The sequence below is a fragment of the Syngnathus typhle genome, linkage group LG3, assembly GCF_033458585.1.
Source record: "Syngnathus typhle isolate RoL2023-S1 ecotype Sweden linkage group LG3, RoL_Styp_1.0, whole genome shotgun sequence".
Classification (NCBI taxonomy): domain Eukaryota; kingdom Metazoa; phylum Chordata; class Actinopteri; order Syngnathiformes; family Syngnathidae; genus Syngnathus; species Syngnathus typhle.
In genome coordinates, this window is record NC_083740.1 from 6,844,231 (window position 1) to 7,113,644 (window position 269,414).

The window sequence follows — 269,414 nt, forward strand, 5'->3', positions numbered from 1 at the left end:
TACCAAATTAAAAATATCTGACAAAATCAACATGCTGTGGAAACGGTTTCTCGTCCTTACATACTTGTAAAAAAACGGAGCATCCGATGATTACCGCTTTCAGAAGCTACTCATCATACTCCAAGTGATTCAAAATAAAGAATGTAATTGGCAGTGAATAGTTCCTAGTGATTCCACAGCTCAAACAATAGGGAATTAGGCCTCATCAAATGCATAATAAAGTGAGACCCAAGGACGTTATGTTTCCTTGTGTCGATCCAAAAGATTTGGAGCGGTGTTTGTTTTAAAGCATATAAATGAAGTTGGTTTGAGTTGAGTTGGGCAGGTAAGCTAAAGCATTTGTGTATGCGGCATCCTTGTTCTTTTGGTTTTTTGTGCCGTCCACAAACGCAAAATGTGCTGACACTTTGTCCCCAATGATGCAGGGTTGCTAGAGGCATGTAGCTCAAAGTGGTGTGTCATATCCACGTCCCTCTGTAGCGAGCCTCTCCCAACTGACTTTGGATGAGAGAGAGGTGGCGGTACACTTTGAACGCTGCTGAGCATTATTTAGCGTGATTTGATTTGGGTTCATGAGAGAAGCAGACAATGAGAATCCATTACTGCATTTTCCCTAAGACCTTAGAAACCATATTGTTAGACGTGTGAAAGGGCTGGAAGATTCACTTGGTTCCAAATCAGACAGCATGTAGTACATTAAAGAGGTTAAATAATGCAGTGAGTCACTTGCCATGATCAAAGCTGGTACCAACTAAAGCTGGGATCACACTCATGTACACAGCAGGCGTCACAAATTAAATTCAAAGTCTGCTTTATTGTCAATTTTTTCACATGGAAAGACACACAAAGAAATCGAAATTACGTTCCCACTATCCCACGGTGACAAGACATAGTACACGATATACATACAAGACATAGTACACGATATACATACAAGTAAACAACACAAAATAATAAAACCAAGAATGCAAAAATGTTTTATATGCGGTACATCTCGGTGTTCCTGATTGACTAATTTTTTTTTTTTAAATATTAGAATGGAGAAGGGGCGGCTTGGTGAGGCACTGGTTAGCATGTCCACCTCACAGTGGGTTCGATTTCACTTCGGGCCCTCCCAATGTGGAGTTTGCATGTTCTCCCTGTGCCTGCGTGGGTTTTCTCCAGGCACTCCAGTTTCCTCCCACAGCCCAAAAACATGCATGGTAGGCTGATTGAGCACGTCAAATTGCCCGTAGGCGTGAGTGCCCGTGACCCCCTCGTGGGGACAAGTGGTACAGAAAATTGATGGATGGATGCAGAAGCATGTTTGGCTTAATAAGGAAGATGTCTTGCATATGTAAATTCACCAAAAACATAATTGATTATACTTCAAAGAATAAAAAAAGAAAAGGTCTGAGTTATTTTTCTTTACAGTGCATTGTGTTGTATTTAAAAATTTGAAGACAATGGCAACTGCTTAGGCAGGGGGAAAAAAAGTACAAGGGGATTTAAATGGCACTTTTATGTGTGCAACACTGAGTTACTCTGCTGGTTGCCTAGCGCAGGAATGTTAATTTACATCTTATACTCACCAATTGTGGCTGTTGGTGATTTGAAACTCAAGAAAGGTTGTTTGTTTCATTTCTTATCATTACATTCTAGTCGCTTTCAATCAGACACAACAATAATTCCACTTAACAGAAAATGCTCTAAATATTTTCATTACGCGTAGTCTAATCATCTCTGTAGAATAATTGAAAGTAAAAATTGAGTTCAAGAGTTTCCCCCACACATTTTGAATGACAATCACTGTATTTAATCAACTCAAAAGTTCAGCATAGCCGGGTGTGCCTAATGTTGTGGCCCAAGCGAGCAACAACACGCGAGGCGGTGCGCGCACGCGCACGCTGCAGTACTGAAGCTGAAGAAAAGCAGTGCGCCTCGCAACTTGTTGCGCGTTCCTCCTCCGTCGTCTCCTGCATCACATCACTTGCAAGGCGGACAGCGGACACCTTTATCCACTTAGAGAAGAGTCCAAAACGAGGAGTAAAATTGCTTGGCCAATATGATTAGGAGTGGGTTTGTTTGCTTGACCGCAATGGTGTTCTGTATGGTCACGAGCCCAACAGCACCAATGGGACTCAACAAAGTCAACGACAGCTCACCTGAGGCGAGCGGGTTCCTTTCTTACGGGGAACTTGTTGCCAACACATCAGGGAAGTTGGGCAACAGAACTTCGCCTTATTTGTTGCTGGATTTTGACGAAGGCATGTTGGAGGACTGGCGTTCCTTGGCCAGTGGCGACGGGCGGCGCGGCAGGGAGTCGGGCGTCAAGGCGCTGCTGGTAGCCGCCTACTCGGTCATCATCATCATCTCCCTGTTCGGAAATTCGCTGGTGTGTCATGTGATTGTGAAAAACAAGCGCACTCAGTCGGCCACGAGCGTGTTCATCATGAACCTGGCTGTGGCCGATGTGTTCATCACTTTGCTCAACACGCCTTTCACGCTGGTAAGTGCACACACTCAAAAAAAAAAAAAGACAAAATTGTTTTCAACTCTTAATTAATATAAATTACATTATTATCAGATTTCCTAATTGAAAAAAAAAACATAATTTGAGGGGTGCTGATTAATTGCATTAATTAATTAATCAGCACCCCTCAAATTATGTTTTTGTTGCATGATTTTAATAAAGAAAAATAATATTGCATTTTATAAAGACATGATAATACACAATAAACACAACTTTTAAAAAATAAGATGGTTTTCTAAAGTGCAATTATTGCACATACTTTAGTATTTGTGTGTTGGATGGAGCATTTAAGAGTAATGGGTGATGATGATGTTGGGAGCTGGAGTGGGTTCTTTTGAGTGTTCCTTTTGTTTGTTTGTTTTACGTAAATTACATTTGGTAATGGGTCTGTCCTTGACTACATGTAAGGGCTATAAAGTTTCTTGAATGGTCAAAAACTGTACTTCCCTTAAGCGATAGTGAGTCTGAATAGAATACTCCAACTTTAAAGGCAGCATTACACATATTTGCATAATCTATGGTGAATAAAATCTATACATTTTAAATACTAGTCACTGACGTTCTGCAGGCGATTCCAGCTGACTTTGGGTGAGAGGGCACAATTGCAGTGTACTGTAAAGACAACAGGCCAAGTAGCATGACACATAGCTCGCTAGCTAACAATAAAAACATGGTAGGGGCAAACATAACAGGCCAAAATTACTGGGGATGACCGGTGAGATTTTTTTCTGCTTAGTTATTTTTTACCATAATACCAAACATGTATAGTGACACCCCCATTACTGATTTTAGTGGGCAATCCAAATTGTTCCCAAAAAACATGATTGGTGACCTTAAGCCCTAACAATAGCTTCCGTGGTTAAATGAATACATCAACTTGTCGGTTCAACCTCTACTGAACCGTGGTGCACGTTTGGACCCTGGGGACTTTTCAGTCCTGCACCCTTCTCCATCACAAAATCTCAGATACTGTGAGAACATTTAGAAATGTGAGAATAATGGTCATATTCTCATGGCACACCATTTTTTGGGGGGGCAGACAGAGTTGTCATTGCCACCTGGAAATGAGTGTAAATGTAGTGCTTTTTTATGCATCTTCCCTCAAGAGATCTGTGTGTGTGTTTGCGTCTGTGTCTGTCTGTCTGTCTGTCTGTCTGTCTGTCTGTCTGTCTGTCTCACAGGTCCGCTTTGTACAGAGCACCTGGGTTTTTGGAAGAACCATGTGTCACATTAGTCGCTTTGTGCAATATTGCTCCCTGCACGTGTCAACTCTCACACTGACTGCGATCGCCCTGGACCGACGACAGGTGAGTGTGTGTGCATGACCTGAACGAACGACTCTCCTTAAACCAGTGCTATGACATTTCATAGTGCTCAGTATAAAAGTATTTTTTTCGTCTTCACAAAACGTAATAGTAATACATGACATTACATCGGTTTACTGCCATTTTTGCAGTTGTTGTTGAAGTACTAATTTCTCGTGAGAACAGACTCGGGCAGGTTAATCACTGTTGGAATTTTGTGCAGCTCTCCCCACGTACAATGTTGGATTTTATCTCGGGAATCATGATTTTAATTAAGCTTGAGGATTGAGATAAGGGGATTTGCTGTCCTTTAAGGGTGTTATATAAAAACATATTTCTCTTAACAGATAACTTTATACATTGTGTTTATCTCACATTCCCATATTGTTTTTTTTCTTGTTGTGAGTTTGTGTTATCGTGAGCATCTTTTACACACTTGCACACAGAACAGACTCACAGCTTTTCAATTTCCGTTATTCATCAAATAACGTCCAAGACTATAAATTAAAGTGTTTAATTGTGGATAAAATTGAATTTTTGATTGCAACGTGCTACAGCGCCTTTAAATCCCAGCAAGCCTTGAAACCTGTTTTACATGCCAGACTGTGTCTGTATGTCCCTGTAAATGTTCCTGGCTCTGCCAACAAATTAACTAAATTGATGTTATTCAGTTAGATTTTAAATATCGTTGCATGGGCGGCTCGGTGGAGCACTGGTTAGCATGTCCGCCTCACAGTTCGGAGTGTGTGGGTTCTATTCTACCTCCGGCCCTCCCTGTGTGGACTGCATGTTCTCCCTGTGCCTGCATGGGTTTTCTCTGGGCACTGCGGTTTCCTCCCCCATCCCCAAAATGTTCTTTTTTTCCATCCAACCTATTCAATTTTTGTTTCTTTTCTCAAATATACTGAAGTTTATAAGCCTATTTTTATTGTCTAGACTTGCCTGCCAGTTCCATCAAGCATCCCCTGTGCGGTTGATGATAGTTTTCTAACATTTTGACCAAGATATTGATTATTCCACTTGTCGTCATTCTTGTATGGTCACCTTTTAAAACAAACAAATTGGGACACATTCGAGGTGGACAAGAACAGATGGTTTTTTTTTTTAGGGATTCAACTCGATGAGCATTTCTGTTTATTGTAGAGCATTTTTGTTTAATATCTTCTCTCAGGCGTGTGCTGTTTTTTTCTGTTCATTTCTGTTTATTTTAGAGCATTTCTGTTCAATATCTTCTCTCAGCTGTGTGCTTTTTTTTCCCAGGCAGACCGCAGTGTTCAAATAACCACTCATATATAAAAGCAGGTGCAGCATTTAAATCCTGGCTGAGTGTAATTTGTCACTCCTAGGGAAGCATGCTATCGTAGTTCACTACTTTCTCTGAACATCTGATGTTTTAGTTTAAACACATTTTGATCGGTATATATAGACGCTATAATTCTCTCATTCCCATAGTAGTTAATATGCACTAAGAATATGTAATAGTTTGGATCTCAATATGTCAAATACCAAATACCATGGCCATATAAAAAAAAATCTAAAAGTTTCAATTGATGTACGTACAATGTTTTTGCACTGTGCATAATACATGTATTGATGCTATACATATTTAACAGTTACCTGTAACGTGATGAGAGTATGAGGTGTAGGCGTGGTGGAGAAGCAAACTCACTCATGATCAGATTTGAGAAGAGGAAAGGTGTTTATCATATTTGACTTTCATTTGAATTCAGCTGAAAAATAAAGTAAAATGTAATATCAATGATGTGATGGCAAGGGCGTGCGGTAACTTTGGGAGAGGCAAGGGATCACAGTAAAAAAAAAACAACAACAACCCACGTTATCGGGATCCGAAACCACCCTACCGCCTCACTGCCAGCTTGTACGCCGACTGCTGAGCTAAAAGCAAAAGCCAGCATCATCTGAAATCTCAAAAGTGAGGTTTTACTAATATACAATCGAGCGGCTCTCCTTAGCGACTCTCACATGGAAGGAGTTGGAATAAATTAGTGAGTGTTAGAGTGATCCTGTTGGACCTACAGGAACACTATAACACTCATTCAACCACAACGCAACATTGTACTCACCTGATATATTTGATATAGGGAGCAGTGGAAAGTGAATGCTGATGATGACATTGCTAGACCTGGGCTATTTTAACTTGACAGTGTAGCCGTTACAAAAGAAAATGGGAGGACAGCTGTTCAGGCAAGTATCGTGTGATGACAAATACGCATTGGAAATGGCTCACTGTGAATAACCTGCTGTATCTTTGGAGACTCGAGAGAGACGCTGCTGCAGAATGAAATATTGACAGTGACATTTCATATCATTTCTAGAAATGTTGTCCACTATACGTTTGTTCGATAGAATATATATACGCGCACACACAAACACACACAGTATATTTGTGAATAATTACCACAAAAACATGTAAAGACATGGACTCACTAGAGCAATAAAATATTGTAATAATTAATCATTTATTATATAATTTATGATATAATTGTAATAAAATACTTTCTCTTCATTCGGTGGCCTCAGCTGAGTTCCAAACGCAAACTGGCAAAGTTTTTCTATTCTTGTCTTGTAGTTGAATTTGAGTCTCGTGACTACTAAATAAAATTCAAGGCTTAAGAAAGATAGCCAAGCAAATCCTATAATTTGGTTACTTGGGTCTGAGTCCGCCACCTCTGGTGCACTGTTTTTTTATTGGAAACAGTGTGGGCCTTTAGTTTAACCTTTCCAAAGGTTTTGGTTTATTTTAAGTGAGATCTGAACCCTGTGGGGAAAAATTTAATCACATGGCATTTGATAAGTGACTTTAAAAAATTTCAAACAGAAAGGCAGGAGAGGACATAGCAGATAATTCTGAGAACATTTTCATCTGTGTGAGACAAATTTAGTGACCTGTTCTCTGTGTGCCACCTCCGACAGGTAATTTTGCATCCTCTCAGACCCCGCATGTCACCCACTCAGGGCAGTGTTTGGGTGGCTGTGATCTGGATCATGGCCAGCTGTTTCTCCCTGCCACATGCCATCTATCAGAAACTCTTCACTTTCAGGTTCAGGTAAAGACACACATGTACACACACACGTACACACACAGACTCATATACGCACTCACCTTGGCACACTTAAACACACAAACCTAGCATGAATCATATTTATTACATTGATGCAAGAATAGGAGCATGACATTTTGGTCACCATGGCAATAAGGTGGTTGCTGACTGTTATCATATTCTAATAATGATGGAAATATCAGCTAATGATATGATCGTGAGTGATTAGATGGTTGAGGAGATTTCGAGGTGTTTTAATGTACTGATACTTGCGCATTTTTTCAGGCGAGCTCTATAAAATTGACTCTACGTTAAAGTATATGGTGAAGTTGTCGCTGTGATGAAATTGTTATAAATTACATGGGCAGTGATAAATCCAATAATTAAAGAAAACCCGCATGTTCAATCGCCCGAGGACATACATAGTAAATTACATTGAGGGTATGAAAGACATGTCCGGATACATTTTCTGTCACTTTTTTGGGGCCTTTTAGAGGAACCTTTTATTTATAGCTATAATCAATCTCAAAATTTCCCAGAGAACACTTTATTTGATGGACAAGTCTAAGCAAAAAAAAAAAACATCCACAGAATAAAACACATATGGACTGAAATTCTGAGGTGTGATGCTAAGTGGTCTACTTACAATGATTGTGATATTTAAAATCTTGTCATTTGCCCTTAAAGCACTCAAGCTAAATAGCGCAACTTGAACATTATTATGAGAAAAGTGGTGCCAGCAGCAAGTAATGTAGGTCATGCAGTTTAGTCAGGTATTGGGGTTTATTGTGAATGTATCTGTTTTTCTTAGATACGTTTGAAGTGCAAATTTCCTATTTTATTCAGAAAATTTCAAGTAAATGGCTCCTTGTCACGTTGTTAAGGTCTAATGTATTTGTTTGCTTATTTTCATATGAATGTCTCCAGAAAAGCTACTTTAAAAGCCCGTTTAATTCAACATGTTCATTTTTTTCAACTGTGTCATTACTCTGCCTTAAATAAAAATTGTTGACTAATTTCGAGCTTGATCTCCTTTGCAGTCAAAAAAAGGAGCGCAGCCTGTGCCTGCCAGACTTCCCCGAGCCATCGGACGTCTACTGGAAGTATATTGACCTCCTCACCTTCATACTCCTTTATATGCTGCCCCTCGTCATCATCACGGCATCTTACACTACGTTGGCCCACCGGCTGTGGCACCACAATGCCATCGGCGACGCCACTAGGGCTCAGCACGCCACCCAGAAGAAGAAGCGTCGCCGCACGTTGGCCATGTTGCTCATAGTGGTGGCGGTGTTCGCCGTCTGCTGGTTCCCGCTCAACTGCTACGTGGTGCTGCTGTCCAGCCACGCCATCAACTCGTCCAACGTTCTTTACTTCTGCTTTCACTGGCTGGCTATGAGTTCCACCTGCTACAACCCGTTCATCTACTGTTGTCTCAACCCCACCTTCCGCCAGGAGCTACGCCTTCTCCTGAGCGTATGCAGAAGGAATCGCAGAGTGACGGTGGAACTGGAGCTTGAGCGGCAACCCGCCGCCGCGCGCCCTCCGTGCCGCAGGACCGCCTGGCCTGACAACGATGAGTCGTTGGGAGAGAGGCAGGCTTTGCCGCAGCCCAGCCACCCATCCGTGCAGAAGAACCACGCTTTAGCCGAGCAGTCGCCCTATCTCAAGGACACGCACTCTCTTTTCACTGCCAGACGGGCCCTCACGGGGAGAACTGACATACTGTCCGTCGAGCCCATTGTGGCTATGAGCTGACTAAACCCTGTAACGCAGTGCAATCTTTGATTACTTCTTCACGACCTCTATTACATTTCCATTTGGTTCTTTGGGAAAAGCGGCATCATCTCAGTTCATGTTTTTTTCATGGAACTCCTACAGTGCGGACAAAGCAACCCACTGAAAATCCATTTACCATTTGCTTGTGAAGAAACCGTTTCTCCTCATGAAACGCTGGAACCGGCCGGGCACAAGACGCAAACCTCTTGCTGGTCTTTCTGCTAATGTGCCACTGGACAATAATTGGCAATCAATGGATAGAGACAAACACACTTAGAAACAAATGAGTGAGTGAACCAAACATACGGGTTTTTGAATGTGCGGGGAAGCCATGCATAAAACTGAAACGCAAGCTCCACATAGAAAAGCCTCAGTTTCACTTTGTGCGTAATTTTGTTCAATAAATTTGCATCCGTCAGTGACAAACAAAACCCAGCAGTATTATCTTTTGAAAGGCGGAGAAAGTTGTATAGAGCTCTGATGTTAGAGCTGCCTGGGAATTGGGAGGAGGTCTATTCAGCCCCCTGCCTATCACCCAGAAGCTATTTCAGATCACATTGTCTCAAAATGCTTTGGCTCATTGCTGTATCTTGCAGCACAAAGGAAAGCATGGATAATGACGGCCATCCTTTGGCTACAAAAAGACTATTGCTTCTAATCTACCTCGTCATGCAACATTATGATATGAGTCGCTTTTTATTTCTGCCAACACTTCAAAAGATTTTTTTTTAAAGCAGCCTCAGAGTGTAATCATTTGCGCAACTCACTGCAATCAAAAGCATTTGGATCCTTTTACTTTTATTTCATAGTTAAGATATCTCAAATCTATAATATTGACATTGTTTAAGCATGAAAAGGTCAGGAGTCCAAAATATGTATTTACTTTTTTTAATAGATGTACCGTATGCTGTTCTGTGTCACGTTGAGTTGGGTGTGTGCTTAAGTGGACAGCATTTCATACTTCAATCATCACTGAGTGAGAAGTGAGCACGGTAACTGAGTACAGGCACCACGTGGTATAATTGTGTTGGTCTATGACCATGAAAAAAAACTTCAATCAAAATGCTTTATAATGTTTCTGTGTATAAAAAAAAACATTTTGTTTTTGTTGTTGTTTGGTAGTCACGAATACAACACTCAGGGATCGTTTTATGATTTCGGTGTACATTGGTTTGATAGCCTAACTGAAGACACAACTTAGGATGTGAATGTTTTTAAAAGCAAAATTACAGAGCTACCTTTTAGACTCATTGTTATGTCTATTTAATCCTGATTATGTTATCTTTATTATTAATTCTTCTTTCATGGGTGGTTTTATCCTTCACCCATCCTTTCAATTTTAAAAACACAGTTGAGACCTAATTTTTCCATACCATGGTCACTGAGTAAGAAGATAATGTGCAAAAGATTTCATTTGTTGGATGAAGATGTTTTTTTGCTAGAAATAACACAAAATGTCAAATGATTCTAAGACATTTATCAAGATTCATTTGTGGGGTAAATGGAATGCTATTTCCTACATTATTAATTTTCACGAAAACAACCATTTTCAAAAGTATTCCTACCCTTTTCTCACAACAGTCATATCCAATATTCAAAGGGAATATCCTTGAACATGCTGTGCTTTGTAGATCAACCTTTCCCAGATGAATTTTTAGCTTGCTTCATTTCAGATGTTTCTTTGCACTTCTCTCACCTTTGAGTTGATAAAACTGCTCCTCGTTGTCGACAATTCTTGGACCTTTTCACCTTGTTAGCTGTTTTTTTCTAGATCAGGGGTGTCAAACACATTTTTTTGTCAGGGATGCACTGTTGTCGTGGCTTTCCTTGGAGGGCAATTATGACAGTCAACGTCTTCTATGTACTACAGACAGTATAGGCTACACAATAAAAATGAGGAAATTTCATTTTAAACACTTGCGGCTTATAGTCTAAAAATTACGGTTGTTAAGATCTGCACAGTTGAAGATGACCACAATATGTTCCATGGACAATTGCAATTTTTCAACTTTTATTGATTAAGTAATCAGTAAAATAAACTTTGATTTGTTGGATGGGAACCTTGCTGGAAATAACACCAAATGTTAAAAGATTCATACATTATGGATGGTGATACAATTTATCCACAATCACCTTTGCTTGCCTGGTTGCTATGGATTCTCCCATCTTTTCACACGTTCCAAACATGAATGTTAGGTTCACTGGAGGCTGTAAATTGTTCGTTGGTGTGACCATGTGTACCAATGGTTGCCTGAAATAGATTCCAACTCATCCAAGAGCTGTAAGACTAAAACAAGATATTCTATGCTTCAAATACACCTCTGGTTAATGTCATAAATTAATCAAAATGCATGCTCACTGACTCCTGTGGAAATATCTGTGCGCATGCACAGTATACTCTGAGACCGTGCTTTGCATGCAAAAAGTCTGATGCGACAGTAATTTTCTCGGAAGTAGTCGTGATTGAGTGTAAACATTATTATTATTTTTTTTGATACAAGGAAACTATTACTGTCTGTAGGAAAATAGTTTCAGAGCAACAAAGACGATCCTATAACATGCATAGGGTGACTCTTTTGCCAGTTTCAAAACATCTCTCATGGTCACTCAAAGTTCTGGAGCACTTTGTATTTTATGTTTTGAATGACTCATTGTAGGTCATTTTCTTTGTTCAAGGCCATTGGAGGTATTTCTGGAGACATCAGTGGATGGATGATCTTTGTTCAATTTTAAAGGGGCTGGGTGGAAGATGAGTGACGTTAACGCAACATTATCTTTTTTGTACTTCAACGGCCAAAATTGTCCACCAGAATAAATAAAACTTAATACAGTCCTATTTTCAAATGATTTTTTTTCAATGCTTTTTAATTGTAATATTTTCACATGTCTGCTATGTAATCTTATGATAAACACAGATGTTTATATTCATGCTGGATATATGATACCTATCCTATTCCTGTCTTTAACCTCTCACTGAAATTCCTTGGAAACTCTCCGGAAATTTACCACCCCTAATTCTAGCTGTAAATAGGAACAACATCATGTATCGCGTGTTTTCACCTTATTCATCGACATGGCTGTGTTGATATGAAATGTACTTCTGTCCTTCAATATGTTCCTTGAGTTAAATTTCTGTACATGTACAGTATATGTAAGTCTATCAAACTAGTAAACCAGCTGGTGTTTGTGTGAAATCCATAACTTGCTTTTCAGTCATGTCTCTTAACAAACCCGTGTTTATGAATTGCATGCTCATGTGAGAGGAGAATACCATTGAGAATATACCGTAACAGCCTCTGGACTCCGCTGGTCATCGTAGCAAAGCAATGACACTACAGATCTGTATTTCTTTAACCAATCAAATTTCAGATTCACATGACAGGACCGGCTATGATTTATTTGATTTCAGGACACATACGATTACAGGGACAAACAATCTGATAAGATGACCAAAAGATGCGCAAATGTAACATTGGTGAAAGGTTGCATTCCCCTGTGTGCGTCTGCCGGTTATGGTTAGGTAATCTGAACTCAGAGAAATCAATAAATGCTAAGGGGTATTCGACTTGCTCTCATCTTTCCGCTCTTGCCATCAAGGGAACACACGAAGGACAACCAGAGAGAGGTAGTTACATACCAATTAGAATGATTATTCAGTATTTGACTGGGGTGAAACTGAATCGCACACGTTTGCATTGTGCACATGGCCTCTAACACAGGGGTGGGCAAACTACGGCCCGCGGGCCACATCCGGCCCACGGGACCGTTTAATCCGGCCCGCCAACCCTGAACAAATTGTATTATTAAACTTTTTTTTTTTTGTCATTTTGCCTGCAATGACTGCGTTTCCCCAGTAGATGGCGAAGCGCTCGCCTGCGCATTTACTACCGGAAGCCGTGTCAGAAAGCTCGGTGCACACTCACAAGTGCGTGTACGTATTCAGTAGTACGGACTTGGCGCACTCTCGCTCTATTCGTATCAGTCCCGAATTTAGAGCGTGGGCTTTGACGACAGCATTCTTATAATTCGCGCGCTGAGCTTTCAGATGCAGTTTTGCGCTAAAGCCACCCACAAACCTTCCCCTGGAATCCTTCCATTAAAATGAGTGGCCCGAAAAAAAGAAGTGAGTGCCGAGTGTTTAAAAAAGAGTGGCCAATTTGGCTCGACGTACGCGACGTGACGTTCAGCCACATCAACATCAACCCGTCACAGATCAAGGTAAACGGACCAACACCTCGGATCTCGCCTAAGAATTGCCACAACAAATTTTACTCCAGACTATGACGCACTAGCAAAAAAGGGACACCAACAACACTGTTCCCACTGAAAATGAACGGGAGGCTCTCAAGTTTATTGTAAAAAAATGCATTTTGAATATGATTTGTACACATAGCAGGGATTGAAACTAGCGACCATTCTCATTTTCAAACCATGCAGGATGCTCAAGGACATTGATGCACCACCTATTTGCGACTAATCTTAACCTGTAAAGTTCTTAAGGCTTACTTTAAGCAAGTGTTTCCCGTTTCCTCACCTCTGTTACCAGGTGTTTGCGAGTTAAAACTCTGCTCTGATTTTCAGATACCCCTCACCGTGTTGCTGTTTTGATTACTTTATTTGGATGTATGCTTTCACCGATTCTTCAAGATGATATATTTGGTCAGAATGTTTGCCGTTTGATGTGATCCCATAAGATAAACATCTTTCATTAATCTGACCTGCAGGCACTGAAGTGATGGAGATTGTTATTCATAATAACAGTGTCGTATTTTATGAGAATCACTGATAGCAGTTTTTTAGTGAATTATTATTTTTTTTAATGCTGTTAATAAATGCATTTGTTTTCAAAAAACTTGTTTGGAATATCCATGCTTTACTACCTACTAAAGGCCAAGATCTTCTATGCAATGACCTTTACAGGTCGCTTATATGACTTCACACAACGCCTATACCATCTGCTCCTGGTCCGGCCCTCCGGTCCAAATTTAGAACCCAGTTCGGCCCGCGAGTCAAAAAGTTTGCCCACCCCTGCTCTAACACCAGCCTGCTAAACGGCGATCAATTCTGGCATTAATTGGCTGCTTCAGTAAATAGGCACAACTCACGAGCTTTTTGACTGGACGGAAAGTTTTCGCTCGACTTGTTGCCGCTTGTTACTCACTCAGGTTCAATGGTTCAGTGGCATGCTGGGTAATCGGTAGAGCCGGACGTTTTCCTGGAGAGCCACTCCAATATGTGGAGATGGGGCCAGACCATCATCTATAGGCCATATGTGTGTGTGTGCGTGTGTGTGATTAAGAAAATGTCAGTTGAAGTCAGTTGCGTAATGCCACAAACAAAACATTCAAAAGCATGATTTTGTTTTTTCCTTCTTGCTGGCTTCCTGCTGTCTCATTACTTGGAGATAGAGGTTCAGAAGGGTCAAGGTATTTTATTTGTCACGCTTCTGATGAGATGCAGAGAGTCTGACCTTTTGGGTCAGACTCGGTACAATCACATTGTGAATAGCAGCAAACTGTATTTTCTTTCCTAGAAACATTCCCAATGTGGCAATAAGCACAATTATCAATTTTGAGTTCAAATTTATTGGTGGGTGCGTTGTGAAATCAAACAGATGACATAAGGATTGTGAAGATAAATGGGTCAGAGAATGAATGAAGGAAGGAACGAACGAAGCATGGCTTCTGCGTTGATTACTACATGTCATCCTTTCATGAGAACGATTGTAAAAAGTAGAGTTTTATTTCTGCCACAGATGCAGCGATTACTGACCTTGAAGCAATTTCACAACACATATAACCATGAGTAGACATATGTGCATATTTGCTTGACACCCAATGGCTTTCATTATTATGTTGTCAACTGTCACTCTACGTTATTGTGTGTCTGCTGACTTCGTTGAATTCTTGGCCAGAAATTCACAGCAAGAAGCATAGCGTCTGCAGAGGGTCAGGTACTTTCTTGTATTACTCTTTGGGATTCTTTTAACCTTTTCCTCATTCTGCAATGCAAAGTTCACTTCCACCGGGCTACCATGGTGACTGATGGGGATTAGGTTGAGAGCCCTAATATTGAGATGCTGACTCGAGCTTGAGGAGCCTTTTAAACTGAACAAAATACCTCATCTTACAAGTCTGAATCATTGAAATGTGTGCTGCAAATCTCTAGTTGGTTTAGCCTATTTGTTTTGATTTTCTTAATCTTTGGGGGTTTCATGATGAAAAAATGGTCACAAAGCAAAGAAGGAAACAATAGCATTCGGCTTGCGTTGCCCCAGCATTGATGTCATCGGGTTGATACCTAAAGGACATAAAAAGAGGTATTTTTAAAATTGCAGAATACCGTCACACCTGACCATCTCCTATGATGCACCTCAGTTGTCCATGATGACCTCTGACAGGCTTATACCATATGTCGAGCAAAGTGAAAAGCTGTAAATAGACATTCTCAGAGGAAGAGACTGAAATGTGGGTGTTTTTCCATCATATTATGAAAGAAGCAACCAAAGCACCATATCATTTGGCAAAGGAGAGAGGCAGAGAGAAAGAACGCAGCTTGGTGACTCCACAGATGGCTACATGGAGAGAGATTCTTTCATCATCATTTCCGTCTTGAAAAAAGATATAATGTGTGTCATAATAAACTCAAAAGTGTGTTCTTTCCATAAGTAAAATGTATGGTAACTAACGGTTTTGATTTTGAGGTTCCGGATTTTGAAAACTGTCTATCTAAAAAATATTAAAAATAAAAAAATTTAAAATTCCTTGAGGATACTTTGAATCATCATAAATCCATAAATGTTTTTCTCCATCAATCTGCATCATTCCTTGAGGTCGAAAAAAAAAAATTATTGTCATTTTTGGGTATATTAAACCTGGTTTGGGAGACTGCCGTTTGTCACTTCATTCATACTAGTAATATCTGTGCAGCTCCACCATTGGTCAATTATTTGACCAATGGTATGACCTAAAATGTAATAAATAAAAACGGCGATACGCTTCATCTACCTTTGGCGCATGCGCACTCCGTTACACACAGGAAGAACCATCGCGTCCCCCCGAGGACATTAAATCTACTTAAAAAGGTACTCAAAGAACATTCCTTTGTGATATTCCGCCCTCTTTACAGTAAACCTACATGTAACTTCCAACTAGACGTTGCACCTGACGTGTATTTATTGGTAGTTCGGCGTCAGCACTGCTTTTCTCACATTGTTGTGCTAACCGGCGAGAGCTAGCTACGTTTAGCATTGTACCTTCCTGTTAAGCTAACGCCAGCTTTTGTTTCATTCATGCCCCTCTCGAGTCAAGTCCATTTTTAACTTGAACGCATACTCAAAATGACCAACTCAGTCGCTTTAACTGTGCGTTTATGTGATTAATATGATGGCTGTCACAAGAATCTCTTCTGTATGAAAAGAGACGTATTCGGCTTGAGACGCCAACATGCACGGAGCGGCCAACTCATTAGGTACACCGGCATCATCTAATAACCACTAAAAAATGTTTTTCCCTTTTGAAGTTGGTGTGTTTAGTGACGTTACTTGTGATATTCTCATATATATATTTATATATTTGTGCAATTGTAGTGTGTACTGTATACTATACTCTGCCTTTTGTCAACAAAAAAAATGATAAACGCATGAATCGTGACCAACGTTTCGAAAATTCTCACGGCATTAAAACGTGTTTGTTGCAACTTGTGTTAAACTGTCATGTTGGGAATGTCCATCTGAACCACTTTATCCTCATGAGGGTTGGCTGGAGCCTATCCCAGCAGTCTTTGGGCGGAAAGCGGGGTACACCTCGAGCTGGTCTCCAGCCAATCGCAGGGTGTTCCTGTCAGAAAAAGTCCGGCAGAAAGTGTGGTTATGATGTTCTTATGATGGTGATGATTATTGCTAATTGCGACTGCTGGTCTGATTACGGGACTTGAGGTCAAGAACTTGCTAATGCTTTCTCATGCTCAGCTCTTAGGAGCTCATCTCCAGGAGTAAAGCTGTATAAGCGAAACGAAGGAAGCGGTGCGTCGTACGGGGAGCTGCCAGTGGACGTCGTCATGAGTTACAAGCCCATTGCTCCTGCGCCGTCTGGCTCCAACCACACACCGCCTGGTTTGTTTTTACACTAACCAAATAAGCTTGTCATTCTTCAGTCACTCGGACCTGTTTTCAGAAATACGCAGCTACCAAAACATCTATTTTGTTGTTGAATTTGACACATGCTTCACGTGTGAGTTTGAAAGGTACGACTGAGTTTGGGTTTTGTTGCTGACTTTGTTGTGTGTATTCAGGCTCCTCCGTGCCCTCGCCTTCCCTCCCGTCGTCGTCGAACTTCAGGCCAGCTTTCAGCGACTTTGGCCCACCTTCCATGGGCTTTGTTCAGGTATGCTAGCCGCACTCCAGCATATCCGTGATGAGTCACAACGGTTGAATGGGAGACTGCTGAGCTTTGTTTTTGGAGATACTCAAACGTTTTTCCCCCTACCGTGAACAGCAACACTTTATTTGATATTTGTGATTTGCCACACGCTGGCTGACAATTTCGGCAAACAACCTGTGGGAGGGTTTGAGTTGCGCATGTCAATTGGTCAAATTTTCTTTTAAGGTTCAAGCAGCTTCGGATATGCTGCTGCTTGCTTAGAGCGAAAAAGGAAATGGAGAAATTACATGAGTGTCAAGAAGGGCCACAGTTGTCATTGCACTTTTAATTCATCTCAATGGAATATACGAGTAATAATGTGCTCTGGTCACATATAACGCCCAAGTCAAGTTGTTATTGGTGATTTGATGCATCTCTCGTTCTCTTTCTGAAAAATTCTGATCAGCCTGTCAAGGTCAGTCAAGGGTCGACTTACAGCGAACTTCTGTCAGTCATAGAGGAAATGAGTCGCGAGATCCGACCCACATATGCTGGAAGCAAAAGTGCTATGGAGAGACTAAAAAGAGGTATTAGACACCATTTGATCATCTGCATGCCCGACACTTTGTTGAAGTAGCAAGAGTCCATTATTCACAATTCAATTTATGTAGATTTAAGATTGGCGAGGAGTTCTACAAGAGAACACAAAAATTAAGACTTAATTGATGCAATGAAAATAAAGTCACATATTTTGATAGTTATTAAACACCAAGCCTAATTCACTGTAATTGCTTTAGCCATCTGCATGTCTGGTAAAAGGTTTCTTGGAAAAGTTTGACTTTCTAATGAAGGGTGAAGTAGACTCGGGCTGAATATTTTTTTTTTTAGAAAATGACCATATTATTCCATGCTCAAAAGTTTGATCTTTTCTAGGTATCATTCATGCGCGTGCACTGGTCAGGGAGTGTCTGGCAGAGACAGAAAGGAGCGCCCGTACATAACCTTTACCCCCCCCCCCTCCCTTTCCCATCATCTGGTTTTCCTTTTTTTTTTCTAAATCCTTTCTGGTTGCTTTTTACAGTTGCATTGTCCTTGTCATGCCACCGGGCCCTTCTCTTTAATATTTTCCAAAGGTTTCAGGCGTAATGTGGAGATTTTGAGTCGAGCTGTGAATAATCATAGTAAACCATTTCCTAGTGGTCAACACAGTCAGAAATACCAAATGATGTTTCCTTTAAGTTAAAACCAAAACTTGTCCTCAAGTTGGGAAATGTTTTCTTTTTTCTCTTTTGAGTATCCTGAATAGAGCCCATTTGCTTTCCTGCTCACCTGCATCGGTCCTATTTTCTAGTCAATGTTCAACAAGAACTATGTACTGTACATCTCAAGTCAATTTGTTATTGTGGGAATTTTGTAAACCAAACTTTTGCAGTTCAGTATGTATATCTTAATTAAATGATAAAAAAAGTTCAGAATCTCTGTCTTTCTTCCACATATAATGGATCAATTTACCGTTTTTTTCCGTGTATAGTGCGCAAAATTTTACTAATTTATTGTCCTAAAATCTGGGGTGCGCATTATACATGGGTACAAAAAAAAAAAAAAAAAATTTTTTTTTTTTAATTTTTTTTTTTTTAAGTCCCAATGATCGTCACACACGCAGGGAGGCAATGGGTCCCATTTTTATAGTCTTTGGTATGGTCTTAACTAGGCTGGATGTAATTTTTTTTGTTGGCGTTGATTTCTCCGACTGCCCGTAAACGCACCACCGCGCTTCGTGCGCGCACGGGACAGCAAACGAGCAGGTGATCGAGCAAGCGTCTGATACGAGAGCATTGCGGTCGCATGGAGCGTGTTTGAAGTGAACAGCAGAGAAGAAAGGCAAAGTGTTGTGAAATAAAATGCACAGAACGGATGCGCAAGACACGTCAGCTATATAAAGAGCGAGAGTTGTTTTCTTCCTATTAGTTTCAATTCACAGTTTAATTAGCAGTTTCAATCAGCAAATAACAAAATGCGTATTACAGGTAATATTTTATTTCACAACACTTTGCCTTGTTCCTTTGGTCTCTGCTGTTCATCCTAAAACACAAAGGCGCTCTTTAAGCAATGCGACAGTGAGCGCCCGGCGCGCTGCGGTTGCGCGACCGCACCAAATTAAGCTCCCTGCGCAGTGCGCACTGAGGTCCACTTAAATTTTAGAAAGTACATCAGGACTTTAAAAATATCTTCTAAATTTCAGCGACGGCTCTGTCACACTAATCGACCAGCCCGGTGCAGTTGGGCGGTCGGCGGCGCGCTACGGTTGAGCGTTCTCTCGCACGCTTTCTCTCTCGCTCTCTCTCGCTCTCGCACACACGCAAACCGGATATCATACGGAGGCCGCCATTACAGATGCGCAGAACGGATGAGCAAGACACGTCAGCTATATAAAGAGCGAGAGTTCAGTTCTCTACCTAAATCCGTATTACAGGTAATATTTTATTTCACAACACTTTGCCTTGTTCCTTTCTTCTCTGCTGTTCACTTCAAACACGCTCCATGCGCACGGAGCGCGGTGGTGCGTTTAAGGGCAGTCGGAGAAATCAACGCCAACAAAAAAAATTACATCCAGCCTAGTTAAGACCATACCAAAGACTATAAAAATGGGACCCATTGCCTCCCTGCGTGTGTGACGATCATTGGGACTTAAAAAAAAAAAAAAAAAAAATTAAAAAAATTTTTAAAAAAAATTCATAAAAATTGGGTGCGTATTATACATGGGTACAAGCTTTTTTCCAGCATCAGCATGCCATTTTTAGGGGTGCGTACTATACATGGGGGCGCACTATACACGGAAAAAAACGGTAGTTGTTTTGAAATAACATTTAGACCACCTGGGGAATAGGGAATTAAATGCATGAATAAACACATTTATTAGGATTACACAATTGGTGCTTGCGTGACATTTGATGAGGGTAAGACAGATCCATTTTCACATTCAACAATTGTTTCCACAGAGTGACACAAAGTAAAGAAACAAACCAAATAGGTTGTTCACGTGTACTAAGAATAAAGAAGAAAACAACGCCCAAATGTGTAATGATTGTCAACGTCTCCATCTGCCAGGTTAATTGACGAGAAGAAAGCACTCCCGATTGCTGACCCCGAGATTGAACTCCAAATTGACAAAAATCTGTTTTATATTCCCAATTTAGCAGTGATTAGAAAAAAGTGAGAGAGTGCATCAAAATGGCTTGCGTGGCACCTAACAGCGTTTTACATGAGGGAACAGAAAAGTACATGCAACCGAGATGCTTGAGGCCTTGAGTTGCTATCGGCAATGAAACACTCCAAGGGAGATACAAACATTGAGTGTCTAATGGAGGGCAGAGTTTGTCTTGTGAGTGTAACTCAAACTCTAACACCAGCATGCGGTGTTTGCTATGCTTTTGTCTTGAAATTCACAGGCGTCTTCCCATTCCACTCCTTCTTCAACCCTGATGAGAGTAACAAAAGAATAATTGTAGACAATACAACTGAGAAGAATGGACAATGAGTCAATGTTGAACTGACTGTGGTAGCAGTTGGCGGTGGTGAGTTGTCGTTGAACAGGCCTTTGTAGCGCCCCTTCTCCTCCTTCTCCTTGGTTCGTATGCGGTCCTCCAAGGCTCGCAGCTCCTTGTTGACCGATGGGCCGAGAGACGGGTCCAGCTCCAGCACCTTGGCAAAGTCCGCTCGGGCCTCCGTCTCGTTCCACACCGCTGCGTGGGCCTTCGCTCGCTTGTAAAAGGCCTTTACGTTGTCTGGCACACAAGGACCAGCATGTCAAACCCATGACTGTCGAACCACCAACATTATGTTGCACAAATAATAACCAATGGCATTTAACGATCTTGACAATTAATAAAATAAATATTTTCACATTGAACAACAACTCCTGTTTATAGTTGAGCCTCGTGCATCAAATTCTGCTCTCATCATATCTTATCACATCTGCCTTGAAGCCCAAGCTGTTACAGAATAATAAGCTGAGCCTTACCCTCATATTTGAATGTGAGGGATGAGCAGTGCTTGATAACTTCGTAGTAGTGGCCTTGAAGTAGCTTGCACTGACAGTAATTGAGGAGAAGAGGTGTGATCATGTGGTCCAGCTTGATCCACACTTCATCTCCTGGGTGTTCCTGAAATGAAAAATTGAGCAGAGGTCAGACATAGTGGAAAAGTATTGATAGGGGACAGGCTGAGGCAGATCTCACTCACCTTCATCTGTAGATTTTTCAGGCAGGCGATGCCATTGTAGTATTTGTCCGTGGCCTCCTTTATTTGGCCTTGCTTGAAGAGCATGTTGCCCTCCTCGTGCATTTGAGGCACGGAGTCCAGCTTCTCCTCATCTGTCATTGCCCACACATCGAGTTGGAATGAGCCCGGAGGAAGAACCTGCAAGCATACTAGACCTCAATGGTAGCTTTTGCAGTCGCCACATACAACACAACTGGATAATACAATCATCTCTTGTAGAGGAAATACAAAAATTATAATTTAAAACTCAAGTGTCTACCAGGCCCCCAGCTCATACCTGCATCAGCTCAATGGTGAAGACAAGAGGCTGTGGGTTAGCCTGAAGATGATCCAGGTCTTTGTGGCCCAGCGAGTGGTGGGAATGGATCTGAGCAATACCACAGCAATGCCGCTGGCCCTCCAGGGGGTCTTTCCCAATGCTGATGTTCCTCAGTGACTGGGACACCAGCGGGTAGAGTGCGGTGTGCTGAGATAAAAAAAAAAAACACACACCATCTCAGTAGGCCAGATGTGTACAAAAACACCTCTGACATCCTATCCAAGGAGCTCGCTCACTTTGGTGTCACATGTGAAATCTGCAATTTCTCCTTCTCTCATACTGATGATCACTTGTTCCCACACAGCTAGCTTAAACTTCTTGCCCAAGATGAGCTCCATTGGTTTGCTGCATCCACTCATGTTCCTGGAGTCATCCAGTATGGTGCCATCACACAGGCTGGTGCGGTAGTGGAAGACCACCTGGAAGAACAGATTATTTGACAAATGAATTTGGGTGATTATTTGACAAATAAACGGTTGCCCCTAGGTGCAATGCTAATGATTGCGATTGGGTGGCAACCAGATCAGGGTGTCCCCCACCTGATGGCTTGTGACTGCTGGGATAGGCTTCAGCACGCCCCGTGGGGGCAAGCGGTACAGATAATGGATGGATTATACAATGTCTATATAATAGTTATATATAAAGCTTCACTTTTTCAATTGAACTAGACGTATTCAGTTGCCTACATTCTAAATTACATACTTATATTAAAAACGGAAAATATCTACAGAAGGCTGACAAAGTCTGGTATATCCTGGCCAATCACATCTATGGAAAGTTGATTGCTACAGTAACCCAACCAATCAGCAGTGATAAACACAAGCCATTTTGTCACGCCCATATCCGTCCATCAGATGAAGGGAAAACATGGTAAGGGGGAGAAAAAAAAAAGAATACTTTTAAACCACGAAACGATTGACAACCAGTTTCTTCGATGTGCGTCGACGCTACGTCTTGGAATAAATAAAATGCTTAGGTAGCGTAAAAGAAATCAAATGTTAGCCGAGATATGACAACAGATACAAGTTAGCATTAGCGAACGGGCTCCGTCACATTTGCTAAGTATTCCCAAGACCTAGATTAAACGCAGTGACCCACAAATGAAACTAACTTTACCTTTGTTCCATCGGGGAAGGTTGAAATCTGTCCTTTACCCGGGCTAATCAATTTTTTACTGATCCCTTCGTTCAATAGCCTTCTTGCCTCTTCCTCCATCCTTGGCAGAGTTGTAAATGACGACAAAATACGATGTTTACCGAAGTCAGCCGATTCAAATTTACCACGTTTCTGCTGATCAGCGCCCCCTAACGGTCGGCGGTAGTGATGTACATTCCAGTTCTTTTAAGTGAACTGAATCTTTAGAATCGGTTCACTCCAAAAATTCGTTCAAAAGAATCGTTCTCCGAAACGTTTGCTAAACTTTATTCATTCTTTTTTTTTTTTACCTCCTGTAGTGTACCTATTGAAGTGGCCATGAGGTGTACCTAAACACAGGCTACTTCATTAAAGAAAAATCATGGTCAAAATTAAACTGAAAGTGAAAAGTGCCACATCCGACCTCCCCCCACCTCCTGATTGGCTGTTTTATCTGTGACGTCACTTGGACACTCCACTAGGTACACCGCCATTTTCAGGTGTACCTAATCACAGGCCATTCCATTAGGGAAAATTCATGGTCCAAGCTTAACTGAAATAGTGTTGGCTCGTGAGTGAACGATCCGTTCGAAAGAACGAATTCTTTCAGTGAACGAGAGTGAATGAATCACTTCCTAAAGTGATTTGTTCTATTTTCAGTTCATATGACTTCAACCAGTAGGTGTCGGTAATGCGCATTGAAGCTGGTGCCACCTCGCATTTTCTCCAAGCTAACGGCTAACTTTATTGCATTGCGCCATTATGCTGCAAAGGGGAGATTATGCTTTCTTTGGGTAATCTTGGTTTTATAACACGTATTCTAGCTTTTAAATAACGTGTATGTATATATACGCCGAAATATTGTTATCCAATATATCTACTGCAATTTCACATTGGATTGCTGGTTTGAAATGTACTTTTAATATATATATATTTTTAATAAACATTTATGTTAAAACTTGTCTGGTATTGTATTCCTTGTTTTTATATTCGCCAATTAAAAGATAAAAATCAGACATTTGGTTAACTCAGTGCTTCTCAATTATTTTCTGTTACGCCCCCCCTTAGCAAGAAGAAAACTATTCGCGCCCCCCCTCCCCACCGTGACTATCCTAACTTGTCTTGTAAGTCGTAAAATGTTGCACTGTCGCAAACGTGACAGAAGTAACAATGAGAGCGCCACTGCCCCCTGCTGTAGTAAACGCGCAATTACACTTTACTCTAGTACTGCCAAAAAAAAAGCCTGTTCCCCAGGGTCACACGCGCCCCCCCAGGAATAGCACCGCGCCCCCCAAGGGGGGCGCGCCCCACTATTTGAGAAGCACTGGCCTAGGTGACTGATTCACAATTTGGTTTTGTCTGATATCAGAGATTAAATAAAGAAAACCAACTGGCTGATTGATTTGTTTTAATTGAGAGGGAAAAAAAACAGCAAAAGCATTTCACTAGCTGACCAGGAGATGGCGACAGCGTGGCATCTGAAGACCATGGATTGTTTGTTCTGCTATAGCCTAGGTGACTGATTCACAATTTGGTTTTGTCTGATATCAGATATTAAATATAGAAAACCAACTGGCTGATTGATTTGTTTTAATTGAGAGGGAAAAAAAACAGCAAAAGCATTTCACTAGCTGACCAGGAGATGGCGACAGCGTGGCATCTGAAGACCATGGATTGTTTGTTCTGCTATAGCCTAGGTGACTGATTCACAATTTGGTTTTGTCTGATAATAGATATTAAATAAAGAAAACCAACTGGCTAATTGATTTGTTTTAATTGAGAGAAAAAAAAACATCAGCAAAAGCATTTCACTAACTGACCAGGAGATGGCGACAGCGCGGCATCTGAAGACCATGGATCGTTCTGCTATGCCGGTTTAAAAAAAACAAAAAAAAACGTAATTAGCTAGGGGTCAAAGGTCAAAGTTTACGGTTCAAAGTTCACCCAGGGGTCAAAGGTCGGTTCAAAGTTCACGGGGTCATGTGCACATTTTCGATTTTTAACTAGAGTTGAAAGTTCAGGGTTCAAAGGTCACCCAGGGGTCACCACGGGGTCACCACGGGGTCACCGCGGGGTCACCGCGGGTTCAAAGTTCAGGGTTCACTTTTTTTTTTTTTTTTTTTTTAGGTTAACCTTTATTTAACCCAGTGCTTCTCAATTATTTTCTGTTACGCCCCCCCCCAGCAAGAAGAAAACTATTCGCGCCCCCCCTCCCCACCGTGACTATCCTAACTTGTCTTGTAAGTCGTAAAATGTTGCACTGTCGCAAACGTGACAGAAGTAACAATGAGAGCGCCACTGCCCCCTGCTGTAGTAAACGCGCAATTACACTTTATTCTAGTACTGCCAAAAAAAAAGCCTGTTCCCCAGGGTCGCCATTTTCAGGTGTCAAAGTAAAAGGTACCGCACCCGCCCTCACCCCCACCTCCTGATTGGCTGGTTGATCTGCTTCAATGCGCATTACCGACACCTACTGGCTGAAGTCACATGAACTGAAAAAAGAACGCATCACACGAATTCACATTTCCCACTGAGATTTGAACTAGATTCGTTGGAATCAGAGTCCAGAGAACTAACCACGTCACTATGGAACCCTGCCTTGTGAGGGATGGTAGATACATGGTTTCATGAAATATCTAACAAGCGAATATGCTGCCAAAATGGTTTTATGGGGGAGCATCAAGTAACAATGTTGCAAATTTCTCCAGAGTAACATGCTTGATTATGAACTCACGTCACTGCGCTCAGAGTCCAAAGCACTAACCACTACACTATGGAACCCTGGCTCATCCGTGGACCCTAACCCTAGCCCCAACCCTAATCTCCCCATTGCATAACAGCGCAGCCCTTCATTTTCTTCTTTGTTTTGTTTTACGGCGAGGTGGCACCAGCTTCAATGCGCATTACCGACACCTACTGGTTGAAGTCACATAAACTGAGAAAGGAAGGAATCACTTTAGGAAGTCAATCGTTCACTCCCGTTCACTGAAAGGATTCATTCTTTTGAACGAATCGTTCACTCCCGAGCCAACACTATCACTCATGAGCCAACACTGGTCGGCGATTGTGACTCACTATGAAAGCTTTTTGTGCGTTGAGCTGAGTTGCATATCAGTTTGTCTTGTTGAAATGTTCAAAACAGGCCCACATGTTGGAACGAGGGAGGAAGCCACAGTACCCTGATAAAATCTTCACAAGCACAGAGAGAATATGTAAGATCCATACAGCAGGGCACACTATGTGAAAGCAAACCTCAGAACTGTAAACCAAACGTTAACCACTGCCTCACCGTGCTACCCTGCATTTTAAGTAAAGTATAGGTAGAGATGAAAATTTACAAAAGTTTTTATTTTATTTTCACAGTCTGTAGTCACATAGCACAGAAAGTACACAGGTCATTTCATGTAGTGGAAAAAGCCAACAAAGACAAGAACTGTCAGTGGTTATCACAAGAAGAATAACTACCCAATACGTCAGTGCTTTGCCAATGTATTGACAAAAGAACAAAAGTAAAAGTGGTTCATGTGATATTTGGTGAAACCTCATTTTTCAAAATAAGGCAGGTAGAACAACTTGAAGCCTCTTCTTCCTCGGACAGCACAGCTGATGTATATCACATGATACACTGGGGAGAGTTCATAGAATAGGAATGTTATAATTCATATAGCTGTCCGGAATGTTAAAAAACAAAAAAAAAACTTCTGAGTGAGACTTGACATTTCATTACCTCCAGGAATGAAGAGCATGAATCCAGGCACAAAAAAGATGGCACTTGAAACGCCTGTGAGAAAACAGAATACTTAGCCTGTATTCAGAATAAATTACGTTTGATTCCAGCCCTGGATTTTGTAAAGGTAAAGAAGGTAATGTGAAGGACAAAATGTGTTGGTGTGCATCTGTTTTGCCAAAGAGGAATTTCTCCCTCCTTTAGAACAGACAATAGAGTTTCTATATTCTATTTCCTTTTGATATTATAAACGTTCTCACATAAAAAACACTATTGCTTCTAAGCAGATGTTTATGTTTCTTACCTGCATTTGGATTCAGCTGTATGACAACGCCAGTGAAAATAAGAGCTACAAAAAAAGAGGACATGCAAATTACCAGGGTCCAGTTCAAATTGAAATGGACTGTTTGGGCCCATGTGGGCATCAAAATTACCAACTCCAGTGAACAGGAGAAGGAAGGAAGCAAGGACAACTCTTCTGTTTTTCTTCACCAGCGGATGAGAAACCCACCTGCTCAACAAATGCATGTACAGTGAGGGAGCAGCTTGAGTTGTCTGTGTATATTTGTGTGTGTGTGATGCAATCTCACCCGCAACAATGTGCTGAAAGTTGTGTGACAGAACTCAAGGTGCTGAAGGACCACTGAGAGCTGCAGTAAGACAGAGTGGCGGGGTCACTGTGCAAGAAAACATTCAACTGTATCAGTACAAAACACAAACTCACAAAAAAAAAATGCAGTACAACCTCACTTTTCAACAAAAACACAGTGCAACCTTACATTTCCACAATATCATGCATTTTCGGAAATGGCCAGAGAAACGACTGAATTGATTGTTTAAATTTACATGTAGTATGTGTCTTTAAATATTTCACATCAGTTAGCAGTTTTTGTTTTGTTTGTAATCGTTCATTATAGACATGAAACTGATTTGGGCCAACCTGATTTTGAAGAAGTTGTTAAAAGAGGAATTGCAATTGTTGGTAAGCGGGTCTTCATTTTCCAAATTCTACAATAGAACAGAAAATGGTAAAGCAACAAAAACACATTTGTGCAATAGGTGAGTCTTACTTGATACTTCAGGTTACTGTGCTCGGCCGAGGCAAGCAAAACGGGCGAGGGATGAGGTTGAGATTTAGAGAAGGTCAGAGGCCCGAACGTGAGCTCTGCTTCCCTGTCCTTGTCCCGAGCATCCCATCCGTCAGCGTCCACGCCAGACATGTCGCCTTCTTCATCTACCTCCAACACGAAGGCATCGTCAATAGTGAACTGTGTTGCCATGGTGATTGCCTCTTACGCGTTGATGGCTTGTGGTTTGAGGTTCACTGTGGTTGGGGGAAAATAAGAACAGATGTCATCGCAACTCATGAGCATAAAAATAGAGACGGCATTTTTTAAAGGCACTTTTAAAACAGGATTGTTGTACTAAAATTTTAGTACAAGGATAAGTTATTTATAAGTTAACCCTGATTTCCTGGGTGAGCTAGTTAACACCAGTTAAATCTTTTACTTGTGAGCGGAAAAAAACAAGTAATTTGCGTGTTAGGGCAAACAGGAAGGCTAAGCTGCCCTGATCTCAGTCTTTGTTTCCGCTAGACGATCAGATGACCAAGAGGAAAACTTACTATCTTCAAAGACTTTTTCCTTCTCAGAAGTTCAGCTGGACTCCAACACGTTTGACACAAGACTTACATATCTCCTCAATTTCGAGAAACATCAGCGGAAGCTGCTGGTAGCGAGATGCTAGCTTTTTTGAGAGCGTCAAACGCGTTCCCAAAACTTCCCACTCTCTCGCTCTTTTTAGTTGTTTCCCCCCCTCAGCAGCCGGCTATCGATTGCACATGCCTGATTACGCCCAGTGGATGTCCGGGAGCGCGCTCAATCGATGATCGATTTATCGATGGAGCTACCCATGTTGCAAAAAATAAAATAAAAAATCTCATTGCAGTTGGTATCTACTGTGTGGGCAAATAATTTGTTTTCCAGTTCTTAAGTGGTTGAGCATGTCCAACAAACGAGAAGATTCCCTAGTAGAGGTTCTGTTTTGTCATTATAAAGAAATATTGTTTTCCAGAGGCTTTACATTTTTGAAAACGTTCATATTTCTAACAATGAAAACACTCACTTATTCAGCTAGGCAGTTTTTGTCCTTTATAAGAAAATGGCTGAATAGCTGAGGTGCTTGCCTTTAGACCTGCCCCATATGTAAAGTGCTTTGTGATAACCTCTGCCATAAATCAGTGCAACATATTGTAACTAAAATTGACTTGACTACTTTAATAATTCAATTTTCAATCTCCTCCGTGTTCACATCTGGACGAGCCACCAAGTCATTATAATTTGCCTTCGGCTGCAGTGCTGTATTTGGGGATCAAAGCGCTGCGGCGTTGCAGACTTTGGTTCGGGCCTTGAAAGCACCCTTTAATCAGTTATTAAAAGTTGTGTCCTGATATCCACTTTGCATGTCGTCCAAGTCTTCTCAATGGATTTGCTCTATGTTGCGAGATATCAGTGGAACAGACTTCATCTGATACAGCAATTGCTCCATCTATCCATTTTAGAACTCTAGAACTGTTCCCAGTTGACTATTAGAACCAACTCATGTGATTCCAATGTCGTTGGTGAATAATCCCTCCGAACGAAACTGCAGGTACTATAACAGGTGAAGACAAAACGTGGTGAAACGACTTTTGTTTATTTTGAGAAGTAGTGACACAACATGACCACATGATGCCAGTCACACTGCGATCGTAACTGAATAAACAAGACTTCTCACAGCCCCCTTCCTTTCTTTGCATTTTTTTTTTTACCACTCAGAGCGTTTCGGAAGGCAAGTGTCAAACACAAAGTAGCACAAACAAACATCCTGAATGACATCTTGCACGAAAAAAAACACGCTGATGCCACAAACTGTCAACATATCAGCACGCTCCACTAATACAAGCTGATGATTATTGCTAAGCATGCAGCTACATTGCAGATCAAATGTGAGCAAAGCATGCAAGAGGGGCAGAGCCGCTGACAAAGAATCTATCACAATCATTTCATTTTGGTTTGATTATCTCATCACACTGGGAGCTTTTGATGCATAGAGAAAGAAAAGGAGGAGCCAACATGTTAGCTCAAGCTTTTTTTGTCAAAGCCATCCAAAGACTTAGCTGTTTTCCTAGTCATGTTCATAGCTTCTTTTTTTCTTTTTAAACCTGAGTCCTTTTTCCCCATTCAGAATACTCTTTTTTTTTTTTTCTGTGGCCAACAACAAGACTTTCACAAGGTTGTAGAAGGACTCGATGAATCGATTGGACTGAACATCCGTCAGGTCTCTGGGCGTGCGTTAGTTGACCATAGCCCGGTTAAGGGCTGTTGATAAATGACACACATGTTGTCAACAAGCCAAGACTCAGCAGGTGATACTTTTGTTTACAACAAGCTTTCACATTTTCCACAGACCGATTTTGGGTCATCTTTGCCACTTAATGTATGAAAATAAACCTGATATTCACTCATATTAGAAAAAGAACTGATCACAGAAATGGTCATTAAGTCCTTATGTCGTGAGTCTCCAAGTGACACACTCTTATTAGGATGTATTAGAGGAGTTGAAAGCAATGTCATTCCCATAAATCAAGTGACAGCACCGCGAATGGATGTATTACTGCATGATATTGGCCTGCAGGAAATAAAACTTGCATCATTTATTGATTGATATTATACACTTGGAGTAACAATGAGAAGCTCACCTCTCAAACATCAATCTTTTTGCACGTCGATGAGTATGCAGCAAAGTGAATGCATTGAGGCATAAACACTCACTGGACACTTCATTAGGCACGCAATCAAAAGAGAACCGAGACATGAGCTGAATCAAAATGTCGCAAAATATTACAACCACCTCACTGGTAGTTTGCCTCAAAAGCTTTGTGAGGGACATCTTTTAATGCGGTTCTCGTATCGGATCTCATTGGATTGTGCAGCCGTCTCAAAAATACTTCTATGATTGTGAACCGATGAGATGACAAGTGATTGACAGCTTGTCAATTGTGCCTTCCATGCAGGAATGAAAACAGCCACTAGAGGCAGCAGAGGGTTGCTGTCTGCTGCGCTGCTTCCTTCCTATCCTTGTGTCCCCCCCTTATTCTGTTGTCTCATACACACACACACACACACACACACACACACACACACACACACACACACACACACACACACACACACACACACACACACACACACACACACACACACACACACACACACACACACACACACACACACACACACACACACACACACACACACACACAGACACACACACTCACATTGAGCCACAGACTGTGCTTCTTGAAGTTCAGTTGTGATATTTGGAACAGGGCACCATGTTAAAAGAGATGCTGCAAAGACAGAAAATCCAGGCACTCAAATTCTCACTGCCTGCTTCACACATACACATAGATTACAGTCACAAAGACAATGAAAGTTCAAAACACTTGACATGTTAAAGGAACAAATCCACCGAATGGATCTTTTTGTGCTTTTAAAGTAATGAGACGGGGTTACTATACAAGCCAGCATAGCGATGGTGTATTGACACTGTGGGCCTGATTTACTAAAGAGTTTCTTGTGCGAAAAAGGCACAAACTTGACTAGTCACGCCAACAAATGTGGAAGCTAACAAGGAGCACCTCGGACTGCGTTCACCAAATGCACAAAATACATTTCATTTTGGTAAAAGTAGATGCAATCCATGTCTTAGGCGAGCTCAATGTGATTTAATAAACCTGAGACGAATTGCGATGGCTGATTTTGAATAAGTACCTCTGAAGGCAGGAGCAAGCAAACACGCAAAGGTGAAAACCATCTGCAGTACCTCAAGTGCTCAAAACCTTCCGTAAAAAAAAAAAAAACACTTTGACACCTGTTGCTAAAAACATGCCGCTATCTGTTAGAGAGAGTGCACAAGTGCGCACACAGACAATTTAGCGCCTCTTATTTGGGATCTTAGTAAATCCGGCCCAAAGAGTCACATCGCCTCACACAGTTGCTGGCCTCGTTCATGGAGTGAATTCTAATCATCTCTTCATTAGTTGTACATTTGAACAGGGACATCAGAGCGACTTGCACAAGGTCTAAATGACAACGTTGTGTGTATCCCTTTTGTTCCATTTATGAGGGCAATTTGGTTCACCATAAAAAAATAAACACCACACCTTTTTAACATCACTGATGTCATAATGAAGATCATTTACAAAGAATCGGAGCTGTCTGCATTAAATGATGGATTTCCTCTTCATCACGATGACATTATTATTGCAGTTTCTGTTCTTTTCTTTAATCTTTCAGGGGTTGGGTGCATGTGTGTTTACTGTGTGTCTGGTGTGATTTAGTCCGTTTTGTCGCTGCTCGGGGCTCCTTGCTGTGTGAGCGTATGCCAGTACTCCACTTTTTTTCCTTTGTTTTTGAGACACTCGAACCAGTGTCTGAGTCTCTGTCCGCTTGCGTTGATGCCTAGCTCCACGCCACCTGGAAACACAGGGCGAAAACACACCACAAAGTAAGAACGTGATGAGAAATGTTTGGCTCGGGAATTAGGAGAGTAGGTGACGCTACTGAGCATGATGGGTGGGAGGTGACAAATATGCAGGAAATGAGCCAGGTGATGGAGCAACAGACCGCAAGAGAAGCACGGTCATTTTCGACAGGGTGTTATGATACGGCCTTTCCCCTGGTTGCCATTGCACATTTAAAGGAGCATGAAATGTCATAAAATAGTATTATGGCGGCGCTGCCTTTTAACGGTGTGCAAAATGACAGCCGCAAGCCACCACGGTTTGTTGATGTGCGGCTCGTCTCGGCTCGGAAATGAACTCTGCCTGAAACGATGCTGCTGGGAGTATTGGAAATGATCTTCATTTTCTGCATTCACTTTCTATGTTCCTTTCCGCTCACATCGGCGCGACAACGTCTGAACCTGTTAAGGGAAGTTTTATAGAATCATGGCACCCAAACACTCCCACCAACTCCAAATGGAGGTCGACAGATGTTCCCCGAGCCCGAGGGTCGCTCGGGACAACCCGGCCGTTGCTCGATGGTGAGGGAGAGGAACTGCTGAGGAGGAGGAACTGAGCGATGATGAAGTTCAGTTTGACACCCAGGTAGGAAAGGAGCAGCTGTGCAGTCCGCTCACATGACTTTGCCCCTCACGAAAACCTCCCGTGCTAAAAATGTGTACTCCCTCGGCTCCGACTGCAAAAGCTTCAAGGGCGCCAAGTAATAACGCATCGGATTTATATGACGCTTTACTGGTGTCTGCAAAACAGAGCTCTCTTAATTGAGTCGTTAATCACTCATTGATTGGATTACAGCCAGCACGGTATTCTAGTGGTTAGCACGTTTGCCTCACAGTTCTGAGGTTTGGAGATTGCAACTCAATTGTATTGTCTTGAAAGTCGAGATACTATTGCGAAACAGTGATAGACTGCGCCTCACCCTTGAACTAGGCGAGTGGTACAAAAATGGAGGCACGATTAGATATTTTGGATTATTCTATGCTGGTACGAACAGAGTATATGGAATCTCTCTTGTCCCCGGACACAAAGCAAGGTCGCAAAGGAGACAATTGGATGAATTTGATATGAAAGAACTTTGGAGTGAGTTTTAAGTTCAACACATCAAACAGTTTTGGGATGAAGAAGATCAGAGATTTAGGGCAGGTCCTCTAACCTCACAACTGTTCTTTTAATGGATGGACACACTCCCAATATCTTGAAGAAAGTGTTCCCAGAAGAAAAGCTGTACTAACTGTAAAGGCAAGATCGAGTCCATGTTTTTTGGTGCCTGTAACTTTTCAAAGATGGAAACATGTCAGGTACGCTTACTGCAGCACTTGCCACTCTTAGACAAGTTAATTATTAACACATTGTTGAAGATGTAACTATTTTGGGAGGTGAAACTGTCATCTTTAGAGCTCACCATTCTTGATGAGATTCATGATGATGATGATGAAGATGGGGACCATGATGATGATGACGATGATGGTGGTGGTGGTGATGATGGTTTTCTGCAGCAGCTTCAAACATCTCAAACACCTGTGTCTGACATGACACATTCAGTCATGTTTCTAGACACATCTGCAGGTTTTTCTAAGTAAAATTTGTTGCATGAGCAAAAACTCCACATGAGTCTGGGTAGCTCAGTTGGTAGAGCATCAAACATTTTTGTATTTAAATCGAGCTCTTGCAATGATAGTGCCTTACTAAACTGTATGGTCAATGTACTAACTAACATGTTAAACACTCCGAAGAGTAAAAACCATGATTAACCACTTTAAAAAGTGAAATGTTGAAACAAAAAATCCTTAATTTTAATGAAGGCACAATGCAAAAATACCTTCATTATCAAACAAACAAAACAAAACAAAACACACACACACACTAGTATTTCAATTTTAAAAACAATTGAGTTAGTCTGACGATCTTTTGTCCCAGCCGGGCTAATAACTCACTGGGTTATCTCAACAGTGAGTCCTTCCCACCAACCAGTACACACAGCGAACATGTCAAAAAGCTCTGATCTGAACTCCTCGAACTCACTAATCTTTTTCTTTTCTTTGTACCACTCTTCATCCTTCCAATCACTCCTGAATCCCTCCCATGTGTTTTATCTTTTGCATGTGCACACCAGGCTGCTGCAAAGCTGTTTAGTGGGAGTGATTCCACAAGCATGAAAGCATGAACACTGCAGAGCTGGCAAAGAAAAAAAAACTATTTCTTAAGCCTCTCATTTCCTTGATATGTTCAATCTCTATTTTGCCAGCTCGATCAGACTCCCCATGCATCATAATTAAGTCTCATCTCGCAGCACTTTTTATGCATCTTACTTTAATGCACCTCTCCCTTGCTCGCTCCCCCCACCCACGCTCGGCCTGATTTTGATATTTGTAGAAATTTGCTACATTCTCTCATCTCTTGTCTCCTTATCATCAACATAGACTACATTGCCAAAAGGATTTTCTCATATGCCTTAACTGGCATATCCATTTAAATCAAATCCCATTTTTAGTCCTCTGTTTTAATTATGGATATCTGCAACAGAATGGTATAACTCAAGATGAGTAAGAGATACCAACATTTTGGTTCTAACTAGTCCAGTTAAAGCTAGCTTTCTTTCATTCATCGCAATATCATTCCAGCTTACCTATGAAGTCATTGCTCATTCCCAAGTCGTAGTCCCACACTGAGATCTCAAGGGTTTTCTTAGCCAGCAAGTCCAGAGTCACGTCATAGGAAAATTCCTGTGCACAATGAAGACGCAAACACACTTCATCAATTACATCAGTTGACAGCGTGACTTTTACCTGCTAAAGAAAAGACTCGTCAACTAAATGTTAAGTGTTTTTCAATGTATTTTAAGTGTATCAGTTCCAATAATACGCCTCATCTAAAAGTATGTGTGTGTGTATTTTGCAACAAATGATGTTTTTAGTCTAAGATGTGTACTCAATCTAGATCCATTTACCAGCAAACACAAGTCGGAATGTTGATCTCTTGTCCTATATATTCATTATTTGGACCCAAATGTTTTTGATTTACAGCAAAATAAGGCGAATGGCCTCACTGGTCCAATACATGCATTGAGCGTCTACCTCATTGAATTCAGGGTTGAGAGTCTTTTTCTTCACCGACGTCTTGTACTTGGATTTCTTCCCCATGTCTGGCTGTAAGATGCTTAGAGGACAAGAAGAAAGACTTTACATCACTCATCAATATAAAAGTAAGACAAATTTGTGGCACTGCATGCAGACGTCAAATGTTATCATTTATTAGCCTTCATCAATTAGTGAACATAATCACACACTGTGACACAGTGGTCTACTAAGACACCTTGATTAAGGGCACCTCAACCACAGACGAATGGGGGCTACATACTGAATATTTGCTTCTGCCTCAGTAGATGCTGCTCCACAATTTATCTATGCGTGAATCATCTATGTTATCTACCTGGGGAAAAAAACATAACAATTGGTAGGTGCTGCGACCTTGACAATACCGCCATGTGCCATTATAAACATCATTACGACAGCACACTCAAGCCTGAACTGAATAGGACAGACTTAAAATTAAAAAACCTTTAATAAAAAAAAAAAGATTCTGGAGCAAAGACATTTTGCAATATTTCATTGCTGACCTGAAACGTATCAGGCAGAATGATTTGATAGATAGCTAAGTATGCCACTATGAAGAAATATAATCCAAATACACAAGTATGTCTTTGAAATGTGGGAAGAAACCGGAGAAAACCCACGCAGGCACGGGGAGAACATGCAAACTCCACACAGGGAGGGCCAGAGCCAGAATCAGGAGATGGAATCCTAACTGTGCTAACCAGTGCCGCACCGTGCCGCCCTAATCCAAATACAAATCAAGGCAATTGAAATAATTACCCTTTTAGTTACAGGGCACGTTTTTTAATCACCTGTCCACAGAGGGTGATTTTAGCTTTTAATTAGCTGGTGTTGGTGGATCGCTCCTGTCAATTTTGGAAAAGGCCAGGTATGTACTTTCTTTTCATATTTCTAGTATGCAGAAAGGAGCAAGATCACTGACCTTCACCCTTACATCTCAAACTTCAATCAGGTGAACTTTCACGATAGAATCAAACAAATTTTGTGGAACGAAATGGTCCATTTGATTATCAGAACTCTCCAAATATATTGCAGCCGCACTTTTCTGGAATGGAAGTCATTAATCCCGTCCACTTTTTATCTCTTGCCTTTATTTGACAATAAACCTTGCTGAATGGAACTAAATGGAGACATCACGTTTATCATAATTCTTTCAAAGATAATTGTGACCTAGAAGTCCTTTGGACAAAGAAACACAAGTGACGGAAGACCACAGCAAGATCCTAATCATGCCAAGGTTGGAGGAGGAGATACGCTCCAGTAAAGAGGTACCAGACAGGTTGCCAGAGGGCGGTAGGAGTCATCTGTGTGAATTCTGAGTTAAGACTTTCAGGTGGTGCAAGATCTCACTCTGCGCAACCTCTCCCATCCACCCTACGGGTGACAGACAGCTAACGGCAAGGCATGGACTGTCGCAGCGGCACCGGAACCAGAGCAAAAGATGCGAAAATGGAGAGACAACAAGGTGATGGAAAAATGTGATTCACCATACGCTTGTGTCAGCAATGAAAAGGAAAGCAGGTATCAGAAACAATTTCCTTTTCAATCTTTCTGTTTGATGAGCAAGAGGCAGAGTCATCAAATAAGCAATTGGAAGGGAGCACAGTATGGCATAGGTTTCTTCAACACAACTAAACAAGCCTCTCAAACAACAAAGTTTGTGTACAATAAAGATCATTTGAAAAGTAATTTGAGGAAGGCAGCCAAAGAGCAGCAGCAATTGAGCCGGTAAACAGAAGCTTGGGGATGAGGCTCCGGGGAGGTCCAACCTGTGCCAAATCTCATTTTGCATGGTCTCCAATGCAGCGCAGATGGGGGAATTCCAATTTCCAGTTTTCCAAAACAAACAAATGCCATGTTGACAATAGCGATGCCTCAGCCAAAACCATTCTACACAGCCCCAATACAACTACGCTTGCATTCAAAATATTTCAGAAAACAGGACACTGGTCCACAGAGATAGGATGGATTAGTCTCTCAATGGTTCAATGGTCTTTACACTGAATACACTCCACCGAAAGAAAAGCTAAACTGTGACTCACAGCTATTATTCATACTTGTCTAGTACCATGCCATGTTTTCTAATACGGATCTTCAGGGAAAGGCAAACACAGCAACGTGAGGAGAAAGGTGAAATGACATGTTAAACCATTAAAAAACAAGATTTTGGATAGATGGCGCTGTACTGTGCTCGAGTCCTCACACAGTTGTAAACTGCACTTTAATTTAATTTTAGGCCTCTAATGTAAAAGAAAAAAGTTACGTTAATAAATGTACGTGATATACACTGACAAAACTAATCTGTTTGATAATATTTTATATCCTGATAAAAATCCTTTTAGCGCAGACCATTAAATGATTTTGATTACAAGCCAGTTTAATAAACTGCAGCAGCAGCAGCTATCCAATAGTTGCTATTTCCCTATTAAATTACTCCACGAAAACGACAAACACACATGCACTCCAACTAGCATGAGATTTGCAGATGTTTCAAGCAGCAGGGTCATGGGCTTGGTCTCTGGTGTTTAGGGTGAAATGTGTCACACAAAAACATGATTTAAAAGAACAAGTGAGGTAAAGAAGGTTGACGATCGTGGGTACAAGAGTGAATAAAGAGAATGATAAAAAGTTTGGAATGAAAAGGAAAGAGAAGCATGAGATACAATTTCTGTGCACAATTTTGCATGTCGTGCAAATGGGCAGGATAAAGTACTAGAATGTGAAGTAGTGTAGCAAATCAATGCCTCAGGGCCAAATGAAAAGATGTGCATATCAGAGAAAGTGCGTGGTTGTGAAGCACATCTTTCCCACTTGTGGAGCTTTTAGCCAATGGCGTCATTCAAAAACATGATTTAAAAGAACAAGTGAGGTAAAGAAGGTTGGCGATCGTGGGTACAAGGGTGAATAAAGAGAATGATAAAAAGTTTGAAATGTAAAGGAAAGAGAAGCATGAAATACAATTTCTATGCACATTTTTGCATGTCGTGCAAATGGGCAGGATGAAGTACTAGAATGTGAAGTAGTGTAACAAATCAATGCCTCAGGGCCAAATGAAAAGATGTGCATATCAGAGAAAGTGCGTGGTTGTGAAGCACATCTTTCCCACTTATGGAGCTTTTAGCCAATGGCGTCATTCAGCATTTTGCAGATGAAAAAAGAAAAACTTCAGCTCTCTTCCATTAACTGCCTTTGACCGAGTAATGCTTCTTGAAAACCCTTCATTGTGTGCTCCTTCAGTGACTCAGGCGCAATCCAGGATATTTACAGCCTTATGTGCTGCGGCAATGGTCAACACTTCAAGTTCAGTGTGAGAAAGCTGAAGTTTTTCTTCCCTTCTATGCACACAGTGTGAAATCATATCCACAATGTCTGCCCTGAGAACGTCTGCAAAAGCGTCACCTTTGTCCATTTGATGTCCGATTTTGCAGAAAATAACTATTGGGTTCTATCAAAGTGGACAAAACAGGATGTCATTGCCTGTCAGAGTCAAAGTGTTGTAAAGAAACAAAAAAAATTGACTAGGGGGAAAAAGTCACCTCAAGAATCTGACAAGTCTGACAAAGTGGAAGAAAAGGAAAAAATAGGACTTGAATTTAAATCAGAATTTAGGGAAAAAAAGGAAATAGGCAGAAATTAGGAATTAAAAATAAGAATTGAACAAAACAAGTATCGAAAAAGACTCTGATTATTATAAATTACATATTTTTATTTGTGTTAAAGTAGATTTTTGACAAAAGCAAAATCAATGATCTTGCTTGTCTAAATCTGAGTTTGTAACAAATCATAAATAGAATGATAGACAAAAATAAACTCAGCTGTAGTTAGAGTAAATTCTGAAAAGGTTTCTGCTAACTAGAGAGACATTTTTAAGTGTGGATTATTTTTATGCATGCAACACCTTTGTTACTCTTGATACGGTGTGATGAGAACCGATCAATGGCAAACTCAAATGTGGACACGGTGCAATGTTCTGCAAATGCAGCAACAGGAACATTTCCTCCAAAGTCAGTTTACATAGGGTCTACAAACAAAGAGAGGGGAAGTAAGGTTGATTCATAAAAGATGTGACTCACATTTTGACAAAGGGGTCAGAGTAGCCATTGGAGTCCATGGCGGCCAGATGGGCACAGCGTATGATCCCAACCAGCAGGCAGCCCTTCTCCGTGTTATAGCACAACGACACCAGGATGCGCCCCCGCTGCCCACAGAGAACAAACACTTTTTACAAAAGCATACACACGCACCGAGGTCAACACTGCTAGGAAAAAGTAGTAGTACTCCGGAATGAACCCAGAGAAGATTAGAATTACAGTTTCCTTTTTAAGCCTGAAGCATTTGCTGTGTGAAAGTCTACACTGTAGTTAAAAGCTTTGTCCGGGCTTAGGAACGTGACACTACTCCATTACCCCTTGAGGCCAAACGCTATTAACACGCGTCTCTAAAATCACAAGAAGGGTTTCGATAACAACCAGTGGAGAACTACACCGAACTGACAAATGTCAGCAATTCAGTACTCCCTGTAACGTGCCCGATGTCTCCTTGGCATGCATTTTTTCTGTAGGATATTGCGGCGTGAAAGATAAGCAACTCTTGTAGATGCAAAATGAGAGAGAAATTTATTGTTGATCAAAAGATAAAGCTGGTACCTCCTCCTCTGCCACCAGCGCTCCCTGCTCCACTGCTTGATTGTTGGATTCTTTGTTCTAGAACCAAAGAACGTAGATATGCGGTGATGTCAGAGAGATCATAAAATGTACAGGACAAGGCATCGCAACCGCACCTGTGCAATTCTCTCCAAGCCCATATTGTAACGTTTGTTGTCACCCTCTCTGAGCTTCTTCAGAGCCACTCTCACCTCGCCGATGAATTCATTTCGGCCCAGTCTGTCCATGTCGCATACGCACAGCCTGCATGACACCAACACGAGACAAGATGCGTTAGTGCAAAAGACAAAATTGGGGATTGGATTAGCACGATGAGTCAAGGCACAATGACACACAATTGGCACAAAAAGGCACATTTGTTATCCTTTCTGTTCCGTTAGCCAGTCAATGTTGTGTGATGATTAAGTATGACCGGGCTCTGATTTATTAAAGAGACTTTGGTACCCTTACCAACTTTTTACAATGGTGTGACAAAAAAAAAGATGAGATACTGTCGCAAACTCAGGCGAATATCAAGCTAATGTGCGATGTCATTTGTTATGAGCTGTAAATTCCGTCTAGCTTCTTCGTCTAGGATTTTATTCACCAAGGACTCCTTTTCATGCTAATGGAAGCGACTCTTTTATATTCTTTCAGATATGCGCTCTCTTGTACTCAAGAAAAAACACACATATAAACACCTTTCTCTTCAACTCTTCCAGTCTCCTTGGATGTTCAGCAGTGTAGCTCCCTAACTCATGACCACGGCTGTCTAGTGATTTATATGCAGAAGCTCCATCGCATACTGGATGTGTCGTATGGGTTGGAGATCAGATAAAGGTCGTGGTGAAATGTCACACCAGTTCCCGGAAAAGCGCTTCCATGAAAATCCTTGCACCTTCTCCCCCACATTTCCTCTAAAAGCTCAACAGATGCTCGTGAAGAGATATGATTTTATGCCATCAATATAGACAACCAGCAATGAATGCTAAGTTGTAATTCATTTTTGTAAAATTTAAATGTAAATGATTTCTTTGCCTATCTGCTCTTGAAATGCGTACAAACGGTGAAGAAGAATTAGACCTACAAGGAAACATTAGTGGAATCCTATCGTATCTGCTTCTGTGAAAAGAACAAGAAAAGAAAAAAAATGGTAGTTTCCTCATAAATCAAAAATATATAAAGGCTGATAGTTTACTTTTAAACTCGAGATGGGAATTCCTTCCCCTTTTGCTATTTGGTTTTGGAAACAGCCTATCATAAAAGTCCCATCGCGACATCCTCAAAAAGCAGAGGAATTAAAAGCTCCCAATCCTGCCAATAAAGGTCAAGTCTGTATCTTAAAACAACAATAACAACAAAACAGAGTTCTTTCTTTAACTTCTGATTAGAATATTTTCCTTCAAGACCCAATTTGGGCCTGACTGAATGTCTCACCCGAGGCATCCACCAGCCAAATTCAACATTGGACTGCATCCAATACAAAATTAAGTATTACATTTGCCTTTATCTCTACATGGCAGAGGACAGTGCGAGTCTATTAGAAAATTTGACGGGGAGATCGAAAGATAGAAGAAACCGAGGAAAGAGACACAGGCATGAAAGCACCGTTACATCTCTCCCCTGTTAACTGCTAGCCTGATGGCCATTTTAGCAATCAAATCCAAAAAGGACACCCATAATTCACCTGCGGTATGCAGTTCACAACTTTTTTTTTTTTCCCCGCAATGAGCTGCACAAAAATTGCTGTGAGGGGATTTTTTTCAACTGCACATTATCACTGTCACGGCTGTCTTAACCATTTCAGAGATGCCTCAGTGGAGAGGCAGACCGGAGTGACAGATTGAATAGTATTTGGACATGATATTGAATCAAGTCTTCAAAAAATATTATTTAAAAAAAAAGCTGCTGTACTTCATATGTAGATGTCAAAGCAGAACAATACATTCACTAGTATGAAGAAAAAAAAAAACCAGACATCTGAATTGACCGAACTTTTATGAGAAATAAACATAAACATGTCAAAGTTTTAGACAGACGGCCGCTAATCAGGGGCAGATTTAGTCCATCTTTGTCACCATGTCTGTTTTTTCAATCAAGATCGGAGCACTTCGGGCAGCCTTCGTGCATCAATTCAAGGATTAAAGCTTTTAAGAGTCCAACCGTGAAGTCTTCACTGAGGACATTAATTAGGTTATTCTGCTGGATCATCCTTAAAAACTGGCAGGACTGCTCTGCCAGCTTTCAATTTTGTATCAAATGTACTACTGTAGTGGACTATTTAAAGCAGATGGATGTGGAAACTCATCTTCTATTTAATGGACAGTTGAATGCATTTTGCCATAGCATCCAAATATTGGGTTTGGATAGATGGACGGATGGACAGATGGACGAGTAGATGGATGCTAGTTTAATTTCACACCTAGGTGGGCAGGTACTCCAGAGACCCAACTATTTGTATCCAAGACTATAAAAAGGCCATTTTTCATAGATCGTATCTATGAAGGGAAAAAAGGTCAACATGGTTGACAGAACACATGATAGACAACTTTGCTTTTGAGGGTCCTGATGTTATTAAGTTACTGATAAAATTCATCACTGAATTGAGTTTGGTCTTTTTGCAGTTTTACCCAGCTCGACTAATTAATACCTAGAGGGTCTACACCGGCAGCACCATCGCTAGAGAGTGTTTGGCTCATGTAGCGTGCGGATCAAACAGCACAGCGTCCCCCTTGTCGCACACGCAGCAGAGAGCAGCCAGGTAGAATGCGGCAGGGCACGAGCCAGTGAGTCAACATCTCTCTGGGGATGCCCCTCTGTTTTTGCCGTTCCCTAACACTGCTTTGCTCTGCGTGAAATAATGAGAACAAACTCCATTTATTGGCTGAGGTGTGACACTGGCATACAAACACAACCAGAGAGATTTTGATTCTTTCGAGTTCTCATCTCATTTTGGATGTGAGCTTTTCATTTGCTCTCAGCTTCCGACTGTCCCCATTCTTTTGTTTGCTCACTAAGACTTCAAATACATCAATCCCACAATGATCTCTGAGTCCGATTCTCTCCACCAACCCTGTCATCTTCCTTCGTCTAAGCATCCTAAGTTTCTTCTTCCATCAGTCAAACTGTATCCCACCCCACCCTGCTCACTTTGTTCTTCTCTGGAACCACCCCTGACTCTCGGACATGCTCCGCCTCCTCCTCTCTTTGGCTCGCCAGCACCACCATGCTGTTTGTGTCTGTGTCCTTGGATAGAGGTCAGATGGGTTTTCTCTAGTTTGAGGGATCTCTGCTGGTGTGTGTGTGCGTGCGTGTATATGTGTGGTGGTGCAACTGAGGAAGACATATAAATTGTGGTTTTGTCTGTGGGAGATGAGCTTTGTTTGTCAGGGTGTGTTTTGTCTATATCCAGAGGAGGAGCCATATATGTATGTACGTACGTGCACTCCTTCCACCAGTTGCCCTTGACATACACAGAGGAGGACACACACACACGGACGCACTTGCCTGGCTGCATTTGTGTTCAAGGGAGATGAATGCACTGAGCGTGCGTGTGTGTGTGTGTTCATGCTTGTGTTTCCTCAGGATAAACAAAGTCACCCAAGACGATTACGAATCCACTGTGACACTGCTCCCTGCCAGTCTCTGAATCATCTTACGGGACAGCAAAAGTGTATTGGAGTTTTTGGGTCAAGTTGGCAACGTTTGACCTCAGACGCTCCATATGGAGACAATCTCAGCACAGCTGACACCTGAGGAGAAGCAGCAAGTGTGGCAATTGCCTGGAATAATAAATTACTTGGAAAAGCCCAGAAGAACGCGCGCTGAGCTGCGGGCAGTTTGCGGGGAATCTCCCCCCCACCCTTCCCTCCACCTTTGCATGAAAATGGTCAGTTGTCCGCCTGGGGAACACCACAAATTGCAAGATAGTGACATATGAAGCTGAGATCCTACCTGAGCGTTTTGGTGGTCATGTCAGCCGCTGTGATTCCGTGATACACCAGTGTCTCATTCCAAACTGGGTTTAGTGTGTTCTTCAGAGTTTTTGTGCGAAGTTTGTTGGCCTGTAGAGGGAAAAACATCTGAGCAGTATTCGTGTGAAGGGGATGAGAGAAATGTGCAAAGGGCTGGGATGGCAGATTCATCAGATCAGAGAAAAAAAAGGACAAAGGATTGAAAAAAAAAAAAATGACCGCGAGGTAATAATTTATCTCGGCCCCTGAGGAGATTTCGGACATCTGTTGAGCGAGCGTGAGAGGCCACGAGGCCTCCCTCTCTTCACCTGTCCATCTGTCTTCCTCGCAATGTAATGAGGCAGAGCCTCAACGGCAGTTCCAAATGCAGGAGACGTTTAAAGTGCGCAACACAATCAGAATGAAAATTTAAAGCTTTCCGGGAAGTGAATTGCATGCAGGCTCCTAATGTGACTCCTCACTTGCTGCCTCATTTCCTACAGTTGCCTTAGGGATGTTTTCATCCTGCTGAGGATTTGACTGGAGAGTTCATGTCAATATCACAGAAAAAAACTTTTCCTTCACCTTCAGTTTATGTTCGACCCAAATCAACTATGCCTGTCTTCACTTTATAGTTGACAGATTTCAATTCCAAAACCAAGTGCAAATCCTTTGACCTAAGCATCTTGGACAAGATATTCTTGCTGTCATTTTGCATGACATGTGACGTGACATAACAGTTCAATACCCCAAATTTATGTGTGCATGGAAATGTTGGCAGTACGCAAAATATTAGGACATTTAAAGTGTACTAGGTTTGCACTAGTACTTTAGTGCCTTGCCATAATCAAATAAAATAAAAAACAATACTTTTTTTAGAGGGGCTGGGGAGACGGAAGTGAGGACTTGCTGCTGTACCCAGTAATCGGACCCCAGATAAGTGGAAGACGATGGATAGATTGGATGGATGGATTAATAAAGATTATTCCAATGGTTCTACTAATGTTTTTTTTATTGTTTCAGTCTTGGTATTAAGGTACTTTAATACCTTTAATACAGGTATTGTATGTAGGGAAGTCCAAACTGTGGTATCGTGTCAACACCAGTTCTAAACCTGGTAATACTCTCCGAAAAAGAGAAATTGTGACGATAACCTATCAAGGCTGAAGCCCAAGTTGCTGCCCTGTGTTGTTGAAACAACACTTGGTAAATGGTAAGTATTTGAGTCTGGACAATGGTGTCTCATATTTCATTAGAGGTGTTGTGCAGGGTAATACTCATGTCCCAGAATTGCTTGCCCTATGACCACTTTCTGCAGCTGCTACAAAAAGCCAGGACGCTCTTCCATCACTTACTCCTGCTCATGTCTGCAGCTCCCAAGATAAACACCCCATCTTTCATGCTATATCGTCTTCTCAGTGAGTCATTTGCGAGAGCCTCGAGACCCACAGCTCCTTCCTCTCCCCTTCTTTGTCTCTTTTTGTCCCCACATCCACAAAATAGGGACCCCATCATTATTCATCTTTGTTTGTTGAAAACAAAAACATATTTATCATACGAGTCACATTTTGTTTTACTGACTATGATTGATTGTTTCAGTCCACACCACCACGATTTCAGTTTCCCTTGTGTCTGTGCTTTCATCATCAGCCGTCTTTTAAAACTTTGTCTCTAAATGTTTTATCCTCATCCTCCATCTGCCCGTTCGCATTTATTTTCAGTCAGTTCCCTCCATCTGTCCGCCTGCATCCATTGTCTACTTGTTGCACTTTTCTCCTTCAGTTACTCTTTCCTAGAGATGTGATTAAACAAGCGTTGACTTGGTTTTGACACATTGTCAATACGATTTCCAAATGCAAACGAGTGGGTTGGAGTTGAAAAAAGTCAATCTTGTTCTTCTCAGTCTGTAGCGGAACTGTATTTTCTTTGTTTTACTCTGATAACCATTGATAATGTATCAATATTTATTATTCTAATGAGCATAACCTAACACAAGCCATTAAAAACTTTTGTCAGAACCATCATAATTTGGCCCTTTATCAACAAGTTTTTGTATAGAGGCGGAGGGGGAACTCCCACTGATCATCCCAAAAATCTGGAACACCCAAAAAACCCCGTAGTATCTCCGGAATTCAGTACTACATACTTTAGTTCAGAACTTTCTCCACATGTTCATCAACTATTTTCAAACATGGGTTGTTGTTAAAATAAAATCTCTGACTTTGACTAAATCCTCCACAGCCGACACGAGTCATTCTTGAGCAGATGCTGCGTTAACTTTAAACAACATATGCGGAATGACGAGAGCGAAGTAAACTGTGAGGTGGAACATGTGCGCCTCCGTTCCCGCTAAAGTCCCTCCTTCACATGCATCGACCGAACGCAGGCATGACTAGGCGAGCGCGTCCGTCATACTCACTTCAGCGTGTGTGCCCTCCCACTTGTCAAGTGACGTGGCCCCCGTCTGGCGAATATTAAACTAATGACGGGCCACGGGTACTTACCTCCTCATTGACGCATTCCCTGCGTCCCGCCTACCCGCCGCTTTACTCCCATCAACACTCGCCTGTTGACGTGAGCCGTGTAACAATCCTCTCTGTTTCCATGACAACCACCTGCTGCTGCCCTCCCTTTATACCCCCCCCCTCACTCCGCATCTCTTCTCTTACCCTCCCTCCTTTCCTCCCTCTCCCTTCCCGCCTCTCCGAGTTGATATTTCAAGGTCAAAGAAGGTCACAGCGATATGGTGAGACAGAGACGACGATAACGGTGGAAAGCGAGCGGCGAGACTAAGAACAATGCGGGAGCAGACACAGGAGAGGGCTGCGGGACAAAAAGACGCCCCAGACCGCGCGATGTGTGGCATCTTGAGCGCACCAAAGCTGCCTCATTGGACCTATCGTGGCTCAGCATGCCCTCTCTCTTATCACAGCCTCACTTCATAACCACCTTGAGCTAAAATGGCCAACAAAAGGTTGCCAAAAGCATGGGGGTGCAAGTTGTGGCATGCCTTATCTTCCCACCAGCTTGAGCCGGAGACAAAACAAGAGCAGCGCAGCCGAGGAGAACGTGTTTGGGCTCGATAAAGCGGCGTAGTGAACAAGGCGCAATAAGAAAGAGCCCACCGCGAAGCTCCCTGCTCGGCGGCTCGACACGACGCACTAAAAAAGCCCCCTGCTCTGTGACACTTTGGGAAAAGCCTTTTCTCAAAAACGATGGCCCAGATTTGCAAAAGTCAACGTACGAGTGTATTTTTGGTTTTTGTTTGCGTAAGGTGTAACCGCATGTTATGTGGTATATTGTATTGATAGCCACTGAGGTGATGTTGGAGTAGAGACCTTGCTAGCCCCAGGAAGAAGATGAAGCTTGACATAGGGATCAGCCAGCCCATTGGAATCCATGGCTTTCAGTCCCTGTGAACACACACACACAAAACACACACAACTGTACTGAAATGTCGGATGTGGCGTCACGCCCTTGAACATTTTGCACGAACAACAGGGTCAGAAAAAGACAGCAAACATCACAATAGTGCTACCGGGCCTTTCTATTCCGTGCCACTGTTTCTGACTCCCCTCGACTCAATTGTGGTGTCCTCCAGGGACTCTTTCAAAAGGATTTACATAATTCTTACTCATGCGACAGTTTATAGTATGTAAGGCTGGTGTCTTTGGTCCAAATAAATGTGTCTATGAAGCGTGCTACATTTCAGGGAGGATGTCTAGAAGACATCAAAGTTGCGCTTACCTTTGCCTTGTGAATGGTGCAATGGAGACAGTTATTCTCCTGATCAAAGAGAAGGGTGAACTCCAACGTCCCCAAATAGGCTGGAAAACAACACAAACAACACCAATTACTGACGGGACTCAGTCGCACTCAAAAGCTGTGAGTCACAAAAATATGAAGTTGCTAAATAAGAATTGACCCGTCTTGCAGCTTGAAATTCCAGCGACTGGAGCAACTTTGCCCTGCAGGGATCTATAGTGACATGGGTGCACACTTTTCTCCAAATTACACTGTGAGCGCATGTTGTTTTCTCCGGAGGAAAAACTGGCCTTGAATGGAAAAAGATGACTCTCCATTTTCAAGTTTTAGCGCTGGCTCTGTTCTTTTTCTGCTGCAATGCTTTTTGATTTCCATATAAATGAACAAACACAGACATAAACTCTAAAGGAACTTACTGTCGTCATCATCGGAGTCAGCGACTTCCTCCCTGTCTCCATCGTTGTCCCCCCGCCTCTCGACATCTTTGAAGCCTCCGCCCATCTCACCGTTGAAAGTCTCCTCCTTAAGGATCTTCTTCTCCCGCGGGGGTGGCGGCGTGCAGGGATAGTCGTGGAAACGCGGGAAGAAGTCGGAGATCTGCGGGATAGGGAGGATGGGACCCGGGCACACGTTGATGGCAAAGTGCTCCTGCATAGAAATCTTGACGGGCGAGGGAGGGGGCGGGGCCGACGGGGAGGAGGCCGATGAAGAGGTCGTGGAAGTAGAGGAAGGTGGGATGGTCAGGTGGGAGGCGGAAGGGGGCGGCGGTGGTTTGGAGACGCTCATGTGGGCTGCTGAACGGGACTGGGAGAAAGAAGACAAGTTGAGGAGACAGCAACCGGCGGCTTGGCCCTCGAGGAGACAAACAAAACAACACACAAGTCTTCCTCCTGAGTGTCCAACTTTTCATAGAAACTGACTTTGTAGGACAGCACCCGTTGCATTTGAATTCACATCACATCTTCCACACTGACAACGGGGAGAAAAAGAGAGAAATATGTTTCACTTTTCATCTGTCCATGCGAATCTGAGCTCTCAAATGCCAAAATAGAACTTGCCAAGTTGCCACAACGTTTGCCACTTCATAAAGTGTGACTCACACTTTATGTCGGTGCACCGAGTCTGTGCTTTGGATGAATATTCCAATGTAACACTGTAAAGTCTGAACATGTGATGTCACATCACCCCCTGAGATTTTTCTCTCCCCTGCACTCTTGCACCTCTCCCCAGCAATATTTACATAATACCGCTCAGAGTCTAACTGAGTCATTAACATGATTTACCTCTAAATGAAGCATAATACCTGCGAACAAACTCCATTTACTATCAGGTCGTCATTTTCCTAGTTCCCTCTGAGCAATTTGAGCATCTTTTTCCTTCATGCCTTCATCCCTTTACTAACATTTTGAGATTACTGTTTCGGTTCTGCTCCTACTTAAGTGATGAACTCCGACGTGTAAATACGACATGGGTGGTTAATACTCCCATGATGATGATGCAAACCGTTTGCAGATTGTGAGAAGTTTTATTCCATTTAATATCTTTTTTGTAACATGAAATTACTGATATGGCAAGTATGCACGTTTCTGGTCATGAGCACAGTACCTGATTCAACAGGGTAATGAGTCAATAAAAGCAAATGAGGGTCACAGTCCTGATAATGATCGAAAAGTGATCTATGAGTCTCAATGAAAAGGTCAATAGATAATGAGACATTTCCTGGCATTCTTTCAAGGAGGTGTGCCCGTAGCCCGCACAGCCACATTCGGACTCTTTAAAGTCTCTGATGGGCCCTCACAATGACCATGAAGCCAAAGTCAAACATGTTACTTTTATTTTGAAAGTTATGCTTTTATTTTAGGTACACCTGAGGACGCTAGCCAAGTGGAGAATAAAAACTGTAATTTGTGTCTGGAGTATTACCAGTTTAGCAATGTTTTCAATATATTGAGCCACTTTTCTTACCCCTCTATCAACAATAAAAGCTAATATTAGCAACGATTTTATTTTACACAGATGGAAAGGGACCAAGAAAATTTGACCTGATAATACTGTCCACAAATCGATGGTTTCACACTATATAGTACTGTCTGTATTGGGTGTATAGAAAGTCATCACTGTATCATTATACTTCACAGTCAATAAAATTATACTTCATGTTTATCTGGATAATTGGGAGTCCTGATTAGAGTCTTGACCATGAAATTCATGTTATAATTTTCAAAGTGTAAAGATAGAATTTTAATGACCACCTATAATTTTGTCCTCAATGTCTATTTCATACTTTTAACGACAGACGATATCAAAAGTAGAAATTCATTGAGCCAAGCAAGCACGGCTCCAGGATTTTTTCTTTCCTGGGGCTAAAAGGACAGTTTGAATGATTTATAGGGGGGGGGTTGAGAAAATAATATATAAATATATTCTAGAATATCAAATGAATTCTGGAGTGGCTAAACTGGGGATTTTGACTGGGCTATAGCATCCTTCTGGAATCAATACTATATATTTTCTAAATTTTCTTAAAGTGTAGACATTCCAGTTTCTCATGCGGCCGCTTTGCAAAATGAATTGCTCTCCACTGTTTCACAGAGTTCTGCTATCTCTGTAAGCAGCTCATGATCTCTTCACTATGCAGGGATGTAAAAAGACAGAGTAACTTTCCTGAATGACATCTGCTATGTGGAAGAAGAGGTTTCTATATTAATAATCCCAAAACGCCCAAAGTGGAAGCCATATTTTTTTAAATCAGCACACTTTCCTGCATCTATAAATTGCATGCTTCTGTCATTTACCAATTTTGCATACTTGCCAAGCTTTACAAGATTAAATTTCTGTCCTAAATAGAGCAACAACTCACTGCATGCACTTGAATGGATGGAGGATGGTAAACAATTGAATCTAGTGTAGAATATATCATCAGTGCTAAAAAAAAACATTTCATAAATTCATCAACACTGAAAGAGACACTATTTTTTGCCCACGTTGAGATCTCAAGTATTGTGTTTAGCTTAGCCCGTAAATTGTCACCGAGGCTCCAATATGCAGAAATCTCTGTGACAGTCCATGGGCCAGAAAAAAGAACGCAACATATCCCAGTGGCTACAATTATTCCGTTTTGTTCGACGTTTATGAAAACCATTGACTGGTTTCACTTGCAAATGATTTGCAGCAATAATATTCATCAACCAACTTTGTCGAATGAGTCAGTTTGGCTTTCTGTGTTGCTTGCCTTAGTCTTTAAAATGGAAGGAATTTTGCTCCGACTCATTAAAATTGTGCTTCCATCCTCTCTCTAAGCCATCTTTTTTTAAGAGGAACATTTGGTGGGGGTGATGCTTAAGGTTCACTTGGTTAAAATTTGGCTCACTGACACAATTGCCCCTCTTTTTGGCTCAAAATCAAAACAATACATTTAACCCATGTGTGACCGATGTAGGCGTAGATGTTTTTTTCCCAGAGTGGGCAAACAATCCCTGTTAATCCAAACATCTTCAATGGATTGTTGCAAAGCCTTTTTGTCATAGTGCTACACAAAAGCCACAACTTAGTTATAAAGTGGCATTTTAAACAGCAGACTACTCAAACTAATTCAAACACACATGGAAGTCACCAAATTGAAATCCCACAAATTGAAATCCTCCAGCAATATGAAGAGCCCATGATCCAATATCATTACCTCAGTGATTTCATATTGCGTTTATGTAACGGCAGCCCCACATCACTGCTTGCAATGACATCAATAAGCACTTGGAAGCTTGGTGTGCCCACAAACTCATCCGCTCGGAGCATCAGACATACGCAGAGGCACATGCACGGACGCAGACAGCCACCAAATACATACCCAGGGCAGTCTTCATCTATGCCAGCACTCCATCTTAATTGCTCTCACGTCTGCCTCTCTCTCACACACACTAAGGAGCATGAAGACCAGCTTTGAGTCAATATAGCCCCCTCTCTCACTGGCTCCCCGTACATGGCTTACTCTCCTCTTCTGCTCCGTCCCTCCCTCTCCTCTATTCCTTGTTTGTGACGTATCCACTTAAAATCCTCATCAGTCGAATGCAGACTGTGCATCTCATACATTGGACACTCACTTTCGCAGCGCAGCAGGTGAGACAGGGAGAGAAAGGCAGAGAGGGAGAGAAAGAAGGAGAGAGAGAGAGAGAGAGAGAGAGAGAGAGAGGGGGGGGGGGGCGTAGTGACAAATAGACCAACAACCAAAGGTATGGATTGTGCGCGCACGGTGGTAATAAAAATACAGACGAATATATTGTGATTGTGGATGGACAGGTCCACAACACACATAAAGGCAAAGGATGAAATGAGAATTCACTCGCTGAAGGAACGGAAATTAAATTCAACGCGTTGACTGACTTGAACACAATAAATCGTGTGTGCGTGCGCGTGTGTAGCAGTAAGCGTCAGCCTTGGTAATAAAGTCAACCAAAGCCAACCATGCACTATACAGACAGGGCAGGATGAAACGCGGTGAAATGAAGGTTTAAGAGAGAGATGCCGAGACTTTTTAAAAACATGGGATTTTGGATTGATTGTTGGAGATTTTTTCAAAGCACATAACGCCCATAACATTGGGGCTGATGCAGTTGTAGAGCATCTGTCCTTTTCCATGTCTCCTTTTGGTTGGCTGTGTAGACCAGGGGCGTAGCCAGAATTTTTTTTTTTTGAGTGAGTGCGTGTCGCAAGTGTTCGTATGCGTCATTTTTTTTTTCTAATCATAACATCAACAGTCATGGTTTCATGGAATAAAATCCACACATATTTAGAACAATGCCCACCATTCTCACAATCTAGCAGGAACAAGTGCAAGAAAAATGTTTTGCTGCGCTTACTTTACTAGATAATGCCATGTTCTTTGCCATCACTTTGCTTTATTCCACTGTCTCATAATCCTCTTCTATTTCATGCACCAATTGGGTAGCTAACAGCCAATCACTGCAATTAAAGTTCCCCAAGGTGTTGGGTTGACAAGGGGGGTAGCCAGAGAATGACAATGGCCAGCACCAACTACGTAGCTCCGCCCCTGGTGCTCACCAAAATCAGACCAAGGAGTACCCAGTTATCCACAAATATCTCAGTTGGGACTGTTTTGCTTTACCCGACCCAATTAATGCCTTTCAGAATAGACAATTTTCATACAGCCCAGTTCTGAATCTCACTTATTGTGCAAACGTTGGGACCATTGGTGTGCATTCAGAAATGTACTGTCAAAACAAGAGTCATTGAATTTGAGGATCCAAAACTGCAATATTGACCAGTAAGTGAATTCTTCATTTTTACTCGGAAAGAATGAAGAAGCATTTCTCACATTGACCTTGCAGGACTTCTATGATTTCCCACTTTGGAAAGAATGTATAGATAACACAATCCTCTCAGGGTTTTTACCCTCTGCTGCCGAGCTAAAAATGAAAAGGTGAGCACTTCCTGAGCTCACTGCACTGGCAAAATGCTCGCAAGTGACCTGCTGACCAGTGAAAACTCATTTCTTTACATTGGGGGAAATAGCAAAAAGCATGTGCAATATCCTGAACAACCAATGTTCTTAATAAATTTAGAAGGGAAATCCAAACATTTAATCAGATTCAGAAGTTTTCAAACGAGTCCCGCTGTGTTTGTGCAAACTCCTGCAGTGATGCACACAAAATGTCTTCATCCCTAATTATTTTGGCATTAAGAAAAAGTAAAGCAATTCTTGATAGAGTTGTCATGTTACCAAGATTTATCATTTACACCTCCGCCCAATTTGATTATATGGAATAAGTTTAAAAAGAAAGTGTCAACAGGATTATGCAAAAAAAACAAAAAAACTGTTTCCTTATTCTGATTCTTGTTTAAATTTAATATGCATATGACTTAATCCTACAGGCTTCCTTTCATTCCTGTTGAGAACACCTTACTCAGACATTAAACTACTTTGTGGTGACAGTATTTTTAATAATTATGTGTTTGGGATGGAACACCAGACAAGTCAATTGATGTGGACCTGTCTGGATCAGTATGGTCAGATCCGCCTGGAGGAAGAAATCAATCAATCACGCCCACATAATAAAGGCTGAACAATCACCCGGAGCTATGTTGACCTCGTCTGCAAATTTTCCACAGTGACATTATCTTTAAAATGATCCGGTAATTAAATCAGAAGCGTTTGACGACGAACTGTAGGGTCATTCAGTGTGACTGTATAAAAATGATATAGTGAGTCTACTCTATTAAGAAATAACAGTAAAACCGCCTTAATGATAGTGAAACTGAAAACATGACCAAACCGAGAATGGCTTGCAAAATTAAAGCTCTCACACATCTCACGAGTATAATAATATATTATGATAATAGCGTAAACATCCGGATTCCGGAATGAAATGGAGGGAAAGCGAGGATACAATCAATTTGTGGAGAAGCATTCATGGCATCCCTCTGCATGGCTAGATAAACTCCTCCCATTACCAAGGCACAATGCAGCGAAGGTTTTTCCATTAAGACTCTGACCGCAGTCTCCCCAGCCTCTTTGCAAGCCATTAACTCAGAGATTAAGTAACCCCCCGTTTGCAGACTGCCTCACTTATGCAACTGGAATTTTTAGCATTTGGGTTTCCACTGGTTGGGAATTTGCATACATTTTGTGATAAAGATCGAAATCCTGCTTATTTACTCATGCTGGAAACACATTTCTCTGCAGCTTTTACAAAATGAAAGTATCTTCTGGAAGAGTGGCTCCAATTTTCTGTGGTACATGTACTTATTAGATTACAACTGTGAAGATCTTATATCTTAGCCGCTCTTCAGTGAGTGTCATTCGTGCTCCCGACCGAGGCCAGTAATGTAATTGGCGTTTCTGTTTAATGGCATGCTGGGCCGTAAAATTGCTTGTAAACAACGTCATGTTTTTTTGTCAGAGGTAAATAAATTGGATTGCCTTGGAAATGAGTGCAAATTTTTATACACACTCCAAGTTGTATTCACCAGGTTATTTTTTAGCGGCCTCTAGCAAATACACTATTAAAGGTTCAAAGTCACAGAAACAGCACAAGAGGTGAATTAACTTGTGAGTAGAGTGAGAGATGAAGAAGAAGCTTTATTAGAATTGGATATTATGAGTATGAAAAAAGCTCTTCTGACTTTGGGTCTATATTACTAAATAAGTCATTTTGGTACAGCTGAAAAAATGCTCACTTTATTTTTTATTTTTTTTAAGGGTTTTAAGCTCCAGTCGAGTAGGGTAATTTCTTTATGACATTGAGAGAAGAGGAAATAACAAGGTGAATGATGTTTTTTCGTTACTCATCATTTGTCCGGATTCAATCTTCACGATGATTATGCACAATCTACACGGTCAACAATGTAGGTCGTTGCCGTTATTTATAACAGTGGGGAAACTGATGTTGTATAGAGTGTGAAGGATTTCCCCAGCGACATTCAAGGAAGGAGCCAGACCAATTCTCTAACAGATGAATCTGTAACACTGTGATGCGTGACACATATTTTGCTCCCCCCCCCTCTAGACAAAGTGTCGACTTTGCATCAGCCAGACCGGGAAAGAAATTTCGCAGGAGGAAGAACATGGCTTGAAAATAGATTGTTTAATGATTATATTTGTAGCACAAATAGACCCTAAGATTGTCATTGTCAGTTTCATATTTTACAATGGCAATTTGGTCATGTATGGTCAAGGTCGCTGGCGTAGCTAGAGGGGGGGGGGGGGGGGGGGGGGGTTAGGGGACACCGCAGGGGCACTAATCCACATGCCCGCTGAAATAGGCTTGGACTCCCAGGTCCCAGGCCAGATGATTGCCGAAGTCGTATTTTACAATTTAATTTTTTCTACATGATACGTTTATCAGTGTTTTATTAAGATTTTTGAGGGTTTGGGTATTTTATTTTTGTTTTATTTTGTGAACAATCCTGAGATATCCTTGGCCACCTCATTCCCCCAACCGCTACCCCCCCTCCCAAAGAGAAAAATTCTAGATATGCCAGTGGTTGTTATGGTAAAGGCCTTATAGCAGGGGTGTCAAATTTGATTTCTCAAATCAGGCCACATCATACTTATGGTTTCCCTCTGAGGACTATGACCGTGAACCCACATGCAGTACGATTGCCTCATACTATCACACATTCACAACAAATGGATGTATAACTACAAAGTTGCTTTGAAACTAGTAAATAAATGTTTGTCCAATTGTATTATTTTTCAATTAATTTTGAAAGTCGGTCTGGTAACAAAAAATGCTTGCAATAATGTGTTTCCGCTAAAAGGAGGAGGCAAGTTGGTATTTTATTCTAGCAATGGTGTCATCTTAAAAAAAACTTGAAATTAACCTCATCCATATCAATGACAGTGGATGAACTGAATTTTATGAGTGAATGGATAAAACAGCAGTGGGACGCGAGCAAGTGCATTTTTAACAGGTGGCGAGTTGTTGAGGCTTCTGCAGGGTGGCAGTTGGTGTCACAGGTGCTGCTTGCGCTACACATCACTCAGCTTTAGAGAGCATCATTGGCCAAGCTGGCGGTGGAGTGCCAGTCTGTCAAGGTGCATTACTCTTTTCACCATGTGTCACATCCCCCAAATTTAGCCCAGCATGCCCCCTGGACTTACATGCAAAAAAAAAGGAAACAACTCCGCTCTCACACTGCCTCAACTCGTGCTTCCTTCCGTCATTGCTCTCCTGTACTAGCAAGCACCTCACCTTCCACTCTCCCTTTTTCCACATTTTATCAGTCTTTCGTCGTCTCTCATTCTCACGCTCTAATGCTGCCCTGACACAGACAGATCCCATTAACCCTACCTGTGATTTGTCCTTAACTCTGAAACAGGGGCAATGTGCAAAATTTGTTTCTTTTTTTTGGGCCTTATCCAAATTCAAATTCAATGTCACCGAACAATTTTTCCCCTTTTCTCCTGCTTTGTGACAGGCCCGGGTAACAATTCACGAATGAAGTAAATTACCCTTGTCAAATAAAATGACTGACTGACAGTGATATTCTCCAAGGGCACATAGCGGATATATTTGTATTTTTCTCGCTCTTGTTCTTGTTGGGCATTTTCTTGAAACCAGACGCTCTTGTTGCAATTCAGTGTTGCGATTAAAGAACCATGTCATAGATTTTGGAAAAGAAAGTGAAGAGTGTTAGTAGGCTTAATGGATTGGGGAAGGCTTTGCGTGCAAGCTAGCAGGCAAACATCATCTGCTCTGTCTACTTTCAAATGTGACACGTGTTTTTAATCATTTTGAAAAGTGAGTCTGTTTTAAACGTAAAGCAGCTTATAAATAACAATAGTCAATATTTACCATTCATACACTAAATCATTTTTTTATTTGATGCTCAGGCTCCAGGGTATCTGTTAGAGTTTCAAATCCAATTTCAACAAAAGCCATAGTGCTGATGCATCGTAAAACATTTGAAAATAGGCAACTCTCTTAAGGGGTTTAAAATAACACCTACACATTGATTTGCTTTAGGCTGGCTACAATTAATTACACACCTATTTTTCCTACCTCTTTTTCCATTTCCCTTTTTTTTCCTCACCCTGCAATGATAAATAATCTATCTTTAACTCGGTTTGCACCATCAGCATATTCCCAGTGTGGCCCAGAGGCAAGTCAGTGGAGAGGCCGGAAAGATGGAGCGAGAGAGCGAGAGAGAGAAGGGCAGATATGAGCCGACCATTGCAGATCAGGAGAGTAAAGGTGACTTGCAAGGTGGAAAACCGAGATCAAACAGAGAAGCATATGCGCAAAAAATGAAATGCTTGAGAACGAGATGGAGAGATATGTGTGAAAGCGAGATAAAGAGGTACAGAGATAAACTAACAATGCCTGAGAAATCGACAGGAGTGAGAATAGACTTGAATGTCAGAACTATCAGAATAGCAAGGAATCAAATCTTTGAACCGGTCGTAAAATGCCATCATCTTTTCATATTACCATCCCAGCAATCAAATAGCAACAAAAGCGTCAAATGAGTTATGAGTGGAGGATGTAAAGAGGCATCGAGTCAGCAGTGATCGCAGGAAAGTGTGCAGTCAGCGCCCCGTGGCACCATGTCATGCTGTGCTTAATGAGGTAACAGGCCAGGCAATTAGTTCCTGATATGACATTATCACTCACCAATAAGTGAACACATCATTAACTGCAAAATCCTTCCAAAAGCCTTTTTTTTATTTTTTATCTTGCCTTGTCTTCCATGTAAACAACATACAATGGGCCAGACACCCGAAAGGTTATGCTGTATAAATTAAGTGTGATGATTCATGCTCGGAGTGTGTCTGTCAAACACGTTTAATTGTTGCGCAGTTTAGTTTTCCCGTGCCCGGAGGAATGAATACAGTTTGGTGAATGTTTTCATAATCTGGCTAGAGAGTTTTACCTGTGTGCTCTTTATGCTTTTCCATTCACCTCTGCACTCCTCCCTGCTCAGCCACGCCCACTTCAGTATTTACACTGCTTACCTCTGCGCACAAGCGTTTCAAATCATCAATCAGCCGGTAATATTTAGGCTCCTCCTACTGACTCCCGCTTTATTCTTCTGCGCTTATGCAGGACTCTCCAGTATGCTTCTGTGGATAGATTTATAATTTCCAACTCTGTCTGCCTGTCGCTTTCCTGATAATCGCCTCAGCCTTCTTAACTTGAATATGAATTCTGCCTTGGCCCATCTTGCTTTCTCTTTGCTGGTCTCTGTTTAAAAAAAAAATAATGCTATAAATGTCCATACTGTGCCACACTGCCTCCAGCCAATCCTTTCCAACTATCAAAGCTGATTTTCCCTCCAAGTCAATAATTTCGAAGTAGAACCTCCAATGGGAGCTGACTGCTGCATGAAATGCGACACATTTGAGCTAGTTTGTATGGGGAAGATTGAACCATTTCCACTCTTGAAAAAAGTGCTAAATAAGAACTTGGTTTGTATGAACTAAGCAGATTTGGGCATGACTGCATTTTGATTGCACAGAGCAGTAGCTTAGAAAAGTCGCTCAAGAGAAGGAGGAAAGATTGTATAATGAGGGAAAAATAAAAAAAATCACAACAAATTCAATTGGCTAACTGTATTTGCACTGCGCTCACGTATTTTTTTTTTTTTTTTACCATTCCAACAAAGATTTGTGCTGCAGTGTCAAGTAGAGACATTGCCACACTGCGTAACAAAAGAACACTCAACCATTTGGATCACTTTTGTTCGAGGTATCTACACATAATTACCCTTGCTTCTAAATTCGGCATTGATGAAGTACAGCCGATATTATTGAGTGAAGCCTAACAATTTGGACCGTGTTCTAATAATGGACACTGTCTTCACAGTGACATCAGAGTGTTTGTTTGACAAGTTGGCATTCAATAAAGAGTGGAGAAATCAGTAGGTAATTGCCAATGGGAGAAAAAAAAGCCCCTAAGCCCTTTTCTGGCCTTAGCTGGGCTTGGTATGTATCAACATCAAGCATTGTTACATGGACTTCAGGCTTTAATGGCATCTACGTTTTGAAGCTGTTAGTTCATTAATCTTCTGAACCTTGGAAATTTCTCCACACTGTTTTGCTGCAGTGGCTTAACTCACCCTTATGGTCACCAATACATTACCTCAATCTGCTTGTTGACACCAAGTCAGTTACGATTAGCATCTCATAGGGCCAAGATTTGGAGGCTGCAATAGTAAGCCCAGTGCCTGTTTCATGCACTATTGTCCAATTTCACCATGACCTTGCATTGCAAAGGCCAGAAATATATATTTTTTTAAAGTCAACCTTTTCCACCCTGTTGATTCAAATAACTCCGGCGGTAAGTACAACTACTTGAGTTCTCGTACCAAGCACAGCACGAGGAAGTTAAATCCAAGAACATTGCATTTGGAAAGATGTTAGACACGCTGCATTGACGTCAATGTTTGCAACTAAATGGCTGGACATCATTTCAAAGATGTTACAGGGTCACAAATAGGGACAGTCTGTTTCTACAAACACTACACAAATGTACCAATCGACTAAATCATGAGGACATTCAAACCAAATTGAAAAAGAATATACTGTAAATACCTCTCAAGACACACTACCCCCCCTGGGTCCACTTAAATTATCACTGCCCTTTGTGTACAACAGGCCAGCAGCATCTCTAATCCAAGCATATTTATCAGGATAATCACCTTTAATATATAATCCACAGGTTAGCTAAGCCTTTGCATACACATCTTGTTTATCATCCCAGTCAAACAAGGAGGAAATAAATATATTCTCTTTGCTCCTGTTTAAGAAGGTAAGACTGCAAAGTTGCTGTATTCATGAATGATAGTTAAGTGTCATCTTGTTTTGCTTTGGGATGTTCAATAATTTAACGCAGCAGGAATTGACTATGGTTCATTTGTGAGTGTGTTCCAGAGCATGTTTTTTTCCCAACACACTAATGACATTGACAGATATCTCTCTGCTTAATTAAATGGTTTTTTTTTTCGTTCCTCGATTCAACATTGCCACACCTCGAAAGGGTTTTGTTTTGGTCTGGTGTTTCTTCCCTGTTGCTCTCGACAACATCACTTCATTCAAATCCGACTCCACCTCTCCATTTTAAAACCGATCTGAGGAAAATGTTCTGCTTGGACTTTAAATTACAAAGTCAAGAATGGATGTGTGATGGTGAGGAAAAGGTCGAATTACCCCCAACCCCCTTATCAGTGTCAATGCTGATGAAGACAATCTCATTTTAAAGCCTTGACACAAAATCAGTGGTGGTGAGTAAGCTGGGGTTGCTAAAAGGAAGCAGTAGAGAGATGTTCAAATCGGTGAAGGTAAAATGGAGTACCAGAACCAATCGCATTACTATCGGCTGCTTCTGTATTAGGCATTGGCTGTTTGCGTCCTTTGGGATAGATTGTTTCCAGACAGGAGGATAAAAAGAGATGTCAAGCCTTACCTCAACTGAACCCAATTCAGTCAATAAACATTCCCAATGAACTCGACTGATTTTGGGCTTTCTGCCTAGATAAGAAGGTGTTGTGATTATAGACAATTAGATTAATTAGGGGAAAATGAAACTATCCGAGGTTGAAGTTGTGTGTATGTATCTGAGCATTATTGCCATAGACACATTATCTGTGTCATAGAAATACAGTTAATTATGTTAGATCAACAATGAGATAATTCTCTCCAGTGGCTCTTGTGAAATATATTTAGACCATCTCCAATTAGATTCTAACCTCCAACACTCCACTCAGGGCCTTCAAGCAGCCTCTTCTATTTTTTTTTTTTAATCCCGAGGCCAATCCACAAGACTCCTGATTTCAATGTTTCAATTAGCGTGATTGGGATGTAAAATTGTGTGTGACCGCTCCATGATTGACAGCAATTGACCACTTAGAGAAGAGAGTTGCAGGTCACTCAACACTTTGTGTTGTGTTTGTTGAGTCGGAGTGTGTTTGTTTACCCTGATGGGATTTGCACTCAAGCGATGACAATGAGAGCAATTATTTGGAAAAACAACAAGAGATCACCACAACAAAAACTCCAAATATTATTTTACCCATATGTGTTGAGAAAAATGCATGTAAAGTTTGCTTTAGTTTATTGCAAAGTTGCAACTGTAAGAAACATAAACCCTGGACAAAAAACCTATTCTAAGGATACTAAGCAGTGTATGATTTTTTTTACGTGTTCTTGATATTTCATATTCAACTCTAGCTTTAACTAAAAATCCATTTACATTGTTTCGGTGTACCGATTGTTGTCGCCAACGAATGTTGAAGGTCACAAGTAACATTACAAGAGAGGATCTCCCGACTTTAATCGCAAGGACAGGAACATCCCCCCCCCCACTCCCCCTTTACAGTTTAACATGCTTGCAGCGTGCATGCTGATTACATGGAAGCGTGACAGACAGGCAATCACTACTCAGTCATGGCACGTTGTAACCCACTGGGAGTTGGCAATGCCGTTCGTTTGGCACATGAAGCGGTCGGGTGTAATTCAGAAGACTGGCTGATCTTCGTGTCTCTTCCCATTAGGGCTCACGCGTACGCAGCGGGCCGAGTGGTAGCCGCTGGAGCAGATCATTGCTATCTTGTCTTTGCGTTGGTTCTGTGGCACGTGGGCTGGTGGATTGAAGCGTTTATGCAAATAGCGCATCTACATACGGTCCTTCATCATCAGGCCATGGAATCACAGAGGTCCATGACACAACATTAATCTGCCCCACTAACAGTCAAGCATGACTGTCTACTCTACGCTTCTACAAGTCCGCCCACACTTTTTCAATCTTCGTCCCTCTCTTGCTTCCCTGTTTTCCCAATTGCATAGCATTTTCCATCGCAACCCATCTGTAAGCCCCATCCCAGTTCTTGAATCATTCAACTCGCCCCTATTCTTTTTTTCATTGCTTATATGTGATTGTATTGCATTGCACAACATTTCATTATGTAGCCTGTTACCTCAAGGTGTTTGAATTAAATCGGTATCTGGTTCTCTTGCTACTTTAGTATACTGTAACTCAAGTCTTGTACTCCACAGGAACAAAAAGGAAAGGGGTCACTTTAAGGAGACAAGTAAAACAACTTCAAAGTTGTCAGTTCCACTTAATTGTTAATATAATTTAAGCTTTGCTCAGTGGTTGCCTCAGAAAGTGCAATGCTTTCGCTCCGTAGGGGCTAAGCTATAGTACAATGCTTAAACTAAGGGAATAGTGTACAGAAAGAGGGAAGTTAGAAATGGTTGATGGGTAGATGCCGGTTTACGTTTGAGCACTACCAATGCACCCTTGAACACAACTTTGGATGCCACACTGTTAGTGCTCGGCAGTGGCTGCCGCCGACATCAATCCCTCCATCAGAGTAGAAGAAAAAGATGGATTTTTTCACTTTTTAAAATTGTTTTCATTCTTGCAGAATGTCTTCAAAAAGTGTAAAGGGAGGACCAGAAAGTCGACCATCAGCTGCAGCCAGGTTCGTAGATTTAAACACTATGGTTCCAAAATTAGGAATGATTTGATAACAAATTAGTATATTTGCCAAAAGCCAGTCATCGACTTGATTTTATTTATGATTTTAAATAATCGGGTTATTGTAAATGTTACTTTTGAAGGCTTAACCATGTTTTCTTTTTCCCCTCCAAGCATGTCCCCTCGAGGGGGGCGGGGTCCAGCAGCCGGCAGATCCCCAACCACTGGCAGATTTAAAAACAAGGCTCTTCAGCTCAGCCTCTCCAAGAAATTCTGGTCATTATCAATCTTTGTTTCTCGTCAACACTGATTAAAAGAAGGAGAGCATTAGAGTCACTGATTGGTGCATCGGCTGCAAAACAAGCCCTTAAAGAGCTAAATTAAAGGGCACTTCATCTGTTTCTCCAATGACTGATGTAATGAGCCACATCCAACTGATTGGACTGTTCATGTTTTTCAATTATTTCTCCAACTTCAAAGTGGTTTTGATGCAGCTGTAACTTTCTAAGAATTTTGTCCCCGAAAATGTGTGTTTAATTGAATTGCATTGGGAAGTTAAAAAAGCCTGTGGTATGAGACTGATAGTTGGTTGCGAAATGCACAAATTCACAGTTCAAAGTCTCCCGCGACTCAAAAAAAGAGCAACGCCAATGGTGAAGGGGAAAGTTGTCGACGCAGTAAACGGAGTCTCAGCAACAGCTCGGCGGTGGCTGCTGCCTACGTCGCCTACCTCAATAAACTTTTTGGACAGGTCAGTTTGACAAATTACCCTCATGTTTCATTTTCATAGACATCACACATGCATTCAAGCGTAAAAACAAGTGAGTCTTTTTCTGCTTCCGAAATGTCAAAAATTGTGCACCTCTTGTGCGCTGATTTGAAAGGTAATGACAGGAGCCAGTTCAATTGGCCCGGAAGATAGACAGCTGTGTTTACGCCCACTACAACGCAAACACCCATTTGTAACTGTGCAATTCTACAAAAACATCAATGGAAAACTCCACCCATGCGCATAATTAGACCCCACCTTGCACTGGGCACAAAAATAGAGCCCTTAAAGTTAACTAGAATGCAAGGCAAAGTGGAGTACAAAAAGAGGTATACATTTCCATTATTAATGTAACATTATAGTTACTTTTGTTTTACAGAGTAGAAGCATTTGTTGTGCAGAAACAATGACTATTGATTGAGAATTTAACCACTGGGTGATATCTGCAGCGAACCATGACAATACCAAAATGACTTGCTTGATTTGCAAGTCAGTAATTGCCTCTATAGAGCAGGTCAAATGACCATGAAAATTCAATATCATACCAGACTCTAATAATTCAAACAATGAGCAGAATAATAAAGACTGTTGGCTAAACCCTCTAGAAATAATTCTGCTAACCTGAACTGGCTAGCCCTCTGCCCTGCAATTCCACTTTAAAGTGGGAGGCGTGTTTAATTGCAGGGGAACAATAAGTCGGGGATGTTAATGGCACGTTGCATTGCCAAGGACAAAATGAATGTTGCTGTTTAACCCTATTTGACTCTTCTTCTAATAATAGACACAGAAATGTAGTAATAATAATAATAATAATAATAATAATAATAATAATAATAATAATAATAATAATAATAATAATAATAATAATAATAATAATAATAATAATAATACTAATAATAATAATAATAATAATAATGAGGTTTTGTGTGACTTGGTTTTCACAGATAATGTGTGGAGCTTTCAAATTTAAAGAATCGATCGTATTTTTTCAATGAAATGAATAGGAATCGTTTAGTCAGATAAACAGACCTCTGTTGAGGAGCATTATGAATTTGATTCAGCTTTGTTGTGTTTCCTGTTATTACCACCATGGTGATATCGTTTTCATCAAGGAACATTATGAGCCCCTGATGAGACCTCATTACAAAGCCAACAGTTTTCATTCCTTGTCATCACAGGGGAGGGATTTACTAAAGAGCACCATCTTCACCAAAGGGAGCCAGCCTGAATATTTGAATGATGTTTTTAACTGGGCTTCTCAATAACCAACAGGACACATTTGATTGCTTTTACTAGAGGGGAAAACAGCTCCAAGATAACCTTCAACTTAGGTCATTGCCATGCTGTCACCTCCAGAAAAATAGAATGGCCTGCATTGGGTCCCCGTGCACAATGTACTTTGTGGCAAAGAGGCTGAAGCGAGCAGAGCATTCACCCTGCAGTGATCCTAATCCCTGCCTCAGTATTAATTAGCCCCTTAGCTAAGTTTACTGTCAGCCCTCATTAGAGGAGGCTGGACAAGACAAATAGATAATGAAAGAGAGTTGATGCCTTGCATGCCTGACACTGCCAAAACAGAAAATACCGAAGACAGATATTGCATTTGGGAGAACTGTAGAGAACATGCGTTGCAGATGCACAGGTGTTTAAAAATCTCATCCAATTGTGTGTTAACGTCAACGTACTGCTCATATATTTGTATTCATGCTTGAAAAGCAGTAGCTGCTCAGACAGAATAAAATGACCTGTTAATGGGTTTAATGCAATGGGAGCCTGCATGGCCATCAAATCCTTTCTGGATGGAAGGCAAATCCAATTAATGTGTTAACCTTGCCATCTAAATATGCCCTTGTGGACTACAAGATCTTTGATAAGATAAACATGACCAAGGTTCCCCAGGTAGTAACAACTCTTTAATGTTGCCGTGTCGAAAATAATATTAAAAAATGAAGACGTTTGAGCGGTTTTAGCGTTTGAGGCAGACTTTTACAAGTGGAATCACTGCAGGCACAAGTGCGTGTTGGCATTGGATTTGTATTTTAACTCAGTTGGCAATGTTACGCAGAGAATAATTGTTTGCATGGCAGCCATGTGGCCCAGCTTCTAAGACACCACAGGGGTTGCTCCTTTTCCTGAGGCGGTGCAGCACTTTACAAAATCACCTTCTGTGATTAATGGAGGAAACTTGTATTGAGCCAAGCCATTTCGTTATCTCTGCCAACTTTGTTTATCATTTGTTTTTGTTGTGGCTTATTGGTTAGCTCATCTGTCTCACATTACAGAGGTTGGAGGATCAATTCTGGGCTCTTCTCTTCCAGTGTAGTTGTCACCATGCCTGCATGGTTTTCCTCATTCCAAAAACATGCATGATACTCAAGATGAAGTGTGAAGAGTTGTTTTTCTCATTTTGCCTGATCAGTTCAGGGTACCTCTGGTCCAAAAATCAAATGTGAATAACTCCTGCAAATCTGTGACTATAGTTGAGGACTACAATTGGTACAGAGAATTTTGTTCTTTTGGGATTATTTAAAAATAAAAAAAATAAAAACCTATTTCCACAAAACTGTTTGGAGGGTCGGTGACTATACGTATCCCAGATTTGGTTCCTCAGCAAAATATTCAGGCACATGCAATAGGCCTTGTTGGCAAGCAAATGATCACTGTTAAAATTTTCCAATTACCAAGAAGGGACTGCAAGTGTCAATTTAACAAGAATGGCAATAAAACTGCAAACGCTATAAACGTTGTGTTGTAGTTGTTACTTCTGACTTGATTATACGGCCTTCATTTCCATGTTAAAATGTTGTGCGGTTTCAAGAAAGAAAAAAAAAAACGATCAGAGGCTTTTATATGGTTCCTAAACTGGGGTGCCAGTCAAGTTTCTTTGAGCTTATAGATATCCCGGGGCTTTGTGCCAAGCAGCATCTCCAGAAGAACATGCGAGCTTTCATGTTCCTCGCTTTGCTATGTGAACGTGATGATGCTTTTGGAGACAAATTGTACGCAGCCCTGAACCATTTGAACACTATTATTATTATTATTATTATTATTATTATTATTATTATTATTATTATTATTATTATTATTATTATTTAAGGTGCACTTATCTTAATAACCATACTTATTTAATTTTTGGTTCATTTTTTTGAATCAGCGCAAGTAAACATTACGTATGGAAATTAAATCCAGTCCGTGTTTACAAATATGCAAATGAGACAATTGTTTTGAGGACTGAGGCAAATTAGGTGCCATTAACGCTCGTGGGCAACAAACAAGGTACTTGTCACTTTTCAAAAACAAGCCTGTTTTTTGGGGGGGGTTTGATCAGAATGCATTCCTGCCCTGTTAGACATGCTGCAAGTCTTTAAGAACTGAAACTCAACCTTTGCTACACTTTACAGTTTGTTTTCCTGACTTACAGTTTTGAAAAGCGTTATGGTGGATGGCTCGGGTGAAACAGAAGGAGAAGGAGAGGAAGAGTGAGCCTGAGCAAATGTCAAATGAATACAGCAGAGAATACAGAACGCACAGGAAGATATGCAAATGATGTGTTTTGTGTTCCTGTACTGGCAAGGATATGCAGCCATCTTTCGCTGTCTGAACAGAGCAAAATCAGTACGCCTCACCATTACATTTGTTTACGTGTGGGTGTGTGTTTGTATGCACATAGCTTAAGCATATGCCGGGTCCCTCTGGAAGCTGCAGCTGTAGACCAGCGTGTGTGTGTGTGTGTGTGTGCGCGTGTGTAAGGAGTGTATCATCTTGCGTCATTTTGCAAATGTGACCGAAATGTTGCAGGGTGAAATCCCATTAGTTTATTGTCATCATGCGGCTGTGCCGACATGATTTACGTGATATTCTAACAAAATGATTATCTCCGGAGCGCTTCTCAAGGGAATTTGACCTTGTGATTTTTCTATCTTCTATTCCAATCCTGTCATGTAACTAAATCCATTGTTTTTCCTCCTTGTGCTGCATAGGAGCGAGAGTTAATGCCCCTGGAGTTAGATGGTAAGATGCCTTTTGGGTGACGGGGGCAGCCACGTGTCAATTGCATTACTGAACTTTGACAAGCATGCTTAGATTTACGTCTGTGAAGATATGCCATTCTGCTTTGAGACTAAAGTTCTATCTTAAAATCACATCTGTCGTTTATTGTGTTCTGAAGGCACAGTCTGCTCTCATTCTCATTTCAATATTTTGCCTTTAATAAAAAGCTTTCAAACGGTTCTCATTAGATAAGGGAAGTTTATCTGCCTGGAGACGTGTTGACTGAACTGTTTATGTATTAATATCTCAGCCTAGCGCAGCTTCATTGTTTTAACGACCATTTTCACAGCAGTCGTTTTTATAGAGTGAAACAGTAGGAAAGATAGTATTAGCAGGACCGAGTTACTATGATGCTGCCATCTGTCATTGAGCTGTTGGTTTGCTGAATCAAATTTAAGATGTATTCTGACACATCTTGTTCTATTATATTTTTGAGTTTATATCTCTTGGTCTCTTCTTATAACACCATTTTAAGGATTTATGTGCGTCTTTGTGTGTGTTAGAGTTGCGAGAGGCCTTCAAGGAGTTTGACTATGATGCGGATGGATTTATACATTACAAAGACATTGCTGACTGCATGAGGACTATGGGCTACATGCCTACGGAGATGGAACTGATCGAGATCATCCAGCAGATCAAGATGAGATGTTTGTATTCATTTTGTCGGCTTTGTATGCGACTGCGTGCATGTCATTCCTCCCTCAGAATTCAATGTCAGTCAATCAATGATTGATGAGTTTATCTCAGGTGAGCAAGTGTGTGTAATATGTAACATCGTGACATGTGTGCAGCACTTTTTTACTGCCACGTGCAGAAATGATGTTTGTCTTTGAAGCCAGGGACATTGGATGCATTTTTGCAGAGTGATTAATTGCCCTCACCCTGTATGTTGAAGCGCGTGTTGAGATATTCCCTCTCAGCGGTCACAAATGGGGCTGCTCTTGATTCTTTTTCATCAAACAAAAACAGAGCTGACACTGAATTGTTCAGCTTTTACATTATGAATTCTGAGAAAATGGGACATGAAGGGAGAGCCAAATCTAACATGGGTGTCTTTGATATTCCAGAAGACACTAACATACAGGAGATCATCAATTGATGTGTTCTATGGCACCATTAATATGAGCAGCTCCTTAAATGACCATAAACCTTAACTGTAACAGAAAAAAATATCATGACTTCATCAGAACTGAAACGATACTATACTTAGTCAATGTCACACAAGACGCAAAAGCATCCATTCCCTAAATAATGCTGCTCACAAACAAAACATAAAGTGGTCATCAAGATGGCAGAGAATCCTCGCCGTAATCTCAGAGGACCTGAGTCCAGATGTTATTTCTATCGTTGTAACTATGCCACTTGGCATGTTTTCAATACATTTAACGCTTGAGTTGTCCTAATGACAAGATCAGGTAACATTAATGTCAAAATTGAAAGATATTTACCTATCTATCTAGACATAGATGATAAAGGCATCTACAGGCTACATAGCTATGAGCAAATTGTGCTTTCTCACATTTGTACTGTATACAGTGATTTGAATTATTCATGCATGCTACTCATTTAAATTGACCCCACAGGGAGGCTTTAGTTCTTTTCTTGTTAAATCTCTAAGGAGCCAACAATTCCATGAAATTATATATTTTTTCCAAAACCAGTCAAGCACACTCAGTTGGAAAAAAAATATTTTTCTCCTATGACGTTTAGTTAAGGTTTTTTTTCTCCGTACTATGATTATAGGCTGACCCACTTAAAGCAGAAAAAAAAAAAAAAAAAACCAGACTGCTGCTCCACAAGAAAAATGTACCTTACCTTAAGGGCAACTAAGAAAATCATTTGCTAGGAGAAAATCACATAATTAGCTGTCTCACATTTCTGAGTTTTTCAGCTGCTGTTTTTTAAATTACCATTTTGATTTGCTGCTGCAAGTCAATGATAATGGGGGGGAAACACAACATTTTATTCATTAAATGCCCACAAAGCTTTTCTAGTGGAACCAAAGTCAGTCTGTTCCGTTCAACCTCTTTCCCTTTGAAACTCATTATATTTGGAATCATTTGTTCCAACTGTCACCATTAAGAAAAAATCACGTGACAAGCATATGGCAACTAACCAGTCAACCAGTGGCTGGTGAGCTAATGTCTATCTTGAGAAGCTAGTGGAAAAAGTCCACATCTTCACCGAATGTAATGGATTGTGCAAGCACTTCCCCGTGTTTTATGATAATGTTAGGTTAAAGGAGCAATTAGCATGGCTTCTCCAGGTTTACCTTGAACAGTATGAGCAGAATGCAAAATGGGTGTTTCATTTGCATCAATTAATCCTTCAAGATAGTCAGGCGTACATATAACTTTTTGACGTGCATCAAAAACTCTGTATGTTACATTTAAAGGCACATCATGCATGTCTTCTTGTGTGATCCCTTTCATGATGTAGTGGGCAAGATGTGGCCCCCGGGCCATGAGATTGACTCTTGTGCTGTAATATTCTGCAGTTCCATTTTGTTGTAATTACACTTCCACTTTTCAGTAATATGTGATTAAACACATACACAGCACATTCAAGTATTTAGAAGTGATTAAATCATAGCACTTTTAAGTATTGAGCAGTAGACGCGGTAGATAGTTTCTATATTTTCTCTAATGAATCCAGACAGAGCCAAAAGTAAATAACCAGGTGGATGGATCCACCATAAGTGAGAGATAACTAAGCACCTGGCTAATGTCTAAATAAGCTTTTGCAGACACTCATTAGGAGAGTTTGATTTGTTGCTGTGCCATCACTTTGTTTTACTGCCCTCAGGTGGCCAAAAAACATTACATTAAAACAAATTAATGTGCAATAAAAATGTCCTTACTTTGTTTTGCTCAGCATAAACAATGTTAATATTGCCCACCTGCACATTCAAGTGTTGCTCTCCTTCTGCAGGGGGTGGCCACGTGGACTTTGATGACTTCTGTGAGTTAATGGGCCCGAGGATGCTGGCTGAGACAGCTCACATGGTTGGGCTCAAGGAGCTCCGCTGCGCCTTCAAACAGGTAAGAATAACAGCAATAAATAAATAAATAAATAAATAAATAAATAAATAAATAAATAAATAAATAAATAAATAAATAAATAAATAAATAAATAAATAAATAAATAAATAAATAAATAAATAAATAAATAAATAAATAAATTCAATGCCATTGAAAGTGTGTGGATCTTATGTGAAGAGGTTGTACAAAAAGTACGGAAGGGAAAATGAAGCTTCAAATTTGCTTCATGAACCAGTTGCATTTTTTTTACTCCTCTAAGTGACACTCGGTTGAACATATGGCTGAAAGTACACTGAGTTGCCATTCTGTTAAACCCCTCATTTAAACCAACAGTGCCACACACAATATTAGTTTACCTTAAAAGCGCACATGGTATTGAACTTAATCTCCGAACAATACAGTGACAAATTAAAATCTAACCCACCCCAAAATGCTTTTGGCATCCCACATAAGCAAGGGTAGAAACATGTAACGTCCACATATTGATTCCCGACCTGCTTAAGTAGGTAGAACAATTATTATATATTGTGTTTTAGTATCGTATTAAATTATTATGATTTTGTAATAGCATCATAATAGTTGAATTATAAAGAGGTGGATTACGTTGTGTAAATCCCCACTGCAGGCCCAGCTAGGTACCAAATGCTGCCACAAAGTCAGAAAAACAAGATTTCTAAGTCCCACCTCCTCCTCCGAGCAAAATCATGATGTGGCCAAGACAAATTAGGTTATTTCCTGGAATTTGTAAGCAAGCCTCTCACCCGAGCACTGTGTGTATGTGTGAGGGGGGGTGGGTTATTAATCATGACTGCCGAATGCATGACACTGACATAAAGGCCGTCTATGCTAATAAATATTAAAGAATGCTTGAAATGCTACGGTGCACTCGTTTTTTATTTATATGGGTAGAGTCTTATTTGGAATATAGTCTCATGCATCAAATAGGATCACATTTTAGAAGCCTTTTATTACATCCACTAACTGGTTTATGATTTTGTTTGACTGCTTTGTCACTCCAGTTAAAGATACAATTAAGAGCTTGTCTGGAATCAAATGTGCTCTCATAGCAGTACCTTACTGTATGGCTGGGGTTGATTACTTTAAAAGTAATAAAGTTACTTTATTATTTCATGATTAATATTTAATTCACTTCTTCCAAAAAAAAATTTATTAATTGAAGGAGCTGCTCCTAAGAGATGCCTGGCCTAAAGACTAAACACATTTTCATGGGACTGCAGCCTTTATGCCAACACCCAAAATATAACTTAATTGGCTATGATGCTCTCAGTCTAGCTTGTTAGCACTTTTATTTTTCAACACATAGGTCATATGTTTTCAGTGAAGTGTTTCTTGCGTCATTGCACCATAAATAACCAGTCAAAGGAGAGACGCATGAGTGACTCCAGGCACCACGGTGGGTGCAAATGAAAATTTGCTTCCAGCCCCTTCCTCACTTCCAAAGATGTTCTCACTTGAGGACTAACATGTCATGAGTCAGCATTGCTCCATCTGTAGATTTAAGCTGTTTGCAGCTTTCAAGGGGCCGCACAGAGCTGCGTAGAAGCTCCACAACATCCAATCGCTTTCTTCTCTATCTGAAGAACATTTTAATTGGCTGTTTAATGCGGCTTTTAATAACCCCTAAAACCCTCGCTGTTGTTTGTGTTCTGTTTATCCAAAAAGTTTCCTTTTCTTCCTCTCATCTTCTAATCCTCCACATCCTTTGGTTTGACTTTCATTTGCAGTTTGACTGTAATGGGGATGGGAAGATCACGCTTGAAGAGCTGAAGGATGGGATGAAGACCCTGCTTGGTGAGAAGCTGAAGAAAGGCGAGCTAGAGGAAATTCTCGGTGACATTGACCTAAACAAAGATGGCAACATCGACTTTGATGGTGAGCAGCTGAACTGGGGGTCGCGGCAGAAGGAAAGAACAACGTCAAGGACAGAACGAGACGTAGAGCTAGTCGAATGACCGCAAGTCACCAAGGCTTAAACATTTGTCACGAGAAAAATCAATGAACAAGCAGCAATGATTTAAGTTTGTCGGGACCTAGTAAGACTCATGCCCTAGGTCAGCTGGGATAGGCTCCATTATCACAATGTGAGAAAAAATGAAGAATTTGGCAATTATGCCTAATTTTTCTTCTAATAATGTAAGTATGATTCAACACAACACTTCAACACAAGGCAGGAAGCACCAAACAAACAAAGCTGCTAAAAGACAACACAAGAGCAAATGATAAACAAAAGAGAGGAAGAGGGCAAAAAGGCTTGATTATATGAAGGAGCCTTGCCTTGGAGGTTTGCAATCTAATTGTACTTTTTCCTCAATCAATACACATGCCTGCACGTGTGTCACATGCGACACATTGAGAACACACTAGGCTGGACAGCTCAAGGACTTAGAAGAAATTGCATTACCTGCTGAGGAAATACACGTCGTATATATACACACACGTACACGCGCACACAATTGCAGGGGAATGCATGATTTAGCACACAAAAGTGTAACTTGTTTTGTCTCGTCACAGCAATCCAATCTATTGCAATTATCGAGGACATATAAAAAGGCGTGTCACAGTGAAAAGGGATCCATAAGCAAGTACTCCTTCTCGGCGTCATCAACAAGCCCCTAGGGCACAGTTCGAAGGTGTCACATGGTCAGAATGTCTAACAAGGTGCAACAATAAATGAATGCCCCGCATGTAGACCTTCCAATAGGCCCCGAGTGGGATTATAGATTTGTGCCTCCTGCTGCCCCTCAGCTCAATAGGTGTCATCAAAATCACATCATCATTTTGAAAAGCCATCACAAGCCTTGTATAAAGAACATCAAGCTGATTTACAGTATATGGGGAAAAGCGCTTGCAGCATATACAGGGATACAATGCGGCTGAGTCACAATGTTTTAATATTCTTTTTTCTTTTGCCCCCTTCCGTCCTCCCTTTGCCTCAGTTTCAAGTTCTGTAGAGTTTAATAATCAGGCATCCTACTTTACGCAGTCAATCAGTTAGAAAATATGCTAATAATATATTCATATTATGCATCATACAATATATATGCATGTGGTATAAAGTTGTATAAAAGATGACTAGTATATTGAATTATTCATAATTCACAAATAATCGTATGTTATACTGAATGCGCAGTAGAAGCATTCAAAGGCTGCTTCTTCTGGCAACTATATTCATCAACTTTGTTAAGAATAAATTCAAATGAAAAAAATTCTTCAACAATATCTCTTTAATTAGTGGCAATGTTCTTTTAGTAAATGGGTTTCAGAGAATCATAAAAGAGTCTCATGAAACCTAAAGATAGTGGGTTAATCTGGCATTAAACTCAAGTGCCCATCCAGTCAAAAGCTCCATGTGCATGTAGACAATGAGAAGGCTTCCTGTGAGACAATAGGTGTGATTAGGTTGGGTGAGTTGATTTGGAATGGATTTCATAGAGACGATTGGCTGGCTCGATGGGCTGGGACTTGAATCTCTGATACAACCAATAAAGGCGGAGGTAATCTAATTAGTTGGTGGCTTCAACTCATTTTAACTCTGCGTGAGTTTAAAGACTTTGGTTTTAATACAATGAGCAAGGTTTCTCCTGGCTCTAATTCAGGGGTGGTTCTAGACTAATTTCACTAGGGGGGTCAGGCAGGGGCCACGGGGTTTTGTCGGACGGGCGCAGTAAGTATTTGGTTCCGCTTTTCTTCCATTCTGAAAAAAGGTATTTCATTATTTAAGAAAAGTGATATTAACCTGAAATGGCCTCACCCAATTACTTTTGTTCTTTCTAGCACATCGCCACTTGTGTGGTTCATTAACTTGCTGTTGATGTCATCACATCACCATGTGTGAAACTTTTAGGTGTATGAATAAACTCAGTGTGAGATGATAATAATGTACACCAGCATCATTTTGTGATCATCACCTTCTGTCTCCTTCCGCAGAGTTCATGATGATGCTCTCTGCTCGGTGATCTCTGATGGAGGGTGAGGCCGGCACCACAATCACTCTGCTCCTCTGAGTTACTTCTTTCTGTCCCGTGACGTTTTGCTTTCAAAATAAAGAGGCAGTTAGTGCAATGTGAGTTATAAAGTACAGTAATAGTAAAATATTCTTGCTGCTTTGTCGTCCCCTTGTGGCAGCAAAGGGTACACGTTCATGCAATAAAGAGGGGGATAAGTCATTTCAGTCTGTGACAAATAAGGATTTTTCTTTTCTCTCTCCCAGGGCTGAAAGGGTAAACTTGACTGATACAAGTGATTTATAAATATTTATCTCAAATAAGATGCTGGAATGGCTTAACTGGGGCTATGCATATGGATTTCTGACGGGACTATGAGCCCCAGGGGAGAACCAGCATGAGGATGTGAAGGCCTAGATAGGCACGCTTAGTTACTGTTGAACTTGCTATTTTTTGTTTTTTTTTTGTACTTACCGTATTTCCCAGACTATAAACTGCTACTATTTGCACACGCTTTGAACACTGCAGCTTGTAGTCCAGTGCGGTTTATCAATGGATTTTTATGATATTGTATAATTTGTGCATATTCTCTTACATATTAAAATTAAACGTTAAAGCACCTGCATCCTATAGTCTGTTGTGTCATATATGAACAAAAGTGGACTTCCCCCTAATTGTAGCTGGTGTGGCTTATATTCAGGTGCGACCTATAGTCCAGAAAATATGGTTGTTTATATTTTCCAAATATTTCCTATAATTACAATTTTCCTAATTAGGGGAAATGAAGCTTCACAAAGCACTTGTGATGTTTTGTCATTCTCCTAGATGGTGCTATTGTTTTAAAAGTAAACACTAGTGCAATGGAAACATAATAAATTTCCACTGCATCTGTAAACAACCATAACCTTGGACAGTGCATCCGAAGTAGCAACTGAGTTCGCTGGGTTCTGTCTCGTTGACAAATTAAGGGACGCAATGTATACTTAACAAAATAAATAAATAGAGTAAATCCTGTAAGCCCTTCAGAAGACTATAAAAAGCTACTCACCCCTTCCCCAAAACGTTCCCTGCACCTTCTCAATCTTTTGGGGGAGTGAATATACAGAAAGGCAACGTTAAAGGAAAACACAGAGGCCCAACTAGACCCTACTAAAAAAAAAGTATTTTTATTAACTTAACACACGGAGCAAATAGCAAGACAAACAATGTCTTTACAACTGATTTACATAAAGCAGCCATGAATTTGTATCTTTCCAACATAGTGAAGAAATGTTGCGTTGGACTGCTGGAAAAATAAATCTTAATATTTGATGATACTTTACATCAAGATGTAAAAGAATGGTAAACCAAGCATAGTGTAACTTAAAACCACAAATTTATAGAGTGTAAGGCAACAGGTTCTCTCATAGAAGCAGAGAGAGAGGGGCATCTATGGAATATTAATAATATTAAATTTTTGCCTTCTAGATACATATACACTGGTTTGGTGGCTTCTTATTGCAAATCCCCTATTCAAAACGTCTACACAAAAAATAAGGTCACAATATACAAACATTTGTTATCCTCCCACTTAATTCAGCAGGAGTAACTGAATATTGTGATATTGAGAAGTAGTTGGATTCAAAAATAACTCCCGTTCTAAGTGACAAGCCTTGGAAGATTTTTGCAGTAAATAGTCCGGGGAGGAAGATTTTGACAAGCGTGCATTCAGGATGATGGTCATGAGTATTTGAGCATGGCCACATGGAAACAACATATCTGATGTCAACAGGAAGTTTGGGACATGATGGAAGTAGAGTGAACAAGACAGTGGAAACAAGACAACAATGTGGGCGATCTGATTATTGTTCGATAACAGGGCCAGCGTAAACCATCAATGTCAGTTTGGTTGCACTTGGGTATTATGTAGACCTTTGATAGTCTTGTAGTTGTTTGTGCAGCATTCTGGATTTTCCCGGCAGAATCTTGCCCGCTCCCCTTCCACCCCACTTTCAACAGGTGGGACGTGACCCAAACCAACATCCTCAGTCCATCTCAATGATGTCCACTTACACAAGCCTAGACAACACTACTGTGCATCAGGAAGTTCCTCACCATATTCCAGAAAGGTGACAGCCACTTGATCTGTCGTGATTCATGTTTGAGAAAACAAAATATTGTGCGTCACTGGAAGAATCCCTGAGGCGGTTTGGCCACATTTCCGCAAGTTCAAGAATGTTTTCACAGCATAGCTGTGTGCGGAAGGATCGGATGTCGGGGTTCATTACAGTTTCCAATTGGCGGCGTGGTGGAGGCGAGACAAGGAAGCTCCTAACTGTTGGGGATGCTCTGCAGATAGGTGAGAATGTGCTGGATCTTCACCAGACGCTCTTTGAGGCTGGTCATGGAGAGGACAGACAGCTGGTAGCGCGGGTCGATGGGCAGCACAGCCAGTAGCCACCAGCAGCACGCAGGTCCGTTAGGAGTCGCCTTGTTAAAAAAAAAAAAAAAAAAAAAGAACTGCCGTATACAGGCACATCTCAACAAATTATAAGATTGGGGATCATTTATTTTCATTCATTTAATTTCAAAAACTGAAACTCGTGTAAAGATTCAGTACACAAATAGTTTCTTTTTTTTTTCGTAATTTTAGATATATTGGGAAAGTTACAGCAAAATTCACTATGTCAAAAACGTTTTATTACAATATTGCTTATAAAAAGGGGTAATTGACCCTTTGAGATTTATTCTACCATGTGTTTAATAAATCTAGAATACGAGTTTCCTCATTTGAATTGAACAGCACAATTTTGGGAATCGTTTTACAATATTCTCACATGCTTTTGCACCTGTAATACGAGAGCAAACAAGCACATGACTTAAGGGTAGGCTAATGTTGGCGTGCGTGTTTATTCTTCTCAATTCTGTGTACCCACAAAAGGATACCTGCTAAGTGCATCCACTAGGCAACCGGAAGCAACCATGAATGTGATCGTAGCTGTACTTCATTGTAGCTTCGACCGCCTCCTATACCGACAAGGCGATTTTCTCCATGACACTTGTGATGCAACAGTGGAGCTAGGATTAGCTATGAAGCACCCATAAAGCTCTTGAGCCAATACTGTCAAAAGGATCCGCCCCTCAGGTTGTTGAGGGAGTCGAGATGTAATCCTCTTTGGCGTAAAGAGGCGAGCACCCCCCCAACCACAACGTGCTATTATGCACCTCTAAGGCTGTTAACCCCACAGTAAAGTAGGCCTTCCCAAACAAAATTAAACAAGCAATTGACTGTCAAATTTGCACTTTTCTCAAATACAGAATGTGGTATTTACAAATATAAAACGAGGCAAATTCCATGACGCAAAAGAAAGTATTCATAACATGAGTGACCTTCCTCTTGATCAGAAGTCATATGACCGACGAGTGGCGGTTTATCCTATTGGCGATATGGTTAGCTGAGGGGTGGCACGTACCCGCTCATCTGAGGGCGTCAAGATTAATCGTGACAAATAATATGGCACCTCTGTCCTGCAAAAGACTCTGGTGCCCTTCGCTTCCACAACGTTGACGTAATACAATGATATTTATGGACACAAGACTGTTCTTGGATGGTGAAGACGTTTCACATTTATAATTAAACTTGTCCCCAGGTTTAAATTTTAGATGTGATGTTCCTGTGTATTGTCCCGTGAGGATTGTTTTGATTTTCACTTATTGCAAGTCGATCTGAAACATATTCCCCGTGATAAACGGGTGATCAATAAACGAGAAAATTGAAGCTTGAACCAGAGCTGGGAAAGGACTGCATTTGTGTAGTGATTCAGAGGCACTGGCCATAATCTGTCTTATACCGAGGAGGTCAAGAGTTGTACCTGGATATCAGCTTCCCTCTCGGGCATTGGTCCAAAGTGCTGAAGGATCTGGTTGTGAAAGCGGATCTTGAGATTCTGGAACCAGACACGGGCTTGATTGTATACAGCATCGTGGAGCTCTTGTAGGCTCTCGAGCTCTTCTCTGGCTTCCACCTAAGAGCCAATAATGAACACACCGGTGACGGTTGGATTCCGTGTCGTGCCAAGTGAAAGAGTAAATTACTCAAGTACTGTAGGACAAAGCAACATTTCAGGGAACAGTTCGTACCCTCGTGTCTTCCAAATTCTCAATGTCAGCAATACTATAACCGTCCTTCATTCCTCGGGACAGGACTCTGAAGCGCTTCCCTCCGATAGTGTCCACCACGGATCTACCATCAGGCAGGAAGTGAACACTCCGGATGATGAGCATACAGCCGTAGTCGACAAACCTGCCACGGTGGATGCCACAGAGTTAATTTTGCCAAGATGCTTGGCACCATTCCCTCTTATGTAACTAACGACTTGATGTCATCAGTCACATGAACATGATCCTTGTGTGCAGGTTCTTCCAGTATCAAGAGCTCATGAAACTGCGACGTACACAAAACCCTTTCGCTTACCCTTTCTGGGGGTCGTTGATACACATCCCGAACTGCCGCGTGCCCGTGTCCATGCAGCGGCGGATCATGAGGCGATAACGTGGCTCGAATACATGCAGCGGGCAAGGCACCGTAGGGTACGCCATGGTACAAACAAAGATAGGCACGTTCTTTGTCAAGCTGCAGTCGGAACAGAACAGGAGAGAATTACAAGCTGACTCTAAATGGAGATAAGGAAAGGGAAGCATTAGCTAACTTACTCAGAAAGCTCTCTGGTCTCCTCCAGGTGAATCTTGGACCTCACCTCATGCTCCTGACTAAAATACTGTTTGATCAGCACATCCAGTATGCTTGTCACAGTGTACTTTCTACACGCTAGATACTGCCGAGGGGGGAGAGGTTTATGATTAATCATACATGATAGAGAAAAGATCAGTCACCATGCGGGCATGCCCTTACCTCTTTTAGGCTCTCTTTGCACAGGGGGCAATTTGGCGTGTGATCCAAACAGCGTTCCAAGCAGCTTTTACAAAAGGTGTGGCCGCACGGCGTTGTCACAGGCTCGTAAAATAACCTGGTTTGGACATAGCATTGGCCTGATTAGACATGCATTTCAAGGTTCATTTTCAAGTTTCATCAGTGCAGGATGTGTTTTGTGTAGAAACTACGTACATTGTTCACGCCCCAAATGATTCCTACCTAAGCTGTACTTTGACTTGGAATTACTTATGCGTACTTCATATTGAATGGATAGTTAACTGTGTATTTTATATACCTACAGATTAAGTGTGTTTCATTTCATTTCCTTTTATTGCTCGTTCTTTCAGTTCTTCATGGGCCCCCCAAAGCGCTTTTTCTCATGGTCAATCAAAGAGACTAATGCTGCAATTATATCATCATTCAGATTCTGAAGCGTGAGTGTACATGCGGGCTCACCTCATGCAGAGAGAGCACTCAAGGTCATTGGCATCAAGGAGATCCTCAAGAACACTTTTGTAAGCTTTAGTTTTGGTTGCTCTTTTGGGAGAAGTTTTCACACCTTGAGGGAGACAGAGAACATGAGGTTAACTCAATCTTTATGACTCATGCACTTGTTTGTAATAATAATCAGTTTGCAATTACAAAAGAAAACCAGGAGAGTGAGAAAAGTGCCGCACAATACCTTGCTTTTTATACTTGCTACTTCCGCTGTCCACAATGTAAGGCTCAATGTCCGAAATGGACAACTTCCTCTTCAGCAGACTTGCCTTCTCCTGGTCCCCAAGCTGAGGGGCGGAGCACACCCTCTTCAGTCCCAGCTCGCCAGAATTGGGGCCATTACGTCGCAGGGAATGAGCTCGACTCAGACCGGTACGCTCAAGACTCTCCCGGCGTTTCTGTGGCACAAAGGTAACAATTCTTATTAACACATGGAACGATCAAATAATTTTCAAATTGATTACTTGATCAATTAATCAAATGATCAGATTCATCATTTATCATCAAAGTGTATTACAAAAACATTTTATTTTCCCAATTACTGCTTATTAACCAATCATTAGCGTATTGGCCATTTGTTTATTTACACAAGTAAAAGCAGATGTTTGCAAATATCTTTTTGATGAAACAATACATATTCAGTCTAGTTTCATGAAGAACTACAAAAATCAGAGATTAACTACTGTTGAGAGATTGAAATACGAGGATTTGGGAAATGTTAAGCTAAATATTATCTCTAAATGATTGCTCAATTATTAGAATAGTCAATTAATTTAATAATAGATTTGATTCATTTATTATTTTATTTACATTGCTACATGTGCTATCAAGGAAAGCAATGCAATATGATTCAAAAAATTACGATGGTTGTCTTGATTTATCTGACCTCCTGCTTGTCTGTTTGCTGGTGTGCCGACACAGCGCGGACATGGTGTTGGCTTTGTCTTTGGACTGGAATTTGTAACCCAACTTGGGCACCGGCCACAAGGCTTTTACTGCGCAAGTGGGGTGACGTATTCTGCGCCGTTTCCCTCAGGCCGACCTTGATGTTGTCGTTAGCCGAAGAGAGCAGGTCACACAAAATCTGGCGAAAACAAACAGCATGTGATCTGTCTGTCAATTATGTAGTCCTCAACAACTGCAGAAACCCTGAAAATCCTCTGACAAGATAACAATTGGAATTGGTGTAAACAAAAATATTGTCACTGTCCAATAAAGAGCTGGTAAGTCTCATGGAAACCATAAAAAAAATGTTTCAATAGCAAGTATTTCATAAAAACACACCACAAATGGCTGTTAGTCAATTTCAGAAGTTTCATTCTCATATTAAACTTACAAATGAATAAATGTGCAGAGCCAAGAAAGTATGTCTACCCATTCTTATAATAGCTTCTTATGAGTCATTATGAGCTCTAAGTCACTCCCCCAAGGTTCCTGTCACCTTGTAAGGTAAAAACCTTCGACAGCATTCACTATGCCATCAAATCACTTCATTCCAATTTCAAATGATCATAATTGGCCATTTTAAATGATCACAATTAATGGTTTGAAAACTGATATATCTGCTTTGCTGCAAGCAGCAGACATGTTTAATTCAAATTCAACAACTTTGCGAGAGGGGAAAACAACAACAAGATGAGTTACCAGACTTGCTTATGCAATCTTGTTGTACAGCAAAGGTTCTCTAACTTTTTTTCTGACAAGCCCCCAAGAGGCAGGGAAAAAAAAAAACACTTTCACATGAATGTGTATGACGTACAGCACTTGCGACGTTTGTTACAAAGACAACATAAGATGTATTCGTTATCATTCTTAAAAACTGCACATACATTTTGATACTAAACGAGGCAGCCCGATAGTTACACAAAGATTGCGCAACAGTGAGAATTTCATATCAAAACATGTTGAGCAGATAAATGTGCCGTTAAAAATCAGGTTCAACTTTATACAATGAGTCAACTGTGTTCCGCTTGCATAACAGTGACAGAGCTGGTTTTGTTGATTGAAGCTAAAGTCACAAGACCTGCTCTTTAGCGAACATAACCAAGATGATACAGCGGTGGCAAGTGAAACTATTTATCGGTTTATTTCTCAAGTTAAGTCAATGTAATACTATAAGTACTTCCTGCTACCTCTTTTATGTTGAGTATTTAATGCTTTCGTTTCTGCGTTCCAATCAGGGGTGTCGACCAAAACGGCTTAACTTTTTGACCTATACTTAAGATGGCACATCTGTCAACAGGATCATGATGAGGCAAAAATACCACACCTTTTGTGTTTTAATTGGTGACTTGGCTGCACTAAATGCTAGATCTAAGCTACCTTGTCGGCCACACTCTAACTTCTCCTAAAAGACTTGTCATGCTTCTCTTACAATTCATGTTTACATATGCAGTTGACAAACCATCACCTGTCGTGTTGTTGTATTAATAATAATAATAATAATAATAATAATAATAATAATAATAATAATAATAATAATAATAATAATAATAATAATAATAATAATAATAATAATAATAATAATAATCAAAGTTATATCACCCTGTTCTGAATGCATAATGCCAAAGTTCTACCTTCCGCCATGCTGTAGCGAAAAGCTCTTGTGTGTAACCTACGCGACATGATCACGCAAAATCATGGTGTCACGAAAAATGGCGTAAATTAGTCAGTTGTCTTACGTTTTGTTTTCCTGGGTTTTCTACTTTTGGATAGTACTTTGCAAACTTTTAAAACCGTGCCACATTGAATTTATAAACAAAACTGCATTGAGAAATTGTTCACGAATTTCCCCATTTGTATTGTCATACAATGATAAAATTAAACTTTGGATACTGCCAACTAATAGTGGTTCCTTGCTCAAGTCCCAAAATTCAAGTCAAGTCAGAAAGACAGGAACACTCAAAAAGGCAACGCAAATATGGAAACAGGCACAAAGCAAGAAGTATCAGTCACAAACTAACCTTGTTAGTTTCTATTTCTTCGCTCGGCAACGAGAGGGGGCAGGGGCAATTGATGGCATAGAATACCATACGCCGCTTAAGATCTTTATGACAATTCAATATGGGAGCCCAGATTGACCCCTGGGGATTCCATAAAATCTAGTAGGGGATTTCTCACATTGGCTACTTTAAGTCTCTCAACAAAGATTATAGCGTTCACAACAAACAGTAATAAAAGGCCGAAAATAAGATTGTGGCCACAATTCAGTTAGACAACATCACATAATGAGATGTGTTAGCTCACCTTTTCTACTTGTCGTTTTGCGCAGGGGAAATCTTCGTCCATAGCAAGGCAATTGAGGAAGACTTGGAGGGATTGATCTACTTCGCCCATCTCGTGAAGCACCATGGCTTTCCTAAACAAAGCCTACCAGGACATAACATCAAATTTAGGAGGTTGTTACAATCACCGAATTTGCAGCTTCAAGGCACAAACAAAAACAAAGGAACCATGCCGTTGTCTTCGCTTGTAATTTGAAGTGAAAGTCAATGGTGTACATCTAACTAAAACATTTTGACAAACAAAAAGAATTAGTGGTCACTGCTTTAGTAAAACAAACACTGACATATTTGCATTGTTTTGAGCTGATGATAAAAATATTGGTGTGATGCTGCCTGTGCTTTTTTTAAAGAATACATATATATTAAAAAAAAAAAGTAAGAAGGAAGAATATTTACATTCTGATTGATTTTTGACTGAGTTTGACCTACCTGAGCGGTACAGCCAGATGCAAGACAAAACTCAATGTCCTCCAGAGCTAGATCAAATTGTTTTAGAGATGTATATGCTTCTGCTCTCAAGAGTCGTACATCCGCTGTTGTTTTGGGTTCTTCAAAGAGCATGCATGGGGAGCAAAAAGAGAGGCAAGAGAAATTATTTTGAATTTTCCTATTTTCAAGCATCTCAAAAAACATTGTGGAACTGTTTGTGTCACGATTAAAACAACAACAACTGTCTATCGGCAATTGAAATTTAATCGGACGGGCCTATTTGGGGCAGGAGAACTGAACCATTCTCTCAAGCCTCTCTTTTCCTCAATGGATGCTTAAGGGAGTGTTTCTTTTCCCAATTTAGCTGGAGCAGATGCCTTCGATCCACTGGTGGATCATCTATAACCGCTTCAAACAACAAGTCATATGTTTGTATTATTGCCAATGTTTAATGTGATACTTTGTTATATTTTTGTATTGTATATTATATAATTTTAGGTCTTTGTAAAGCACTTTGTTACAGCAAAAAGGTGGTGATAGCGCTATATAAATAAAGATATTCTTGTATTGTATTGCATTTTAAGCAGAGGTCGAACACGAGCATTAGACAATTAGTCAGCTGTCTGGATTTTTACACAAAACTAAGATACAACCTAAAACTGTGTTTAGGAACAAATGCATTCATGTAGTCATTTGTTTCGGGGACGTTGGCGTTTCACATGACCAGGATGATCAAGATTCTTACTCCAATGACAAGAGCAATTCGAGAACAATTTGCATTTTGCTGGCGTAACTTTACCTCTACCCCATTGACCCACTTTTAAATAACCATTGCAATGTCGTGCAAGAACAATGGTATTGGATTATTTAATGATGTTCAAATGGATTTCCTCAAACTGCATCCCTGCTACTTTCACAGTCTGCTGCAAGAAAAGTCACCTACTTCTCCCCCTCTTTCATATTGTTGTCATGTTACCAAACCTAAGAGGCCTAATCATCAAGTGATGCACATGACCATTTTCGTTGTGTAAAAGCCATTGGTTGCATTGCAGCATATATAACCAATAAGACCAGCCCCCCCGCAAATTACAAAACCTGCAATAAGTGTCACGACCTAACTTACGCAAGCTGACCCAGACGCGCATGCGCCGTGTGTGAACCTTTCGTAAACTCGGCGCAGACCGTTAACGACGTCGCTATGGTAACTGCTTGACAATAAACCCAGTTGAACAACAAAATGACGTAATATATCTCGATTCGTTTTTAAAAGAAATCTTCCTTTGTTTTTACGACATTCGCCTATATTTTCGGTGAAACATATCACTGTACGAGTGGGGGATTGACTTTGTGTACTTTGCAAATTCTAGCGAAAGTTGACATTTGCCATATTCAATACGGCGGACGCATTCACGTATCCCGGCGAGGGGCCAACCCGTTGAAGGCGTGTCTACGTAATCTAATGTTCATGCTCAATTGCAGGAAGCAAACATCCACTGTCAAAATAAATCCCGTAGAATAAAGTTTACAACTCACCTGCTTGGATCATATCGCTCGCTTGCCCCACGGCGTCCACGCAGCGATTCCGCAGACACAGTTCATCCACTTCGCTTAGTCTTTTGAACCGTTTCACATCGCTGGGGAACCATTTGGATAAGAGTCCGCACAAAATCACGTTGGGCTTGCCTTCGCCTCTGACCGATTCGTGGCACAACTTGCACTTGGAGAGCAGCCCTCGGTGCAAACATCTCTTGCAGAATGAGTGTCCACACGCTAACGTCACGGGTTCCCCTAAAAAACTGTTGCAACTGGGGCAGTCAAACACTTGATCCCAGCAGCTATCCTGGTCCTTCGAGTCCAGCTTGGGCGGCGAGACCGACCCGCAGGCGGTCTTTTCTTTTAGATTTCGCACTATACAGTCCACAAACGTGCTTAGCTGTTCGGGTTTCACGGGGCCGTAGCGCAAGGCCATCGAGAACCAGTAAATGGCCTCTTTAAGGGAGTTCTCCGAGGTTAAAGCATTGGCTTTTAGCAGGATGAGCTGATGGTGGTCCACGTCCTCCTGCTCGGGGACGTCGTCCTTTTCGGTGCCTATCAAAAAAGCGCTCCTCTCCCCCGTCGCATCCTCATCTGGCTCCTGGAGCGACATGATGAAAGAACAATGTTACGAGAAATAGCCGTCTCCTCGGTTAACGCGATTATTCATCTCCTCGAGTATGTCCTCGACTTTCCCTGTGGACACTCGTTAGTTACATAAAAACTCACGTCACGTGAGCACAGACTCGCCCGTGATTGGCCGCAGTGACTGGGTTACAAAACCATGCCCGAGTCAAGTTTCATAACCGCAAAGAGGACGTGAAGGAATTATTGCTTCTACAAGACGTTCCTTGATACCTAATATTAGTACTTATCCAATTACTTCTCTGGTTCTTCTATATCAAACAAATTTGTTTTAGGTTCATTTACCTGACATGTTTCGGCGGAATCTTCCGCCTTCATCAGAGGATTCCGCCGAAACATGTCAGGTAAATGAACCTAAAACAAATTTGTTTGATATAGAAGAACCAGAGAAGTAATTGAAAAAGAAAAAACAAGATGAACCTAGTACAACTAGTACTTATCCATTCATAGCTTCAGCAATTCAGAAATTCCAGACAGCCAGTAGGGAAAAACAAAGGGAAGTAAAAGATCATACTCCCCGTCGGGGAATCGAACCCCGGTCTTCCGCGTGACAGGCGGAGATACTGTCCACTATACTAACGAGGAAGTCTGACGGCAACCGGGCAAAACTTAATTATATAAATGTTTAAAGATTTGCTAATTCAAATTGGATATAATGGCCCACAAAGGGTGCTTCATGAACCACTTGTCATATTCAAATCGGATCTGAGGTATAAATTCTTTTTTATTCTCCATTTATTTCATTATTATCATTATTTGTGGCAGTATTATAGAATGAAAATAGATCTTACTGTTATCTTCGTGGTTTCTCAAATAATGTGCAAGATTTGTGATTTTGTTGAATTATTTAGTTTGAAGAGGTGTGGTTTGGTTTTGGGTGTGTGTTTTTCTATATGGCCACAAGAGTGCAGTGTTGAACAAATACATGGTCAGAAAAGACAATTTGTTAGGCGTTGGAACGGTTTGAATTGGTCTAGATTGTGGAAATTAGAATCGATTCGGAGCTTCAGCAACATGTAAATTGAGAACTCCTGGAAATGAAAAGAGAGAAATTGGAAAACAAGAAAAAGCGAACTCCCCGTCGGGGAATCGAACCCCGGTCTTCCGCGTGACAGGCGGAGATACTGTCCACTATACTAACGAGGAAGAGGTGATTAAGGCCGATTCGGTATTTATTTTGTATACATACGGGTAATACCAGGCACCCTGGCAGGGTCACCCATAGTAAAAGGGTCCTCGGTGAGGGGCCAGACAAAACACAGTTTATATATCCCTCATAGTGATGCATACAAATAGATCCTGTTACCCCGGGTACGAGTCAACGCCCCCCGCCCCCTCTGGAGCAGGCCTGGAGTCGGGGCTCAACCCAAAAAGGCAATGTGGGTCCCCCAGGGAAGGTGGGATGGGCCAAAGGGGTTGGATGCAAGGTGGCTGCGTAGCACCCAAAGACCTTGGTTTCCATTGTGGAAGCAGGGCCTGGGGACTCTGAGGTGGGCTCTCCCATCTCTGGGGTGGGTCAAAGTCACAGAGGCAGTTAAAAAGCCCCTTGGTGGCAAGCCCCGAGGGTGGATGAGATCTTCCTGGGATTTTTAAAGGCTCTGGGTGTTGTGGGGCTGTCTTGGCTGACAGGCCTTTACAACATCGCGTGGACATCAGGGACAGTGCCTCTGGATTGGCGAACTGTGGTGGTGGTCCCCCTTTTTAAGAAGGGGGACCGGAGGGTGTGTCACAATTACACTACTCAGCCTCCCTGATAAGGTAGAAGATAGATGGATGAAGGTGTGATTTGTTTTGGGGTGCGTATATACTTTCCAAAGGGCCACCAGAGGGCAGGGTTGATCTTTCAAGATATGCTCAGCAAAACCAACCTGCTGAATTAATTTATGTGGATATGTTAAATAGCTGTTATATGGACCACCTTAGTTTTGTAGCTCTAGGTAAAACGTACAACTGAGACTTCTTTTTTGAAAATTTGCACGGGGTGCTGCTGATAACCATCATACTATTGAATGTTTTTCAATCACACAATTAACTAATGAAATATTGATTCTATTGCTCAGCAAAATGTGTTTGCAAACTTTCAAGAGTTTTTATGCATGTTTAAACCCTCATTTTTAGCATTGTGGAACTCAGCGTTGCGACAGCAACAGTGTTTTCGCAAATAAACAAAATAATAACAAAACTGTCAAACATCAAATGTCTCCTCACAGGGAATTCCAACTAGAAAAATCCACTGAATGTGTTATCTGTAGCACAAATCTAACGCAATATCACTAGTGTTGTCGCAATACACGTACAAGCACAGTACCAATCAACTGTGACCCATAACGTTGTGTGTCATATTTGGCAGTTATGTGGGATTCCTTCTACGCAGACATAGCTACTCAAATGTTCAGAGTGGTAAAGAGGCCAGCGGGCAAATGTTGCTCTCCTTACATGACGTGCCGGAATGCTATGTACGGTATGATCATCTGCATGAGCACATGTAGAAAATATGTAGACTTAAGAGTGATCTCTGGCTGTATTGAACATCTGTTATTGAATGTAATATAGACTCAGTCACTCACGAGACGTTAAAATAAAGTCAAATTCCTCTCTCTTTCAAGATGTCGCTGAATGGTAATTGATGCCCTCATCTTTTATTTCATTGTGTCAACCCTGACTTTCAACCTATTTCTGTGTTAACTTAGTAAATGTTCAACTTATCTAGTCGGGAAATCTATAGAACAGGAAAATGAAGCTTCATGAACCCGTTGCATTCGACCTCCTGACGGACCCTCCTCTCTTCTACTTGGCTAGAAGTGCTTGCATTGTTCAAAATAGTGTAAATAACAATGTGGCTAAGCCTAAGATGCAGACGAGGACCAGAGTTTCTAATGACATGCACCCAGAAACGTACAATCACAATCAAGCGTGCACTTGTATGTTTTGTACTCATTTATCAATGTGGGAACACTTCTGTGGTTGAATCTCAGACAAGTGTGGAGGAATGCATGCTGACTCAGGGTCAGCCTTATCTGGCCCTCCATAATCTCCCTGCCGTGTTTGGGTTCTCGGCACAAAATGCACATCTCCAAACATCCCAGCGCATGTGTTTCAGGATGACGTGAGGCTGGAAGTTCTTGTTGCTAATGAAATACATACAAGGAAATCTCCAAGACTGGAGGCCTTCTGGAGGCTGTGGCTCCTTGCCAGCTCCTCATGGCCAAGTGAAGAGTGATCGAGGGAGCGAGAGCACCGGCACGTAAACCAAGTGCATAGTTGTCCCAGTCAAGTCACCACTTGCTACAGCTGTCACACTTGGAACGAGCTTCAACGCATGGTCCAAAGTTAATGCACTGTCAGAAGAACAACAACAGGCAGCACCTGACACCTAAGTTCACTGCGTCCACAGGATACACAATTTTCTCCTTTTGATGTACCCAAAAAAAGAATATTGCACAACCTAGTTGTTGTCATAGTAACTTACCTCCACTGCAGTGGAAAATTCGAAGTAAAAAAAAGAAATCGTCAAGGGATGCAATTAACTTCAACCTTATAGTTCTAGAAAGACAGGGTTTAAAAGTCAAACAAACCTTAACCTTAAAAACATCATCATTGTCTGCTTTGTTTTTAAGTTATGCCGATAGACCCAGAAATGGAACTTGGACGTAGAAAAGCGTCTTCCTAAACTATGATCACTCTGCAGTGTTAGTTTTCATTTTTCTTTTTCATTGTATTACACCAGCAGTCACCAACATGGTGGCCAAGAACTACATGTAAAAAGCCCGTGGGCCGATAGATTGCAACATTGTGATGTCCTACGACTGTTGAAGTGATCATTCAAGAATTCGAGGACATACAGGAGGTGCACATTTATGAATGTGAACAATTTCAACCGTGACGGCGGTCTGCGTTCTACCAGGTCTCATTACATGTCCCCCCTTCCAGGCCGCTGGCTTTGGAGCAGCTGTGCTACAATGAGCCCCTTTGTTTTGGGCAATATGAAAGTACTGTACAACGTGTTATGTAAGATGCAATTGAGAGAACGGCATGTAGAAATGCAGTGGCCGGTACTGACCTCCCCTCAGCTCCTTGTTGGCACTATCGGTGCTTAACTGGCATAGTTGAATGTGGCGATAACAGTAATCCACTCCTGGATCAGAACAAGCAAACAAATTACCAACGAGATTATGAGAAATTATTTGTGGCGTGGCCTCGCGATACGCCCGATATTACATCAGAAAATCACCAGTGTTTATTTTAATACATTTAATAGTGCACTTTGATTAAACTGTACAGAAATAATATTAATAAAAAAGATAAAGCATTTTTTTCCCCATTTCCGTAACAGAGTTTAACCTTTACAATACAATACAACGAAAGGATACAAAACAAACATATATCTGAGGTATAAATATATTTGTTTTAAATTAACGATCATAGTCATGTGTTGTTTGATAGAGACGGTTACATGAACGATATGGATGGCTTAGGTGAAGTATGCAGGAAGCTGTGTTAAAACAAGTGAACAACTACACAGTGAGAAACTTGTCTTTCATATTTCTTTGTAAAAGCGCATTAACATGCATCTTTACAGTAAAACCTGTAAAATCTCCTCCTTTATAAAAGGACCTTTTCTCTTACGGTTTTCATTTTTGTGTTGGACGTGTTGTGTTTTCATGCACTGTGACAGTCAATATTCTAAGGACTCAAAATACGTTTGCGGACATACGTCATACTGTTAAATTTACTCTGTGGAAATGTCTAGAAAGATAAAGGGTGCCTTTTTTTTTTTTTTTTTTTGGTCCACTTGTGTCAATTGGTCTTCAACACTATCCACTCCTCATAATGGAACGTTCAGGGAGGTGTCATGGTGCTTTCCTGCTGCTTTTGGTGAGCCAGCCACCACTTTGTTATCCTATCCTCTCCGATCCACAAATCATCTCAAACCGAGCCAGCACATTCACGTCTTTTCTCACCCATGCACTCATCAATCCTCACGACATCATAAATATTGTATGCGCTTCCTCCCACGTAACAGAAAAAAAAAAAAGCTGAATGTAAGACAAGAGAGACAGCATTAATATTAGGTGTGAAAAGAGTAGTTAGTGTATGTACACTGGAGTATGTTGACCTTAAGTATTGTTTGCTCTCGTTACACATGCAGTCAGTCACCTTTGCTTCTCAGAAGCAATATCACTCTTTGGATAAAGTCACACATCCCATCTCATCAATGTTCTTTCACCCACATAAATACTTAAATGGCAGGACCAGAGGGCATATTAAATGGTAACATCAATAATACGGTTTAAAAAAACATCAACAACAAAGTCCTTCAAATCCAGGAGCCAAGGTTTGTCCTGTGTTTGTAATGAGATGGAGGATGGCCTTCCTCTCTCCGGGAGTCTCATTTGTCTGTGGGCAACACGAAGGAGTCACGAATCCGTGCCGCCTCGGCAGCACACAAGTGTCCGTGCAGTTTGTTGTACCACTCTGGGAAGCGACCCCTGTGTAAGCAGACAGCAGAGCGTGTCAACTTGTGGCACTCAAGCGTCATTCAAAAAGCCCTTGTTCACACCGGAGCTTCATCCAGTTCGTTAGCCAAATCCCATGGTGTAAGGTGCTTGGAAAATAATTGGGATTGACAATACGTATTTGCGATCGCAACAATGTGTCTTTGTGTAAATAAAAATAACAAGGAGAGTTTGCCATGACAATCAAAATATTTATTCCTCTTCCATCACTACGACTAGTTGGTATTTTCCATCAATCTGGATGCCCTGTGGCACAATGGTGCCTCTCTCTCTGAGGTATGGTTGGGTGCTGTTAGTTGGGCATTTTTATCCCCCCCCCCCCCCTCGACATGTGTGGGGTCTCTCACTTGCTGTTTAAACAAGTTGACTTCTGTCTCTGACAACTGCTCTGAGAGACCAGGGTGTCCACATACTGCCTCCACAAGGTTTGAATAAGTCTTATAAAAATTGTATTTCATGGGATTTCTGCTGTTCAGACTTCATAAAACCAAGCTGACTATAATAAAAAAGGATTTAGGGCTGTCAGTGTGAGTAAAGCCTGAGACTAATTTCAACGTCCAAGTAAAATAATAATAATAAAAAAAAACACTGACCTGCAGTCAATTCTGGAAATGTGCGTGAGCCGAGACTTGTTGGCTCCGCAGGGCTCGATAAAATAGCGTGAGAGGAAAACGTTGGCGCGCACGCCCACCACGGGCGCTGCGCTGTGATCTACCGATGTGGACACCAGTGCACACGCCCCCTTTGGCAAGTCTGTTATCCATGTTCTAGTGTGTAAAAGAAATATATTAGACCACAAGCATGACAGCTGAGAGAAGGCCAAGATTAAGAGATATTTACCTGAGCACCAGATGGTCCCTCATGGGGTGTGGGGCCATGGTATTCCGTACATACTGGTAGACCTCGGTCTTCTCGTCCAAGCTTTCTACCACGCGACTCTCGTACAGGTCCTCATCCCAGCGCGCCTGCTCCCTCACAATCCGGGTCAGAACCTCCTCCGGAGATGCAGGCACCTCCACGGTTGCCTTCCACAGCCTCAGTGGAAAGCCGTCGTGTACCTGGACAAAGAAACACCAAGCGCTCACTACCAAAGTAAAATGAAATGAAAAAGCAAAATGATTTGGTCTCTAAATATAAATAAACAGATGATTCTAATCAAGACTCAACTTTTCGCAAGATGTTGGAGTGCATCTGTGGGATTTTTTTCCTTTTTTTTTGTGGTCCACTCATCCAGTAAAACATTTTTTTGATGTTGGCAAACGTGTTTGATGAGGTCAAAATTCACTAGCCATGCAAAGAGCCTGATTGTTGCCCCTTGATGAAGTCATTGATTAAACCATGTATCTCTATTTCTATAGTTTTTTTGTTCTCTGCTTTAGGGTCTTCTTAGTGATGTGTGTCATTGATTTATTGATTTATGCAGCGATGCGTTCAGGCACAACAATCTGCTTGTGCTCTGACTGCCCTCCAGCCAAGTCAGCTGCTTTTTCCTTCCATCAGATGATAAAGACGGCACGTTGAATCCTGAAGCCTTGTGACTTTAAGATAACCCCGCTTTGAGAGGCCTTACACACTAAACATGGGAATTGTTGCCTTTGGGGAGATTGGTGCGTGTGTGTGTGTGGGGGGGAGCTGATGTCATATTGGGACAGGGTCCAGTGCTGGGGAGGGGAATGAGAAGCCAAGGGCCAGGCTAGTTTCACACGGACGCGTTTCTCAATACAGGAAACGCTAACTGCTGCTTTTCCACAAGATATTTAGAGAAAAAGGACAGCGAGGAAGGCAGGACAGGAAACAGAGACAGCGGAGAAGACACTTTGACAGCCTGTTTACACTCAGGAGACATGCTGACTGACTGCCCATTCCTTTTTAAACGCTCGTTTATCAATAGTTTGCGAAAGTTGGACCCATCTCCACGAGGCACATACTTAGGATACGTGAGCAAAGTGTTTGAGGTGATGAATTACCTTGCGATAGGCCAGCTCCGCTTGTTCCGGAGTGGAGAAGCTGTCGTAACCTTTAAATTTGTCTTTGGCCTCCTTGAGGAGAGCGTCAAGAGCGTCGCGCAGGTAGGACCGGTATCCACCTGAGTCGCTACCCGATAGCTCCTCCAAGCGTCGTGGTAGAAGAGCCTGCTCGACATAAGAGTTCCTACAACGACTCATCTCCTCGGGGATCTGCAGGAGGACAGGGGGAGGTTTACTCAGAGTTGTTAAGTGAGCAAGGTTATGATACTTTGGCATTTTTATTCAGTTGCTTTTAACGGCTTCCATTGAAAATCAACACAGATGTTTTGTTTTCATTCCCGAGAGCAGGATTTTAACCAGATTTGGTGCACACTCTCTGACTTACGAGTGTAAAGCAACACTCATCACTAGGGAGCAGTCAGTATAATTATGACCTGGAAGATGGAGGTGTTATGAGGTTACGTAACTAAACATATCACGTGCGATGGTTATCTACAAATCTTGCCGAAGGGCGACACATTTTTTAGGCCTTTGCTAATAGAGCTCGATACTTTTAAGGCCAATTTTACAAGGAGTAGGTTGATTTTTTTTGCACTCACAATGTCTGGTAGATTACAAATTACAGATGAGAGGCCAGGCCTTTCCGGAACAGCACTTTACTTATGTCATGGGAAACCGGATCAAGCACGAGGGAGTATAAGCATATGAAACAACATCATGTCCTCTTTCTGGTAATTTATCACTTTATTTTTGCTGTCTGCCATTTTTCAGAGTTATAACTGATGCTTAAAAAAGCATCAATTTCATAACAAAGGGTTTGCAGAAATACAAACAAATCATTGCCAATTAAAGACTCCTTTTATAGGCCTTGACCGGAAAGAGAAATTTAATTAAAGGCCAATTATTGGCTAGGTAACTCTGTTAGTGACTGAGGGATGCGACCATGACAGGAAGCTCGCCCACAATCTGATTAAGCCCTCAACCCTAATGACCCACAGCGTGTCGTCCCTTTGGCGAGCGCTGTTGCATGTCAGCGGGCAGTGACTGCGCCAGACTTTGGGATTGAAATTGGATTAGTAATTGTGTAGTAGGCTGATTATTTCTCGTTGATCCGCTCCAGCGCTCTCCTTGTGGACACTCTTACAAAGATATTTCTGTTTTTTTCTGGACTGCACTGTAGTGGCAAATATTTATCTCGCGTTACCATAGCAGTGTTGGAGGGGAAGACAGCATGGACCGGATCAAATAGTTATGTAACCAAATGTCTGTTGTCGGGACAAACACCAGCATACCAGCGACTTGCTATTAATATTGCTGCTTTAGCAAGAGGCAACATGCTGTCAACAGATACACCCGAGGCGCCATTTTTGGCGAGAACCCGTATGCGATGTTTCTCCGTAAATTCGTGATTCAGTTACACCTATTCGCTTGAGGTGACGTGAGAAGCTAATTATAGACCAAAGTAGTGCTGTGCCACCATTTTGAGGAATTTAAGGAAAATTATAAATCATTTGTTAGGATGGGTGACAATTACTTGTAAATCAAACACTACTTTTTGATGTTGTCCATTTCTCAAGTACTATAAATTGTAGATTAAAACTTACCCTGAAGAGTTTTCTGCACTCCATGATCATGTGCGCCAGGCCGTGGGTCGCGGCCAAGTTCTCATTCAGGTCTCTTTGGTCTGGCTTTCCCAGAGACTGTTTCCTGTTCATCACCCTGCAAGGAAGTGGAAAAAGACAGTCAAGAAGAGGAACACAGTGAGATTAGGAAACAGCATTCATCATTAAGACAGAGACCTATAGTGGAAAAAAGACTGCTTACACCTGCTGAACAAACTTTCTTGATGGAATAATCTGTCTCTCTCAAACAGCACTCCCTCCATCTACTGTACAGTATCCTGCTCTTTTGTTTCTTTAGTATGACCCATTTCCTGTTTGTGCAAGGTATGGCAAACATCTTATGTAAGATGCCACTAACTGTCAACGCCGACCATTGATTTAAATAAAATAACAGATGAACACATGCGCAAACACATACAAACATACCTTGGTGAGGAGCTCTCCTTGCGCCTCAGGGTGTTGAGATGGAATACAGACGGAGCCAGGCAAACAGCCAAGTTAGTGGGGGTCATCTGGTTCTCCCCGACGCTGGCCGTCACGTCGCTCAGCAGGCACAGCAGGGTCCGCAGCGCCTCGCGATTCTCGTCGGGCAGCAGCAGCACGGCGGCCCGGGCGGCCTGCAGTCGAAGCTCTTTAGGCATGTCTGCATGGAAAAATGTCGCCAGTAACATCTGTCAGTTTTCATTATCTGCGTTGTGCATCTGGAAACACTTTGGGAGGACGGAACATGTTTAAGTGGGATATGACACGAGTGAGTAAGTGGGTTATGTAAGAGACTACGTGTGCGCGTGTGTGTACGTGCGTGCGTGAGTTATGTATGGCTTTATGTTTTCTTGCACCTTAAGCAAACATTTCACAATGTAACAAGGACCGATTCTGTGAAACCTCATCCCAAAGGTATTTCCTACACTCGCCTTGTTTGTTTGGTTATTAAATGATGAAAATTGTGCCCTGCAAGTCTGGAAAAAAAGACGAAAAGAAAGCAGGAGAAAAAAATGAGGCCGCTATAACATATCTGAAGGGACTTGGTTTTTGGCTTCTAGACTACTGTTGAGGTTGCCTTGAGCAAGGCATCAATCCCACTCCCTAGGTGGAGGTTCAGCAATGTGTGTGCACTCCTTTCACGCATACTCCTTGCATGTGTGTGTGATGTGGTTGCTGGTGAGTGAAGGATGCAACACAAATAACAGCAAAATTCCCCCTCAGGGGATTAGAGTGAGTATAATAAATCAAAATAGCTCAATTCAAAACAGACGCGTGTATTCTTACACTGATAGATCTGAAGAAAGGTCTCGGAGAGTTTGCTGGTGAGCAGCGGCTCGGGTAAATCTCGGAAGTACTGTTTGAGCATGTCGGCGACATCATAGGCAGACTGGCCCTCGTAGGTAACGCTGGCCCCGTCAGCCCCGCCGGCTTCATTCATCTGACGAAGAGCCTGAATACGTGACTTCACTCCTGATTTTCTGAAAAGACCAACCTGGACAGAAATAGCAACAGTTATGTCATTCATCCATGTGGAAGGTTTTGAAGCCTAATCTCTGAATGAGTCACAATAGTGTGTATCAACTCTAATCTGGCAACCCTCCCCAAAAAAATACAAAAGGTCTTTTGAGATGCTGTTCCTCTGTTGGATAATATAAATTCTTACAAATCCAACAAATCTCTAGCTCACTGCTAACATGGTTACGTCACACTAAGTTGTGCTGCCTATTAATAAAAGGTACGATTTAAACAGCTAGCTGGAAAGGACATCAGCAAGACTTGGTGCAAAATGTACACGCACACAACAACAAAAAAGCACAAGGAGTCTTCAAAAACGCACCTGATCACCTTTTGTTTTGCCATTAAACACTCATCCCATATTTTTGAAGGGACGCACAGTCCTAATCTGTTTTATTGTTTTGAGTTAAACAGTGAATGGTGATGTAACATCTACGGGCTGACTCTCTCTGGGCCCCTTTGCCTCAGCATGTGTGACAGAATGGAAAAACATAGACGCACTTGGAAACACACATAAAGTAGCTTTCATATTTAAAATAAAATTTAAAAAAATAAAATTTAAAAAAAGATAAAATCGTCTTTAGGTTATGCAACTCTTCAAAAAGAAGTTGTTAAAAAAAAAATCTGTCAAGTAAGAGTGTTTAAGATACCAGAGTACATTATTAAAATAATCTGTTGCGTGCTCGGTGTGTGTGACACGTTACCTGGTCTAAGCACTGGTTTCTCAAATAGCGCATTGCTTGTTGGATGCCTTGAGGGAGGGGCTGACCAGTGCGCTGGACGATGACTAGCAGCGGAACACCGAACACATTCCTTCCTTTGTAGTCTCGCACCTTCATTCGCTTCATAAACTTTGGAACAGCCCTGCAATAAAGAGATAGACACCCCAAAAAACAGCTCATCAATATTTACCATGGAAGTCAGAAGCCATTGAGGTACACTTAAAAATTCAACCCTTGAAGTGCACAACATGACCATGAAACGCAATTTATTTTTATTAAACAAGGGCCCTCAAGTGGTGTCAAGACACCATGAGAAGGAAACCAATCAATACATTTTTCAAATTAATTCTGAGATTCCAAAAAATCTGCTCTGCAATCGATAAAATTGGTTTTTAGTCACATTTTTCTGGTAGTTATCCATTGCATGTTTACATTTACTACTGAGTGAAGACACTTGACCACACCTCTGGCATCTAAAGAGCGTGCGAGAGTATTTTATGTGCAAGTGCGGAGGCATGACAAATCCTGTCTCCGGATTTACGAGAGGGGAGGCGGGAAAAACTGGGAGGTGTAGATTTTGGAGTCGTGGTGGGATGTACTATACTGTGACAAAAAGGGAGGATTCTATCTCTTCACACAAATCACACTTGTTTGTGTGCTTGTTGTGTGTCCACGGACTTTGGTTTTAGCTCTAGCGTCTGGTTTAGCACTAGCTCTGAAATGTATCACATTGATGATGTTATCAGTGTTTAAAATAGCAATTTTTGAAACTTGATTGTAAACAAGCGCATCTTTGTCAGTGGCGACGTTATGAAGCCTCAGACTTATTCTGAGAAGCACATTTTAGGAGTACATCGCAAAAGGAGCAAATTATGACCCTGACTTGGAATTCTGAATATGTAGAGGGCTCCAGCTGCCAACAAGTGGCCTCTGTCTTTGAGCAAAGCCCAGAAATTCTATTCCTGTCCTCAAAAATGACCTCAAGATGGGGAAAAAATGGACTCAGAAAAACACATAAATTATGACTCCATTTTCTTCACAGAACTTTTATGTATACCCTTCTTATTCAGACAACAATGTATAGTACTTTAATTTACAACTAGAGTCCAAATAGATGATTTTTGTCCATTTGTCTTAACTTTAATTTTTTTGGTCTTATAAATATCTCAAGCCTGTGGATTTCCCCTGTAATTTTGGTGTAAGTCACATGAGTATATTTATATATATAAAAAAAAAAGGAAACTACATGCAGATGGCTAAGGGAAATGGAGGATATAGTTAAAGGAATTGGACAACTGTAAGTGGAATGAAGGTGATTGAGATGGAAAAGTGGACGATAATTGTTCAGGCCAGAAATGTCCAGCCTCCAGCTCTTGTAACACCATGCGTGTGAACAACAATGATTGCCCCTTCGAGTAAAAGACAATGTAAGCCCCTTCCCAGCAATTACAGGTCTGGGAAAAGAATGTGAAACCCAAGCTCTGACGAAAGCCGTCACCACACTATACAATGACCTGTAGTTGGCGGAAACTGAGACGGGCTTGGGAGACGTAAGCATTGATTGAGACCCAGGTTGCAATTTCCATTACGTGCCTGTCTTCACACTTCAATAAACTGTAATCTTCACTGTGTGTTGTCATCCAATCGACTCACCAGCTGAAGCCATGTTTGTTTGTTGGGGTGTGCCTCTCAAGCAGGGCGGTGAGCTGTAGCAGCGAGAGCTTCTGAAGAAGATTCATCTGCAGTACAGACTGGCAGCTAATCTGCAGCTGAGCGGAGGCCAAACTGGGCCGATGGGAGTTATGGAAGCTCACCCAGCGGAGTTTTTGTGGCCTGGAGCACAGAGGGGAAAAAAGAGGGAAATGGCAGATGTTAAGAAGAAAGTTGGCTGGGGGAAAAAAAACTGTTCTGCTTTTTTTCTGTCTTGTTTGCATACAAACTAAGAGCATAATTCACAGTCACACATAAATACTTTGTACAAACACCTCTTGCAGTATTATCAGGCAAGTGACAGTCTTAAGGATTACAGGGATTTGTGTACACATCAATCAAGAGATTGTCGAGAAACCCCAGTCTCCAAATGCAAGGCTGTCGGTCGGCGGATTCCTAGAAAAGCAGCAACGGTCCCTATGGAGACCAAGCAGCATTCCAGAGAATTACATAAGGAGAGCAGTCGGAAGTGTGTCCCCTGTTCATCCTTTGCTTTCTCCTGCCAAGGAGTACTCTTTGTGTTGGTATAGACTTGGTCTTTCTATTGGACCCTGACTTTTTTTTCTCCATATAATTAAATAATGCTTGTCAGCGGATTTACAGAATCAAAGGTCTGTAAAGAATCAAAAGCTACACGTTTTTCTTCTTCTAAATATTTGTACTAAAACAGGAGTAGTTTGTACAAACTGTATATTAAACATGAACGGAAAGATACAGGTTGTCCGGGTTGTTGACTAACCTGCTGGTTCTTGTTAGTGATGCCCCAACCCCGGAGTCCCTCCTCTCCCTCATCCCTTCCTCGCCCTCCCCTAGCGGGTTTCCTGTGCTGTCTTGGTCACTCCCATTCTCAGCCTCTTCAAGATGGTTTTGCAGTGGGGAGGACGGGCATGGCGAGGCAGAGTCCAACGCTGAGTCCGAGTCTCCTTCCTCCTCTTCTTCTTCCTCATCGTCCTCCTCACCGGCCACCACAGCCTCGGACCAGGCGTTCACAAAGCGCTGCAGGCCGCTCACATGTTGGAGAACTTCCTCCAGTTTTTGTACGTCCCCTTCCGGAGCCTCCTCTCGCTCTGAGTATGGGACGTTGTCGTAAAAACTGAGGCGGCTATCCACTGAGCCGGACGAGACTCGACGCAGGCGTCTACTTTGCCGTCCCCTCAGGATCACAGCGTTTCCATTATCATTACCGTTGTTATTGGGTGAACTCCCATCTTGCAAAGCTTTGGGGAAAGTGCCTGGCTTGTGACCTTCTGGTAAATAGAAAAAGATCCTGCCTTCATCTCCTTCCTCTGCTTGGCTGCCATTCTCCTGAGCTCTGTGGTTGTTTCTTCGGTTCTGTTCGTCAATGCTCATATCAACATTTGCTTGGCACGGGATAGGCGGGGCCGATTTGGGCGTTGGTGTAGGCTGCCGATCGGATGCTTTCTGGGGAATGCTGAAGGGATCAAATCCCTCCAAGTACATCCCCCCTCTCTTACCGGAGCCTGCTGCAATGCTGTGGCTACGAGCGCGGGTCACCGGGCTTGGTGTGCTCACTGCACTGCCGCTGCTGGCTTCAGATTGGCTGCTCCCAGTACTTCCAGTGCTACCGTTGCTAGTTTGAGTCGAGTAAGATACAGAACGATTCCTGTTGAGTGTCATAGTCTGAGTTGGATGGTGATTGAGGTTCTGGTTCAGGTTGAGACTCGGGATGTCCACACAGTTCAGTTTCCGCAACTTGTCATCATCAAGACCCTCTTTGATAACAGGACCGCTGATTTCTATCTTCCCACCACTGATGCTCCCTTTCTTCTTTCTCTTGGAGGTGGTGCCGCTGCGGAGACGAAGACTCTCCATCCTCTTGAGGAAACTTTTGGCTCGTGACCGTGTGCTTTTACCACTGCTGCCGCCACGGTCCAGACTTCCTCCAAGTTCTCCCATTTTCAGATCAAAGTTGAACTGTCCGAGCTCCAAGGGTGATGGTGGTAGCCCATCAGACAGAGAGTCCTCATTAGCACACACTGACCCGCCCGTGCCTGATGACGAACACATGCTCGCAACAGAGCTCGCGCGCGTGGCTCCAACGGGAATGGCTTCATTTGGCAAACTCTTCTCCTCTGTTCTTCCGCCGCTACCACTGCTATGGATGGAGCCCACTTCAGGCTGTTCACTGAGATCAGTCAGTACACTCTCGGAACTGTTTCCCTCGCACAGGGCCATCTTGGTCCTTTTGGATACTTGGTCCTTTACTGAAGGTGGTTGCGCACCATCTGTGCACAATGAGGAGAAAACATCCAGTTCCTCCATCCTGGACCAGCGCTTGCTGTCTCTCTGAAAGGTCCAGCGGCCACTGATGGCACAAGGCTCATCCTCATCGGAGTCTTCACTCTGGATCAGACAGCAAGAGAGTAAATTAGCTCTCTCTTCCAGACGCTCAACCATACTTTCAAGCCGTTTGTGTTCGAAGTCATTACATGAAGTCATACATCTATCTCATGCAAAACTTAAAACAGTTTCATTCATGTCGACCAGAAAACATGTTTTACAGCTTCCTGACTTCACAGAAGATATTTGCGCGCCAGAGAATAAAGGAGCCACATTTACCACACATGCATCTTCCTTAAATGCACACCTCCCCCAGCGTGGTTAATCTATCTCGGTCCCTTGAGGGATTTCAGCAAATTCCGTTATGGCCCCTATATATCACAATACAGCCAGACAGACAGGTCACGCCCTCTAGTCTTTATCAAATCGGTATTTTAGCTGCGTCAGACTTGCTCATCAGTTTGCCATTCTACACTTAGAGTCTGTTCTCCCAGATTCCACTGTTGACCTCACTTCACCACCCTGTGGACACTAAATAAGACAATAACTCAGTAGACCTTTAACCTATGATAACCACAACCTCTTTTACGCTTAGAAATTAGCAGTTAATAACCGAAATGCAAAGATCCACTCTTCAAAAAACATTCTGTAGCTCAATTTAATTAACTGCTAAAAGGACTTTGCTCAGTGTAAAAGACATTTTAATCAGACTTTTATTGATGATTTCTGAAGATAATGGAGGGGAGGGTGTTAGGGGATGTTTTAACACATTCCACAGTGGCTTGTTTCTGATGTTATTATGCTGGTTGGAATGTGAGATAACAATAGACAGCAGCTGATAGGCCAAATACGCCTTCAAACATTTGTCAACATTCTGCAGATATCTTATCATCAGTCCATCAAATCATTCTCCGCAACGCTGGATATTGCAAACATCACTGTGCGGAATGAAAACTATTATTACTGACAGATTGGACAAAACTGAAGGGGGAAGCCTTGGTCAAGTGGCTAAAATCATCACCTGCCATCGTGGGGGCCCTGGTTGAGGACCATACCCCTCTGGAATGACAGTCACAGTGTCCTTGAGCAAGATACTGATAATTCAAACTAGTCCGTGGGTGCTTAATATGCATCTACTACTGTGATGGACCACATGTGTGTGCTCATGAGAGATGAAGATGGTTCTATTCTATTCTATTACCACAACACAGCCGGTTAGACAAGAATTTAAGAGCACCATCAGGGAGTCAATGCATTCCTATGTTGTCTAAGGGGTTGCTTGTCATCCCACTTGGAAGCCAAATGACCTCTTTGACTGGCCAACTCCGAAATGAAAGGTGACACACACAGGGTCATCCCAATGAATAGCACCAAACACGGGACAAGGGTGTTACTGTGTAGCACTTGAGACCATTAGGGAATTAAGGTTAATTTGCTTGAAAGACAGCAATTCTTGTCTCAAAGTGGCCATCAGGTTCTACATATCTTGAAACACACAGAGAAACTTGTTATATTCCTTGAAGGGAACAGTTTTTCCTTTGAATGCAAAGCCAGCCACATTGTGATTTATATGAAAATTTGGTTGTCGAGGTGATGAAATACAAACGTGGTTTCAGAGAATGAGTGATGTACTTTAAACCCACCCTTTTTCTTTGCGGTGATATCTCCAGTCTCATTAGAGCACACTTGTTGAGAGTTTTGAGTCTCCTGCAACGAAATACAAACATGCAATCGATTATATTTAATATCGATTCCGCAAGCTTCAGGATAGACGAAAAGCGGGAATATAAGGAAAAGACAGAGGTTGATCTGCTCCCAGGCTGCCTAATGAACTGCTGAAGGATAATCCCCACATGAGTGGGAAGCCAAAGAGAGGGAGACAGCAAAAGGGGGAGAATGTAATCTGCTGAAGTGGCTACGAAATCTTGGGGAGGGGACAGAAAGCTTATCCCCCAGCCACCTGGTGAAGGGAAGCGAGAGTGGCGGGGACCCTCTGGAGAGCTTTTAGAGGAGATCACGTAACAATGGTGAGATGAAGGGATGGAAACCGAGGAATAGTTTAGCAAGAGGAGGTGGGTGGCAGCAGCTGAGGGAGGAGACATTGATATGATAGCTTCCAGATGTATGAAGGGACACCTGCTGTGCTTTATTCCTCAAAACTGGAACTTGATGAACAAAGCTTCATTAAAAGGCCATTAACCTCTTTCACTCTCTCCTTCTATGCTATTTATTACCGCAATAACGTAATACCGTATTTTCCGCACTATAAGGCGTACCTAAAAAAACGCAGATTTTCTCAAAACCCGACAATACACCTTATAATCAGGTGCGCCTTATATATGGACCAATATCGAGCCACTACAGCAGGTGTGTCCAAAGTCCGGCCCGCAGGCCAAATGTATATATCTTATATATGGACAAAGTTTTAAAATGGGCCATTCATTGAAGGTGCCCCTTATAATCCGGTGCACCTTATATATGGACAAAGTTTTAAAATGAGCCATTCATTGAAGGTGCGCCTTATAAACCGGTGCGCCTTATAGTGCGGAAAGTACGGTACTACTATATGTGACCATTGTTACTTTAATGCACACTAAACAGGCTTTCTTAAACAAAGAATTGAAAAAAGAGTCACAAGGTAACGGTATACGAGAGTAATGTGCTTATCATGTCATTCTTTCATCCCAACAGTAACAGTAATTTTCTTTTGACGTCATACCCCGGGTAGCGCCAAAAGATAAGTACAGAAAACAGGCAGTGGAACATCAGAGGTCAGAAAAAGGATGCGTCTCACCTGCAGAGAGCCTCAATGGCATCTCGATCAAGGAAGTCGTGGTCCCTGGTGACTGAAGAGATGTCAATGGGAAACTGGGCATCTGCAGGGAGAGAGGTCAGATCAGTCCTAACAACACGCACCCAAACACCCACCGAGGTCTTCCGGCCCACCTTCTCCCCCATACAGCCAGCATGAAAAGCTAAAAGAGGAAGTGGCATCTTATCCGACCAAACAAACCCAGCTGCAGCTTTCAGAGGCAGCAGGCAGGGGGGATGTGGAGCACTGAGCGATTGATTGAAGAATGACAATAGGTACTCACTCCACAGCAACTTGGAGCGCCAACTTCCTCCTAATTCTTTCTGCTCCCCAGTCAACCTCATTAACAACAAATCACTGCACAAGTAAGTGCACACAGGTCCAACACGTACACAAGCAGTGTTATTAGAACACACCATGGGCTACTTGTTGGAATTTCCTGGCCCAACCCCAAATGGGAATCTTGCATTCAAATCCTTAGGGGAGTGATGATAAGTAAATACTATAGAGGGAATACCAGCACTGATCTTTCGGTGCCGACACAGGCCTATCAGTTTGCTTATCTTTAGTGGGGCAATAGTCTTGACGGTGCCGACAATAGAGATTGTCCTATGGATACAAGAGAAGGAAAATTCCCAATTTTATGTCGCCTGCCAAGCTCTGAAGCCAGCAAAGTGAAGGGTTGGTAGTTTTCAGTTTTTCTCAGTTTCGTGCCAAACGAGTGTATGAATTGAGACTCATCCATCATCTTTTCACAAACACAAAGTCGTTCTCTCTGATAGAAAACCTTTTACGGTAGAGTGGGAATGAAGTACGAGCTGATGGAAAATATAACTTCTTCTAGAATTCTCAGAATTACACATTTACTCTCACTAATATCAGTAGGAGGATGCTGACCTTCATAAAGTTGGGCATACTGTGGGAAGCCTGCCGCTCGCAGCCAGGTACAGGCTTCTTTGGCTTCAATCTCTGCAGAAGAAAAAACACAAAAGAACGCAGAGGCTTGTCAGATTGAATGACACAACAAATACAAATTACGATTCATAACATACATACAGGATGTAAATAATAAATGACAGGCGCAAAAAATGTGAAAACAATTTCATGACCAAATCTTTATCAATGTCCATTTCAGTTGTTTGCATGCATGCAAATGCATACGATGCTCACTTGAAGCCCATTGACAATATCCCTGCGATTGTTTAGTTTTTTATTGAATTCATCACTGGGGGCTTTCAACCGGGAATTGAGCCTGGACCAGTTGCATAAACCACTACACTACCAATCAAATTGCCTAGCTCTAGCCCCAAGTCAGCTGAGGTCCAGCTAATTTTATAGAAATGGGTGGATGTGCGATTTTTCACACATTGCTTTCATACATTCGCAGCTTATCTAAGTTGAACCTGCTGACCTCATTAGCTATCTCACACTTGGTCACTCTCTTCTCACATGGTTTAAAAGCTGGAACTCAAAAGCATCTTTCGTGCAAATGGTGTTAAGACCCTAACACACCAAGTGTGTGCCACTTAAGCTCTTTAGTTGACACGCTGACTGTTCCCCCCCCCCCCCCCCCCCCCAACTCAAACGGCCTTGTTTTAAACATGTTCCCCATTGGCCATTAATTAATATCATGTATTCATAATACAAGTTTTCCTAGACACAAATAAAAATATCTCGGGGTCTTCTCACAAATATATGATATTAATATATTTTTTTATTTCTAAGCAGTGAAGAATTGCGGGCCTTGTGGCTCACATTTAAACTAAATAGTACAAATGAGTGAATTAAATCCACTTTGGACTACAGTAGCAAGCATCTCAATTACCTGCGAACGTCTTTTAGATGACACATGCCAAATGGTTGGCCACACCCCTGTCTCTTCAATTGCCTACGTCCCCCCCACTGTAATAGTTTCTTTGTAGATAGAAGACAGACAGGGTCCTGTCTCTGAGCCGACAGGAGCTGACTTTACGATGCCGTCTTAAGTGTTGTGACAGCTAGTACGAATGTAGCACGACCATGAGAAACACTTGTCAACAAAACAAGCGCTACAAAGGCAGGAAGGGATGGTGGTAAGAATTTCAGATGAAAGTGGACTGTATGGACGGAAAACTATTCACATGAACTTGCAGGAAGATATTAATCAAACAACATGTAAAATGTGAATTGGCACCTCGAGGCAACCTCAATTAACATTTTCACATAAAAGTCAGAAGAACACAAATTCAGTATCCAAGATGAGTAATAAAGACAAAAAAGATGAAAGTGAGACTAAAAACTGACTTCATGCTCTCGGGAAATATATGTTTGACAGACATGGGGTCATAAACCTGCTCTTGCTGCTGCTCCAAAGCGTCTTGTCTGCACCATATATATTCCTTTACATACCAACAACAAGCCTAGACGGCAGACTAACCCACTAACAACAAGGTGTGACACGATCAACGCAGGGTCTACACTTTGCCTCAGCAGGGGCCCGGCAGCACTTGAAGCAACAAGTCTGACGCCAGCATGCACCTATGTGACAAATAACGTATTAACAAGTGTTTTACACCTATTTTATTTGACAAATGAGTTATATTTGTCACCGTTATTTGTCGTGGTTGTGTGAACACGTGTCTGTGTTTACAGCCGTGCTTTGGTTGTACTAAAAGAAAGGGAAAATATCCAAACATCTGAAAAGAGCTGGAATTCTTGAGTTTTCTTCCGTATCTCTGTGTGCGCAAACGGTTTTGTGTGTGTGTTTACAAGGACCATTCTCATGTTGAAAGACAAACCACTGTAAACACGGTAAAGCTTTTAAAATGCAAATTAGACATGCAAACACATGGTTAGGTTTCATCCCCCAAATCCCCCTGAAAAGAATATGAGATCCAATAAGTGGCTTAGGAGAGAGGCTATCGGATGACACACCCCATGTGACTAGATTTTGGTGGGCCTCAAAGACAAAAAACTGCAAAAGCAACCACAACGTGGACATTTCTCCATGTTTGGTTTGTAACAGCTAATGGACAGGGCATGATGAATCTGCCACAAACATTCCATCAATATAATTCACTAAATAATCATAATATTGGCAGACCCTGGTCACAGAAATCCAATCCAGAGTCACCCTTGCTTCCAAATTTAATCTGTTTATATCTTTTGGGTCTTCCGCAGTGTCCGTCCCAATTCCTTTGCCCTCGGTCGGGTACGGCCTCACTTCCCCTTCCTGCTTTCCTCACAGGAAGAGAGCCGAGTGGCGTTGCAGTCGCCGTTGACCACCAGTCTGTCTGGAAGGCCCTGCCTTCGTTTGTTCCTGGCTAGATAATAGGTGGGGAGGCAGCCAAGGCAAACAATGGCTTCTGGGATTATATGTATGCACCAAACGTCCTCACACTTGCGGCGGCTGTAAATCCATAAATGTTTTACAGCACTTTTATACTGTTAGAAATAGAAACGATCCGCACTTTGATAACAAGGTTGCCGTTTGATTACATGTGCCAAGGAGAAGTACATTACTTGAAAGCTCACAGACCAGAACTACAGACTCAAGGCCTAAAGCAGCAAGGAAATTACAAGGTATCATGGGAAAGTTATGGCGAAAACTGACCACAGAATTCCTTAGGTGCACGTTCAGGACAAATTCCTCTTCAAATTTAGCTCATGTAGTGACAAATGTTTTTCAGGATGTATGAGGAATGAAAGAAAGTGTGGAGGATGAAGGGAGTCGGAAACATTTGTGAGTTGACAAGTACTTTGTCAGGTCTGTGTCAGTTTGACCCAGTTGACTTCAGCCTTGGAGCTCAAGGAGGAACAGAAAGACCCAACAGCAAGCCATTTCATGACTGAAAATATTCTGCTATTATTACGGACACATTTTTTCCATCTTTATTTTTTTTTTTGCCTTAATCCCACCTCTGGTTAGGACGTTCATCAACAGAACTCAGAACACTATGACTATGGTGGGTAAAAGAAGGAGGGAAGAGTGATGAGAATGACTATCAGTGCATAACTAATGAGAACCTTGCCTGTCCTAATAGGTATTTGATTACATTACAATCTCCAGTGCATTTTCCCCACTACATTTATTTAGAATAACCAGTGCAACAATCACAGCTGCTCTCCAGCTACTTCTAAAATTAACCATTGCGGTATTTTCTCTGCTTTTCCTTTTTGTACTCTCAACGCCTCTTCTCCCTGGGTTCATTTCAACTCCGCTCACCCTTCTCTTCTTCTTCTTTTCCTGTGGCAGGAAATTCTCACAATTGCCGGCCAGAGTTTCCCTCCATCGCAGGAGGCCGCGGGGTCTTGCTTGGCCAATTTGGAATGCTCAGATCCAGTGGGACTTTGTTCAGTGGCTCGCAAACAAAGGATGCTGCCTCCCACCTCAAAGGATCTACTGCAGACATGGCAGACTGGAGGTCAAGAGCCTGAATACAGTTATCACCATTGCTGAGGCTTTGAAGTTGGCAGATTGAAAAGAATGCTTGACTAACAACTGTCATGAGGCTTATCTGGAATAACCTAATCGCTGGTAGGCCTCGCAGCGCCAACTGCAACGCAAGCCCCAAACTGCAGTCAGGTGAGGTTCTTATCAACAGCAGGACTGAGAGGCTCTTTCTGAAGGGGTTGCAAAGTGGGTCAAGACAGGGGAGGTGATAAACGAGACTGTGGCTCAAAAGTTATCAACACCGAGAACTACCAAGACAAGAAGTCATAATTCATGATTGTCAAATGGAAAAACAAGACGGTCTTGCCACTGAGGGTCTTTGTGATGGACTCTTCTGAAAGCTTTGGTTGGCCTACTAATCCAAATTGTATGGTACCATTGAACTTGGACAAACTGTTGTCTACCATGAATCACTCCAATAATATGATTGAAATGGCAAGAAAGTTAACGGAGAGGAAAAATGATGCCACTTGTCAATAGCACATAGAATAGGGGGGATGACTGACAGGGTACAAAAGCGGACTACAGCGCTGCTCTGGAATGCAAAAATGGTCGATGGCATATGTATTTCTGCGGTGAGCGGGTGTCGAGTTATTCCATTATTGAGACAGCTGGTGCACCATGAAAAAACATGCTTGCTTTTTGCTTCGTGAGACAGTGGAAGCACTATCACCATCTGGCTTGCCTCAAGCAATGTCCCCACAATCACACATGCAAAAAAAAAAGAAAAAAGAAACTACTAGCATTATTCTTTTCACTTTGAGACACATGTACACATAAGCACTGCAGCATGGATCGATGTTGGTCAACGCCAATGGACACTGCGCTTGCCGATGATAGATTAATGCTCACACAGAGGGCCTAAAGCCGGAGATCAGGTGACCATGCGTATTCAAACTCATGATAAGCTTTCTACAGACAGATGGGAGCCTACCTAGCTGGGACCCACTTGATACATTTGCCTTCAGAGGCCAAAACGGTGCTTCATTCACCCAAGAGGTGACAGCATTAATGCACATGTGTGTTTTCTCACGGGATGTGAGCCGTGCGCCAGCTGGATGTGAAATCCTGCAGATAAGGCCTCAGCTCACTTCCTGTTTCACAAAGCGGAGAAGCTGAAGTCGGTTTCCTTCAGTTTTTTTTCTCTCTTTGGAGTAATCATTCCCTGTCAATAAATCACATAGACGTGGAGCCCAAAATGTAACTGGGGTTTGTGAAACATTCAACAGCTAGATCACTCATTGTTAGTATCGTAAACAATGCCAAGGCTTTGTGCTGTGATGCCATGATGTCTACAAGTGTGTTGGAGCTTGCTCCGAAGTAGTCGTTAGGACTTTCCGCGTCTTATATCTAGTCCAATGACCGAGATACATTATCTGATAAGGAAGCCTGTGCCTTATTAGAAAAAATAAATAAATAAATAAATTGGCCTGTCTTAACTCAAGAGCAAAAGGACACAAATCAAGTTAAGCCAAGCAGCACAGCTGAAAATAGGATTTTATATAGCTTCATCTCGTCTCCCCTCATTAGCAAAAGGTTAGGTTTGGGGCAAAAGGCAAGGGCACTTGTGACCCTTTACAAGAAATTAAATGAAGTGACAAAGAGGGTCCTGATGCAGTCATTATTTGAACAAGATAGGAAAACTATAGTACTTGGTTGTCTCAACCACAGTTCACATCTTAGTTATCAGTCATTCTCCTCTTAGCCAGGTGTGCAGGAATAACCATTCCATACTAATGCAGTTTATTCTATTTGTACCAAAAGAGAAAACTAATAGCTACTGTATAGCTTGATCCAATTATTAACAAGTAAAACCATACTGAGTTCCAAATGGGGCACAAGTAGTGCAGATCTGAGAATAAGACCGTTGTAAGACCAACGTTTTGCTTGAATTCAGAATACAAATATCACCAAATAAATTACATTTGTTTTATTTATATATATATATATAAAAATAAATAAATATATATATTTAGAGAGAGAGAGAGAGAGAGAGAGAGAGAGAGAGAGAGAGAGAGAGAGAGAGAGAGAGAGACAGAGAGAGAGACAGAGACAGAGACAGAGACAGAGAGAGAGAGAGAGAGAGAGAGAGAAATTGGGGGGAAAAACTTACGTGTTAATATCATATCAGCGTGTCCTTAGCATTAAATAAAAAATAATAAAAAATCTCGACTCGCAACGACTTTGGTCCTCAGTTACATCAAAGCCCTCATAATAAATCCAGACAGAAGTCCCTCTATAAATTCGGCAGAGAATGTCCTGTGAGCCGTGCGGGACGCTGTAAATCCATGTTTATCATTCAATTTGGCAGCAAAACAGTCCCAAAAATTTACACTTCTTCCGACGCCGAGGGGTGCTTGCGTGGAGCGGTCCACAGCAAGAACTTGAATGGGGAGAGGAGGAGTGATTCAAGCTTTTGGAATGGCCAACTGTGCCGTGGCTCCACCCATACACCCACCCCGCTTCTGCTTCTGCTCTCCACCTGATGAGGACGGACAACCAAGCCGCTTTTGGAGCGTCTCCCAACGATCCTGGCTATACTGGATGTGGCTCACCGTGACGCGTCACGACGCACTGGCTCCTCTTCTTGGATTCAAAATTGAGTTTTCCCAAATACTTTTAAGAGTTGCTATAAAATTGAAAGTGCTCTTGCAGGTCAGTATGAACGTCATGCAGCTCTCCCGGGAGGCGCTTTGCATATCATTAGAGCCGGAGAGGCGCTCCTTTGTGCGCGGATGTCAGCCTCTGGGCGCTTGACGCACGTACAACACGAGCGCTGGCGCTACTCGCAAGAACAAACGCAGGAATGGGATCACCTATGTTTACACAAAAAAAGTGGTGGTGGGTGGGGTCAGCACATATCCCTTGTGGTAAGAACATCTGCCCCACATGAAGCTCTGGATATGTTCTCCCTGTGCACGTGTGGGTTTCTATTGGATCACCAGCTTCCTCCCATATCCCAAAACATGTATGTTAACTTCATTAAAGACTCTAAATCACGGGAGTCAAATTCAAGGCGCACACATAATCCACCACATTTTCATGTGGCCCTTAATAACTTGTCACAGTATTTACTTGACTGTTGTTCAAAAGTAGGTCTTCTTTATAAAATTGATATAAATCAAATGTCATGATGTTTGCTTGCACAATAACACCTGGTTCATAAAGAAACAGCGCAGCTCAAGTTCTGGCAAGCAGATGTCATGACAATCAATGTTTTTGTTTTCTAAACTAGCATGACAAATACAACTTCCAACAAATGCCACTGTTGATATTTTTTGTATCATAATAATTTCCAATGTTCAAACTGTTACTTTTCTGCAAACATGAAAAACATAGTGCACTTTCCTAAAATGGAAAGATTTTAATTGTTTTTTCATTACAAATGTCATTCATTCTGTCACTGCAAAAGAAAAGAAAAAAAAGTAGTTTGACATGTGACCTGAACAATGACATTAAAAAAAAAAGTATGGTGCAGAACAAACCATGATTTGGGACATAATCACATTGGATGGGAAATACATTGGCTCCTCATATGTTTCAAATTTTGGCAGATGATACTATGCACGTGTTTGAAATTTGTGCATAGGATTCGTCTTAACTCATCTAATTCAAAACAGCCTTTTCCAGTTCCTGAGGATTCCACCCCCCATCCTCAAGGACATGCAATTTCTGTGTGGCAGTTTGTCATTTTTAGATTTTTCTTCTATCCAGTAAGAAAAGAAACTCAACGTAATAGTAACGATGACATTTTCTAAAAAAAGTATGAAAGGTTCATCGCGGGAACGTGATTGTTTCAACTTAAAAAAAAAAGTTAGGGAGAGATATAGTTGTGTCTGGAAGCTCAGGCTGATGCAGGAGAAGGACACAGAGAATAAGCAAAGAGAGGAATGAGATATGACGAAGAGATTACCAAACAAGGCCAAATCCCCGAGCTACAAAACACGACCACCCAGAGGCTTGCACCACAAACTCGACTTTAGATCTACCCTAAGCTAGCCATGGGTCAAGCAACCCTGCTTAGAAACGATGGTGGCAGGAGCTGTAAAGCTCCCATTGTTTTGCTGTGAGAAATACACAAAAACAGCATGAAGAGGAACCTGTATCAACTTAGAAACTTTCACTTCTGCCTATCATGGGGGACTTCATTTTAATAAGCAACGAAAGGCTTTTTATTTTGTGTGTTTTTGTAATTTCAACACAGTAAGGGTGCCCCTGATGACAGTCATGTAAAAAAAAAAAAAGGGGGGGGGGGGTTCATGTCTCAGTCTTTACTGTAGTGGGAGTAGTAAGCAAATGTAAAATAACAGAAGAGGAACGGAATGTACCGGAACGCGAGTCCTGTTATTGATGTTTTTATCTGAAATGACTCGCCTCCTGAGCGCAAGCAGTTATCTCAGTCTGTCACCACGTCCATCATTTAGTCATCAAAGTTTACTCTGCGTACACAACAACTCTTTTTTTTTCACACTTGCGTGACAGTTAAGAATGTTCAAATGTTTGGGGGAGTTTGCCATTTTATTTTTTTTAAGGAAATCTTTTTAGGAGTTCCCCCCCCCCCCCCCACACACACACATTTCCAAACAAGGGAAACTCAGTCTCACATTTTAGTCCTTTGATCAAGCAACATTTTTTTTCTTTCAGGGGATCCACAAAAACTATTTTATTGCAGATCCCCTGAGATCTCTTTGGCCACCCCATGCCCCCCTCAAACCTCTGCAAAAAAAAAGGCAATTCCACCACTGGTGTTGCGATTCCAGGTCTTAAATCAAAACTAACTACAGCTATTTTTAATTGCATCTCACCGCTGCTGAGTGCAGCGGCAGCTGTAGGTTATAACCTCTACAGTGCCACCTCTGACCCCTAACGCGGAAGTTGCGTCTGGAGGATGAAAATGAGCATAAAGACTGACTTTCAAACCTTCTAGACTTAATGTGGAAAACACATCTGTACAAGGCAGAAAAGTAGAATAATAAAAATCCTAAACTACCCTGCATTCTCCTTCCAATGCTTCACCCCTCCTTCTGGCTCACCTTCAGGGGGTGTAAGCGCTTTCTCAAACCTCAAAAGAGGAGGCCAGGTGAGGGTCAGGGGAGCGACATGCAAGTCCATCTCACATGCACGCACGCACACACACATACCCAAGGCCGTGTCAACAAAGACTTACTAAAGGTATAAAAGAATTAGGACTCCGTTAAGATTGAGCCCCCTAGAAGACACGGTTTCTATACGTTCATGCAAGTATAGCAGCATATCTGTAATTCTCTTGTGTGGTTTTATATAAAATACATTTTGGGGTAAATTGTAAACTGAAGGAATGAATTTCACTGACATAATTATAGATAACAGTGTGTGTTTATGTGTGCCAGTGAGGGTAGTGATTGGAGAGAGCATGAGATGCTTCCAAGCATACAACAGTGATGAGGAAGTCAAGAGAGACCAACTCAAACCCGCACACAGACACACACATACACAAACAAAGGAAGTGTGAGGCAGACAGCGGCCCAAATGCCTTGCCGACACCCTCTCCGGGCTTTGATGGACTGACCACCATCACAATGGGGGCTAACACGTACACACACATACACACACACGTACAAAAACAATGGACATACGTTTTCCTGGCATATATTTTGAATTTTATTAATAAAACAAGCTATTTCTGTCGAATCACCCTTTTATTAAGTGACCTACTGGATGACTGCTGCAGAAAGAGGAGATAATATTGCACAAGAAGGAGCAAGAAAACTAAGACTAGCTAGGCAGGAAGGCTTTCTGAACAATTGCTTCGTGCACTGAGGATAATGGGCTTTTAGGGTGATGGTGTCTTGAGAATGTGCTTGTCTGCACGTTTACAAAACATAAACATGGGTTTTAAGGCAGACATTCCAAACATTCATGTTATATGTTTGGTCCTGATGTGTCACATTGGATTTCAAAATAAAGAAAATAATGTCAAATGCATGTGAGGTCAAATCAATTCAATCGGTTCCAAACTGCTGCCATCTTTCATAAATACTGCATAGGCAATGTTTTAACTGCTTTTGATTGATGCCTTGCTACTTGCTGACGTGAACTCTACTGCAATAGGCAGAATACTGACTTGGACAGTCTGTTGACAGCTGGTGAGATGTAGCTGATACTGGAGGTTCAACTTGGAGGTTTATTTTGGCATGAATTCAAACACTTTATTCTCCACGGTAATTTCAGTCAAATAACTGTGATCTTTGGCGATCTGATATTTGAGGTACTACGTTCTTATTTATCAGTTAAATCACTTTTTTTCCCATTAAATGCAAAGAAGGTGGACCAGTGACAAAATGATTGACTCGATAATAATTTTTCTCAGAACATTTAAGTTCTTGCTCAAAACAGATGTAAGATCACGTAAGAGCTAATGACTGGCTAGTGATATATATCAGACATTGTATTTTTCTTGGTCATATTTTCATTTACTGGACAAATACCATTCCTTCAGCATGACTGTAATCTTTAAGCAATGAATTCCAAAAATCTCTGATAAAGCACAACCATATGTGGCTGCGGTTTATCGTTGGCATTCTAACAATGGCAGAGAGAACGATTGGCCAACACTTACTAGGTGTAAAAGCTAAAGTCAACAATGTGAAAGGTGTGTAGGTTATCACACACACAATGGCACTAAAACGTGTCCAAAGACATGCATGTTGGAAATCTGCAAGACATAATCATATTTGTTATCCAGTTCGGATCGCTGGAATACTTCAAGAATGTGTTCCCAATTTTTACAACAGTACTTGTAAGTTTAATGAAAACATAGAACTCACACATAGAGCGGATTGTTGCTCCTATTTAGCGCATTAGTCAAGGGTAGGGAAATGAAGATTATGAATTTGTTGCTTTAGGCCAACAGAAGGAAAGAGGCGGAAAAGAAGAGCCTCAGGGTAATTGTAAGGAATTTGGGAGAACACAGAAAGGCATTTTGAGGAAAAAGATGATCGTGATTTGAACAGGTATATGTGGGCTGTAAAAAATAAAGGAAAGAAGGAAGTGTATGCCACGCTTTATTGCTTCCAAAACTATTGTAAATGTTGGATAATTATGGACATTAACTCAAGTGTTTAATAGCACTGTGTTTTTTATAGACAGGAAGTGGATGAAACAAGCCACAACAAAGTGTGATAGATGGAACACAGAAGGAGGTTGTGTGACTGACTACATTTTCAAAGTCTTGTAGAAACCAGCTAAATATTATAGGAATGACGCTCTGGCTGGAAATTAAAAAATCCCTGTTCTTTTCGGAACAAGTTAGAAGGCATCGAGTCAGGTTTTCCAACCCGAACACACCCAACCAATACTTCAGAAATGAGCATACATTTCCATTCATCCATTTTGTGAAGTGCTCGTCGTCACTAGGGTCTTTGCTGAGCTGGAGCCGATCCCAGGTGACTTCAGGCAAGAGCCAAGGGGTACACAAACAGAGCCACACACTCACTTGAATGGGTATTCGGAGAAACCCCATATAGACACAGAAAGAATGTGAAAACTTCACACAGGAAGCCAAAATGAATCATCCTCATAATCAACACAACAAACAAATTGGTCATCACAAAGTTGTTAACGGCTTAGTGTAGTAAAACTGCGGTGAAGATTTTAGTGAGGTGATGTCATGTTGACTTGCCCTGGGTGCGGGTGGAGCTGGAAAAGTTGGCAAAATATGACTTTATGTAGGTGGTTCAATTCATGCGTCAATAGAAACTTGGATGAACATGTTGTGTGATACATGGAAGAAAAAAAACTGTTGTTTTGACTAAAAAATTACAGCTTTAAGTAGTGCCGTAATAGACTTCACACATTTAACAGACTATACCGCTATTTGTTCTGTGGCTGGGGGAATTCTTCCGTTGTGAGTCATACAGAAAAAAAGGAAAATTAATTCCTCAAACATACCTGAAAGAATTTTGCTCTATTTGTGTTTATTTGTCTGAAAGGCACTCACCTTTTATCCTGATATGCCCAAGAATTCAACGTTTTTGTTTTGTTTCGTAATTTCTGTGTGCCCTGCTAACCTCAAATCAAACGGCAATCATATATTCCCATGCACAATTTTCCTCGTGAAAGAGAAAAAAAACCAGAGAATTATCTTTCCTCATATTCATTACAGCTTTAAACTTGTGTGATCGCTTCCTACACAAATGAAGTCAATTGCAAATACGCAAGTTCGTTCTTTCTCAAAGTCAAAGTCTGCTTTATTGTCAATTTCTTCGCATGCCAAGACACACAAAGAGATCGAAATTACGTTCCCACTATCCCACGGTGACAAGACATAGTACACGATATACATACAAGTAAACAACACAAAAAATAAAAACAAGAAGGCACAAACAATGAATAAATAATAAATAAACAAATAACACAATAAATAAGAGGAGCAAAAATGGAGCAAGTTTCTGTGTGCAGTATCACGTACGGGTAACACAGGAAGTTGATGCTTCAGTCTCGCCTGCCCTGACCTGCGACCCGCTCCGACCTCTCACGGGGCACGTGACAAAGCACGCAGACATCGAGACTGTCAGGAGAAACACAAACCAGCTTCATCCAGGAGCCTCTCACTGATCCAGAGCCTTCAATGCAAAAATGCGACCGACAGCAATGCTTTGAATCTTTGGAGAGATTTCGGCTGACTTTCAGCTTCTAACGGCTCCCTTGTTGTCACTCTTCTGAAGATAAGATGATAGAACGCTACTGCAGATCAAAGAAAGCTCGGAAAGAGGAGGGATGCCCTATGGCAAATCCATACGTCCAGGACTGAAATAAATACGCTTAGAATCTTTCCATTCATCCAACCATTCTCTATATCGGTAGTCCTCAACCACTGGCCATTAAGGGCCAAGCCGTACAAAGACACAGCCTGGTGAACTCGACCAATAAATGAAAGACTGAAAGAAAGTAAAAGTATCAATGACACAAACAAGTCGATTAACGTGCAAAAGAGTTGGTCACCAACTGAAAGATGGCTAGATTGGCAGCAAACCAGCAGTGTGATGGGAGATTCTGAGCGGTCCTAAAGGTAAAGCGAGAGAAAGTGAGGTGCTAAACTTCGTAAAATGATCCAAAGAAAAATGCTTCTGTTCTGCAGCTGCGAACAACTATCAATCCAATGTGTCCCCTGAGGGTGCAATTAATCCCCTGAATGGAATGGAGAACGGATTTTTATGACAATCGAGTTTTAACAACCTAAGCACGCGTTTTCAAATTTGATTTTATGATCTTTTTTAAAAACTGACCAAAACTATAATTATAATAATAAAATAATGACACATATTATTCATCATTCATGGTAAAAATATTTTACTTGAAATGTGCTCAGTCTGCAAGCATTTATCTGCCCTTTAGCTCATTTGACAAATCCCAGCAGGAAGGCAGACATTGTCCTGACTTTAACTCATTACCCAGGCGACAACCTTGACCTACTATACCAGAGATGGACATGACACTAATAGGATAGATGCCTAGCATATGCGGGTATGAAACCGTTCCAGACATTTCTTTCCCCTTGTTCCGAGCGTACTGACAAATACAAGGGCATACCGTATTTGCATGCTTGTCGTACTTTTCAGGTGGATTTAAAAAAACATTGCCCAACAGAGATGGCTCTTGATGATTACAGCTCGACTTGGATATTTCAAATGTTTGCCTTCATGAATGGCTGACTCAAATGCTGTGAACAGGAATCTAAGGAATTTTGTATAATACAAATAAACACCAGAAATAAAGCAGGTATTCAGCTATCTCTTAGAACGGTGTGGAAAGAACCTCATGATGAATTGCACAGTAAAATGATTTACAAGAAATCGTTTAGCAATTTATTCTTGCACTAGATTCTGGCATATTAAAAGATACTGTAATAAAGTCACAGCAGTGAGACATTTAATAAGATTTAGTTTGAACTTCTCCTGCCAGTATTATGAACAGTCTGCTATCTGACACTGATCCATTTTATGGATAGTAGACCTTCATCGTAACGGTCCATACTTCAGCTTCTGCTATTTGTTGGTTTATTAACACAAAGAGCTAATGGACAGTGCTGACGTGTTTTGGGGTGAGTTTTTTCACAGATGAACAGAAGCCGCCCTCATCCTCTTGCTCCTCATCAGTCCCGTGGGGAAGATCGCTCAACTTCTGTGCATGTAGGAAAACTAATCCCGTCCAGCTGGATAGCGGCAGTAGTGACTGATCCACCATATGCCCAGCAGATTTTTTCTCTGGTTTTCGTTGCTGACCTTTTCTCTGTTTATCCACTGACTCCCTTTCTCTCATGAATGAAGAAATTAGAGTGGACAGGAAACATAAAACAGGCAAGGTCATACATGAAAAATACTGGCTTGATGTTTCAGCATAATATTTCAGTGTAAAAGTAGGTCAACGTCATGGCGTCACACTTATTAATAATAACAACACGTCAAACTTTTTACCAGCAATGGGTCGAGGATAATACTGAAACAGTCCAGGAGTTTTTCTCAGCACCACCTATAGTTGGGCATACACTGTACACGCTCATGATGCATCAGACATAACTAGCCTCTCTAGCTCACGTTTCATTGTATGCATTTTAGAAGAGGCCGCTCGAGGGGTTCACATGACACCTATCCTATACTAATCCAACATAAAGTCTGTCAAAGAGAAGAAAAGCCCAAGCAGTTTAGTACTCATTAAGTTTCAAATGAAAGTTATTTAAGAAACCAGATAACACACACACAGAAATACTCACACATAAGGGAATACAAACCAGATACAATTCTATCACGGGTATCCATACTGCAAAAAAACATTTCCATAAGTGCTTCCAATAAAGGGGCTGCTGCTTGGTTTCGTTTCAGATCGTGTTTGGAGAGCAATGAGTGTGACATTTGAAGGTGTTTTTTTTTCAGGAAAAGCTAGCCACACTGTGTTAACCGACCCTGACCTCACACACGCACAAAGGCATTGGGCTGTCAAAGTGTCACTTCACCACCGTGCTAATGCTAAGCGCTCCACTGCTCATATTATGCTCGACCAGCAATAAGGAGGTAAAAGGGAGAGGTCGGCCTGGACACGGAGGGTGACACTCAGCCAGTGGCCTTGTGTTCATCCATTCTGAGGACAATGGGGGTTACACTCCCTGTGTGACCAAAAGGTGAAAGGTCAACGGCAACACATCTTAAAGGCAAGGCGGAAAAGACACATTAAGTGGCTGCTCTGTCTACAGAGTGATTATGCTGAAGCACGATAAATGTCTCCATTGGAATGAACTGGCAGCTTTGTCAGTCAGTCTTGACTTGAAATACACATCCGATAGATGATGGGATTCGATATATACAGACAGACAGACAGATACAGTATTTCATGGATATTTCCCCTTGGCAAAACCTTTGTAATTCTTAGAAATGGCCCTGCAAGCCTGAACGCATCCGTGCTGTGTTTCTCAGAAACACCAAATCCAAGCATGCCGTTATGGATGTTGCTTTGTGTGGTCCTGCTGAAATAGAAGAGTGCCTTACGCAAACTAGGTATTCCCACAAAGTTTGAAGGGTATAATTTCCCAACATGTCAAGTCCATCACTGATGTACAGAAATTGCATCACCATATCCTTACATAAAGTACTAGAAATGGAAAATTCTGCTATATAATATAGAGGAAGGCATGAAAGAGGTCCTCATCTAGCTTTGCATGCTCATATGAGAGATGATCAGTATACTGTATAAATTATGGTCATGGTTTGTACGTAATTTTACATGAGTACGTATTATACGTATTATAAGCAACAAAGAGAGTTGTTGCACAAAGAACACAAATCATTTTTAAAAACTCCAAAGAGCTCTCTGCATTTGAGGCAAAAGGGACAGTTGCATGTCAAATATCATACTATATATTGTTTAATAATTTGCCATTTGTAAAAATTGATGCATTTTTATAACCCATATTAGCTCAGTTTTATTATAAATGTAATTATAGATGTCCCTGTCCTCTTGCACCACTATATATTTCGACACAAAACGTTTTGTCATTGTTTAATTTGCATGAATGGATAGGCAGTTTTTTTTTTTGTAGTATTTAATGTACAAATGACTCAACTCAAAAGAGTTACATTAACGCACCCAATCAGAAATAGCAACAAGATCAAAAAGATTAACTAAAAAAAATACACGACATAACTGAGCCCAAAAAAAAAAAAGAAACAAGGCCCGTGAGACCCTGGAAAGGCAACAGACACAGGAAATGAAGGCCTACTGAAGAGTAAACAAGCAACATACCATGAGATCAGGCACCCCGAAAGGCAGTTAAGTCACCAGAGATGAAGCTGCTTTAATGGTGTACTAAAAGATGTTGTTAGTACCCATCTGGAAAAGATTCAAACGGAATGTGACTGTTTCAAATTTAATGATCGGTGATGAGCTCTCACGCCATCAAATTGCCATAAATCAAAAATCTTGTCAGACCATTTTCCCTAGATTTTGGGAAGATGATCATTTACTTTTACAACTGATATCAGAAGCAAAGAAGCAGCCTTTTTCACAATAGAACTTGCAGCATTTCTGCTGACAGGAGCAAAGGTATTGGCTAGACACGCTAAAAAATCTGCGGTGTGAAATCAGACGTTCTCAAGCATCGGGCAGGCGCAAATTCCACAATGTGTGCAAATATTTGCGCACACCACTTTAGACTCTAAGCTGTGCTGAATCGAGGCTTCAATGAGTATCAGCACTGCAAGGATCTGCGCTCCATTGCAGTGAATCGTCAGTGGTTACTTAAGCGGGTTTGTTTTTCCAGCTTCTCTCTGGATGTCTGAGTGTTTGAGGGAGTGGAGATTTTTTTTCTACGCCTAACAATCACATGGCCTTCCAGCTGGAGTGAAGGCATGGGCAGCCAACATGACAATGGGAAGTCAAGAGCAGGCATCAAGTGGGATTCTTGTGGTATGGCTGAAAAGTCCTTAACGTCTCACTTGATTGACTATTTGGATTAACAGAAAAAGAAATAAATGAAGTGGCTCAATAGAATTTTGCATACTTAAAAGGCACCACAGAAATACAATTTAGTTTTAATTGTTGTTCATTTTTAAATTTAAAGGAAGAAATTGAGAGGAAGGTATACGACTAAAACTTGCCAAATAATATTTTGCTGTCCACTACAAAAAATAGTGTCTTGCTTAATGGATTTGTTCATTTCATTTCAGCAGTAAATCTCCAGCAAAATTTAAATTTCTTTTTTCTCAATATGAAATTCTTAGTATGTAACTACTATTGCCAATCATTTTCATTTACAGGGACTGCAAATTATCAACTTTTTGTACAGTGGAGCAGTCCTAAAACAGAATTGTATTAGTAGGTTTTTTTCCCCGTCCACCCCATTTCCCGGTGGTTTATAATGTATTCAACCTTGGGGATTTAACTGCATAATACAAATATCAATATAATATTGTGATTCTGTATGCAGTGCGAGACCACACATAATCATTTAGATTTCATTTAAAAGAAAGTAGACATAATTTCTTGAAGCATCTGTGCTACAAGCTACTCAGAGGATCAAATGGTGAGGCTCTCTCATTGGACAAAATAAATCAGAAACTAGTAATCAATAAAACAGGTCTGTTCATGACGGCCAGAAGGTGTATTTAAAGCACTATACCTGCTAAAAAGAGAAAGTGAGAAAAGACTTGAAGGAGGGGGGGGGCGAAGGACGCAAAGTAAACAAGTTTGGCGTGAGCTTGCTCGAGTCACTGGGTTTAGCAAAACATTCCAGAGAGTTCGAAACAAGCGGCCTTGTGAATGCACGGGGGCAGAAACAAGGGGGCTTTAAATCACTGAACAGGAACCGTGTTGAAGGACTCTAACTCAATCATAAATATTTTAAGAGTGCTCACCGTCCCACATATAAATGACACGTTCAGTGCCTACCTTTCACGTATATCATCATGCAACAATCAGTCCATATCACATGAACAGACATTACGAGGAGAGGGAGACTAAAACTGACATCAGCTCATTGGAGCGGAAATTCAAAACTGTCTAAAACATGGGATGAATATTTTTCTTTGTGAAGACATACAGTAGCCAGCGAACACATTTAAGTGTGGCTCCATATGCTTACGAGACACATGCCGGCTTCAAGAAAGGTCTACTAAGAGCAAACAGAAATGAGAGGAAGCTGGCCTACTTTTTCACCATGACTAGATGGATGCTGGCATTACACTGGGGAGACAGTGGAGCTTTTATCCATCCGTAATAAAATAATAATCTGTTTCTTTTTATAGACACAAACTCAGGGGCTTGGCCTAAATGTGAAAGCATCTCGATTTTCCATCATGTTAGTTGGAGGAGCCTAGAAGAAAAAAAAAGTGTTCTATACAACAATAATTTAAAAATGCTCACTTGAAAATTGAGTTCAGATTTTAAATTGTCAAGGAGAACCAGAGGATGAACGCTTGTTGACGTTTGTTTTTCAGGAGCAGATAAAGCTCTGAAAAGGTCTTGGGGTAAGAATATCTTGTTGAGGCTAATTTGCTACATGGGTGCCTGCTGCGCTTTTATTCACTAAGATCTCTGCTGATGTCACGGCAGTGCGCCCCTTCTGACTTCCTCTTTGGACATCCTTGAGGCGTGAAATGATCCTGCTGAGTCCCCGTAGGCCCACAATGGACACAGGACATTGTTGTATTTAACGTTATGCGAGGCCCGAGTAGACCGGAACACGTCATTGGACCCCCACTGTCGTACTCTTGAGTCACACACAAAAGCCCGGTTGCCACTTCCCAATTACAATTCATGCACAAGGAGGTATGCACATGCAGCAAGACACATTACTCTGAAAAGTCCGTTGAATAAACTGCTCATGACAGTGTAGCTTCTAAATTAACTGATAACCTTGAGAATAATTATTGCCAAACACGCCTTCCAAGAAAAAGGATTTACAGGAATTACTCTCTGGCTATCCGTCACCATCAGAAAACTTTTTAACCGTAGGTGAAGTCCTGACTACCATTCTAACATTCTTATGGTTATGCAGGCATAGAAAGTTAACCACAAAACTTTATGAGGAATGTGAACACGAGTCGGTTGGGAGATGTGCCTCAAGAATTAAATTTTCAAATCTTTTCAAATGCCACACAAGTGGAAAAGAATTAAAAAAACACTCAAAGATATCTCAAATAATATGTGGTGTATCATCTTCTGCTGTGTTTCTTCTGGTGTTTTTCATAAAGTAAAGCCCCCTTTTTTTGAATAAGTATTATAAAAAGGTAGCCTATTTTCCGGACTATAATCTACTTTTTGCACAAGATTTGAACTCTGCGGTTTATAGTCCAGTACGGTTTATCTGTGGATTTCCTATGATTTTGATAATATTGTATAATTTGCGCATAATGTCTTACATATGGAGATTAAACATTTGCGTTTTATAGTTAAATGTAGCTTATATATGAATAAAACAGAACATTTCCCCGAATTTTAGCTGATGCGGCTTATTCAGGCTATTCAGGTGCGGTTTATAGTCCAGAAATGATGGTACATAAAGTCTATGGGATGTCGGTCCCGCATGACATTTTCCATGATGACTTGTCAGATTAGATCCTGCTACTCCACATACTAACACAGCTGTTATGTCCCTAATGCTACCACACACGCTGGCAAAAAATGGTGTCGGTGATGTTCAAGGTGGAAAATAAGCAGCGTGAAAAGGGCTATTGAGTAGGATACACTCACACAATTCGTCTTATGTCTGGTAATGCTTATTTAACGTAATTTGGTATGCACTCAATACAGGGATGGGTGAAATTGGTAGTAAGTACCACACATAGCCTTACACAGAGTACAGAGTCACAACCAAACCCATAATGAAAGCTGACTTATTTGACTTTCGTTGACATTTCTCAACCAGTGGCAGTCGACCTGCAATTATTTTTGTTTTAGCCCTTTGGAACACATGAGGGCTTGTTTTGAACAGAAGATGCATTTACTTGGCATGTTGGTTGACATCACTGGGCCACGCAAATGTCCACAAGTTGGTAAACTCTCTGGATTTAGCAATGTGGATAGAAAAAGACCTTAGTGACGCAGACACTGCCTGAACATTCAAAGAAAAGTGGCCTCTGATACGTAGAGGATGTCCTGTGTGATTTAATGAGCTAATCCATTTTACCTGAATGTTAGCTTTTGGTTTACACTTTTGCTTGCTGCAGATTGCTGCAGTATCACCTCATATTTGAAAGCGAGGGTGAACTCAACCAGGGCCAAGATACAAGATTGAATATGTGTTATGTTGTGTAACAGAGCTGCTAGCCTGGTGACCTTGTTAGTAGGCATGACACAAATGTGTCTTGTGATTTTTGCTTTACTAATTGCTGAAGCTTTGTGTGTTAAATTCACATCACATTCTGTGGCTCAACAGTCCGGGGTCTAATTTTGAAAAGGAAACAGGTCTGGACTGCCAGACTAGTACTCAAACTCTTTAACTAGAAAGCCACGCTGTGGTAGTGTTTGTCAGGTGCACAAAAGGTCACAGGACTACTGGACTAGAGGATATTTTCTCCAGACAGGCATGATGACAGATCACCATTTGCTTTTTAGTTACTATCAGTCAGCTAGCAGATACCCTTTGACCTCTCTAGAAGCTGCAATTACCATTTCGAACAGGAAGGCCCGAACATGCAAACCTGAGTGAAAGATAATCATTTCACAATATTATAAGACTAAACAGTTGATTTCAGAACTTATAGAAGATTTGGCGCTATTCCAATAAGTCACTTTTTGTAATATTTGTTAAAAATATCAGCATACACATCCCTTGTTTGCCAACAACTGGGATACACTACTTATTGCCTAATTGAGATGATGTTAAAGCAACAAAAAACAGAAAAACAAGTTTGACCCGTAGCTTATCACGAATCTGTCTGGAAAAAAACAAAGGGAATGATTTAATTAGGGGACGATGTGATGAAGCAGTGCTGGAAATATCCAGTGGACAGAGCGCACAAAGACTTGCGAGGCAGCTGTTTTTTTGTCAATGAATAACCTCAGTGTTCTTTGATCCATGTTTTTTCCCCTGGAGCTGTAAACATGCTGAAATATGCGAGTTGATCACATGGGCGTCAAAAGGAGATTGAACAACTATTAGATGTCGAGACGTGTGACTCTGGATGCGCTTGGGCCATGCCGCAAGTGTACAAGCTATGAAAATGCGTCATTAAGGATCACATGCCTGCATCACATGCTATGGTGTATAAACATTAAAGATGCTCTTTATCTAAATGACTAAACTGTCATTCAATCAATCGATCAATCAATCATCCAACCTACAGTTACAATGGGATTGACACTGTTAAATCACTCATTTAACTGCACCCAGTGGTGTAGACTTTCACTGCTTCAGGATCATATTCAATATTGCGAATAGCTTATTTCTATACACTTTAGAGTGAATTGATGTGCAGCTCACCATTGCAAACTACTACAATAATATATTGTTGAATGAAAACCTCTCTGACAGTATCATTTAAAACGGAACATTACCAAAATGAAGTCGATTTTTGATAGCCTACAGCTTCTGTGCTAAATCTCGTGATTAGTTTTAAACATATCATAACTGCAGAAACTGCATTTACAATAGTATTAGTATGCTGTGCAACACAATGCAATTTCCCCTCAGTGCCTTGAGCAATAAAATGACTTGAGAGCCTTAAAGCGTGTCAAGCCATAGTAGTCACAAATGCGCTGATTAAGCACGTCCCTCTTGGGACAAAACAAAGTGTTCCTGCACTTTATGGCCCGGAAACATGCATACATCAAGTGAAAGGACGTCAGGTTTTACACCTATAGTATGCATACAGCATGATTCTTTCACTTATATCGATTCTGAGGGTGTTGAAGCCTCTCAGACGATGCAACCAAACGTCACATTACATAATTGTCTCTTGAAGATAATCACCATCTTTTAGGAATTTTGAAGTGGCCCAAACTTGTAGATAATATCTTTTGCACGTGAAAGAAACAGTTATTTTTTTCCATCAATAATATAATTTTTATAATATAAGGTGAATTATTGCCCACCAAAGTCATTTATGCATCATATATAAACAAACTACGATTCACTACTAAAAAGCGTACCCCACCTTCGGCCCAAAGACTGCAGAAATAGGCTCCAGCACACCCGAGAGAGACCCTAGTGAGGAATTAACGGTTCAGAAAATGGATGGATTTATATATAAATGAACAAGTATGGACTACTCACACAGGTCAAACAATCCGGACTGCGTGTGTTAAGCGTGCCTAAGAACTGTATGGATGATCAAGTATGTGTGACCCAGCATGAAAGAAACTGTTGAGTCATCGAGTCTGCTGATGCATTTACAGTATACTAAGTTAGAGTCCCAAACGTAAGACTGAGAGGCAAACTACTTTACAGGGAGTTAAAAGCAGACTAATGGGCCGCATCCTTACTATGCACTACTGGCTCATTAGTTTGAAAGGAAATGCATGAGGAACCACACACGCGCTCTTCCAGTGGCACAGATAAAGCTGCACAAAAGTACTTTTAAGCATTACACAAAGCTAATGACAGAATACTGTAATATATGAACAAATTTATATCGCAGCATCCAACATTTCCGTCTTTAGCCATTTATTGATCTATTGAGCCATGTAAACAGATATAGATCATCACTTGATTAGTCAGCATCCAATCACAGACCACAAGACAATCACTGACAGTCACACTTGTGGGAAATGATCCCACTACGGTTGCAGGAAAAACAGCCAAGTGAACCACTATATTGTCAACGACCAAGACATCTCAACAACCTAATAGAAACAAACATACTGTACAAATTCCAGCATAGTGAATATTATCTCTGTAAGATTATATTGTGGTCAGCCCACTTACCTGTCAATCGGCTTTCCCAAACATTTTTGTTGATCATATCTAAGGTTCTGGAGCTAGAGGGTGTGTTTTGGCCACTGAAGGACTTTTGCAGAAGGAGCAGCCTGATGGAGCGAGACATGCTGCAGACACCTCCAGCTGATCAGCCTCTAATCTCTTTTTCCTCACCTATGTCCGCTGCTGATCAGGTCTGTTTACGCACCTTCCTAAATCTTGCATCTACACTACGTCACACCTTCTGTTTGGATGAATATTTAAAATATAGTATAAATCATCTAGCAGAATTCCGCCTGTTTTGTTTTTTTCCATAGATATCTGCTTCCTCCTGGCTCTCCCTCTGCTCACTTCCAGTCTGGACTGTACACTCCCATCTACTGCAGCAAGCTTCATTGCGGTAACGGCTGGGACACATCCAGCCAGTGCCGCAATACTCTCATATTCTATTCTCTCTAGTGGATGTGTGAGTGTGTGTGTGTGCGTGTGTGTGTGTGCGTGTTTGCGTGTGAATATACTGTAAGTGTGAGTAAGTGCTTTCTGACTCAAGCTTCAGTGTTCACAGCGCATATCTGAGTGCTTTAAAGGCACAACTAACATTTCCCATCGTCATTGTATCCATTTACGTATATGAACAGAATAAACAGGCTTAGGCATATACCTGTACAGTACAGCAAATTGTCCATTAGGGGACACTGCGGCAAGAGACAGGTTAACTTATATTCCGCACAAATACTTAAAAGAAGGAGAAAGCTCATTTTTGGAAAGTGACTGTTTTTGAATGGAGGATTTAACTAAACGGCATTCTACTGTTCGCAGTGCTTAGGAGAGAATGCAGTTATGTGTTAGTGCTTAGTGGAAAATACAGTTGAGGACAAACACATTAGAGCAAGAAAATGAAGCACTCATGTTGATTACTCTGACTAGAGAAGGTAATGTCCCCAGCACAGGCTTATTGTAGTCTGATGATAGCATTATACTCATCACGGCCAGTTGACTTTATGGCCCCTTGTGGTTTGCAGAGACTGATAAGGATGGATTTCCATATTTTTTTACTTTCACTATCACTTATTTTCAATGGTAAAATTTCATTAAAAAAAAAGTTCAAAATCAAACACAGCCCTATCAGTTTTCACAATAAATTTGTCCAGTAGCCTGGTTATGTTTGAAATATGTTTTTGTCCAGTTCAGCAAGAATCTTGATAAACCATACGATCAATGACATTCCAGATTGGAAAAACTCTTTTAGAGATGGTTTTGTTAAAACTCCGGCAGTCAAGCAAGAGGGCTTCCTGTTGTAACTTCCCCCTCATGTGGCTTGGTTTCCTTCCCAGAGTGCCGGTGAAGCACAGACATCTGTCAAAAAACCGTAAAGGGGGTTCAGATGTAATTCATGGGAAAGAAGAGGAGGAACAAAGGGTTCCTTGGGGTCTAAACTCCACCAAAGCCTGCATCTGCAAATGTATTTACCACAGGTTGAAATGTGAAGTGTGAAACATAATGGAATGCGTACAGTACCAGTCTCCACACAGGAAGCGGAGGCGAGCGAGAGGGGAGGGGCTAGTGTTTTGGCGGAGGGCTGTTAGACTGATGCGGAAAGCAAGGAATGTGACCTTGCACAAAGACAGTGACTCTTGTGCTATTTTTGGATATGCGGCAAAAAGTAGGATAGGACAGTCTAAAAAAGCAGGAACAGTAAGAGAAAAACAAACATCAGTCACGAGCTAATTTGGATTTGGCTTCAGGCTAGGGGTATTTTATTTCATCTTTCAACCCTCCAAGGTCCTCAAAGGGTATTTGGGTTTAGCAATCCATTTTTGGTGGATTTCAAAGGATGGTGATGGGGCTGCGGTCACAGGATCAGTGACTCATGTTGATAAACAGAATTATCACATCTCTGTATCCTAAATGGAGTTGGACATTGTTTAAATTTGGACAACTCCGATTCTGTAATTGATTCACATTGTCAATTCCAATTGACGGCGACACATTTACATCCTTGAATATAGGCTCAATGGAAATATGCAATATGTATCCATATAGCCATAATTTAATAAATAGATGAATGTCGTTTCTGCCTGGATGAGAAAAGCAAGATAGGACACGTTATTGTGTCATAATTCAAGCTTGAAGGGGAAGTAAATTGAGGATAAGGACAGAGCCAGACAAGCCATCGGCACTAATTCCAGACTTGACATTAGATACAGGATATATTTTTTTTCCGGCATTCCTTATAGAATTTAGAATATTTCTGATGACTCATCTCAGCCAACTCATAACAAGTCAAAATAATTAAAAATCCTGCTTCTTATTTTAGTTCACAACTGAGATACAAAGTACAAAATAACGGATGGTTCTTTTCTGTATTATGATCAAAATATTATAAATATAAAATAATTTCCAGTGGTTGTAGTGAGACTAATGACATGAAAGAAACCAAAACAAAACGTGAGAGCCAGCTCAAAATAGCATTTCTTCGTGGCATAAAGCAATTGAGGATGCTTTCGCTTTTTCTTTCCCTTCAGCACTCCTTTCTTCCATCTAAAAACGAGGTAGTCATGTCAACCGAGTGTCTAAAGTAAAAGGTGAAGGGTCAGACCACACCTGCTTACTTGCCCGTCATTGTGTTCTGTTTATACATTTCCACTGACTCATATTTACATCAGGACAGCAGGGTGGTGATATAAACCTCAGTTACAGCCAAGATGAATATGAAGATATCCCAAGAATCTTTCAAATGGGTGCTGACAAGCTCAGAGGCAATTAAAGGCAAGAACCCACATTCAGTTATGAAATAATGTGCTTCAAGGTGCTGACAGAATTCTGACATTAAAAATACATTTTTATATGGCCATCATTCCTTGTGTAAAACATCTGTCTGACTTGGAAAGATGAAGCTGATTTTGATTGATTGATGTTTACTACAGTACACCCTCATTATAGATACAAATCTGCCACATCAGGAAACCATTTTAAAATATTTTTCTTGTTAATTGGAGATTTCCACAACTGGATACAGGCCACATAAAAAAAAAATGCAATGTAGTATGACTATGGTAGAGACAGGTTTTTCCCCGAAAGGAAGCATCAGGACAGACGTTGACGCTGACTGAACGCTTGGGTTCACCCACAACAGCAAAGAGGACATGAAGCAGAACGGCTTTTGGAGCTTCTCGCTGATCATTAAAGTGCTTCAGTTGTCATAGAGATATAAATGAACCATGAATGGACAATTCTCTCATGGCAGAGCAACGGGAGCCTTTAGGGCATTGCGTGAGACGTAACTGCCACAAACGTGTCATTCCCAGGGACTTTAATGATGATACAGAGGGCTCTTTGAAGTACCACAATGAACACTGGGCTTTGTGCTTAATCAAGGCCCCCAAAAATCTCCACTGACTTACAACATAACCCACCCCCTTCTATGTACTACCCCATGCAGCACACGAAAGCGGCACGGTGCTTACATAACTTGCTTGCAGACTGATTTAAATGAAGTAAAATTATAGAGAAAAACTTTCGGAAGCTGGCATCAAATCTGCAAACTTCAGTTATCTTAAAAAAGGTTTTGACTTTTGTCTAGAAAGGCTGATATGAACGGGGTCTGAACTGACAGCTTCTGCACATTTTCTGTGAAAGGCTTTCACAGCAAGTGGCAGTAATTACAAGGCGAGACAGAGCAATAATGACTGAGGACTCCCAGCAGGCTTTGCAACAGCAGGGAGCATTATGAAAGCCTCGTCCCCAGGTCACACCACCTCGCCTGCTATGTTTACCAAAGGACTGAGGACACGCGGGGATATTTAATGAACGCTGCTGACCACCACCAGCCGCTTGCCGTCCATCCATGTCTGACTGGTTTTGCTGACAGAGTGGAGCCGGAGAGGGAATGTTCTTAAATTGGATTCATAAAGAAATCATTTGACATAATGTGAAGACACTGAAGGCTATTCAGCTGCAAGAAGTCATATGGGCTGATAACTACGGAACAGATTATGAAAACATTCCTTTAGCTGATGATTTGTAGCTGCATTAAGTAGGACATTGTCTAAATGTTGTGTAATTGTAATTCAACCAACATTTAGAAGGAAGACTAAGAAGGTTTCATCCATCTTAATGCATGATGGCATGCAAGACATTCACTTGTATATGGATTTATTTCTCCTTTGTAATGTTCTGATGTGGGTCCAGGTATTTTTTGTGATGGACCACACACAGTTAGACACTTCCCTGGACCAGCAAGCAGAATTGTCATGAACCTTTTCTATTGCTGACACCAACGCGCAAATAGTTGAGTGAGATTTGACTGGAATGGATAAACAGATGCAGGTCAAATGTTTTGGGCATCAGGCTCGACAACCAGTCTGGCTCTTATCTTGGAAAGGCGACAGGCTAGATGGTCCGCTAGATGAGTCTGGGTTCTTATCAAGACGGACATCAAGCGAGTCATCAGACCAGATCCTGTTCTCCTTCACTCCCTCTTTCCCTCTCTTGCACCACGACGATTACCGGACAATGATATCAGCAACTGTACTACAAATGCTCCTCACATGAGTACAGACTGAGGCACATCAGGACAAATGCAGACAATTGCGTTTTGTCAACAATAAAGGCAACACTAACGTGTTCTAACAGATGGGAAACCACACCAAAGGTATGTGGCTATACAAATGCAAGCTGTGTATCAACACACTAAAATCACTGACCTGCTTTTGTCCTCTCTGGAACTGCAGAACTCTGAAAACAAGAAGAAAGAAATTATGGACTGCAATCAAATGCCATTAACATTGATAAACAAAAACTTTGTGTAACTTCAAACACTTTGAGCTAAACGGTTTTAAATTGTGACACACCTTCAGACTGGACAATAAAGAAATGTCCAGCTGTGTCTGTTATGGCAAAGATTGCAAACCCTCCTTTATAAATATTGCATCATTAGTATTTCCCAAGTACAGCAAGATGTGCTTTGATCCATTGTTGACTTAAGCATGACATACGTGCCCTTGAGAGGTTTGTGCAATAACATCTTCATTCTGGGAATGTAATGGTTCATGCTTGGGCTTGGCCACAAACAAAATCTGCATCACCATAATGTTGGCACAAGGAAAACTATTATGCAGGTATTCTACGTGTATTGTCGTTGGCTTTTGTGTTTATGTGTGTGTTTGTGTGTGTGTGAGACGTGTGCAAGTGTGTGCATGGTGGGCAGCAGTCGATTGGAATGCAGAGGTCTTTCTTGCCTCTGACTTTTGACCCTGAGTTCCTTGGCTGACCCCCACACCCTGACCTGTTTTAATCCACACTCCGCTGGAAGAGCTCAGACAAGGGAAGGAAGACAAGGTACATTCTCTGTGGCAGTCGTCCATGTTTTCTAATCTACCCCCGTACAAAATGAATGTGTCCTCCCGGTATTTGTAACAATAGAATAAGCTCCCGTTCCGTTTTGCTTGGAGGCCTAATTAGGGTTGTGCTAACACAACAATGACATACCTACATTGGGATGATTTTTGTCTAATGTTCTGATGACTTTTGATAGAAACAGCTGATGTCCACATGATCCCAACTTCATCTCCTGTTTCTGAAAACTATGTCAAGAATGCCGTGATGGACAGAATAACGAAGAAGACCACACGTGACAGCCCTGAGTGCAGAAGTTCATAAAAAATGCATCCGAACTCCACTGACAGCGCACAGTCATAGCCTATTGCTATAATTTGTGACATCTTCATCATGTACATTGAATAAGTACTGTGTGGATTACTACCAAAAATGAATTAGAAGACAATAGAAAGCTTAACCATAACCATGTGACTTTTGTTTCACCATCCTCATGAGAGCTTTTATATTTTATGAACCACCGCAACGTGACAAGCGTGACACACTCTGTTGAAAATGCTTTCATTCATTCATGGCATGGAGCACTCGATGAAGTGTTGTCTTTGCACTCATCGGTTTGATCCTTTTCTTTTCTAAGATAGGTAAAAGTCAAAGCAAGTCCATCACTTGTGATAAATCTTGCCAGGTTTGTTCATGCGGTAAGCCTGTGGTTGGGCTAAGTATTGAGTAAAACGTGACTTTTTGGACAATTGCATTTACAGTTAATTGCCAACTAAAGACCCCAAAGTAGACCCAAGGGGTAGGCCACAGACCTTAGACTTAACGGTTATTAAATCAGCAGGATAAGCAGAACAAGACTGAGGTAACTTCTGAGACAAATTTATGTTCACTGCTATTACAGCCGCTGTTTGACTCAAGTAATGTTAGCCCAAAACGACTTTTCTACATTCCTTTGTGTGTATGTGTGTGCACGCAGGCAGGCTAAAGACAATAATATTAATCGTTCGAGCTTTTTATGTATTACGTACAAAAGGTCTCTTTCCCCCTATGGCTGTCTGGCCTCAACTGATTTATCTCCTGCCAAAATTTGGACTCAGTGAGGCTTTTTGTTGTTGAAATGATATATTTTAGCTGGAAAGAACACAAGGTTATAGGAAAAGACTGTATGATATTATGCAAGAAATGTGTGCTGGATTCTATCCTGACTGACTCTGGGTAAAAAAGGGCACAAACAACTCATTTACGCTAATTATCACTGAACGGAAACTTTCGAATAGGTAAACCACGACACGATTGGTGACCGCAAGCATATCCAACAGTCTAAATTTATGGATTACAACATTATGGTGTGGTATGATTATGGTACTGTTTCCAAAATATCAGCGAATAGTCAAATAAAGTATATCCTGTAGTGGTACAAAAATCAATACAATTTTACTTTGACTTGAGAACAAACTAATTTGAGATACTAGCGTTGGAAGGTTGCAACATTTCAAGTTTAACACGAAGATGGAATGGTAATGAATAAAGGTTTCCATATGGGAGGTCTGTGTCCGGCACTAACAAGACATTTCAGTTCAGCAGTGTGCGCCCTCGCTATTGTGTAAACACCGCACCACGAGTTCCTGTCATTGACCCATGAAGTAATTTACACAGTCTAAATCTTCCCCTCCACACAACTCTATGTTTCCCTCATAATAGCAATTACAGTGAAATAAATGTGAGAGACTGCAGAGCCGTGCAGGAATGCGGATGAATGGGTACCAGTGAGTACCACTGTTTTCATAGCACGGTGGGCGCATATTTTCTTGATTTTCACCCTGAATTTCCCTCTGACATGCCACAGAGCAGGTTGGTCCCAGGGGCGAGGTTGTTCCGGCCCGTGTCAGGTGTCCACCGGGGAGCTGTAAGCTGCAATGCAATAGGCGTCAGCTGCCTCATTTACTGCCACTTATTTTCTGGAAATAGGTTCTGTTGGGGGCACATGATGTTTGGTATGTTTGCTTTGCACATGTGTGAGTATAAAATGACTGAGAAGTATGTGTGCCTGAGTGATAAACCTATGCTGGGTCCATATTCATGTTTTATGAGCGTTTGTGGGTTCAATATTTGAGTTTTTTATGATTGTCTTTAGGTTTAATTTGCTTTTACGCAATAAAGGCTCTTGCGTCAAAGGTGTCATCCCATTGTAAATATGTTTTTTTTTTCCAATATCAACTTAGAATTCTTGTTTCTGTGTCAAATAATGACCCAAATAAATCACGTCATCGCGCCGCTCTAGTAAAACACCATGACTAAAGGGCACCACAGACTCACACCCGCTCAAGCCCCCCCTCTTGCTTGCTCTACAGCTGTGGTGTGCATGTGTACATGTGACCACCCATGGTCTGTGCTGGTCAAGGATTAGGGGGAGCTCAAGCTAACCCAAACCTTTTTTTTCTCCACTGCTTAGCACAAACGGCCAAATTGATGCAAATGGCTCAAGTAAGCTCTTGGCTCCAGTACTACAAATAAGGTAAAAGTGTGTACGTGTGACCTAGAGGTTTTTTTGTGGGTGCACATGAGCACACTCATCCTTTGGAGCCCATTACTTTTAATTTTTTTTTCTTAGCCTGATATGCTCTTGCTTCCCTGCATTTATAGAGGAACTTATTCTCCATGCTGGGCCAAGGCCCACGTACACATGTGCCGGGGGACGTGGGAAACTATTTCATGTTACACTTTCTCCTCTAAAATCTTGCCCCCACCTGCTCTCCTCCACTCTTACTTTCACCCTCTATGTTACATTAACACATTTTGATAGCTTCCATATGTCAGTTGGCCCATGATGCAATCACTTTGTAATGGTATGACCATTCCTATCTGAAGCGTGTGTCCAGATATTATTTGTTGTAAAAAAAAAAAAAAAAAACAGCAGTGACGCAATTAATTATAAGGACTTGGCTTGAGGACGGGGAGGTTGGAAGCATCACAAACACAACATCAGAAAAGGGCAGGAATTAATAAAATTTTAAAATCCGAAAGCTTTATCAAATGTATCGAATTAAAAGGCAACGAAGCTTTTGGTTAAATGACGGCATATTAATAAATCAACGCCGTCACCTTTTCTCATTTACTAGATGGAATTTTTGTCCAAGTGACCTGGGTCAATTGAGATAATCCTCATAATCCCAAATGCAGTAAAAATGCATGATTGTCGATTAGCCACAGGCTTTATTAGGAGAAAACAGAGATGGTTAACAACACAAAGAGAGATTACATTTAGGGAGACGACGGTGGCACCACAGGAGCTTATTGACTTTGGAGGAAGACTAGACATAGCTGAGTCCAAACTTTATTGCATTTACTTAAATTGTTTTTGCTGGTGTAACCTAAGAATGAAGACTATTCATTGACTTCAGAAATGCATTTAAGGTATATAGGCCAGCAGATAATTAACTGCAGCGATTGTTCAAACTTTGTCTTAATTTTAAAATTATTTCATACATTCCTTAGTGTGTGTTTCAGCATTTATAGCATACAGTAATGTGTGTGTGTATTTGTGTGTGCATGTGCACTCCAATTCTTCAAGCAACTACACTAGTGCCTTGAAAATATTTACATTATTCCATGACCACACTCAAAACACTTTTAGACATATTTTGTGATGTCATTGATCATATCAAAGCAGCGTTGAAACAGAGTACCGAAGCACAAAGGTCTCCATGAAACACAGAAACCAGAAAGTGTGTGTTTGTTTGTGCGTGCGATCTTGTTTGTCACTTCTTGGATTTATTGCGGTTTATTTTCTGCAGGCTGCAGGGGGGTTTCCAGATGCCTGCTTTTTAGAGTCATCCATAACATTTACTGTCAACATATACATCACTGTGTAACTATTCCATTTAGTTTTTTACAGTCTCAGTTACGAAACAAATGTGGGGTTCGATTCAATGACTCACTGCGAGCCAACACTATCAATTTGTGGTTGTTAGTGACAAAACAGCTGAGTGATGTCTTTACATAGGCTGACACATAATTTATTGCAAAAACACTAAGTCAATATAGCATACTTGGCATATGATTTAATCACCATTCCATAAAATACATGCTAAGTGGCCAGTAAGCCCATTTGGATATTTGCCCGCCTCAAAGATGCTGAAAGGGAGTTCACATTTGACATCTTTTGGCACACTATTTTGGCAGTATAATTTTGTATATTTGGGAAAATTTAAAGTGCACTGCTGAGTAAGTGCAAGTGCACTCACTACGGGTGAAGCGACAGCTATGTTCAAAATTCTGTCTTAAAAAATAAAAAATAATTTTGACACTGTTAGAGGGATCCATTTAAAAAGATGTTTCTGTGGCTGTATTATCAGAACACAAGAGGAATGCCCAATTTATCAACGTGAGCATTAAAGGCAAAGATCGATTTGATTAAACCTAACTTTTAATCTACTATTAGTACACAGTCTGCTTTCTTTTTGTTCCTGAAGTGCTCGTCTTGAAATAAACGAAGAAGTTTGATTTGCATATCCTGTATCCCAACTTTTTTATGCTTTTTAAGGTCTGTATCCGTCTCCTTATTACAGCTCCGCTAAGTCGAGTGCGAGTGACTTTGGGGACAGTGACACCATACAAAGTGTCTGTCATGGTCAGAGTAACCATTGGAATTCAGTTTCTGGCCAAGCAGTGGTTGGATTCATCCCAAGCAAAGTAAATGCTAACATTACCATCAAATATGCTTTGCATTGGTTGTTGACTGACAACAGGCATGTAGTGGTCATGAAGAGTTAAAGGAAAGGCAGCAAAGTTAAGCATTTCACAGGACCTTGAGGAGGGTCTGTCGGGGTTAAAGGATGTTTGGGGACTGAGAGGCAACCAAACCGGAACACAGAGGAAGGACAGAGCAGAGATCTGCTTGCGACCTTAGCACGCAAACCACAACTCTTCTATTGTCCACTAACTACAGACAGATAAAGAGGCATGCACATACATAACCTACTGACAAGAAGGAAGGTACTCATCAAAGTAAAAAAAAAATATCTCCAACAAATGGTTCCACCAAAAGACATAAATGTCTAGAACGGATACTTGGGGGATTCGGATTTCACCGTGAAATTCTGACAACCCTACCGACAGATGACAAAAGTCACATTTCAAATAGCACCGTCTAATGCCTGCCACAATCAAAAAATGATCAAGTAAAGGTCTCACATTCCTCGATGCGATGAGACAGAAAAGCTGCTAAATTAATGGCATAAATATTCATTATTCAAAAAACAAGATTATGAGAAAATATTTACTCAGCAGTGACATTCAAACAAAGCACGCACATAGTTTGTTGTCAAACATATATCGCAATAACTTATTTAGTATTTTTGCTTGTTTTCAATCTTTGGTGGGCCACCCATGAAAACTTGTATGCAACATTTCAGTCGGTTTTGGCTGCATCTCTGTCTGGCGGGTTTTAGAAAAAAAATCCCAGCGAGAGGTCAAAAGTTTCCCTGTAATGGAATGTTTGGATGAGGCTTGATATAGATTAGTAACTGTCACCATAGTATCTGTAAGAATGCTGCTTTAAACACCTCTTTGCTGAATTTGACAGCCAGTTTAGTGGTACATCTCTTGAAGGCATACCGCGTATGTTGTACTGGTGAGAAAGCTCGGCACTCAAGGTGACTGATCTGTTGTTTCCGACTGTAACTTTGAGAGGAAGGTGGTCAGGGGTCAGCAGCCTCCACCCGCCTCTGTGGCTTGGCATATCCTCTACAGCCACTGACCCCTAAAAATAGAGGCTCAAAACAAATGGCTCTTACGCCACATATAAATCGCATTTGTCATTGCAGATTACATAATTGAAGCCAAGTCCGGTAATTTTGCTGGTATCAATATGACAACCGGTTATGATACAGTTTCAGAATCCATACACAAAACAAGTGATCATTTGAAATTGTGCAAGATTATCAATCGTTGGTTGGATTGGTGATCATGTGTACATGGTTAGATATTTAAGTGGGAGGTCTTTAGCTGTGTTATGAATTAAGATTGACAACATGAGATGGTGACAGCATGAGATGGTGTACAGATGACATGTATAACACAGGTGTCAAACTCAAGGCCCGGGGGCCAGATACGGCCCGCCAGATTATTTTATGTGGCCCGCGAAGACAAATTGTGCATCAAATTCGCGTGTCATAACTAGAATTGCAAATTGTTTTCACTTTTAATAATATCTTTTTTTTTTTTTTTTTTTAATATTTTACCAGTTTTTCCTCGTCTGATTTGAAAACGAGTTTGTTTCGTAGCTTTTACTGTATATAATCTGTGGTGCTCATACATTTATTTGGGTTGACAGTCCGAAAGAAGCTGTGACTACAATGTGGCCCGCGAAAAAAAGAAGTTTTTTTGTATAAGGATAATTCAAAATGATCTCTCACACGTCGATATTTCAAGACCATTAACAGAAATGTGGTTTATGGAAGAAACACCTGTTGCAAGACAATCATACGAGCCAAACAACACTCAGGTCAAAGAATAGCAGTTGCACACTGAGAGTATAACACCTGCTGTGACACAACATCCGCTTGAGATTTGACACAAATTTGATACAGGGAAAACAGCCACCTGCTTAAGGCTAACAATAGGCATGCTGGCAAGAGGCTGATAATCTGTTCCCTTCAACCCACAGCGGTAAATACGCTAAGTGATATAGAGCTTGCTCAGTGAATGCTCACTCATCAAAAACATCCACAACCACATACCAACTCCTCACTTATCATGGTTACATAAAAGACAGAATGGCGCAAGTATGTACTAGGTACAATCACACTCGAGTGTTACAGAATGTGCCAGTGGGTGCGAGGGGGACAGTAATAGCACAAACACCAGTTATCCCTGCACGGGATGGAAGGAATGCTAATGCAAATTCACCCTGGTTCCAATGGCCAAACTATAAATCATACCCACATATTTTTCCCCAGTAGATTCTACTAAATCTGGCATAAGACTTTGGAAAAAATGCCTTAGGTGCCAACATGAACTTGAAAGGTTCAAGTGCTGTTTGTCTGAATTCTGTTTGCAGAATAAAGGTTGTTTTGTGAAAGGCCTACTGGACCTGAAACGTGTGAGCAGCCACCTGGTGTTTCCAAGTTATTTTCTCACCTTTATTTATTTTAGGGAGGTAAAAAAGTCCTCATATTTCTATTCCTGTAAGATTATGATTTAAAAAAATTTTTTTATTGTAAAAGCAATTTTTAATCCGAGCATATTGGGATGACTTTAAGAAAGGAGGTTATGGGAAGTGTTGCCCACATGTGTATGTCGCATACCTTGTCTAAAATTAGCCTACACTCTTCGCAAACTTGACGTGACTACGTGAGCATGGAATCACAACAGATAATGGTGGAATTTGATAAAGCCATTGTTTTCCCAAACAGAAACACCTTGGACATGAGAATAGAAACAAGCATCATTCCTTCCAAATATATTCTAGAATGATTAGCTTTGTGTCCACTTTGCTTTGTAAAGCTGACAATGTCATTAAGTGAGCAAGCAAAAGGGTTTGAGGAGGGGTGTCTCACACAAAGCGCACCCCTCGTGACTCCCCTTTCCTGGTTTCTCAACTCTCGGGCACCCCTTGACCCTTTTTGTTGGGGCGAATGGGTCTAGATCTCTGGAAGCGGCTAATTATAGAGTTTTAACGTCTGCTTGGCTGAGCTTTAAGTGTTGCCGGCAGATTCTTACAATTGGAAGGTTCACTCCTAGTAAGTGTATGAACACAAAGAGTCTGTTTGCTCTTTTTATGCAAACCATTACACAATGAATCTGTTTCACTACTTAAAGTGCTGTGCAGAACAGTACAAACATGAAAACATCCTGCACTGTGAAATCAATATTACATGCAGACCTTCAATGACAGATTTATATAATGATAAGAAAGACAACTTACCCCACTCTTAGGCTTTGCTCCAAGGGTTGTTGGGGTGCCTTTAGCTGGTGTAGCATAACCATAAGAATATGGAGACTCCAAATCAAAGTCCTGCATCAAGAAAGTATACAATGTCTGTGTTTTCCCTTGCATTTATTCAAATATACGTAGATTGCATTAGAATTTGTACCAGTTGTCGTCTCCGAGGGAGGGTGGGGGTGTTGCCTATGGAAGAGTTGGCGCTCAAGGCATTTTCAATTTCCTGATCCAACTGGTCCAGCTTCATCATTAGCAGCACCATCGAGTCCAGACGAGCATGGTCTCGCTGAAAGGACATTTTTTTCCAAAGGAAATATAAGTAACAAAACAAAAAGTCTATCTATGTAGATAACCATACTGTATTTTCATCTTGTATACTGCATGAGTCCTGTAATAGTGTAAAAATAATAATAACTTGAACTGAATTATTTGGAATATCTTTGAATATATATGGAGGGGAAAATAAGCATTGACATATTGTCTAAAACACATTTCAGACAAATAAACAAAAGCGGCAGTGAAGGGCTACAATATGGCAGATAAACATAAACTTTCCAATTGAAAGCATTTTTCATTTGATGAATATACTCTGTGATTACTCAGAAGTTAACGTAATGTAACTTGTGGCCTGGAGTGTTTGTCCTCGTGATTACTTGACCTTAAAGAGTTGAAGCGGTTCAGAAAATGGATGGATAGCAAACTGTGTCATTGCATGGTGGGCCAAGAGACAACCACTGCAGCTGTGTTGTCCCTAATAAACCTGCACTGCTCACTTCTTCAACAGTGATTAAAAGCCTCACAGTGACCCCAGGTGGTGTTCTTCTAGTAAGGCAAGCCCCACTTTACAAGGCAGACGTGCTTTCATTTCCTTTTGATTGTCTCCAGTAATAAGTGGGACTAACAGCCTGAGCCTCCTTCCACACAAAAACCAACAAATGACATCACAAGGCTGGAACCATACAACCCTTGTTACAATCGCCGTAAACACAACTCGTTAAAAAAGCGTAATGAGGGTGAGCTCATAGGACAGTGAGGCACTCTATGTTCCTGCAAAGGTACGGAGGCATGGCAACATGTGAACGTAAGACCCTAGGCTCCTAAGAAATCACATTGAATTATGTAGGCAAAGAGATACAAATCGAAAACATGTCCGAATGCGGTTCGATGGGTGTGGACGGAGGAAAGTAATCACATTCAGATTTTGTGTGTTTGTGACTTATAAATGGAATGCAACACAATAAATTGTCAAGGAAACATCCCTATCTTTTCTCAGAACTCTATTATTAAGAATTCACTTGCCACAAATTCACTTTTTGCGGGGTTAGGGGCTGGACCCATTATCTGTTAGTTTGCCAAAAAATACACCTAGTATTTGCTGGTTTTGTACTCAGGACAATTAATGCCTTGTGTGATTTAAAAATATTGTTTTGGTGCCAAGGAACTTTTCATTTTCATTTAAGCAAATCTGAAGTTGATGCCATCCTATGGTGGATTGAGCTTGACCAATATTTGACATTAGCGTCTTAATGACTTCTGTTTGAGCGAATGCCCAAGTGGCCTACCAAATTGTGCTCCCATTAGATTGCGGCTCGTGTGTCTTGACAAAATCTCTCACATTTGTGCATTCACTGACATTCCAGGCTGGTAGCGGCGCACATTGCCATGTTCTGCCTCTTTCGCAGAGTATCACAAAGACACACTGTCATGGTAAAACAATGACATCTTCACGAGGCCTCGCTGAATGAACAAACGCATCTGGTGAGGGACAGCGACAACAGCAACCGCAAAACAGCAAAGTGGAAAAACAAGTGTAGAGCAAGTCTGTGTCTTTTTATGGGGTGTTCTGGTGGTTTGGGTGCTCTTTTTCTCTCATCCCATTACATTCCTCTCCACTTCCTGTTTTTTTTTAATGCAAGACAGTTCCCACACTAAACTGCTGGAGACTTCCCTCCCCTTTCTTTGCTTTGATTCTATTTATTTATTTTAATTCCTTACACCCCGCCGTTGCTGTTCCTTTCTTAAAATGAAATTGTTTGCAAAAGAGAGTTCTACAACGGGCTGCAGCGGTGCACTCACACAAAGGTGAGTGCTTTCTTGTGAAATGAGAACAGAAATTGAGACAGACAGATGTAGAGAGAGAGAGAGAGAAAGGTCTTTTACAGCCAAGTCGTCTGTTGCCAGATAGACGACTATTGAGCCAGATTGGCCCTGAGGTCAGGATAAAGCCTTGTTGCTAAAACAAATAAACACAGTAACCAAGCCCAATATCAAGTTAATCTAAAGTCATTACGCACACCAGATGGGTTTGGGTTTACTAATTCAATCCACAACAACATGCGCCGCGTGGGACGTCATCATGAATTGAACGTCTTGTCCAGAATTGTACATCATCTATCATAAGATCCAGCTGTTTAATCCATATAGTATTTCAAAATCTTTTTGCATTTTTTGCATGTTTTAGACCAAATACTTCCTCTTTTTGACAGTAATACTAATATCTATTTTCATATAAAATAGTGAAAAACCTTGTGGCTAAAATTACCATATGGTAAAACAATTGCCTTTGCTCATGAATGAGTTGTCTTACATTTTTGTGGTTACACACCTCCTAAAGAGTTCCACAAGTTCAGAATCTTTCCTCTTCAAATGCAATATTTTAAGGATGCCTATGATATTGACGCAGACCTAGTTTAGCAAGGCCCCACCAAAACCTGTGATGTCGACTTCCTGGAGGTTTGACGTCATCCCTGCTGGTATGTAAGAGTAAAGCCGGATGTTCTACGAAGAGCCCAATTGTTGATTCACTCAAACGTCTGAAGTAATGTCTGCACAGTGTACGCATTCTTTTAAGAATCCACACAACCATAATGTCAAGTAGGCGACTCTCACTGTTCACATGGGTCACTCACCGAGTGAGCATCATAGCCTATTCCAGGTTTGTGACTCAAGGCAAACAAAACTGCGGTTGCCAGTATGGCATTAAAGCATTTCCAGTGCGGAGTATAATAAGTACTTCACTAAAAACATATAATAAAAGCACAGTGACACAATGTAACAAATTATATAAACAATGGCCATAAAACCAACCTGACATTGGCAGGCCACCAAAATCATATTGTCAAACTCCTTCAGTAAGGCAGTCGCTTCACGATTTTGTCCAATTGTAGATTCTTAAAATGGCTACATTTCTTTAGTCTGTATGTGCTAAATATATATCTTTTGGCAGGGTGGTGACAAAAGAAGTGGCAAAAGATGCTAAGACTGTCTTTGTGATGAATGACACGCATTCTATATTTTCGTTCTTTTTATAATTTTAATGTACTTGACATTTTGTTTGGAAATTCTCGATTTTGCATCTTTCTATTGCATAATACTAGAACATAAAACATATAGTTTGTCTGTATTGAAAAGAAGTACGATATAGATAATTCTCGTTGAGATCCGACTGAAGTTGGTTTCACATTACACCTTCACATCTACACAAAGTAGGTTGAATTAAAAACTTTGATTTGCTTTTTAATGTTTAATAATAATAATAATAATAATAATAATAATAATAATAATAATAATAATAATAATAATAATAATAATAATAATAATAATAATAATAATAATAATAATAATAATAATAATCATCCTGCTTACAATCTGAAAACTCTCACCAAAACTCAGTGGGGCATTTTTGGAGAAATACCTTCTCTAGACAGGAAATTACATGCAAACAAAGGGACAAACCCATCCAGATTAAAAGATAACCTCTTGGATTTATAGGTAATAAATATGCTTACCCCGTTAAAGAAAAACAAATTGTAATAGATAATGAAGGGATTTTCATAACTACCTTAAAAAAAATCACAAATCAGTCATGCTGAAATGTGCTTCTTGAGCTGTCATTAATTATTTTGGGCTTGCTGCCAACTTTTAACTGCTTTTGAACCGTTTCAATTACAATTACCAAATTAATAAACAGTCTTTAGTCTTTTCCTTTGTAACAGCGAGCCTAAATCCATTTGGAGCACTTTACAATGCTCACTAAGGAGACCAGAAAGTGTAAATAGCCTCGTGTGCAATTATGCTAGAATCTCAAACCTTTCATCCTGGCAAGAAGTTGCCCATTCAAATCTCTATGTTCATAGTCTCCACACAATTACAGGACTTTATTTTGAAATGAGTTGTTAAGAAAGACAAACGGTTCACATATCAGCGCCACAAAACACACACACACAATCACACAAATATTTTACGCATGTGAGAGTGAAGTCATTGTTTTCCGAGAAGTTGGCCAAGTGTGGGACAAAAATGATTCATAGGCTGTGTATGTTAGTTTAGAAAAAAAAAACATTAAAAGTGTGGCGCATTAATCAACAAACCACTAACACCCAATAACCGTCTCACAAAAATACTTCAATCAATATCTTCATCCTTACCTTCTTAATGCGCACTTTCACTCCCTCCTCCTCCTTCTGAATTCCGGACTGACGCATTCCATCAAAAGCCGGATTGACGGGAGATGTGTCACAGGGAATATCCTCCTGCGCGGCGTTGTCCGCTTGCTCCGTCCTAGAGTCGGCCGATTGCGTGTGGCGTTCACCATCTGCCATCTCAGAGCCAGGTGACTCATTGAGGCGACCAGAGGCTTCGTTGCCATGGAGTCCCTCCGGCGGGATCACATTGTTGACCTCTGCTAAGAGTGGAAGCAGCTTTTGGGGGTGTTTTTCTCTTGCTGCGTTTTCATCATCTTTCTGGCAGTGAATAGTTGCGGTGAGATTCTTTGGAGCAGGTGCACGGCTACCCGCTGCTTCAACCTGGTTCGCCTCTGGGATCGTTTCCAATGATAGAGAACTTTCATCAAAGTCTTTGTTTGGCTGACTTGCAGTGGTCATCGTCAAAATGGGCTCGGCTTCTTGAATAATGATTTTCTGTGTCTGGTCTTCCTCCGACTTGCGCGATTCTTCTTGCTCACACGGCACTTTACTGTTGGCCAAGCAACAGTGAACTTTGGCACAAATATCAGCTGATGTGATAGGTCCTAAACTGACATCAATTTTTTCACAGCGTTCTGGATCACTTCTTTCCTCCCCCTGAGACATTTTCATTGCTCCCGTTTCGGAATCACGCTGCTCCGACAGTGTCTGAGCGGGCATTTCACAACCAGGGGCCGTATCCCATGCTCCAGCAGGATCTTGCTTTCCTTCTTGAATGTCTCTGGAAAGGAGCTCATGTCCTGATTTTTCATTTAGAGTCTCTGGGTTATTTAATCCAAGCAGTTCGTCAGATGAATCTGTGGTCCAGGGTTCAATTGCTCCTTTGTCACATTTTCCTTCTCCCGTTGAGGTCACAAGCGGCTCCACAGCTTTCTGGGCCAATGACATCACAAGCAGACTATCCATTTTATTGAGTGAACCGTGCACACCGACATCCGAGGTTATCTTTGCGCCAGCATGGCCAGGGATGGAAATCACTTCCTCAACATCTGGGAGGTCGTTCCGAGGTTCGTGTTGAGTAGCAGAGCGCGACTTTGGTGTGGCCTCTGAGATTTCAGGAGGTCTGCTGTCACTATCTGGATGTCCCTCCTTTGTTTGCGAACAGATTGGAGGCTTGCCAGGCTGTCCAGCAGCAGATTGCAACAGTGGAGGCCCATTGTTTGAAGAAAGAGAGATGCATTGTTGCTCATTACGACAGATATGTGAGTTTTTAAAGACATCATCGTCATTCTCTGTGCCAACTTTGTCTTTGCCATCGACAGCTTCCTGAGCACTCTTGTCCGTTGCACAGAAAATCATAGCGCCGTTTTTGTCACTCTGGGAAACGCAGTTAAATTGAACAGCTCCATCCAAACATTTGTGGAGGCTGCAAATGAACTTCATCTCAAGCGGAGCTTTAACATTGTCTGTCAGCTTCACATCCTCCGATCGGATCTCATGTACTCCAGAGGTGGTCACATCTGGACTCGGAGTCAGCTCATCTGTGAACAGTTGGTGGCAGCCCTCTGGCATGGAGGTACACCTTGTCCATCGACCTTGCTTGGAAGCCCCTGAACCCCTCCAAAGCCCCTCGCTGTCAACACCATGGCAACAGATCAGATCCAGATCATCATAGCTATACTGTAATCCTGAGGGATGAGTCACATGATCCTCCCAACTTCTCTTGCGAATAGCAACTGGCATTATTGGTGGCCAGCGCTATTCTATAGGGATGCTTTTGACTGAGGATGAAAAGGACGAACAAGACATGGACGTGAGAAGACCAATATGGTTTTGTTACCGAGGTTATGCATTGAAAGCCATGACAACTCAAATTTAACATTTCAACAGCTTTTAAACTGTTTTTTTTCCCCTTCTCTTTAACACTTGAAGACAGTCAAGCAGTTTATTTGTATGTATTGGCAATTTCCCCACCCAATCAGAAGAAACTGATGCTTTCAAAATACCATTAGCTCGCTTGTCAGAATTAACATTTTGAGAAACTAATAAAAATGAATGGCTATAAAATTGCGTATTTTGATTAAGCCCATGATGTCAAAATATTGCGCAACTTCAAAACAGTTCAGTTATTTCACTTTTCCGTTTCTATTTTTACCTTTTGTTTCCTAGAAGTCACATAGGGTGATGCCAACTGTCATCTGCGTCCTGTGCATGAACCTGCAGATCTTGTGATGAAAGTTGAAAAACTCCTCCAATCTCTCATCCAGCCCAGCAACCAAGAGTCACCTGTGTGCTTCTCCTTTTTCTTCTTCTTGTGGTAAGTGATGACAGCGTTTTAGGATCAAATTATCAAGACATAAAGTCAACGGTAAAACATCTGGTGATAACCAACAAATTGGCTTCTGATCTGCTCCGAGTGCTGTCTGCCAGAAATATGTGGAAGTCTCTCACGCTTTCATTCATCCACTGAGTGAATCTTCAGGGAATATGATTCCATATCCGTCTGAGAAGTTGTTGGCCTTCTTCACTTGAGGTTTCTGACTGGAGTCGGTAGCTTCCCCGTACAGCGGTCGGCGAGCTGAAGAGCACCCCAAAGACGGACAGAAAGCCCAGAAGCAGTGAAAAGTCCAAAGACATCTTCCATCTTGATCACATTAGTGTTTTTGCTGACGCCGAATGCCGAGAGCTGGGTGGTGTAAGAGGGGCCGGCTGTGCCTTCCCCCACTCCTCCCCTCGTCCTCTCCATTCGATCCCTCTCTCATCAGGTCTCCTCCCCGCTGATTTTGACAGGGAGTCTGAGTCACATCCTACCAGCCCCAACTCCCAGTTTATAACTTGCACAACATACTGACAGCATATATTAACTCAACCTCCACTCACACATGTTTTGCCCCTTTTACAACGTTCCTCGCTATTTTGGAAACGTCTTCACATGTGTCCTTTTCTCACCAAACTGTGATTTACTCGCCTCAGTGAACCTGTCCACTTTCTTACAGCGTAGCAAAAAGACCTCTACCAATGGGTTTAATAATACACAGACTGCCCTATAAGAACCTGAACACTGGCCTCGGAAAAAAAAAAAAAAAGCTCTTTTCACTCCAGCAATTCTATCTAAGGCATACTTTTACCCAAAATGTGCAGTCCTGCAACTGCACAAGAATGTCTGATAAAACACACCAACACGTAACTGTAGTGCACCGTAGATCAACATTAAATAATCAGTGCAAACAAATGGAACCTACTTTTTTCTGTTCTGGTTTTTAGATTATTTGAATTCAAAATTCCCAGAATGGGGTTGCAAAAACTACAGACGTAGATACATATGTGCAAAAAAAAAACACCACAAAGGGGTTGTATCATTGTGTTATGTATCGCAATCCAGTATTTAGTGACAGAGACGTGTCAACGTGGCTTATAGTATTTTTACCGCCGGCTAATCATTGTGTGACGCCTTTCCGTCTCTGTGCAACGAGGCGCAACAGCAGCACAACATTCCCAGCCTGAATCAGCTGAACTCCATTGCCTACAAACTTGTGTCACTCCAAAATTTGCTTTGTTGCTGAATTACACTCATCCCAAATTGTGACCGCATTTATCAAAATCATGCGACACAAAAATCTGAAAAACCGGAATGGAACACCCTGCAATGCGACTATGCCTCCGATCTCGGCCTTTTAACCTGCGGGTCATCCAGATGTGCGACGGATGAGCTTTTTTTAAGGGTGTCTTGCTGGGAAACAGTCACTCTGGACTCTTAAGGGACACAGATGGTCGTACTTAAATGAAAAGATCCAAGTTCAACAAAAAATTCTCTGTAGTACATCACGTGATGTACTCTGCGGTTATACCGAGCGCAGTGTAACGAAATACAGATCTGGTTGGCCACAGTGGCTTCGCCGTGGATGCGGCTGCCGATTGAAGTGACCGTGACTCAGGCAATCCACTCATTACCGCCTGTAGACATCTATCTCTAGCTCTATAATTTAAAAAACTAAAGCCTCCCTAGAGCATTCAGACCCCCTTGCGAGGCCGCATGGTAAGCCATGCACGTCATACTATGATCTATCAATGACATTTTGCAAACAAGTGTTCAACCAACAACATGTGAGACAACAAATGTCTCGTGGTTGGAAGTGAACTGCAACAGTGTGGTGGAGCATCAATCGGTCTCTGCCCTACTTTGGATTACTTTGATAGAGGCCCATTGGTTGTGTAGTAATTCACATTAGTGACATCCAGACAATTTGAATGGGATGATTTCCACTGACTAGTAACTAGTGGTGGCTGTGATTTACCTTTCGCCATAATGCCCTGTTTTCCTACTTTGCTCAAAATGCTGGTGATAATTTTCCCACTGGAAAAATGAGGCACTATTTCGTGTACCCAATACTATACGGTGACATAACCATTTTGGGTGGCTAATTAGTGAAGTAGTTTAGTCATCACCACATCCACAGTTAAAGATGACGAAAAGAAACACCAGCACCGCAGTTAGCTCTTGACATTGGAGTATTATAATCTACGGTTTTCTGCAGTGGCCCATTTTACTGCAGCTCTCAGTCTCCACGCACACGTGCTGAGAAGTAAATATCCTCGTTCCTGCTTGATGGGATTTCACAGTTTCCTGTGGTACTTTTTGGGTATGGAAAACCGACCACCAAAAATGAAGTGGAATCCAGTAGATAGTGTGCAGTTGGGATGCAGTCCTGATGGCCACCAACAGGAAAAGCAATATTTATTTAAAAGAATGGAGACTTGACTATCTTTAAAAAAATGACACCAAGTTTAGGAGGCAACCATCTATTTTGGTTTCTGTACTTAACATGACAGTGAACTATCATGCCAGCTTCCAGAGGTTTGCTAATGGTGAGTCAGGAGCAACAAGCCGCACGAAGACAGCCATGATGAACTGCTCTCAGATGACCTAATGTTATTTTTCTTGTACTAATTCTGTTTAGGAAAAAGTATCAGTTTGTTTTTGCATTTTTTACTTTCGAGACTAATTTGCGGCTGAAGTATTGAAGCGTTTTACTGAGCTACAAAATTACAAATTTTGATGCCATTTCTTTGGACACATCTTTTAAATTAGCACATGGGAACAGTATTCACAAAAATGCTTAAAAATGACCCATTTGTAATTCACTCTATAATCCCTCACTTTAGCGTCTTAAGTGGAGCAGTGACGCCCCAAAGGAAACAGCCACACATTCCTAACCACTTTAGTTTATTATTGGAAAAATACGTCACTTTAAATCACTGGCATTGAAAATCGTTTCGGAGCGAGTCTGCCCATTAACGGAAAACTAGGTGACACTAAAGTTCTCCTCCTAACCAATCTACTGGAGTCTCAAGCGTTCGCCAAGACGCAGTCATTTTAAATTTATTCTTGCCGGGAATTGGATATCAATTTTTTTAAACCTCCTAATATAATAAACAACTGGTGAAGAAAGTTAGGACTTCTATTCTAATTCTCGACTAATGGACGAGAGAGAAGAAAATGACAATCTGTCACGAGGTGTTTGCAGCTCAGTATAGGAAATTTAAAAGTATATGCGGTATCAAATGAGCCGACGAAAAACCATTGCCGGCGGAACCCTAGGGGGCTTTGGCCTGTGACCACAGTTTATGGTGCAACTTGCCGTGGGAACAGGAAGTACAAGTTATGGAGGGTAGTGACCAGAACAGTCTCCAGGCTAAAAAAAATCTAATCTATTTTTTGTTTAATGGGGGCGTGTTTTTCTGTGTGTGTGTGTTCCTTGGTTAGATGTATTTGTGTCATCTAGGGCAAATTGTTTTACAGCAAGACTACAATGTTCCCTGTTTAGAATCTGGTCTGTATGTTCTATACGTCACTTCAAGTCTCATGCACATTCAGCCTTGTATACCGATTGTCTTCCTGACATGTGAATCATAGCAATTGAGAATCAACTTGGAATGTGCACAGATGATGTTTGCTTTCACAAAAAGAGGTCAACTGCTTCACATCGCGAAACTGAAAACACGCGTAATGTTCCAACACAACAAAATCATTCATCCAAAAGGCTTCAAGACAATTACATCTTGGTTGTAATCACAAAGATGGCTTTCTGCGAGTTGTTTCTTTGGACTCAGTGACAAATGGATTCCCTTGAGGGCCAATCCATCCTTGTGCTCAGTGGGCCAGAATAGTGATGTGGTATATTCACTATTTCCCCTCTCGCACCCAGCCAGGATTCGGCCAAACATGTGCAGCATTGGCTTGGACTCTTCCAGGAAAATGTGTTGTCCTTCAATACTGTTGCCAAACCATTTGTGTGCTGTCACTTTTGAGTTTCAAAAAGCCTGGAGATGAGTGGCGTCATGATGTGATGTTTGCATTTTGTTGCCAACTGCATCCTCCCAACACCTGCACTCATTCTTTTGCGTAATGCTCTTCAGATGATTGAGTCTTACAAGATTTATTTACACGTTATTGCTTCCATGCTTGAGCCAACAATGAGCCCGTACCTCACTGAGTGGCAAAGTAAGTTACAATCTGAAAGTTAACTTTTGACCTTTCTAAGAAAATCAAATGTCCTTAATTTCTAGGAAGCGATGAATTCATTCAAGCCACATTCATGTGATGAGACATTTGCTTGAAGTGGGGGAAAGTACTCAACCCAACTAGAAATGGCATGTTATGAAAAGGGAGTTGTGTGTCGATTAAGATGTCAAGAGAATTGAAAACAGAATTCCAAAGCAAGGGGAAACAAAGACAGCCTTTTGCCTTGACTTACTAAATAGTGTGGATCTGGGAAACAAACAGCAAAGAATGAGGACGATGTTCCCCATCAGCAAGTCTAAATTGAACCACTGTCTGACTCTAATCAAATAAAGAAATAGGTAAGTTGTAATAACAATGCAGAGGCAGCAGGGGACGCCAAATTCAAATTCCTATAAATGAACTGTGATCCTCAAGACTTTTCATTCATTCATTCAATGAAAAACTAAGTGGGCCTGTTGTGTTTAGGGGGAAGAGTGGACAACACCCGAAACACAATATAAGATCCACTTACTATTTGGAAGATATGGTTACATACATTCTAACAGTAAAGCAATGTGCATAAAACAGGTTTTGAATGGAAATTGTTCTTGATTTATTCATTCATCTTTCATTTGGGATTTTTGTTGTGTTACATTTACTTAAGTAACTTTCTGGATACATTTTAAATGTCAGTGCAGTTTAAATCCAATATATTTTTTTCCAATTTGACTTGAGTATTTTTTTTATTTTTATTTTTTTAGAAAACACACTTATTTTACACTCTTACATTGAGCTATGGCAGTTTTATTATTTCGCATATACATCACTGGTATTTATTCTTGCTTGTGATCCATTTGTTTTGGTTTGTCAGAGAGACTTCTGCCTGAATCGCTGTCACTTGACTCTTTTTCACCAATTCAGCGTGTCCACTAGCAATGAACCAGGCATTCTCATGACCATGCACAGAATTTTCCACAGCCCCCACACAGAAGCAAAGTTTTTAAAGTGACTGTAATTTATGTGAAGCAAGGCAGAAACAATTCATGCGACCCGCGGTCAAGACCCAGAACCCCTTGCCCTCACAGTCAGTCTATTTATGTTATAGACCAGAAAAAAGGTCTACTGTCAGCTTTAAAATATCTGCATTTCAGTCTACAAACTCTAGTCGACTCAATTTAGTCAATTGAGTCAAATCAATCAACAATCACAACTCATTGTAGATTTTCTAATATGATCTCTCCCTCTTGTGTTGTTGCATGAGTTTAAACAAGGAAAATTATTTTAATTCCATTATGTTCTCTCCAAAGAGTTAATTAATTATTGTTTGAGTTAAAATGATATTGCTATATATAGTATACTTACCCCTAATTATTTAGAAGACTAGGTTTTTTCTTTCCACTTCAGCACTCCTATTTTTAATTCAATTGACGGCAAAAGCGAGTACATGCAGACCTGAGGCCCCCCACATTCCCTTTTCGGTGGTGTAGCCTACTGGCAGCTACTGGCAGAACATTTTGATTAGCGTTTGAAAGCTGTTTTACGAGAGACAATTGTTGCAAAGGCATATAAATATCAATTTAAGTTTCGTTACATGCAAACGCCTCCCAAAGACACGCGCACGGTTTGAATTAAGCATCAGTCTTTGGTGCGTTCCCTAACACTGGGAAATTCAAAACTTTAACAAAGACGAGCTTTCATTCACTGCGGGTAAAATGGTTGTCAAATAAAAGACCTAAAGATGCGATGAATAGTACTTATGTAATGGACATGTAATTTAAAGATTATAAATTGAAGGGGAAAAAACTGAACAATATGGGTGTGTCTGGGCTCTCTCGCGTTGGGGCGTTGATATTTCCGATCGCTTCTTAAGGCACCAAAAAGAAGTTTGTTGTCTTCCGTGTTTACCTGGGGGAAGTTAGCGAAAAATGGCGTCCGTTGCTTAATACCATAACTTTATTGTGATCTAAATGATGGCTGCAGTTTAAACTGGTGCAAAGAACGAAAGAAATAAGCTGTGGAGACAGGACAACTCAACTTTAGTTAAATAAAGCGCGCCGAAAGTTTTATTTTTCCACTCGCCACGCACAGCTGTCTTTTTGACATCTACAATGGGATGTTGCAGCAGCACGGAGGTAGGTTGAGCCCAAATGGAAAGAACTCGACAATCGATCGATAGGCGCAACATCCGAACAGTAGCGCACGATTGATGTTGTGCGTGTGTAACAATTCACGTCACTTTTCAGACAAAGGCGGCTTGTTTAGCCAGCACAGCCACAACAACGGGATCGCGCAAACCACCATTGGGCTTGACACTGCCCCGCTCACCCAAAACTAAAATAATCGAACGCAAGTTTCTATCTGTTCATGTCTTGGCAGAGTAAACGTGACTGGAGCCCGTTGAAGGATCGCAGTTGTACGGATATCCCATGGCTCATCATCTTCCTGCTCTTCTGCCTTGGAATGGTAAGTGTACCATTGAAAAGTTGCTTGGTAGACATTTTGTTGGAGCTTTGCAATATTTATATTGCTGTGACCTCACAAAACATGTCATTGCGATCGTCATTAATATTCTTAGACAGACAAGAGGAAACTCAAGACAGCTTAATCATGTAGTCATCCAAAACAGTTTTGCAGTGCAACAGGTGAGTGTCATACACTTTTGCTGTTGCCATTGCCTTTGACGTCTTTAGAAGACATGCAGTTGTTTTAGAGCAAAGGTCAAAGGTCAGCATTGTTGCACATGACCAAACCATAGCGTTTGTTGCAAAAAAGTAGCAGCCACAAAACAATGTACCGTATTTTACGGACTATAAGGCGCACCGGACTATAAGGCGCACCTTCAATGAATGGCCTATTTTAAAACGTTGTCCTTATATAAGGTGCACCGGACTATAAGGCGCACCATTAATATATCATGTCAGATTTTTAATCCAAATCAAATCATTCTCCATTTTATCTTTTTTATTTCAACTTCAGACGCAACAAATTACTTTATAATCACAAAATAATGATCCATAGTCTTTTTCATAGTCTTCAGTGGGACACTTATGATTGATTTCATGACACAATGCTTCGGGCCAGTTTAAATTTAGGAAGTTGGTCCATATATAAGGCGCACCGGACTATAAGGCGCACTGTCGGCTTTGGAATTTTTTTTAGGTTTTTAGGTGCGCCTTATAGTCCGGAAAATACGGTACTCAAAGAAATGAACAATAGCTTTGCAATCATCCACGTTCCCCTGCAGGCCCACTTAGGACGTTGGAAAAAAATCCCCTTTTGTTAACATTGCCTATTTGTGTCATGCAGCTTTGTATATGTGGCTTCACAATCGCCACGGGAGCTGCCTCGCGACTTATATCGGGATATGACAGCTACGGCAATGTTTGTGGTCACAACAACACCAAGATCCAGGGCATTGAGCTTAGCGGCCGGAACATGCTGGAAAACAAGTGAGTCGCTTGCAGCACACACATCTATCGCTGTACTATATTTTTCAAGCCCATTCTGCACAACATCATTTTTCTGGGCTCCAAAGGTAGCTTTGAAAGTGCTTCGAATAACACCTACAGTCGAAACAGGTTGAACATTATTCATGCTGGTGCTCAACTTCCACTGGGAAGTTCAAATATAGCCACCCCTCCCATTATAGGAAGTAATGGAATGGAATGTTTTTTAAGACAATGACGCTCTTCAACATTCTTAATTGTCACGCTAGTGTAAAAAGAAGTTAGCTGGTGGATATTAAAACTTCAGAGCAACACTGTGTGCTTAGAAAAGCATGAATTCCAACAATGGTTTGGCAAAATATTGGATCATTCCTGATTTTAAATCAGCCCTCGGGACATCGTGCTTACTTGTGTGTTCTTGCTTACTACATTCCTCACATATCTGAATGAAAGAGCATATATTGAATGGGTTGTTTTTTTTTACTTTGAGAAATTAGGTAATGGCCTTACACTTAATTTCTGTAAAAGTTCTAGCAACATTCAGCCTACATGGCCAGTATTACTCCAACAATGGCACATGCTTTATTGATGCTTGATTTTCCAGCCAGCCTTTTCTGGTACAAAGAGACAACTGTGCAGCGGGGCGGCTAATGTCACCGTTTTTTTTATTTTCTTCCTTTGCTAAAAGTCCACTCTTGCATTCTAATGGCCTCATGGGCAACTGTGTGTTTATTTGATGTATTCTACAAAACTAAACAAAAACTAGATGAGGTAGCATCTCATTGACATTTGTGTTTGTGTCTTTCAGGTATGTATTCTTTCTGGACCCATGCAACATCGACATCATAAACAGGAAAATGAAGAGTGTGGCTTTGTGCGTCTCCAAATGTCCTGCCGCTGAACTGAACACCTATAATGATTTAAAGCAGTTTGCGCTCACTAATGGTGAGGAAAAAGATCACAAAAGATTTATGGTGCTTGAATTTCTAATTCCAAGTGCAGCCAAAAACGACCATAATACTGCTAACTACATTTATGCTGTCTTCAGGCTTGAAAAATATTTCCATATTTCATTTTGATTGCGTAATTAATCTTTCTCTTCAAAGGATCTGCGCTTTGCACCTATGATATCAGTCCAGCAAGATACACGGGCCACACTGATCGATTTACCAAATGTCCCAAGCTCCCAGTTCCAGCAAGGTAAAGAATGTTTAAAAGTTTTCCTCTTAATCAGCCCGCTTACACCAATTTTTCAATTGCGCCCTTTCTTTGCCTCAGTAAATCAGTGCCACTGTTCCGTCGATGCATACCAGCGGACATCGGCTGCTATGCGGAATTGGCCCTCTCCTTTTTCACATTCATCAGTGACAACAATGTTTTCCGCCGAGTCGTCGCTGGAGTAATGGCCAGCAAGGACATCATTGTGGGACTTTGTGTGCTGTCCTTAGGTCAGTGCTTCTCAAATAGTGGGGGGCGCCGTGCTATACCTGGGGGGGCGCGTGTGACCCTGGGGAACAGGCTTTTTTTTTGCAGTACTAGAATAAAGTGTAATTGCGCATCTTCCCAGCAGGGGGCAGTGTCGCTCTCATTGTTACTTCTGTGACGTTTGCGACAGTGCAACATTTTACGATTTACAAGACAAGTTAGGATAGTCACGGTGGGGAGGTGGGGGGGCGCGAAAAGTTTTCTTCTTGCTAGGGGGGGGCGTAACAGAAAATAATTGAGAAGCACTGCCTTAGGTGAAGTCTCATTTGTCTCACAATGCACACATGACTGAGTAGAAACATAATCCGTTCTTCGAAACAACTGTTTGCAAGTTCAGCCATGCCGGTTCACAGTGACCAAGCTTTCCATTATTTGAATTATGCAGAGACCTTTTGTTTTGTTTGATGCAGTTCTTTCCCTGATCATGATGATCGTCATCCGTTACATCTCCAAAGTGCTGATGTGGATTCTCACTATTCTGGTGGTCATTGGAACTATTGGTAACTCTTCACATGCTGTCGTATTGTATTATTAAAAATAAAAAAAGGCGGCTCAAATACAGTGTCATAGAAAAGTGAGCATGCAACTATTTTCCAGGAGCGACAGGCGTCCTCTGGTGGCTGTATGCGGACCACAGGAACGCCCTCAAGAACAACACCGCCTCTGTCTTTGGCAAAGAAGTGGCGGCCGATAATGTCAAGGCGCTCCTCGTGTATGCCATCTGCGCAACTGTTTTCACGGTATGTCGGAACACATTTGTTGATGTTTTCAAACGCACAAGGTTTCAAAGACTGAACGCCTCAGAACACAAGATGCAAAGTTGTCATGAGATAACATCGCAGGCTTTTGGAATCCACTTTCTGTCCTCCAGGTGGTTCTCCTGCTGATCATGGTCTTCTTGAGAAAGCGCGTGGCCCTCACCATTTCTCTGTTCCACGTGGCTGGAAAAGTGTTCATCCACATTCCCCTGCTGGTCCTGCAGCCTTTCTGGACCTTCCTCTGCCTTATGCTCTTCTGGGTCTATTGGCTGGCTGTGTTTCTCCTCCTTGGACTTGCAGGTTGAATGCAATGACCTTTTGATTTCAGAGCATAAAAGGGCATTTATTTTGCATGTGTTACGGTCCATTTTTTTTCGTTGCTAAATAAGTTGATGGTAAGGTCATTTCCAACTTCCAGAAAGTTTGTTTTGTGACATTTTGTCCTGATCTCATGGCGCAACTTTACTCCCACATCCGGAAACACGTGCCAGTCTCGTGGTGTGGGAGGACAGAGTCAAAGAGCCGTTTCTCTCCTAGTCTCCCACTTCTCTTTTCGGCGGTGCAGTTGACTCCTAATTACTCTCAGCAAAGTTTAGCCGCTAAGCTGTGCGAGTCAACTCTGTACGACATAATTCATGTGCTTACAGTACTTTCATGGTTAAACCAGAGTGAAAATGATAAGGATGAATGTTGTAATCCAACGTGTGCATCATTTCTTGCCTCCGCAGGAAACCCGGTGAAGAACAACTCCACAAATATGGTGGAGTATCCCATGAATGGACCCGCTCAGTACTTAGTCTGGTATCACGCGGTAGGTCTCATTTGGATCAGCGAGTTCATCCTCGCCTTTCAGCAGATGACCATCGCTGGTGCTGTGGTCACCTACTACTTCACGCGGTAAAGACAAGTCAGAGTCTTATTGTAATGTAAACAGTATCATACAAAGTTCTTGGGGGACATTGTGAGATTGCTCATCAAATGTAATTTTGAATTATAGATATTATTCATAAAAAATAATAATTATGTGAAATTGTGGACTATTTTAACCATGCATATTCAATTAATTTAATTTTAATTGGAAATTAATTGAGGTAATTTATTAATTTGTCATTGATTGAGGTGGTGCCCCATCAATATTGTAGATTTAAATTTTTTTTCTTCCAGTTTTACTTTTATGAAATATTTTGGTTGACTGGATGAATAAGATTCCACTGTACCGTTTTTTTCCGTGTATAGTGCGCAAAATTTTACTAATTTATTGTCCTAAAATCCGGGGTGCGCATTATACATGGGTACAAAAAAAAAAATTTATTTTTTTTTTTTAAATTTTTTTTTTTTTTTTTTAAGTCCCAATGATCGTCACACACGCAGGGAGGCAATGGGTCCCATTTTTATAGTCTTTGGTATGGTCTTAACTAGGCTGGATGTATTTTTTTTTGTTGGCGTTGATTTCTCCGACTGCCCATAAACGCACCACCGCGCTTCGTGCGCGCACGGGACAGCAAACAAGCAGGTGATCGAGCAAGCGTCTGATACGAGAGCATTGCGGTCGCATGGAGCGTGTTTGAAGTGAACAGCAGAGAAGAAAGGCAAAGTGTTGTGAAATAAAATGCACAGAACGGATGCGCAAGACACGTCAGCTATATAAAGAGCGAGAGTTGTTTTCTTCCTATTAGTTTCAATTCACAGTTTAATTAGCAGTTTCAATCAGCAAATAACAAAATGCGTATTACAGGTAATATTTTATTTCACAACACTTTGCCTTGTTCCTTTGGTCTCTGCTGTTCATCCTAAAACACAAAGGCGCTCTCTTTAAGCAATGCGACAGTGAGCGCCCGGCGCGCTGCGGTTGCGCGACCGCACCAAATTAAGCTCCCTGCGCAGTGCGCACTGAGGTCCACTTAAATTTTAGAAAGTACATCAGGACTTTAAAATTATCTTCTAAATTTCAGCCACGGCTCTGTCACAATAATCGACCAGCCCGGTGCAGTTGGGCGGTCGGCGGCGCGCTACGGTTGAGCGTTCTCTCGCGCGCTCTCTCTCTCGCTCTCTCTCGCTCTCGCACACACGCAAACCGGATATCATACGGAGGCCGCCATTACAGATGCGCAGAACAGATGAGCAAGACACGTCAGCTATATAAAGAGCGAGAGTTCAGTTCTCTACCTAAATCTGTATTACAGGTAATATTTTATTTCACAACACTTTGCCTTGTTCCTTTCTTCTCTGCTGTTCACTTCAAACACGCTCCATGCGCACGGAGCGCGGTGGTGCGTTTATGGGCAGTCGGAGAAATCAACGCCAAAAAAAAAAATTACATCCAGCCTAGTTAAGACCATACCAAAGACTATAAAAATGGGACCCATTGCCTCCCTGCGTGTGTGACGATCATTGGGACTTAAAAAAAAAAAAAAATAATATATATATATTTTTTTTTAAATTCATAAAAATTGGGTGCGTATTATACATGGGTACAAGCTTTTTTCCAGCATCAGCATGCCATTTTTAGGGGTGCGTACTATACATGGGGGCGCACTATACACGGAAAAAAACGGTAATCTTTTTTTTTTTACTGGATGCCATCCATATTTTCAAAGTTTCTCTTCTGCAGGAATAAATCTAACATGCCGGCCACTCCCATCCTGTCGGCAACGGTTCGTACCTTCCGTTACCATCTCGGTACTCTGGCCAAAGGCTCCTTCATCATCACTCTAGTCAAGATCCCTCGTCTCATTCTGACGTACATCCACAGTCAACTCAAGGGAAAAGTGAGCCTCCCTGGGAAAGGTTGAACACATTATAAACTCATGTAGTTACTTTGGTGACAATGACTATATTCTTTCCAGGAAAATGCGTGTGCTCGCTGCATGCTAAAAGCATGCGTGTGCTGCTTATGGTGTTTGGAGAAGTGTCTGGCATACTTGAATCAAGTAAGTGAGATCCAGTTAGGATTTGGGCCGGGTGAGATCATTCTCAGATTTCATGACTTGTGTGGTTGTATAGAATGCTTACACAGCCACAGCCATCAACAGCACCAGTTTCTGCACATCAGCTCGTGATGCCTTTGTCATCCTGGTGGAGAATGCCGTGCGAGTAGCGACCATCAACACCGTGGGGGACTTTGTGCTCTTTTTGGGAAAGGTACTTAAGCCCTCAAATACATTATCTCACCAAAAATATGAACACTCATGTTTTTGTAAATCTTTCTCAAAAGTAACAACTTGCTGCAATGTAGTAAGATTGTATGAGAGTGTATATTTACGATCGCCTAAAATAACTACACGCAACCATATGCGGCAACAACAGTGCCGCCACCCCAAAGTGAAAATGGGCTTATTTAGCCATTTTTCTTCCCACAGTCATGTGACTCGTAAGTAATAAAAGATCTCAGTTATAAGAAATATATATATAAAAATGTGAGGCATGTACTCACTTTTGTGAGTTCTCTGCATCCCTTAGGGTTGATGTTGTTCCACCCTGACTAATTTTTGCATGATAGGTGCTCATCGTGGCCTGCACGGCATTTGCCGGCGTGCTGGCGTTGAACTACCAGCGCGAGTACACCGTGTGGGTCCTTCCCCTCATCATCGTTTGCGTGTTCGCCTACATGGTGGCCCACTGTTTCCTCTCGGTGTTCGAGAACGTGGTGGACGTCCTCTTCCTCTGCTTTGCCGTCGACAGCAAGTACAACGACGGCAGCGCCGGTCGGGAGTACTTCATGGACAAGACTTTAATGGTACCAGTGCTTACATACTGTGTTGTCTTTTTTGTGCAAATCCCCACTATATCATAGAAATCTGCTTTTTTTGGGCAGGAATATATTGAGAACAGTAAGAAAAGTGGCCGTTACAAGCCTGAGGACGGAAGTGGACGTGAGATGAAGCCCATGGTGAGTTCAAGTGTTAGCTGTGAAATGGTTGTGAGTTTATTCTAATGAATGGACTTTTTTTTTTTACTTTGCAGACATGAGAATGGGTGCTACATAGAAGTAAGAAATGTATTAATAAGGCTGACAGAAAGAGTCTTTGTTTTGTTCTTATGACTAAATTTTGGAGCTGTGTTCTAAGTTTTTCAAAATGAGGATGGGTGCTACATAGAAGCAAGAAATGTAGTGATAAGGCTGACAGAAGAGTCTTTGTTTTGTTCTATTTTGTTCTTATGACACTACATTTTGGAGCGGTGTTCTAAGTTTTTCAAAATGCCTTTCTTAAACCCCAAATGCAGTTTTGATTCCGTTTTAAAACTCGCTGACAACCGTTTTAACATGGTTTAACATGTTTGGAAACTAAAAACAGTCGGTGTACTTTTTTCAGCTTTGTAATAACTGTCTGATTGTTTGTTACTTGTTTTTGTATTTCAAATATATAAAACAAAAAAAAGGTATCTTGTGTTGAGTTTGTAATCTACAACCTTCTTCCTTAAAGTGTGCACCACCATTCCTAAACAGCAGGGAGCAGAAATGCATCGAATTTAAATGAGCAAGGCATACTGTAGTTTATAAGGAAAAAATATACGAAACCGAATGCATTACAGTATTATGGAATGTTTGTTAGTATTTCAATTGAAAAAAAAATAAACCTAGTTTTCAATTTAAAAAGTCAAACTTACTATATGATTTAAGAATTTGTGTGTAATATCTTCCGCCTTTTGAGAAAATTGCCACCAAATTGCATCCCCACGATGACACGCAATCTCACTGATGCATACATTACTGCCTGGTGCCCATTTGACTTCCATTGCGGAATCAAGCCACAAAGCCATTAGGTTATTGATGGGAAAGCTCTCTTTGTGTGCTTTGCCTGTGTGGTGAATTCTCTTCGATGGTCAGCTGGTCTTCCAAACAAGATGGTGAAAAAGTGGCTGGCTTGGGGAAGGAAAACTTCAGTCACACATGGCTGATTGGGGAAAGATTTTATTCAACCGATGTCAGAGAGAAGTGTCTCGCGCCCTAGCCAAGATGTCGAGTCCCTTTGTCCACCCCCGTCCTAAACCTTATACTCTTGCGCTTCCCTCCACGCGGGAGCGCGCAGATGGGGCTGTTGGCTGACCTATGACCCCGCTGTTGCCCCCCTATCTCTACATCCTGTGTATCTTAGCAGTTGTTAATGGAAGCCAGATGTGTCCGGCGCCAATGAGTCTACCTTCCTGGACCAAGCCCCAAACAATACCACACGAACCTGACCCGAACATGCCCTGGTCGTACTTAGGCTTAATAGTGAGATGAACATAGCATGATACCAGAATAAAAATACACAACATTCCCCCCTGCCGGGGCACATCAAGTGCCCCGGCAACAACTCAACACGAAAAAGACATCGGTACATCCAAAAACCTTCCCCCAACCATTTTATGGTTATCGTCTACAATTTGGACCTATTTGTCTCATCCTAAACCATGCGCAAGGCATGCTACTTAAGGTTACATTAACTAGGAAAGCTCAACCTAATTTAATAGCAAATTCCTCCCTGACAGCAATCTGAGGCCTCTCAGGAACCACATTTGACCAAAATCGAATCCCCCAACCCCATTAACTGATTGACGCCGTCCGCACACCCCCCTTCGGTAATATATCACCAACGCCATCAATTTGGAGAGGAAAAGTTTGCTGTGGCCCGTTAGAAGCCCCAAAAAGTTGCCGGACCGCCGTCGAAAAAACCTCGCCAATCTAATGACGAGGAAAAAGAGGGAGGCCCATTCTACACCCCCGGAGGCGCCTCTCACCTGGCGAGAGTCAGGTGAAGGGAGCTCCGGCACACACCACATTTCACAAAGCGTAGCATGAGCCCTAAACACAGCAACAAACAGAACCATGACCCTCAAATACAAATCGCTCAACATGCAATGTCGTATCGTAAACATGCCACGGGGTAAGCAAATGAGGTCACATAATAAAGTAAATAACATGGCAAAAAACAACGAGGTAACACAGTGAGGTATATAAAAACGAATCGTCAAAGCATGCAAGAACATTAAACCCGTTGTTGCGCTGCCCCCCTCGCATGCACAAGTGCGTGCAGATATGAAATCCAGTCCCCTGATCCGTCAGTGGAAAATAGCACTAGTAGTAGACGGCACCGTCCCGGGCCGGCTGTCCGTTCAGCGTCCTCCTGTTGCTTATGATGGCCGTTGAATCCCGTGCAAGGCCCCGGTCAGCAGCCAGGCGACCTATGACAAGCTAAAGCTACTGTCTGTATCGAGTGACTTTAACAGTGCGAACATGTGGAGTCATAATGTCAAAGGTAGCAGCCCAGGCCGGACGTCCTTCCGGCCCCGACGGCCACCGCTGGCAGGGCAACGCAACCCGATAGCTCCAGTGTTTCCAGCCCCCTCAAATAATTATTTGGCGGTGATGGGGCAACGAGGAAAAAGCTGTGTCAATCGTCTCATCGAAATCTCATCAGAACGCCCGAGGGCTCCCGACACCTACCCCTCGTTTCCAGAGGCCCACGCGGTCCCTGAAACAAACAAACAAACAAACAAACAAACAAACAAACAAACAAGCAAACAAACAAGCAAACACTCCAGGACTCATTCCCCTCATTTCTCGTCGTGCCGACAGCGTTGCTAGCTCCCCCCAGTCACAATGTAAATTCTACCTGTTCCCGGTAGCCTTTCCTGTCGCAGATGTCCCTGTCTCAATCACACTGTCATCTTTCTGAAGTCCCGTCAGTCATGTCACTTCAGCCGCTCTTTTTCCCGTCCAAATACTATTTGTCACCCCCAAATTCCTTCTTCAGTCTAAAGATGCGTAGCATTCTCAAACCGGTATCCCTCACAATACTGTAGCTTCCTAGATCTGTACCTTTATGTATCCGTGCCTTATGTTCGAGTCACCTCACTGTTCAAACCAGTCATCATTCTGAAACAACGCTCACGTAATCTTTCCAAAACGGTACAGCCACTCAAATCCTTTCTGTATTCGTTATGCAAACTACTCGTCCTAAAATGTATAATTAAACATTTGCCCTGTAATAGCAGCTTTAATGCAGTCACGTGTTCAGAAATTTCCCACTTCCTTGTCTCTGGCCCCGTCTTCCTCACATTCAATAACCTTCCAAACTTTCGTTGTGTATTGTGCCACTGTCCATTCCCAAATCACTGTATGATTTGTCCTTCGCACTTTGTCATTGAAAAACCTTAAACCTTATTGTCACTAAATTGTTACCACGCTTCGCATCCATTCCAGGCTGTTGTCTCCCGTTAACTCCCTTTCTTTTAAGACGCTTCTTCTGCTCCTTCCATCACTGCTAGTTGAATTCTGGCGTGTCCTGTTAAAGCTTAAAAACAAGTGAATTTGGAAAAAAACTTTGTATATCACAATTACAAATTGAAACCTACTCACCCCTTTCTGTTTTACCACTCCCCCCTTTTGACACATTCACTTAATGTGTCATTACGTATCAAAAGGAACCTGCAAAGCGTCCCCTCTCATCACCACACTCATTGTAGCCAGGCCCACGGAACCTCTAGCTTCCATCTGGGCCCCGGGACCGTCACCCCAAGTCTCTGAAACTTGACTGTCCACCACACACTCGGCAACACACACAAAAATCAGCGCACTCCTGTCAGTGAGCTTATAGCCCTGCTGACAGCGGACATTTGTACACACAAAAACAGACATCAAGTATCAAAACAAAAACAGTCATAAAATGAATCCTGGCGCTCCGGGATCCTGTCCTGAAAACCATGTAATCAACAGGTTCATTATAAAAACCAAAAGGGCAAGGGTTAACATATTCTCGTAAATTCAACACAAACGTTCCACGAACGCAATCGACAACCTGCAAGAACGAAACCAAGTTACGCCAACAACGCGCAATCCGCTCCTTGGCTGGTGGCCGTTGCTGCTGCTGCTGGAAAAGATCAAGTCACACAGAAACCCAAAGCAGAGCTCGCTCATGTCGCAAGCAAGCTCAAGCGACAACCATTTGGTCACTGTCCACCTAGTCCGTCACCCCGTCGGGTGAGCTCAAGGTCGTCACACGTCAAATCGTCCAAAGTCTTGATGTTCAATACTAGTTCTGTCTTGTCTGACCATCTCACTGAAACGGGCCTTCTCCATCGAACCGTTTGGTTGTCGATGGTGCCCCTGATTGATCATTGAACCATGGTTCCGATCAGAACTCATCACTTACCAGTTCCAGTCCCTCCGATCTGTACCACCCCTTCAGGTGAGAGGAATTTTATCCTCAATGGCAAACACATCACCCCAACTTCAGACCTCTCTGGCCAATCATACTGCGCACACACAGCCGTAGATGATCACATACGCACTCACCCATCCACACACTCACAGACACACTCATCCGTCTCTATCACTCAGCTCTCCCCCCAAACCAAGCAGAGTTAGTATCTTAGTGTGTAGGCAAATATTGACTCCTAATAGTGACTCTTCACATTCGGACATATTCGTCAACATGACCTATTATAAATCTCCAATTCAATTTTCCATAAACTCGCCCATCAGATTCATCGCAAATTGTCATATATGTCTATCTGAGGGACTAACTGTGGGACCCGCGTTTTGAGGGAGCCTCCATACCCTCGTATTGGTCCTACAAACTCGATCTCTATTACTTATGTTAATTAAATTCAATAAAGATGGGTCAGACTATTCTCTCTGGCTTTTTACGTCATCATTTGGCTCTCCCCCTTTTTCCCCGTTGTCTTGCTCAAAACTGTTTCTCAGTCTGCTTCTCTTTATTGCCCCTCTTGGCGAGTCTCACTCCCCCCCTTTTTTTTTTTTTCTTCTTTCTTCTTCTTCCTAAAACCTCCTGCCTGTCACACCATCCAACACCTCTCCCTACTTCCTTGTGGTCGCCTATCACCACTGCCTTCATCCACTCACTCGCGCGGTCTGCCCCCCTTCTGCAAAGCTGCAGCTCCACACAGGGAGCGCCGAGCCTTCTCCCTCGAATGATCAGTTTTTAATGTAATTTACGTCATTGCTGTCCAGATCTTCTATCCTCAATCTCCCTCGCTGTCAATTCCTGTTAAAATGGCAAATTCCAACTTGCTCTAATCCCATCTTTGACAATGGAGTTTGCCCTTATCAACCCCTCGAATATCTATGTCCTCCTATTATCTACGCCTCCACCTCTTAGTAGTTCTTTTGACAGAATCTCCTATTGGTAACCCTACAGCGGACTGTTTAGCATATAATCCCTTACTTCGCTCTCCTGCTTCTACATTGCCGTGTGGGTGCAGTTGAATTTGAGCCCTATCTCAGTCATTATCTTGTTACCTGTGGCCTTGTGCGACTCCTATGCATGAATGTGTGAAAGTCAAAAATTTAACGGATCCAACTTTCTGACTACCCAACCTCCACTATGGCGCAACAAACTTCTATCGTATTGAGTAGGTACCTCGAGCGTCCTAGGTTCCTCTTGACTGAATCCACATTAGTCCAGGTGTCCCATTCTAAAATGTATCTAACTCGATTTCTACTTCTTATGTCTGGTGAGCCAAAACATCAGATCTCGCTCTTGTTTCTCACCGTTTTAGCCTATTTGTTTTATTCAAATCTGTTCAATCTCTGACCATGATGCTTCTCTCTGTAGCTCTACGCATTATTCAATCCTTTATCAAATCTCCTCAGTTCTGTCAAACCCAGTGCACAATGAAGCTCCTGTCCACTCTAACCCAAGCCCCACGAAGTTTAGCACCGCCACGGCAAGGAGTGCGAGTTGGCTGTCGGACATTTCAAGTCCATATCTTTTGCCGCACTTCACCCTCTCAAGATGGTGTTCTTTTGTTGTTGCTTCAGAGCCAACACATCCATCACTCCCGAATGAGTCCATTGTTCAAATGTCCATTTTTTCTTCAACATTGTGAGTTCCTCCACTTCTCGCTGTCTTTTCTCGTCTCCGAGGATGTTGTCTATCCTCCGGAGTGTGCTTGCCCCCTCCAAGCACAACAACAGTCTTTCTTTGTCCTTGCCAAAGGTCAAAGGTGCCTCAAAGCCAGGCACCGTTTTGTAGTCGTCCACGGCTGCAGGCGGAGTCTCGGGGTCGAGTTTTCAGGGATCCTGGCACTGAGAGAGACAGACTGGGACACCAAACTTGTAAGGCTATCTCCAAATGTAGCTGCTGCCCTCCATTCACTAGTAACGTTTGTTTACCAAAAGTCGAATTCTCCTAGTAACAGCAATGTCGTCTTCATATTGTAAGTCCTGCAACTCATCCTATTGTCGAGCTACGTTTTGTCTATAGTTCCAATTTAATGGGACAGTACATTGTGTCTTCAGTATCATTATTCAAAATTAACTCCGAGGTCTGCGTCCCACAACTAGCCCTGATCTATGTCTTGATCTCTCACGCGTTATTACCTGTGTCATGCTTGCTCAAAAATGCGACTTAGAATATGTGCTGTGAATTTCCAATCTCCTCGATCAAAGTGGATCCCGATTCTCAGCTCTCCTCTCTCATGCTCCTGTTAGCCTGCAATTGTTCAAATCAAAAATGTTATTGTCTTTTAACTGTCTTTCTGTTGAACCTCTAAGTCTCTCGTGTTGCTAACTTATCTCCTCCAGGAAATGATTTAAAGGGTGTTAAGAAAGGACCAATAGATTACTCCCAATATCTCCTCATTATTTACGAGTTAGCCCCCCTTTCTTCTCTCACTCCCTCTGTCTATCTGTCTCTGGCTGCATTTTGGCGTCCTGACGTAAATTAGTGAAGAATTTGGGGGCAGCGCTCCACGAAGCCTTTCCTCAGACGACCTGGGAGTTCTGTCCGTGTCTCTTTGCCCTCTGGGAGGAGACGTGCGCGTCCACCGTCTCATATTTGTTTGGTCAATCTTGTTCAAGTTAACGTAATCACTCACTTTCTCATTAGTTGTCAGATGGGCTAGGGGCGCTAGCCGCCCTCAACAGGCTCCCTCTTAATTTACGAGCGAACCCCCCTTTCTTCACTTTCTCCCCCCACCTATCGGTCTTGGGCCGAATGTGTAGCGTCCTGCCATAGATCACTGCTGCCACGGCCCAACTGTTTTCTTAAGACACACAGGTACACAAACATTAGTATTTTAGTGAGTATTGCAAGCATGTCTCTCTCTTGCCTATTTGCAAACTGTTCAACATTAGTGCCAGTGAAGTTTCAGTTTCAATCATGCACGTTCGTTGTTAATCATGCACCCTTTGCTCATCCACATTTGATCTCCCCTCGTCATGTCTCAGTTCTCATCGACATTGACCTCTACCGGGGGGACCCAGCCTCGCCTTTGCGGGCTCCTCGGCACAGCGCCCTCGGACAAGGGGGGGGGGGGGGGGGGGGGGTCAGCGTATCAATGTTGACGCCACGGGCTGGCCAGGCCCGCGCGTCTCGCCGGCCCCCACCTTTGCCGACAGAGCACCATTCCGCGCCTTGGAGCACCCAGGGCCCCCTCCTTTCTTCTCACACTGCCGTCTCCCTTCCCCCATGCGTGTGCACATAAACGCACACACACCGAGCGCGCACACAACCGCACATGCACACACCCATCCGCGCGCACGCACGCCCGCTCAATACACACCGCGCGCACGCAGAGCTCACACACTCACACGCATCCGCACGCACGCGCACCACATACACCAAGCGCGCACACAGCTCAGACGAACGACAACTGACAGAAACTTCACAGACATTACGCACAAACATAGAACACAGACAAAGGGATTCGAATCCATCTCTCATGTAGCTTCTCACTAACCGCTTCCATGCGGTTTGGTCATTCTGTGTCTTCTTACCGTGCGCAGGTGCACTTACAAACAAGCCCTTTGCACTTCTCGTCTTTGTTTCCCCTAATAGCGCTTTGCATTTCCCCTTATACTGCAGATTTTTAACTTCAGTGTGCACACAAATTACTTTTTTTACATGGTATACCAAAATTAACCCCCTGAGGCCTCTTTTTCCACGTTTTCCAATTTCTATCGGCTGCGCACTCCTCCGCTCTGCCAATTGCGGTCTGCTGCAAGTCGTAAATTTTATCAGACTTTGACAGGAGTGTGTGCTATTACAGTGCGCCTCGCCAATCGGAATCGGACCGTGACGACTTGGGTACAACCGCAGCGCACCGGTTCACCCCGGTAAGTTGCCCGAAGAGTGTCTCTCTAAGCGGCTAACGCACCAGCTGTCAGCCGGGGGAACCTTGCAACCCGCACAAGCTCCTAATCTGATCAGTGCTCAAATAACGTGGTCTGCGCGCATCATTCTTCTCGGCACCCTGGTCCCAGACCCAGCCGGTAAATTTCCCACATTCGTTCACACAGTTACGGATGCCAAGGCTGCGCACTCCTCCGCTTTGCCAATTGCGGTCTGCCTCAAGCCTCCCTTTTTCGTGCGACCTATATATAGAGACAAATGCCCCCACCGGACATCTCGACCACATTGAGTGTGATCTCAACTACATTGAGTGTGATCTCAACGTCCCAGCACGACCCCGGTGTAAAGATGTGGATTAGTGGTTAGGGATGGAGCACTATGGACGAGTCCGGTTAGAGAATCTTGCATCAACTTTATTCTCAACAGCAGTGAGTGTACAGGTTTCCAGGAGTGTATGTTAGTGGGTTTGAGTGTGTACTTGTATACATGTGTGTATATGTGTGTTTGGATATGTGTGTTCTAAAAGTGTATGTACATGTGTGTGTGCATGTGTGTGTGTGTGGTCTATACAGAAGGAAAACAAAGGGAAATAATGTAATTAGATTATGACAGTCAAATTACATCATCTAATAAACATATGCATAAACAGCTATGTAGGAAATCTCAACTACAATAGCACAATGCAAGCAATAACAACTGATATACAGGGCCATAAACTTTACTACTGCTACCACCCTTAATGAACATTCAATAAGTGCGTTACTGCCGCTTTAAGACGTGCACTGCTGGCCGACGGCACTCGGTGTCGGTAATAACAACGTACAGTACACAACTGAACTAAACACAGTAATACATTTCTAACGCTATAAGCACACGTTTGACAAACATATGACGCTAGTACGCAGACAACATGGCGGCACCCCGTGCGAAGCCATTAACCACGCGCTTATCCCATACAAGTTATATTCACTCGTACCAGCAACAGGAAGTAAACAAAGATATGTTCGCTCCCCCAAGTGTACAGGCCAGTCTGCTAACTCACCTGGGGTTTCATAAACGCACACAAATGTCACGGGAAAAAGGGGTTTGTGAGTCCGTTTTCCTCCCTAAGCGCGAGACCAGCAAAGGAGCGTGCAGCGTTCTCATAAGTGTCCCGCTTTCTGAGGAGGCGTTCAAGTGCACCTCGGAAAAGTCGGTGTCGGATCAATAGACTTTCGGACAAAGCCGCCCCCAACTGTCCACGTGGCAGTTGAATCAATGGGAGAAAGTCTATTTGGTAGTCCCTTCTTCGTCCTTGTCGTCAACAGCTGGAAGAAGAATGAGTCTGGCGACAGGACGAACATAGATGCGGTCTTTTACCTGGACCGTGGCAGTCCGAATGCGTCCATCTGCTCCTGGATGCGTCAGGGTAATCCGACCAACGGGCCATGATGCGCGGGGGAGTTGAGGATCCACGATCAGGACAACGTCGCCTATGGAGAGTGCCTTACCATCTTTCCTCCACTTACTACGCTCTTGAAGCCCTGGAAGGTAGTGACTGATGAAGGATGCCCAGAAACGATCGGCGATGAATTGGCTGTGCCTCCATCGTCTCCTTCCTAGGTCACTGGGGTCATAGACAGCTTGAGGAAGGGATGAATCATGACGACCCATTAGGAGGAGGTTAGGTGTGACTGGATCAGGATCCGAGGCATCTGATGACAAATAGCCGAGTGGTTTTGCATTTAATATCCCTTCAACTTCCACTAGAGTTGTCATAAGGACAGATTCAGGAACAGTCTGGTCTCTAAGGACAACACGGAGTGCGGACTTGATTGATCTCACTTCCCTCTCCCATGTGCCACCAAAGTGCGGCGCACTAGGAGGATTGAATCGGAAGGATATTTGCTGTTCAGCAAGTTGGTCTTTCAACTCAGGTGCCATGGCAACGACGGCTTCACGCAACTCCCTCTCACCACCGACAAAGTTGGTGCCATTGTCCATGAGAAGCTCAAATGGTCTCCCGCGTCGAGATATGAATCTTCTCAAAGATAACAGGAAAGCGTCCGTGTCCAGGCTCTCCAACAGATCCAGGTGTACTGAGCGAGTTGTCATGCACTTATACACTATACCCCACCTTTTCTCAGTGCGGCGACCGATCCTCACTTGAAAAGGTCCAAAGCAGTCAACTCCTGTTGAATAGAATGGTGGCTTATAGAGTCGTAGTCGAGCTGGCGGGTAATCAGCCATCTTCGGTACATCCGGTTTTGCTCTCCATCGTCGACACTCCAGGCATGAATATTGATGCTTTCTAATGGCCTCTCGACCACGAATTATCCAAAACCGGCGTCTGAGCTCAGCAAGCACGCGTTCTGGTCCCGGGTGCAGCAGAGAATCATCCGCATTCTTAATGATGAGCTTAGTCACATGATGACTTGGGTCCATGATGACTGGGTGGATGGTTTCCAGGTCTAGTCCTTCAGCATGCCTCAATCTACCACCGACTCTCAGTAGCTCTGTGGTTTTGTCGTATTCTGGTGACAGGGACATAAGATGACTGTTTACAGGAAGAGCACGTCCAACTTTGAGGGCTCTCAATTCCTCAGCAAAGCAGTCTTCTTGGGCCTTTTGAAGCATAAGCTTCTCTGCTTGAAGAAAATCTGTTGCTGAACACTTTGCTGTGGTGTTAGTGTTGGCCGCCCCATGAAGGGAGCTAGCGGTTTCCTGAAGTAGCTCTTGCCAAGTGGAGAATTTACTCAGGTCAGGATGTTGTGTGGGCAAGGCGCTGGAGACTGCTCCCACGAAGGCTGACTTCCTTAACTCGGTAGTGTCTGCTTCTGCCTCAGATGAGGGCATGATGGGCCACTCACTCTCCGGCAAAAGGAGGAAATGTGGACCTTTGTTCCAGCGGTGATCCTGCACCATCTCTTTCAAGGTGAGTCCTCGGGTTATGTCATCTGCGGGATTGTGTAGACTACCAACATACCGCCATTGAGATGGACTGGTAAGATTCTGAATTTCTGCTACACGTGTTCCAACAAATACTTTGTAGCGGCAGGATTCTGATTTAATCCAGTGGAGCACTGTTGTGGAGTCAGACCAAAGAGTGATGAGCTCAGGCGTTACTGTGAGCTCAGTCTCGATCACTTTCGCCAGCTGTGCCCCTGTAAGTGCGGCGCTGAGCTCGAGACGCGGGATGGACAGCTGTTTACGCGGCGCTACTCTCGATCTGGCAAACACAAAGGAAACGAAGACTTGTTGTCTGTCATCCGTTATTTGCATGTAAGCTACTGATCCGTAGGCCCGCTCTGAAGCATCACAGAAGATGTGAATATGACGGGCTGCATTGACGGTATTTCCACTGGCTGGTGAATAGGGACGAGGTAACTTGAGTTGCTGCAGAGTAGGAATTTCCTGCACCCAACTCAACCATTTTCCGAGAAGTTCAGATGGTTGAATCTTGTCATCCCAGCCAATGTTAGCCTTCCACATGTCCTGGACAAGCACTTTACATCTTGTGGTAAATGGCACAATGTAGCCCAATGGGTCGTAAAGCTTGGCAAGGACGCTGTAGACGTTACGTAGAGTGGCAGCTGGAGGCTCGTTAGAGCGATGCTTATAACTCAACGTGTCGCTCAAACAATCCCAGCACAGTCCAAGTGTGGGTTCTTGAAGGTTGTCACTGGCCTTGGACAGCCATAGCTCACTGCTAGTCGATTGTGCTTCAGGGGGTAGGTGTGCGACAACTTCAGGCACATTACTGGCCCATTGCCTGATCTCAAAACCTCCCTTTCTCAGAAGTGCTCGCAAGTCATCGACCAAAGCCTTGGCATCTTCTGGTTTACTTACACTGTGAAGGCAATTGTCGACATAGAAGGACTGCTCGGTCACATGCGTGAGGGGGGAATCTGGTGGTTCGTGGTCTCTGACGTGCTGCTGCAGGGCGAAGACGGCGCAACAGGGGCTACACGTTGTTCCAAATGGTAACACCTCCCATTGGTATATCCGTGGTTCAGACGTTCTTTGCATGTCCCGCCACAGGAAACGTAGGAGAGGTTTGTCTTTTGGCATTAAGCGGATCTGATGGAACATTGACTTGATATCTCCACTGATGGCGACAGCATGACATCGAAACCGCATCAGGACACCAATCATGGTTGGACCAAGCGTCGGTCCCGGGAGGAGTTGGTCATTCAATGAGAGGCCATTGAAGGAGAAGGAACAATTGAAGACAACTCTGTCCTTTCCATTGTGGTGCACCATATGGTGTGGTACATACCACGATTCGGTGACAGTTTCGGCCTCTTCCGTAGAGATCTCTGAAACGTAGCCGGCCTGAAGTAGTTTGTCCATCTCCGCACAGTATGAAGCTGCTCGAGCTGTGTCCTTGGCTAGCCGCCGTTCAGTGCAACGTAGGTTGGGCATCACAGCAGCCGGCGAAGCACAAAGTGGGATTGCTGGCTGACGCCTCAACAGTGGAGTTGCATAGCGCTGAGTACCGTCAATAGATACGCGTTCAGAGGCTGTCTGTAGGAGGGTGAGAGCCTGCTGGTCTTGCTTAGAACGGGTTGCAGTCTTCTCACTGATATAGGGAACTGTATCGATATGCCAAAGGCGTTCCACATTCTTGATAAGTTCTGTATATGGTGATTCAGTGGCGATGTGAAAACAGTAAGGCTGGTGAGAAGCAACTGGAATGATGTCTGACGGACCTTGCAGGGACCAACCGAGCCTTGTACAGACTGCCATGGGACTGCCGGATGGGCCTGATCGGACGGGCTGTGTTGGTGAGAGCAGATGGGCCATATCTGAGCCGATGAGGAGTAGAGGTTGTGCTCTGTGAATAGGCGTCAAGGGAAGTCCTTTGAGGTGCTCATAGCGCTTCTGGAGAGCTGCTACTGGGTACGTGTGCTCAGACAAGCTAAGACTATCTGCGGTGAACGCATGTCGAATGCAAAACTTCTGGTTTGGCTTGAAGACAGGGGATACATGAACGCTGACGCAGGAACCTTTCAGCTCCTTCACCTCTTGCTGGACGGTCCTAAGATGTAGCGTCTCTGGGTGCTGTGAAAGTTGTAGTTGTTCTACAGCTTGAGGGAGGATAATCGTTCTCTCTGAACCATCATCCAGCACTGCAAATGTCTCAAGGATGCGATCGCCATGATGTAGAAGCACTTTGACAACTTTCAGTAGCACTCTTTGAGGGCTTCTGGGCTGTTCGATGTAGATAGTGGGTGCTGGATTACTAACCAGCAGCACTGTCTGCGAAGACTCTTGGATGGCGTCATGCAGAACTGTAAGGTGTTTCTCTTTGCATGTCTTACACGGCCGTTTAAGCGTGCAGGCTGTAGCTTTGTGTGCCCGGCCGCACCTCCAGCATCGGTCACCTTCCTGGATCCACTTCTTAATCTCAGCAGGGGACAGTTTCTTGAAGTCGAGACATGAGTTGAGATAGTGCTCCTTATTGTTACAGAATGGGCAATAAGGGCTGAGTTTGAAAGCTTGAGGCTTCGGCTGAGGGGTCTCTTTGGTGGCTGTCTCCCTTGTACAGAGGAAGACTGATGCGGTCTTATCTCTGGGCTTTGAACGAAACTGTTCTCTCTTAGGTGTAGAAGGCCCGGTAGAGTTATAGAGAAGGGTAGCTCGACTGGCCAGACGCTTTGCTTGAGCCTTCATCTGGAGCCATGCGGCAAAGTCAGGCAGGGAGTAGGTGAGCTCTGAACCGGGCTGCAGGATGCCGCGAACGAGGCAATATTCCACAAATCCATCTCTCTGGGATGGAGACAGTTTGCTTAACAGGCGGTCAACATGGGAACCGCACCGGAGCTCGTAACCTACAGGTCCCTCTAGCGTGCGCAGCATACCGACCAGTGACTGGACAGAGAGGGCAAAGGAGTCGAATGCATCAGCATCTCCAAATTTGATGGCTGGGGAGTTGAGTATTGCCCCTAATTCACTTTGGACCAGTTGTCTCGGCTGTCCGTATTTGTCTTGCAGAGCTCCCACTGCTGCTGTGTATGGTGCCGGGTCATACATGTATGATTTGGCCAACTGCAGAGCACTCGGGAGCTTGAGCTGACCCAGGAGCACTTGATATTTATAGTGTTCGCTGAGATGAGTGTGACTGTTCATCAAGTTGTCGAGTGCCATCTTCAAAAGTGCAAAGTCGCTTTCTTTACCACTCTCAAAGAAGGGAAGTGTTGGTTTGGGAATGCCATAGGATGTGGCAATCAAGGTCTCCATGCCTGGGTAGGTCCAAGGCGGTGCAGGGGGGACGGGTGTTGCAGTTGGTGTAATGGGTTGAGCAAATGGCATTGTAGGAGGTGGTGGCATCACTGAAGTTGCCAGTGGTGGTGTTGTGAAGCTTATACTGGTAGCAGAAACACCTGGATATTGAGATGGGAGACTCGTAATCGGTAGCGTTCCAACTGCATGGCTTGTCACCGTGGGGAGGACGGGCGAGGATGATACACGTCCAGGTGGAAATGCAGCTACTGTTGCTGCAATGGGTGGTGCGCTGACAGGAAAACTAGCTTGGGCATTTGTGATGAGATTAGCGGGTGGTGCTACTATCTGTCCAGGGACAGTAGCTGGAGGTGGTATTTGAACGGGCGCTGGAGGTGGCGGTTGTACAGGTGGATGCTGGGTGAGAACGAAGGGCACCCGCGGTGGCTGTGATCGCAGGGACGGCTTGGAGAATGTAGCGGGAGCTGATGAAGTGGACACGGCATCATCGTTCGTCTCTGATAGGTAGGTCTTCACAAGACTGGCAATTTGTACCTCTTTCTCCAGCTTCTTCAAGCGCCTGCGTCTCCCCATCTCTTTAGCTAGTCTCTCTTTAGCCAAATGTGCCTCTTCTTGTAGCCGTTGTCCTTCCCTGGCTTGTGCATCCAATGCTGCAGCCTCCAAGTCAGCCTTTCTTTCCTCTTCTATTTCCTGTTGTAGGTCTGCAAGCTCCAAACCCTTTATCTCCTCTTCTAGTGCAGCTGCTTGTATGTCTGATGTGCTTTGGAGCAGACTGAGACCGTTAGACATCTGAGATGATCGTCGTGAATGTGCAGCTGACCGGTAACTTGTCAAACTCCTTGCTCTGGTTGACAGAACCTGGCCTAGTTGTCCTACAGGTGTAGAGGAGGCTTGGGCTACAGGTTGTTGAGAGGGCAAAAGAGTGACTTCATATGGGTCTAAATGTGCAGGTGGACGAGGATCTCTCTTGGGTCGGGCCGACGACTCCCGCTGCTGGCTATCAGTTGTTGATTCCATAGTGTCGGGGGAACCCTAATCCGGCTCGAAGGACCATGTAAAGATGTGGATTAGTGGTTAGGGATGGAGCACTATGGACGAGTCCGGTTAGAGAATCTTGCATCAACTTTATTCTCAACAGCAGTGAGTGTACAGGTTTCCAGGAGTGTATGTTAGTGGGTTTGAGTGTGTACTTGTATACATGTGTGTATATGTGTGTTTGGATATGTGTGTTCTAAAAGTGTATGTACATGTGTGTGTGCATGTGTGTGTGTGTGGTCTATACAGAAGGAAAACAAAGGGAAATAATGTAATTAGATTATGACAGTCAAATTACATCATCTAATAAACATATGCATAAACAGCTATGTAGGAAATCTCAACTACAATAGCACAATGCAAGCAATAACAACTGATATACAGGGCCATAAACTTTACTACTGCTACCACCCTTAATGAACATTCAATAAGTGCGTTACTGCCGCTTTAAGACGTGCACTGCTGGCCGACGGCACTCGGTGTCGGTAATAACAACGTACAGTACACAACTGAACTAAACACAGTAATACATTTCTAACGCTATAAGCACACGTTTGACAAACATATGACGCTAGTACGCAGACAACATGGCGGCACCCCGTGCGAAGCCATTAACCACGCGCTTATCCCATACAAGTTATATTCACTCGTACCAGCAACAGGAAGTAAACAAAGATATGTTCGCTCCCCCAAGTGTACAGGCCAGTCTGCTAACTCACCTGGGGTTTCATAAACGCACACAAATGTCACGGGAAAAAGGGGTTTGTGAGTCCGTTTTCCTCCCTAAGCGCGAGACCAGCAAAGGAGCGTGCAGCGTTCTCATAAGTGTCCCGCTTTCTGAGGAGGCGTTCAAGTGCACCTCGGAAAAGTCGGTGTCGGATCAATAGACTTTCGGACACCCGGGAATTGTGCCTCCGGTGGCTTGGTGGTGCCCGTCTCTTGTCGCACACAGTGTTCAATCGTACCTGTGTTTCCGCCTCAATCACACAGCTAAAATTTCCATCCTCCATCGGATCTGTAGCCAAAACAAAGTCCACGTTTTATGGGACTTTCTATTATTCTTCTCTCGTGACAGCCGATCAGCGATGTCCCAGACATCCTGTCCTGTTTCACGTGCCCTCTCTCGGAGCATTTTCTTTCTCATTCATCATTCACACCAGACATGTCACTCACACTGTTGTGCACATTCCCCATTAAGTTTTATGCAATTTTCCCATTTTTATTTGCCTTCTTTCTTTTTTTTTTTTTTTTTTTTCTATTTTTATTGAACATTTTCATTTTTCTATTGGGGCTACACCCCCCTTTCAAACTCCACATCTCGTCGACATCCAGCTAGGGGAGACCAATCCCCCCCCTTTTTGCCAGCCACTGGCACACCAGGCCCGTTAACTGTCCCGCTCAGGAGCCACTCCATCCCCCCCCACACCAGGCACGAGCACATTGCGATACTGTGAGTGGAAGCTTCTCACCTCAAACTCAGCCTGCCGGCCGGACGCTCGATGCTCGCACCCAGGCGGGCGAGGGCTCCCCGAAGGACAAGAGAACTGTTCGTGACGCCAAAATTGTGGTGAATTCTCTTCGATGGTCAGCTGGTCTTCCAAACAAGATGGTGAAAAAGTGGCTGGCTTGGGGAAGGAAAACTTCAGTCACACATGGCTGATTGGGGAAAGATTTTATTCAACCGATGTCAGAGAGAAGTGTCTCGCGCCCTAGCCAAGATGTCGAGTCCCTTTGTCCACCCCCGTCCTAAACCTTATACTCTTGCGCTTCCCTCCACGCGGGAGCGCGCAGATGGGGCTGTTGGCTGACCTATGACCCCGCTGTTGCCCCCCTATCTCTACATCCTGTGTATCTTAGCAGTTGTTAATGGAAGCCAGATGTGTCCGGCGCCAATGAGTCTACCTTCCTGGACCAAGCCCCAAACAATACCACACGAACCTGACCCGAACATGCCCTGGTCGTACTTAGGCTTAATAGTGAGATGAACATAGCATGATACCAGAATAAAAATACACAACACCTGTCTCCTCCCATAAAAAAGCAGGAGTACAGAGGAGCAGCACTTGATGGCCAGTCACAGCTAAGTGATCCCTTTAGTACTCACGGAGCGCCAGTCGTTCCTGGAAGCCCTTTGTTGAGAGGCCGAAAAAGACAGGAAAACACCTCCTTCTTTCAGACCTGTGCCACAGCCACAGGATGTGTGATTACACTTTTTTTTTTCTCTCAGTACATTGAATTACTTTGACATTTTCATAAGTGAGTATTGAGTCATACAAAAAGTAGAAAAGTGATGCTGTAACTCACTTCTTGGAAGAAAAATACAGATTTTTACTTGCTCATTGGTTTATCTGATAAATGAATACTGGCTCTGATGTCAAGCACTAACAGTAAGAATGTATTCAAAGTAAACACTCCACTGTGCCACCAGTTTGTAATTTTGTGTGTATTGGAAATTATATAGGGATAGAAAAACATTGCTGTGCCATATCAGCCTAGAATGGACTGGCTATTCAGGTCTTGTCCTGAATTTTCCAATTGCCACCACATCCCTGATAGTGAAGTTTAACAGAATGATAACTATTGTTATTATGACACTATTAAAACTTATTTGGCACCTAGCAGATGTACAATACTGTATTTCATAACAGAGCCCATTATAGAATAGGAGCTGGATTTTGTAGTTTCCTTGTGGTATTTATCTTTAACAAGCAGTGTTCATCATGTGTTGTGTTCACAACATAATATATGATGAAATAAGGATTTGACCTGTGGGTGGGGAAAAAAGGCCCACATCAAATGGTAAATAGTTTCAAGCCATTAAACCTATCCTGTCCCACTAGCTAATGTGCGTGCTGATTCAGCCACAGAAACACGAGCTTCCTGTGTGTGTCAGTGTGTGTGTGTGTCAGTGTGTGTGTGTGTGTGTGTGTGTGTGTCAGTGTGTGTGTGTGTGTGTGTGTGTGTGTGTGCATGTGTCAGTGTGTATTGACTAACATAGGCACCATTAAAGTGAGCCATCCTGCCTCCTCAGCTCAGTCCTTCCTTTTAACAATTGGAATTGCACAATCAAAAGAGCTGTGCAAACATCAATTAGTGAGACTGAGTATGAAACAAATGATGACATTTGGGTGGCATAATGGCAATTAAAAACAAAGCACCGTATTTTTCCATTGGTGTCTTTTACGATAGGTCCTTTTGTTTTTGTTTTTTTCCCTCTCACAGTCATGGGAACAGGCAAGGAATAATAAATCACGGAAAGCCCAAAAAAGGAATTCATCTCTATTTTGAAAGCATATCAAATTTAAAAATGCCCACTTTGGTTTGCAAGGTATCGACCTAACGAAATGTTTGTACGTATACATTGCATGCACTTCTATGAAAAATAGCACCATACCACCATAAGTCAATTTAAAAAAATAAAAAATCCCGGTAAAACAGAACGTGCGTCATAGACCCTTGCTTATCCAAGAAACCTGATTTCCGAACATCAAAAGTGCTTCCTGCAAATTGAGGCACTTCCCATTACAGCTTCTGCATTCTCTCGCCACAGATCATTTTTGTATTGTTGGCCCTTGTCCAACAACTGGGTGGAAGTGAGCCTCTGAGATTGCATCTATGCATATTTCCACAGGCTGAGCACACAGGGAGCGCACAAGTGCGTGTTAAAATGACCATTTGACATTTACTCAGAAGTGCTTGCCAACGCGCTGGCATGCACACTGGCGTATGTACAAAATTCAAACAATGAAAAACGTCACATATAGACGAGCTTCCGAATAGTGCCTGATTGATCACATGACTACAACACACACACACAGTATTAAATTAATTTGTCAGTACTTGCCAGAAATTCCTGCTACTCTTTCAGTACCTCTTGCCAGCCTCCCTACGGATTTTCATCCTCACCATCATCATTCATGGTAATGTCATATTTTCTACACTTGACTTTTTTTTCATTGGGACCTATGACATTTATTTCTTTTTAAATGTTGTACACTTCTACTGATACCTTTGAATAGTGACATCTGTTGCTATGCAACTTTAAATGTCAGTAAAAGCCAGTGAGACTTTGTTTTCTCAGGTTTAAATAGGGACTTTAAAAGCTAGCAGCATTGTACCAACCTTTACATTAACATGAGAATGTGATGGTTGATTCTGAACACATCCGCATCCTGAGTGTGGACGTTATTTTTTTACTTACTCGCTCTCATAGGATTTTGCTTTTTTTTTTTGCAATTAAACTCAAAAATACTAAATCTAAAAAAACATTTTTTTGGTCTCAATGTTTAAATCATAAACACAAAACAATACCATATATACAGGGGTGTGTAGACTTTTTAAATTCCTTGTGTAGCTATATAATCGCTATTATGCACAACTGTTTCGCAATAAAGACTGCAATGCCCCAGTAATGAGACTTTTTCCCATAAAGCTTAGGTACCACTACCAATACAGTATTAACAATAATAAATAAACTAATGCTTGAAAATCTGTACCTCTCGTAATAATATTTCTATCATAGGATTTTCCCTCGCAAACAAATGTTATGATGGTCCCTGCATCTTGTTGGGAAACACTCTTTCCAGGTCAGTGTACATGTCTTAACACTGCAATGTTGAGTTTGCTCCCCACTGTATTGAATTCACTGAAGCTCATACCTGCTGTGTGTGTGTATGCACTGTCGCCTATAGTGTTTGTAAGTCATGAAATAAGTCATAAAATATTAAGCTGTTCTCCTCCTACATAATGCAGTGATGTCGCTAAACACGCACACTCGCTCATACACGTCACTGCGGACAAATAAGCGCTTTGTCACTCCCACATCTAAAATGGCTTTAAATTATGCATAAGTGTGCTTAATTCCACGCCTTATTTTAATCACTCTGATCCCAGGACAAGATCAGCAGTGTATTTCATCAACTCTGCAGCTCATGCTTTTTTCACTTATAACAAAACTTTCCTTGTTTCCTCACTACCACAGTACATTCAAGATGAAAGTTAGGGAGGAAGTGAAACAATGAGGGAATTGGATTGTGTTTGCAAAGAATACAGGATGCAAGCAATGGTCAATATAGCTTTTTATTTCAGCAAATCATAGGTACACTGTAAAAAAGAAATGAAAGAAAAGAAAAACAAATGCATCTGTATGGCCAGAAGCTTTAGACGCTAACCAAGACAGTGTTAAGAATAGCTACAATGTCTACTCTAAGCCAGTCAAGTAGAATTATTTATCAGAATTTCTTGATTTGAAGTGGAATTCCATGTTAAGAGAGCCAAACCAAAAACTATTAGTGTCACAGATGGCACACTTGAGAAATATCAAGACCTACTTGAAAAATAAACAGTTTAATGATCTAGACCACAATGTGTCCCACTGAGCACCCTACACTTGTTTATGATATAAATTTCTATGAGAAGAAAAAAGAATGTCATACTTCAAGAGATACCATTTTTAGCTCATGTCGCCATCTTGAGCGCACAACATTTAAACGTGGGATGTGGGAGACGAATGTTTACATAGAATAAAAACATAATAATTGAGAACAGTGGGGTCATCATATGGGCTATAGCTATATATATATATATATATATATATATATATATATATATATATATATATATATAATAGCACAATTGTCTAGAATTGCAATTGATCACATTTTGCTATGACTACTATTTTCTATGAAGCTTGTAACAGATATTCACTTCAATAAAACCTTGAAGTTCAATAATATCATCCAATAGAAAGACAGTATATTTCTATTCAAAGACTGTTCTAATTGCGTTCTCTGATGCTTGAATACAATTCTTTTGTAAAATACAACTGTTGAACAAAACAGACTCAGATTTACAGACATTTTCTTCTTATAGACACAATTCTCAAAACTTCTTGTTACACATTTAGTTCTGCCCATGAGCACCACTTTCCAGCAGAATTGATTCGTGAGGCCCTGTGGCGGTAACTTGACCGGGTATTTTGCTCTTTTTAAAGTGTGCTTATTACTGTCAATTTCTCCTACAAATGTCAAGCAGGTTAAACTGGAAAAAGAAAAAAAAAAACACAGTTTGTCCATCTCTTTGTCAGTGATCCACGAGGTCTGGCTGCATATGTGAGCAAAGATTCTTATATCTTATAAATTAATCTCCAATCTCGTCAGTGTACTAATGTATAAAATGTTTAAATCCAGCGGAATTAAACATCTTTAGCCCCTAAATAGCTTGTGTGCTTCTCTACATTTTAGCGATCCTACGAAAGAAAGGAGAACAGGAGCTACAGTATGAGAAATGCCAGACAGTAAAGTCCCTCTCATGTAATTTCCCGATCAGATCATCTTAAGCCACGTTCAGTCTATCACCTGTCCATGCTAGAAAAAGGCACACCTTCACCTTTTCATCCCCCCACATGGCTGTGTGGCTCTTTTCCTGTGCAACGCATTTCTTCTTTTCGAATTGAATAAGACCCCCAAAAAGAAAAACGCATAACATTTACTGTACAGCAGTTTTTTTCCCCTCCTAAACTCAGTAAACATCTTTTATGTGATTTGTTGTTAGCCGTGCTTCAATCTGTACACGCTATTTTGAAGTTGGCCGCTGCAACGTCACGCGGCGTTTGAACATGCTACAACAAATCCTCTGTAATCATCCAACAATGGATTAGAAAAATACATCATCATTTTCACCCTCGACGCCTCTGGCTTTTTCCCCTCCCTCTAAGCACTAATCGGGAGCTGAGCCTTTTGAGATGATTTGTTTTTTTTTGTTTTTTTTTTAAATATAGGTTTCCAACTCCATTTTTTTTTTTGTCTCAACGCTTACAGCGTGTTTGACCAGGCTCGTTTTTCCACAGTCACAGTTACGAATGGAGATGAAAAGAAACCTCAAGAGTGCAATAGTCTCTTATCTACATCATCGACATCCCACCTATACACAGGAACATTAGATAAGGAGCAAGAGAGCGAGGGATAAAGAAGAGGAAGAGGGAAATCTCTTAAACACCGCGCCTCAGGCATCAACACTCTTGAGTGGTGTACAAGGACAGGACACACTAGAGGACACGCGTGTCCAATGAAAGGGGAGCTTTTTGCACATGTGACCACATCCAAAGCACAGAATTGGTTATTTTTGTTGCCAACGGCACCCGAGGCAACAAATGCCAATAGCTAACAGTAGGGCGTAAAATGAAAAGAAAAATGAAACATCTTTTTTTTGCTATATAGGTAAAAACAAAGATTACACAGATTAGTCCTTAGGCTGTTAGTACAATGAAATATCTGCCTGGGGGGGTTGCCTAGAAACGTGCAGTTTGACCAAACAAACAGTTTCTCTTTTTTCTTTTCTTAAAAAAAAATAATACAATAGAATTACGACAAATATTCATCGTCGTCGTCATCGTCGTCGTCCTCATCATCCATTCCAGCCTGCTCGTTGAGGACAAAGGAATCTTCATCATCTTCGGTGATCATTGAGTCCCCGCTACCGAGATCTCCAGAAGACTCTAAAATCACACCTAAAAACAGAGAACAATCCAAAATGTCACAAGTGACTGTCTAAACGTTTCTGTGCGTGAAAGCAATCTTCCGAAAGTTTGATTTGAAATGAATACAAAACACAGCTAGCGTGACTCCCCGAAGCTCAGCAAACCAGCCAAGAAACGAGCTGGAGCAGAAGTTGTTCCATCATTTATTAAAGCTTTGTTTTCTAGTTAGCGAAGCAAACTAGCTTCTGCCTGCATACAGACAAACTTCATCCAAACATTCACAATAGTCGTGACACTATTAACAAACCGATTAATCGGCTGTCCGACACATTGGTGCCCTCTAAGAAATGTTGATCATTTCCTAAACAGTGGTAGCTTGACTTTTGAGTTTAATTTCCAAGTTCCATGAGCGACCTTAGACGCACCTATATACCTCCTAACTTTTAATAAAATGCTCGTTTTTTTTTTTTTTTTATATTCTCAAAGCCACTAAAATTAAATCCCATGCTATTTATTTCTTATTCTTTCTTAACTAAGCAGAAGTAAGTTTTTCAATTTCCAAACTTTTTCATCCTTGGAGGTCTTTGAATGAACTCCCGTTCTCAGTTCCCTCACATGACTTTACCTACCGCAGTCAGCCGGGCCATGGGTGCGCGAGCCGGCCAGCTCGTTGCCATAGCGATCCACACACCAGCACTGACCGCTGCTGCTGTGGCACTGGTGCGAGCGGTAGTATCCGTCCTCGTCGCAGGAGGGCAGATACTGGCCTGTGAGACGAGAGCCAAAACACACAATGATTGGAGGAAGCAGCGTGATTGTCAGCATGGGTGTGTGCGTTAGTTTGTGCTTACCGAGTAGCTTTTTTCCCACTTGCTTCTTGCCGATGGATGACAGCTCAGCTTTACAAGGGGAGTCTGAAAGGCGACGAGGAGGGACTGTGGTTACAAACTGCACACGTCTGCCTTACTAAAAAGCCTCCGTTGGTGCGAACTTTGTGATACTGTTTGTGTTCCTGTATTTTCTACAGCAGTCGGTCAGCAAAGTTTTCCAGTGTCGTGCTTCAAATTTGGAAGTGAGTCTATGTGACATGCGAGTGTTTTATTACACCCAAAAAAAAACAATGTTAACCTAATAATCAAACGGAATTACATTCTAACAAGTATTACCTGTGTACCTCTGGAAACAGGTACACCACTCAGAGCTGGAAATAACTTTATCAGAGCGTGTATCGCAAGACTTGAAGAAAATGTCGGAGCAAGGCTCATTCCTGTCCACGTAGAGGCTCTTGATCTCTGATTGGTCCAGTTGGAGGTCAAAGTTTGTGTCCAGGCGAGAGAACATCCATCCGAGAGGATCTTTGCATACAGGTAATGCCCCAACCTCAAATTCTGGGAGTGACAAATAATCAGATATTACGTACAATATTTAAATTATTCAAACAATGAATTAAGAGGATACACGTAAACGTTGCCACTCACTGTTCTTCTGGATCTTTCTGTTCTGGTTGCCATTGTCATATAGCACTCTAAACCAGTCTCTCAGTCGACCCACCGCCTCTTTGAGTTCAGACTCGCTGCACACTGAGAGAGAACAACAGTAATGATTAATGATGCTGCTTTATTGCCTCGCTCCTTCCTTTTGGTGGCTAAGAGGCGACGGAATCACTTCAGGTGATCAATGAGCTTGAAAAAGGGGCCAGGATATCATTTGCCTGTTCATCCTGATCGTGCACCACAGTATCCATCTCTTTAGAGTCTGTACGTGTGTGGGTGGGTCTCACCTTTCCGCTCTGTGGAGCTCTCTTCAGGCTGAGTGGGGCAAGGACACATGCCAGGGCAATTGATAGTAATCTTCTTGCCAGTGATGCATGCCTGGTAGTCTAACTTGCACTAATGCAATGAAACAGTAGAAGGAGAAAACTGTGAGTCGCATTATGAGGAAAGTAATGTGAATCCCGTGTTTCTTCTTAGTTTATATGTACAAGGGGTGGGGATGGCCGAAAAGTCCCGATACAATATTATTGCAATATTTTGCCAATTATGACAACATACTGATGGTGCAGAATTTCTGCAATGCAATCACGATATCTATGTAATTGAAGAAGGAACAGTAGCCTACTGTCTCAAAGTCTTGGGCACCACTGTCTTGCTGTAATAAACTTGACTTCTATAATTCATTGAGCTGGTTGAACTTTGAGCCAGGGAAGAAACATTTGTGGAAGGTCGCAAGTTTGTTTGTTAGCTTTGCCACAAAAGGTGAAAATAAATTTCTGTACCCCTTCATTCAAATCCTCAACAGCACCATTCCTAGTTATGAATGAGTAATTTATTTACTAATTTTGCACAACTACTGTCATAACATCATCAGTTGGTTGTTAAAGGAACAAAACAATGAACAACTCCACTTTTGTGGCTGTTGTGAAAAATAAAAGGAGGACAAATACAACTGAGTGGCAAGTCGTAAAAAACAACAACCTAATTCTGTTGGTTGGAGTCTAAAAGAGAGAAATGATTTTACCTGCAGTCAAACAACCTACAAACACTTTTGCACAAAACCCTTCTGGCAGCATCATTCTGCTCAATTGAACACCAGCAATGAAACAGGAGTTGAGAACATACAGTCCCACCAATACGAATATTAGAAACATAATGCCGAATCGATTAATTAGTCATTAGTCCCCGTAGGCAAAATGAAGTCATCCAAAGTTACAATATAGAGATTTTGTTACACTGCTGAGTGCACTGGTACCTTGGTGGAGTAGGTGTGCCCATCGGTTCCACAAACAAGGGAAGGGTGGATCACGGGGCAAGGTTTGCACTTGGAGCCAGGACTCTGGTACACACTGGCATCTTTAAAGCTGGAGAAGATCAACACGGTGATAAGGAAGGTCAAATTGAGGATTTGTGTGTGCGTGTGGTTAGATTCCCATTTGGTATCTATGTATTGCGATGAATGAGAATGAGAAATGAGGTCAGCATGGCGTTGCTGTCCTCAGTCTTGTCTGCAGTGTCCCCACCAAACACACACAACAAACTCATCATATTCAAGGCCCATTCACATAAGTTGGCAGACTTTTGCATCAGTACTGTGGTAATTGGACTCAACAGCCGCCGTCACGAGGGAGCCGAGCAACCAGTAGAGGAGTCACAAACATCGGAAAAGCCCTCTGGTCTAAGCGCTTTCCTGCCACTTAAATAAGTGAAGCGACAACACGGCAGGCTGCTATGGAGCCATGGCAAGTAATAAAAAGTTGATTTGCTGCTGATGCGCCAACATTCATCTTTCATTTGCAGCTTTGTCAGATGGAAACATCTGACTGCAATTAACATGACCAGTGTGTGTGTGTGTGTGCGTGTGTGTGTTGTTGATTACCTAGACCTCCTCTGGCTGACACAAGTGGCTGTTTTGTAGTCCTCAGCCACACACACCTTGTGGCGGCCACATTTGATCTTCAGACACGGGTCTTTGGCGGGATCAAGGCCTACAAACACAAAAAGAACTCTTTTAAGTGTGTATATTTTGAATTTGCCCGGTCCTCTTTCCAAGAGAGGCTTCTAGAAACAATAAGCACATGGAGGCAAGGAGAGAATAATCTCCTAGGATTAAATGTTCGTTTAGTTCTTTCCCAGATGCGTCAGCAATTCTTTAGACAAAGCATGTACTTTCATTTTGATCCTTCCGAGCCGCATGGATATGTGTGAGACATCTGTTTGCGCACGGTAATTCGAGCCACTAATGTCTCTCCCACGCCAAACCTAAATCCGTAATACCGTAAGTATCCTTAACGCTAAAAACAGACGGAACTCGTTATAGATGCCACGCCTGACCTCGCATCAGTGCGGAGACTCGTTCAACTGATCTGGTAGCAGCCGACGGTGACGTCGAGCTTTTAAGAGAGATGATTTGAGGTACCAACGTTAGCCTGAAGGTGTGATCTTTATTTGTAAACACAAAGCAGCCGGCACTGATCGCAGGTCTGCCTTTGGTACGTACTCCACATGTAGAGAGAGGATCTGAGGCCCCGAACTGATCTGAGAACAGTTTGTGAGCGACCTCTCCGCTAAAGAACCTTAGGGTAATCCCTGAGCAGCTTTGCTAGATTACACAGCCTCCATCCTCCAACGCACTCTCTAATACTATTGTTTCCCTGTCATGTCCAGTGTGGATATGACGTGTTCGAGGTTACACTTGTGACTTTTACGCGCTGGTGTCCTAGTGGGCTTGGGATGCAAGTATGCATTTATCACCCTCTCTACTACAATGGCGAATCAAGGTGAATGGAGGGATAAAAATGATGTTGCCGCTGTCATTTACTTTTATTCGATGATTAGTCGCCTGAGGATAAAAGGGGAGATAGCCCATCGTGTGTCAGATGACAAACGGCCACGACGACGAACGGTAAATTTCAATTTGAGAGCAAACGAAGTGCATGTGACTGAGCAAGCAGCTTCTCTTCATTGCCTTTAAGTCTTTCCAGGCTGGTTGGCTGGCTTCATTAGATAAGCACGCCAGCACAACTGAGGAGGGGAAATTAGACTTTCATTCCTTTTTTCGGCTTCCTTTAATCCTGCCAGCAGACACAAAATGCCACAATAGGTTTTGCTACATGTTCAGAATAATGAAAAATAACGCTGTATTGTATAAATAATACACAATTAAACAATAACAGAGAATTAAAAGAGGGTTATTTAAACTGAAATGACTGTATGGTGGGACAAAGCGAAAGTCCTGACAAGCGTTGTATCATTGAAGGGGCGGGGCCTAGTGAGTGACAACAGAAACTTGGCAGGCTTTGGGAATGAGTTTTGGCCTTCTGTCGAACCTTGCAAATGTTCACTCTCTTTTTTTTTTTACTTAATTTGAGTGGTGAACCGCAAAAAAAAAAGAAAATGTGGAGTATAATGTCGCAGGGTTCATCGTTAATGAATATTCACCAAGATATCATGTTTGTCCCTGAATTTCAGTCTTTTTATCGCTCATTTTTTAACCAACTAATTTTAGGTGGTGTGATGTCACAAGAGTGCCTCAACAGTACAGTCACAAGAAATGAACCTCCAGGCTGAATAAAATACAGATAGAAATGCCTTACTATCCCTAAGTGGTCCATCAGAGAAAGTTTTCTGTGCGGGGGTGACGTGCTAAAGCCTCATGTTGTCGACAGCCTTATTTTCCTTGCCATAAAATGTTTATTAAAAACTAGTCAACCAAACTGGCATGTACTGGCAATTCTTTTTGAAGAGAGGGAAATTCTATTAAAAATTTGGAGGTGGGAAAAAAGCTAGGATTTAATTTTAGGGTAATTTTGCCCAACCCTAGTAACAATTATACCCTACAAATGTGTGTGTGTATACATGGAACTGCAAGAAAAAAAATCATTGTGGGTATTCCATTGATACTGACCTTGATCAAAGGGCTTGGAGGACGTCCATGTTCCCGGCTCCTGAAACAAGGTAACATATGAACAATAAGGACACCGCTTAAAATAGACTTCTTAGACACGTATATAAACATGAGCAATTCAATGCAGATGAAAGGATCTATACAAACCTCTACTTCCTTTAGGGAAGGCATGATAGAAAAAGAGCAAAAGGAAATCATTTTGTTAGTGGTTTCTTTATCAGAGAAATGGATGAAAGTGTCGGTGAGCATCAATCACCAACGCTCAGGGCACGCGTGTGTTCAGCAAAGATAATGCTCTGACGTGAGCGCAGCGCGGAGAATCTCATCAAACTGAACAGCTAAAAAAAAAAAAAAAGCAAACATTGGATAATATGACTAACAATAGCTTATAGAAAACACTATAAAAGATAGGGTTAGTTGTGTATGTTTTTTGTGAGACCATTTCAAACCTTTTGCAGCGTGTCAAATACAAGAACACGTTTCTAAATCGTAGGCCACGTTAGCACTGACTACCAAAGATCAGCGTGTTACCACAACGTGACTAACTGTGTGACCTAAACGTAATGTGATTAATCAGCAGGAGCTGCCTGATGAAACGTTTCCTGAAAACAAATGTTTTGGTTACATAAATGTATATTATTAGATAGCACGGATTGCAAATGCGCAAACTACTTTTCTGTGACTTTATTTCAGGCCATGCAAATCAAAGTGAAAAGGAAAAGTTAAACAGCATTCCCTCCCTTCTGAAGATGCAAAGCTCTTAAAGGAAAAACAACCCAGGTAAGGGAATTATTTTCAGGTGTTTGGATTAGTGAGAATTTTTTTCGGTATTTCGGTTTTGACCTCGCCTCAGGTTCCTCATTTTGAGTTTCGGCCATGAATTTTCATTTCGGGGCATTAGACTGTATCATTCAGTATGTTTATCTCTTCACTCTGGATTAAGAAAGAATTGTTTTATTCAAAACTACTTACCCAACCACCAACTCAAAAAAAGATATTGCATATTAGCATAAAAATACTTTGCAAGTGGTCTGTCTATACATAAATGAATACGTATGTGTGCTGGTGTGTTGTTTTCTTTCTTTCCAAAGGCTGACATTTTAATGTCAAGTATTCCTCCTCTTTTCCTCATGCCCCCCTTCTGTGATGTCAAGAGGGGGCAAGTCTTTCTTTTTTTTTGTTCTTATTACTGCCTCCTTGTACTTTATTACTGATGCAATTGTGCCACACTTTTCATCTTTTCTCACAACAAGGTCATCATATTACATTACAAAGAAATGAATTCCAGTCAGGAGGCACTGTAATATGCATAGATGAGGAAAACATTGCATAATGGAGGCCAGGAGCTTAGTCAGAACAGCAAAACAACCAAAAACTGCTCTTTCTTGGTCTGATTCATTCTTTGTTCAAAAAACAAACAACATACAGAATCATCATCAAAACAGTTGTTGTGCAGACAGACAGATGGGCGGATAAATGTGCCTCACAATACTCATGCAATCACCTGTTTACTTTTGCCAAAACAGAGAAAAGCCAAAGTCAGCTATGGCTGATCTAATTGCTTCCTGAGTGTCTAAATATAGAACATATTCACTTTATTGCTCCATCTCCTTTCAACCTCTGCCACCCTCTCTCTCCACCTCTCTCTCTCTCTCTCGCACTCATCAACTCTCATCATTTGCACATACTAGGGATGCACCGAAAATTCGGCCACCGAAAATTTTCGGCCGAAAATGACCCAAAAGTGCATTTTCGGTTTTTGGCCGAAAGACCTAAATCACCGAAACAACACGGCCGAAACTTGTGATGACGTGAGCAAACAGCGCAGCCAGCACGCGGGAAAACGGGATAAGTCTGCGGTGTGGACTGATTTCACTATCTCAGAGAAAGACCCACGGATAGCGATTTGCAAAACATGCAATGCTGAAAGGGGTGCATCTGCAAAAAGTTTCTCCATGTCGGGTTTAATTCATCACCTGAAATCCAAACATCCCGATCGCCATTCTGAATATGAGAAGAAGGCGACACAGAAAAGGAAAGTGACACCGAGCACGCCCACTCCGTCTGTGGCGGACGTTTTTGAAAAGGCAAGAAAGTTCTCTGTGTTTTTATAAGAGAACATATTTAATTTTACAGTCAGTTATAAGCCTGTAAATTATTATTTAATGTACACATGAGTTGGGTCAAGTTAAACATTTTATTTTATTTTGTTTTTGAATTTTAATTTATATTGTGCATTGTTGTCAGTGCTAAATAAATATTTTCATACTTTCGTAACTGGTTTATTGCAATGCCTTGATTTTAGTGAGGTTAGTACACATGTAGCCATAAATGCTGTGGTTCTAATAACTGACATTTCTTTCGGTGTTTCGGTTTTCGGTTTTCGGCCTTGGTTTCCTCATTTTTGGTTTTCGGTTTCGGCCAAGAATTTTTATTTCGGTGCATCCCTAGCACATACGCACACAAACCAAATACTGTGACTCTCAAGACCTATTAGCGCTTCTCATCTATTTTGCACTTGTGATAAAAACGAGAGCTCGAGAAAAATGGTACATTTAATAACCGCTTCTATCACCTTTGTTTCCATCTACTGTATTCAGAATAGACCGCCCCCCCACCCCACACTCCTTCCATCCATTGCTAATTATGCCCTAATGGCTTCCTCCTCTCTATTTTCCATTTTAATGTTCAACAAGAGAAATGCTCAGGTTTTCCCTGTACTCGGCCCGTCTGGTTCAAGCACGCACTCACTGACGCACGCACAGATCAACAATGAGGTGCTCTCAAGTGGAAAAAGGCCTCGAGGTCGATACCTTCGTTGCATCGTTCCCAATCCACAAACTAAAGGAGATTTTGTACTCCGATGCAAATTAAGCTTTTATTACTCTTTGACTTTCTCAGTTTGCTGAAAAGTAATAAATCAATACAGTGATTGAGGGCGGGTTGCCAGCACAGTGCAATGATCAAATATTTGTACCTTTGAAACCAGCAGAAATTTCTGCTCAAGGAACATGTATTGTTGTAAGTAGTGGTTTGCTTTCTGTATTAGAAATCTACTACCAGAAAAGAAGAGACCGCTTTTAAAGATGTGCTCTATGAACAAACAAGACGTGTCACGCTCAACATCAGACCTCATTTTTGGGGCTTTCCCAACCTTCCACAGCGAGCTAATCACTGAACTCGGTTCTACAAAGTCTAAAAATTGAGATGCGGCTCAGAGAGCCCCAGGCGCTCTCCCAACAGGAGTTCCATTAAATCAGTGGCCAAGATCCTATCTTGTGCACTTAGCAGGAGGCCCACTTATGGTTGTAAAGATAAAGGTCAGACAGTATATGCTTGAAATAACATTTAAATCAAGTAAAGTCTATTATAGAATATGTGCAAATACAGTAAGAATAATTGAGAAACTCTTTTTGATTGACTGCAAGTGTTGTTTTGTCCTCTTTGAAATTAATCCAAATAGCAAAACGAGAAAAATTGCATTAAATATGGCTTATTAGCATGGTAACATTTGACTTTTGTGTCTGTTGCTAGGAAACATCTGGGGTTCTGTCCAGTGATTTATGTGAACAGGAAGTTCCCGGAGGGTTGCAAGCCGTCACGTGACTACTGAAAATACAATTCAAAGAAATCTTTAAGTGCAAGTGAATCTTCCTGCGGTCTTCAAATACGAGACCATGTGACTGATGTCATACGCAATCACAATTCCTCTTTGTTTTTTGGCTTTCAACGCACATTTCCACTTGAATTGTTTTATGTGTGATACACAAAGTAGAAAACAATTTTAAGAAAACAAGAACTGTCTTGTAAAATTAGTGATGCGGTCTTAAAGGAATCTAAGCCTCTGGTTTAATTCCTCCCCTCGATACGAAATATCTCACGAGGGGAGATTCTGAGAAAAACGCAATTTCATTTGTGCAGCATGAAAGGCCAAGACCCGCTCATTAAAAGTGATGGGAGTGAAAAGTGTGCTATCTTCATTGCATTGTTTTTAACCACATGCATGTGCACAATATTTTCAGCAAGTACGAGCAAGTCCGAATCATTGCTGCTTGTTGAAGCCAGAAACATGCACTCCGACTAAAATGCATGACATTCTAATTTCACTGGATGCATTATATAAAATTGGGTACACTGCAGTCTCAAATACACATAATGGATCTTTGTTTCTTATCAAAGCCAGCAACTTGTGGTGAAACATAAATGAATCAAATGTTTCTCCACAAGATAGCAGAAGGTAGTTACACTGTGTATCAACTTATTTTTGTTTCCTGGTGTGCTGTGAATGTTTGTTATATATAATTTCAAACACATTATGTACTTGGTTCAATCAAGTTTAGATAACACGTAAATCTGTCCACCTTTAATGGCCTAACCTACCCAGCAGACTACCAAATTTTCGTTTTGCACTTTTTTAATGGCATAATTATACCCAGTACAGTATAAAATTGTTGTAAATAGATACATGTACTATACGGAAATATGTGTACTAGTCTTAGTTAATTGCGCCACAGCGCCATTAAATAACAGCAGCCAATTCTGGAACTGACAGACTGATAACAAAGGAGCGTTTTGGGTGGACTAGACACTGTTTTATTTGGGTTAAATCCTTTAAATTGAGGTTCCGCCGAGTATGAATATTTGCAATGGCTGAAAAAAACCTTAGTTATTTCTTAGAGCCTACTGCTTCAATCTACCATACGGCAACCACAATAACAAGCAACGTATTGTTAAATGAATATCAAGCAATGGATAGCATTGTTTGTAAAAGAAACATTTTGCAAGAATACAGCTTTAAATGCTGCTCTTGTAGGCAAACCTGTGTTTCTGCACATAAAAAAGATGCTGGTGTCATGTAAAGGATTTTTTTTTTCTATCGCTTAATGTACATGCTCGCCTTGAAAATAATGATGAAGCCAGCACAGAATCTGCTCGGAGGCCACTCTGCAGCCGAGCTCATGATGATGAGAGGCTGGGTGCTTTCGCTCCGACAATGAGCAGCAGCACTAAGTGGCCTTAGGCATGTCTGGGTAATGGTGGCTGACAGCACCTTACTTTAAGCCTGTTATTTGAACCAAGAACACCATGGACAAAACACACTCACTACTTGAGAGAGGGTGAAGAGGGAAACCACTAGAGGCTAGATCATATTGTTTGAAATAGACTTCCGGAACTTTAGTCGCAATGTGTCATTTGGACATTTTATGACATAAACGACACAAGCGTGCAAAGATCAGGTAACAATACCTGCACGCATTTAAGAAGGAAACGCAGGTATGTGTTGTGTCAAAGCAAATCTTTGCCAAGTGGGGGTTCATTTGCATTGTATGCATAGTATAGCCAACCGGGAGCGCGTGACTGAGACACGCTCGCGTACACGCACCAACGACGGGCCCGTTAGGCGCAAAGAGAAACGCGCATCCACACAAACACGATGGGGGGGGGGGGGGGGGGGGGTGTTATAGAGGTAGGTGGTGGCGAACCGTGACTTACATCTCTGAATTTATCCCATCTTCCAGTGAGCCACTTATCGTCCAAAAAATTGCCACTGTCAGAACGAGACGAGACGCGTCCGAGGGTGACGGCGCACACGCACAGCAAGGCGACGCTCAGCATCTGCGGACACAAACAAACCAACACAACGACGTCAGGTCCTTCTTGCAACGCAAAAACGAACACAAGGGGAAATAACGTCGATGCAGTGTAGTCATGTGTTGCTTTTGCCTCCGTGCTTACCTTGTCGCATCCGCTCGTCTAAACTATATGTGCTCTCTGCTGCTCGCCGTCACCACTTGATATCAGCTCGCTCTCCCCCTCTCTCTCTCTACACATGCAGTCTGTGCGCAGCGTGTCGTGCACGCGCAGGGCACAGTGCGTGCGCGCGCGCGGACATTCTCATTTCTCCTCCTCTTGAGGAGGCTGCAATAGGATAACTGTAGTGGAATCACGTTGGCCTGATCGCTTGGAAAATAAAGCGCTCGTCTCGAAATATAGCGCAACTCAAATAAACATCCATTTTCTATAGCTCATATATAGGCTAGGGTGGCTGAATTTGTGCGAGAGGAGGGGTCACCCTGGAATGACCGCCAGTTAATCACAAGGCAATTATTGAGCGGACAAACAACCAGTCAAAGTCACATTCGGATTTAAGGCAGAAATCTTCAATTAAGCAATCGTAACGTATGTTTTGAGCAGTAATGGTCATCATACCTTGAATGGTGCGCCGTGCAAACAACCAAAGACTTGTACGTGCTCTTATTGCTGCAAACGAATAAAGTGTAATTGCACATCCACTAGAGTAGGTGGCAGTGGTGCTCTTCTTGTCACACTGCACAGGGAGTATTAACAACGTTAGTTACTAAATAGAATTAAATATTGTATTTGTATCGTGTTAAGGATACAATGTTATTCAGGGGAGCACATTTTATAAACAAATGATGCTGTTGTTTATATGCATCCACTGCACAGAGGATCCGATTCAGTGTTTTTGCTGTTCTGCTCCACTAACCTATGCCATCAAGATTTTTGATTCCACCCTGGGAGAGAAATGCTAATATGACTTTACCCCAAGTCTTTACTGTACTGTCAATTTTAATATGACTTTTCTGATATTATGACTTGTATTTTTATTTCATTTTCTGCTTTTAAAAACTAAAGAAAAACAAGACTGCTAGACTTATTATCGTTCACATATCATTAGACAAAACACTTGGTTGAGTATTTAATATTTTATTGTATTCATTATTGTTAATCATAATCAGGTCTTTATACACAAAAATGTAAGTCTGTGTTGGTGTCCTTTATTTATCCCGTTTCTGCTCAGAGCCATTAACACACTAGCTTGGTAGTAGTGGTAGGAGGAGAGTGGCGCAATGCTATGTTTCTGTGTTTATGCTTGGAAGTGAAACAGGTAGTAGACAGCAGATTTGTTACCTTGATATTTATTATAGTTGCTTTAGCAGAGTTAGGAGGGCTGACAAAAACATTTTTATAAAAGTACTTGCAGGATACCAAAGCTCTAGTGTACAGTAGACACACCATGACTGAGTGGGAATCAATCCCAAGCTACTCGCACACAGGGAAAATTGTATCAAAAGATAACAAATATTTTCTACAAATGTTCATAAACAAATTAACGAACATTAGTTTAATTATTGCCTTGTATTTTCTCTGAAAAATGGTTCCCATACCTTTCTTACACTGTTGACACAAAGGTGGGAATACAGTATTTTTTTATTTTTATTCATATAGGAATAATGAGCAGCTACCTAATACTTACCAATATTTTTTATTCAACATATGGTTTGTCCTGTGTGCGCTGTGGTGGGGATGCCAGCAGGAAGCACTCTTCACTGGTGATGACTCGCTTGTGGACACGGTTAATGCCTGACATTTCAAGGGTACTTATCAAAGCACTCATTGAAGTGCTCAGTTGATTTAGTTTTGTGTATTTGAAAGGAATTCAGTCCAGCAAGACAGCTATCGGCATGAAAACAAAAAACAGAAACGGTATGAGTTAAGGGAGGAATTGCTATTATGTGGGTGGTCAGAGGGGTCAAAATGTCAGTATGCACAGTTGCTGTATAGAGACCATCCAAGGCTGCAGCTTCAAATAGTCATATTCACAAAAGGCAGTGGAAAAAGATGAGCGTGCGTGTGGGCATATGGGAACAAGAGATGAAGGTCAAATTAGTATTATGAAGCATGCATCACTAAATCATGAGAGCTCCTCCGGTCGGGTGGACCACTAAACTGCTGAAAGATTTCTTCACGCAGGTTATACAAAAAAAAAGCTTTGAGGTGGGGTCGTAATTCAAGCCGACAGGAAACCTGTTCTCAGGAAACTCAAGAAGCTCACGTATTGCTCTGCTCTTTCACATCAACAAAACGTTTGTGATAAGAGTGTGTCGGTGATATTTGTCTAAATGGAAACAGTAAAGTGCGTGTGTGTGTGTAGGCGTGTGTGTTTGAAGCCATGGACCTCATACATTATTCAAATCTCAGAAATTAAAGATGTAGATGTGGTCAGCAACAGACAGAGCCAAGCTCACACACACATATGCCTGTGAGCCTGCAACAATTTTCCCCAAAAATTAACAAACATCTTAATTATGCTAATATCAAAATACCCTACGCCCCCCCCCCCCTCCAAAAATGCTTCACACTTACCTATAAGGGTATACTTGCATTTAAACACACACACACAAACACACGCACACACACACGCACACACACACACATAGGAAAAAAGATAAGAATCGTGGAGGAAAGTAGGTCGACATCCCGTGTGTATGCATTCTGATAGGAGAGGCATGAAATGTGTCTCAAGGAGTGGAGATTTCACAGCTCAGTAGCTCTGTCCCGGTGCACCTGCTCACTAAGAAGGTGGGGGGCTGGGGGGTGTTGAGGAAATGAGAGCAACCAGGGAGGTGAAGTGAGAGTATTTCGGTTTAAAATAAAAAACAGTTGAAGAGAGTAAGGGGTAGCTTACTGTAGCGGAACACTCGCTAGAATTCAAAACTGTACAAGCAAGTTCTGTCGTGCGATACCAAACAGTCAGCTGCAAGGTGAAACGTTCCATTTTGACTGATATTCAGATAAGTGAGTTAAGTGAGTGCCAATTAAATTAAACGTGTTCTTTGTCAGGATAAGGCTATCAAGGTTTATTTTTTTAGGCATATTTGAATCAAGATGTTTGAAGGACAGCGCAAAAGGTTATAATGGTCTTTGATAATGAACATTTTTAGTGAGTTTTCTCTCAAGTTACTACATTTGACTGTCACTTGAGCTATATTTGCAAACATTTTGGCCTTATCCTCTCCTGTAAGAATTCTGCATCAACTAGCCCGGACAAGATTTGAGGAGGACCACTTCTCCAGAGGTGATGCTACGGACTATTCTTGCATAGATCGACTGGGACAGTTCCTAAAGGGAGCCACTTCTCCAGAGGCGTCTAAGTGTGGTGCTTCATTTTATTAAATGGACTGTCATGCTGTTTTAACCTACATCATACAGCATCATATCATGCGACAAATGCTGCCCACTTGGCATCCATTACAGCCTCTTCACCCTTGAAGGGGGTCCTTGCATCTATGATCACTTATCATGGTTTCTTTCTTTATTTCCTCCCTTAAATGGGTTTTCTTTTAGTTTTTTTCTGGCCTGATTAGAGAGGGTCTAGACCAGTAGATGTCATTGATTTTTGTGAACTGTGAGCCCCTGAAGCCTCTTGAGACTCTTTTTTTGATTAATGGCTATACAGATAAACTTGACTTGACTATAAAAGGTTGGACGGTAATGAATGCAGTCTGTGCTTCTCACATCGTCCTTTGTGGCCGCACGTTAAACAGAATGATTGGTTACGCCTTGTCAATGGGGGTCTGATTGAAACATGCCAATTGGTGGTGTAGACAAAAATATTTCAAACGTTAATGATCGCTGTAAATATTAACTACTAAAAAAAGTCATAGATTGATCATTTTCAAACATTTGAATTAATAGGAAATACTCAGAAATCACTTTTGGGGGGGGGGGGGGAAGCAATAAAAGAAAAATATTTTTGAGGAATAAGCAAGCAGTTTGCCAAAGGTGGTGTTTGCTTCCTATTCGTGAATTGACTTCTTTAGTGTAAAAAACAAATCTATAGGTGCATTTGTTCTTGGGCATTGTTTTATGCAGCTAGAAGTAAGCAAGGTGATTGTGTTATCTTGCACAGGCAGATGTTTGGAGCATAGCTGTGGCTATAAGGTCAGCGTTTCAGCCTCAGGATGCAACGCTAATAGCAGAGTAATGACATAGAAGGAAACTGCAGAGAAGCGATAAGGCAGGCAGAAAGAAAATGACCAGTGCTGAGACGACTGATTACATAGCAAGTGAGTGAGCTTTGGGAAGGAAAAGTCGCCAAAGAGTCAGTTGTGGAGGGTGTGAGTGGGAAGACAACAGACTTGATCTAGGGAATTGATGGCGGAGTGTTTTGACCTCCATTCTCATTGATGTAAGACCTTTACTGGCCACTCTGTCATTTCAATGAAACATAAAAAACCTACAACGATGTATATGTCACCCTTTTTTTACTTTGACGTGACAATGACATACTATTTTCTAAAAAGGGAGATATTTTCTTTCCATTGAATTGAATATGTAAAAATGTCAGGCGCCAGCTGCAGTTTTATGTCACACAACGTCACAAGTTATTGTATGTACAGTGATGAACACGGGAGCCAAACATCTGGCAGGGATATAAACAATGTTACCGTGTTGTCATTGAAAATGTCTTGTCTAATTATAAGGACTGCTGCTGAGCTTTTTTCCAAGGTATTTGTGCTCTCTCTGGTGGCCATAACTGCTCATTACATTTATCTACCCAAAAGGATTTTGATACAATATTGCATTTTGTTTACAGTACGTCAGGGAAAACAGAATTGTTGGCATTTTAATTTTTGACTGATAGTTGTAGTGGATGCATATTTTTCCTCAGAATCTGATCCAGTCATCCATGAACTCCTAAAATAATATATGCTGAATTGCGCAGAATTTACGAAACTTTTCGGCTGGATTTCATTTAAATGGAACAATCTGTTATGTTCATAATTGAAATTCTATTTATTATATAAAACTGCACTAGATCTGGCAGAATGTTTATATTGCTTTTGCATTGGTTCTCCAGATAGTACATGATGATGATGTGGTTATGAAGTCTGTGACATCACTGTTCAAAAGTGTCAGTCAACTTTATGAACATGGAGGTTTAAACCTTGAAAGTCATGAAGCCGTTATATAGTGTTTGGAGTACCCTCTCGGGATTAAATGAGCTACCAGTAAGCAGTAAAAAGCACTTGGCCAAGATAAGACAAGTACACAAAGAGGCTCTTATCTGGAATAATGACCATTTCTGTCATTTACTGAAGATAAGCAGACATCTTAATGGAACTCAAATGTAGAAAGGGAGACGATTTACGTACACGAGAGCCTTTGAATGCAAAGTAAAGTATTTGACTAAGGTTTGGTCCACACCTCAAGATCTTTCCATTTTTTTAAATGTAGTGAAACACCACTTGTGTTTGTAAATTGATGAAATAATTTTCAAAGTTCTGGGCATCTGTGAGGATGTGAAGGATATTTTATTTTCCTCATAAAAAGTTTGTTGATCCATAACCATTTCATCCTTGTTTTATTACCTAAAAGGCTAACATGAGTACGGTACCTCCTCACTCATACGTGTTGAAGACTCTCCAAATTCAGAACGTGATACAACTGATTACACAAGTACTTGGAAATTATGGTATCAGGTAGTTTTTGCTCCTTATGATCCATTATATGGTACTGATACCGATACTACGCTAATTCTAACCAACTTCTATTGCGCTTAATCACGGGCAAAGTGTTCAAATTCAAACAAAGTAAAAACATACCAAAGGTGTCTTTCTTCTATACTGATACACGAACACAAACGTGTTTATTCTTTCAGCTACTCGTCGCTGAGTGTCAGTTTCACCCTTGACCGGCACAATGGAAACAGTATTTGCATTCTCCACCCCACCCCGTGTATGTTGTCCTTTCAGAAGCTTTTGACCAATACGTGTGTATTTATTTCAACGTGCACACTCCCCCGTATGCACATGTATAGACACGGACAAACACTATAAGTCCTCACAGGAGAGATCTGTCCTCGTCATTGCGTAGATTGGGTGTCTTAGGGTGATTAAGAATTCATGCGGAGCTCAGGTAACACACCTGATATGTGAGGGGACAGGAGATGGGAAGGAAGGAGGTGAAACAGAGCAGTGTTAAGAAGGAGGTGTAAAGAGAGAGTGAAGCAAAGATAAAGAGTACAAAAGGACAAATCATGAGTGTGAGTGGATGGAAAGACATTTTTGTCACTGTCTTGGTGCATTCTCGTTTCTCGTTTTGGTGCATCGAAGGAGTCATGGGCGATTTGGTATTGAGTCACCTGTCACTCGCTGAAATGGGACATTTACATGTTTTGCATACAGATCAACAAATCTGGTCAACAGATTCTTACGACACTTCTTGTTTAGTTTTGTATCCCCAAGAAAAAGCAATTCATAAGGCCTGAATCTAGCGATCATTTGAAACCAGTACCAATCTCGTAAGAGTTCATAGACACATATTATTCTGCTTTGCCGGCTTCTATTTAAAGGGCAAAGAGGTTGGATATTCTCTAATGTAGTGATTTTTTTGTGAACTACCAAGGTTGGAGCTGTGGATGTATGGAAGAAGATAGGGAGCTGTTGGGAGGTGGTGTGAGTGCACACACTAACAGATGAGTGTTATTAAAGAAACAATTATTTGTGTTTAAATACACACACAATAAGGGTCCCATCCCCCAAATTACAAGGCATTTGCAATCCCCTCACGTGTGTGTGTGTGTGTGTTTACTATGTAAACAGATGAGCTTCTTTGTGTTGTGACTCTCAAAGTCCCAGTATCAGCGTAAAACAACAAACTCCAGCCTGAAGCCCTTAAGGTTTCCCACTCTTTTCTGCCTGATAAGAATGTTTGGAGGTGTTGAGTTCCGCCCGACACCTAATTGTTCATAAATTGCACAGAGCTGTAATTAGAAGAGAGTGGAATTAAAATAGAAAGGTTTGTTTTTTTCAGTGGTGGAAAATGTAAAAAATAATACGATGTCCTTTTACATTAAACTACTCCCGATTGATAATTCACCAATTGGAAACTCGCCAACTCACAATATTTAATATGGAACCTCACTAAAAACCAATCCATTAGAAGTTCTACATGAAAGTGAGTGTTGTGAAGTGCCAGATTCCTCCCACCATTATATTTTTTAAATCATCTAAGCCATTTATTTTTAAATGAGGCCAGTATGGCCCATTTTTTCCACCCCGAAACTCAACGTGTTTTATTTATCAGGAAATGGAATTACTCTGCAAGTAATGGTAGACCTAAAAGCTTTTGAGATTGCTCACTGCCTCAACTTCTGAAGTGTCAAAGAAGTTTAGAAAGTAGCTAAACAGCGACTGTTGTTGCTGGCCACTTTTTAAATGCCCCCCTCGCATCCTGCAAATATTGGAAGTGGGATTGAAATGTTTCAAATGGCGACAACTAGTGTTCCCACATGGTTAAAGTCTCTAACTGTGGACTTGCACAACCAGTTACCATGTCAACAAAACACTTCTGGTTCTGGTTCATACCGGAAGTCGCACCCATGATTTACACAAAGGCTCCCGGTGCCTTAGAATAAGGTAGACTTCAGAATATTTATGTGTGGTGCTCTGTGTTGAGATAACCATAGCAGAATAAAACGAAACAGATAAAACTGTTCATTCCTGTTTTTTTAATCTTTGAGTGTGGTCTGTCACTGATAAAACAATCTTTTAAGATTTCAAAGATCCTTATGCATGTTCCAGGCCCAAGGACGGCAGACGTTGAGGGCTCCGTGGCCTCTAGAAGGCGTCATAAATCGGGGTAAAATTCCCCTTATATTCAGACAAATTACCAATTTCCCAATTTCAAATCAAATAGTAAGGAGAGTAAATTGAAATTAACATGAACAATTAAATATGCTAGACAAGCAAGGTCAATTAATTTTGTAAATTTGGATTATATAAATTGGCTAGGGTTCTGACCAAGCCTTGGGCCAGATGTGGAAGCTTTCCTGGACCACGTCCACCACTGACACTTAATGTTAAGGCCAGTGAGATTTTTTTTTCATAGGCTGTTGCTGTCAAACACAAGTCTGGTGAAGTCCCGTCCCCTATAGGGCTCATCCCAAATGCTGACACCATCAACACCAACCTGTAACACAAACCAAGAGTCTCACCCACTTCATTGTTCTCTTTCCTCAACCGAGCACCGCGGGCCATTTTCAGCCACTCCCCGTCTTTCCATCCCTCCCTGGGTCGGTGCTAGTCCCGCCTTCCTCCCTTTGCCACCGGACCCAGCTACAGTTGGTTGAATACTCCCTCTGGTTGCCGTCCTCCAAACCTGGGCAACCATTTGGCAACATACATGCGCTGTACTCTTGATATCACTTTTCGATCACTCCTGGGCTCCCAAGTTGACCTTCACCTCAAGGGAACAGAACCAAAAGAGGCGTTTTCCTCTGATCCGGATCAACATTCAAGTCACAAGGTAGGGCCAGCAACGCCGCTGACAGGTGTCACGCACGATCAGGTTCATCTAACTTGATTTCCCCACGATCGAACAGCAAAACGACAGTGAAATTGAACAAATTAAAAGTTATTTATAGTGCCCCGAATTGTTGCTCAGTCAAAGCCCTCTCGAGGTACAGGTGTAACCAGGTGACCGTGTTGCGTTCCCGACACTCCTGCACAAGGGTACAAATGACGCGTGAAATCCCTCCAGCGCGGCGCGTTTCCTATTACTGCAGCTCGTTACATTATTTTGTTCTTTATTGTTTACATCAATCGTTCCCAATCTAATTATTCCATAAAGTTGCATTTGGGCTTGCATGTTGAGTTAAAGGCGTGTTTTTCCACTTGTTGGTGTCAATACATATTAAACGTTGTGCTTTTATGATCCTTTCATGTCAATGTCCACAATAAACTGTTGCCATAGTTAACTACATTTAAATGTTTAAATATTTTCAATCTACCTGAGGCAGAAACCCCTAATTGTAAAACCCACTTTGATATTATGAAATAAGAGTTGGAACAAATGAAACATGAAGCTGCTTGACATCTATAAGACAATTCTATTTTAGGTTTATATTGCATTTGAATTGTTACATGACTCTTAATCACATTTTACATGCTAAATGTATTGTCAAATATTTGCAACAGTCATGCATATTTGCGCCTGGATTAACAACGTCTGTCCCGTTCTGCAAATAGTAATGGACTCTTGCATGGATGAGCTTTATTCTGGCCTTGTTCTTGCCTGCTATCTGCAGTTTGACAGCTGACTTGTGTTTTGTTGGTGTGGTCGGGATCTACTAATGGAGCAAGACAGCTTGTCGGACCAGTTCATAAGTGTGGTGATCCTTAGAGTGATAGCATGAGAGCAAGTCATCATGAATGAATGTGTAAAGTGAAAAAAAATGAATTTGATACTTACGGCTGATATGATTAACTTTTCACGTATACCGTCATTGCATTAGATGAAACAATGTTGGGGATGATGAAAGCTTGACGAGATGGTGTGTAGGCTGCTTCTATAAACTGGTTTGTGACTCAGCAAAAAAAAAACAAGTGTTGTTTTCCCCTTTCAAGCTCCACCTTAACATTTTAGCATGATAATGTATTTGAAACGGAACGTTGCAGATAGCATCATGACAACAGCTGCAATAGTTTTGGCAATACATGCATAGTATTACTGCCCCCACTTTCTAGGATAGATCCCAAGGGAAAAAAAGAAACTGGTTGAACTTGAACAACAGTGTCATATGCCCGCAAGCTCTTCTCCTTTTTTTTTTTTTTTTACAGTTGCAGAATTTGAAACACTACTCATGCATGGGCCTGTGTGGCTTAAAATATGCACCAGTAAAATATCATAATGTGAGGCTAATAGATAATAATTAGAAACCCTTTTTATTCTATATTATATACGTACTTTCTATTGACTATAAAGAAAAGTTTGTCCCGCTATAGAATACACTTGATTTTAGTTGTTTCTACTGAGGTTATATTTAAAAAATAAATCAAAATAAAATCACTATTTGCACCACAATGTTATGGGTGCTTTTGTGGCCCATACAACACCACTTTACAAAGTCCCATGAAAACAGACCCTGATTAGAATTTCACCTTTTGTCTCACACTTTGATGCTTACTGGTTGCATGTTCTCAAGTGTTGCATTCAGGCCAGCTCAGTGAGACTCCATCTTTTTGCAAAGCTACAGTGTGTCTATGTGCCTTTTTTATATTCATGAAGCATCCACAAAATGTTCATAGTTTTCTATGATGAACATTTCCTCTCTGTGTAGAAGAAGGAATATATGAATATTATGCCATAGATGAGGTGATAAAACTCAAGAATTGCTCTTTGTGTTGGTGTTTGCAAACAGAGCAACTGTTTCTTCTTCTGTATCTTTTTTTTGGGGGGGGGGTGACGATAGTGCTACCCACAGCGTGATGGAGCGTGCACGGTTGAATAAGTGAATAAGTTCCGTTATTAAATGTGTTTTAATATGATTATCTTTCTCTCATTTTAGCCATGCTCCTGCCCTCATCGGTACTTGTCCTCCTCGGCCTCCTGACGTGGCATCTCGGCACATCGTGGGCTGCCAAAATCATCGTGGTCCCACCAACCCTGTTTGAATCGCATATGTACATCTTCAAGACGTTGGCCAACTCTCTGCATCAAGAGGGCCATGAGATCCATTTCCTTGTCTCGGAGGGTCGCGAGGTACTCCCTTCTCCTCATTATAAACTACAGCGCTACCCTGGCGTGTTCAACAGCAGCACAGCCGAGAGTTTCCTGCAGTCCAAAGTTGACAACATCTTTTCAGGCCGCCTTACATTTCTGGAGCTTTTTGACATTCTTGAACACTACAGTCAGAATTGCGATGCAGTAGTAGGCAATAAAGAGGTCATGGCCCGCCTCAAGCAGGTCAAGTTTGACTTGTTGCTGGTGGACCCCAATGAAATGTGCGGGTTTGTTCTCGGGCATATTCTCGGCTTGAAATATGCCGTGGTCAGCACAGGTTTGTGGTACCCCACGGAGGTGGGAGCCCCGGCCCCGCTCTCGTACGTGCCCGTCTTCAACTCGTTGCTGACCGACCGCATGTCACTGTTCCAACGGATCTCCAACACAATCGTCTACCTCTTAGAGAACTTTGGAGTCCATTTTATCGTGATCCCCAAGTACGACCGCATCATGATGAAGCATGGAATAAAGCCGCAAGTACCTATGACCGAGTTGGTGCGAGGCAGCCAGATGTGGATGCTGTGCACCGACTTGGCGCTGGAGTTCCCCCGGCCCACCCTCCCGCACGTGGTATACGTCGGAGGCATCCTCACCAGACCAGCAAATCCACTGCCACAGGTGAGTTGCAAGCTGCCATGTGCCGACATACTAAAAACATCACATTAGCTTGCTTTTGTTAGACATAGACGATGTGCTACCTTTACATTTAATCATTTTCTCTTCTATAGTATAACTTTGAACACTTCTCAAAAATTCGTCGCCATCATGTTGTCAGAATCGACAATGAACTGATGGCTGGCCTCTGGCTTCCGCCCCAAGGGTCAAAATTAACACTTTGACCATCAATTAACCTTAGACACTTTATTCAAATGAACAGAAGTCGTAGCTAATTTACATCTTTTCTACACAAACTGTCGTTGCTGTAAAAATGTTATGAAATATTTATATGATTTGACATGGTTTCTTTGTGTCTTTTTATTATTACTTGCATGTCCCCACTAAATTGTACACAAAGCTGCCTGAAAATCAGCTTTATTGGCCAAGTTTGTGCATGCCAAATAAGGAATTTGACTCCGGTTGAACTCATGTCATTGGTTTAAATCGATGTAGTAGATACTAGAGGGAAGAGACTGACGGGCAGCTGAGGGTGATGGTAGGAGGGACTTAGTCCACGGTTTGGACAAAGACAGCGCGGGTCGTTGGTATCTTCTGCGTGGAGGTTTTGGAATGCTTCTTTGGCCAAGAGGGAGCATTGTGCCCTAATGTGTGAGGGAGTTAGAATGTAAGCGCAGGGAGAACGAGGCCATTGTTCTTGGCAGAAGCCAGGGGACACTGAGACTTTTTATGGGGTCACTGTGGCTTCCTTGTAGGGACAAGCAGGCTGCTCCGCTTGGACACAGAGCACAGTGTGCCATTGCAGTTACTCCGTGCCAGGGCCGGTTTTAGCTGCCACAGCTGGACCATTTACCGCCGTCTGTTGGATGTGGAAGACTCAGACATGGCTCCTCTCTGATCCTTCCTTGACCAGTGTCACGCCATCCTGTTAACATACCTAAGTGATAAATGACAAAAAAAAAAAAAATGATGCAAAACGATTGCTGCGTGCTGGCTTTTGATGCTGCAGTATGATACTCAGTATCCATTTGGCTGCAGCAGCAGTGTTGTTGTTTGCTAAAATATCTTGTTGTGATGTATTCAATTTGTAAAGATGAAAATGGGACATCAAATAGAAGCCTACAAATCAGACAACAATTTGGACCTGGAACGAGGTTTTATTTGACTGACTTATTTCCTTTATCAGCAAGACAACCCTCTAACGACATTTTGAATCCGTTTTATGACCTCAGACCTCGTTAAATCATAAACGCTAGATAAAGCCTCATGTATATCAACACTGTAATATTTATTGCTGTTGACACTATCACTCGATAAAATAACTCAACTACAATCTTGTTTAAAGGCAATGGATTGTTCCGTTCGTTGTTAATTTTTCCAAATTCAAACTGCACATGAAACTCTACAACAAGTGTAAGCTAAGTAATAAAATAACTTACATAGTAACTTGAAGTGAAGGAGTGAACATTGTGTGTTATAATACAAATTTGTCATCCTTTCCATTTTTTTTTTTACATATTACCGCAGGACTTTGAAGAATTGGTTAATGATACAGCAGAGCACGGCTTTGTTGTTGTGTCCTTCGGCGCTGGGGTGAAGTACCTTTCCCATGACATTGCACATAAACTGGCAGGAGCTCTCGCCAGGCTACCCCAGCAAGTCATCTGGAGGTAATGTACCACCTTTTCCTTGTTTATTCATCACAGCTATCAGAGTGAATGAGGTGGAAATGTTCCACTTAATTGTCCTGATATTTTCCCACCTTGTTTCTCAAGCACCTCTGTTTTAAAATGTGAACATTTCTGTTATCCATTCTGACTTTGCTACTATATATTTTCCTGGCTTGCTTTGAATTAAAACTGTGCGGCCGGTTTTTATCTGGTCTCCTGCTCTCCCGTTTAGTGGTTGATTGCTCTCCTGAAGATTTTCCTCTGGGTTCTTTAGTTATTTCCTACATTCTAAAAACATGTATTCTAAAAACATGTATTGGACTAATAGGGTACACGACTAGATTTGTTATGCACATGAAATTTATGCAAGAAACTATCTTCATTGGAACATCGTGTTTTGAGTACTTTGCTTAAAATATCACAAACATTTTAATTTATGCGTCATTTGGTAAATAACACTGTCATTAGATATTGCACAGTATATTGGAATAGTAAAATAGCTATCAAAACAGGAACATAAAAAAAATAAAACGACAATATTTTTTCCCCTGAAACTATTTGGTGGGGCTTTTTGAAAATTATATTCTTATGAGAAATGAGAATGAATTAATTTCTGTGTATTTTTGTGTAGCTCTTAGCAATACAGGGCCAGTCCCGACTGACGGCCACCGTGGCTCATACTCAAAGACGCTGAGTCTGACCCTGAGCTCACCCGTGAACCTGAATGAGGACAATTGGTATCGAAAATGGAGCACTTAAGACTCACTTCTCTTGATGACTCATGTATTATTGTAATCAAGGATTTCACAGATGGAATGAACCAATTTATCACACTAAGTGGCAGTACAAAAGGGCTGGAAAATTCACTTAGTTAATCATTGTCGAACGTAAACTCTCTTGTACGGTACAGGGTGTTTGCTGCATAGCTGGGCTTTCTGTGAATGGTTTTAGTTTTTTGCTTTATCCACAAAAAAAAAAGAATGATAAGTCAGGCATGAGTATGTGCTCTGCAAATGAATCAGTAACAAAGGGTTCAACATGAACTTTGGGTAAATGTTTGTGCTTGGTCCGTGAGCAGAGAATTCAATTTTATGTAATCATTTACCTATTCATCACACTGACCCATAGACAATGACACGAAAGAGATTCTAGCAAATATGAGATACTATTGTATTTTATCATTTTTTGAACCATTCATTGTCTAAGAGTGTCAGTATTGACATATTTTTCCCTTACCAATATTGAATGACTTTGATATTCTTAACAATGTTGTTATAGCCACCAACTATGACACTCAAGGCGATTACATTTGTAGAAAAATCGGCTTTGAAGGATCCCTTGACTCATTGGAGAGTCGCTCGCAGCGTGTTTAATTGTACAGAGCGGGGTTTGTTGACACGTGCGAATCACCTGTCGCCGTAAGTACGTTTTCTGCTGCTGTTTGTAAAATGTGTCTTTATTTTACTTGCGTTGCATGCTCACTGGACCTTTTCCCCCCTTACAAAAAAAAAAAAAACGTCCAAAATATGTCTCTTTATTTGATTAATTTTGTTAGCTTGTGGATTTAATATCTGCAATTGAGATATTTTAACATGCGCCAATAGTCAGCTATAGACGACAACAGAATCCAGTCACTTTTCAAAACTACCAAATGAGTTGGTTCCTGGATTTGAGCACATGGCAATTCAGTAAGGCAGGTAACAAACTCATTTGTGTAAAATGTTGTTGTTTTGTTGGCCTGTAATTTTGATCATATGACGCTCCACTATCAGGACGTGATATTTCAAATTGAGAGAACTACAACAGAAAAGGGGGGCTGAGGAAATGAGGTGGGATCAAGCCCAATGAATCGTGTCATTGATCATTGGCCTGCATGAATGTAGGCCTTGATTGGCAGCACAGTGACTTAGTGTTTTGTTGCAGATAGTGAGATAAAAGATTTCGACGAACGGATGTGTCTGCATTGGCTGCTGCTTGTGTTAGAATGGGAAATGAAATCCCATTCAAGACCAGTTGCAACTTTTTTCCACAATGGGAAATGTTGACCAATTTCTTCCATCTTGTATTAGCAATCCATGTTTGTGTTCTGAAATATACATCTCTGACACGTTGAATTGTGCTTCACATCTTTGAAAAAGGTTGACTTATTTTGACCATGTGCTGTACATGGCTTGTACATCATTCAAATGCGATAAACTGATGCAAATTTCCCCACTTCCTGAAAATAATATACAGACATCAATTTAAGACTATTGAATACTGTGCGTGAGGGGGGTGACGTAATCAAAACAATTCATCATAGACTTAATATAAGGATGCCATTAAATAATAGACCAAGTATATCAGGTGTTCATTTTTAGACTTGAATGTCTGGCAGTGACCTTTGTCACAGATTTGTGGCAAAAGTAGGTCAGTGATTGCATTTTTTGATAATCATGATGTAAAATGCAAATTATACTCTTGTTTACACCCCTTTTTTTTTTCAAAACAGATTTTCCGGTGTTCCGCCTAGTAACATCGGCAGCAACACCAAGCTTGTTGATTGGATGCCTCAGAATGATTTATTGGGTGAGTTTACAAGAGCATTTCAGGACAGCTCTGCTCAGCGTTTAGAATGCATTTTAGTGTACCCACAATGGTTCACCTTCACAAATCCTTCCTCTCCTGCCTACTTTATTATGTGGATGTCTCAGGAAATAGGAATGTGCAGTACTGAATGACTGTCTGACTTTATTTAGTATGACTAGTTCTGTTTTGTTTTAGCTTTTAACGCTGAATATAAAAATGCAAAAATTGGCAAACATTTTAGCGTTGCAAATACAATACGAAACTCATCGTGCCGCATTCTAATCTGGATGAGTCACTGGTGTGGATCTTACGAAACCTTTGCCAGCGTTATTTGCACATATTCCAAAAATTAATCACACAACAACTCATGTTTTTTATTGATAAGGTCATTCCAACATTAGAGCCTTCTTGAGTCACGGTGGGCTGAACAGTATCTTTGAAGCCATGTACCACGGGGTGCCAGTGGTGGGTGTGCCCCTGTTTGGAGACCACTACGACACAATGACCCGTGTGACTGCCAAAGGTATGGGCATTATGTTGCACTGGAAAAGCATGAGCGCAGATGACCTCTACAATGCCCTCTTCACTGTCATAAATGACCCAAGGTGAGATGGCCTTTCTACTGTATTTCATTTAATTTGAGTTGTTTTTGTTCACATTTAAACTTTAAATTTGACTTTTATTTAATCCCACTTGAAACATGAAGCATAAAATAGACGTCTCATTGACATCTCCATGAAATTAGAGCGAAAAGCAGCGCCTCATTTACCCAAAGTACTCTATTTCTATCTCCTCCTGAATTGCTCTTCTTTAGATATCTTCTTTAGATGAGATAATAAAAAGATGAGCTACACGCTAGACCACATGCATTTCAGCAAACACAACACATCACCTCTGTTCACATGCCAGACACACTGAGATTGCATTTCAAATTTAGCCTGCTATATGAACTTTGGTTCTGTTCAACATTGCCCTGAAAATACAGACTTGCCATGTCTTGACCCCCAATAGTGCCATCTAGAGGAGTCAAATACAACTGGTTCATGAGGCAAATTTGAAGCTTCATATTCCCATCACTAGATATATGATAAAATGACAAAACATGTTTTCATTGATGTTTTAAGCGAATATGAAGAATATAAAAAATACATTTCTTTATTTGTCCCAAATGAGGAAATTCCAGTATACAGCAGTCATAATTCAAGAGAATTAAAAAAGAACAAACAAAAGAGATTAAAAAAAAAACCAGGTGTTTAGAAGATTTCAAGATTTAAAACACCACATAATATATATATAAAAAAACCAATATCATGATGCACACTGATATCATTGTCATACAATATGACCAATTTATTTTACATTTAGGATACATTTTTCCCAAAGAAAATATGCAACTGGCTTCAATGTATTGTCATTAGGGCTTGTTTTTCACGTTTAATTTACATGACCTAAAAAAGGTTACCACTCTACAGGTACCGACAGCGGGCAACCATTCTCTCTACTATCCACAAAGACCAGCCAGACCACCCAGTGACAAGAGCCGCCTACTGGATCAACTACACCCTGCGGCACAATGGCACGGGCCACCTGCGCTCTGCTGTATATGACATATCCCTCTACCAGTACTTCTTGCTGGATGTGATTTTCACCATAGGGTCAGCCTTGGTTATCTCTGTCTTTGCCTTGCGACATTTGGGACGGTTACTGAGGGCAAAATATGGTGACAAGAGCCAAGAAGGCGGCGTTTCCAGGGAGGAGGGAAACATGGTTAATGGATACTGCCACTCCTTGTCCAACGGTAAACACAAAGGCAACGGCTCCTTAAAGACGGAGAAGAAGGTGAATTAATTTTCTCAAACGGCCAAGAGGGATGAGGAGGCAGTTGCTCAAGGCTGTGAGCCCTCGGTTTTTGTTTTTTATAAAAGCTTCGGAGGAAAGCCCTTGTTAGGTCTGCATCAAGAGGCAAGTGAAGAAGGATATGCAATATCTGTATGGAGCGCTTGTGTCTGCGTGTATGTGTAAAAGTGCGCCCGCTGAGGAGAATTTAAAGTCTAATCGCATCTGCTGCAGCATATCACCAAATTGGAACACTGAGGATAAAACACTTTTCTCCAGCACATCTTTCTGGCCTTCTAAGAGTGGAATGACCATGATGGTGACATCACTAACCACACATGAACTTTTAACATTTTTTGGAATATTTAATGAAAAGTTCACCGAGTGTCTGCATCAGCCCGAGGGCACATCTATTTATTACTGTATAAACGAGTTTTAACAATGGATGTTTTATCTTATTTTAATTTATTTAATGGACTTATTTTGTGGTGTGATAGCATGATGATGGATATGCAGTCGCTCTAATATCCCCAATGTTATGTCATGTTTTACTTATGTATGCTTACTCCTGTGAAATCGTCCTCTATCTTAAATATAGATCTGTTAGATAATTCCCCCGATTGTCACGTTTAATTAGGTGATTATCACATCATGCGAGTCAATCTCTGCTAGACTGCTTTTAGGGTGTATGTTTACAAATAAAAGTAATTCAAAAATTAATGATGAATGACTAATGAAATTGGTAGGATCGGTTTGGTCAGCTGCCTGCGCCTGTCTGTTTTCCCCTGTCAATGTAGTTCTGAATCCATATCTATTTAATGTATTTATCGGTCAGATAGGTACAGTATCTATTGATTTTTGACCAGGTTGAATCACTGGTTGGGTTGCTCATTTGTGAGCGTGTGGTTGTCATTGGGAGCTGACAAACTATTTGGATTAATATGACTAAGATTGCGAATACTTGGATTAACTATTAAGATTGATAAATATAAAACTGTAATCCCATTCTTTCCATGTTGTTCGGTTGGTGAGTGCAGAAGTAAATGTAAACCCTGGATGTGATTACCTGACAGTCAAATGGTTTGATTTACTTTTATGCATGCAGGTTTAATGTATAAGCAAATGTAGTGTATAATAATAATAATAATAATAATAAGAGTATACGTAATAAGAGATGATAATAATAATAATCTAATTTCTATATTATCTTTCAAGCTACCCAAGGATGAATTACCATATTTTCCCAACAATAATACACACTCAAATATACCCCAAATTTCCTTTGTACTCAAATATTATGTGCTCCCAGAATTGGGTATCCATACACTTAGCACTTGTATTAAGACGACAGATATGATGAATAAGTAAAGTCATAAACACATTTCATGTGTGATAAGAATACCAAGTTTTTTTTTTCAAATGTTTTGATAGGACACAAGTTAGTCTTGGCAAAAAAGGAAACCTCATGAAATTCAATTGAGAAAGGAGCAAGTTACAACTTAATTTCCAAGTCTGTTCAATGCCTCTGATGGGAATGTCGATCCTTCCAACATTGTTAGCTGGCTTTTACAGCATGCTGGCGCATCTCCTATTCACGAGTTTTGCTTGACATCATATACACAACCAAGGTGACCAAGCATTGAAAAATTATCTATGTGGCAAAGAAAAGACTTGCTTGTCATGATTCTTGCAGGTTTTTGTGGGGTCGTAGAAATGGAATTGTAGGTGCAAGTACACACGGACCTACTTTCACTGTGAAACTGCAAATAGCTCATAAAATCACGTCTGGATGCTTTGATTACTTTGCAGGTACGAATAACAAGAGAATATATGTTATTTAGGGCAACTGGTAAATTCCAAGCTGGAATTAGTAAATATCATGCAGACAGCTGTTGGCACATCACCAGTTCCCAAAGGGCAAAGCGGTGTCTGTCTGTCTGTTTGTCTATCTGTCTGTAAAGGAGTTCATCATTTCAAAACATTTTCTTCATTTTGTGTAAATCTGCTCCATGGTCTGCTGTAGGTCGCTGTATAGTCTATATGCAGATGCAGGGCAGTTATATTGTATGGTGAGAAATAAGGGTGACCTATACTGATTGGAGCCGGGCATAATTAATGAGTTGATTGTTTTCAATTCTGTAAGTTAAATTTGTTGTGTCCAGAATTGAGGCAAAGAGCAGAGGCAGTGTCTGGAAAAAAAGATGACTTTGTGTTATAGGAAAATATTGTACCTATACAGCCTCGCAGACCTTCATTTGGGACAAGTCTTCCAGACATAGTCCTCAATACATTAGTTGTGAACATTTAGAGAAAATCTCCTGTTAAAACTAATTTTTAAAAATACACTATTTAACTACCTTTTAAAAAGACCTTTTAAATAATTACTGGAAATTAGTTCTGATTTGTTCAGGAATTTTACAAGAGTGTATGATGCACATAATATTATTTCCTACATGATTGACAACATGCCTGCGCAAGCTGCTGTAATGGACATTTTCTTTTTTGTAAGTGTGAGGACCAACTTTCATCATTTTTATTTAAAAATAACATGGGTTCTCTGAGCAAGCATAATAATGGCATTTTCTATCAATGCATTTTTTACACAAAAGCCTCATGAATTCTCTTAAAAAGAGCCTGTAATACATTACAGTGCATTAGTGAATTATTTCACTGATCAGCAACCTATTGTAAGTTGATGAAAGCTTTCTTGTCATTCTTTCTCCTGTGAGCTGCAATGACACTGAGCTATGCCTGCTGAAAATATACCTGAATGATCATTTTCATCATTAGTAATACATTCAGCTCTCAGGTTTGTTGGCCATCAAGTGCTTCACAAGCTATGAACAGGGTCTGGAAAGACACAGAAGCAAAATTATGAATTTACATTGTTATTTGCTTATTTCAGTATTAATGTTGTAAAAGACGTTCTACTGTAGCTCCTGTTTTGATCTGTAGCTTAACTTTTTTTTTTTTTTTTTAAATGAACATGGGAATTCAACCGTGTTTCCTTACATTTCATTCTTTAGTTTGGATTTTAAACTACTTTACCTTGATTTTAAAATGTTCCCATTATGTGTTGTATATATTGCAATGTAAACAAAATACTAATGCTCAATAAAAAGCTTTGCAGAAGTCATGCTTTTGTTGGTCACTTTGCTAAAAGCAAGATTTAAAAAAAAAAAAAAAGATTAATACAGATATTGAGGATGTTTTGGGTCTCAGCTTGATAAGAGGTCCTATAGACCAGTGGTCCCCAACCACGGTACCGGTCCGTGGGTCATTTGGTACCAGGCCGCACAGAAAAAAAAAAAAAATTATAGGCGATCAATTAATTCAGGTCGAGGCGCTCGTCCCGGTCACATGACATGTTTCCCCAGTCGAGCCCGCAAATTTCGCAAAAATGAGTAAGAATTTATTTTGAAAAATATATAAAATTTGGGGATTCTCTCCAAATTGCATCCGTCGGTGCACCTGAGCCTCTTGACACAGGTAAATTCAGGTAAAGACGCTCGTCGCGGTCCCGTGCCGAAGCTTGCAAAATATATAAGAAAAATAGATATTTGGAAAGAGGAAAATGCCCACAATGTGGATACAAAAGAAGAGATTAGAATTTCCAAGAAAAAGAAAAATGGATTAAAATCAAGGTAGAATATCCCGAGATCGCCACAAATTTACTGAAAATCTTGCTTCCCTTTCCATCCCGATTTTCTGCGGTCACCGCGACCAAAACAAAGCTACGGAGGAGATACATGGTGGATCGTGGTGAGTTTTATTTTTTTAATTTGTATGCACTTTGTATTTGTTTTTATGCCAGTCGTATCATTTTATTTCATATATATATATTTATTATAAATTTATTATTTATCTAAAAGTCGGTCCGTGAAAATATTGTCTGACATGTAACCGGTCTGTGACGCAAAAAAAAAAAAAAAAAAGGATGGGGACGCTGGTATAGACTTTCGGTCTGGAAACGTTACCTCACAGCAAGAGGCTTCTACAGAAATCAGATAGTGTAATCATCTAAAGTAGCCAGCTCCACACAAGCCATGAAGACAGATACGGTTATCTAATGCTGAATACCCATGCTGAGTGAAGGTGGGGTAACAAAACACCCAGCCTGGTACCCGGCTTCGCTCACTGGCCCTGTTAATTATTCACATTGCCTGTGGAGGCTTGCAGACCTCTTTCACTCATCATGCTTCCAAACGTCTGCAGCTATGTTTAATTTACACCTTTCAAGCTGTTTTCTTTTGTGGCCACCACTGGTGCAATCTGGCACCCTTTGTGTTTGCTGAGACACCAGACAGGCCTGAGATGAGGATTCAAGACATCTTCCTAGTCGTAGATTTAATGGTGGCCTATGTTCAGTAGGAAGATGTTATCGTGTCATTATGACCCTCTGGCTGCATTGGTGCATTAATCTTTGTCCAACATGCATTTAATATCCAAATGTTATAGTATGGCTGCCTCCATCAAGAGGTCACTGGGTTCAAACCTGGAATCAGGTCTTGGTGTGTGGAGGTTCCAACTGTCAACTTCTGCCCACATTTAAAAAAACATGCATGTTTATTGAAAACTAAATTCTCCTTGGATGTGAATTTGAGTATGAACAGATAGGAGGAATGATGATATTAGGAGAGCATTGGTAAGAACCCTTTTGCGTGAGCAAAGCTTAATTAATTTAAGCCCTTTTCCATTCTTCACTCTTTTCTTTTATCTGAACATAACAATCAAATGCTGTTTGGGCATTACAGCAATTAGAACGTTTTGCCTCCAAATATTGAGATATGGGTTGAAATCTTTGTGTTTGTGTTGTCCACAAGTGTATGTGAGTTCTCCCCTGTTTTCCTCAAAAAATAAAAAATCAGGCTTAGTTGAATATTATTGTGTAAAGGTAGTCTACTTGCACCCTTCGAGTAGTTTCCTTCAAATCCAGTAGAAGGCAGTGTTATTCCATGACCAAAAATGGCTTAGCTCTTTCCACTTCAGCTTTCTATCCCCACCAACAGCTGAAGAACCTGTTGTATGGATGAAAGCTGAAATCTGTGAAGATCTGATGCAAAGCTCTCGCAACACATGCACGAGGAGAAAGGGTGGTGCTGATGTAATTCTAGTCTATTGTGACAGTCCCACTTTTTATACTCCAATTAAAAATGTGCCAACATCAAAATCTTGGGGTGCATACTAACATGTGAAACATGGCCTGTTAAAGTTCATAAACTACAGTCTGTGACTTTTCAAGCCAGAATTTAAGTGGCTGGAAGGGCACACTTCAGAGGAGATTGTTACAATGGGTGCTGATTAAAATTCTGGTTCTGACCAAACTGTTGTCTCTCCATTCAGGCAGCCAGCATGAAAGTGAAAATGTACAAAATACTGTTAAGCAGAAATGTTATTCGTATAGTTCTTGTTTCTGGGATAAAGGTTGCGTGTTTTCTGTGTAGGTTATAGTCAGCCTTTATTGCAGAGTGGTCCAATTTAATTTGTGTGAAGGCACCAGTGGTACGGACATCCGATATGAAATTCATGGGTGGGAAAAGAGTATAATCCGAAATATTCTACTAAAAACACTTATAGCCTTTCAATATAAAATTTCTATTAAAAAAAACCAAGAAAAAAAACCCCGTGTTTGCTCCGGGACCCATACCGGCAAACAAAGAAAAAAAAAGAAACATTTGAAAAGAATTCTGAAAGTACTTGTGATTTTTTTTCCCTTTTCTCATTGGCCGATTGATCTGTGTGTACGTATGTTTGTGTCGGTGTTTATGGATGGATCAAATCCCGTCAATGTGTCAACATGTAGCTGGAAGAAGCCTGGCAGCAAGAAGGAGAGACTGACACTTTTTATATCAATCAGCTCTGTGTGTGTGTGAGTGTGTTTGTGTTTGTGTTTGTTAAAGGGTTGGGAAAGAGTATTAGGCTGGAATCAGAAATAAATCATGTCGTTTGGATGTCAACACTTGTCAGTTTGGCTCACCTCTGACTGTAATCTCTAAACTCCAGTGACCACATGTCAAGTCTTACATTTGCACGCACACACACGTGCACACACGCATGCACACACGCACACACACTGACTTTGAAATGGACAGATGCCTTGTGTGTGTCACCCACAAGAAGAGAGTTGGCCAAATGTTCTCCTGGCACAAAAAAATCATTGAGCCTCTCTGTAATTTACTCTGTGCTCCTCTCCACTCTGAATTAATTCCCCCGCTTTCGACTCAACCTCTTTTATTTTCCACTCTTCCTTTAATTCCTTCCCACAGTTTTCCAGCCGTCGCTCCCTATATTTTCACTTTTGTTCCAAACGTCCCCGAAAGCGGAGCGTGCAGGCTCATTCCCCATATCTGTGATAAATTGCGAATTGGATTGGAGAGACTTTCCAAGCCAGATGTTTAATTATGTGTGTGATTGAAAACTCTTCAGAAAATACAAAATAAACATTAAGTCATGCTGAAAGTATCAAATGCTCTGCTTCCCCCCCCCAACACCCCCCCCCCCCCCCCCCAATATACAGGCTTGTGAAAGTAAAAGCCACTGCTCTCAGGCTCGTTACAGGTAACAATCAATATTTAGCAATATTATCTTTGTGTCAAGATTTGAGATGATCTTTTAAATTGTTTAAAAATATTTTTTGAAGCTGTCCTTATTAAATTCAACAATGAGCATCTAGGATTTGCTATCCGTTTAATCGGCGCTGGAAAATATCGAAGGTATGATTTGAATGGTGCGGCCCTGACACATCTCAGACAGCAGCAATAACAAAGAGGTCAGTGGAGACGTGTGGGCTCAGAAGATAGAACGATAAAAATGTCACCTCTGCTGGGATTAGGTACTGACCTCATAGGTGTGCTGTTTACGCAAACACACACACGCACATGCACACACACTACCTTTGAGCTCAGTGTACAATTTGATCCCAATCACATATTTCATTTTCTTTGATCACATCTGTGTTTTCAGTTTTGTAAGGGCAAAGGTGTCCTAGCTATGATTTGCGCTCTAAAACAATTGTTTAACTTGCCTTGTATTGCATTTTTGGGGCCTTGAAACAGGCAAGCTACACTGGCTTGACATTAATAACATGAATGAATGAAGGCATTTTACTCTCTACAACTTGCTGAATTTAATCTAATGTGACCCCTAAAACATGTTTTCTTGCAGGAAATAATGGAAATTGACTTCATCCATTCCGGAATCAAATCGTTGTCACAAAACCTTGACTTAACTGTATTGGAAATGCATTAGTTATATTTATTGTCTGTATTTGTAATTGTGTGATTCAATTTAAAAATTTGTTTCATAGTCCAGGGCTGTCTTGATTAAAAAAAGAGTGATGGAAAAAAAATGAAGCTTCAAATTTGCCTTATGAACCTTTTGAAATTGTGTTGAATGTGTGATCCAAAACATAACAGTTGAAATTGACATTTGCAAACAGCATAGTAGTGCAGGAGCGGTTGCTGCCTCAATGAAGTCATCATCCACCTTCAAAACGCCGTGTAAACACTCATGTCAGATATCAAATGTGCTTATCTTAAACAGCAGATATCTGCGCAGCTATCAGCGTGCGCGTGTTCAAGCAAACACACACACTCTGAGGAGCCCGTCAGCGAGCTCTCCATCTTTGCGAGCGGCAGCCTGGCGCTCTGTGCTTGATGGATGAGTCTCCCTTGAGCAGCTCTGTTAGCGGGCCTCTCTATCGGTCTGCAGCCACGTGGGCCCTCCACATTTGATTAGATCCCAACGGAAGGCAGTTGCCGGCTGTCATCACTCATACGGCACGGGCCCGACACGCAGCACAGGCCGCCGTTGGAGCGTGGCGCGTGACACGCTGACGACGCCATTTTCAGCATACCCTGCGACTAAATTGCGTACGACTGACACTGCAAGGAGACGATTCTCTGTGAGCTTGAGCCTCATCCAAGATTGTGTCAATCTGAATACCATCAGATTCATTTCGACGAGGACTATTACAGTACTTCAGACCTCAAAAGCTTTTCTGTCACTTTGACTCCCCCTCTCTGTTTTACCCCGCTTCCCTCTCCATCTGCCATTTCTCTCCATTAGTATTTACATGTCAATGATGCCAGGATAAGTGCTTTTTTTTTTTTTTTTGCATCTCAAATTCATGTCAGCTCAATGGTGCCGAAAGATATTTACCTGGCGACAGTCGGCCCATTTTGCTAATGATTACATTCAGATGGTCTGGTCAATGCATTTATGCTCTTATCTGAGAGAGGCTGGGATAATGGGAATGTGTAGCATATTCTATTCAAAAGTTTGTTGTTTTTAATCAAAAGTTTCTTGTTTTTAATCACCTTTTGGTTTCAACAGCAAAGAACTCCAAGAATCAGTGAATGAAGGCAGCAGCTCTTGTTGCCCCCGTATAGAATTAGCCTATTTGTCTCAGAGTTCTGAGGTTCAAATGTGGACTTTGCATGTTTTTCCATTTTTGTCACGTGGTCAGGTAGCGGGCGATCCTTTGTGGGTGACGAAACGGTGACAAAGAATTGTGCCCCCCTTCATTGTTTAAATTCCCCCTGTCGAAACTAAGTCAAGATTCAAATGGTATATATTTTCTCTATTAACTGTAATCTGTAAAAAAAAGTTCTGAAACGATTGTTGCAACAGCACTCGAGCTTTGACTTGTTATAGCTCTCAGCAGTGTCAACAATGTCAAAGCTTTCCCACAATTTTTTTTTTTTTTATCACTTCACAAACTTTCTTCATACACTAGACAAACATTGCACCATGAATTCACAACACTTGCCACTGAGAAGAGATAAGACCAAAAAAAACTTATTGCTGTTAAATCAGCAGCATAGCCTTGAGTGATATAACGCTGCTAATGTTATTTAGAGGCCGTAGCTCATACAAAGACCACCAACACACTTGGCGTGAATGGTGGCCAGCAGTTCATGTGCCAATAGATGGACACCCATGCGCACTTCAACTCTCTACCGTTGTTCTCAAGAATTCCGTTGACCATTAAAGATTCAGTGTTACAGCCGGGACAGAAATAAGGCTTGTTGTGATTGAAATATTGATGAAGTCAGGTAAATTATTGACAAAGCCGATTTCTGGAGTAAAGATGCTGTTGACCTACTGAAGTGAGAGGTGAGAGAAGCTTCTTCCCTTCCCTTTGCTCAAACGATGCGAGTTCTGCGCCTCAGTGTGCAGACTGCTGCTCTTTTCCTCGAGGTTTGCATATATGAATGAGACAGCCATGACGTTGCTGCTATTATTTTTTAAACAGCCATATCGTATCTGAAATTAGACTAGTACTTCAGTCCAACAATTTCAGATTAGACTGAAGTAGCAGATTGCTACACTGCATGCTTTTAAGTGTCTTTGAAATAAATCTAATTTGTGCCTACGGAATGGGGGTAGTTTGAGCACCTGCTGATATCTTGGTGTGGGCAGCACGCTGCGCATTAGTCCTGCATCGTGCGTGTATAATGGAGGTAATGATTGATTTATTTTGTTTAACCATGCATTTTTTATACGCTGCCTCATGCGATCACATTGTTTCTTCGTTCACTTAGAGAGTCAAAAGCCTTCAGATCATTTTTTAATATTTACAGCCGTCTTCTGTCCCCTCATTTTTGTGTAGCTAGCAAAGCTTCAATTTGGCTTTCAGCGTCTTGGGTTTACCTCACAAGCTAGCAGGGGATTGTTTTTCCCATTCCTCTCGTTTTTTATTCTTTAACATTCCACTGGATTAGTAACGTCATAATCGGGTGCTGACTGGAGCATTACTCCTACCCAAAATGCAAATTGTAGAATCAGTGTCATCCCTGACATCTCCTAACAGCTCTTTAAAAGATTGGGATTAAGGTATAGTGGTGTAAAGATTGGAGGGTAAGAAGTAGTTTTCTGGAACAGGTATGCTTTACTCACACGAGTCGAGATCAGGTTGATGATTGAGCACAAATCTGTGCCATGCGGACACCAACCATTCAGTTGAAAGGGATTGAAAAGTTATTTCACTCAATAAAAGCACAATAGTGATCATGTTTGTTGTGCGTTCCCGTTATGAATAAACAACAGTGAGAGTTGGTGAGCAAACAAACTCCACAGGGAATCAAATTTTTATTTAGACAGATGGACGAACGGATTGACAATAGATGGATGGATGGATGGATGGACGGATGGATGGACGGGTAGATAGCTGGGTAGATAGCTGGGTAGATAGCTGGATTGATTGGAGATATGGGCAAACGGATTGATGGATAGACGGATAGAATCATGGCTAAAGTTGCTGTTTTGAGCTGCTTTGTCCTTGACATAGGTCAAGAGGACAGAGGAATGGGAGAGGAAATGCCGGCTTTTGACAGGAGGGGAACAGATAGCATCTCTCTCCTCAAGGGATGGAGGGAGGCAGAGAGGGGATAAAGAGGTAAGCACATTGGCGAAATGAAAAGATGAGGGGATGGAGACCGGGGTTAGCGGTGGAAGTAAGGCCATCCTGCGTATGTGTGTGGTTTGGCTGGTTTGAGGAAAAGGTACAAATAATGTGATTATTCTTCCGAAAGAGTACAGTAAGTAGTTGACAAGTAAAAAAGAAAAAAAATGCAAAGATGTGATTTGCATTTGTTCACATATTTGTTCCCGTTTTCACTTCTAATTGATGGACACCATACACACAGACACAAAGCTTCTAGCTTCAGGTATTTGGCTGGATTGCACAGCACCAGACAAATCCTTCGGTTTAGATGGATGGAATAGATAAGAAAGTGGTAAGGGTATCAAGAGATTAGCTCAAATCACTGGAAGCACGAGGCTTTCAGAAACTCCAAGCACAATGGAATACACATACAGAATTGGACGATTGTGCAGGATGGAATGTGTGTGTACGTAGGTGTTCATGTGCTTGTGCGCCAATATCTGTCTCTAAATGATGAGGTGGAATCCCAGGACAGCAGCTAATAGTTTCCATAGATTTATTGGCACCACCAGACGCAACATTGTTTTAGACTCACGGGACCGAAGCAATATGTCACCCACTCAACCAACCGACACACGTCACAAGAAACAGGGGGTGTACCTGAAAGGCGTCTAGGATGTGCAGGGACACATTTGTTGGGAATATATATACATATACTATATATGTATATTCTCTCTCTCGCTATATATATATATATATATATATATATATATATATATATATGTCTATATATATATATATATATATATATATATATATATATATATATATATATATATATATATATATATATATATATATATATATATATATATATATATATATATATATATATATGTCTATATATATATATGTCTATATATATATATGTCTATATATATATATGTCTATATATATATATGTCTATATATATATATGTCTATATATATATATGTCTATATATATATATGTCTATATATATATATGTCTATATATATATATGTCTATATATATATATATATATGTCTATATATATATATATATATGTCTATATATATATATATATATGTCTATATATATATATGTCTATATATATATATATATATGTCTATATATATATATATATATGTCTATATATATATATATGTCTATATATGTCTATATATATATATATATGTCTATATATATATATATATGTGTCTATATATGTCTTTATTTATATAAATAAAAGATTAGCAGGAAAGCCTTAGGAAGTGCGCAAATAGAAGAGACAATGGTACTTCTCTAAACACAGATATTTATGAATTGATCAACCCTTCATATCTTGTGGCAATCAAAAGCATGCGGTCCTCCATGTGAGAGCGTTGCATCGATTATGTGCATTTTGCCTCCTCTGTCAAGCGTGAACATTTTTGCGTTTAAGATCAGGTGACAGCGCAAGTGAGGAGAAGTGTTATCGATTGTTTTTTGCCCGCCGATGCTGGGGAATGATGTGTTTGGGCGCATCTGTAATTACTCCTCTTCTTCACCCTCGCAGCCATCTCACTGTCACGTTCACTTAGCATGCATGTCTCAGTCCCACGACACTGGCATCACAATTGTTTAGCCCAAACAAAACCTGTGATTTGCTTTAATCTTTTGTTAGGTTCAAGGAAAGCCTAAACCAAGTTTTTGCAGTTGAGAAATTGTGCAGCTAATTTGAGTTTGTGGAACACTTTCGAAAAGGGAAACAATCATCTGAATCAGAAAAGGCTTTTTTAATTTTTTTTTATAAAAGTGCCAGGTTCACATTTTATAATTACAGGAACAAACACTGTCAATCCATATTAATAATAACTTGCATTACACAAATATTAGTTCCATCCACAAATCTGGTGCATGGTGGCATAAAACACGACCCGTTCGTTTCCTTATAGCCAAACCAATCCAGATTGTTGAGTAGGTGTGACTGTTGCAGACACATCTGCCTGTCTTTCTGCTCACCATCTTGGCTGTCCTCCTCTAGTTAGTACGAAACAGACGGCAAAAAATAAAAAATAAACATTTGTGTCTCTGCGTGTTTGCGTGTGTGATGAGCTAAACGATACATGATTAGTTGCAACGTAGAGGAAGGAATCTTCGTCTCATCATAATAAGGGCCAAGGACCCAGATTAAAAGAACAGCATTTTGTCTACCAGATTATTGTGTGCGTGCGTATGCACGTGTCTGCCTGGTTTTCTCATTACAGGATTAAAGAGCATCTGGTTCAATGTTCCCACTCAACTGTGCCAGTCAGATTCACAGGGGAAATAGTACACAGTTGTCCATCTGTGTTGTCGTGCGCATGGGTCCACCGGTCACATATTGGGCATGCATCACCCAGGGAGAGCGCTTATGGATCGAACAAAGCTGGACATGAGTGGAAATTAAATGGCTGCATCTAGGGGTTGTGTCACAGAGAGTGGAGAAGCTTGTCCGCTGGGCTCCTGATGCAAACATGCTCTTGACTCAAATCTATCTTTTGGTTATATAATGAAAGGAGGACCGTGAGGGACTTATCTGGATCTGTTGCTTGAGTTGGGGTTGGAAGGCGGCAGTAGACAGATTGCGTAGACCTTGGAAGAATTTGAAGGGAGATAGCACAGGTTAAAGGTACAGCTGGAGAGTTGGAAATTGCGGGAATGTAGCTGTCTGACAGTCTGCAGAAATACAGAAATGGTATTTGTGTGTTACGTTGAAGTGTTTTCGAGAGGCTCCGTTGCCTTTTCATTCAGTTCTAGCCACAACTATTGGCACTTTTGTATTTTATGGATGGCATATGCTATGCTATATGTTCCCAAACAAGGTTGAATATGCCAAATTTGCGTCATCAGAATATTACATTGGCATGACTGATTGAAGCAAATAAAAAAATCCAACAAAGGTGTGAGAAAGCCCCCCTCCACTGTTTAGGAAGAAAGACTGCCTCCAGATTTGTCTTAAATCAATTAATTGTAACAAATTACTTTGTTACAACTTCAGCTGTTGTGAAATGAGCCATATAAATAAAGTTGTAATGTATTGTATAATATAATTTGGGCTAGAACTGTATACTTATCAAAATGTTTGGGAACTTTGTTTGGTCACATCTCAGGAAAACTAAAGTGCTTTTTGTCTGATGAGTTTTCTGGAAATCTGACGACTGATTTAAGAGGTTTTTTTTTTTTTTCCCGGGCAAAAGAAAAAAGAAAAAAAGAAAGTGTTTTAGTCATGGGATTTTACAGCATGTAGCTGTCAGTGATTATGTCTACTGCTGTTGATTAATAGGTGTGAGAATTCTCCACGTAATGATAACTCATACTGAAGCTGTGAATGACAGATTTCAGACTTATCATAACACTTGCTCAAATTAATTATAAGTTCAGATTCATTTTAAGTCATTCAGTGTATTAGAAGTATAGTCACACATAAAATACATAAATGGGATTTTCTGGAGAACAATATATTATTCTTAGTTGATATAAAAAGAGAGAATAAATTAAATTCCATGCCATCAGTAAATTCATTCACAATCTATAAATCATCTAAATGTGTATGTAGTGAATGTGAAAAACAGCGAAATGTGCTCAAACTGAAATGTTTGAAGCTAAACTTTCATTTGTGACTATCACAACAATTATGCATCATCATGACTGCAATGTTTTTTTTATGGGCTAATAAGAGTTCCAGTCAGTATTCTTATTATTTTTCTGTGCATGTTTATTGCCAGTGTGCACATTAATCAGAACCTATCACGTGTGCCTAATGGAGATAGATTATGAAGCAGAAAGACATGACTTTCCCTAGGGACTACCAAATTTCTGTGTGTAACAGTGTGCGTGTGTATGACGGTGATGTAGTAAATACAGTGCGACTTTGTGCCGCCAATGTTGGTGACACATGCCCCCAATAAAATTGGCAGGGGGATGTTTCTGCAGAGGTAAGGCATTCTACATTTTTCCTTGAAAATGGAGTCCGTCAATGCATGGATATTGCGTCTGTGTGTGTGTGTGTACAAGTAAATGTAAAACTAATTCCCCAAGCAAATCCTTAACTGTACCTGTGCAGACTCAATCCGCATACAAAGTCCAATCCCTGGGTGATGGCCAATAAATTATTAGCCATAAATATTTCTCACTACATACTTAAAAACCGTCAGCTATTGTTAGCCAACTATCCTCAATGTTAGATAAATAATGTCTTGTGGGGACATTATCAACACTTGTTTTGTCACGTGAGCATGTGAAAAATTGTTACCAGTGAAAAATAAAATGCACTTCTAAACATGCATGTCAACAATATCTGGTGCTAAAATATAACAAATGACATTCCTACCAGACAAAAACCGTGGAGACGTACACTTAATTGATTTTTGACAAATGGTGTCTGCTGTGGAAAAACAAAATTAAATGTGCTGATGCTATTTGGGTTGTTGATGACATTTGTAGGTCAGCCAACACCGACAACAACATTCAGGGTTTCGCGGAACAAAATACTCCAGATTCCCAAATAGTCGCTACAGTGTTTTGCTTCTTTCTTCTATTGATTGGCAGCCTGTCAGACTTGCTGATGACCTTTACATTCAGTGTTTGTGCATCAGGGTGTGTACTTGTGGGTTTGTGTGTGGTGTCCACAAGTAGCATGTGCTCTCTATTTGTGCTCGCTCATGTTATCATATTTTCTGCTGTTCTCCTCATTGATTAGCTGTCTGCAGGCTGAAAAGTGGACTTTGGTTGAGCCAAGTTAGTCAAGACAGAAAGTATGTATGTGTGTGTGTCTGTGTGTTCATCCCTCTCATTTCTAGTAGCCTGCTTATTTCAGTGGCCTTTAAATGCTTTGCATTATGAATCATTCATCTCTCTCCTTCACCAAAGGTGTGACTGTTTAACAATACACTGAGATGCCATTTGTTTTCGTTTCTTTGTGCCCCGTGTGCCATAGAATGTGGAATCAAATCCAAGTCGTCAAAACACGTCCGTTCAAAGTGGCTTTGCGTTGTGCATTTTTGAGTGCACCTCCAAAGTATGTGTGTGTGTCCGTGTTGGAGGAGAAGGTCAAGTAGAAATGTCGACAGAGTAGCGCAAAGGAGATAGACACGTTAGCAGAACGCCATAGATATCCACAGACGCAGAGGCCATTTATTTTTATTTCTATTGGAACAACGACAGTTTGCAGAGGTACGCTGGCAGCCAGCCTAGGGACAGCTTGGCACATCCTCTGCCGACATTTGGGGGAGAACATTGAGCCCAACCAAACAAATCGGGGAAAAAAAAAAGAAGCTTACTTGGCTGCACCGTTTTTTCCCCCTAAGTACTAAGTAGTGACACTTGATTCATCCAATATTGAATTCAGGCTTTAGTCTTCTGATAACTTGGCTGTTTTGAGTCTGTTTGAATATTCACATGTCTGTTGCTCTTTAAAGTGCCGTAGTATGGAACTTTCTAATGAAATAATAGTTTGGAAGAAAAATTGTAAAAAAGTATCAGAAATTGTGGTGAGGCAGTGTTGATAATTTAGGATTATCACTTTAAGTGAAAATGACTACAGTTCAGACAGCATTGAACATTTCGAAATCCTGATACTCGGTATATCAAATTAAGATCATGTTTTGGCATCAAATTTTCATGCAAATTCCCTTGTCAAGCTGGGTATGAAATCTTAATATAATCCATTGAAGAGATCTCAGACAATTGAGGCTTTCGTTTACACATAATGAAAGGACTGCAAGCTTTTCAAACATCGTCTCCCCTTCCTTGTACAAGCTGTTCTTTTCCATTTCTTACTTAGAAAGCCAACCAAGAAGAAGTCATGCAACCTGTTCTCTCCTCCGTTTTGATTCCGTTTCTCTCTACTCTCCTCCCACACGCTCCATCACCTTCTCCCTCCTCATCATTTTTTACTCTCTACTCCCTCCCCTGCTTTCATTCTCTTGTCTTCCACACCTCCTGTCTCCATTGCCTCTCTAATTATGACTCTCTCCTGCAATGACAGGCCTGGGCGTGATCTATTTCTATCTCTTCTCAGATGGATGTCACATGTGTGCTTGTGTACTTGTGAAATTGAGAGGGCATGCACAAGTTGGTCGTGAATGTGCACTTCTTTGCCCGCCATCAACCAAATCACAAGCTTCTCTTCTGGGAATTAAAATCATAAGCCGTTCACTGCAATTAGTCAAATATATTTTATTTATTCAATTTCAAATATTAACTTATTGGCAAACATATCAGTTTTTGTTTTTTTAACTGCCGGGTTTGAATACAAATGCAGCGACCATAATTGGATTGGAAAATTGTGATTTGAAATATACTCTGTTTATTTGTTTGCATAAAACAGATTCATGGCAAATTGTTCAATGTAGTGTGTGACATGTCTGTGAAACGTAATTGGATCAGACATTTTGCGGAAAGGGTAAAACAAACAAAGAAAGAAACAACACTGGAGAAAAACCCAAAACCTGAGCAGAGGGTAAAAACCAAAGAAGCACCAGCCACAACATTTCCCATAAAACCTGTATGTTGTTGTATCAGCAAAGAAAGTCAATGACGCGACAAGAACTGAACAGCGACAAGGGAGCTAAATAGACAGACTAATTACAAGATCCGAGTCATCTGACCAAGATAGTTGAAGGAAATAAGGAACTGATTGGCCTATGGTAACAAGACATATATAAAAACATATTTAGGTGGGCCACCACTATTTGTTGTGTCAAAAAGAATCTCGGCCCTTTCCTCTAAATCATCAACAACCTTTTGAAAATAGGACTTGAAACACGGCTGTTTCGGCACGGGCAATATTTACCCATCTGAAGCCATTGTATTTAAAAGTAAAACATATTTTTTGTTTACTCTCATTGATCGAAATGACTCATGTAGACACTCTTGAAGGGAAACTAAATTCAAGATGCTTCGATATGTTTAAAACATTGCAACTATACTTCCCAAGAATGTGACATGAATCAGAAGATTCCTACTCGCTTCAGTTTTCAAGTTCAGTGCAGTTTTTGCTCATCGACTTTAATCTACCTTCTGCAATTGTGCCAACATATCCATCAGATTAAATGCTATAAAACAATCCTGTGCATCATTAACAGCCTCCTCTCTCATAGCACCTGATGGGATGCATATTAACAAGCAGATAACATTAATATGGATGAGCTGATGTCAGGGAATTGTTTAAAAACAGTGGCTCAACAAAACATATGGGTTTGCTAGACGAGGTATTCATTGCAATGAACTCTGCAAGTTAGGTCACAAACAATATTCTCTTTCGTCAATATTTCCAAATGTATAAAAATCCTAGCGAGTGTGCCGTTCGGGGTGAGCTGGAGCCGATCCCAGCTGGCTTTGCTAAAGAGGCAGACTACACCCTAAATGGGAATCCATTATTAGACGTTTATAAATATCTTAAAACCTCTTAATCAGTTTCAATATTGTTCCCTTTTACCAGTTAGGTCTGTGGTGCCACACGTACTGTAATGCACTTATTGATCGTGCCTTTTAACTCTGCCGGTAAGTGAGTTTACATATTTATGGCGGCTCACAAATGAGTGCTTTGCTGAGAGTAAACTTCTCCGGTAACTCTTTTAGACTAAGTGCATGTGACGACAACTTGCTCGGTGATTTTGAGTTTCATGTTCCAACAAAAGGGAGTATATTCTTCAGAGGGTGTTTTTTCTTACATGGAAAGGGCCATGCAATGACGTTTATTGAGTTTAGAAATAAACATCTCTGTGTGCAGAGACAAGTCAATTTGAATAGTAGCACGATTTCTGTGGAGAGTCAAAACAATAGAATTTAAGAAACAAACATTTTACGGTCCGATCTGTGAATTTATCACATTAATGCTCCTCAAGAACGTTCTCCGCTTACAATTCTCTGAATATGGGGATTGGATTCAGCTACTCCATGTCACCTTTAAATTGAAATCAAAAATGGCCTTTTTGTGTGTGTCTGTATTTGAGTCATGACCGCACAGCTAGTCTTCGCCACGCTCCCTCCACTGTCGCAAAACACTTCACTCAAACCTCCTGAGAGACCTTGGCCTGTTTGGTGTGTGTCGCTTGCCCCAGCAAGCCCGTCTGCGCTATCCCAAAGCTAGCATCGGTTTTCTTTTTGACCTCCCTCGTAACCTTCCTCCAGGGGGCCCGCAATCCAATCAGATCATAGACCTATTTGCGGACCATCCCTTTGGGCGCTCGGAGGATCCAATCAGATAAGAGTTGGTGTGGGAGCACAATCAACATGGGCTGTGAGCACAGTCGCAAAGCCTTCAAATGAAAGATGGATGACAAAACCTTCACCAAAAGGCTTAATAAAAAAGTGCATGGCTGTCATGAGGTCCGTCGACCGCTACTTAAAACACCGTGACACGTGGGCAACTTATCCCAAGTCATTATGAGATGAAGAAAACATGAGAATGCCAATTATTCTGAGGATCACGTACGAGGACTTTCCCACTTTCTTCAATCCCTTAAGCTGCATGCGCCCTTGAACAAGACAACTCGCTTTTCTACGCTCACTCACATTTCCCCACCGAGTTTATTTTTTATGAACATTTCCTCCCTTCCCGTAAACATCTGTCAGTATGTTCCCATTGTATGCAGCAGGTTGCATGTATAATATCAGCTCGCGCCCGAGGGGGAGCGAATGTGTTTGTGTGCCTTGTGGTGCACTTGTCATCAGTGTCACTTTCATCCTGGCGTGCGACTCTACACTCTGTCAAAAGCTTTGAAGATCCACGGTGACTTTAATTCCGTCTTTTGCTCACAGCGACTCCTCGATACGCACGCAAACAGACGCACGCACACACATGCCAATGCTGAAAAAGCTCCATTTGTAGCCATCTTTAGACATTCAAGGAACTCACTTTTGTTGTTTTGTTTTGCCTATAGGTAGAAATTATTATTCATGCTATAATATTCATCCATCCATTAGTATCCCAATTAACCTGTTCAGGGTGTGTGGGAGCTGGTGTCAGGCAAAAGACCGACTGCACTCTGGACTGGTTGCCCGTCAATCTCAGGGCACATAAAGAGACAGACAGACATTCACACTCACATTCACACCGTCACAGAATCGGAACTGTACCGATGTACTGCGTGAAAGCCAGATTTTGCCTGCGTGTTTACTTGCGTGTGCGTTTGAGGATAAGAGAATGTGAATGTAATGTGTTTCTTTATCCATTGCTTCCTCTTGTCAAAAATCCAAAGAGCTGTACTTTGTTTTAAAAAGTTGGTTTGTTTCAAACTGAACATTTACTGTCCACTTTTGTTAGATACACTTGGCAAACATCCTATTGACTATGAAGGTTGCATCAAAAATCGGCTTTAATAAAGAGTATTGGTGTATAGTTTCCATCATAATCTGAAGGGATGACATCCTCCTCAGGTTATGAGTAAGATGGAATCCATCCAAGCAGGCTTTGGGAGAACAGCCAGTTACACCCTAGACTTGTCACAAGAGAAAAAGCTCTATATTTTAGGAATGTGGAATTCCATGAAAACTTTACAAAGGAATACCAGAGCTGAAATGTAACTCCCCGTAACTGTGAGGCAGACATGATGACATGCATGTAGAATTATAATGTTTTGTCATCATCGGCAAGGATGTTAATCCTTATAAGGGGTGAATTGGGAGCTCTGTTGGATCTGCAATAATTGGATGTCGCTGGTGTTCCTAATTTTGTGAGTGAGCGTGAGTGTATTTTCATTATGTAGGTGACATATTTTGCAGTGTAATACATCCGCTGCTATTGTGCGTTCATTCTACCAAGGGCCTCAAATGTCCTTTATAACTGTCAAAATGCCAAATCATTAATCAAGACTTTCGTGCCCGCCAGCTGCCGTGACATCAACACGGCTTCTTTGCACAGCATGCACGCACGTGCACGTCTTTTAAGCTTAAATAAATAAATATTTGAATAATATAATAAATAAATATTTTATTATCTATTACATTTCACATATACATAAATGAATGTGAAACTCACCTACTTTAACTGCCAACCCTAAACCTATTCTACATAATTAAAATTAAGGATTTAAGTGGCCTGACCTTCACAGCCAAAAGAAAAATAAGGATCTCCTTGTTGGAAGTCATTTTCTTGCCTGCTTAATTCCAAATCTTGATGTAATTGCAATCCCTCCTCTTTCAATGAGATGACCGGTTTTAATCAAATCCGAAGAGAACAATAAAGCCCTTGCAAAAGCCTGAAGAATATGCAGTTATTTTCTCTCTCTCTCTGCAATCAAGGCTCAAGGAAAAGAAGTAGTGAGAAGAAACATGTCATAGTTCACACATTTCCTAACAAGATGGTGATGCTTTTACGACTACTCGCAAGACTACTGGGAGCAACAGTGGGTCACTTTCTTTAAATGCCCTCCACTAATATACCCAAATTATTCCCCAGTCACGTTGAAAAGCTACACAGATGCAGACACGCCAATGCTGGAAAAGTCCCATTTGTATCCATCTTTAGACCTTTAATGGCAGCAGACAATATTACTCAAATGCATCCAACTTGTACAAGACTGCATGTTGTATATGTGAAGCGTTTCTCCACGGTAAAAAAAAGTGTGTACATCAGTGTGTGCATATTATGGTGTGCATGTATAACAAGTGCATTTGGCACCTCTCCACCATCAGTAAAGAACTCCTCTCCGCTATAAATGTAGATTTTCACCTCTTTGACCTGCAAACACTCACTCAAAAGTATCGAGTGTCTTACTTAAAAAGCCCGAGGCAACTGAGTGGGCCGAATTTCAATAATAGTGTTTGGCAACTCGTAATGGTTACAGCGATACCATGAATCCATCAACTCAATACAACTGTTATGTTATTAGAGGCTTTTTTTGAAGAGCGATATTAAAAATGGTAAAAAACGGCACTAGAAAGCATTAAAGCATTCGTGAGGACACAATTGGAATATTAAAGCAAAATTCAATATCATCCAAGTCCAAAATGTAATGATTAGCCATCAGTCAAATGCATGTCCCTGAACATAAAAACTTGCAGTAAATGTTACACGGCAGCCCGGAGGATCGTCTCACAGTACTACTTTCAGACTAGTCATAAGGAATCAGAAATATTACTGTAAAAGGAAGAATGCATACAGCAGAAGGTGTATTGGCCAAAAATGTCATTGCTTAGCGTGGATGACAGTGTGTATGTTCCCTGTGAATGTTGAACCATGTCTCATAATGGACGTGGTCACTGCAGGGCAAAGTACCTACAATGAAATATTTAACCCTTTTTTGCTCTCTGCCAAACGACATTTTATTGCTCTTGGCAAACCTTCATTGAGACACACAGGCCTGCTCTGTACACTCATACATTTTCCTCATGTACCGTATTTTCCGCACTATAAGGCGCACCTATAAACCTCAAATTTTCTCAAAAGCCGACAGTGCATCTTATAATAAGGTGCACCTTATATATGGACCAATATTGAGCCACTACAGCAGGTGTGTCCAAAGTCCCGCGAGCCAAATGTATATATCTTATATATGGACAAAGTTTTAAAACGGGCCATTCATTGAAGGTGCGCCTTATAATCCGGTGCGCCTTATAGTGCGGAAAATACGGTATATGATTATATTACTGTTGCACGTTTATTGCGGGGCAACTACTCATTGTTGCACTGCTTGTATTTAAATGTGGCGATCGTAGGCTTCCGGGTGTCGAGGTTGCTGGTTTGAGTCCACAGGGTGTCTTTCGTTAGCATATATGTGATAAAAACGTCTACATGTGACGGGTATTAACTGCCGACCATTGACCTCCTCTTTCACACGCGTCTAATTTGTTCTGGGAACCGACACATGCACTGGAAAATCTTGTCAATGAGTACCTCCAGAGAATTATCTGGTCAAAGGAGTTACAATAGCGTCATAATTGGAATAATTTTCATTGATTAAAGTGCTGCTGTGTAATAGTGAGAGGTCAATGTAATCGTAACTTGGATTTTAGAGTCTTGAATGAGTTTTACGAGCATATTTTTGGAATGAGGTTTTTTCCACTAGTTTCCTCACACACCCCTAAACCTTTTTTTTTTTTTTTGTGTGTGTTAATTGAAGAAATTACCCATAATTGTGAACGGCCAATGAAAAATTGATCTGTATTGTATTCTAAAGGATTATTCATTAATCATCTACACATAGGGTAGAAGATTTTTGTGAAAATCATTATTCATTGCGTGACCCTACTTATATTTTTTCGTAGTTGTTTGTTTTGTTTTATTCCCTTTCCGTCACAATGTGTGGTCAATATAAAAGTAGTTCTGTCGTACAGCAGGATGGCATAAGAGTGTGGCATCAAGAACTTCATTGCCCTGAATGTCAGATTACACTCAAATGTCCACAGGGAAGTTCCCAAACATGCAGTGTACAACTAACACGCGGCTCCACTTTCATCTCCTTAACGCCTGTTGATGACATTTTTACGGCCTCATTTGGTCCTCTCTGCCTTTCCCTCCTCTCCATTAGGCTTAACATGCTTCCACCGCAACTCCAAAAAAACAGACCAATTGTTTTTTTTTCAGGGTGTATAATTTTGGATCCATTAATTATCTTCTTTCAACACGTATCAGGACGACTGTAAAATCCTGGCTTCATCGTGGCATTTAACGAAAATGTCTATCAAGAATTGAATATCATCTTCCTTTGTAAATGTGTGTGCAATATGGCGGCAATGCTAATGGAGTCATGGCGAAATCAATGTTATGCTTTGTCTCACTATTAAGTGGGTAAGTGAGCCGTGAATGACAGAACAGGCTCAAACGCGCCAAATATACGTACAATTTCTTTCACACGTACACACGGAGTATTTGTTATCGTAGACGCCGGCTGCCTTTGTCTTGTGATCATTTATTCATACCCTTCACCTTGCTCGCGTGACGACATTGACACGTTTCGTGTTCATGGTGTGGTCCCTGCTATCAGTGAAACAAACAGAAAAACACAAATTTGTCTCGTGAAGTGATGAACAACAACAGACAAGACAGATTCCAGATAACAAACTCAGGGTAGTAGGCGGCGCATCTTTGACTGGAATATTTAGGTCAAATAGTGGGCTCATTAGTGGTTCACACCAAATGCCTCAGCTCTGTGGGGAGTACTAATAAGAGATTGCATGTTTATGGATGAGAAGAAGTCCATGTATGTTGCGTGTAGGGGCGTCTGACTGCTCATGCAAATGCGACACCCACTAAATTAATGACAAGTGAACCAGCTGGGGTGGAGGTGTTAAATAAATCAGGCCTTGCGAGCGAGTCCCCTCCGAGATTAAAAAAGAAGAAATGGACCATGCGAGGCTGGGAGGCGCCCGAGCAAGACTCGTGCGTAAAAAATCAACTGTGGCCAATGATTAGACATTTACATTCGATACACACGTTCATTGGACCTTAGACACAAAAGTGCACTGTGGGCAACCAACTGCAAGACATGGGTTTATTTAAAGACATTAGCTTTGCATATGGAATCAGCGCTCTGTATTAAATATAAAATAGATTTTGGGAATTGCAACCCCAGCACCCTTCATGCTTTTAATCACTCCTTTGTATTGAATATAAAAAACCTATTAGAAATAAAAATGGCACCATCTGCTTGTTGTGATGGCTGGTAGGGCACCGTTGTACAATAAATAACACAGGCTATTTGGTGTATGTGCAGTTCAGTTCATTGGAGTTCATTGGGGGAGAAATTGAACATAAAACGGCACATGGGACAGTAAAAGATAGTACAGTAGTTTGCTGCTTTATGCTCTTTCTAAGGTGCTGCATCATTTTTTACGTCCCCTTTCTTCCTCTCTGCTTTGTCTCTCCTTAAATTTTCATTTTCATCGTAGCCACTCCTTCGCTCACTCACAAAATGACCTTATGTCCATCTAAGCATGTCAGCTCCCCTTGGAGAGACACACGGGGGCGGCGTGTATAACAGAAGAAAATCCAACTTGACATCTCTCAGAAAGTGGATACAATTTCAATATTTAGATGGGTTAACATTTCAAATACAGTACACAATTAGTCCTCGCGTCCCTTCCTCTGTGACTCTCCGAGGGATCGTCGTTGTCAGTTTGTTTGTTTTTTCTCCAGGATGGGTTAAAGTGGAGGCTCATCCTTCTCAGACAGCTGGAGATGACTCTATGTAGCCTCTCCGTGGGTCACACGTTTACATGAACATGTTGCGAGTCAACATTCCTGCGAGGGTTGCTCCTCACTTTCAGAAGTGCAAATGTTGTTTGGATTGTGCAATGCGAGTCAAGGTGACTTCCTGAAAAGATTTTCATGCACCATTATGCACATATTTGTGTTTGTTTTCAGACAGTTTCCATGTTTTATTTACATTTGAGAAGCCATCGTAGCGGCTTTCTTAAAATCAGAAAAAAAACCAATAATGAGCTGAGGCAGCTGAAGTCATATCAAGTATGTATTTCAAGCTTTTAATTGAGTTTCATCACAGTTTCCAAAAAGCATTCACCCAACTCATCTAGTTAAATTTAAAGGGGAAACTGAATTGTACATGCAATATTAAAATAAAACACCTGCCATTTTATTTTGGAACCATCTCACAACAGTTACAATTTCCACAAAGTATTCACAAAGCCTTATAGTAACAGATGATTATATCCATAGATTTTAGAAAAATATTGAAACATTTTGACATTACTATTTTACATTACCTGTAATTTTATTATTGATTGTAATACTTTTTCTCATTTGTTTGGTGTATTATATTTTGAAATAAGAAATTACCCCAAGAACTATGAGGCAGATGTGCTAATGAACTGATGAATAATACAAATAATTTCCAAATAAAAGGCGTTTCCAATATTGTGTAAGACATAAAAGACAACATCGCAATTGTTGGGTCCCTTTTTGTTTACAGTTTCATCAGCAGCACATTTAAGTTCCCACTTAAGATTAAAATAGTATCTGCACAAAGCTTAGAGTAGGACAGAGGGATTAATGAGGGCATATGGTTGAGATTCCACCTAAACAAATTCAATCAGTTTTAAGGCATAAATCACCCGGATTGGGAAAACACCAAAACCATCCAAACTTATGTCTACACTTGTCCACGTGTGTGCATATGCTTGCGCTCGTGCACACTTCTGAGCATTGCCTGCAAACATCTTGATCATCTTGCATCTACGTGCTTGCACGCCCACCTGAAGATGTTTTCTAGAGGAAATTTTTATGCGTTCTGGCCTGAGCGCACAACATATGTTTGTATAATTTCTATATTCACTTCAGCACAATGCACTGTATAGTGCGTTGTGGCCCGCCCCTCCGATCTGTCTCCTTCATCTCGTTTTCAGGTTCAGCGCAGGTTTTCTAATGCTATCACTCCAACCATATGGTGGGAGCATCAGTTAAATTGCTGCTGTTGCAGTGCCACCTGGCCTCACACACTCACACACACACACAGAGGGTGTGTACAGATGTGAACATTGTGTATGGCTAGTTCAGATGAAGGACAAGGGAAAGGATGATACCTAAGCTAGAGGGACATTCTACAAAGGCAGCATGAAATAAATTGAAAATGGGACCGTCAATTGGCTTTAAGAAGCATGCATTCCCTTTTTTTTTTTTTTAACTCTAAAATTGAGTTTCGGTTCGACCTCTTATCAGCATGCTGCCGAACTCCAAAGCCGTTCTATGTGCTTGCTTTCGAGTCATGTATAAAAGGTCAGTTTAAGCCAGCCACATTAAAAGCCTGTGCATGTCTCTAACCGAGTGTGTGTTTTTAGGAAACATGACTATAGATGTTTCCTATCCTCCCGGCCATTAGAAGAGGCTCATATAACCAGCCGGTGGGCCTGAGAGACACACACTCTATAAATACACACCACTTAAGGGCCTGTGGGGGGGCTTTGGTACACACATACAACACACAAGCAGCAGTTTCATGACTTCCTATTAAGCTTTCAAATGGATGTTTATGCTTTCCTTAAGGTGAACAGGCCGCAAAATTGCACATCAAGGTCGAAAAGAAAGAACTTTACCGCCTCTCTTATTGCTTCACTGTAACTATTTCATATTGTACTCTACTCTTTTGCTGCATTCATTAACTCAATGAATTAAATTTGTCATTTAGACTAGGCTTAGGGGAATGGCTGGCATTTTCTACAGATTTGAATTAAGGGGACATGCACCACTCGTCATATATTACTGTGCGCATGTGGAATACTGAGCTACAGTATCAGTTGACTGTACGGCTCTTGTCTCTCCTCCTTACGTGTGTGAATGTGTGTGTGTGTGTGTGTGTCAGTGCATGTTAGCCCTCCTCCATCAGTCCAAAGTCCATTTAGACTTTTAGCACCTTGTTTTGGCACCATGTTACTGCTTTCATTGAGTGCCTCTCTAATGGCCGGAGCGGTATGACACACAGACGTCCGTCCATGCACACACACATACAAACCGAGGCTACACACATTAACACACTCACACATCTGGATACACACTTAAAAGATGTGCGTATGCTTGTCACTGAGTCCCACTTTTGCTTCCTTCCTTCCTCATGTGTCCTTTTCCAGTGTATCCCAGTAGATTTAGTCAGTCTGGTAATTTGTCTCACTCACAAAAAGCATGCTTGTCCTAATACAAGAGCCATCTGTCAATTTGGATGTCTGTCCAGATGTTTATCAGCATTTTTGTGAGATGGATGTAAATAGCCCAGCGCTGTTTTTAGGATATTGCAACAGTGCAGGTCGAATCAGAGTTGGGAATTAATGCACGACTGTAGATTTATGATATTATATCTACTAAACGTCTTGGATAAATTGTGCTCTTTAGTAGTTTTAGTGCAGCATAAATTTGACTTGAGTATTTTTGCTAAGAAGAAACACAACTTTTCTTTCTTTCTTTTGTGCATCTATTGTGGCTCATGCAATCCTTTGTTTTGCTTTGAATGACTTCTGCCTTGAGTATTGTCACGTCTCTGTTTGGCCAATCCCCATTACCACTAGCAACATTCAAATCTAATCAAATGGAGCAAGGCAGTGGTTACACATGTGGCCAGACATGAGATGAATTTCAAAGTGACTGATTTTTATTATTTACTTGCAGTAAGAAGAGGAGAAACACCCGTGACCTGACATGAGGTACAATCTGTGCAGGTGTAAAATAACATGCGCTGTTATTTCTGCCTGAACTTGTAAAACCACTTTGCGTTTTTTTCTTATTCCGATATTTGTTTACATGGCCTTTAAAAACCCGACTACTAGCACTATTCAGATTTTAAAAGGGTCATTGACTGCATGTAAACAGAGTTGTGCCTAATGAGAGAGAGTTAAAATCCGAAGCACACATCTTGTCATTGCCAGAAGGAGTGGTGATACAATTATCACTCCCCCACACTTTTTTTTTATTTTAAATGTGCACTCACACTGCTGTTCTCCCACTGACTTGCGCACAGCAGAAAAAAAAAAGAAAGACATATTTATTGAGCTCTAAATCAACGCAAACTTGGGTGGTATCACTTGGCTGTTATGCAAAGCAAAGTAGTCAAAGTCGTCAGATCTTCTGACATGTTGGCAACGCTGGTTTCTATTCAAGGATTCCTCAATTGGTTGTCTTAAAACACTTGGCACATTTCAACGCTGTCACTCATTTTCCTTTGTGCTGGCCAGCGATCATTAATGTGATTTGAAAAAATATAAATAAAATGGGAAAAAAAAAAGAAGTAAAAACATCTACACGTCAATGCATTTTTTATTCACTACAATCAAAAGACACTTAAAAGACTCGATGTAGTGTGACAGTTTGTGTTTGAACAGCAAGTGATGAGTGATTCAGTCATCCTGAAAAAAAAAGTTGCGATAACCTTTTGAAGAAAATATCTGACTGGCACTGGAAAGGTGCTGAGGAGAAATGTGCATTGATTACTTCGACTGTTTACAGTTTATAGCAACAGAGAAACGAGTTATCTCCCCCAATATATATCACGTGGGGTTTTAACGTGGTGCAGATTTTACAACAATTCCACACTCTAACAATACAAGAATACACATTAAAGAAAGTTTGCCTTTATGAGCTGTTTTGACGAATCAAAATAACCCCACTGAGTGTTTATGACTATAATTGTACTATGCAGTATGTAAATTTGTATATACAGTAGTTTGATTTACTGAGTGAGTTAATCTGCAAGTTAACATTTATATCCTGCTGTTGGCTGTTTTTACAAAATTTCATGATTTTTATACAGAAAAAATATATCCATTTCAAAGCTGTCGCTTTTTGTTTTAGAGACGTAAAATAAATTTGTTTTGTTTTTTATGAAAATAGGCAGCACTGTGGACCCCCTCATGGATCTGAAATTTGGGGTTTGACTCTCAGCTGCATGCTGTGACCCTACTAAGGGCAAGTCCTCATGAAAATTGATGGTTGGATGGATTTTTTATTAATGACTTTTTAATGTGCTGGAAGTATAGCCCAATTGCTACATTTTTTTTTCTTTTACTTTTTTTACGTGACGGGGTTAAGAGCACCTAATAGGAGGAGGTGGCCTGTGGCAGGAGGCAATCGAGGCCGTAGTTGACGTGGACTGGCTGGCTGCTCCCCCTCAGGGTGCACTTCGGGGGGTTGTCACAGAGTTGCTGTGAAGTTTAGATTCTCACACAGTCAATGACTACTTGCTGATGGGCTTTTAATCCTGTGTTTTATCTCCAATCCCATGGAAGAAGTGAGAGTCTCCTATGCACAAAACCTAATGAGTGGAAGGCGGGGCTTCGGGGCACCTACGATTAAATGCTCTTGCCCACTCTAATAATACCTTTTGTGCGTGTGTGTGTGTGTGTGTGTCTGTGTGTGTACATGTGCACTTGGTGGTGATCCATTACTCTGTCAGCTCTCTCCCAAGATGCTCGCCAGAGCCCCGTAACGTTCTCGGCGTCTGGAGAAAATGACTTCATTCTCGGAATGACCGCACTACCTCATTCCTTTACTGTATTTCCTTTAGATTGTCTCCTCTCCTTTGAACCTGTCTCCATGTGCTCTAATCAACTCCATTGGCAATTTTCAGTTTTATCGCTATCCCTGTCTGCTTTTCTGTTGCTCTGGATCACTTCATCTCCTTAACTGACTCATTTTCGTTCTCCTTCACCTCCTCTCATACACATCCTCGTATAGCGTCTTTTTATCGCAGATGTTAAGACAACACGTCTGCTCGATGAGGGATGATCCTACAGTCTGACTCGTGCTTTGATATGATGCTAACATGACAAACATTGGTTGTCTGTTTCGCTCCCGTCTCACCCACGTTGTCATGAGCAGCGAAACATTCTATGTGATACGCTTGAGTGTGAAGCATCAACAAGGCCCCGAGCTATATGACTTTGTTCAGCCATTTTCATGCAAAGCAGTATCGTACATTGATTTGTGTTGAGGGACACAGACAACAGCTGTTCATAAATAACACAGTTTGCACACATACTGCACTCTTTCACATTCTGATGACAAAAATAATAGACTGAGGCAACTATCTTGCATGTTATCTTCCAATGAGGGGTAAAAATTACACTAAAAGTCCAGGAATTAAGTGTGTGTGTGTGTGTGCGTGTAGAAAAACACACACGAATGAGGCACAATCACTTGCAAATTAAATTTTAATTCAGAAAAAAACTCTCATTCTACACACATGCATCACTTGGGCATTTGAGTTGTATTTTATTGTATCGAATTTATTTTTGCTATATTATATTTGCCAAGACAATTTAGATGAGGTCGACAAACACCCCGAAAGAGATTGAGTGAATGTAAATGAGCTTTATATTGTTGTTTAATTGTTGGAGTCCAACAGCCACAAAGAAGGAAGCATTCATCAGCCTAATCCTTCAATCCCCTAAACACCGAGGCTATAATACTGGTCATCATTGTTATAGAGCCACTAATTAGTTGTGTTTTATGAGGACAAATGTTGTTATTCCATCAAACTCAAGTATATTACTAAAGGACTTTCCATCAGAGGCTTGTTTTCCTCTAACCGCAAAACAAATGATTGAAGTAAAATGGATCCAAGGCATCCTATTTTTAACTTTTTTACCTACAGCCTCTTTGCCTGTTTTTATGGATGCACATGTGGCGTGCATCTTCAATTGTCTCTTCCCTCCGCAGTGCTTTTGCACACAATGACAACCTATTCAAATCCAATTAAGGCAGCCGTAAGTGCTCCGCGGCATCATTCATTCATCTGCCACTCATCCTCTTCCTTCTTATCTGCCTCTCACTCTCACGCTTGCAAATGACTGGATGGCATCTGGGTGGGTGAGCACCTTGTTTCATCTCTCTCCCTTTTCCATTTAATCTCCCATTCTGCATCCTTTCTTTGCCCTACCAATCATCAGCTTGCAATGGTGTGCGTCAAACCCCCTGTTCCGATGTCAATGATTAGCTGAATGCACCGAGTGCCATAATTGCAGTCTAAGATTGCTTACAAATCCAGCAAAACCGTTTAAACATAAGTGTGGCACCTAGGAATCCATAAATAGCACGGCAACGGGTTTAAAGCTGTTAAAGGGAATTAACTGTGCCGTTTATGTTGCACTACAGGTTGTCGAAAAGGATTATCGACATTAGTGATGATGCTAACGTGCTAGTGGTTTCTTTGGCATTGTCAAAAAAAAAAAATGGCGGTTGTGATACTATAAAACAGAAGAATATCATATTGCCTAAAATGTCAACTGGTTCCTGCAAATAGAAAAGACTCGACAAAACCTTTTCATGAAATTTCCAAATAATATCCTAACATTTCATAATCACCATGCAAGTCAACAGTTGAATTTTACCACCTTATACCTCAGGAACTGGATCTTGCCAAAGTGACACATGAATGTGAGTTTCCCAAGATACGATTGGGTGTTAAGACTCTGAGAGTATCTTATTTTCCGTCAACATTTGGATTGAATTCCAGAGGGTTCAAGCCACAGGTTCATTCAGCTGTAGAAGTTCCATTGTAGCACACAATGACCTCAGGCTGTGATGTGATGTGGCATGAAGAAAAAACAAATCGGGTTTGAAAAGTATTTCTACTGGACAAACTCAGTAATACATTGCTACATGAATAAGACTGAAGAAACAGATGTAAGTGTGACTCAGTATTTTGGCAAGATGAACACACTTGTGTTCCAACTGACAAAGTGAAAGATTTCCCATCTTTTTCTCAAAGCTGCTTGCAGCATGGAACAATCTATATCATAAACATCTCAAAAAGAGCTTTAAAAATAGTTCAGAGAAATAATGAGCATCGTCTATAACAAGTTAAAGGAGCGTATATCCAAAATGTTATAAATTCAGTTTTATTGTCCACAAGAAAAACAAAGCAATAAAAACTCAGAACTGCAAATGACAGCATAGAAGAGAGGTTTGAAATAGCTTCAAGCCAAAGGGAGCTATCAATTGTTTTTTTTCTGAATTTTGTTATTTCTTTTACACACAACTACTAATAGTGCCTAAAATAAATCTAATAATAATAATCTAGATCAGTGGTCGGTCCCCAACCACCAAGGCTGCACAGAGAGACTGAAGGAATGGTGTTGCATTGATCCCAAGAGGTGCTGTGGGTTGTCTTTTGCCGTGATATTTATTGGCAAAGAGTATTGGCAATAGTGTCTCTTTTCCGATGCTCATCGACAGCTGTGAGTTGGTGTACTCGTGAAAGACCTTTGGCACTCTTTTGCGATTAAGGGCTGGATAAATAAATTTGACTTGACTTGATAACTGCGGGGAGCGACTTTGCTTCAAACATGGTGCCGGCTAGCATTAAAAGACAAGCGTGTAAAGTGTACTACAGTCTCCTACTCATTACATCAACTGCAATTATCATATGGTGAATTATGTATTTGATCATTTGTTTAAATGCTAATCCATATATATACAAATCTATATATATACGTATATAATGAAAGAAAGTCAAGTACAGCTACTTAAAAATGACTGGAAAATGTGGCCCTGTACGATAAGCACAGGCTTGACTTTTTATTCCCGCTTATCATGTGCAGGGTTTCTCATTTAAAGATTTTTCAGGTTTTTCAAATATGTACGCGTGTTCCTAAACTAATAAAGATAGCGGCGTGCCCCTGATTGAGTCCTATTGATTTTTAATAATTGTAAACAGAGCAAAAGGTCAATTGACTTCACCAAGAACAATTGTCGTCCATCAGGGATAAACTCGTCGACAGTTACTTACAGATAGTCATTTGTTGAAAACGTTGTTGATGTTCCGTAAAATATTTTTGAGAGTAGCACTTTTACTGATCTGCATGGTTTTGCGTTTGTGCTGAGAGTATCAAACACAAGTGTGTTTGCAAGGTCTCACGTGCAATTTGCATACTTGCATCTCACTATTTGGTAAGCACTTATGACAGAAAGCACGTTGACAGTTGGTTTTGTGTGTTTGTGCGTGGGTTCATGTGTGCGTGTTTGTGTGTGTGTGTGTGTGTGTGCACTCCATTAAAGTTTCAGCTAAAAAGCAACTCGGCCATTTGAATTTATGTTAATTTGCTGCTGTTAATTCATGACAGAATCGATGGCTTTCATTTTGATCAAATCAATCAGGCCTCAACGTCGTAAAGGCGCACACACAGCAAGGACCTAGCGGATATGAATCATGAATGGGCAGGCTGGCCTTGGAATAATGGCAGGTTTTTCACGCCCGGGCCCAGGACTTGATCTGAGAATGGCACTAAATGGCATTTCTCTTAGGGTGTTTACATTTTGTTTCTGAAAAATCCGCTGACCCATGAGATTTAACTTTATAAGATACACATTTTATTGTGGATTTTATTGTGGATTTTATTGGGGCTGAGTGTTCAAATAACCCAAACCCTTGTTTTTTTTTATTTATTTATTTATTTTTTATATCAAACTTTGGAAAGTGCAGCAGCTAGTCCAAAGGTCGACGTGCTACTTCCTTAGAAAGCTTTCAACATTGCAGAAACCAAACAAGCCCTACTCCTACTGAGGATAGCCGTAAGATTTGGCGGAATCGCTGCAAGCAACAACAGTGACTCTAAATGCGCCTGTGCCTCAGTGAAGTTGAGGTGCAATCTTATCGTGTCTGGTTGGCATGACGACGTGACTCGTGGGGAATGTGGGGGGGGGTTCGCCTTGAGAGGGAGACAGGACTGAACGATTCGAGAAGACAACTCAAGCTTGCTTTTGTTGAAGTTGTGTGTTGAAGTTGATTTGATCATTTTGATCTTAGCAGAGGAAGATTGTACGAAATGCACTTTGTGTCACGTGTGTGGGTGGTATTCATAAATATAATAAGATGATACAGCATTTTTTGTTTAATTTCATGAGCTGTTGACAAGCTACACCAAACATTATTTTTCAGTGCCAGGGCAAGACAACTATTAATTCTAGACGTCTTCCAAAAGAGGAAAAAGGTCAAATTATTCCAAATCAGGCCATGTTCATGACCTTTACTCACCGCAATTTGAAATGAACCTTGAATGGTTGAACCTCGAAAAAATCTACTTGTCAAGATAGTTTTTTATACAGGTAGCGATAATCAACGGATATATCGTTGTAAAGCTTTTGAGTTGAAATCATTTTTCAGTCGTTGAATCTTTTAACAGAAAATTCCTCACATATTTAGCAAAAGTCAGATTTTGTTTGACCTCAACACCCCCGTTGGCGCATAATGTTCGTGCAATGTCTTTGGCCAATAAGGCGTTAGAAAAACAGCCAGAAGAGTGAAACTGCAGACAAAGCTGCGACGTGGCTGCAGAATGCGGCTGCTATTTTCCACTGTATCTTTACATTTCCCCTCTCATTCACATCAATCTTTTTGCATATGCCACAAAGCAATATAGACTTTTAATGAGAGCATGACAGAACTAATATGAGAATAAAGAAAATGGAATATGCTCCACAAAAGAAGAGGTAAACTTGGCATATTTTCATCTGAATTATTAATGGAATTAAATTAAATTCCAACAACAATAACATCTAATTCCTCATTGTGCTGCACTGTTAATGCAACATTGTGCCTGTCTAGTACAGATACAAAGCAAACACACACACACACACACACACACACACACACACAAACAGCCAGAAAACCCCCCACGCCCCCCCCACACACGCACTGAATACTTAATTGTGACCTACAAGCAAGGTAATGATAAGCCATGGCAAGCTTGCATGGTATCATGAATACACTGAAAGATATAGAGATATAGTATGTGTGGGTATTGATTAATGTCATTTGTTTGTTTGTTGGTTTATTCATTCATTCATTCATTCATTCATTGGGAATTTCCAAGTATGATGGCCCTCAGTTGTATACCATTGCTAAAGACTACAATAATACCTGTTGAGACCCTTATAATCCTTTCAAAATTATGATTTTGGATTTCAGCTCTTGATCTCATTAGGTTCTGTATGTTTGCTGTCATGTGGTTGTTCAGACTGATAGTGCTCTGGTTTCAAATGACATTTGTAAAAATAAGGTACGTTTAAAATGCAATTGTACATCCTTGCATTTGTTCAGTGCACGCACACTAGCAGTTTCATCAGCTCCTCCTCAACAGTTAGCTCTTTGAAATGGGTCAGGCCAGAAAGGAAATCAAGGGGTTCCTCATTGTGTGAGAGATAGACAAGGAAAGAGCTGGATGCATGGGGAAAGAAAGGGAAGTTATTGTGGTTCTGCATTTCTGATGAGATTTCTTTTTGGGGGGGTTAAGAAAAACTCTTCACCTAACTGCAAAGGAACTTTATACGTCAAGTGACAAACATGTTTTTTATGTTGCACGTTACGAAGTGTGTGGCTGCAATGTACATGCAAACAAATACACATCCTGCATAACTCAGTGAAAAGAAACTTTTCAAACAATTGTATATAACCACTTGCACAGAGTTTTCGTTCTCTTTGTTGCCAAGACAACGGTCATAAAGCGGATGTTCTGCCCGGCTGACAGTTTTGCCCTCAGCTACTTTTTCTCCAAAGTCAAAAGGTCTGCGAGGAGTGTGATATTGTTGTGTGGCTAATGATTCAGTAACGTAAACAGCCTTGCAGGGGAGGCATAGGGAGGAAGCCAGCTAGAGGCACAAGAATAAACACTGGCCGAGGGAAACCACGGATGAGCAAGGATACTGAGAGACTATCACACAAAAAAAAAAAACTGACAAGAGCAACAACTTGAATGCTCGTGTTCCTCTAATTAAAATGTTAAAATGTAAGTCCACAGGTGACTACAAAAGATGTCGGCGTGTGGTCAATGACCAACTCTATGTCTGGGGTTTGACAGACAGGCTTCTTCAGAAAGGCTATCAAACCTATACAAGTGACTCGCTGGGGCGACCCTCGACAGGGAAGAGGAAAATGTCACTTATCCAAAAATAAAGTACCGTAATTTCCGCACTACAAGGCGCACCTAAAACCCTCCAATTTTCTCAAAAGCCGACAGTGCGCCTTATAATCCGCTGAGCCTTATATATGGACCAATATTGAGCCACTACAGCAGGCGTGTCCAAAGTCCGGCCCGCGGGCCAAATATATATATATATCTTATATATGGACAAAGTTTTAAAATGGGCCATTCATTGAAGGTGCGCCTTATAATCAGGTGCGCCTTACAGTGCGGAAAATACGGTAATAACAACAACAACAACATAAATGAATCAATTGAGGTTAGATGAGCCAAAGAAAATGCAAAACATACCTCTAAAGTTAATCTTTTGATTCACACCATATTGAAGTTTTGTTTCTTTTGCGTTACCTCATGTTGCTATTTTGGACAAATTCTGAGGTGCAGGCAGATAATGTACTACGTACGTTCTTTGACATTACAAGGTCTGCTGCATTGCATTATTGTAATGTGTGGTGTCGCTCAAGAATATGAGAGTAGAATCGAGGGAAGTTGTGCTAATGTTATTTCATCTGTCTATTATTTCTTAATTGGGGCAATTACCCAATCAAAGCTTTCAGTTTATAGCCTGACAGAGCTATTAACGGTTATCACAGTGTCATAGAAATAGACCTTAGAACACTTTCCTCATTTTTTTCATTGTTCAATGTTGCTTCTGCTGCCATTGGCTGTGAAAAAAAAACATTTAAGTCACAACTTGTGTAGCACAGCATGACACCAGCAATGGGCTGCATTACGAAATGTGCACATCTATATCGACCACAAGTGGGAATAAAAGAGTAAACCAGTGTTTATTTGTTCCCAGTGATTGGCTGGTAACCAGTCCAGGGTGTACCCTCACCTCTGGAGGTCAGCTTGGGTAGGTTCCACCTCAACCCTAGCGCTTGTGAGAGTAAGCAGTATTGAAGATGGATGGATTAACAAAATTGAAAAAAATCACATTGACTCCTCCAAATTTTTTTGCTGCTTCCAGAAAATACATTTCAATCAAACAGTTTTAATGCTGTGTGTTTTAACCCTGCGCCCTACCTATATTTGAGCATCTATCAAACCAGGGAATAATCGCCTCAATCAGATGGGAGGGACCCCAATGAGGAGAAGAGCCATAGAAAATGCATGGAAGGAAATGGAAGCTAAGCCAACCTGAAATGAATGAATAAATCGATAGATAACATTTCACTGAGCTATAGTTAGGAAATAATGTTTGATATCACCTATATACCATTTTAGACTAGTTTATTAATTATTAACACAGACTTTATTTAAAGTAAAAATAGAGCGGGGGTAAATAGCTACATTGGTGTAGAACTGCAAAACTCTACTAACAAAATAATAATGATTTGCTTTAATATTTCAGCAGTGTCAAAAAAGGTTATTGTTTGTACAGCTAAAACACACTGACATCTTCCCAATATGAGAAGTTACTTTTACTCACAGAGGAATACCGGTAGCTTGTCAACTTTTATCATTGTTATTGTCACTCTAGTGTGGTAGATGCTCACAGTGTTTGTTTGTCACTCCAAATTAGTGTTAAAAATGGAATGCCGATATTTTGGCTTGGCTGTTGTGTGTATCCAGTATAAGCGGCATCAGTATATTATTGCCGGTACTGATAAGCCAAGCACTAACAGACTGACAGAAATAATTGAAGCAAAAAAACAAATAAATAAATAATCCAGGAAAACGGTACAGTCCTATCCAGAAGCTTTTTGTGGGGACCATAAAATGAACATGATGACACTTTTGTTTATTTTGACCGATAAATGGTCTTTGAGTCTTTTGTGAGCAGGGTGTAATTTCTGTCCATTTTGAAGCGTCACACTGTGTCAATTTTCCTTTTGTTAGTTGGCCAAATCTTGCAGGAGTGTTTTTCAATCATGTGATATTCTCTCCTCATAGGCAGCCCAATACACACTGTTTTCTGGGACAACATTTTTATTTTTTGTGAGATCTGATATTAAATTAAGATTTATATTGATTTTAATTTTCAAATTCTGGCACTATCAACATCATAAGGGTCTTTTAATTGGTGTTCGTATCAGACGATGTGACAAGGCTTTATTTTACTTTGAGGTCACCTTTATTCCCACTTGAATTCAAATGCTTAAACCATGACGCAAACTGACTAAACGAGGCAGCCGAATGACCTTACAACAGGTTCACAGAGCAACAAGACTTTTGAAATCAAATGTTCTCATTGAACTTTAGCACCTGGGCAACAATTAACACGATAAAATCTGTTCCATTTTCTCACATTATGAAACACTCGAACACGAAATGTGAACATAATGACGCATGATTAATTTGCAGCTTGCACAGGTCCTCCATACCCTCTCTTCCAGAAACAACAATGATGATGTAATGGCCACAAAGTCAATGTGTCAGTCACTTGGCTCTCAATTTGTCAGCCACTTCCTGCTGCGCAGCAATTCAGTGGGAAGAAAACCATTGTGGAAAAACAGAGGACATTTTATTTGGTTTGTGAACATGCTCATAACTCGTATCACTCTTATCTCAAAACATATTTTCTCATTAAATGAATGGGACTGCTATTACCGTATTTTCTGCATTATAAGCCGCACCTAAAAACCTAAAATTTTCTCAAAAGCCGGCAGTGCGCCTTATAGTTTGATGCGCCTTATAGTCCGCAAAATACGGTAAGTCATTCCGGCCTTCACCAAATCAGAAACAAAGATGTTTATAATGTGTTTTTAGGAAGAAAACTTTATAGTACTACACTTTAAAAACATACAGTGATAGAGTTATTGAAGAGAACTTTAATATTAATTGAAAAGTTGCACCTGTCAATATTGTAAACTAATGTTCCTGAGCAATGCTAGTAGTTGGCATTACTAAGCTTGTGGATGTTTCAAGGTAGTGTATAGTGGTTTGTTAGTTTGGGTCCCGGGGACTCATCTAATTTGGGTATGGAGCTGAAAAGCTTTGATAAAAATTTGTGTATTGTGGCAAGTTAAACAAGACAAAATAAGACAGTTAATATAAGCAAAGCAATAGGAAATGCAGAAATATGATCCAGATTAATTTCAAGTAAAAGCAGAACAACATAAATATGTATAACTTGACCACTTTTTGAGGCGTATACTCGCAGGCTCTGAATCTACAGTGCTCTAATTCATTTTGTCATGTTTATGTGGCTTTTGCCACTTGGTGTTTTCCCACAAATGGGTATAAATAATTTCAAATGCATATTTTTTTTAGCCCTTCACCCTTTTTAATCCTAAAGCTTGGATTTGTGGAATAAAGGAGAATGCACCATGCGGAAATGTTTAATAAGAAATCCGGGGGGATTCCTGCACAGTATGCAAATGAGAGGAACTCATCTGTCATGCACCATAAGCTGTGATGTTGATTCCTGGAAGGTATTTTATATCATTAGGCCAAGATCATAAATAATACAGAATGTTACGATGAATTTTATGAAGTGAATAAAATTGTATAGTTCTCTCTTTAATTCAGAATAACTAAATTTGGATGCGATATTTTTAGCATGACACGATGGTTTGAATGCAATATAAATCAGATGTAAATCTTTCAAGAAAGTCCACCTGCTCAAGTCAGTCCAAAGTAACACATTTGCTTCATGTGTGTTACACTTTGCCATATAATAACTGGTGAAATCTCTAAGCAGGCCAAACAGTCACAAAACAACAAACTTAAATTAAGTGAGATGATGTGAGTGTGCGTTAGCCAGCTGCAAGCTCGGGGAAAATAAAACAACACATGGAGGAGAGCTAAAGAAGACTTAAAGTGAATTATTGGTGACCTTATCACCATATGGCTTTACAATCTGCCCGTGTCCTTAAATTGTGGAAGAACAAGCTTTCTGTAGAGGCCACAAAAAGCTATTTCAACACTTCCCTAATATGTGCACTTAAATTAACAATACAAAAACAATCTGAATCATTTTTAGTTATTAACAAGAGACTAAATCTTAATTTCCACCTATTTGTACTAAAAGGCCCACCTCTGCAAATGACAAATCTGAACACACTAAATATCCCATAATATAATTTGCGTGCGTTTGCACACCATATCTGCTCATATCATATGTGAATCACATGATTAACTTGCTGTCACCTGGCATCCGTTTCTGCACTTCCCTGCTTGTAGCGGCTTCACACTAGCTGAGTGGAAAGTGGTTTGGGTACACACGCCAATAAACACAATGTGCCACGCAAGTGCACACAGTCCCTGCGTACATTGTTGAGTGGTGTCGTGGTTTAAACACACACTTCATTTGTACACGGACAGCTTGGTGCATTTCCTGATGAGAGAAATGACAGTTCAAGGTGACACCTGGCTCCAATCTATCCAGTTTTGTGCTTTGTGGTGTTTGGATGATGTTTTGAGTGAGTGCATTTTTTTTTATTTATTTTTTTATCCGGTCCGGTTTGCACCAAGTAGGGGGTAGCTGACAGGTGTCGCTTCTTTTTAGCCATGCAATTTATCACCCTACTGGTGGTACAGGAAGCTTTTCCTTAGTCCAAATGTCAGGAGAGGAAAAACTCTCCCTAGTCTTCAACCTATTTTATATTCCACAAATACAACAAAAGCACATTTCCAAACGTACCATTTGGCATATAATGTTGCTTAAAAACTCACTTTTTCTCTTTTCCTGATCTCCGCAAAAAAAAAAAAAAAAAATTCAGCCCCGATTGGCCATGCAGATTTTGAAGTCTTTTGTTCATTCTGCCACGATGCTCGAAAGTATTCGACCCAGCTGTCAAAAATAAACTGTGACAATCAGTATTGCTCCTCAGATATCATTATTTTAGTTCTATTCAATTAATTATGAGAGAGCATGCTGAGGCGCTACTTTAGATCTCATTTCAGGCCCTAAATTGGTTTGTGAGCATAAAAACCCATATTGTGTTCACCCTGCAGCTCTTTGGCTCTCTCTCACATGCACGCGCGCACACGCACATAATAGTGTGGAAAGTGAAATTGGATGTGGAAGTTAAATGTATAATTTAGTAGCTGCGCATCACATTTTCTTCGACATTGACAGGCTTTTATTGAGGCCTAAGCACTCTCTTGGTATTTTGTTAAACAGGATGATTTGGTTTCTTTTGAAAAGCACATTCCATCACTCTTTCCTTGGTAACAGTGGCTTTCTCTGTGGGGAGATCCTGAGCAAAACAGCAGCCACTACCCCCAAACCCCCTCCCACCCTAGGACCCCGCCTTTGCTATTCATCCACTGCAGCTCCACCATATCAGCTGGGGGTTAAAGCTTTCAGGGTTGGAGGCTGATGAGGCCGACAACACAAGCAGCGAGACAGGCCTTAAAGTTGACATACACATCCAATTCCTTGTTTGTGTAGCTTTCAATTTCTACCTTGCGGTGTTCATCACTTCTTTCTCCTCTCTAGCGGATGCAAGAAGGCCGGGTGATAAATAGGTCGTGTCCGATGTGCTTCTCCTCTCCTGTCGCTCTTTCTCCTCCTCCTCCTCCTTTCGCTTCCCTTCCGCTCTCATTTGACTCCCCTTGTCTCGGCTCGCCGCTCTCCTGGACCGGCACTGTGTTCGTTCCTGTCAGCAAAAATGGGAATCAGTGGAACAAGCGGAGCTGTGATGCGTGTGTACAAACGTGCACTCGGTCATACACCAGTGGACAAAACGGACTAGCCCCCTCCGTAAAACATAGCAATGGTGCAATGGTAATGTGTAAAACGTTTTCGCTGAGATTTACAGACATGTTGTGTAAAATCACACAGATGCATAAACACACGCACACAAAGCCACAATCCATTAGAGTTCACAACACGCGGTCCTGAAAAAATTAACATCATTGGTCACCGGCATCGACACGCCATCACAGTATGCTCTCACTGCATTGTGTGAGTGTGTTGGGAAAAAAAATTAACATCATTGGTCACCCGCATCGACACGCCATCGCAGCATGCTCCCACTGCATTGTGTGAGTGTGTTATTGTGGTAGATTTTCTGACACACTCCCCATCGAGGCAGGATGGAAATGACCCACTCAACCTGACCGCTCTTATTAGACAGATTAGGATATCGTATGTTTTGTTATTTTAGCTTCCCCGTGTCAGCAAGTGAGGGAATATTTTATAAGACAAAAATAAGTGTGACAAATGCTGTCTGAAAATCATCATTTGAAGCACAGCAAATTCAATCCATCTATTCTCTATAGCCCTTTTTAGGTTTGTGGGGAGATACTAGAGCCGTTCCTGGCTGACTCTCGGCAAAAGGCAGACTACACCTTAGATTGGTTGCTCGTCAGTTGTAGGACACATAAAGAAACACTCATACTCACTTATCCCAAGGGAAACTGAACCAAAGCACACCATTAGAGACTTTATAGTATGATACACTGTGGCTCTAAGCCACAAAAATACTGCTAAACAAGAACAATCAGTAAAGCACAAACTTCCTCCAAGCCTGAACAATAGTGCCAGAAACCAGTACGTTAATTTACTTCCGACCGAAAGCGTAAGGCCTTATGTATACGATAATGCAAGTAGAAGACTGCAGTGTCATTAACCTGTTCTTCAGAGGGGAAAGTGATTGAGTCTGTTTTGAATGAAATGCTCCATATAAACTAAAACAGACAAATCTATTCTTCTTCGCAGGAGTAGTATATTCCTTTTTCCCCATGTAAAGAAGTCAATCGGAATAGCCAAGCTGCGTCTGGTCTGTGGATGACATAAATGCATAGTGACATCATCATATGCGCACTTTAAAATCGCAGTCTTACCGAAGAAACGGTTTTATCGGAATGGATCTCGTCACATCCAAAAAGATGGCCAGAGATGTTCAAAGTCTCCATGTTAACCTGGCTAATAGTTGTTTTGAAGTGCTCCTGCACAGAAGCCCCTCAAGTCCATGACTCCATGTGCAGTCTGTAAATTGGTAATAAATACATCAATGTGACCTTAAAAGTCCATAACCTGCAGAGTCATTGCCCCTCTAAAACATTCCAGTGAACTTTCCTTGACCTCTCAGCGAGCAAGCCGTAGTGTCACTGGAGCTTTATTGAAGAACAATTGGTATAAGCATCGCCTCGGTGTGACCATGCATCACCTGTTGTATTATTGAAGACACTGAGTGCCTTTTAATGATCCCTCTGCTTAACCCCAGGCCTGTATTTGCATTCTTTTAGCTTAGCACACAGCTAATAGCCAGCCTGAAGGCACGCCGTCCCCCGCTTAGGATCGAACACCAATTTCCAAATGCCAGGGGCGAGCCCGCCACATCATTTGGAGCACAAGAGAGACGGTGCAGAAACGCATGGTTGTGCATTCTCCATGATGCCTAAAACACAAAATGTACAACTCACCCACAAACACACACAAACACATTGTATGATTTGGCCTGCAGGAGTCTCGAACAGGAACAATGAAAGATGCTATTTATTTAGCTGAGCAAAATGAATCTGTTAGCAGAACGCTGAGGTGGGAGGTGCAAATATCCCTGGAGAACGGGGCTGCTTGTTTCATCCAGTAAGAAGTCACAGAGGGTCAAGAGCTAAGACAGAAGGCTACTGAAGAAAATTGAGCCTAAAATGGAATACACAAACACACATACCATCTCTCACACATGCTTTTAAATTGGGTTGTAAAAATCCACATATCCTGGTTTATACAAGTGTCCAATGTGAAATAGAGCGAGAGATAAAAACAAGCAAATCAATTTAGGTGCCAGGTTTATTTTCCGATCGCAGAAAGCAGTCAGTAAAAACTGTAAAGCCTGGCTTACATTTTGGATTTTGTGTAAATGCACAAGAGAACCTTCCACAACATTACAGGTACAGCACGGTTTCACTGCAATATTTCCTGTAACTATGACTTTATTAGTGTCGGTAATTGATGGACCACGGCGCGTTGTGTCACCACCCGCGGTAACAGAAACCTAGGACCCCCCCTGCAGCCACATATCCACTAAGCATTCCAGTTTGTTTCAGTTCACCAGCCCCTGATTAGGTGAGCGCTGCATGAGCTCTGTAAATACTGTGACATCTTAGTGGCACGACAATGAACTCAACAGAAAGGACAAAAACAAGACACAAAAAAACTCATCTTTTCAATTAACTTCAATGCAGGTAGCACATAAAGCTGGAGGTCTGAGTTCAAACCATCAGAACTATGACAAAACATTTTCTTTTTCCCACAAGCCAGAAGAAATGATTTATTGAAAATAATATTTGATGAAAAAAAGCAAGTGGAATAGACTTCACATCGGAGCTTATATGTACACCTTAAACATTGTAAGACTAAAATGTCTCCAGTCATTTTGATGCTTTTCGTCAACTTATCGTAACCCCAGCCGAAAAACTGGGACATCTTCTGTTATAAGTGAGGGAAGTGTGTCGGTCTGAAATTCATTCTTGATCAGGATCTACAAAAACACATTCAGTCTCTCTATAACACATAAGTTGCACTTCTCCTTTGACCAATTGTCAGGAAGCAGCGGGCCTAGCAAGAAAGAAATGGGCCTTTTCCCGAGATGGCTTGTACTATCTGCAGTTGAGTAAGCACATCATTATTTGAGTAAATGTTGACAGCCATTTTGATCCAGCATCTTATGACAGCCTTAAAGGGTTCATCATGTGTAATGTCTGCGTGTGTTATTGACCACTTCCCTGTCACAAACAGCAAATTGTGTGTGTGAGTTCAGATGTGACGTTCGATTCAATACAACCCAGACACAATAAAAGTCCACCGGGTCCCATTTACAAAACCGAAATATCTACTGCTGTAAGTCAGCAAATATACTTGTGTGACCTGCCTTGCTGGCTTTATATTGGGTGCAGACTTATTACTGGAAAGTAGACAGACATAAAAGAATCAATGTAAGAAAAGTGATGAACAATATTTTTCTTAGGTGTCATTGGAAGGTTGTGCAAGCAAGTTTGCTATCAAATTTAACAGGAAATGATCTAGCTGGACTGTAAGTCTCTAAACTATCAGTGTTTCCATTGCGCTCTACTATATTAATTGAAATGGAAACGGAGAGAGAAGCTGTTACAAACAAGAGCGTGATTTATGAAATCCATCCCTCTGTTCATCAGAGAGAACTCATTACGTATGCGCGGCAGCAGCGGGCCTACGAGAAGACGGATGAGTCGTCCCGGCGGCGGAGGAAGAGCGATGGCGATGGTAAACTCCGCCGGTAATCAACTGTTGAAATTAAACATCAAAAAAGGTACGAATGATTGTGTGCGGCAAAGCGATTTGTCTGCAATTAGCGACTAGGTGCATAACTCACATGCAGGAGACCATAAACACGTTCACGCTTAATGGAACAAGACGGTGTAACCCTCCGTGTGTGTGTGTGTGTGCTTGCTGAATAAACATAAAAACAGTAAGTTAATAAACGTAAGTGACATTAACAGGACCTGGGGCTAATGGTGAACAGCTTCCTCATTTGTCAGCAGCTCCTATTGAATGCTTCCGAAAAGGTCTGTTTGTATTTATGGTCTGGCCTCACTCATTTGTACATGCTCGTGGAGTTAAGGAGACTGGGGAGAATTTACATTTGGCTTCATGTCGTCTTGCAAATATCACTAGTATGAGCTTTAATAGTATATTGTGAGGATATTGAAGCAGGAAATGACTTGAAAATTGTAATTGGGTAGCACAGTGGAACATGGTGAGACTTGTCCTTGGCATTTAAAAGTTCTTGGTTCCAATCGGTGTAGCAGGTCGCAGGTTAGCGGGATTTGTCTCTAGCACATCTCGGACTAAAGTAAGCATAAGTGCGAGAGAAGATAGCTGCATGGATGTTGCCTACCCAAACCGTCCATTCTCCACCAGCTTTGTTTTCATATAAAACAACGCTGGAGTTCAATTTTGCAGTTAATTACCTGAATGTTTTTGTTATTGTTCAAATGCTACAGGCAAAAGTGAACAAGCACATATGTAGACCACAACTGCTCAACCACAGACCGCCGCGTGTGACATGAAGCGAAATGGAAAAGACCTGCAGCTAACAAGCGTGTGTATTTTTCCCTTCACTTGAATCTTGCTGTATTATGGGATTACTAGTTGTCTGAATTTATTTCCACAGATATGAGCTATTCCTAATCCTTAATCCATTTAGGAGGGTTGGAGGGTGTCAAATGACTGAATAACCAGAGCTATGACGACCCGGCTGGAAAAACTATCATGTTCTCAAGATAATTTAACAGGATTTCATCAAAAACAACAACAAAGTAATATATAAATATATTTTAGGATTTGTGAAAAAGAACTATTAGCATATTCTGAAAGGGGCTCCAGGGGCTTTCTGACTTTGGCCCATATCACTGAATAAAGCGTTACTTCAAAACTGCAACGACAACATGCGGCAATACCTGCAAAGGGGCCCCTTCCTAGCATCTCTGACAAACGGCTGACATTGATCCATGTAAATGACAGAACTCTAAAACGTTCTTGTAAGGATGCGTTGGATGTCGGAGAACTCACTGAAAGGGTTCTCTACTGGCAAGTATGTTGGAAATACCTTTACAGCACAACAAAATGAAATATACGTATTTATTTTGAAAATTCTTAAGACCAACGTTTTGAAAGTGAGATAACGTTCGCTCACTGCTTGCTTTTTCTGAAAATAACTAAAACGACCTCATTAGCTCACCCAAAGCCTTAACAACCCAACTGCGAAATACTCTGGGACAAACTCCGCCCCTCTCAAGTGGATGCCTCCCCCGGTAGTCTTCAATCCATCTTTTCCTCTTTACCTCTGACCTTTTCATCTTCCAATTCCAGCGTGACAATCCGTTCTTCCATACTGTCATCTGCTCTCTTTCTCAACGCGGCCATAGCGCTGACCTTTCAGTTTCATTTCTCCTCCATCTCTCCACCTCTCTTCTCCTCCTGGTCCAGGCTGTAATTCAGCTTGTTTCAGGGCCACTTAGGCAGCCAGTGGAGTTAATCTGTCTTTTCAGGTCATAAATCATTTCTTGGCACTTTTCTCTCTCCTATCTCGTATCTATCTCTCTCGTTTGCTCATACTTGCTACATGGCCTACATGGAGATGATGGCACCTGACGCTCAACGCTGGTCTTTGCGCGCATATTTGCCTTGGAGCCGCATGTGCATCTACGTTTCTTTTTGCCACTTTAACACCCCGACCAGTGAAACTGCAAAGAGATTGTTTAAAGATGACAAGAACAATCAAACATGATGCTCCTCTCCCCGGAGGGAGCTGTTTATTTGTTTTTCTTCACAAGCAGCACTTTTAAAGCTTCATTCATCCAAAGGGTGAGAAAATTGCTTTTGATTTCGGCAAACTTAAAAAAATAGAGTGCACGTGTAGATGCTTTTATGAGCTGGCAGGTGCATGGGAAAGCGCTGCCCCCTGCACAAGACAAAACCACGGACAAGGGCTGCATATGGGGGAGGAAGGAGTAGTCGACAAGAAAGAAGTAAAAGCAGGGAAAGCAGCTTAGCGTGGCAGGAGGGAAGCCTGAGAAAGAAGGGGATGGCGGGAGGAAAGAAAGTTGAATAGCAAGAGGGGGTGGTGGCGAGGGAACGGCTGAATGAACGTGTTGTGGGTCTATTGTGGTCATCTTGTGAATAGGGTGTTAGAAAGCTAAGTGGTAGCCGGTGATTTACAGCGCCAAGGCCAGTGCAGGTGAAGTGGGCAAATAATAGCCTTCCATAAGCGACACTCCGCAACACGAAAAAACACATACTACTGAAGGAAGTGAAGTGCTTCACTATGTGCTCACAGTCCGCTGAGCCTTCAGAACAAAGGAACCCACAAGAAGATCTGCTGCGGTTTGGAACTTCCTGCAAAAGAAGCAAACCGTAGGTATTCACGGTAACAGCCGTTGGATGGATCATGAACGATCATGTACGATCAAGCAAAACAGCAGATGACACAAACGTAAACATTGTTAAGAAATCCTAGAGCACGTTAGTGAGCCACAACTTTCAAACGGTATAAGTAAGGGCATCGAAATTTACTATTTGCAGAAGACTTCATAAATAAAAAAATACAGAAAATACAAGGCTAAGCTAAAATTTGCCATGATCCCCAACCTTCAAGCTCATCTGTAAAACAGAAGAGGTCATTGTTAGGGCTTGGGTTCTTCTCTGATTAGTTTATTTGTCTTCATTCATCACGTACGAGCACTGGAATGGAGACAGACTCTTTGGCATTGTAACGAATGTTTATAGAACAAAAACAGATTTTCCAGCATTGGTGGCACGGTGGTTCGAACATCTGCTTCAAAGTCAGGAGATGAGTGTTTTACTGTGATAGGCTCCAGCTTACCCGTGATCCAGAACAGGGTGAACAGTTTACAATGGATGGATGAATTTTCCAGCATAGTTTGATCCAAGATAGTCGAGGTAGCTGAGGTCAGCGAACAGTACTTGTTCTTTTTCAGTCCAGTGCCAGGTGCAATTTTCAACTGATCTTCAAACACTGTGGTTTTTTTTTTTTCTCTAGAACCAAAAGCTCTGTTCGGTTTAACGGGATATCTGTTACAAGATGGCAGATCTTGCTGAGATCAAAGGTAAAACTCGGTTCATTTTTAGATTTTCTTGCTCAACTAGTCCCAATTTCAAATGTTTAAGGATCATGTATGATTTCAAAGCAAGTCGATAGATTTCAAGGAATGTCTAGATGATTGAGGTAGTCCTATTAACATACAAGTTGTCCCATTTCTTTACAGACATTTTTGAATTTTTCTTTCATCATGCAACACGCGGCAACTTTTGGCAGCAGTGTTTATTTTTAAAGTCGGTAGATTTCAAGGAATGTCTAGATGATTGAGGTAGTCCTATTAACATACAAGTTGTCCCATTTCTTTACAGATTACATTTTTGAATTTTTCTTTCATCATCCAACACGCGGCAACTTTTGGCAGCAGTGTTTACTTTTAATCTGTTATCAATATTTTTTATGTCAACATAAGATGAATATTAGCTTACAGTAAAATCCGAATAGACATAGTCCATTTGCCCTATTATTAGTATTTTTTTTCTTCACATTATTAACCTGTTTAAAGTGATAAAACTAGACGCAGGAAGTTGGGTATTTATCTCAAGAGGTTTTTTTTTTATTCGCCATGTTTGAGCGTGCCAAACACGCTTGTTATTATTATCATTATTTTTTTTGCAGAACAACCTAAAGTTGGATCGATCCAATTTTTAACCCAGCAATCTTAAGGGTGCATCATTTGTGGCATTAAGGAACCACTGCAGATGCAAGGCATTGAGCAACAAAAATGTCCTGCCCTTTCTTCCAATACCTGTCTACCCGGGCTGTGTGCGGAATGCAGAGATTTTCCTCAGCACAGCTCCCCACCATGGGGACCTTGAGCAAATATCCACGGTATTAGAACAACAAGCCCTATGACGAATGGGAGAAAATAGAGGAGGCGCACATTGTTTATGTGTGTACATGTGTGTGTGAGACCAGTGAGTATGTGTTTGCCATTCTGATTTGTTGAGAAAGGAAAAGGCTTTCAGTCGACCAATATCCTGCCTCCCATTCCACTGCAGGATTGCGATAAGAGCCGACACACACCTACACATTTGCAGCGCAATCATCCACCCCATCTGATTCTGCTCTGCACTTATGTAAAGAGATCTTGCTTTGGAAGTTTGCAGGACGGGTCATCGAGAAATGTTTATCCGTGCTGTAAAACAGGGTGACCATGGTTTGCCTCCCCGAAACCAACTTCCAGAAAACCCAAAGACCTGAGCCCCCCCCCCCCTAATGACCCCCCCCCCCCCCAACCCTCTCAACCCCTCCCACTCCTCTGCCCTTCCCGCCCCAGAGCGTACCCACTTCTGACAGAGCAGTTAATCATAGCCACTCTCTGTAGGTCTCATCCCAGTGTGAGGCGTCCACGCACGTTTCCAGATGTACACTTTCGTTTTCAACATGACAAAAGAGCTTCCAATCAACACCTCTATTTTTCACTCATCACGTCAAACTGTACTAACTTCTCTTCACCCTCGTTGAAAAGCATACTGTCAGTCAAGAGGATATTCAAATGTACAGGTGTTATGTGCATTTATTGAGAAGAAAAAAAGACAATTAAGCAAATCAGTCAAACAATTAAATGCATGTATTTATATTGTATATACTTGTATTGAAATATATCCATTTCTAAAAAATCTTCATTTCACTAACTGACAGTGAATGAAAGCAAAACCATTTTGATGATTAAAATGAGTCCTGTCCCTCTTGCTGACACACGTTTGTGGAAATGTGGGTGTGAGTGACTTTTACAAGTCGGCAATTTCTAAGAGTGAAAATTGCAACTGTTCTCTGGATATTTCAAATTTCCTAGTAAAGATCATTTGATTACCTTTGCATGTTTGTTTCCATGAGGCGCCACAGTCATGTGCCCCTTTTCACGCACGCACACACGCACACACGCACACCGTCTCTCTCTTTTTCTGTCAACGGCAAACACACTAAGTTCAACACTGCGTGACTGCCCATGTGATGTTCATCCTTGGCCACCATTTCATTAGACAGGAGCCTGGCGAGCTATTCTGGGAGAGAACGGCACGTCTTTGTTGGTTGCTGAGCCGGGGAGACGTCTCCAATAGCAACTGAGACCTATAAGGCCTCCCAGTGTGGCGTCCGGCTCGCCTACTTATGCCCCGGTCCACATCGGTGCTGAATATCTTGATCCTCTCGCGTTTCCTCGTCGCATGCGTTCAAATGTGTGTTTCAGGATGCATGTTTGGACATGAAAGTGGACGCCATGTTTTATCAGCGGCGGGTCAATGGAAGCAGGGATGAACATGTTAGTGTCAGCTGCAGCCCGGTGGGAGATGAGCTGATGAGGGGAGTGAGCGAGTGATGCCACAGTTATTGATCCTGCCTGGTAATTACAGCACGATTTATTACCAGGGAAAGAGCGGCGGAGGGGTCGGATAGAGGCAAAGATGGAAGCTATCATATTCAGTTTGGTCTTGTAAGTCAGGTCTTTTGGCGAACGTGAACAAGGTCAGAGTGAGACAGGAATGGATCACTTTACTCATCCCTCCCTTGAGTGTGATGTGATCGCTGTTGTGCTTCCTGAAATCCTTTCTCTCAACAGTAGCCTTCCTCGGATGCATTCATCTGCCGCACGCTCGCTGTGTGTGTACGAGGCTTCACCTGTAATCAGTGTTGTGATCGTGTGCGGATGTGAAAGAAAGGTGCTTGTCTCTGTGTTTTTGTGGCTTGTTGAAGTGTGGGAGAGCGGTGTTTGCAGTCACGTGTGGGCGTGCTGCATGATCCTTGTGGGCATGTGCGTGCATGTGGTTTTTTGTGTCTGTCACAAAAGACCGAGAGAATATTGTGAACGTTTTTTTCTTTTTTTTTCTTTTGGGGTTAGCCACTCGATGTAGTTAGATGAGTGGCACACGTACTTTATCCCATCACTGTTGTTGACATTGAGTATGATCCCTTGTAGTGTTTCACTGTGTTTCGGACTAAAACGATGAATCAATTGTGGTTATTCTGTTATAGGCTGGCAGCCAGTCCAGCATGCACTAGCCGGCCAAATAATTTTGAAAAGCCTGTTATAAGAATATCATCTAATCATATGCATTTGGCCACATTTCCATCTATACATTATCTGAAACGCATATCGTCACGCTGGAGCCAATCCTAACTGACTTACAGAGTATAGTCAGGGGACACCCTGAACTGGTTGCCAGCCAATAACAGGGCACATAGAGACAAACAAACATTCACATTCACAAACACGTGGCGAACATGCAAAGTCCAAAAGGCCCGCAGAGAAAATTCTAATGGTGCCGGCGTCCTTCTATCAATATATTTGTATACTTTTATATTTCAGTTTACAGAAGAGAAAGTGGTTTGAATAAATCAATACTAAGTGAACTTTACTCATGCCATAATCTAATTGTTGTTGCATATCGCTATTGTAATGCTAAAACTGGCAACGTTCCATTACTGGGGTTGTTATTCGAGACAGCACACATATCTCTCTTTAAATGTGCATGTGTATTTTCTTATCAGTCGTTGGGCTCTGTATTGATTGGTCAAAAGAAACCTGCTCTAATGTGCGCAAGCCGGGAGGTCAGGGCAGCTTTCACTTAGCCTCCGAGCTCTTCGGAGAGCATCTATCTGTCAACATTTCCAGGCACGGCAAGGTCAATCTCACAAACACACACACACACACACACGTGCACAAACAGCACAGTCAATCATTAAAATAGCAACAGCTTTAAGCAGAATGTTTTTCAATTTACACATTTAAAGAAGGCAATGAGCTTCTGCTTCTCTCAGAGTTGAGATGTGTAGTATCGGTATGAGGGTTAGGGTTGCTGCTTGCAATTGGAAGAATGAGGCGTGGGGAAAAAAAAGTTCTGTCTGGAAGGGATCCTTACAACTATGATGTGATGATTCTGTCTTTTTGCTGTTGTGTTTTTTTTTTTTTTTACTTTACACTGAAGTCCAATTGAATCAAAACAAAACACACAGACACCCGAAACTCTCCGCCGGGAAAGAGATGAGGAGGCGAGGCGATTCAGTCACTCTTCTTCTCTTGTCTCTCACTTCACCAAAGCCTCTGATGAGGACAACAAGCATCTGTGGCCCTCCTCTGTTTAAAAATCTGAAAGCTCCGGTTGAATGTGGCAGCTAAGACATTTTCCACACATCTTTTGTTGTCAGACAGTAAGTGTGTGTCATTGCCACAACCTGGCACTGTTTTTGTGCTTTTCTCTCGCACTGGCTTTAGAAGTGTGCATGTTTGCATTTTCTTTCTCAACGGTAAGACTGTTTATAGGTGTGCATATCTCTGTACTCAGAACTATTTTTTGACACAAACTACTATTTCTACCTGTGAGATATTTTTCTCTTTCAAAACAGGAATGTAACATGAGGCGTCTTAGCTGGAGCAAAACAGCAATTCTGTACAAGTCAAACTCTTAAGACCAAACTTTCTCAAACTTTAAGGAATTCATTGGCAAAGTTATTGTTAAGCTTATTTTTCCAAGATTCATAAAACAAGTCGAGGCAAGTCTTGTTTAGCTTGTCCAGAACTCCTCAATTTAACTGTTTTCATTTATGGACATTAATGTATAACTATAACAAAAAATAAATAAAATAAGCACTTAACACTATTATAAGGAATGTGCATCTATTGAATGAGTTAACTTACAATGTCATTTAGTTGAGGAGTAAGTAGAATGTTATCCAACAGCACAGTGCGACTGTAAGAGGCAGCTACATTGTAAAATTGTAAAATGTTTCATCTTTATTTATTTCAACAGCCTAAAACATGCCCCCCCCCCAAAAAACGTAATGGAAAAATCAGTAGTTTGTTATAAGCTGTGACAATTTTACACATTTTTCATTGGTGCAATGCATGTTTCTTTTAACTTGGTCCTCATTGAAAGGAAAAAAAACACACACTCCTGTCTACAGTTGTCCACAGCCAGCATTTTATTCAGCATTTTTTGGCTCGCCATTTCCAGTTTACAGAAGTGCTTCTCATTGTAATATGGAGGAAACGGGTGAACAACAGCTCTAATTACACTTCACCTACTGACACTCATTTACATACAAACACAATCACACTCCAGTCCAAAACCTTCATTATCTCTGAATTCCATTCTTGTAGGGCATGGTTTTCTCGCAGCTATATTTCATTCAAGCTCCGTTTCTCAGCATTTCTGCATAATTACGACAGGAAATGAGTAGGTTATTTTCACTGTGATGTCTTTATTTTTCCTCCCTTAGTCTATATGAAAGGTCGGGAGATACCACTTTGAAAAGTGGTTCTTTCTCAATGTTGGGAGTTATTGTGTGAAGGCGAAGGCCTTCACACATATGTTATTCTACTCCATTTACTTTATTATTATTATTCTTCTATTTTATTCTCCTCACTTTTTTGTCCCGTTTCATCTTTCACATAATTCATCCGATTCACTCCATTCCACTTTTCACGTATTCCAAATATTCAGGAAAGGGGTGCTTGTATTTTTCTCATTCCGAAAATTTTCCGATTCCGCAAAATTCCCAAAATTCCGACAAATTTTTCCCCATCCATTCTTAATGGCACATTCGACATTTCACAAAATTTCGTTTTTCACCTCTAACTTCTACATTTTTCAACCGATTCAACCCATTCCAACTTTCAACTGTTCATCTTTTGCCTACCTATTCCACAACTTCCCACTTACCAAAAATTCCAAATTTTCAAATTTGAAATTCAACCAAAATTCTCTCAAATTCCGTTATTCCACTCTAATTTCTACATTTTTCAACCGATTCAACCCGTTCCAACTTTCAACTGTTCATCTTTTGCTTACCTATTCCACAACTTCCCACTTACCAAAAATTCCAAATTCTCAAATTTGAAATTCAACCAAAATTCTTCTTTTTCTACTCTAATTTCTACATTTTTCGACCGATTCAACCCATTCCACATTTATTCCCCTTATTCACCTTATGCTTACCACATTCACTCCCATTCACCCCCACTTCCACTATGATTCCCACATTCACTCCCATTCACCCCCACTTCCACTATGCTTACACAATTCAACCCTTGACCCCCAATTCCAGTGTGGCGGCCATCTTGGATGACCCTGAAGTGCCACCAATGAACCCAGAATGAACCGGAAGTGCCCCAAATCAAACCGAAAGTGACCCCAAATAGACCGGAAGTGACCTCAGGTAAACCGGAAGTGACCCCAAATCAAACCGGAAGTGACCCCAAATGTACCGGAAGTGACCTTTTTAGACCGGAAATGACCCCTAATAAACCGGAAGTGACCTCAGACGAACCGGAAGTGACCCAAATTAAACCGGAAGTGACCCAAATAAACCGGAAGTGACCCCAAATAGACCGGAAGTGACCCCAAATAGACCGGAAGTTACCTCTGGTCAACCGAAAGTGACCCCAAATCAAACCGGAAGTGACCCCAAATGTACCAGAAGTTACCTTTTTAGACCGGAAATGACCCCAAATAAACCGGAAGTGATCTTAGACGAACCGGAAGTGACCCAAATTAAACCGGAAGTGACCCAAATAAACCGGAAGTGACCCCTAGTAGACCGGAAGTGACCCCAAATAGACCGGAAGTGACCTCTGGTAAACCGGAAGTGACCCCAAATCAAACCGGAAGTGACCCCAAATGTACCGGAAGTGACCTTTTTAGACCGGAAATGACCCCAAATAAACCGGAAGTGACCTCAGCTAAACCGGAAGTGACCTGTTTTAAACCGGAAGTGACCCAAATAAACCGGAAGTGACCCCAAATAGACCGGAAGTGACCCCAAATAGACCGGAAGTGACCTCTGGTAAACCGGAAGTGATCTAAAATGAACCGGAAGTGACCTTTTTAGACCGGAAATGACCCCAAATAAACCGGAAGTGACCTCAGCTTAACCGAAAGTGACCTGTTTTAAACCGGAAGTGACCCAAATAAACCGGAAGTGACCCAAATTAGACCGGAAATGACCCGAATCAAGCCGGAAGTGACCTTATTTCAACACTAAGTGCCCCAAATAGCTACATTTGCGCTAACGTCTTCGTTTTTTGTCCGATTTAACCCGTTTCAACATTTTTACCCCAAAAGTGAACCTCCTGAGGCCGTTTTTTTTTGTTTTGTTCCAAATTTAGAAAGATTTGGCGCAATTGCTTTTTTTTATTTTCTCATTCATTCTCTATGGGGATTCAACATTTGCTCTAACTTCTACATTTTTTAACTGATTCAACCCGTTCCAACTTTCAACTGTACATCTTTTGCCTACCTATTCCACAACTTCCCACTTACCAAAAATTCCAAATTTGAAATTCAACCAAATTCTCCAAAATTTCGTTTTTCTACTCTAATTTCTACATTTTTCAACCGATTCAACCCATTCCAACTTTCAGCTGTTCATCTTTTGCCTACCTATTCCACAACTTCCCACTTACCAAATATTCCAAACTTTCAGTTTTGAAATTCACCACAAATTCTCCAAATATTCTACATTTCTCAAGTAATTCAACACGTTTCAACATCGTTCGGCAGCATTCCCCGAAAAAGTTATTCATACATTTCGCCTTCACACGCAATTTCTCCAGAAATTGCAAAATTCTAGTTATATTTAGTGTGCATGCATCTGTGTGAGTGTCTGGTACTTCATAAAAAAATAAACTATATGGATGGATGGATGGATGGATGGATGGATGGATGGATGGATGGATGATTGGAAAGATGGATGGATGGTTGGAAAGATGGATGGATGATTGGAAAGATGGATGGATGATTGGAAAGATGGATGGATGATTGGAAAGATGGATGGATGATTGGAAAGATGGATGGATGATTGGAAAGATGGATGGATGATTGGAAAGATGGATGATTGGATGGATGATTGGAAAGATGGATGATTGGATGGATGATTGGAAAGATGGATGAGTGGATGGATGATTGGAAAGATGGATGATTGGATTTTGTTCGGCCTAAGAAGTTCCGCTTTTAGTTCCTTCCTTAGTGGTCGACTTTGCCAGAGGCTCCAATGTTTCCCCTCACACCTTTTTCTCTTCTTAACAACTGGGCCCCTCTGAAAGCATGCACACATACCCAAAATAAGCCCTTTTGTGCGGTCATGACAATGTGAATGAGGGGGCCCGCTAGCTTCCATCGGAGGTGCATGAGAGAGTGTGTGTCAGTGCAAATGGGTTTGGGGGAGATTGATGAACTAGTGAAGAGGGAAAGAGGGAACACCTCATCAAGTTAAACCTGCTAGACTGACATGCTTTGCCTGGCAGATACTAGACATTTGGCACGAGTGGGCATAAAAGAAGGGGATGGGCTGACCTGCTCAGAGAGTCATTAAAGTCCTCATCACACTCAGTGCAAACATTTTCGACTGTTGGCAAAAGTACAGTTTGTTCAAGGTCGCAAAAGACGGCCAATGTTCACCAGATGTTCTGCCATAGTTTTCATTATTTTTTTTAACATGTTTAAAATTCCCTGTGCAGGAGGGGTGACTCATGTTGGGGCCAAAGTGCATCAATGCACCCCAACTTTTTTGGGGTCATATAGACATGTTTAGCAATTAAAGTCAAACATGTATTCAATGTATTAAAAAAAAAATGTCTGAATTCACTTCCAGAATATTTTTAAAAAACTAAGACGAGAACATGCAAGGACTGTTTTCATGGAAGCCTAAGGATATATTTGAAAAGGCTGAAATATTAGGGCATTTAATATATATTATTTAAAAAAAAAAAATCAAAACCGTTACGCTTCCATTTGTATGCTTGTTGGCAAAAACAATATTTTACTTAATTTTCTAGTTCAATATTATCATTGGATGTTTAATTGAATCACTTATGCCCCACAGTCATTGTGCTTTATCTTAACCTAACCAGAGTGTTTTTGACTCTCCATGGCCACTTTGGAGAGGGGTCGATGTATGGATGGGTGGGGT

General features: G+C 41.4%; 12 protein-coding genes, 3 long non-coding RNA genes and 2 other non-coding genes across 26 annotated transcripts; 8 read left to right on the top strand and 9 right to left on the bottom strand.

Moving 5' to 3' along the window:
• The first annotated feature begins 2,248 nt into the window (after positions 1–2,248).
• Positions 2,249–8,823, top strand: gpr83 (G protein-coupled receptor 83). The gene is made up of 5 exons (XM_061275220.1): positions 2,249–2,488; positions 3,694–3,819; positions 6,751–6,884; positions 7,919–8,506; positions 8,576–8,823. The coding sequence occupies exons 1-5, from the start codon at positions 2,249–2,251 to the stop codon at positions 8,634–8,636; spliced, it is 1,149 nt and encodes a 382-aa protein (XP_061131204.1). The 3' UTR covers positions 8,637–8,823.
• Positions 8,824–15,652: 6,829 nt separating this feature from the next.
• cdk2ap2 (cyclin dependent kinase 2 associated protein 2) lies at positions 15,653–18,233 on the top strand. Of its 3 annotated transcripts, none has more exons than XM_061275163.1 (6): positions 15,653–15,741; positions 16,057–16,127; positions 16,627–16,770; positions 16,950–17,041; positions 17,484–17,604; positions 17,951–18,233. In XM_061275163.1, exons 2-6 carry the CDS (start codon positions 16,103–16,105, stop codon positions 18,016–18,018), a joined length of 450 nt encoding a protein of 149 aa, XP_061131147.1. In that variant the 5' UTR covers positions 15,653–15,741; positions 16,057–16,102; the 3' UTR covers positions 18,019–18,233. The 3 variants fall into 3 exon arrangements, with proteins under 3 accessions (XP_061131147.1, XP_061131149.1, XP_061131148.1); XM_061275164.1 differs by having other exon boundaries at positions 15,671–15,741; positions 16,077–16,127; XM_061275165.1 differs by lacking the exon at positions 16,057–16,127 and having other exon boundaries at positions 15,668–15,741.
• Positions 18,234–19,908: 1,675 nt separating this feature from the next.
• Positions 19,909–22,892, bottom strand: aip (aryl hydrocarbon receptor interacting protein). The gene is made up of 7 exons (XM_061275166.1): positions 22,734–22,892; positions 21,854–22,036; positions 21,576–21,764; positions 21,260–21,436; positions 21,039–21,180; positions 20,573–20,802; positions 19,909–20,496 (listed from the first exon to the last, which is right to left on the bottom strand). The coding sequence occupies exons 1-7, from the start codon at positions 22,830–22,832 to the stop codon at positions 20,491–20,493; spliced, it is 1,026 nt and encodes a 341-aa protein (XP_061131150.1). The 5' UTR covers positions 22,833–22,892; the 3' UTR covers positions 19,909–20,490.
• Positions 22,893–26,078: 3,186 nt separating this feature from the next.
• tmem134 (transmembrane protein 134) lies at positions 26,079–28,319 on the bottom strand. The gene is made up of 8 exons (XM_061274428.1): positions 28,103–28,319; positions 27,549–27,802; positions 27,419–27,486; positions 27,069–27,155; positions 26,913–26,989; positions 26,783–26,827; positions 26,479–26,532; positions 26,079–26,376 (listed from the first exon to the last, which is right to left on the bottom strand). The coding sequence occupies exons 2-8, from the start codon at positions 27,756–27,758 to the stop codon at positions 26,294–26,296; spliced, it is 624 nt and encodes a 207-aa protein (XP_061130412.1). The 5' UTR covers positions 27,759–27,802; positions 28,103–28,319; the 3' UTR covers positions 26,079–26,293.
• An 834-nt stretch (positions 28,320–29,153) lies between these two features.
• On the bottom strand, positions 29,154–70,303 carry doc2d (double C2-like domains, delta). 3 transcript variants are annotated; one of them, XR_009713861.1, is made up of 12 exons: positions 51,363–51,633; positions 47,935–48,322; positions 47,501–47,580; positions 47,092–47,166; positions 43,755–43,864; positions 39,938–40,064; positions 39,804–39,860; positions 39,231–39,355; positions 35,119–35,200; positions 34,671–34,767; positions 33,447–33,568; positions 31,857–31,997 (listed from the first exon to the last, which is right to left on the bottom strand). XR_009713861.1 is itself a non-coding variant. In XM_061273889.1 (11 exons), exons 2-11 carry the CDS (start codon positions 48,302–48,304, stop codon positions 31,858–31,860), a joined length of 1,263 nt encoding a protein of 420 aa, XP_061129873.1. In that variant the 5' UTR covers positions 48,305–48,322; positions 70,173–70,303; the 3' UTR covers positions 29,154–31,857. The 3 variants fall into 3 exon arrangements, 2 of the variants coding, with proteins under 2 accessions (XP_061129873.1, XP_061129872.1); XM_061273889.1 differs by lacking the exons at positions 33,447–33,568; positions 51,363–51,633 and adding an exon at positions 70,173–70,303 and having other exon boundaries at positions 29,154–31,997; XM_061273888.1 differs by lacking the exon at positions 33,447–33,568 and having other exon boundaries at positions 29,154–31,997; positions 51,363–51,634.
• Positions 66,881–74,560, top strand: cabp4 (calcium binding protein 4). The gene is made up of 5 exons (XM_061273890.1): positions 66,881–67,234; positions 67,777–67,920; positions 70,205–70,314; positions 72,060–72,207; positions 74,263–74,560. The coding sequence occupies exons 1-5, from the start codon at positions 67,216–67,218 to the stop codon at positions 74,289–74,291; spliced, it is 450 nt and encodes a 149-aa protein (XP_061129874.1). The 5' UTR covers positions 66,881–67,215; the 3' UTR covers positions 74,292–74,560.
• On the bottom strand, positions 70,271–85,849 carry lonrf1 (LON peptidase N-terminal domain and ring finger 1). 2 transcript variants are annotated; one of them, XM_061273887.1, is made up of 13 exons: positions 84,936–85,849; positions 83,403–83,521; positions 82,936–83,058; positions 80,576–80,773; positions 79,874–80,087; positions 79,648–79,750; positions 79,171–79,285; positions 78,972–79,093; positions 78,733–78,891; positions 78,399–78,561; positions 78,131–78,283; positions 74,244–74,368; positions 70,271–70,304 (listed from the first exon to the last, which is right to left on the bottom strand). In XM_061273887.1, exons 1-13 carry the CDS (start codon positions 85,546–85,548, stop codon positions 70,286–70,288), a joined length of 2,226 nt encoding a protein of 741 aa, XP_061129871.1. In that variant the 5' UTR covers positions 85,549–85,849; the 3' UTR covers positions 70,271–70,285. The 2 variants fall into 2 exon arrangements, with proteins under 2 accessions (XP_061129871.1, XP_061129870.1); XM_061273886.1 differs by lacking the exons at positions 70,271–70,304; positions 74,244–74,368 and adding an exon at positions 75,432–76,748 and having other exon boundaries at positions 84,936–85,847.
• LOC133151126 (uncharacterized) lies at positions 79,963–83,101 on the top strand. Its single transcript, XR_009713862.1, has 3 exons — positions 79,963–80,100; positions 80,611–80,912; positions 82,961–83,101. It is a non-coding gene; the product is annotated as an uncharacterized LOC133151126 (long non-coding RNA).
• A 244-nt stretch (positions 85,850–86,093) lies between the features above and the next one.
• trnad-guc (transfer RNA aspartic acid (anticodon GUC)) lies at positions 86,094–86,165 on the bottom strand. The gene has a single exon. It is a non-coding gene; the product is annotated as a tRNA-Asp (tRNA).
• A 489-nt stretch (positions 86,166–86,654) lies between these two features.
• On the bottom strand, positions 86,655–86,726 carry trnad-guc (transfer RNA aspartic acid (anticodon GUC)). The gene has a single exon. It is a non-coding gene; the product is annotated as a tRNA-Asp (tRNA).
• A 3,090-nt stretch (positions 86,727–89,816) lies between these two features.
• Positions 89,817–147,051, bottom strand: dlc1 (DLC1 Rho GTPase activating protein). 3 transcript variants are annotated; one of them, XM_061273942.1, is made up of 18 exons: positions 146,910–147,051; positions 144,758–146,535; positions 140,482–140,616; positions 140,313–140,402; positions 131,755–131,785; positions 104,628–104,699; positions 103,713–103,794; positions 102,562–102,625; positions 99,357–100,981; positions 98,561–98,740; positions 96,890–97,049; positions 95,955–96,162; positions 95,112–95,328; positions 94,668–94,782; positions 93,064–93,273; positions 91,937–92,154; positions 91,690–91,863; positions 89,817–91,069 (listed from the first exon to the last, which is right to left on the bottom strand). In XM_061273942.1, the coding sequence occupies exons 2-18, from the start codon at positions 146,495–146,497 to the stop codon at positions 90,970–90,972; spliced, it is 5,421 nt and encodes a 1,806-aa protein (XP_061129926.1). In that variant the 5' UTR covers positions 146,498–146,535; positions 146,910–147,051; the 3' UTR covers positions 89,817–90,969. The 3 variants fall into 3 exon arrangements, with proteins under 3 accessions (XP_061129926.1, XP_061129928.1, XP_061129929.1); XM_061273944.1 differs by lacking the exons at positions 131,755–131,785; positions 140,313–140,402; positions 140,482–140,616; positions 144,758–146,535; positions 146,910–147,051 and adding an exon at positions 127,058–127,193; XM_061273945.1 differs by lacking the exons at positions 131,755–131,785; positions 140,313–140,402; positions 140,482–140,616; positions 144,758–146,535; positions 146,910–147,051 and adding an exon at positions 110,276–110,683.
• Positions 126,891–134,566, top strand: LOC133151159 (uncharacterized). The gene is made up of 4 exons (XR_009713865.1): positions 126,891–127,027; positions 127,102–127,242; positions 127,366–132,388; positions 132,585–134,566. It is a non-coding gene; the product is annotated as an uncharacterized LOC133151159 (long non-coding RNA).
• Positions 147,052–153,122: 6,071 nt separating the features above from the next.
• Positions 153,123–161,328, top strand: LOC133151128 (choline transporter-like protein 1). Its single transcript, XM_061273893.1, has 16 exons — positions 153,123–153,388; positions 153,633–153,719; positions 154,563–154,705; positions 155,511–155,647; positions 155,809–155,902; positions 155,981–156,150; positions 156,598–156,687; positions 156,785–156,927; positions 157,059–157,245; positions 157,674–157,842; positions 159,557–159,713; positions 159,792–159,875; positions 159,949–160,086; positions 160,445–160,681; positions 160,760–160,834; positions 160,909–161,328. The coding sequence occupies exons 1-16, from the start codon at positions 153,365–153,367 to the stop codon at positions 160,912–160,914; spliced, it is 1,941 nt and encodes a 646-aa protein (XP_061129877.1). The 5' UTR covers positions 153,123–153,364; the 3' UTR covers positions 160,915–161,328.
• Positions 161,329–169,417: 8,089 nt separating this feature from the next.
• Positions 169,418–177,185, bottom strand: LOC133151127 (uncharacterized). 2 transcript variants are annotated; one of them, XR_009713863.1, is made up of 2 exons: positions 170,068–177,185; positions 169,418–169,589 (listed from the first exon to the last, which is right to left on the bottom strand). XR_009713863.1 is itself a non-coding variant. In XM_061273892.1 (2 exons), exon 2 carries the CDS (start codon positions 176,265–176,267, stop codon positions 170,295–170,297), a length of 5,973 nt encoding a protein of 1,990 aa, XP_061129876.1. In that variant the 5' UTR covers positions 176,268–176,526; positions 177,005–177,185; the 3' UTR covers positions 169,418–170,294. The 2 variants fall into 2 exon arrangements, 1 of the variants encoding a protein (XP_061129876.1); XM_061273892.1 differs by having other exon boundaries at positions 169,418–176,526; positions 177,005–177,185.
• A 2,740-nt stretch (positions 177,186–179,925) lies between these two features.
• Positions 179,926–185,149, top strand: LOC133151422 (uncharacterized). 2 transcript variants are annotated; one of them, XR_009713905.1, is made up of 3 exons: positions 179,926–180,205; positions 180,808–180,871; positions 184,949–185,149. It is a non-coding gene; the product is annotated as an uncharacterized LOC133151422 (long non-coding RNA). The 2 variants fall into 2 exon arrangements; XR_009713904.1 differs by lacking the exon at positions 180,808–180,871.
• spock3 (SPARC (osteonectin), cwcv and kazal like domains proteoglycan 3) lies at positions 181,347–195,052 on the bottom strand. Its single transcript, XM_061274429.1, has 11 exons — positions 194,899–195,052; positions 194,656–194,778; positions 189,163–189,202; positions 187,135–187,243; positions 186,511–186,619; positions 185,543–185,651; positions 185,241–185,342; positions 184,929–185,150; positions 184,614–184,676; positions 184,392–184,529; positions 181,347–183,792 (listed from the first exon to the last, which is right to left on the bottom strand). Exons 2-11 carry the CDS (start codon positions 194,776–194,778, stop codon positions 183,647–183,649), a joined length of 1,161 nt encoding a protein of 386 aa, XP_061130413.1. The 5' UTR covers positions 194,899–195,052; the 3' UTR covers positions 181,347–183,646.
• Positions 195,053–202,997: 7,945 nt separating this feature from the next.
• On the top strand, positions 202,998–215,354 carry ugt8 (UDP glycosyltransferase 8). Its single transcript, XM_061274147.1, has 6 exons — positions 202,998–203,277; positions 205,319–206,151; positions 207,676–207,818; positions 210,310–210,386; positions 210,772–210,991; positions 211,859–215,354. The coding sequence occupies exons 2-6, from the start codon at positions 205,321–205,323 to the stop codon at positions 212,232–212,234; spliced, it is 1,647 nt and encodes a 548-aa protein (XP_061130131.1). The 5' UTR covers positions 202,998–203,277; positions 205,319–205,320; the 3' UTR covers positions 212,235–215,354.
• The last annotated feature ends 54,060 nt before the right edge of the window (positions 215,355–269,414 follow it).

What these genes read in the sequence shown, in the direction of transcription:
- gpr83 (XM_061275220.1), top strand. Translation starts at nt 2,249, where the DNA reads ATGTTGGAGGACTGGCGTTCCTTGGCCAGTGGCGACGGGCGGCGCGGC. An exon ending in TCGCCCTGGACCGACGACAG is followed by an intron (nt 3,820 to 6,750) that starts GTGAGTGTGTGT and finishes CACCTCCGACAG; the next exon opens with GTAATTTTGCATCCTCTCAG. An exon ending in CAGCCCAGCCACCCATCCGT is followed by an intron (nt 8,507 to 8,575) that starts GCAGAAGAACCA and finishes TTTCACTGCCAG; the next exon opens with ACGGGCCCTCACGGGGAGAA.
- cdk2ap2 (XM_061275163.1), top strand. Translation starts at nt 16,103, where the DNA reads ATGCACGGAGCGGCCAACTCATTAG. An exon ending in CGGAGCGGCCAACTCATTAG is followed by an intron (nt 16,128 to 16,626) that starts GTACACCGGCAT and finishes TCTCATGCTCAG; the next exon opens with CTCTTAGGAGCTCATCTCCA. An exon ending in CTTCCATGGGCTTTGTTCAG is followed by an intron (nt 17,042 to 17,483) that starts GTATGCTAGCCG and finishes AATTCTGATCAG; the next exon opens with CCTGTCAAGGTCAGTCAAGG.
- aip (XM_061275166.1), bottom strand. Translation starts at nt 22,832, where the DNA reads ATGGAGGAAGAGGCAAGAAGGCTATTGAACGAAGGGATCAGTAAAAAA. An exon ending in ATTTCACATGTGACACCAAA is followed by an intron (nt 21,765 to 21,853) that starts GTGAGCGAGCTC and finishes TTTTTATCTCAG; the next exon opens with CACACCGCACTCTACCCGCT. An exon ending in CCTCACATTCAAATATGAGG is followed by an intron (nt 20,803 to 21,038) that starts GTAAGGCTCAGC and finishes CTTGTGTGCCAG; the next exon opens with ACAACGTAAAGGCCTTTTAC.
- tmem134 (XM_061274428.1), bottom strand. Translation starts at nt 27,758, where the DNA reads ATGGCAACACAGTTCACTATTGACGATGCCTTCGTGTTGGAGGTAGAT. An exon ending in CTTTCAGCACATTGTTGCGG is followed by an intron (nt 26,990 to 27,068) that starts GTGAGATTGCAT and finishes TTTGTTGAGCAG; the next exon opens with GTGGGTTTCTCATCCGCTGG. An exon ending in CATGCTCTTCATTCCTGGAG is followed by an intron (nt 26,377 to 26,478) that starts GTAATGAAATGT and finishes AACTCTCCCCAG; the next exon opens with TGTATCATGTGATATACATC.
- doc2d (XM_061273889.1), bottom strand. Translation starts at nt 48,304, where the DNA reads ATGAGCGTCTCCAAACCACCGCCGCCCCCTTCCGCCTCCCACCTGACC. An exon ending in GCTTGGAGAGAATTGCACAG is followed by an intron (nt 39,861 to 39,937) that starts GTGCGGTTGCGA and finishes CTTTGGTTCTAG; the next exon opens with AACAAAGAATCCAACAATCA. An exon ending in AATGAGCAATGACTTCATAG is followed by an intron (nt 31,998 to 34,670) that starts GTAAGCTGGAAT and finishes CTGTGTTTCCAG; the next exon opens with GTGGCGTGGAGCTAGGCATC.
- cabp4 (XM_061273890.1), top strand. An exon ending in CCAGCAGATCAAGATGAGAT is followed by an intron (nt 67,921 to 70,204) that starts GTTTGTATTCAT and finishes CTCCTTCTGCAG; the next exon opens with GGGGTGGCCACGTGGACTTT. An exon ending in TGGCAACATCGACTTTGATG is followed by an intron (nt 72,208 to 74,262) that starts GTGAGCAGCTGA and finishes CTCCTTCCGCAG; the next exon opens with AGTTCATGATGATGCTCTCT.
- lonrf1 (XM_061273886.1), bottom strand. Translation starts at nt 85,548, where the DNA reads ATGTCGCTCCAGGAGCCAGATGAGGATGCGACGGGGGAGAGGAGCGCT. An exon ending in AGCAAACAGACAAGCAGGAG is followed by an intron (nt 80,088 to 80,575) that starts GTCAGATAAATC and finishes TTTGTGCCACAG; the next exon opens with AAACGCCGGGAGAGTCTTGA. An exon ending in AGAGGGAAGCTGATATCCAG is followed by an intron (nt 76,749 to 78,130) that starts GTACAACTCTTG and finishes TTTTTTAACAAG; the next exon opens with GCGACTCCTAACGGACCTGC.
- dlc1 (XM_061273942.1), bottom strand. Translation starts at nt 146,497, where the DNA reads ATGCCAGTTGCTATTCGCAAGAGAAGTTGGGAGGATCATGTGACTCAT. An exon ending in TGAAAGTGCGCATTAAGAAG is followed by an intron (nt 140,617 to 144,757) that starts GTAAGGATGAAG and finishes ATGTCCTTTCAG; the next exon opens with CGAGACCATGCTCGTCTGGA. An exon ending in AGGGACCATCTGGTGCTCAG is followed by an intron (nt 91,864 to 91,936) that starts GTAAATATCTCT and finishes TTTACACACTAG; the next exon opens with AACATGGATAACAGACTTGC.
- LOC133151128 (XM_061273893.1), top strand. Translation starts at nt 153,365, where the DNA reads ATGGGATGTTGCAGCAGCACGGAG. An exon ending in ACTTTGTGTGCTGTCCTTAG is followed by an intron (nt 156,151 to 156,597) that starts GTCAGTGCTTCT and finishes TGTTTGATGCAG; the next exon opens with TTCTTTCCCTGATCATGATG. An exon ending in TCTGCGCAACTGTTTTCACG is followed by an intron (nt 156,928 to 157,058) that starts GTATGTCGGAAC and finishes TCTGTCCTCCAG; the next exon opens with GTGGTTCTCCTGCTGATCAT.
- LOC133151127 (XM_061273892.1), bottom strand. Translation starts at nt 176,267, where the DNA reads ATGGAATCAACAACTGATAGCCAGCAGCGGGAGTCGTCGGCCCGACCC.
- spock3 (XM_061274429.1), bottom strand. Translation starts at nt 194,778, where the DNA reads ATGCTGAGCGTCGCCTTGCTGTGCGTGTGCGCCGTCACCCTCGGACGC. An exon ending in GTCAGCCAGAGGAGGTCTAG is followed by an intron (nt 186,620 to 187,134) that starts GTAATCAACAAC and finishes GATCTTCTCCAG; the next exon opens with CTTTAAAGATGCCAGTGTGT. An exon ending in AGTGGGAAAAAAGCTACTCG is followed by an intron (nt 184,530 to 184,613) that starts GTAAGCACAAAC and finishes CTCGTCTCACAG; the next exon opens with GCCAGTATCTGCCCTCCTGC.
- ugt8 (XM_061274147.1), top strand. Translation starts at nt 205,321, where the DNA reads ATGCTCCTGCCCTCATCGGTACTTGTCCTCCTCGGCCTCCTGACGTGG. An exon ending in CAGCAAATCCACTGCCACAG is followed by an intron (nt 206,152 to 207,675) that starts GTGAGTTGCAAG and finishes ATATTACCGCAG; the next exon opens with GACTTTGAAGAATTGGTTAA. An exon ending in GCCTCAGAATGATTTATTGG is followed by an intron (nt 210,387 to 210,771) that starts GTGAGTTTACAA and finishes TTTATTGATAAG; the next exon opens with GTCATTCCAACATTAGAGCC.